The sequence below is a fragment of the Seriola aureovittata genome, chromosome 24 (genome assembly GCF_021018895.1).
Source record: "Seriola aureovittata isolate HTS-2021-v1 ecotype China chromosome 24, ASM2101889v1, whole genome shotgun sequence".
Taxonomy (NCBI): Eukaryota; Metazoa; Chordata; class Actinopteri; order Carangiformes; family Carangidae; genus Seriola; species Seriola aureovittata.
In genome coordinates, this window is record NC_079387.1 from 2,190,973 (window position 1) to 2,479,330 (window position 288,358).

Consider the following 288,358-nt stretch of genomic DNA (forward strand, 5'->3'; position numbering starts at 1 on the left):
ACTGCAAAAACAAATATTTTTCTCATATCAAAAAGAAAAACTAAGCCTTGTATTATTCAAGTGTCTGAGAATAGGAAATCCATTTGAACTGTCCATAAATCCTCAGATTAATGCACGTTTTAAGCCTGAGAGATGGCGGTTAGGTAGAGACATGCATGAAGAAGAAACGTTTTGGAATCACACGACATGGCAAAAGAATACTGGTTTGACTAAAAAGTAGAATTTTTCTCGAGTGACCTTGAGCATGATGTGAAAGAGTCTTGCAGACATCAAGGCACTGACAACATGATGCTTGTTGGCAGAAAATGCAGCTTTGCAAAAAGGATAATTTCGGTCTGTTTAGTTTTTACTGCCCAAGTACAATCATTTCCCCACCACTCATCCGCTCGGTGATATAGGATATTCCTAAAAGAGACGGCTGTAGAAACATTTTTCCAGACCGCATATTTATTTAAAATTCCCCCACTGAGTATCGATAATATTTATAAGAAACTGTATGTTCATTTTGTTATGAACAATGATGTGTTTCCCAGGTGAACTCAATAACAAATAAATTGTTCAAAAGATTATTGTAAAGTCAGATTTGTATACATTAACTTTTTAAAATCTCACATGCTTTAAAAAGTAAGGCAGCAGTGTTTACTTACAGACTACTAGCAAATGTCTACATGCCAAATATCATCATAAGTTTTGAGCTCATGTCATATATTCCTCTACACAGAACCATATAGAAATACATGTATTCACATACTATGAATGGCAGCTGCCAGTTGTGGACGAGGTACACAGATTCTTTCCTTAGGTTTGAGTAGCAATATCACAATATAAAAATACTATAATAATGATAATGGTATGGTTGTAGCTGCAGGTGGAGCTAATTCTACCTCCTAATGATCACCATAGTTATTCTTACTCAAGAGCCACAGGAGAATATATTGTGGATGTATCTATGCATGTATAGATGCTTTGTTGCATCTTTTTGTGTCTGCATCTACATGTGTGTATTAGAGGTCAAAGGTCACCGTTAGGCCTTCCCTGTCCTCCTTCACAACATTCTTAATAACCCATCTGCCAGTGCCAAACCTCCCCTTCTTCATGCCGTTCACATCCCGATCGCGGAAGATGTGTCAACACACAACGCGCCAGGCAATGATCCCTTCACCATGGCAACGACAAACAAGAAAAAATTCCATTAGTGCAGGGGTAAAGCGAGTGAGGAAGACAGAGAGAGAGAGAGAGAGAGGGAGGGAGTTGGCAGGAAGTCAAGAATGCCAAGCGTTCTGGCCGCCACCGCCGCACCCTGACAAAGGGCTCTGACAATTAGGATGAAAAATAAGCCTGCCGCCGGATGTTGTCATCTGTTGGTTGCCATCCTTCAGGTGCCCTCCACCAGAACGCCTACCGGCCAGTCCACCTTAAAAACACATCTTCAAATTAATCCTTGTCCTCCGGCTGCACAGGAAAGAACGTTAAAGGGTGAGACTGATAACGCTCAAAGTAAAGTCTTTGACAGTTTCACATAAAAACTCTTTACTTGCAGTCACGTCTTCTGATGCTCAGGAAGCAGAGCATCTTATATCACACACCTGCCTATCCTGTTTGATTGACAGGTGATAACACGGAAGTGCATTACATACACACTACATCCATAAGTCGTAAGCAATAGGACATTTTTTTGATATCATTGTAAATTGAACCACTTGGGGTTATCGCAGTACGAGAAATGAAATGATGCAACCTTTCAATACAGTATGAGTAAATGCTTTTTTTCCTCTTTCTCTATACGAAACATCTGCAGACATCTGGCAGCGCTCCTTTCGACGGACAGCTCTCCCCGTGACACCGAGTGTGGCTGAAAATTGAGGGGCCGCCGCGGTTTAATCGCCATGTGATTGTTCGAGCATGTTACAGCTTGAAGGCACATCGGCGCAGACCACACCGGCAGAAACAGAAACACACTCATAAGAGCCTTGAAAACACATGCATGCTCACAGGTGCACACACACATACAGTATGCGTCCTGCATGTGGAGGCGTCTGCTCTGATTCACCTCATCATTGATGCTGACATGTAAGATTAGCCAATCAACAAGCTGTAAATCCATCAACTGCAACCATATGCTAGAAATGCCAAAGTAAATACTGAGTTTTCATTAATGGATTATATACATGTGAGTAAAACACAAAGTTTTAGCCATTGTTTCAGACATATATCTTCAGTTTAGAATTTAGGGCCATTGGGGGATATGCAAGCTGTTAATTTTGCCTGTAGGTGTGTACGTGTGTGTGTGTGTGTGTGTGTGTGTGTGTGCGGCATTAGTATCTGTGTATGACTGAGAGCAGGCCTTGCTAATCCCTCACAGTAGGTCAACCACTCAAGGAACTACAGCCATTATCGGCTTTAGCTTCATTTTATTAAATCACTCGCCACATCCCTGTTGTGTGTTAATGGGCTAATTTGTACCGACACCGAGCAAAGGATACAATCAATGATATGGTTTTATAAGGAGGCTTAATCAGATAACAACTTTGTTCTAGCCGGTAATTAAAAGCAGGAGTCAAGCTAGAAGAGACCAGACCTTCCTCAGCCTGTGCCCCGGTGCACCGTGGGAATGGAGGTCGGAGGTCGATTTCAAAATTAGTTAAGCTTGATGGGCTGCCGCTGACCTGCACAGGTGCTCCCACTTCCCCTGCTGCTCTGCGCTTCCTCCCGCCGACCCTGCCGCCCGGGGGTCACAGACATTGGGCCCCAGTTTCCATGCTTCCCCCCATCGCCACCTCCTCTACCCGGCTCCACATGACCAGTCTGGATCCATTAGCAGAACCAGGACAAACCCCAGGCCTGCTGAGAAGACTAAAGACCACCATAGGGCTAACGCGAAGCTTAAGCACATTTTGCAGAAGAACATACTCAGGCTAAGTGTTTGCACACCTTGTACTGCAGGTATCCATTGCTCAGTGAACTGTATTGTTCCTTAAAGTCTTGGCACGCACCTGCAGCTTGGTAAATAAAGTCTTGAAGAATATCTTTACCTTGCAACTGGTCACAAATAAACTGAAGGGGAATGTAAGGGTTAAATCTGCTTTTACACATAAACATGAAAACAAATTTCTCTCCCTCCCTTCCCCTCACCTCCTTTCGCCCGGCCGTCTGCACTCTCAGTATGGTTTTTTGAAGGAGAGTGGGGGGTGGGGGGGGTGGGGGCTGGTTGTTATTGGCGCGTCCGACCGAGAGAGACGAGAAGCTAGGCCGTTGTTTTTGAGCCCTGCTGTGGTGTGGCCTCCTGCTGCTTGGCCTGCCATGTGTAATTAAACATTTGGCCTCCACAATTACTCAGCAGTGTACACATGCCAGTGTCGGGCCTTGTGGAATATGCATTTCAAAGAGCACCAATTCCCTTAAAAGTGCTGAACTGACAGCAGCAAGGAGGGGAGAACCTTTGGGGTGGGGCGGGAGGGGCTGAAGGGGAAAAGGGGAGGACGGAGGAGGGTGGGTGTGGGTCCACAGGGATGGACTGATTAGAACATAAATGAAACTTGAAGCAGGCCTTGAAAGTGGACCAGCTCAGGGAGACATTGTTTGACAGGTACAGCTAACATGCTAGCAAGCCACTCCATGTTTCATACAACTATGAATTTGTAACGTTTACCATGTTCACCATCTTAATTTAGCATGTTAGCATTTGATAATAAGCACTAAACACTAACGCACAGCAGGGACAGATGAAAAGTTGTGATCTTTTGATGGAACCAAGATTCATCTTCTCTCTCTGACTGACTAACCAATCAGCATCCCTTCAACAATCATGGCTGGCCCATGTTGTTACCCCCATTCGGCCCTGCCTCCGCACAGGTATCCTTTGGTGTCACCGGGGGGCCACATGTCTGCGCAGGGAAACCCGGGGGCAGTGGAACATCTCAACATCAAAACCATCTTGGTGCTGCCGCCGGCCCGCTGTTTACATCCCTGACAGTAATGAAATTCACACACAACTGCCGTCTGACACGAAAACTCCTCAGAATTTATGCAAGCTCATACATTAACATGTGACACCGTGTGTGTGTGTGTGTGTGTGTGTGTCCACTGGTGAAAAGGTTCTAACCTGCCATTAAAGGAAATAAATAAATTACAGAAAAACAAACAGCTGTTCTTTGCAATGTGTGACGGTGTGGGATGTTTATGATGAGCTACGACTCCTAGAAGCATAGAAGAATAACTAAAACAATTAACGCATGCACTTTGATACTTTCACAGTATAAATATAGAATTATACCTGTTTTATAATCAAAGAACACATGGACACCTACCTTTATACTATATGGGACCTTTAAAAAAAAAAAAAAAAGCGCCACCAACACGACTCTTGAACAAAAAACATAAGAAATGACTCAGAATACTTTAATAACAGAAATGGCTGCAGTAATTCATATTCAGTAGGAAAATGTTTTTAAATGACCTTCAGTGACATTGACGGTGCTGTCACACAACCCTCAGCTCTGTGTAACCCAGTCAGAGCTTGCCAGAGACACTAAAGCTCCCTGTGAAATGACAAACCAGCAGCTCAGGCTCCAGCAACAGCACCCAGACTAAATACAACACCCGCTGCAAACACCGTATCATGACTCGAGGAGCAGCACACTGGCACCCAGCTGTCACTCAGACTTGAAATACCTCAGCATTCTGCCTCTCAAAAAATAAAAACCCTTCTTCTTCCCCACCAGTTTTACCCAAAACATGTGAATCTGCCACTTCTCTCTTATTGATAAGCCTTGACAAAAGTCTAAAGTCAGTGCAATAATGCAATAAGCTGAGGCAAACAGAGAGCAGAAAGACAGACAGGGGAAGAAGTTGGATTTCCAGGATGTGTGTGTGTGTGTGTGTGTGTGTGTGGTGTGTCTGTGTGTGTAGCTTTTTTGGCTGTGTGCAGTGAGAATGAGAGGAGACTAAGCTCCCCATTTCTCTGAGAAAAAAAAAAAAAACAGCACACAAACACTCATCCTCTAGAGTCCCCCATGAACAATGTGGATTTTAAAAGAAGAAACCTCTCTGCCAGCCCCTTGTCAGCACTGAAAGCTACCGACATGTCGCAGAGACGTTGGCAGCACCACCTGCCTGTGAGGCCCCAGTATCCCCTCCTCAGCCTCTTGTGTGCCATAGAGGTGCCTGTGTTCATGTCCCTCTATTGTGGCGTGGACTAGAGGGGGTATTGTGAACCTTGTCAACGGCGCTGCCATCTCCGTGCCAGCTGGCCGGGTGTGAGCGGCGAAGGGGGTGAGGGAGGACCGAACAATGCAAAGATCTGTGCACAATGGGCAGCCGCGGAAAGGCGGCATTGTTCCGCCACGGTCGGCCATGCCAGCTTCCTCGTGCCGACACCGGACAAAAGCGATGACTCGTTAAAGTGGGGTTAGCTCGGGTCAAATTTCAGCCAGGAGACGCGGAGCAAGGTGCGCCTTTTTCATTGGCACGGTTTCCATTTTCTCCCTTCTTCCCCTTAAACATCCACATGTGCGCACACATGCACAGATACACCCTCAACCCTGCCGCCTTAACCAGCCCTTAAGCCCCCTCTTTAGAAATCAAAGAGCGAAGGAAGGGGAGGAGTGGCTTTAAGGGAACGTCTGGAATCCATCTGAGATTGAGAAATCTGAACATCATGGTTGGATCCAATTGAATGAGGCAGGCCTGAGTAACACGCTCCGACACGGCCTTTCTCTTCCTCTTACACCCCAGCCATGTGGTCACAGGGCCCTGCCAGGAAGGCAAGTCACAGCTCATCACAGTTGCAAATGAATATTCATGCGGCGGAGGGTGCCTGTGTGTAAAGTATTTACGTGTGTGCCTGATTTTTAGTGTGACAAACACAGAAAAAATAACGAGCGAGGACATGTGAGTTCGCATACTGTATGATTGGGAAGTTTTTTTTTGTAGGCTCCTGTAAAAGTGATTCCCCAGCAGGCTCCAGGATGCAGCCACAGGCCTCTGCTTCCGACATGGCCGCCGCCTGTAACACGGGGCGCGGCTCCCACTGGCTTTGCTGGCCAAACACAGCCTGAGTAAGAGTCAGTGTTGGCTGGAATGTGAGGTCTCGCGCACACACTGTCTGGATGAGGAGACTAGCATGCACACACACACACACACACACACACACACACACACACACACACACACACACACACACACAAGCGGACATGCACGCATGTATACACACATGCACACGTGCAAGCTGCCAAAACTCCACAGATGTCCTGGCTGTTGCTGCATGTGAGTCAGTGCGGGGTGAGCTCTTTGATGGCGAGGTCTGGTGCGAGCTTTGGGGGTGCGAGGATTGAAATGCAAGGCAGGTGCACTGTCACATTAGGCTTCCAGGACATTCTGATGCCCAGATCGGCCCCTGACCTCTCAAACAACAGTCGGCCTGCCATTTGGAGTACTGCAGGGTGACGCAGCTCACTAAGAATTAAAAAAGCTTTTGGTGAGAATTTCAAAGGCCACGAAACAAGACTGTAAAAATCATTATTCGACTCCCAGCTACAAACTTTTGAAGAAGTTCTCGCCAAAATCATATAAGCTGTGATCCCAAACAGCAACTCTCGTATCACAGCGACTAGATTAGCATTGTAGCTGCGCAACTATGAATGTGAGAGTTGAGATTTGTAACAGGATGACTTTTGTAGGATCATAAATCTACTTTCAGGAGTGCAAGTTCCTGCTGACTTTAGTGACGTCTTGATCAACTCCTCAGGACTTCAGTTAATCCCTAATTTCTAAAAAGAAAAATAATATCTCTTCTCCATTTAGTCAAGCTTGTCCTCTATTATGTCACATCACTATCTGCTTTTTACAATTTTTTGACAATTGATTTTTAAAGACTCAGCATGAAAAGTGAAGCAGGATCTAAGTTACTGTATATAGATATAACTGTATCCATTAGGATATATTGGCTAATTGATTTGGCAACATTATAGGCAATGCATTCAATTCAACATTCAAAAACATTAAGGGCCAAGCACAGATGTGGTTTTGTGTTAAATGCAAAGTATAGTTTTAATCCTCACACAACTTTAATCTTCCACGTGTCAACCCTCCGTCACATGTGAGGCGAACTGCTATGATGACTTGATTCGTAGGAAAAAGAAACACAACATGTACCAGCTTGGTTTAATAAAAAAAAAGCAGGCCAGTAAACACACGTATCACTGGTTGAATCTGATGTAAAAAGCTTGGAAAAAATCCGTGTGTGGGAGAGTCAACCTTCAATACTGTAATTTGTACTTTACCCTCTTTTGAGAGGCAATAAAAATACCATTTTAACTAATCATTTAACATGATTAATTTTTCAGATCCCACTTAGATGACATAAAGAGGTTGCTTTTCCACACAAGGACTTGAAATGTTATTTTTCTGAAATCAAATTTATAAAAGCCAGTAAAGTCATGAGGTAATTTAATATGTTTTTTTTTTATTATTCAGTTTCACCTCATTTAGGTCCAGTAACATGAAAAAAAAAGAAAAGATCACTCCACCAGTAAAGTACAGTTTCTAGTACGGTGTATTTCTAGCAGCTGTGAAGAAGCACAAAAAAAAATTAAAAAAAGGCAACACTCCATCAAATACAATTTCTCAAATCTTCATTCTAATGAGATTTAATGGGTATATTCATACAGCAAGATAGCCTCAAGCACACTTACATGCTCTCATAAAGGTTTCCATTTGAAAGCAGAAATGCATAATGCAGTTTAGATAGAGTGCTACCTTTTTGGCTTCTTTATCATTCAAACAGTAGGAAGATATGCCATTTGATTCTAGAGAAAATTCACATGTGAATAAACTGATTTTTTACATTTTTTTTTCACATGGCTTCAAGAAAAATACACACACACACACACACACACACAAAAGATACAAATCAAAGACTTGATATTGTGGACTTTTGTTTTTTGCCCTGGTAATGAGATGACAGAAATAACACTTTCTGATGTGCCTAGAGCGCACCGGTTATACGAAGCCCGGCGGAGAGTGAGAATGAAGACTGTGATGAAGCCTGGAGTACAGGTGTCAACGTGATTAATTGCACCAGGGAGGAGAATTAGCAGTGTGCTAATCAGGTCGACCAAACAAGGAGGGAAAATTAAGTTTTTAAAGTGTTAGTTTTTCTTACAATCGTGGCCTGTTGGAACAGCAGAGGGAAGTTTGTTAATGGCTCATAAGTCCATCCCCAAGGACCAAATTATCCTGAAGGGAGCTCTCTGTTTGTGGAGTGCCAGCTCATAATTTGCTGAAGGGGCAAACACCCACATGACGTCTATAGTGTTAAAGCAGCTAGGCTACCGGTAAACTGGCAAATCAAGCATGTAGGAAAATACATCTTTGTCGTTGCCTGACTCACGAATAGAGCTCGGTGAAGTCGGAATTAGAAAATGTCTGAACCGTAATAAAAAGAAAAACAAACTCTAAGGTCCGGCCACACATACAACAGGAAGAGGAGATCACATCCAATCAGGTGTGGCTATTCATTTTAAAGGTTTTCGCTGCCCCTTCATTTGTGAAAACAACTGCTCAGTAATGACTTTTGACATCAGGGTGATGAATGATAGAAAAACAAGCAGTGTCCCCGGAGCTCAGGGCACCCTTTTTTAAGTTCGCCGTTCGCTGTGTGTGTTTGCACGCTCACAACCGGAATGTGTGCGGGAACATCTGGCCCCGTCAGGAGAGAGCGGGTCAGCGTCGGGACCCGCAGACATTCGGGGTCAGTGAAAATGGCCTTTACACTCTCGCCCTCTCCTCTCCACCCTCTGGCTGAATATTCAAATTTTCACTTCCTCCTATCGCAGAGGCTTTGCTCCCTTCACACCTGCCAGCGCTTTGCCCTTGGATGTAGAAACATGATCTACTGCTAACATGTGATTTTGCTCAGCGGACGAGGGAGAAGTCATCAGTCCGGTGCACCTCTGTCAAGCTCTGAGGACATAATAAGAGTCTCTGTTCATATGTAAATCTGGGTTGTTTCTGTTTGAAAAGTTTTGAATTAAAACTTTTTTTTTTGTGAGTCAGCACCTGAAAACAATCATCAAACGCCGCTGCAATAATCCATACTGCTAACCTGCAATCATTTCTTTCAACCGTGGACCTCTTCTGCAAACAAATCATTTCATTTCATACTCGTTTATTTAAAACTTTTCCCGTCTTATCATTTGGTTTCTCATTTGATGCAAAGAGCAGAAATTTCACTTCGAGGAGTCAGTATGCGAACAGCATATACACGCTGATCTTTAGCAAGTATAGTGTTTACCTTAACTTAGCATGTTAGCACGCCAACATTTGCACGGAAGGGAAGGCAAGCCGTGAGAAACCGAGCCTTTAATATCCACAAACAGGAGAGCAGACATCACCGAAGGTTAAAGGCTAAAGTAACATCAGTAAACACAAGGTTTCTCACTTTGTTTGTGTTAAATTTTAAAGAGCAGATTCTCTCCGACGCCATTCTAAAGCGCGTAAGAAAATAACAGGTATTTCTTCTCCGGCTTCGCCAGCATCTCTCATGGATGTAACAAACAAAGAGAAGCTGACTGCGCTTTAATATTTCAAACTTTATCGACTGCAAAATCTCAAAATGAATTTCAGGCCCTCAATCAACCACCTTCAAAGAAATTGATTATGTGAAATATTGATGCTTCATCAGGTGAGTGAAGGGTTTATTGACGATGCATCAGACTAAGGCAGGTTATTCTTTTTTTTTTTTTTTTTTCTTCAAAGTATTCCACTCGCAAATGTTGAAGAAAAGGAGATTTGATTAATTCCTTTCGTTTTTAAATACTGACTAATGTTTAAGGATACGTTATGTGCTGTGTGTGAAGGGATGATTTCTTTTTGTTTGTGTGTCGTATGAGTATTTGATTTTTTTGAATGGTTCGTGGTGATCAGCTGGGTAAAGTGAGGTGCCACAACTTGGGTTTTGTTTCCATAACTCTATAAGAGCTCTATTTTCTATTGTCAGCGTCCAATTGAGAGCGATATTATCACAGGCTGTAGCTACAGAAATCAAACCAAAGCTGTGATAAACTATAGTTTAGCTTTAAATCAGAAAGCGGAGGTATTACAACGGAGAGAAAAAGATGATCTTTATCGAATATAAAAGTGAAGCAGAGAAACCCGATAAAAACCATGTGCTCTCGTTTTCTCCTCGACTCGTACACCTTCGTACGTCTCAGGGACGCCCGTGGAATGACTCATTGTAAGCTTGTTTTGTGCTTGATTGTTAGATATTCAGATGCAAGATCACAGTAGGTTATTGGGCCAAATGCATTACCTTAAAATCCTAGATTATCAGTTGAGATTTCTTAAATACAGTTTTGAGTGAGGAGTATTGCAGTTTGATCGTATGATGTGTTCTTGTAGAACAGCAGGGAGGCTGTTCTCACAAGAAAAATAACAGCTCTGATCTTTTATTCTTTCTTTTGCAAATAATTGGCAACATTTCGTTCGTGGTTTTTGGCCGACTTGACACTGGAGCGTGACGCTTGTAACACATCTCCTCCAAAAAGGCCGGTGTTAATTGGTTTTAACCAAGACCATGGTTGTTCTGTAACCTTAACTATGTAGTTTTAGAGGCTGGAACTTCGCCACAGTAAGCTGGTCTGTGCTTGCTCTTCCAGGTAGCGTTACCCGTCTTACACTCAGATTAAAACGGCCACCCTGCGAATAGTTCTGATAGGCCTACCTCACTTCACAATAAGATTGATTGTGTCACACCATTCAGACCTACCGGCACACAGGGCCATGAATGAAACGTCTGAATCCCCCCTCGCTATCATTTGCTCCCCTCTTCCTGGCGATGTTCCTCTCCAGCTCCACCCCTTCCCCTCTCTCAACCCCTCTCTCTCTCTCTTCATTCAGCGTGATTTCATCCCTCTCCAACCACCACAACACCCACCCACCCAGCAGCTAGGGGGAAAAGGAGTTCCTTTTCTTTTCCGAGAAGAAAGTCCAACAGGCGAAAGGAAGAGAGAGCGCGCGGGCAGGACCTGAAAGCTCTCACCCAACCGTCTCTCGCCCACCCAGGCCAAAGCCTCTCAACTCTCAAGCCCTTCATTGGGCATTTTCTAACGCTGTGAATTTTTGTGCAGGTAAAGATTAGCAAAGAGCCCTCTGCAACAAAGCATTCAATCACATTCAAGTAGGGCCCTGTATCAAATGTGCCCTCCACCTCCACCTACTTTAGGAGAGCAGGTCTTTCTTCTCGTCTCCCTTTTTACTCTCTTCTTCTCTCCTCTCTTTGGCTTGGTCAGACTGAATTGCCTTTGAAACAGGCAACTCTGCTCCCCTTCTTCTCCCCTTCATCTCTTGTCAATCTGAGAAATCCAGGAAATGAACGCTCTTTGTGGGATTAATTAATAGCGGGAGCTGGTCAGCGCGCTAGCAGAGCTGTAATTGCTACTCAGCAGAGGGAGGAGGAGGAGGAGGAGGAGGAGGGAGGGAGGGAAGGAGGGAAGGGGCTGGTTGAAGAAAAAGTTTGGGTTGCAGTTTTTGAGTGCAGAGAGGGTGTTCCTGAGCGCTTTGAACTGAAGGACTCTGCTGCAGTGGATTAAAGTGAGAAGAGAGAGACAGAGGAGGGAGGAGGAAGGGGGTGGGGGGCTTTGAAGTCTGCTGAGAGGTCTAGGAGAAGAAGAAGTGAAGTTGGGTGGTAGAAATTCTGTCTGGCAACATCAAACAGTGTTATCGCCCACTTTCACCTGTTGACACTCAAGGGTGAAGACACTAGATTCAGCACTGAGAACGGCAAGGCTTCACATTCTTCTTCTTCTTCTTCTTCTTCTCCATCTCTTTATTTTTCTCTTCATTCTAGAATAAATGTCTCCGCTGAGGACGCTAAGATAGTGGTTGGTTTTATTTGCATGGTTCAAGACAGGTTGATTCGACTGCTCGCATCTGAGGTTGCTCGGTTTATTTCCAAAGGAAATGCAACTGCTTTTTCCACCTGAACTCGGGGGGGGGGGCGTAATATGAGCGTTTGCATCATTAGAATATTTTTTAACCTCCCTCCTCCCACACAGAGGCGCAGTCGAGCTAAAAGGATTTTACTTAAGTGTGATTGTGAAAAAAACTCACGAGGTCATCAACTGATTACTGAACAAGGTCACCTTCTGACTTCCAAAACTTCCAAGAACTTAACTTTTTAATTCTTTATAACTTGATTCTGAGCAACAGATATGATAAAATCTTGGCTCTCGTACAATCGGAGTTGATTGTCTTTTGGTTAAAAGTTCACTCCAAAATAAAACAGATGCAGCTGTAGATGTAATGAATAAATATGTCAGTCATAAGGGGAGTTATGGACATGGAAAACTTCATTTTTCTTTTTTATTCTATTTTAAAAGGCAGTTTATCTGAATAAACATTTATGATCATAAGGATAATAGGTTTTAATTATAAGAGTCAGAGATTCAGCCTTATAAGAAAAAGAGCAAAGTGATCAATATGTCTAAATTATGCTGATATTTTTGTCCGTACAATACATTTTCATGACCTCAACAACCTTTAAGTCGTTTTTCTGCACAACACCAGACAACCCACACACACACACACACACACACACACACACACACACACACACACACTCCAGTCCACTCATGTTCACACCTCCTTGAAAAATGAGGGTTTATGTAAATTTTTTTTTAAACTTTGCAAATGGACATTTTTTTTTTTTGTTGGAGCGCTGATGCGTACGGAGACTTAATCAACAATAATCTTTTCACTTCTGCGAGACACTATTCATCGGGGCCTTTGGTGAATGGGCTCTGATGCTGCGCTCGCACATAAGAAAACACTTTATATACGTCTGTGCTTTGGGCCACCATTGTGTCTTTTGTCTGTTGTGTTAAAATCTGTTGAAACACAATTTTTTATAGAAGGGAAATATAGAATTCTGATCATTTTCAGTGAACTCTGAAAGTATAATTACATTATTTTTTCCAAATTAGCCCTTATGAAGTAACAGAAGGTTAACTGAGCACAAAGCATAATATACTGTAATTAATTAACTTTGAGATTTCTCTCAGTTTAGGTCATTGCTAAAGATGACAAATCATTAAATCAACGTTAAATAAAGCATAACTTTTATGTTTAAAAATGTAAATGAGGGGGCGTCGTGTGGCGTAGTGGTCTAAGCAGGCGCCCCATGTGTAGAGGTTGGCCCCGCTGCAGTTGGCCCCGGTTTGAGTCCCGCATCGGACGGCCTTTACTGCATGTCATTCCCCCTCTCTCTGCCTCCTCATTTCCTGTCTCTCTCCACTATCCTGTCCAATAAAGGCACAAAAGCCCAAAAACATATCTTTAAAAAAAAAAATGTAAATGAAAGTTAAACTTCATCATTTGTTATAAGTAACTCACTCATACTGCTGTGAAATTGTTGATATTTGCTGGACACTTCTGCTAAGTCATCTGTGCAGCCTTTTGTACCCTCAAGCAACTAACAACTCCTTTTAAGGACAAATTAAAGTCAATGACAAAAAGGCAAAACCCCTTATCAATTGGGAAATATTAAAAAAAAAAATCCCTTTTAAGAGGGTGAAAATAAAATGTTTTCAACAAAAATAAATCAAAGAATATGCAAAGTAAAACGGTTTTAACCCCAATCTCTGTATGATGTAAAATCACAGGCTGCAAAAGACTGCAAAGGAACAAAACTTAATCCATTTTTTTTTGGCCCCCATGTTTTAGGTAAACATGAGTTGTGATCATGCTGCTGCAGAAAAATACGTAGATCAACTGTGCGCAGCTCATGGGAGTAGACAAGTGCAAATGAATACCCTTAAAGTCGAAAATATGCACTAGACGGAGAAATGGTATGCATATCCAGTGAAGTGAGCCCACATTCACTCATCCATTATACTAGCTTGGCACATTTTAGACACACACACACTCACACACACACACACGTGCACAGACATATACACACACTGGACAGATAGTAGGTATCAAAATTCAGGAAAGAGAGAGATGTAGCGAGGTGGAGGTGGGGGTCGGTGGTCCGAGGAAAAAAAAAAAAGAAGAAGAAAAAAAAAGAAAAAGAAAGAGTGATCCTTGATTTTTATGCAACGCCTGTTCAAAATTCAACTATCCTTGAGGCGCGCTTGTGCAACACTTTGCTGATGTCTGGGGGCCTGTAATTGTGCACACACATCAATTATGGATCGGGGCTGTGGTACTCCTCGCCTCGTTCCTCCGCCGGCTCCAATCAGAGCGGAGGTCTGTAGCTGGTCACACTCCCCTGGTGCTTTTTTTTTTGGGGGGGGGGAGTAGCTTGATTACAGGTGTACTACAGGCAGCCTCGCTACAGACCAGTGGGTGGATGGATTGAGGAGGTGAAGGGGGAGGAATGCAGGTCCCCTTCTCCTCCTTTTCCTCCTTTTCCTGTCCGGATGAGGGGCATGTTGGTGGGTGGGTGGGTGGAGGGAATTAGGGAGGAAGGAGGGGTGGAGGGGAATGGCGGTGGTGGTGGAGAGAGGGAGGGGTGGGGACGTCTGATTCGGCCATCACATCCCGCTAACAATTTCTGTCAGGTCCCTAGAGGTTCCCTAATGAGCCCCACCGACACGGCCGAAGGCGAGATCCCTGCGCCGGCCCACTGAAGTGAGAAGCCAGAAGATCGGCACCTAGCAGCCTTGCAATTATTAATCAGACTTCACTCTTTTTTTTTTTTCTTTCCCCTTTCACTGCCCCCTCCCTATCTCTCTCTCTCTCCCTCTTTTCACTCACTCTCTCCTTCACTCTATTCATCAGTTAGTCAAACCGTTCCCCTTCTTCCTCTCGCCCTCTCTTTCCCCCTGATGGGTACAGTGGTCTTTATTGCGCTACACACAGAGATCTGTTGGCTCAAAAAGAGAGAGAAAAAGATTGTTAAATCACCAAACTCCAGTCTCTTACCTTTAAATGGGGGAAGCAAAAGGTGTCATGGGAAGGGAGAAAAGACAGCTTTCATCAAATATAGAAACTGACTCTTACATTTAATCAAAAGTGATAAAAGAAAACGATCCGTGTGTTTTCCTTCTGGACTGAGGCCTACATAGAAACATTATTTTACACAAGCATATTCATTGTGCTACATGATACCTCTACTCCACTGGCACTTCACAGGAAGAATAATGAGCTTTTTATTGGTCACTTTAATTCGAAGATTAAGATTTTTACAGAAACAAATCACTTGATGTTAGCTTCTCTCAAACTAGCAGCTCATATATGGATGCATCAGTGATAATAATGCAATATTATATCATAAGGAATAATTACATAACACTGACAGGGGCCAGTACGTTTACTTTTGATACTTTAGAAGTACATTTTGCTGATAATACTTTTGCACACCAGCTTTTGATTGTAATGGAGTAACTTTGTAAAAAAAAAAAAAAAAATGTCAGCATTAATTAATGAATCCTGAACGTCAGAAAACAACTACACTACAGCGACTGCTAATATATAGAAGTGAAGTTGCTTTGTTTTCTACTTTTATTTTTATTTTTTTTTGCATTTTAATGTTGACAGCTTTGTCACCGGTTGACACAAAGTATTTAAGATATTCTGGTATTCCAATGTTTTAACACATGCATGAGGACTTTTAGAAACATCCTCAAAAAGCTCTTTCAAATTCTCTCCCAACACCGCTCACTTTTTTAGAAAACACAGCACGCACAGGTTGATATGGTAATGTCTGAATACTTTGCTCACTGATAAGATTTTTGAGTTCAAAATCAGTGTCCTGTCATTGAGTCCACTTGCCTGTCATTGTTGTCCAATGAAAATCATGTATCTTCAAGAATAATTAAGATGAAAGCAGATCTATTTTTATTAAATCACGAGAAGTTTGTGCGTTGGGAGATACATGGTTTTTTACAGAACTGAAACACCATATTAGCCGATTAAGTGATCTAATTATTATTCGGGTGCCCTCGATGAATGATGTTATTTCGCTGGTGCCCGGTAGCAAATGGTCCCTGCCCAGGTCTCCGTACCAGGGGGATGCCAGATGATTGACAGCTGCTTGGATGCAAGAACGTGGTACACTTGATTAGATTTTAAATGTATAGAATCTTAACCTTTTTGTCTGTATATTGTTCCAATTTTGTTAAAATACAAGTTCTTCAGGTGGAGTTTTGAATGGGCTTCCAAAGTTGTGATACCTCAGTTTAGTCCTACCTCCAGATTGTGTCTCTCCACTCCTGAATCCCTTTTCTGGCATTTCTCACACCTCTTCCTCCTCCTTTTTTTCTTCACTGATACAGTAGGCACAGTAGGTCTTTACAACCCTACAAAAAAAAAAAAAAAAGGAAACAAAGAGCAAGGGTCTGGGTGGCACTTTGAGCTAACACCCCCCACCCCTCCACCCCCCACCCCCCCGTGGCCATTAAACAGCCCCATTAACAGCAGGATAATGTACAGGGTCTACTTTGTGTGAGCCCGGTTTGGGCTCTCTCTCCCTCTCTCTCTCACACACACACACACACACACACATACACACATATGCAGACAGACTCTCGCCCACACACACACACACACACACACACACACACACACGTACTTTTATCCCTCTACGGAGGAAAAAAAAAGGGAAAGTTGCTTCTCTAAGTCTGGGCTGACTTGGCCTGAGGCGAAACCTGACCTTTGCACCACAAAGGTGAAAAGCTCTGTTCTCATTGGTTTGAGAAAAATGCCTCCAGAAGTAACATTTTTCCCTCTTCACATCTCATCTTTTCATCGGTTATTGTGGTTTTTTTTTTCCTCTTCTCTGCCCCCTTTCTTTCCTCCGCTGAGTGAAAACCTCCTGTAGCCCAAAACCCCCACCCCTCCCCTCCCTCCTACTCCCGTCTACTTCCCTGACAGGCCCTGATGTTGCTGTAACATTTTTATCACCGGGCGGCTGCACACCTAGGAGCTGTGCAGGACGGAGCGTGTACTGTAACTCGTGGGACGGAGGGGGAAGATTGAGTGTAAGTGCTCGCTAAACAATGTTCCAGGTTTTCCTTGGGAACCGCGGGGTCGCCGCTTCAGGGTCAAGTTTATGACCCGTCGAAGATGTGGGTTGTTGACCCTGACCTGGGGGAAATGATATATATTTTTCCCTTTGACGAGGTGGGAAGCGTAAATCCAACAGCAGCTTACAATAAATAGCATGTGTTCTTGTTTCGATCTATTGCTTTGTCATAATATTGAAATGCTGGTTGCAGTAGGTGTGACATGTTTCATGTTTATTGTCATTTGCATGTTTGCAGCTGTAATTGTGACTTTGATATTGTTTTTGTTGAATGAATGAGTAAAAATAAGTGTCTTCATTTGCATGGAGTTTTGCATATACAGGAAAAAGCACATTCATTTTTTTGACACATTTAAATAAGGTGTAGTACGTACTTTCAGGGGAGGTTGCAATTGCAGCTATTATTCATTAAATGAATGTCTTTTTTAATATTCTTTTTACTTTCAGGCACCAAAAATGGAAATAAAAATCAAAATACTCTTTTCTTTTTACTTATAATAAAATCTATTTCTTTTAAAAATGCAAATGTATTTCTACATTGGATCAAACTGAGGGTAGAATGCTTGTTTTAAATGAAAAAAAATTTATTAATTTGCACAGAGTTTTGCATATACAAGAAAAAGCAGAGTCATTTAAATGTCTAATGATACAAACTTTCAGGGGAGTGTTACTTTCCCATAATTGCTACAACCACTAGTTTAACCTTTTATTCACAATTACGTATTCTGTTTATTCATTCATTAAATTATTAATTCTTTTATTGCAAAAATTCCACCAATTTAAAAGAGCTGCTGTCATTAATAGGAAAATAAAAGCATGGCCGCCTCATTCCAGTTTACCATCCTATGCAAATGTTTGCACTACATTAACACACACTTATAAACTGTGCAGTTACACCCTCGCTCACATCTGGAATAAGGCCACTCACTGAAGTCAAGTGTCACCAGATATATACAAAGAAAGTTAAGAAAGTCTCCACAGGTACGAGGAAATTCTTTGAAAATCTTATGAAGTCTGGTTGGGGAAGATTAACCACAGAGAGCTGAAGGAAAAGAGAAAAAAAAATCTCTCTCCTTCATCTCTGGACTTCAACTTTGCGTCTCTGCTCTCTCTCTCTCTCTCTCTCTCTCTCTCTCTCTGCTGAGTGTTGATTGATGAGTGCAGACCTGACTGTGTAGTCAACAGAGTGGGTCTTTCCTAAGGAGGAAGAGAGAGGGAGGGAGAGAGAGAGAGAGAGAGAGAGAGAGAGAGAGAGAGAGAGGGGGGGAGAGGCCGTCTAATGAGAGCTGAAGACAATGCCAGCGTGATGAAAGAATAAAAGTCGCTCTGCTGGGATTCAGAATTAGAGGCAGAAATTGATGCTGCAAGTGAATCTAAAGAGCGAAGGAGAGTGAAAATTAGGCCACTTGCTTTAATAGCGTGCTTGTGCATCAGTTAAATGTTCTGTTAGGGCCTCAAAGGGACACTAGTTCAACCTCAGCGGCCACTGCGTTTCTGATGCTCTCAACCTGTTTTATATCAACACATACACGCACATTATATCGCTGTTTAAAAATCAATAACCGGGAGCTTTATCCGCACAAACGGCCGGACCTGCAGCTCTGTAATTACGTGAACATTAAGGAACTACTTGTAAAAGTTAGTGGTAAAGTTCTGATTGTATTTCTAACTGCAAGATAGTGAAGGGGGAAGCAGCTTGAAGAAAGGTGAGCAGTGAGGAGCAGAGCGGAGGGAGGAAACGAGCAGAATAAGAAGTAGGCCATCCACTCCAACTGCCCGCCTCACACTTTCATGTACTGCAAATATATTATGGCTGGCATCACTGCCTAGACAATAAAGCAAAGTGATTAGTTAGGAAGACGAGAGTCTCAAGCTGCAGCATATTTAATTGGCTATTTTTTTAACCTGGAGAGGTACTTACATTTCTTTTATTTATTATTTATTTAAATGGAAAGAACGGGCTAAATCGTAAAATGTTAACATCCTGAGGAAGTCATGGTACAATAACATAAAACACATATACTAATACAGCACCAATGTAGTTGTGGTTTAACTTTACACAGTACCAGGTAGAAAACAAACCAAGATATGAGGTTGTTGTGTTTTATTCATGGTTGTGAAGTGTTATAATCTACTGGAGCTCTTTTCACAGTTACTTACAAATCTCATTTGTTGGTAATAGAATATGTATCCTTGCAGTTTTGAATGTTATATGCACTAACAATACATTTTAAGATGAAACTTCCAACTTGTTGCGTCTAACATATTTTAGTTTGGGTAAATGACCCGATAGTAATATAGAATATAACAGTAACACTGGGTCAGAACAACCTATTGGTGCTGGGTGCAGCTGAAAGGGGGCCCAAACTTTGACCTGACTATTTTTAGTGTGTAAAGAAAAAACAGGTCAGTGAAAAGACACAACATGCAAATTGACATATAGAAAAAAGTGTGTGTTTTGCTTCCTAATAATGCAAAACTACGTAGAAACATGATTGTTTTAGTGTTTTTGTCCCCAATATTTCAGTGTGTGATTGTTTTATTGCTCCCAGAGAAAAAGACACTTTAGGCCTCTTTTATTATCTTGTGACTTTGCACTTGGATTGATTGCTCTTTTCAGAATGCATCACTTCATACTTTTTTTTTTTACATTGCCACCTCTGGCTTATCTGCACAATGTAAACAATATCTTTTTTTTCTTTTACTTTTCTAATATAGGGATATTTTGACATTAGAGATAAAATAATAATTATTTTATAGATTTCTTAATGGAAAATATAAATAAATTATCTAATGTCTTCAAAAATATACATTTATTCAAAGTGTATGTGTTTTCCTACATTAAAATAAGGTGAAATCCTCCTTCACTCAGGATGAGAGGAATTATTTTCTGTGTTCCTTCATTCAAATTTGCTAAAATGCACCATACACATTAAAAACACGCATATTTTCTGTTTGGGGAAATATACAGCTTTGGAATTAGATTTTTTTTTTAAAATTTTTTTGTTTTTTAACTTTAATATTGCATCAACAAGAACAGTGTCAGCGATGAACCATATACCCACGATTCATTGATTTCTCTACCCACTCACACATGCGAAACAAAACTTTCTCCTCATCACAAAACTCGGTCCTGCTGAGATGCAGTTTCATCCTGTAAGAAGGAATCTAAGTGCAGTACCACGCATGATAAATATGTAAACATAAGGCTGCACAGAGGAAGAAGAAGAAGAAGTGTGTGTGTTTCTGAACCGGTGGGAGAAGAGGGTGGAATTAGGTGTGTTGACAAGGAAGATACTGTATATTGGTTTGTGTTATTTGTGTGGGTTTGTGCGTGTGTGTGCTCACTGGGGTGAGTGATGGAGAGGGGTGAAGAGAAGGTGGTGCTGGTGGAGGTGGTGGTGGTGGTGGGAGGAGGAGGAGGAGGAGGGGGCGGGTGGGTTTGGGTGGTAGCCCCGCTGTTTGGCCATACGCTCCTGCCTTCTCTTGCCTTTTCAGCCTGGCTGACCAGAGAGCTCATTTGCATTAGCAGTGCTGTGTGTGGGGTGACGGAAGGAGGGTGTGGGGGGGTGAAGGCGGGGGGGGCTGGATTTCGCTCGAGGCCTGTCTACTCTTCCAGGCAGTAGACTGGTGTGTGTGAGTGTGTGCGTGTGTGTGTGTGTGTGTGTGGCAGCATGGAGGGGGGCAAATCGCGCGCTGGCAGAGAGGACGTGTCACATCCATGTAGCCCTTGCTAATCAGGGCCGGCTTGAGTTGCGGCCAACTAGCCGAAGCTCTTCCACACCATGTGAAGAAATGCAGATAATGGCGCACGCTATGGAGAAGGGAGGCATGCTGGGAAAATGCTACATGCACGTAGAGGTGAGACTGAGGAGTTCAGCATATGGGGCGGTATCGTGTGCGTGTGTGTGTGTGTGTGCATGCGTGGAAAGGCCACAAGCACACGTGCACTCGTGGCTACACTCTGACAGTCTACCAGCAGCTCTTTTCCATTGCAAATCCTCAGTCATTTGGTGAAGTGCTAGTGACCCCTATGGGCAAGATTCTGAGATTTTTTGGCTATTCATGATGTGCATGGCTGAATTTGCAATAACCTCATGGAAAGAAAAGGAAAAAACATGCACATGTCATGTAAAACCTTTCTGATTTGCGCCAAGAAAATGGAACATTTACATTACTCTCCAAATGTAAAAACCTGCTCCTGCATCTAAACGTTCTCCACTTTGGTTTTTCTCAAGATTTTTAGGATAAAAAAAACTAAAACGATACTCATGCAACAACATCTTCAAAAGTTGCAATCTTAGCACATCTTTTCTGGTTTGGATTCAAACAGTTGACAGTGAACAAACAACAGCAGGGGCAGAATATCTGGGCATCATGAGCAACCAAACACTGAAGAAGACATGAGCTAAATATATATATATATAAAAACAAAAAAACAGTGACTACAAGTGGCCCTTTAAAACTGGTGGATGCGGACAAACCTGGCGACCCAGAGAAAGCAGCGATAACAAGAGGTGTGGAGACAAAGCAACACTTCCTGCAACACTGCAGCTCATCAAAATAAAACTAAAAAAAACCAAGTGTTCAACACACGCTCGAAGACCAAAACAAAATTCAGTCTTTAGTTGAGGGAAAAACACTTTCAACTGTCCTGAGTTTCTTCCAGGATGCTCATGGTGACTATTAGGTTCAATTATATATCATTTATTCCTAGTTTTTAATGATTTGCTTCAAAGTAATTGTTTAATCTTTCAGTGTAGTCTGGTGCAAACCATTTGCCGTAAGTATTATAGTTGCATTTTAACCCTCGCTTCACCTTCTTTGGCAATACTTTGCTTACGTATGGTCATGCCAATAAAGCAATTTTTGAATTTGAATTTGAATGGGAGTGTGTGTGTGAGACAGAGAGAGGTGGGGTGGGGTGGAGGGGGGGGTCGGGGGTGGATTGTGACAACGGCAGTATCAGCGGTGAACAGCACCCGCCTCCCCCCTCCCCTCACCTCCCGTTCCACCTCCCTCAGGTCTCCAGAAAAAGAGGACTTTGCCTGAGCCGAGACCTGCCGCTCTTATTCTATCATCCTCTACAAACAAAAAGCAGCCGAGCGAGAGACACAGACACAGAATGAGAGAGTGAACGGGGGAGGTGGGGGGGAGGGGGGCAGAGTAAGTAAGATTTAGCAGGGTAGGTTCAGGTCTTGAAGCGACCCCTGTGTTGTTCTTCTTAGCCCTCGCGGTGGCAAACGGGCGGCGAGCAGATGTGGCAAACACACGCCATCCTCCAAGACCCCCCCCCCCAAGTCTTCTAAATCCATCTGATCTGCATCTTAACTTAAAGAAAATTTAATGTATTCCTAAGGCAGAAAAAATAATATGACACAAAGGGATGATAAATAGGAGGATGAGGCCTGTAATAAGCTAAAGAGGCTACATGGATAATAACCCTGAGCAGGAGATGTGGAGACCCGGGCCTATATGTTTCTCCTTTGCCCGCTCGGGATCTCTAATCCTGGGCTTTGAGAGGGGGACGCAAGGGGAAGGGGCTGAGGTTGAAGTTAGTGTAAGATGCATTAGTGTCTTCAACACATGTGCACCCTAATCCCTGCTCTCCAGCTTTTTCTGAGCTGCTTTTGTATTTCATTTTTTTCCTCCCTCTCCTCCCCTCCTTGCCCTCCATCCTCTTTTCTCTCCTCCGCTCCTCCTCTCCTCTCTCTCTCGCTCTCTCTCTCTTTCTCACTCTCTCTTGACCAGTTAAATCCCGACGGGGCCGGCAGAGTGACAGGCCCCATTCAGCAGTGTGCTGGGGGTGACAGCTGGTGAGAGGCCCGTGTGAAAGAGCGTTGCCCCCATGATGCCTACACCACCCCTCCTCTTACCGCACACACACACACACGCACACACACACACACACACACAGCTAAGGCAGGAAAACCAAAGGGCTAGGCAGCAGCTGAGCCGCCTCTGCCCCGTCATCCCCCTTGCGTCCTTTCCCTCCTTTGAGCCTCGCTGGACAGAACAAGAAAAAACAGGTAGTTGCCATTTCGTCAGCGTCGATCTACGGTTCATTCTCTTTTGTCGCCACATGGTCGACGCTGCAGCGTCTCTGCACAGAGATCACCTGGTGACCATGTGAGTTTCTGCAGGTATCTGTTCCCGCTCATATTCAATCACACATTCTGCCTCTCACAAAGGAAATAGTTGAAATGATGGCTAAAGCTAAAGCCACTAGGGTTTGACCATCATTTTCTATTGGTTATAATCACACATATATTTATATAAAAGTATTTGCTGAGTATACATCTTTTCATCATTGCTGCCACCAGATTGTGAGTCTGTATAATGTTATAACACAAGTGAAACATCTTGACCCCTCAGATCGATCTTGCGACCCTTCGGGGGTTCCCGAACGCCAGGTTGTCAATCGCTGTCGCAAGTAATAGAAGTTGATGGCCGAAGTCCAAAAACCTGGAAAAATCTGAAACTGTAGCTTTCTCAGCTCCTCCGATGTTCGCTTTCATCACTTCTCTTCAGTTTTTCTAACTTCAGCTTGCTCGTCACGTGAGGACGTTGTTTGTAATAAACTTCGGTGATATTTTTTGCAGCAGGAAATCCAGGTGAAATTTATTCAAATTTCAGCCCCTTAAAAAGACAATCTGGGTATTCTCATTGAAAAATGATAAAAAATATAAATAATAAACCATACTCAGGTGTAGCCAAAAAAAAGAACCCACTTTATTTATTATTCATATTTAAGAAAAACTGTATTAGGAGCAAAAATAAAAGCTTTTGACAACCTGGTGTACACTTTTGGTAATAATGGAGCACCAAAACACATTTATTTGTGTAAAAATGTCAAGGATTATGACTTTAACCATCATTTACAGTAACCTGGAACAATTTGAACTTGCTTGGTGGATTTCAACAAGGCTCCACAGTACCCAGCTACTTGATCCAACTGCCCTCCCTAAAGTACAGTAGTTGGTCCGCTCTCAGCACGGCTCTCTAGTCAGTTCAGTTCATTAACAAGGGGGAGCTTGTGTTGCTCCGAGGCCTGCAGCATTGTGTGTGTTTGAGTGAGCACTGACGAGACAGACCTACAGGAGTGTGTGTGAGAGCGTGTGAGTGTGTGGTGCGAGGCCCGTCTGGTGCTGCCCTCATGTCGTCCGTGACAGCATGTTCTCTCTCTGCCCCCAGCTTGCTTGTGTTGCCTCGTGTCCGTCATTCTGTGCGTGTGGCCCTCACCTGCACCTGTTTATGTGTGCGAGTTGTGTACGCGTCCCTCATTTCATATGTGTGCGTGCATGTGTGTGTGCTTCCTCCCACATTATGGCGTGTGTGTGTGTGTGTTTCCCTGCCCGCTCGCCTAACGAGGGTCCCTAGTCCATATGTGACTTCCTCATTAACGGGCCCACATGACAGGGACAGAGGCGCTGGCCGCTGGCCCAGAGTAGGGCTGACACCACCGGACCCCCAGACACTAGCGGGACCGTGTGTGTGTGTGTGTGTGTGTGTGTGTGTGTGTGTGTGTGTGTGTGTGCTCGGCCACAGATGCCCTAACCATGTGGCCCCCTGTTCTCTCTTCCAGTTAGGACCACTAATTACAGGCTGGATCTCTCCCCTCTACCTCCCTCCATCCTTCCATCCCTTCCTTTCTCATTCTCTTTTTGTCTGTTTTTGAAGTGATAATGGCGTCATTGGCCAGCGAAGATTGATAGTAATTGATGGGAAGGGTTCACGGCGTGCTGCTCGATGCCGTGGAGTTGTCAGCCGAAAAGGTGTTTGGTTTAATCGGGTTGAACGGTCTAAGAGACACATACAGAGCTTTACAATGCGACGGGGGGGCTAATAAACAGAAGGAGAAGCTGGAAATAAAAGTTTCGACGGGAGCAGCTTGTGAGCGAAAAAATGACACATATCTCTGCAAGGACAAAGTAGCGGCGCACGACAGTTTGAACCGTGGATGTTGGCAGTGTGTAAGAGCGCCGCGCCAGGCAAGCCGCCACAGGTAATGATTGACAGGCTGTCACGGAGAGACTGCTTTTTTCGGGACTTCCAGTCAACTCTGCACAACACTGCTCTGCCTGCCATACCTGGCAGAGGCACAATTGGATAACAAGCAGGGCTGTTTGCGCTGCCGGTGCCACATTCAGAGGGAATAACGGGCAAGAACAAATAATGTCAGCAAAGCTTTTTTTTTTTTTTTTTGAGTGTGTGTGTGTGTGTGTGTGTGTGTACAGTTAGTGGTCACAGGGAGTGTTTTTCCCATCATGCTGAGCTGCAGCGACGATACACAAGCATGAACTTGCACTCCCCTCCTGCACAGTGACTACAGTGCTTTTGAAACGCTGACTTTTGAAAATGATTAGAGCTTATTGTGATTAGCAGTGATAGAAGAGTCAAAAACTATTTTCATCAGTCATTAATAAATTTGAATCACGGGCAGGGAAACCGGGAGTCGGTGTATGTGAAAATGATCCGGGCGTGGAATGGCCTGATTAAAATGGAAGTTCATAAGAAGCTGTTTGACGTAGGTAAATCACACACTTTGTTAACAGTAAGATTTCTCTCATGAAACATTAGCAAAGCTGATTTCTGAGCTATTTTCAACCCTGCATCGTTTACATCCATGTTTACCGGCTTGCCTTTTAGTAACAGATCAATGCAACAGTGCGACACCATCGGTGGGAGTGTGTTTTCGCGTCGTCGCCCGCACGTGCATCCTCCAAGATAAAAGAGGACCGCTCTAAGAGAAAAAAGAAAGAAACTTTGTCTTGAAACGCCTTGAAAAGAAGGTAAGCTGCGTGATTTAATTAGTAATTCCTCCGATTTCTGCAGCGTTGCGTAATAAATGTTGACGAATTGTGTCGTCGGCGATGAAGATTGCCCCGCCCCTCAGCTCTCAGCTTTACATTTGACATGAAACCTTTTGTCAATTGCACTAATGGGCGCTGATGAAACATTATTTGAGTTAATTACATTTTTCATTGTGCTCTCCCACACATTCCTTCAATACAGGGCATACACTTCAAAAATCAGCATTCAAAGCACATTCTGTTAAACACAACATTCCACCTTTAAATCTCAGCGTTACATGGTTCCACATGGAGATGGACAGCTGCGTCTAGCCAGAAAGGCAAGTGTCAAAACTGTACAACGGATCAAAATTCGTTGTGTTTTGCCACATAATTAGCATTCGAGAGCTTCGGAGATTGATTTTTCATGTATGTATTGGGTCTGTGGGATTGTTTGGCGTGATTCCAGGAATGGGAAATAGGACGCAGTGGGGATAAGATCAACCTTAAAAAAATGTTTGGAGTAACACTTTCACCATGTGTCATCACAGCACAGCTGCATGCAGATGTTCGCTCCTCTGTTTCGAGGATTCCCACACTTAAAAACAAAGTGAGAATTTGTCAGTAAGAGCACCCTGAGAATAAAAAAAAAACTTGTGTGACCTGCGGTTTGGTAACCAGTGTCCTGTGAGATGTCCGCCCGCCTTTGACAGCCACCAGCTGCTCCTCGCCACCCATTCTGACCTCATGATCTCCAGGTCTGAGCTCTGATGGTTCACCTACCACTGTAGCTGTCAGGTTCACACATGTAGACCTCCTTTATTACAGATGTGATCATTTCAGGGTCGCAGGAATGTTGTCAGAGTCTGACCTTTGGGCTCTGTTAAAAGTTGGTTTTAAAGGTTTTTGAAGTGTTGAATATTCGGAATGAAATAATCTGGAGGATTGGGAGATTTATCAGTTGGTATGAAGTAAAATTAAAAGCTGTAGAGATCAAAGATCGAGTCTTACCTTCGATGCGTTGTTTCCAATCAAATCTTTGCCCTTTGCAAAGGTAATGAAACAAGTTTACACTCCTCTGCTGCTGATGTAAATTGAAATAAAAAGAGAAAAAAAAAATCCTCTTCAGCCCATAATTACAATATGTGATTATTCACATTGTCATAGTTTGCTTTTGGAGGATGTAGGCTGGAGAAAATGTGTTGCAATCATTAAGGTATTGTTTAGCTAAGGAAGTATAATTTGCGACTGTGCTATTGTACAGGATTTAGCCACTAATTACTATGTACATTTAAGACTGGAAAATCTCTCAGACGGCTGATTGTGTGGCAGAGCTATTTAAACATGTATGTTAATTGTTCAGGTTTTCTTACAGCCCACTTTATATCCACAGATTGTCTGGCAGAGATTTTTTTTCTTTCTGTTTACTTCTAAATAATTACCCGTCACACAAAATGTTCAGGGCCCCAGGGGGGCGCTTTAACGTCCTCAGCACATATCATTTTTCCCTAAGCGAGTCTTTAAACTACCGCCTGGAGTTAAAATTAATGCCCCTGCCCAGACGCGGGGTTGACCCCAGACAGCCGTTTGACCCACTGACCTTTCAATTGTCTTGTTGACTTTCCAGGGTAAACAGAGACAGAAGGTTGCCTGTCTGTGGACGTTACGATCTGTCTGCCTGCCTCCCTCATGCGCTCCATTCAGGTTGTATTGGATTGAAAACAAACAAAAAAAAAGAAATGCCCGACTTTCATCTACACAGCTAAATGTCTCCAAGTTGGCGTGGTCAAAATATAAAATATAGATAAATGAACAGCTATGAGTGAGGGTTGCCGTAGCGTCGTCACACGGTTTCAGCATCAGGCCCTGACAAAGCTCTGTCCTCCCTCAGAGCCGTGTCATTTCGCCCCCTCTCCAGACATCTTGTGCCGCTGATCAGAACGTTTCAACCCCATGCAATCCCAATCCCCGGAAGTTCCCCTGCGGTGTTTAGGTTCGAGAAATCAAGTGAAAAGAGGAAATTAATTTTGTGTTAACTCATTTCACCTTTGAATGTGCCCCTGGGTGGCTGGGAGGTAACAAGAAGTGAGGCTGGATGTGATAACAGTTATCTGCTGGCTGCTTATGGTCTGCAGCTCTTTGCTCTTTCTCCCCCACAATGCACTGCCACAATGACTGTTCAGGGGTCATTTGAGATTCATTCAGCGTCTGTACCATTAAAGACTGGATGAGGTGTCCAAACATGGCAGCACACCACACGTTATAGAAGTTTATATCATTTCTGTGCTTTGAATGCACATTCGTATCTTTTTTTTACTTATGACTTGATGCATGTGATGTGATGTGATTCTACACACGTTTTGCTTATTATGTCAGAACCGCACTTGCAAACATGATGTTTCAAGAGTAACATTTAACTAATGCACTTCAAAATAATTTTATCATGCACGTTTTAGTTGCAGAGACCTCGGTAGGGATCAAATCACTAATCCTGCCCTTAACAGAGTCATGCTGGACCACAGATTAGAATTTTATCTCTGCAAACATTTACCTAGACACATATACCTGGAGGGAAAATTAATCTGATTAAGTCTAATCTCTGATTGGATTTAAGCCCCAGAAGGCAGAGCCAAAGAACATCCTCTGTTGGCCGGCTCTGCGGTCCAGATGGAACTATTTTAACAACTACTGGAGAGATCGCCCGGGGAAAATCTGTGCATGCGTTTATGGCATCCAGAGGATGAATCCTACAGAGTCCGGCGATCCTCTGACCTTTCATGTCGCACCACGAGATGACTGATATTTTTGTTTCAGGGTGAAAACGCCGGAGTCGTTCGCGGCCTTTGAGAAGGTGAAGTGATACCCTGGCTTTTCACCGAGCGCCAACACGGAGGTCGAAATGGTTCTTGTCACGTTTTTCAGGTGTGAATGAGTTGTTAGAGTTTCACGTCTAAACTTCTCATACGGTTTCATTTAATTAAGCGAGGTGGTGAGTGGAGGTGAATACAAATTTGTGTGGTGGAAGGTTGCTTTCTTCCTTCCTATCCCATCATCGCATCAAGATAGACAATATGCTAACATAACAATAACGCGTCTTTAAACCTGTTTTGCAGGAATGGGAGTCGAGCAGGAACCGGCCTCTCTCTAATTAGCTTCATCGGCTCTTTGTGATTGGTTCCTTTGAGCGTTCGCATTGAGATGGATGTTTCTCATACTTCCTCACTTGGTTTGAACGTACCACTGATGTCTTCCTGCACAGTGAGCTGCTACTGGAAATTATTTCCCGTCTTTTATGGTTTCACAGCTTCACAGATGTGAACATCTGGTTGCACAGGAGTTTTTTTTTTTTAATGTGAATGTGCATCTGTGTTGTTTCTAGCAGACTATTCTGTTCTTCTGTGTTGTGTTGCTCTGTGTTTTGTGTATATATTAGTGGACATGAATGGAAAAGAAAAGAAAAAAAAAGAAAAGGGGGGGTTGTAAATGAAAAGAAAGGATCAACTGATAGGATCTGGAGAAAGAAGCCAGAGGTTGTTAAAAGGTAATGAATCTATACCTGTGTCTGTGCAGCTATTGTGGTTTATAATTGCGGCGGTGTTCTTCAGCGGCTGAGAAATGCCAAGGAGGACCGCTCAAACAAAACAGCTGCCCCTGCTGTTATTTTACTACAATATTTCCTTCCTGACAATCCCCTGTCTCCGGCTTCCACGGGCTCCCCTGTCAAGGGGTCCGCCAAAGAAAAACAGTTTTTACAGAGAGAGAGAGAAGGGGTGCCACTTGGGAGACAAAAGGGAAAAGTGGTGACATTATGACACGCCTGTGATGTTAATTAAAATAAGAGAAAAGAGTCCATTCAGCAATGTTTCACCGATGCAAAACAATAACCTTTTGTGTTAAGAGAAATGTAATTCATACTAATCCTGTGTGTGGTTTGCATTGAGCGAAGCAATGGACATCTCCCCTCAATAAGAAGCTTTACAATGACATGTCACTTTCCTGCCATTTCCGCAAGGATTCAGGCTCATGCGGTGATGGGTTTATGTGAGGTGAAGCGTTACGCTGTGTTTCATTTTTATTTCCTCTGCTTGTCATTTAAGCATTTTGTAATTGGTACTGTATATCACACTTCTATGTTTTGTTGTCATTTAAGTCTCTGTTATCCAATTCAGCTTTGTCTTTGCTTGTCATCTTTTCTGAAAGAGGTGATGTTTGATTTTTTTTTTTTTAAGGGCCCTTAGGGTTTGTTTTATTTCACGTCAAGAAAATTTAGATTTTTGACATGCTGTATCAGTGAGCATGTAAATACTGTAAGCCAATCTGCGCATTCGCCTTCAAGTATTTGGGTGTCGGTGGATGTCAGGCAATGCATTCTGTCAGTTTCTATCTTGTTTTCATTGGCAGGATGAATGCATTAAGACAGACTTCAGTGTCTCCAAACAATGCTTTCGTGAGACTATCGCTATTCTCCTCGAGCTACGTGTGGGCACGCACAGGCAGCAGAAAATAGAAAACACCAATCAGATCCATAAATACATCAAGTCATTCAGATAAACTTCCTGGCACATCGAACCTTTCTGGAGAATCTGCTAGTTCACCTGAGGTCGGGATCTGTCTCTGTAAAGGCTCAAATCTTTAGATGCGGTGATTCAGCTGCTCCTGCTGTTCGTGAATCCACTTGCCGGTGAAAATGGGGGGCATTATCATCTTGAAATATGGAAACTTCATGAATGAAAAGCACTTGCGCGACGGGGCGCACCTGTAAAATATTCATATTATACTCATATTGCTTAGACATTCTTCCACCATGCGGAGGAATCACCGGTGACTCCTGCAACATTTGCTACACATACATCCACAGTAGATCTAAAGATCTGCCAGCATGTAATACTGTTAAAACAGCTGTTTAACTGCAACATATCCAAAGACATTTCCTGGATTATTATTTTTTTTTAGCTGGTGGTCAGTCAGGCCACCACCATTGTCCAGACTGAAATTGCCGTTAGAGTTTGTACAGACATTAAGATCCCCAGAGGATGAATCCTAATGATGGTATGTTCCCCTCTGGATGGATTTTAATAACTCTGCTGATCCCCTGATATTTCATTTTGCTCTATTGTTACATCATTATTTTAATACAGAAATGTCATATACTGTATGACCTTTATGTCCCTATATCAAGAGTGATATTGCCATAAATGTTTCACTTATAAGGGGATATATTATTATCACATGTATACATACTCTGGATGTATAACATATATGAAATACCCTTAGTAACATTTGTATATACATCTATGATGAATTTTTATATGGTATAACGTGTGTCCATGTGATATATATTTAATTTGGATATAAACATTTATTTAAACAACATATAAAAATTCTATGTTTATATATGTTTTTCTCATTCATTTTAATGTGTGATATTCCCGTCAGCCTCAGCTACATTTTGTTTTTATGGCTAATTAGTGTATATTAGCAATGCTATCATGCTAAACTGAGATGGTTAAGCTTTGGACGTACAATCTTTCTTCAAGCTTCAGAGACTTTTTTTTTCATCTTTATTAACTTTCCATCCATCACGGCTGGCGAGGTTGGATTTGCACCTCTTTGGTGTTTAGGTTGTCGGGTTTCCACTCTGCTCCTTTGGTCACTCCACCTGATGTATCACAGTACAGAGACTGTATGGATTCACTAGCTCCTTTGATATGACAATGATGCCGATAAAATGACGGCTTGAAATGACAGGAAACAAGGAGCTCCTGCTTCTCTGGAAACAATTTATGCAGCAAATAATTATTAGCCTTTTCTTCCGGGCCTGCGTGGATACAGTCACTGGACAAAATGAGATATGATTTCCAGTTCTGCCATTTTCTTCTATGGTTAACAAAACACTGTATAGCATTTAAAAGTCATTATTTGACCGGATTTATTTTCCCTTTCGGGTCCAGACGTGCTCGCTGCCTGTCTAACAAGCTAAAAGCCCACAACGTATCAAAATGAGGTTGATGGACAGTAATGGCTGATTCCAGCCTCGCAGAAAATTTACAGGTTGAAAGAAAAGGCACATTCATCTGCTAATAGTACTGCCTTTTGTTCCTCATGGGGTGAATTTCTGAGGCGTCTAATTACTACCTTGAAATTGAGCATTTCAGTCTCAAAATATCACTTCTTCAATGACCTGTCTTGAGTGAACAATCACTGAAATCACTGCCTGGAAACAGACACAAGCGCCTACCGGGAAAATGATCAATCTGATTTTATGAGATGAGTGTGAAATACTAGTTACTGCATGAGCACCCACCAGGAGAAGAATACATGACGAGGATGTGAATAAAACACAGATGCTAGCTGATAACTGAAACCCTGCTGAGGGAGCCAGTGTGTGGAGGTGGAAAGGGTGGAAGGATCAGCCGATGCATCAACCTTGGTTGAACTCCAGTCATGCAAACTTTTTTTTTTTTTGCAGAGTTTTTGAGTGAATTTTTAATTTTTCACTCTGAGTGAAAATATTTCTTATTTAACACAGAGAGCCTTCACTGAATGTTACCAAACAGTCAAAGTTTTGGTCTAACCTTGGCCAGTTTTTACTTTCCAAAGTTAACTCTGTGTGCATTTTATAAACCAGCAGTCGTGCTTGTTGCAGCGTAAACACCCTTTGCTCCTTTCAGTCCGGGCAGCTCTGACTGCTCACACCTATCTACCCTGAAGTCTGCTGGCAGTACTTGCTGCTTCATGTATGATGAAGTGAACGTGGAGTTGAGAAACGAATCAAGAAAGCAACGGGGAACAGGGAACATAAGTGGTCCGGGGCTCCACAGAGCTGGATGAAGCTGTAGGTGGTGGTGAACGCTTGGTCAGACACACTCTCTTTGTTTTTCTCTAGAGAGAAGGAGCTGGGAGTGCATTTTCCTTTCATACAAAAACAACATAAAACTGCTTTTTCCCTCCTCTCGTCTCCAACTCTCTATGCCTTCACCCCTTTAGGACACTGCAGGTAAACAAAATTTGTAATGTTTACTTGGTTGCAGTCACCTGGGTACTTGTCAGCAGTGGCTCCGGCTTGTTGCAGCATCAGGTACATCTGAGTGGTCTGCGGGATCTGAGGTATCGGGGAGGTGGTGATGGCGAGGAAGGGAGGGGAGGGGTGGAAGGGGAGTCGGGGTAAGACAGGAATCGATGCAGAGCTCTTTTAGGCTCGGTTCCCCGGCTGTGCAGCTGCTAGCAATTACCTGAGAGGGAGAGGAGAGACTGTGAAGTAACCCAGCGCTGAAGGCCTCTCCTCGGCTCGCACCCCGAGGCTCTCTAATTACTCCACCAAAAGCCCGAATATCTGTCAGAACCAATCAGAGGCAGCCAGGAAACAGAAACACGGTGCGGCATTCATTTGTTTGCGAGGCAAACACTCGCCAGGTACTTAGCACTGAATCAATGTTTGATTTATTAATGCGTGTGTGCAGGTCAAAGCACTGTGCTTTATTATGACAATTCTCCTGCTCGCAACAAAAGCCGTGGAAAATAGAATTATTAGGTGCAAGTGCTTTACACAAGTCAGACTGTTTTTTAAGCGGGAAAGATTTTAGTTAGTGAAGTTGGTGAGGAGTTGTTGGCAAAGGGCAAAAAGTAAAGTCTGAAGCAAACACAAGAGATGCTCCTTTCTTCATGATAATCTTCATTTCTGCACCCCCCCCTCCGATTCTCCTTTCCTCCCCCTCTTCCTCCTTTTCTTCATCTTCCACGCAGGATTGGCTTTGGAGTGTGGCCGTCCCCCCTCGCCATATGCTTGGCGCCGCTCGTCTTTTAGAACCACTTTGTCACTCTCCCCAGTTTGGAGGTGCACTTTGAAAGTGATGTCGCAGGATGCAAAACACCTAGGGAAGGTGGGCCAGCACCAGACAATGATTAATACGGCTTTCAGCGATCTCCTTGAAGGAAACCGAAGCATCATTGCATCGCAGTAGAATTACTTTGGCTTCGAAGGGACGGGGGGGTGGATGAGAAAGCAGCACCATAATTCTTTGAATCACCACATACGGATGTTTTTTAATTAAAATGTTTAGTGAAAACACATTATTCACAACCTTGAATTGCACAGGCGAAACTTACACTTTATGCGTCGAGGGGGGAAAGTGCTGAGACTTTGTCACATTCATGAACATGAAAAGCCTCGTCTTGATTTCCGCGCCGCTCCTCCAAGGTTGAGCAGGTATTTTTGCACCTTCCGTTTGAGTTATAAAAGTGATAAATGATAAGAAGATATTTGCACACTTTTTCAAAAAAAAACTTTCAGCTTTTGAGAAGCGGGGAGGCGATGAGAAACGAATGCTGGGGATTTTTGGAGTTGGAGGGAGGGTTTGTTGGGGTGGGGGTGGGGTGCCGGGAGTTGTGCCTGCGCATAAATGGAATCCAAATGAAGTTTGCAGTGAATATGGTGTGTGGCGGAGTCTCCCTGCAAGGCCTGGTCACTGTGACCACGAGGCCAGGGATCATGTGTTCTCAGCGGTTAGCTAATACGTGTAGGAACAGGGAGTTCCTCTTCGTAATAGAGGCCTAATTAAGGCTAATGGGATACAGTGATGCAGGTCTACTGAGGGCCCCCTGTGACTCGCGCCTCCTGTGTGAGGTGGGAAGGTGTTGGTTGGCTTACTTATATGTTGAGGGCACATTCAGGCGGTCATGTAGTTTTTAAGATCTGAGGTTTTCTGAGTAGAGTAGGGGAGTAAATTACACCTTAAGTTTCAGTGCTGTTGCAGCTCGCAAATGTCCTTTTTAATTCTCCACACTGATCGTGTAGTTTTAACATTATTGTGGCTTGGACTCCACATATTTTTAGCAGCTAATACAAAAGCTGGGTGACACTAACGTCGACAACCTCCTGCCTTCATGAGTGTTACAGCTGTGCAGCACAGACGTCTCTTAACTAGCGAACGCACGGGTCATCCTGCTTGTGGTAATTGGCATCGCACCTGGCGAGGCAGTTCGCTCTTTACATGACAGCCAATCAGCATCCAGCATCGGAACGAGGACGAAGGTGGAAGTCGGTATTATTATCACCAGTATCGTTTGTTAAATAGTGAATACCACCACCTGTGTGACTCACGTTGACTTTAACAACTGCAATACATTTTAAATCTTTTTGATTTGACGTCCGAAATCCATTAGTGAGGTGATGTCCTTTCTCTTGATGTGACCTCGCTGCTCCAAAACATCACCTCTGCATGAGGAAAAGTGACTCCTCAAGAATCCCCAAACTTAGAAAAACATCTGTTGCTATTTTGATTGTATCGAGTTACAAATCAAGTTTAAAAGTTTTACCCTCTTCCAAAAATTTGAGAATAAGCGCTCACCTTTCAGGGAGTAATATTTGAAATGAGAATAATGTGTTATGATTGTGGTGTGTACTTTAACAACAAGGGTACCAGAAACAAAGGAAGTGCTCTCACTCAGTCTTTTCTCCTCCACACACACACACACATTTTTGCACACAGACACATCCACACACTTAATAAAACCACTGTTCTTTCATACAGCAATTTATCCAAGCAAATTAGAGGCTGCGAGTATCCCACAGATGAAATCTCAGTTTCTACCTACAGTACCATGCAAATTAAAGCGACGCAGCCCATACTCCATTACACATATCATTATAAACCCCTGCCCCACTTCAAAACCCCTGCTACCAATAATCAATCTTACCATGTTGGGGAATAAAATGCAAAGCACTGAATTAACAAGAAGGCGTGACAGGACGATTATTGATTTAACGTCAGCGGCTGGCTGGCACATACATCTCTGAGGCGCAGCACACTATTAAAACGTCCTAACTAGGGTAATTGCATTAGACACCTTTTTACACCACTTTGTGTGGCTAATCGGCATGTAATAAGGAGCGAGAAGAGACAGGAGCTGAGTGATTCGCTGAGTCAGTGGCCGTGTGATGTCATGTCTGAAGGTGGTGGCAAAACAGAAGAAGGGAAAAATAAAAACTGTGAAGAAGTGGTGACAGGAAGGAGTGTGGGTGGGGGTGGGATGGGGATCTGTGGTCTGTACTTTGAGCTACTGACATCATCATCTTTGACTCAGCATCTTGATCCTGATAATGTGTTAGTATTTTAATGCAGTTTCAAAACACCATGTCCATTTAAAGGAATGTGGATGAAGCTCACGGTTAGCCTGCGCCCACCAGCAGCCTCTCGCCTATCGAACACCGACAGCAGGTAAGATCGTGCACCGCTGGACGAGGACCGGGGTCAATTAAAAGAAAATCAAATGCAACAAGAGGTAAATGTCAAGTTTTACTAGTAATGTGAGGCTGAGACTTGTAGTGCATTTGAGGACGAATGAAATATTTGTAATATGATCATTTGCATGCTACATAAAAAGCACCACGTGTTGCTGTGCAGTGTGTGAACTCTGTCCCAGGTGACACTGTTCCGCGAAAGCTCGCCACAATACTGTTAAAGTAGACGGCCCTATTGGTTTCAGGGGCGATCTGTGTTTTATTTTAATGTTAAGTTCTTGGCCTGAGGAAGTTTGGAAACACTGCTGGAACAAAAAACAACTACTCCCACTTCAAACCGTCCTCCAGCAACAAGTTCAGTATTTGCATCCCAGAAGTGAAATATCATTCAAACTGTGTCACCGCAGCAGCTGGATCGCGCTCCAGGCCTGGACCACTTCCTGTTGCTACGTGAATGAAGATGTGAAACTTCATTGTGGATCCCAGCCCCCCCCCCCAGTCCTGGGAGGGTGGGTGGGGGCCCTGAAAGATAGAAAGGAGAGAAGAGGGGGTGGCCAGGTGCAAGGTGCTCCCTGTGAAAGGACACCCCTTCGCCACGGAGACGTGGGTCAGGGGGCATGCAGAGGGAGGGGAAGGGAGGGGGGGGGGGGGGGGGGGGGGGGCGCTTGGGGAGGGCACGTGCTCCAAGCAGCGGGGCGGCCGGGCTTTGGCATGAATTACTCGCCCGCTGAGCCGCTGCTTTGGGGGATGCTGGAGGAGAGGTCACGTACCCAGTGGCCCTCAAACGCACACACAGCCTCTCTCAGCAACAACAACAAGGCTCTGTGTGCGCCAAGCTAGTCACAACAGTTATTCTGCATTTAGCACAAACACAAGTGCACTCACACACACATGCACGCACACACACTTGGAGAGGATGAATTTGGTCAGCTTCGTTGGTCAAACAGGACAGCTCTCTCCGCAGCAGGGCACTAAACACAAATTATTCTCACTAGAATGCCTTTAATATCAAAGAGGAGCGGGACAATCAGTGGCTGGACCTCCCCCATTTACACTGTCCCGCCGCTCAGTGTGGGGCCACACGAGGCACCTTGTCCACAAGAGCACCTGGACACAAGAACACTGCAGACAAACAGAGTACACGACAGCTAAGGTTGGTTTCTTTGTTGTTCATCTTCAATTTTACAGCTTAGTTGCACATAAGGACCTTTTTTTTTTTTTAAATGGAGAAATAATGGAAACTTTAGTATTACAATTATACTATGATCAAGTTTAGTACAGTGCTAAATAGTACAATGAATAATTTTATTTGATCAAATAAATTACAGATTCATATAAATTAAGTTTGACATGTAGATTGAAAACAAACTTTTGTTTATGTTGGAGCAACTGTGCAGAAATATGTCAGACACAGAGGAAGCTAAGGGATCTTTCTCTTTTGTTGACGCTGCTTTACTTGCTTATCGTTTTGACTTAAACAACCCAATGATGTATGTGTAAAAAAGAATAACTGAAAATGCAGTTATTCTTCTGCCCTTTCTTTACACCCAATATTATCAAATATATTTAGTTTATTCCACAGATGAAGAAATGGGCACTTGAATTAGACTTATATTTGGTATTTACAAGGAGCAGTAAAGTACTGTTGACGCCAATCACATACAGATCGTATGAAATCTGTCGTTTTGCAGCAGGGGTCTGACATGTAATAGTAATGCATAATTTTATCTAACACGTCTAAAAATATCTGTTAAAAAAAAAAAAAACACAAAGTATTTTTCTAGGAAAGGAATATTGTGCTCTCCTTCCTAAAGTCAAATTGTGAGAGAAAGGATTTGACATTTCTGGAAGAAAACAGCAACTTTTGCTTAGTAATAACGGTGGATCAGTGAACCTCCTCCTCAGCATGACACTGTTGCTAACCTGAAGGTCTGTTTTCGCCAACACTATGTGATGATCCCACTGTGGCGGAGGAGGGCAGGAGAGGAACAGAGGCCGGGCCGTGCTGTTGGGCGCTAAAACCGAATCAAAGGCCAGAGGCTGCGGCGTCTGCCTCCAGCCGGTAGATTGCCAGAGACCCTGGATCGGGGCCTTCATCATCTGACAACCTGTGAGAGCGACTCATTCATTCGGTCCTCTCCTACACACCTCCGGGACCTCAATAACGCCTCGCAGCGTAATGAATCAAATTCTCTGCCAGGAAAACACAAACCCCCGCATAAAACGCACACAGGAATGCACACACACGTGTCGCGCTAACGATTGTCAGCGAAGACAAAAAGAAAGTTTGCGGGGCGAGTTTACGACTTCTTCTTGAGGAGAGACGTCGGTTGCCTTTAGCAGACGGATGCACAGCAGTAACATTCTGCCACGTCTCCTCTGATATCTAATCACGGCAGACGTCAACAATGCAGTCCTTATTATTGTGGTAATGAAAACTGAATCAGTCTCACACAGATTAATTTGTAAAAAGAAAAATAATTAAGACAAAGGTCCTGTATCAAGCCGACAAATCAGAAAGACAACAAAGTAGGATGCGTGACAGTTTCCCCGAGTCCTCCTGCGGTGATGCAGGCCTGTCCTTTGTGTCATGACTAGTCGCTCTCTGGCATTAATCAGAGCGTCGTCCTATCTTGTTAGGCTGAGCTGGGAGATGATAGGGAGACTGCAGGTCTTTAATCAAGGTTAGAATAATCTGTGATGGTAGCTGATTATAAACCTGATCATCAGCAACATATTGTCACCTCCTAATCATCCAAATAAACAGAGAGAGACCTGCCCTCAGCCCCCACGTGGAGGAATAAATTACACACACACACACACACACACACACACACGTCTTACACATCCCTCCTTGCATATGCAAACAATTACACTCACACGGATGCATACTCGCCCATACATACACAGAGTTCGCTTTGGAAAACACACACCAGAAGCTTGAATGTCAACACGCGCACGCGCAGATATGCAATCTGCAGCACACAGCACTTTTACATCAAATACTTTTAATGCAAATACCACATTTTATGGTGCCTTTTGAAATTTCTTGCCTCTCAGCGATTGAGAAATGAATACATTGCAAGCTAAGAAACCCCCGGCTTGAAAGACATCCATCAAGACAGCAGATAAACAATGAAACGGCCCCTCTGAAGTCGATGATAACCTCAACTTCTTTCTAATCTACTTTCATGTGCTTTGTCTCCTCTTTTTTTTTATTTACTCCCTCTCTTTTATTTCACCTCTCCCAGGGTGAGCCTCTACTCTCCTCTCTCCTCCCTCTCTCCCAGAAGCTCATTACCTTGGGACCGAGTCTCGGCTGTTTTCAACACAGCGAAATTATAACACGACCGGCGACGGCACTCGTTAGCAGCCTTGTCAATCATCGGAGCGGGCAGGGGGAGAAGCAATCGGCGCCGGGGTCAGCGATGAAGATGTTCATTCTCTATTCATCCATCACATCTTCCGGGAAATCAATTTACACCGCATCAGCGTCACAGTGCCTCGACAACAGCAGTGATATGAAAGAGGAGGGAAACAACTTCTGAGAGAAAGACAGAGGATAGTGGTAGATTCGTTTAGATACAATCTAATAAACGTCACTCATCTTGGTTTTTTTCCCTCTTCCATCACCCCCAGGTTACCTGAATCCTTTGTCCTCCGCTGGAAATTACTATTTGCTAATAACTTTTCTATATATTTTTGAAAAACTAGCTAAGCTTTAATAGCAAGCAAAGCGCAACGCGAGCTAGTTACCGACATGTTTATCTTCATCCCTCTATAAGTTACTAAACCTCATTCCTTCAATGTGTTTTCACTTTCCCGTCCCTCTTCTTGTCCCGTTTACTTATGTATTCTCTTTGGGAGGTGGCAGGTGACACGGCAGAGATTTGGGATGTTGCTGCCTCTCACATTAATGTAGTTGTTGCTTTCTTGCAGATGTCATCTTCATGGTTCATTAACGGTGTTTGGTTTAGGGAAACCTGAAGAGGGAGAGGATAAAAGACGGAAAGACAGGTAGAGATGGAAGGGACTAGGCGGCGGGGGAAAAGTAATTGGCAACATAAATGAACCCTGGTGTCGCACTGACACTGTCCACGTTAGTCGACTGCAGATGAAAACGCCTTTGAACAGCAATTCTGTGCTGGACATGGAGGCTTTGAGAAAACTTGAAGTGTGAGGTGAGAAATAGTCAAGTAGAGGGAAGTGACAGAGCAAGAGGAGGAGGACGAAGTGCCAGTTTGTGTGCACGGAAGCATGGACGGGCGTGTGTTGCCAGGAGTGTGTATTTGTGGGAGTGTGTGGGGGTGCTTTCATTCCAGGAGATGTCATGCTGTTTGAGCAAACGGTTCTCCGTTAAGGCCATCCACCGCCTGCTGCCGGCGCGCCACCCCTGCTGTACCCAGCCAGCCTCGTGCCAACGCCTCCGACACCGCAGTCGCCAATGCCAGGAGCCCGCCTGCCCCTCGTCTCAGCAGAGCAGATGTCACTCAATTGCCCTCCACCTCCCTCGAAAAACTCCCACCACAACCGCAAACCAGCCCCCCACCCCTTCGCCACCCTAACAGGCAGCCGCGCCGGCGTGCCAAGCGGGCGACACCCGACGTGTGAAGAGAGAGTGGTGGCGGGCATATCGACGGGACGGTGAGGAGGTGGGGTGGGGGGGCGGGCAGGAATGCACAGTGTGGGAGCGTTGTAGATTTTTCGCACTCTCTCCATCGCCTCCCACTCCGCCCGCGAGGCACCCACCTCTCCCTTACAAACACCACCACTACGCACATGCCACATGCACTGGCACATAAACACATGCACATTCAAACCCCACCCCTCCTCACCCCATTTTTCTCCCCCCTTCTTGCAAAAAAGAGACACACTTTCCCCTCTTTCTCCCGAGATGACACCCCCTGCAGGCCTTTGGAATATTCTAATTCTGTTTCCCTAACTCTTATTATGTGTGGAGTGTGTGACATGTGAATTGTAATTAGTCGCTCTGGGGTGAGCAGAGAGCGAAACCCCCACCCCCCCCCACACCAAAAAAAAAAAAACCTAAAAAAAGAACCAAAAAAGGAAAAAAAAACACTTGAGGGCAAATAATCTTTCCAAATACCCCATCCAATTTTAACCCCCCAATCACCACCTTGTGCTCACGTCACCGCCCTTTGATTTCTTTGATTCTCTCACATAGGTGTACGCGCACACACTCCCTCAGCCCTTCAGCGCTCTTTGTTTCTCCTTCCAGCGCTGATCCGAGGCCATTCCTCCTCCCTTACCATCCGTACAGTGGAGCGCCATTCCTCCCTCAGAGTGCCGTGGATCTTATCTGCGAGGGAGGCCTGTATCAATAACCTTGCAGCCTCCGCTCCTCCACTACAAAGGGCCCGGGCGACAGGGGCTAGCTGTAGGGATGGAAGATAATGGGATTGAGGTGGTACTTAAATCTCAGCGAACCACGGCAGCTCAAGTAATTAGTGGATGGGATCCATACTGGGGGCGCTAAGCAGAGCTAATGCTACCCTGGGCTCTGCTACTGGAGCAAAATTAGCAGTATGGGAATGTGTGGAGCTATCACACGGATTATCTGCCTTGCTCCCCGGCCTGTCTCTGCCTCTGTCTCTCAATCTTTCTGTCTGTCTTGATACACAATCTCCAACTTCAGCTGCGGCTCTCAAAGAAACCCAGCAGAAAGAGGAGGAGAAGGAAAAAGGGAGAAATCAAGCCGGGGAGAGGAGGGAGGGAGGGTGGTGGGGGGGGTAAGGGGATTGTAATTTCACAGCAGTGTCAGAAGAGCCAGCCGAGGCCCTGTCTTTCCATTGAGGCTTCATTAGGGCTAACAATGGACTTCCCTGCCATCTAATTAGACGAGGTTAATGAGAAGAGGAGGGCCGCGGACGATCCCCACCGTGCACGCTGTGTCACGGGCAGGGGAGGTGGTCAAGGGGTTCCTGGGAGTGCGAGGGGGAGGGTGACCTCATAGTAATCTTACAGATTATCGCGTATTTAAAAAGGAAACGGTACAGTGTCGGGGCTAAAACATGCCGCCGTGTGGTGGAGTAAACTTCATCTGCATCACATTTAAGGTTATTGATCCCTGAATGGAAAACAGAGGTGTCGCGAGTCAGAGCTCCACTGTGATTCCAATAACTCTGATCAATATTAGAGAAGATTTAGATATTGAGAAAACTGAAAACAGTGAGAGTGAAAGCAGAAAAGTCATTATTTATAATGACTTACAATAAGTTTTGCAGTTTGATTCATCATGCAGTAAATTGCAGAGACCTTTGCTTCACTGTGTAACACTTTTTTTTTTTACTTTCAACTTTCTCTACTTTGGAATCCAGATTACACGTTGAGTTTTTCATATGTATCATCCTGTATTTTCGGTTTGAATCACTTGTATTTGCAAACACGTGAGAAGATAGCATCCCGAAAGACAAACGCCAACCCCCACCCCCCCAAAAAAACAAACTAGATTCAGCTTGCTGCACATGTGCAGTTAGAAAAACCTCAACATTAAGAACACAACGTGTAATGTTTGAATACATCTGATTATTCAGGTGGGTGTGAGGTGTCTGTGATATGTGTGTGTGAATTTGCCATTAGAGATGAGATAGATAGATTCATAGATAGATAGATAGATAGATAGATAGATAACAGTGGTTAACAAGCTTGTGTTGAGTGTGACAGAAAAGGAGTGGCACTTTGGTAACAGGAGCCTCTGAAAGAAACAGCTGATGTTTAATGTACAGCGGTGACAGTGGGAAGCAAGCTGTAACATGAAAAACTAAAGTGTTTGTTTAGGAATTGTACTGTATGTAAAAAAGAAAAGGACATGAAGAGGCCTGTCAAATCTTATTTCGAAGGAGTTGGATTCACCGCTCGTAACAGTTACCATGAAAACAGGCCTTTTTATGGCGTCCTACATCGCAGCGCGTTACCAGATATTCGAAGTTGCAAGCCAGCAGCGTGGGACATTACATCGATGTGCAATGTGACTTTTGTGAAGTGGAAGGCAATTTGAAGAAGAATTGAAAAACAATGTTAATCACTGCACATCATTGAACCGAGACATTACAGGCTACCTGCTGCAGCAGAGCCTATGGTCTAGTTTGGACACAGACACGTGCATGACAGAGGTGATGTCTACTAATGTGCAGGTGATGGTTCGCAGCAATAAGATAACAGTTGATGCTAGGCTGATTTCATGTGCAAATTATAACCAAAAAGCTATTTTTTTACTACTAGATAGATAGATAGATAGTCTTCCCATACTCTACAGTTTACACCGCCTCAGCTCTTTTCATTTCCCGATAGAAATGACGCCGCTGCAACTGACATGCGCGAGTAAAATGTTAATCAAACAAACCCATTTCTCCTCAACAGCTAAACCAAACAAACGGGCCTCAACTTTCCCATTCAAGTCAGAATGACAGCGTAACACAACACAACAGCAGCAAAACGCAGCGTTCTTTATTCAGGGAACGTCAGCCACGCGCTATTCTGTTGAAAATATCAACTTCAGATGTTGATGGGAGGAAAAAAGACGGGCGTTTTGTCTGCCTTTGTTGGTTTGGGCTTGATATGCCGCCTTGAGCCTTTCAAGCCATTTGTTAGACTCAATTTCTTCCTCTGTTACATCTGCAGATTACGTTTCAAGCAAACAACCAGCAACATGAAGGCACAGAAGCGCTATTATGGTGAGAGAATGACAACTTGCATAGGTAGAGAGCAGGAGGAGAGGAGGAAATACAAGAAAAAGGATGAGAGAAAAAAAAAAGAAGAGTTGATGTAAAGAAGGCAAGGAAGACTGGAAAGAGGCGGAGACAGAAGTGATGAGATACTACAGTGATGGGATGTATGCGTGTGTGTATTGTAAATGCATGCAAGCAGGTTATGCAAATAAAAGCGCTTTGATTCTCTGGCCTTAAACATAGTCTCCCTCTCATTGTTGTCTTTTCTTTAACACCCCCCCACCACCACCTCCCCCTCCTTCGCTTTTCTGCCTTTCCTACGTTTTTATTCAGCTAAACTTGAAACATCTGACAGAGCCATAGAGTTTGCTTCCGGACAAGTAATTTAAGGATGCATTTACGCGTGATGTGTTTTCCCTGTTTGTTTTTAACATATAATCATATGGGGGGGGGGGCATGCATGCTCAAGATTGCATCCATAAAGCATTGCACTTCTTCACAAAACACACGCACACACAGTAAAGAGGAAAAAGATGTTGCAGTGACCAACAAGAGACAGCTGGGGTCAAATTATGAGATAATTGGAAATATCTAGTATTGGCTTTTGTCAGAGTTTCCATATTTGCTAATAAGCTGAGCTAAAACATAAAACATAGGCCTGCCTTTACAATATTTGTTTTTCCTAAGCTGTCATAAAAACAGTGCTTTTCTAGTAATAAAAAAACAAACACACCAATATAACAGTGAGAAAGTCAATGGAAAAGAATGGAGGTGGACACGTTATCCACGTTGGCTAGTTAGCTTAGCTAATCTTGGAAGTTCAAAGTAGCCACGTACACCTTCAGCTGTGCATGTAAATCATGTAAATGAGTGGGCTAGCCCGCTTACCTCCGAGGATCACTATTCATGCATCTGTCGTAGTAGCACAAAGCTTCAGCAGAGAACAAGCGAAGCCCCCGAAGGAGGCTACGCTCAGTTTTCAAGCTGATCCAAACATGTTGCTTTTAGTTGTTACTTATCTCTAAGCTTTAATCACAATATCCATCTTGACTGAGAACAATTAGAGAAGTGTGAAGTTATTTCTGCTTTACCGGAAAGTTTTTTTTTGTTTGTTTTTTTTAATCCTCAAAAATTAAAAGAAACACACTCAGTCAATCTTCTTATGCAGATGATTGTGAAGGGGTTAAACGGCCTGTGAATGACAGCCTCCCTTTCATGTGCCTGTAATTGCACCATTTTGGGAAGATTCCTTTCTAAATGAAAAACTAAAGAAAATGAATTTAGTGAAGCTGCAAAGTTTGCGAGTGACTCGTCATAGCCGGACGAGCACAGGTGTAACTAATAACACTAACGAGGCCTCTGTCCTACCGGCTGCGTCTCGGTCAGCTTGCACCACGCACCTCAGTGCAATGTGGCGCTTAATTGATGCTATTGATTACACCTGTGCGCGTCTTGCTTTTGCCACGTCACAATATCTGCTGGACTGTTGGCTATGTCGCAATCTGAACACCTGTAGCTCCACCCGTTATCAGATTTCTGCCAAGGCAGTTCCATTTCTTTTTTTTCCCACCTATTGAAAGCAGATTTAGTTTCATGTTTATTATTATTATAATTATGTTCAATTTACGGGTAAAACGTGTCACTTCAGGTTTCGCTTTAAAATCCCCAGGTGAAATACGGCACCTCGGATTATCCTGCTGTTTTTATGTCAGAAGCGACACTGCTGTCTTGAAAGGCACTTGCATTGATTTCCAAATTTCAACTTTAAAGTTTAGAGCAAGACCCAAAGTTTGACCATTACACAACGCCAGTGGCAGCGCCCTGTCATCTCTTCGGGATTTACAGGACAGTTTTTTTTCTTTTACCACTAAATCTAAAAAGCAATATTTATAATCATTCCCCATCTCTCCAAGTGGAATTTTAATTCATGTGTTTCATTACCATGTTTTAATCACTGCTCCCCTTTTATTTTTATGACGAATAAACAAATTAAACTAAAACTCAGACATGAATTTGTCACCCTGATCTTGCTTAAGCCTAATTGGGCTAGCTGGGGTTAAACCACAATCTTACCTAATTAAGAATCAGATATTAGCGGTGGTGTGATCTCACCCCGCTGATAAATTTTTGCTTTTGAATATGCAGTGTTGTTTATGTGCTCCCAGGCTCAGAACATGCATCCCTCACACGCATGTCACAAAAATCCCCAATCCTACCAAAAAGTGAAACAGAAAGAAAAAAAACAAACCCTCTTCCATATTCCATAGCTCTACATGCTACGAGTGTGTACACTTCAATAAGGAGGATCACTTGCCACAGAACAGTAGACTGCTGACGAGCCCTGTGTTCCCGCTACTCGAGGCCTCCTCCAAGCGCACTGCTTTAACCTAGATCGCCATCTAGTGATCGTGTTCGGTACGAGCCCCTGACACCTCCACCAACCACATACGTAACAGATCGAAGAAATGTTTACCATCAGCAAGGATGTCTGGATGGGATTTTAGGTATTTTGCCTTTAAGATCATGTTGTAAGTGTGTGTGTGTGTGTGTGTTTAAACCTAATCCAGGCTTTGGTTGTGGTGTGTTTAACAATCAGCCACAAATGAAATCTGTTTTTCAAAGGTGTATTTATATAGTCATCTGAGAAAGCTCTTAGACTGAGGATCAATATGTTCTCAATGCTTCCTGTGACAGTTAAATTGCTAATTTCCAAGCATGGTTTTCTAGGAAACGATGCACGTGTCTAAGAGATTTCTCTGCTTTCTAATAGCTTTTTTTTTTTTTTTTTTTTGGTGTTGTCACTACAGACTTGTATCTTCAGAACTGTTAAGGATTTCAGAAATATGTGTGTGTGTTCTGGGCTTTTTATGAATACGGTTTTGAATAGAGCAGTGTTTGTTTTTGGTGTTGCATCATGTTGTCACTGCCTTGTATTTGCAAAAAAATATTTAGGTTTTCATAAAATAAAAGAAATAAAAAAACATCGTTTTTGTCAAGGCAATTTCAAAAGGAACAGACACTCCAGATTGTTTTGGGTGTCGTATCATACTATCGCTGTCTTGTATTTTAAGAAATGCAGCTTCATTTTTGGCTGTTTGTTAATGCAGTTTGGACTGGGCCGGATACTGAGGCTTATTTCTGCTGTTGTATGCATTTGTCATTGACTTGTATTTTCAAAGACATTTCAGATTTCATAAATACAGGTTTGTTTTCAGCTTTTTTGTCGATGTAGTTACGAATGGATGATGTACTGTGAGTTCTTTTTGCTGTATGACGTCATCACTGTCTTGCATTTCCAACAATATGTATGAATTAAGAAATAAATATACCATTTATGGCTTTTTGCCGACTCAGTTTTAAATGGATCAAGTACTGTAGCTTGTTTTTGGTTTTTCTTAATTTCATCAAAGCCTTGTGCATATATAAATATATATATATATATATATAAATAAATAAATGCTTAGGTTTTCAGAAATCATTGAATTTATTTTAAATGTACAAGTGAAAACATGAACAATCATCAAAAATGGACTTGTTATTCACACAATAACACTGGAAGGCTGGTGGTTAGGAATAAAGAAGAAGAGAATGTCAGTGACTTCCAAAATGTTTTCATGTTTATGTGCAGATTCCTGTGCAGCGAATGTTCTCCTGAGTGTACGTTTATATGCCTGAGCTATATTTGTGCACATGTACAGTTATACCTCCATGTGGGTATGTGACTGTGTGTGTGTGTGTGTGTGTGAGTGTGTGCGTGTTTGTGCAGAGGCCAAGAGCCTCACCTCTCTATAATGAAATCATGCGGGTCAGTGAGGCCGGCGAGGCTTGGGCAGGTCACCCAACAGATCGGAACTAAGCTGCTTTGACCCGGCCTGGTACTGCCTGCCAAACACACACATACACAAACACACCCCCTACACAGTGCTTACAGCACAATGGAACCACTGTACAGAGGGGAGGGTGTGTGGCAATGATTAAAAAGCAAGTCCAAGCTGTTACACACACTCAAGGAGTATACTTGTAATGCAGACACACACACACACACACACACACACACGCACACACACAAACTCACACACATCAACAATTGTTTTCTTTTTATTTAGCTCCAAAACTAATAAAACCTATCTGGGAAGATGTCCTTAAAAGAGGGTTTGAAAAATTACATTAGGAAATTAAATCAACAATAGAAGTGATCAAAGTTGCCGTAGTCTGTAAACACTGAAATGGTACATTAGATTACAGTACTGCAAGTTGTGTTTCAGCAGGGTTATTATGGAGAAAGCTTTAATCATTTCTCTTCTATTAGCTGCTGCTCGTATCGCCCAGGGACTTCTATTAGAATTGAATTAAACAGTGGAAATGTAAATATTGACAACATATGCATAATTATTTATTCCACACACAACAAGATCAGAAAATTATTGCTACAGCATCGTGTTAATATGAAAACAGAAATATTTGCATTTGTTGGTAATAAAAACGCAAATCACATTATAGAACAAATACAATAATAGTAATCATAATCATAATAATAACATACCATGTAGCCCCAGAATAATGTCAAAATTTAGGAAACATAAATACAGTAAATCCAACATTTTACAAGTATGAATGCCCCCCGTCCCCCCTCCCATCATCCACCTGTCACCTGTGCATTTTATATTTTTCAGCTGTCAGGTGTCAAAGGTCAACAGCTCCAAGACTGCAGTCTTCTGGAAGTTGTCCCTTTTTCTAAGAGGGTAATCAATTACCAGAAGACTGATCTCCGCCGTCGTGTCCCCGCTCATTCCTGCTTCCTCAGATCAGCGAGGTCTCCATAAATTTGAATGTAAAACAAGCTCACCAGCACAGGGTTAAACACGTAATTAGCCACGACAAGTGAATATGAGGAACAGACTTAGTCAGGAAGAGAGCTATGGTAATGCAGGAGACTTCGCAGCCCTGCGAGGCATCGAGACGGGACGCGGGAAGGGGAGGGTGTATGAAGAAGATTTCACATGCAGATATTACAAATGCAATTGTCTTCTGCATACGGGGCGTCGGTCTGGAAATTGACTTTTTCATTATTCAGTTAGTACAATAATTAAATATTCGATGCCCTGGGTTGGTGAAGCTACTGAACCACACCGAGGATATTTAACCGGGCCTGACAGATGTTTTAAATAATGTTTATTTATCAATACTAATATAAACTGCCCTAAACTGTCACTCTCCTGTGACCTGCCTCTGATTTCTCCAGGCTTTGCATCAGTAACTCAGATCCAACAGTAAGAAGAAGAAGAAACTTAGAGAAATTAGCAAAGTTTGTCGTCGCTTTCCATCTGTATTTTTTCTGGAAAGTCCTAAAACGCGCGTTGTGTCGTCTGATTGGCCGCTTTCTCTCGACTTCCGGTGCCGCCGTTTCGGAACACAAAATCGAAAGGAAGTGCTTTATATCGCGGCGGCCTCGTTTGTCCAGACGAAACGACGACCCAAATGTATAAATTAATAAATGAATACATGAGCAAACACCAAACAAATATCCACACAGATGAATTAATACATAAATACACGGCCATATTTATTCATAATCTCCATAGTAACACATTCGCCGGCCCCGGCAGATCTGAGAGGGAGAAATATCATTATACAATAATTAGACTTCCCTCCACTTTCCATTGCCCATTACCAAATATGAAATATTCTATGTATTTACATCTGAAAATGTCAATCCCATTCAATATCACGGCGTGATTTGCAAGTCATGCAGCTCTGAATACCCATCAAGGGAGAAGATAAAAGGCAGAAAGGAAAGAGATTTGCTTCCTTACAAGTCCGGCCAGAACAAGGCAAGTACAAAAGTACAGGGGAGCGAGAGCAGAGAGGGATTTCAAAAAAAAAAAAAAAAAAAAAAAAAAACTAAAGGAGAATACTCAACAGGCTTGGAACAGTTACAAACAACCAACGGATGGACGCCAGTGCTTCCAGTAAGGAAGAGGAGAAGAGCTCAGTCTGAGGTCGTCTCTCAAGGCTTTCATGTGGGTAAGTACTCTTGTCTCCATACTCTCCTTATGTTACAGTTTCCGTATTGGAACACATTTATATCAGCGTTTGCACAAACAGTTTTCACTGTTGAAACATTTACTCTGGCCCTCATAATTTCTGTCTGCGCCGCTGGAAACTGGAAAGACTTTGAACTGCCATGTGCAGCCGCTCGCTCAAAATGCGCCGGGGTACGACCGCAGGGTCACGCTCAACGGTTTATTCTCGATCTAGCTGAAGTAACTCGTCCACTCCATGAGGCAAACAACATGCGAGTGGACTCAAACACTCGGCGTTGGAACAATGCGCTTCCTTTGGAACTTTGGAGTTGGAATCCATTTGCATTGGCAACAGGTAGCGGCGCTCAATAGGGGCCCCGAAAATGTCTGGTTAGAAATTCATCTGCTCCTTCACATCAGAGATCTCCAGCGGGCTCAACAAGGGAGAACAGGGGGGGGACAAAGTGGTAGAGTGCTTTTGTTGACAGGCTCCAACAACTTATAGTGATCCTTCATTGCTGTGTTTGATGGACATCTGAGCACCACTTGTGAAAGTGTGGGGGATGGTGAGGACAGGGTGGCATGAGCGGGGGGGTGGGGGGGTGGGGAGACGGAGTGCGGGGGGTGGGTGGGTGCACGGGGTGTCAACACAGAGACTGATGGAGTGTGCGCTAAAGCACTGTATTGAAAAAAATAAACAAATCAGAAACAATTAAGTGTGAACTCTCATGGAATATTCATAGGCGAGCAGCCTTTGCGTGACAAGCCATCACGCCACCTCCAGTCCGTTTTTTTTTTTTTTTTTTTTGTTCCTCCTCTCCATGTCCTGCACACATGGAGATGTGCCTGCCACTTAAATCAAATTAGTCATTAGCAAATTGAATCAACAATTAGAGCAAAAGAGCTACATGGCATTAGCGTCAGTTCAGTCATATTTGTCAACCTATCAGAGCAACCTCTGGAGTAGCTTTTCCTGCGGTCCAACTCCACTCCGGTGCGTTCAAAGTCAAGGCCCGTTGCTCAGGGCAGAAGGCCCCTGCGTCCCTTTTCTGCCAGGGTCACCTAGCATCACTGCAGCTTGAGCACACTTGTTTTTTTGCCAAACTACATTTGTTTTGTTCGCCGGTTATTTGATGGATCCGGTGGCTGCCCTGATCGCCCCTCTTCCTGCCTCTTCTGGATTATTTGTATCGACATTTCTCACTCCTCTCCACCGCGGCTTTTAGTTAGAGGCTGTCAAAAACATTGCTGGCGGAAATGGAAGTATCCTCATTATGCAAATGCCGGGTTCCACTGATGGCATGTTCTGTTTTATAAATTGCATCCCCTTGTCAGAAGTCAAATTGTATTTGAGTAACTTCAGAGAAATTGTCACTAAGATTTCAATTTGGTTTGCCTGCAATGCCACCATCAATTTAGTCAGAACAAATATAGACATATGTTTATTTTTCTACAAAGAGCAACATGATTGTGTTGTTGTGGGAAGCACTTTTCACAATCATATATTATTATATACAGTTAGTATGTCTTGTGAAAGCTTTTGAATAATGAAAGTTGAATAAATTCATTTGAGATTCCGATTTTTTATTTTTTTTTAATAAAATATGATAAACAGCAGTGGTTAGTGTATATTTTTAAATGATTTTCTGCACACAAACTCACTCCCCTCGAAGAGAGTTGACAGGGCATCCTCCAAGGAAACATTAATAATCATGTCCCATTAGAGGTAACAAGAAAACACATTTAGAAGTGATCCTCTGTAAGCTGCATGAATAAGTGGATAATTGTGAATTTGTTGATGCATCTAATTTGTAAATTTCCTTCAAAAATCAGGATTCCATGTACTGTATGCATCGCTGCAAATCAGCATCACTATAAAGTTTATCACTTATGAATAAAAACCTCATCACAGTTTTAAACTTTGGGGTAAACAAGGGACTCCTCTTCCCTACATTTCCCCCCAAACAAACTTCATTGTAACTTTTCAAATATGATATCAAATATTAAAACATCCCCTTTTTTCATCACGTGAAGTATTATTCTTTGAAAACCTGATTAATCCAGAAACTAATATTTGAGGAAATGAACTTAGCAAACCTTGGTCATATAAAAGAAGTGATGCTGAGCCTGCAGTTTAAAACATATAAAAGCAAATACTGGGTTGCGGGATGTCACAGAGCTTCCCGTGTGCAAACAGCCCTGTCAGCACAGGTCGATAGAAATCTATTTAACAGGATTCGATCTGAAACAAAACTTCTTTAACAAGTTTCCTGTGTGCAAAGAGGAATTATCCAAAAAAGCATCAAGGGATTTGACTTCATGGCGTTTACAGTGTTTATCTGTTTATGTCCTCTGCGACCTTGAGGGTCTCAAACCCGGGTTTGCTTCACTTACAGGCCCGATCCAAAGGGAAAGCTACATTCAAGTGCCCTCGAAGTGCAAAAAAGAAAAAAAAGAAAAACATCAAAGTCACACGACAAACTCTCAGTTCACTTCAAATTGGCAAAATACGACTCTGTTGCCTGCTATCCTCCATTGAAAAGTGGGAAAAGAAACATGACGCCTTAAATCTCTGACAGCAACAAAAATAAATGGCGCCTGGCTATTACTGTAGACAAGCCAAAAAAAAAAAAAAAAAAAACAGAAAAAAAAAGAGGAGAAAGCGAGAAAAAACGTCAGGGTCGATTTTAATATTCATGAATTTTCTACCAGCTCAGTTCAGCAGTTTCGATTAAGCATTAATTAGGAGCCAGAGGGGAAACCAAACAAAAATAAGGAGCTGAATGACTAATGAAGGTGGTTGAGATGTGGGTAGACTGCCATGCCACTAATGGCTCGGCGTTATGGGTGCTACATGGGCAGGAGTGCCAGTGGTGTGGGCGGCTAGACGCACCTCTGCCCACACCAGAGATCACACTCTGAGAGAAAAAAACACACACACACACACACACACACACACTCTGGCCGTGGAAGAACAACATACTCGCCTCCAAACAGTGAGCAACCGCTTGCTTTCTCTCTTGCAGTTCATAAAAAAAAATAAAAAAAATTTCCTACAATTTTCCTACAACCCCTCATGTAACACTTTCCAAACCAGCTGGACAACATTAAAAACACGCATGTTGTGTCGGGGTCGAGCTGAAAAATGTTTTTTTCGCTTTGGAGATACGAGGTTCTCGCATTACACCGGCGACACGTGCAAGTTAAGTGTTGTGAGGAAGTGTGTGCATATTGAGTAGTTACTTCACACCTAGAGTAGTAGAGTGTTTCCTTCAAGCGAAAAAGTCATTAAAAAGTTTTAGGCCGCGTCGATCCTGATCTCATTATGTGTATTTTTTAAAATGTTGTGTTTAAACTCGGGTCTGCAGTGAGGTTACAGTTTTAAAGGGTTATCCTCGACGTTTTAGAATTCCATCCATGTAGTTTAGACCAAAAAAATATACATAAAAAAAATATTTAAAAAATAAATAAATATATAATTAATAATTTCCAGTGTTTTGTAGCAGAGTAATCACATTTTTACTGCTTATATCCACTGATGTGATGGAACATAAACTCATATTATCTCCTGTAGTAATCATAAAGCAAAATATATATGAGAAATTTAATGACTTTTTATATTTGTGGTTAAACACCCTGTCCTCATTTAAAGTAAAGTGCTCACAGTGATGCTCGCCTCATACAGCGTAAACTCACGTGAACCCTAAATGAGAGGGAAGTCTGTTCAACACATTAAAGCACGTTTATCGTCCACCACATCTGCTCCAGAGGAGTTCTGCTTCTCCGTGTTGCGTGCATGAGAACTGGCTATATTATTACTTTTGGAAATGGTGACGACCCCCCCACCCCCCAAAGAGGAACAATAAAAACTTTAACATGATATTTGTTTGGATATTGTAGTTTATGTATTTGAATTTTGGTCCTCAAAAATGTGTTGAAGATAAACACAGTCACTCATGCAGGATGACTTAGATGCAAATGTGGCAAGTAAAACTCTACATTATAATTCAATAGCTTCAATATGCTACATTGTAAAATACTCTTATTTTGAAATACTTATCATAACAGCGGGAAACTTACACAATTCTGTATCGTTTTTATGTATTAAATTGAATTTAATGTATTTGTTATTGTATGAGTCAAGATGGATTCCAACACACCTGATTTGCACTGAAACGCCAGAGAAGCAACATTATTAGCACATGAATCACAAATCATTTTGTCAATGAAAAGCCATTGCACTGCAGATGACAGGACGCAAGAGAAAATAATGAATAATTTCATATAGAATAAAGAAGATCATGAAACACATGGAAATGATTAATTAAAGGAAGGATCCACCTCAGCATTTAAAGTAAATAAAATAAAATAAATTATTTTCAGTTGAGTGGTATTTTTGCCTGAATTTGTAGGAATACAAACACGGACTATTACTTTTGAATAAAACATTCTCATAATGTGCATTTCCATCAGGTCAGGTTGTGTTGTGTCTAATCAAAGGTTAGATCAGATTATTATGTAAAAAATTACAATAATGAGAATCTTAAACTATAATACAATGTATTTATTATTATTTTACGTTAAGCAAAACTGCCCTTAGGTTCATCTAATATGTCACCACTAATGTGAAGCTTAATTATTAGTGTGCTTCATGCATTTACAAGAACACAATGTATATGTATGACTGTGCAGCAGTTGAATATATTCGTCAAATATGAATAAACAGCATAAATATGAATTTGGCATAAAATTTTCATTCATTATTGTCATGGCTCCAAAATGTCAACCAGGGCACAATTTACATCCTATAAATATTTTCCCCTCAATTATTTGTGTATGCTTATTTCCCTAAAATATCGAGTTAAAGTCAAGCAAAGTGCTGTTAAAATATTATTCTGATCGCTTTTATTTTTATTGGCACTTTATGAAAACGCATCAGATCACTGGGGGGTGGGGGGGGTGTATAATCCCCACAGGAACAGAGGAAGAGGACAGAGAAGGAAAAAAAAAAGGTTATCTTTTCTTTTATCTGTTTGAGAAGGGGCTTTGCAGTCTCCTCTCCCAGTAAAACAAGGATAAAGGGAACAGGGAAAAAAATAAATGATATTGTTACAGAGGTATTATCCTTAAGCCTGCCCATGATATTTGAATTGTATTGGTGAATTGTAATCAGGTGTTTTAGCTTAGTGGTGCTGGTGTCCGTGCTGAACGCCTACCATCTGGTATTGGACGACAGTGTGACAGACAGAGGGCTGGAGAAGGAAGGCAGGGGGGGTGGGGGTGGGGTGGGGGGCTGAGAGAGAGAGAGAGAGAGAGAGAGAGGGAGGAAGCCCTTATCCAACTGAAAAGCCTGGCGACTTTAGTCTCCCAATCTCTAAATCTACACATTGTAATGTAAGTCCACAGTCAGGAAGCCCAGAGCAAACAGTGTTTGTATGAGCAGATATAGGCTGGAGATCCCTCCAATCATGAGGAGAAAGTTGGTGACGGCGGGGCTTTGTTCACTCAGGGTATGTAAGGGAAAGAGAGGGAGAGAAACAAAGATAGCGTTGAAATTATAGGATTTTTAGCGATCTAAAAGCCCCCCCCCCCCACATTATCCCGTTTTCATTATTTTGCTTTCAAATATCATATAGCTGGAGATAATGTTCTTGGAGATGGTTTGCAAATAGCTCACTGGAATGAAGTCAGTGCAGCGGGAATAGGTTGGAGTCACAGTTTGTGCTGCTAATTTCCTGTTAGGAAATTTTGAAAGTGGCGTTAAATACGGCTGGATTAACTGGCTGGCGGGGGGGGGGGGGGGGGGTAAAGAGGTGCTTTCGTGGCCTTCATTTGCAAATATGTATGTGCAGCATGCAAATGCAATGTAGGTTAAAATCACAGTTAAAAAAATCTTAGATATGAGAAGTTTTCAGCTGCACAAGACTCAAGAAAGTTCAAATGCTGCAAATTTGTCTGACTGGAAGGATTTTTTTACAAAGTCCATCAAGACCTAGTTCAGCTGTGATGCCTCAACTTGAGACGGCTTGACACGGACCGCAAGAAAAAGTTTTTAAAAAATGCAATAACTTTAAATGAACTCCTTCAAACAAAATCACATTTAACAATGTCTTATTTAAATAAGATCATAAATGCATAGGGACCAAATGAATTCTGCAATTCCCTCTATAATTCTTGTAAATCAATCTTCATGGCATGTTTAAACTGCAGATATTCAAACAAGGCCGTTAAAATTACTGCACATCCCTTGGATATTCATACGCCCGGCCACGTTGTTCCCCCTTGAGAGAAAAGAGTGATAAGACAGACAGAGAGCCTCATTTGTATCGGGGCCCGCTGGTTTGACTCCGTGACCCCGGCCTGTCTGATGAGAACTCTTGTTTCCGACGACGACGCTCCGCAGAGGAGAGTCCTGTTGCAGCGGTCCCTGCCGGCTGAATCACCGCCTCGTCTCTCGGCTGCAGCCGCAGCTCGAGTGCCCTTCAACCGCTTCACTCGCCGCCTTTCAAGTGATCGAGCGCTGCCAAAAGACAGATCCAGACCCAGAGTGCCCTTAACTGAGAAAGCGACACATTGGTGGGTTTTTTTGGGGGGTTTTTTTTTTTTTTGGTCGGTTGCAGGTTGTCATCCATCTGCAGGAAAAAGGCATTTAGTAGTGACAGCTGTGGAGCGAATTCCAGACCTAAAAAGGTATTAAGCATCAGAATTTGTAAAATTACACCACTAGATTTTCACAAGGTCACGCTTAGTTTGCCCCCCCCACCACCGTTTTGCAGGCAAACTGACTCACCCGGTGCCTCACTTCCATTTGTTCTTATGTAACTGCACCTGAATTGGACTTCATATGAACATCTTATCTGGTCAGCAAGGGTCAAATACAAAGAACAACACTGATTATCTGGCTGAGAGCGCCCTAACAATTAACAAAGGGAGGTGTGTGTGCATGTGTGTGTTCAGTGGAGGGGTGGGGGGGGTGAAGTTTTTCTTTTCTTTCCCTCTGCCTTGCCACCTATCACAATTCATTACCACAAATTAGGGTTCAATAAAATTGCTATTCAGAGATAATTAGGAGTTGGGTTTGTGGTGGCAGGGTCGGGGAGGAAGGGTGGGGTGGGGTGAGGTGGGGGTGCTGGAGGGTTGGGGGACAGAGGAAGGGTGAGGTAGGAGGCGGCAGCAGGGGGTGGGGGTGTGGGGGTGGGGGGGGTTGCTTTCCACATGTCATCATGACCCAAACCAACAAACCGAGGGTCTGCAGCTGGGGCAAGTGAAGTGAGACCCTGATCTGCCACCGAACCCCCCGCACACACACACACACAGTCCTCTGTATGATATGAAGACCCGCACACAAAAAGACCTGCACACACACACACACACACACACACTCAAACACACTCTGTCTCCCCCGTCCTCTCACCTGCTGAGTTGGGAGCTGCTCCAAATTAAACAAATTATTTCAGGCCTCTCTCTCTCTCTTTCATTCTCTTCCTCCTTTAGAAAAAAAAAAAGTGGAGCAACGGCTCATGACAAACAGTGATCCCACATAAGGACGGTGGCTAATAAGGTTTTGTGTGTGTGTGTGTGTGTGTGTGTGTGTGTGTGTGTAAGTGGCTGCCTAAGTGCAAGAGCCGGGGTTATGCCTGCATATGTTCACCAAGCTGAAGGTTTGTCTTTCATTAATTAACACTTTCCTGACAGCACAAGCCACCAATCTCTGCATCTGAGAAGAAGGAGTGAAATATTTGTGGGGTGACAGAATTTGCCTGAGAGCAGTTATATTTAATTAAGACACAGATCTTGCATTTCTTTTGTATCACCATTATTCTTAATTAGTTAGTAATTATTCAAACATTACAATAAATTGGTCATTGTCCTGTTCGAGTAAGTAAAAAAAATTACAATTAATAATTTGTTTTTCCATGTAAGGAGATGAAACGTGAACACAGGAGGTTTTCCATAAACAATGAAAAGACCCGCTGATTGAAAACGTTAAAGTGAACCATTAAAACAAAGCATGTGCAAAGCGCTACTTTAGCGCGTCGCATTCTCAATGTTTCATCCTCTTCTCAAGATTATCCTCTTCAGTCAACAGCTCTTTATTCAACAGTGACGCAGAGGCCAACAATACCATCATGTTTTTAAGATTCAAGTGAATCACTTGCAATAAATAAGAGTGTCGTCCCTTGTCTCCTGTTGTTTCTGGGGTTTTCTCCCTCCCTCTCTCTCTCTCTCTCTTCCGGAGTGGACAAAGAAGAAGGGTTTAAAGTTTGACATTTTAATTTAATTTTGAGGGCACAGATAAAGCTTTGTCTTTAGCTTTGAAATTAGAATTATTAATTATGAGAACTGTTTTTTGTTTGTCTGTCTGATTAAACCTGTAATCGATTCATGATGCTGTTGGAGTTGAAAGTTTTATATTTTAGCCTGACATCAGGAGAAGTAAGCTAAATTTTTAACTGACTTTATTCAACAGTAAAGTGAAGAAACAAACTTGGTAACTTGAAATAAAACTGTATCAAAAAAAAAAAGGTCTTGTCTTCTTAAAAATGACACTAACTTTAGCCATAGATATTGTTCATTTTATTTATTTATTTTATTTGTAATGGACCATGTGCAATATTAAACATAAATGTCACTATTTTGTACTGTACCGGAGTAATTGTGGAGTCCCTTGGCAGTAACAATTAAAACATAAGTGCAGTAAAACATAATGTATCCAGTTAATAGCAAATTCGAAAAAGCTTTTACAGTTTTTTGTGTTGTTATCAGTGCTCACTTCCAGCTACGTCTTTCCTTAAAAACACCTAGAATTAATGGGTTTCCTGCAGCAGATATTTTAACTTCCAATATCCAAAATAAAAAAATAAAAAGATCCAAGGGAACACATTCGGCTAATCTGAGAAATGTGTTGCTAATTTAACCTTAAAGGATAGCACTGAAATAAAAACACATGAGCCCCGTGGATTATCACTTCAACAAGTTTTCTGTTCACTTTCAGGCAATGCTTTGGCTCCTCTTACTGACATTCAGCTGCTCTGCTGAACCTGCCAACTTTAACTCCACTTGTTCTCTCTTATGGCTGTTTGTACCCTGCATCCTCCACCTCCTCCTCCTCCTCCTCCTCCTCTCTCGTCTCCTCCAGCTGTCTGCATGCGCCTGGCTGCGGCCCCAGCGCCACTGGAGGGGCCGTGTGAACCGGCCAGTCCGGTCACCTCGCATCAGTGTCGGGCTGGAATGTGCGGTGGCCCTGGCTGGGGACACCACTCTGGGGGTTAGTGGGTGGGGGAGGTTGCGGTGGTGGTTGTTGGCGGCTGAGCAGGTGCTCGGTTAGTGTGGAGGGTTGTGGGCGGCGGGCGGGAGGCGGGGGGGGTAATGTTGATGTCACGTCCCTGCCACCCATTGTGGTTGGGGGGGACATGGACACCAAGGGACACAGAGAGCCTGTGGGTGTGCCTCTCCAGAGGTCACCATGCCAGATCAGAATCACACTGTGAGCCTTTACTTATTAAGTGGCTTTCTGTGCGCCCGATGGTTAGCCGGTGCTACGCGACAACCAAGCCCGCTCTCTCACAACAAAAAAGACCCCGGTAAAGAGACACCGGCCCAGCTATTGAGACAGCCACTCTGCCGTTGTGTTTGTCCCTGCTCCTACCAGACCCTGTGAACAAATATGGCACATGATACCAGAGGTGTAGCATTCCTTCCCCCTTCTCTTCTGCACTCCTTGTTGAAAGAAGTCCTTTACACACCAAACAGAGCATCGCAGACTCTCTGATCAGCAATTATGCACTTTAGAGGTATTAAATACTGCTGAGGGGGAGGGGGGGCCTCCAGGGACCACCGGCAGTCCGTAAATACACTTCTCTCTGGAAAATGAAAGGAAGAGACCTGCCATTTGTAGACATTATTCATGCATTAAATGTAATGCCTGGGTAAAACAATTATGTGGCATATATTTCAGCTTTATTTACTTGCTGTATCTTGTCTCGTCAGTGGAGCGGCGTGTGTGCACAGGAGATGACAACTCTCCTAAGTTATTTGCCGTGCATGCGTGCACTCATCTGTGTTTATCGGCTGCCTCTCCTGCTCCGTATCTATATTTATCGCCGGCGCAGGTCAGAGATCACCCATTTCTAAGTGGTGAACTGGCACAAAAGATTATCATCAATTAGCATGCCATAATAACTGGGTTCACTTTCGTACTCGCTGTATGCATTTGTCTTTTAAAGTGATCTAGTTTGGCAATCTAGCCGCTTTTCCTGTAATATATGCTAATGTGAGTAAAAACACTTTGGATTGTCTCTGAGGAATAAGAATCCATATTGGGATTCATACCGGCAGCATATTCCATTTCTGGCGTCGAGAAAAGTTCTTCGGCAGCCAGGAAGTCTCACCAACTTCACATGTATTCTTTTCATATTGTTTCTCAAAGTTGTCTCTGTGAGCAGAGCCTGGTGAATAGCCAGAGAGGCCGTTATTCAAACCGGGGTCCTGACACCGGTTTTATGGCTGAATCACATTAACTTGCATGTAACTTGACTTCAGCAGTGAGAAGGAATTGTTAATATTCACCCCCGAAACTCAGCGGTGGCCTCCGCCAGCGTTGGCTACTCTCAACGTCCTTTCATATGTTTTTCCATGTAACCCAATTCATTCACCCAGCTGCACTGGACGCACAATAAAAATATCATCTGTTAGAAAAAAAAAGAAAATATGCATATGAAAGGAGAGCTCTTGATTTATAAAGCAATGAAACAAACTGTTGAAACAAACTTTTAACATTGTTTGATGATAAATTTATGCTACTGCTGGTTTTCAAAGCGTCATTCTTTTTTCCTTGGGCATCCTTTTTTTTTTTCCAGTCCTCTACACATAAAAAGTCAACCGTTTGGCCTCAGTGGGGTCATTGTTGAACATCGCACTGTATTTGTGTTTTCGCTGCACCTTCGCTGGAAGCCATTTGGCAAAGTGAGCGTGTGAAAATTGTCAGCAAAAAGCTGGTCGGTGAGAGGAAGTCGTTCAGCCGGGCAAATCAGTGTTCTCGTGCCATGTGGTGCAGCAGAGCATTTTTGAAAAAGAAAAAAAAAACGAAAAGGAAAACTTCACAGTGGCAGTTCCAACCCGGTTTCAATATAACAAGACCATATAAACAGGTTCATGGTGTGAAAATGGCTTGTTGGTCTTTACTTGGACATAGAACGTATGTGCATTTCGACCATCTGGCGTTTTAGCCGCAGCCGGTCCGGGATGCTCAGTTGCAATATTTAAAGAGTTTTGCAAAAAAGTATTTTAATGCAAAAATGTAGAAAGTGAAAAATATTGTGAGAAAAATAAACTTAAAAAAGTGTCAAAAAGTATTGATCATGCAACAGTGTGATTTCAAAACTGTACAAAAGTTCTGCAGTAAATACGTTTAGTTCTGCTGCTGTTTTCACAAACTTTATTGCGTTTGATCAGTTGGGATTTGTCAGTGCCAGTGCTTTGAGGCTGACTCAGGTTTGTTCCCACCACTAGTCAATATCAACTTGATAAAAAATAACTACTCCAAAGTATAAAACAAACTTCAGTCCAAGATCAAGAAACTATAGCTGGTGAGCGAGGCCTCTCTCCGAAGTGCACTCCGCAGTTAGTGCACTCCAGCTGCACAGACGCTCGAAGCACCCTGGGCGCGGGGGGGCTTAAAGGACGGCGCGAGTGACGCAGCGCCTCGGTCGCAAAGGGCCGGTGAGGAGAGGGGAAGTGACAGGAGACAGTTGCTACACACTGTCAGGCTGGCAGTGTCACACCTGGCAGCTGTCAATCACCGCGCTCCCGAACACCTCGCTCCCCCGATATCGCCGCGGCCGCTGCCAAACATGCCTTGAGTGGTGTCATCCATCCACAGATGAGCACTGGCTCACTCCGACTGCACCCATCCTGTCACTGCAAGTCAGAGAGAGAGAGAAAAGAGGGGAGAGAAAGAGGGGAGAGGGAGGGAAGCATCCATCTATTTACATATGGAAAGGTCACAAATAGCCTGCAGGCACTGTGCTAATTAGAGAATGTGGCAAAAAAAAAAAAAAAAACTCCAAAGATAAATTGAAAGACAAAAATGGAGAGTTATCTAAGTATGCTTGCGTAATGAAAGTGGCGATAAGGTGAATGAAAGGAGAAAAGGAAGTGGCTGAACCTTGCAAAAGAAAAATTCTTTCCTGAAAGTAGAAACCCGAAACAAAAGGAGCGGTTTGAATTCGTAACTGCCGCACCATTGTCAAACTCGACTCTCGTCTGAGACTCACGGGCAGCGAACGAGCGGGAACAAGCGGCCGGGCCCTCTCCTGTGGTCCCGCCGATGTAACCTTAGCTCGGCGGTTAGCACGGGCCTCCACCAGTAGACACTGACCATATGATGGTGTTCAGATGACCGGGCGTGTGTGATCTCCCTTAGCCAGATAAGCGAATCAACCTTTATAATTCATTGTGACAAGCTGACAGGGAAAATGAGTGTAAAATTTTATACTTACATGAATTTTTGTGTCAGATCACCGTCTGTGCGCTTGTTTTTCTGCCTGGCCATAGCCGAGGGCTCCTTTCTCCGCGGGCGTTTCACGGACTTTGTTTCCAGGCCTTCAGACACATCGCCCTTCGCCCTAGTGAATTTGCTGATTAATTTTGGATGCTCCCCTTAATTAACACCCCAAAGGAAAGTGTAGATTTCCGAGCCCGCCTTTGCTGCAGAACAAACAAAAATGAGAGTCTGAAGAAGGATGACCTCAGGGAGACAGACGTGCTGATGTCCAAAATGACATTACAGGAGCAATGTGAAGGCCCCGTGATGCCAGGCCTAGACCTGGACATGGGCGATGCCTCAGGAGCTCCCAGGCCTTTTAATCAGCGGCTGGAAATGAGCTCCCTATTAGTCTCATTTCATTTGCTTTAGCGTCGGTAGAGAAGCAGGCCTTGCATGATGCCACCCGACGCTTGAAACATGCTGTTCCAGTGCCAGTGCTGGTGCCGCCTCCGGCCCACGGTCATTAATTGGTGCCACTCTCTTACTTCCAGTGAAATTGGCAGATGACGGACAGGGGGCGAAATAAAAATGTGATTTCTTTCTTTTTTTTTTTTTTTTTCCCCCCTCTTCGCAACATCAGAGTGGATTTCACTAATTGGGTTGAATGGCGCCCATCTCGTCTTGTGACAGCCAAGCAGGATGCATGAGAAGCTGCGGGCAGCTTGGAGAGCTCTCACCCTGCCATGCCAGCTCGGAAGACATGCCGGCAGGAGGAAGGGGGGGTGGGGGGGTGGTGGCGAAGTTGCAAAAGACACGCTGAGACAAAAGAGCACAGCTAGAGATCGCACGCTCACTTTTCAGAGACCTTGAACAAACAAACTTGCACTTTGTCTCGCTGAGGGCAAGAGGATACGCACATCATCGCTCAACCAAAGGGAGCAAATCAGCTCACAAAAACACAGGGGGGCAAAGTCCTCAGAGACTCTCTCTGCCTCCTTGGCATGTGCATAGTCAGTACATCACTCATTGGGTAATGAAAAAGGTTGAACTGAACACAAATAGCAATGCAGAAGGAACAGGAATGTGGAACGAATACAAATGGCGCTACAAATGGACCATTGCAGTGCGAAAATGTACATTTGTATGTGAAAATTTTCCATTATTCCTCAATTATTTGAACCTTCGGAGCTTTAATTTTCACTCCCTCGTGTTTTTTTGATTGCAACTCTCCTGTCTAACCAATAGGATGTTCAGCATTGAGATCACACAAAAAGGCGTCAGGGAATTTACCCTCAAAACGTATGAAACGTGTATTAAAATGCTCCCCCGTGCAAAGCCCAGTGACTGTCGAAGGTAGACATACAGTTTACATAACTGTAGACTAATACAGTGTCCAATTAGGGCCATTAAAAGCACATCCGATCCGCCCGCCTCCAGTAAAACAGACATGGATGTTTGAGCAGGTCGTCTCAGCTCCACGCTGCACAATTGTCCACTTTGTGTGCGCCGAGATTCAGGGAGGGGAGAGAAAAAAAAAAAAAAATTCCCATTACAAAAGGACAAGAAGTGCAGGTGTAATTGGGATATTTGGGGGTGTCTTGTTTCAGGGCCCATCGGAGCCGCGGTGAAATGAAGCCTGTAAGACTAGAGCGCAGGAGTGGCAGGAGAGGCTGCCCTCTGCTCTCTGCTCTCTCCGCTGTGTCTCACTTTTACTGCACTCTCCTTCCTCTTGCATCACCCTCCTCCCTTCTTTACCTCCTCTGCTTTCTTCGCGCTCCGTCCATTCTTTAGCTTCCTTTGGCACGACTTCATTTATTGTTTCTTTCCTCTCTTCCTGTATCCTAACAGGACATGACACCGCAGGCCCGTGTAAGGCTCAGCCGCCCCCCCCTCTCTTCTGCCCGGCAATGATAGCAGCTTGATCGGGCAGGTATAGGTAACAAATGAGATCAATTAACGTGTCCAAGAGGGGCACCTACCCGAGAGTCCGGTTGCACTAAAACAGTCTCCTCATCTTTTGTTTCCCTCTGCGGGATTCCATTTGCAACCTCATCACTTTTCCGGCCTGAACAACAGAGCCGATTGTTTCCACCCACCCCCCTTTTTTAATGGAGAAGGCCCAAGAAAGCCTGGCCTCTTCCCCCTGGCAGCCCCGTGTATCTTTACTATCGCGACTCCGACTCGGGACAGAGAAGGAGGGGGCAAACCTCACCGAAATGAATCCTCGCCGCCCGCAACCTTCCCACTGCCCCGCCCTCCCGACCTCTCTCTCCCGCTCTCTCTCTCTCGTCACCCCTCTCTTAACTTCACAGGACATCAACGAGCTCGATTTGTAGCAAATTTGTTTCTCCAGCTCCCTTTAATTGAACGACTTTGGCGCTAACAAGGAGCTGATTGAGCTCCATAATGGCACTGTTGAAGTCAGAAATGCCAGAGCAGAGGCCACGGCTGGTGCTCCCCTTAAATACACACTTGCCCTGTATTGCAAACTCTCTCTCACACACACACAAACCTGTGGAAAGTGGTGTGACAGATTTGAAGAGAAGACGTGTATGAAAGCTGTGTTTCAAACAGGGAAAATGAATCTTGCAGGTATATCATATGTATCTATGACTTCTGCAAAATAAATGTTGACCCGAATGAGATATCAATTCAATCAGTGTTCCAACAGATGACACAATTTCCCAGAGTTCCTTTCACTCAGCGTACCTATCACTTACCGCCCGTTTACACCTCTCTGTCTCGTCAGGGTTTTACCGCTATTTCCAGATGGAGCTTTCCCCCGATATTCAACATCCTGTCAGCAGGCAAATTGACGGTCGCTTTTTCGTAAAAAAAAAAAATTCATCTCTGCTAATATTACAAGCAGCTTGATGGAGAGATGGGATAACTAAGTGAAGGTCTGCTGAGAGAAATGACCAGAGGTAGAAGCAGAAATAGGTGCAATTATCATGAGTTAGAGAGACGCGGGGGAGCTGGTTGATGGCAACCATCGAACCCCCTGAGCGTTCGTTTAAATCTGCTTGATGAATGTGATGTGCGCTTCTCGTCTGCCCCCTCCTTCAGTCTGTCCACAGCAGTTACACAGGATTGTTTACTATAACCTTGTAATCAACCTGGCTTGGTTGACAGCTCACCATTACCCCCTGATAACAGGCCTGCTGCAATTTGGTCCCCCTGAAATATATATATTAAAAAAAACACAGACAAACACACACACACACACACAAACACACACACATGGAGAAGCTGCTCAGGGCCCTTTCTGATGCCTTATTGATAGAGCACTGGCCCTGTTATCTTTGTGCGTAATTTGTTTTCAAGAACTGTGATTTACATTTCAGTGGGATTACACCTTTTAATGCTACACGCCGGCGAGAAGTGGGCAGCCGCTGAATACTCCACATCTCCAACCACAGGAGGAGGAAGGGGTGGGGGGGGGTGTATGTGTGTGGAGAGGGGGGGTTCAAACGATGCATTTCCAAGTCCTCAAGTGGAGAGGATTACAATTACAATTAAAAATCAAAAGGCCTGTGTGTCCATCAAACGACTGCCCATAACCCTTTGTGTACTTACTGCCAAATAATCATGGCTAGTGGAGGGTTGGCAGATGCAAAACGCTTTCCAGCTTAATTGTGGCGTATTACCGGAGCTTGTTCATCGGGATATTATGCAATAAGTGTTATTTCAGGCAAGAATGCAGGTTCTAAATGGCATGCTAATGTGAGTCCCTTGGCAGCGTGATAAAGAAAATCCATGCATCACCATTAAAAACAGCAGCGGGGCCAGTGGCAAAGTTCAATCATCTTGTTTTGGATATCGCCTTGATGTAGCACAACAAGTTCAGCTCGACTCCAGCTGCCGCAGAGGACTTACACAGGTAGCGCACGATTTTCAGAGAGAAAAACGCTAATGCGGCCGAGTACATGGAACAATATTTGTTTGTGTACCACTTCAGAATATGAGAAAATCAAGCCACTGATTTAAGCTTTGTACCTTCAAAATAAGGTGCAACATTATGTTAAAGTGAGCCATAATTTGTCTGCAGATAACCCCAGCAAACTTTAATTGTGGAAAAATTAAAATAAATAAATACAAAGTGACATGAATCTTCACCATTTTGACTTAGAGTGCAATAAACAGTGTTTGGTTGGTGGAAGCAAGTGGAAAATGGTAATAAAATATGTCTGAACAGAGCCAGCGCCAGCTCACCACCCCCTTACACACACACTTCTTAATCATGTGCATTATTTCAGTCATTCAGATCACAACATTTTACATAATTCTTTGTTTATTCATTTTCTCAGACAGTCAGTGAAATTATGTAAAACACACTCGGTGTGTGTAATAGAATGCAGATTTCATGTTTTTCTAACACATTCGCTTACTTGGAGGCAAAGTGTCCCATTTAAATGAGAATTACACTTAAATGTCACATGGGTTTATCTAAATTTATAAACAGTGCATTTATTATATTAAATCCGGTGAATCCTAAACATGGATTGCGGGAGGTGGAATGAGAGACGTGCTCCAAGGGTTATGACTTACTAATGCCTATTTAAATTGTTAACGCCTTGTTCCTTTTTGTTTTATTTACCCACCATTCTTTCCCCAAGATGACATGGCACCTGAAGAACTGCTCTTTAAGTCTTCCTAGCGAGGCTGCCATTGAAACAGAGAAACGTCATTTGCCTTTGTCGAATTAATTCAATCATTAGCTGGCAGTTTGAAACCTGCAGCTCCTTGAAAAGGCTGAGATAATACCATACCTGCCATTCACAGTAGCCCAGCGTCTCCTGATAGCCGGCAATCTGTTGCCTAATCATTTTCAGGCCACATTATAATAACAGGAGTCCTGTCCTCATTTAGAGGTAAAAAAAAAAAGTGTGAATGCAGGAGGTAAAGAGCCCCTCAATGTCTTTTTCCGAATGGCAGCAAAACAAGGAGATTATATGGGAGAGGGAAACTCGTTTACCTCATCAGTGGCCTTTGTACGCCTTGAGTCAGCTTTCTGAGGCGAGGATGTTTGAACTCAGTCATCATTTTCTGTCTGTGCTGAGACACAAAGTAGTCCCTCCTCATCCAAAGCAAAGACAATCCTCCACGTTAATATAGATTTAGATATTAAAAGTGAAAACATGATAGAGATTAAACAAAATTCCAAATGTTAACCATGCATTTTTTATGACTGAGCTGTAAAGATAAATTTTTCTAAATACTGCAATCAAATGCTACTTTTTTTAATGCATGCACAAGCGAGTAGCAATTCCCTGTCCCATGCATTTGCGTTGGCGCACGCTGTGCACGCCTTCGATTTCATACACACTCACAGAATTGTTTCCATATGGGACAGCAATATAATGGCAATAGCGTACATTAGATCGCTTCCATACAGATGTTCACCTCAATTTCTGCAGCAGTTTGGTCCATCTGTGTTTACAGTGAGCTGCTTAGCACACGCCTGTGTGAAGGGAGGCATATCAAGCATATGGACATTTTACAAAAGGTTACCCTGCATAAATTAGCTTGAATGGCAATCTGTTGAGGAGAGGTGGCTCACTGTGAGCGCTAGGTGGTTCGGAGTAAAAATGGATAACAAAGGCATCTGCTTTTATAGCCATTTATTATAGTAGCCAACACTAAATGACTGTTGATCCAAAAATGAGACGTCCACCGTTTCGAGAGTGACAGTTTTATTTATTTATTTTTCATATTGACCAGCAGCTAAAAATGAAACCTCAAACTGTGCATCTGGGACTGTTGCAACAACAACAGATTGTTTTCTTTCCTTCAGAATTTTTAATGTTAAATAATGATGATGAAAAAATTTACAGTATTCTTTTTTTTTTTTAAACATATTTTGGAGCTAATTGAGATTTATAAAGTTTCCATGCCAAATGTCATTCAAGCTCAAATGTCAAAAACAGCAGACTAAATAGAACTAACATTAAGAAAACAGAAAAATATTTGTCTTAATTCATGTGCTTTCATTTCAGTACTTCTTTTACATCAGCAGTATTTAATGCTTTACATTAAACATGCCTCTATTGAATGTTTTTTCCTAAACTACCTTGATTGTGGAGGCAACATATGCACAGCAGGCCGAGCTCTAGATTTTTATCACATCTTAGAGTGACATCTAGTGGCTCTTCATCTCATGACACCGCGAGCCCACATGTATCCCACAGTGCACCACAGTTCTGTTCAAAGTTTATTTTTAATGCTTTGAAATCTCAACCAAAACCCAATTTTCTTCCATTTTCCTGCTGACTAATGACAAGTTCCTTAGATGGACAATAATTAAACAGACTAAATTAAGTATTAAAATGAAAAATTAGTATAGATAATAGAGGAAAATACAGACTAAAAATAGGCCAATACTGTGTGCTGAATATACACTGCACAATGGTCGTGGCTGTACATCAGTGCAGTTAGGTGCATATATATAGACTAAACCTTGAAATATCAGATTAACCTGATATATATGACAGATGTCACAGGTCTGTGATAAAAAGGCCGAGGTGCGCAGTCAAAGAGACGTGCAGGGTGATGGCAGCTGGCAGGAACGACTGTAGCGCACCCTGTAACAGCTGAGCTGAAGAAGTCTCCTACTGAAAGCGCTTTGCTGTTAATGCCTTTCAGATCACAGGCCATGTCTCATAAAGATTATTACAAATGTTTTCTCAAAGCAGTTTCCTCCCTGAGAAATGTAATTTATATACATTTTTAGGGACCATTTTACCATATTTTCTCCATACACAGTAGCTACAACATCCTCCACTATCTCTCTATGCTTTACAACAAATGCTTAGTAACATTTTGTACTTATACTCTTCCCCAATGGGTTTTTTCTTCCTGCTGTATATCCCAAGTGCATCTTCTCCCTCAAAAAGCTGCAGAGTTTCCTCGTGGCACAACGCTCTGTGCAGCAAAGCACAGCTTCAAACTCACTCTGAACAGTATAAGAAGAAATCCCTTTTAAAATCTCAACCCACAAGTGCAGCACCTAAGCATAATGCAAACTGCCCTTTCACACATCCACCAACGCATCTAATACATTCAGTCTAATCTGCCTATGTTTGCTCTCATCTGTGAGTTACCTTCATCAGCGTGTGGGTGGTTGTGATTGATTAACAATAACAGCAGCTGACTAGGCAGGAATAATTCACCAAAAACAAAGCGCTCGTGAATCAAGAAGGCCCACGATGAGAGAAGGAAGGAGGGGGAAACCGCCGCTTCCTATGTTTTCCGAGTGTTCTGATGTCAGCTAATTGAAGCTTTGTCACGCAGATCGGGGCGGGGAGGTTCAAAGGCAAATGGCCGTCCGGCGACAACACACGTTTTTTTTTTTCGTTTCAGGAGGCTCGCCACCTTTGATGTGTGCTACTTCTTCTGCAGAGGCGGCTTTGATACAAGAGGCCGGCGCGGCTGGTTCGAGAGGGCTTACCGGACACAACGGGCCTCTGGGAAAAAAAGGAGTGGCCAAGTCACAACAGGAGAGCAGCAAGAACCGGACACTAGAGCGCTCGAGTGGCCGAAATTCATATTCATGCAAAGATCACACAACATCACACGTATACAGTAGCTGCAGAGACAAAGGAGAGGTTTCAGCTGAATGAACCTCATCGTCTGGCGGCCATGTTGGTAGGTGTACGGTGAATACATAATTTTGGATTAGGCTGCACGGACTTGCACAACTTTATAGTTGTTTTGGACGCACTGTTTTTTATTCGTCCAGAGAAGTTCTGTTGAGCTGTTACACACATTGACACAAGCTATGCAATACTACCACAGTCTGATTCTGATGCAGCTGGGGATTCAGGGCCTAGATAAAGGGCACCTTACTTGTGGTAGTGACGGAAGGGCAAGCATTAACCATTTCTTTCGGTTCATGGTCAATATCTTAATGCCTCGGCTACTTCCCTGCATGCTACTCACTACATGCTTTACTGTATATGATTGAGGAAAAGCTTTTAGAGGCCCAAAGGAGTAAAACTCTCTGGTATTTCACACTAACAAAGCAAAGGTTAAAGAAAAGTGTGCAAACGAGCAACCTCTCAGATGTATCAGTAGAATTCTTGAGGGGTCTTGACTCCACTTTGGGAACCACTGGCCTGTTTGTCACCCACTGGAGACCCCTATTGTCATCTCAATGCAAAATGTTCATAGCACTATCTCTCTTTCTCTCTCTCTCTCTTTCTCCGTTTCCATGCATTCAGGGTTGGTCTAGCTTTACAGTATCCCTTTCATGCGAACTCAAGGCACTTGTGTGTGGACCCTTTCCTAAAGCATTCACAGGTGATCTGTATTGACCAGAGTTGACTAATGCCAGAGGAAGCAATTGAAAGGGAGAGATAAAGAGGCAGGAAGACGGATGTTCCTCCTGTTACAATTCCTTCTCTTCACCCTCATAAATATGTCTTCGGCTGAACTTCGGCGCTTATAACCAGTGACACCCAGTCGAACACTCCCTTTAGTTCTGTAGCGGAGTGTGTAGCAGCCCTTAACTCACCCTACCAATGTCTTTTCACGGCCGCTCCTTTTGTTCTTCAACATAAAAGGAGAAAGGTCTACACGGAGATGCAGGGAGACACTTTGAATAACACGCAGATCAATAAAGACCATCTAGCATGGAGATAATGTTGGGGAATCTGGAGTGCAGGTCGTTGAAATGTCATCTATAGTGCTCATAGTGAGAAAGGGTTCATGCTGTAGGTCATCCTCGGCTGATTTCGACCATATACGGGTTGAGGTGTAGTTACGTGAGCTCTCTGATACAAACGTTCGCTTTGATGGCGTTCAAAGCTTGGTAAAAACCTCAAGGGTCGGGAATTGTCTAGTAAGTGGAAGGTTGATGGTTTGAGTCTTGAACTGGTTGTAGAACAACTTGGATCTGATAAGTGAATACTAGAGCCTTAAAGGCAGGCGTTTAATCCGTAGCTGCTCCCCTAAAGTTGCAGAGACAACGTATATAACATTTCGCAACATGCATTACTATAGGACCACACTAAATTGCTACCATTTGCATCTTTGCAATCAAATCCTGTCATTATAATGACTTCACATATTACTTATTATCAGGATGCTGCAGAATCCATTTTTTCCCTCTGGTTGACAAGATCCGATTTGATCTTCAAAGAGGTTCCTGCCCTCAATCATCATACGAATGTAAACAGGATAGTAACATCAACTCGTTTAAAGCTGGAACATTGAATTTCAGATTTTTCTTGCCAGAACCGACATTATAATGTCTCCAATCACTGCTTCTCAAGTACATAATAAAGATTAATCACTGCTTTTTTTTATGATCCAAAGAATTTGAATGTATTATTTGTTTTAGTACTGTTCAGTTGTTGCAACCCAGAGGAAATGTTGCTGTGTGTCTCATCGGTCTTTTCCAGGAGCGTAAAGAATTTAGATCAAATGATGTGCACAGAAAGTGGCGCATTTTACATCTGCAGCAACAGTGACTCCTTTATAGTTAAAAGGATTAAGAAGCGGGCGTTCAGCGTGAGCAGGAGTAGTCAGAAAACGTGCACCACCCACAGAAACTCAAGCCTCAACAGAACATCCAAAGAGGGGGGGAAAGGTGAGAACTGGCAAAGCTTTTTCAACGCAGAGCGAACCGTGGGAAGCGCAGGGTAGTAACCGAAAATGGAGACCGAAAAATTAACAATCTGGCGTGGTGTTATTCCAAATCTAGAAGTCAGATCTCAGCCTGTAGGCCTCATAGAGCGTCTGCTGAGGGCAAGGTCTGCTGAGTGCAGAGGATATCAGTGTTATCGCCTGCTCCTTTCACTCTCCCCATGATGAGCTGTGCTGCCGAGTGTGTTGTTGCCTAATTCCCTCTAACTACAGCCCTGTGTAATCACATACCCCAATTAACCACCTCGGCTCCCCGTTTCCTGCATCGTGCCCGCCGCCCCGTCTTCTCGCCACACCGCGTAATTAGCTTTCATCTGAAAATGAAAAGAAAGGAGCACCTCAGCAATTGTGCAGCCACTTTCTCTTTCTCCCCGTCTCTCCCCGTCTCTCTAGCACTCTACTTCTCATATCATAATGGCCTGCAATTTCAATCAGATGGATTTTTATCGCTGACACTAAGAAGGATTGGCCCTCATCCTAGTCCCTCCTTCCGCCACCCCCAAACAAGCAACCCGCCTCATTTGATAGCTTATGCTTCTGAGACAGCTATCAAGAAGAGTCCTTGTTGTGACTGGGAGGTTTTAGTTTGATATTTACAAAGGATTTAATTCCCTTTTTGTGGATGTGTGTGGCATAATGGAAGGATCAGGTTTGACATGTTCCAACAAGGTGCAGCACTAAATTAATTTACATCCACCTGAATGGGAATAAGACAAAATAAATCCGTAGGAGATTTTTGGTGTTAATCATTTAGTTGGTTGGGCTTAGTGGTGAGATTCCCTGATTGAAAAAAATGCTGATCATTTAGGATGCACTTGTCATTTACTTTATTTTTTACTTTTGTCCATACACTACGGGTGTAATATTTGATACCATTATCTATTCAAATCTTTTTGGGAAAACTTTTCCAATTTCTGGTTGAATCCAACCCCCCTAAAATCGAGACAGGAGAAGCTCTGTTGAGTTGATCCAAAAGTTAAAATACTCATCTGAGTCGCCTTCAGTTATCACCATACACATATTTAAGCTTTATGAGCGGTACTGACTGATTTCCATCAGGCGACATACAAGCTGTGCTGCTCTACCTCTTGGTGGAGGTTGTTGGGGCTGTGTGCAGCTTGAGAGGAAGACTGCAGACACCGCTCGGGGCTGAAAAAAGCCCATGTGCATTTTCAGGTAAGAAGAATAATTTACCTGTTTTTGATTTATTCACAGGTAATTCTCCTAAAAAAGAAAAGAATAAAAGACACTAAAACTGATCATGAATCAAAGATGATGCAAGTAAGTCTTTGTAGTAAAAACTTCTGAAACTTGGTCACAGGGCCTGTAATCAAAGTAGATAAGAGAAGTGAGTATTTGCAGACTGTTACTGGTGTGAAAGCACATTAAAGTTTGAGTCAGGAGAGATTTGACAGGACAAATTGCTGTTTACATGCCTCGTATCCTAACCTCTGACCCGACTACGCTCACTTGTGCTGCCGTTTCAGTTCAAAGTTCAACTCGCTCTCGTTGTCATTTTTACTTCATCTAATCACGTGACAAAGTTCTTCGCAGTTGAAACAAAAAGTTAAGTTTGTCACTTAGTGAGACGGCTCACTGTTACAGCGGGAGGCTCCCCTGCACATGAACAGAGAGATGATATCATTAAGAACTTATCAGCAGCGTGAATGCTCCTCACAGGTACAGTGGTAATGTGACACGAATACTACACTTCGGTTGTCACCGGGAACAGTTCCAGCCGGGTGAATCATTGTTCAGTCATACAAGTGAGCAGCCTGCTAATGATACAGCTCTGACATTTAACACATAACAAGGTGTTTCATCCGCATCTCCTTCAGAGGGCGATTTGCAGGTGGAACAAACCGTAGACCTTTTAGCTCTAAAAAAAAAAAAAAAAAAAAAACATGGCGGAGGCAAAGACTGTTTGAATTCGTGGTTCTTGCTGTTCTTCTTCTTGCCTCATTCTCCGTCTCTGCACCACCACCACCTCTGTTGCCTCTCAACCTGTTTGTTCTCTTATCTCTCCTTGTCCTGAACAAATCGATGAGGCGCTCGTTAGCCCAGGGATGTTCATCGCTGAGCGCTTGCTCGAAGAAGAAGAGACTGGGCCTATAACAGAGGGAAAAACATATGCATGGACTGAGGATGACTGTGCACTTAAACGCTGCGTTGAGCAGAGAAGTGGTGGATCTGAAATGTAAAACAGGTCCACCTGAGGTTGGGTTGGATCTGGGCCAGGCCAAGAGCATGGCTAAACCATATGTGTGTAGTGCTACTGTGGTATCTTTAAGTTTGAACTTCCTGCTGAAGTATATTTGTAAAATAAAATCAAATAAAAAAGGTAACTGGACTTCATGATGAGGCTGTTTTGTCACATTTCATTAAAACAGTTTTTCCCCCCACTCGATCACCATTTCACATGAGTGGAGCTGGCTTGCAGAATTTCGGAGAAACTAAAGATGGCTCCCATCTACAAAGGGGAGGGGGAGGCGTTCAGAGCTTGAATATGTAAATGAAGTCTCTTTTCATCATCATTTGTTGTTATTTCAACACAATTTCCACTGAATAATGGTTCCATTTGAGTAGATAATCACATTGGAAAAAACTTTCAACAAGTACAGAACTGATGTCCGTGCCTTTAGTGGGGAGTGATCAAGAGCAGACATGGACAGATAGACACGACGCAAACTACGCTGCTTTTGATGTCATTACTTTGTCAACAGCATGAAAAACAATGCTGGTAAACATATTTATGCAATTGATACGCTCTTTCAGTTTCAATAGATTGTGTTTGCAAAGCAATGCATCCATTTTCTATTAGTGCATCTCTCTTGTCATATAATTTATACAGTCTCTTGCCATATCTTATGTACTATACAGGAAAAAATACACTTTTGGAGAGCAACATTTATTTATGAAGAGTGTGTAGGAGGGTTGATCTTGCGTTGTTGGCCTTTGATATCATTCAATCAACACTGACTGAGTGGCTGCACATGAAAAAGAGCCCCCCCCCCGTCATCTTTTAAGCCTGTCCAAATCTGGCATTTTTGGGGCATTTAGAGAGGTGCAGAACAGCTGGTCGCCTTGTGCATCTTACTGATGCTCATCTTTTGAATGCCATTTGCTCTCCGTGTGCTTCTTATTGATGCGCTGCTTCACGTGGCAACTTCACATCTTTTTATGTATATCAGAAAGACGATTATATGGAGGTGGAATTGATTTAAGATTAGCACTCCTACTGCGGTGAGGTGAATACAGTTAAGCTATTTAGACAAAAACCACAAAGAATAAGTCATACGTTAGAAATAAATGATGTTATCTACTGCGTGTATGGGCCACAAGTGTGTGACCAACCAAACACTCAATTCATCCCAAACATGTTGGGTAAGGCTGAGGTCGAGGCAACCGTTATAGACCTTAATAACTTTTCTTGTGGCAGCTTTAAATTCAGACCATCAATTTATGGTCTTTAATATTACCATGGCAATTGTGTCCAAGCAAATGTTTCCTTGTCACATTTAATTGAGGATGTAACTCCGGATGTACCAACTCGCATGTGATTCCAGCTAAGGCCTTGTCTGCAGCCACTATCACAGCAAGTAGCAGACCCCTCAAATCAGCGCCGTCTTGGCACCGGAGTGACGGCGACCCTCTCTCGCCTCGCCTCGGAGGTTTGCATACAGAAGAAGAGCTTATCCTCTTAATAAATAAACCTGGAACCTAAAAATCACAGGAACACAGGAGGGATCATTGCCGCACAGCCCTGCACTCCTCTCTCCGTCAGACAGGGATTATCCCTTTCACTTGGTGCGCACGTCGCTAATTTCTTCTGCCAGGTTCAACTCCCAGAATGCACCAGGGAGATTGGCTGTCTCTGCTTCTTTTCTCCCCCCCCCCCCTCTCCTCTCCTCGTTGCCAGTCTCTCTCTTGCTCCTTCACTCTCTCCTCCCCTCCATACCTAGCTCCCTGACTTGTTTTATCTCCCTGCTGGTGGGAACACAAACCCCAGTGTTTCTTTCTCCTCATCCTCTTCTTTGATGATGTTTTACAAATTCACTTGGCAGGCTACAGAACCGTATTCCTGGGACTTGAGGCTGCACGCATGTGCCTAAAAACAAGATTAAGGTGCATACCTCTCGTAAAACAAGGTGTTGTCAGCATCTAACAGGTTGAATTTTCTCTTTTTCTAACCTGATGCAATCCTCATATTATGCCTCACAAGACAGTAGGTCCTTTTTATTTAGCAGGGGTTTTTGTTCAGAGACATTTTTTTTCTTTTTTACTCCTCTCATGATAAGTCACCCAGGACAAGCCAAGTAAAAAGTCAGCTGCAGAAGTCTGACTTTCTTCTGCACGTTTGCTCCATCCATCATTAACAATCTAATGTCATACTTCGTTTGAAATACACTTATTCGCCTTGTGGCTTTGAGTTAGACGAAAAGATCAATACCCGTCTCATATTAGTATATTAAATACAGGCCTGAAGCCAACAGCCGCTTAGCTTAGTTTAGCATAGAGACAGGAACAGCACAGTAGAAAATAACATTGCTGGTCAGGAAGGTAGAAAGGCACCATCCAATCTATATGTAGACTTCTCATTTGACTCATTTGGAGTCATGGGAGTCTGATTGCTGATTTGGTGTCTGACTGTATCGGCCATGACGTACTGTATATAGTTAATCATGAAAGAAAATACAGCGTTGTACGTTCACACCATCGGATTTATCTCTTTTCTTCACCTTTCAGACGTATGTATTTGTATCCTTTGTGTGTTTACTCAGCGCATCAAGTCAGTCTCTCACCTCCAGGTAATTCTCACACCTGCTGATGAATTCCATAGTGCAGCACGCTGGACTATAAAAATCGCATAAGCCAGAGAAAATACGGTAGGTGTTCTTGTTTTCATGCTCGCTCAGCAAGTTTTGTTTGGAAGCAAATTGCAAGGATGAGTGAGGATAGAAAAATAAAGTCATACAAGGCATACAGGACTCTTTTTTTTTTTCTTCTGACCAAGGACACTGGAATTTTGGTGGATTATGCAACGTGCAGAGAAATCACATTGTCCATCTAAAACACTTTTATGTAAACAATAAATTAGACTCCTTGCATGTGAAGGGGGTCGCTCATAGTGATGAACCCATACTCATAGAGAATTATCACCTGACTCCGCAGTTAGCCTTAGCTACAGAGCTTTATAGCACCTTTGAGCTTGGGTTTAAACCAATTAGATGGACATAAACACTTCGACTGAATGCTAATGTCGCTTCTTATCGGCTGGATGTGCAAATAGGCAACTGTTAGCAGCAAATTCACCAGTATCAAAAGGTGATAATATGTCCCAGTTGTGTTCACAGCTTGTTTCCAGTGCCACCAAGTGGCCAAAAAGAGGAGCTGAAGTTGAAAAAATAAATGAAAAAACAAATCAAAAGATATTTTATAATTAAAACAATTTTAGAGAATTAATTGTACTAATTTGTACTGGATGTCAACTCTAAAACAGACATCCAGCATCTACACCTGCTGTACTTTAGTACGGTATAGATTAGATGGCTGAAGTGACAGGAGTGAATAAAATGAAACAGTGAATAAAGTGATGCATTTTCCAACCACTTCTTCTACAGTGTCACCCACGGCTGACCTGGCTTCCTCACTCTGCCCCTGCCCCCCCCCTCTTTGTAAACCTTGGTTGGTGAACGCAGACGGCATCACAAGTGTTGCCGCCGTCACTGCTGCGGTTATCCCGTCTCCCTGGCCCACTGTGGCGGCGGCGGCGGCGCCTGCCGCTGCTGCTGCTGCTGCTGAGCTGTTTGTTTAGGAATCTGGGCCCGAAAATTGTATTCCATCGACCATGCTCGCTATCAACACACAATTATCTGGGTTAATCATGTGGAACTGTGGCAAATTCACCTGGGGCTCAGGAACTAATGACATTCGCGTCTGGCCCTGCTTTAGTGAAATGGCCCCAGCACCTGCAGCAGGAACACGGAGATTGCCAAAGAAAATTTGGTCTCATTTCGCCCTCCTCAACGCCGCCCCCTCCCCAAGTCCAACCCCTCCCCCTCACCAGCTCCCTCCCTTTCTAACCACCGCCACCCTTCCCCCTTTCCAATCTCTCTGTCTCTCTTCCCATTTCCATCCCACTTGGCTCTTAAATTTGTTAATCTTTCAGGTTTCCTCCTCTGCTCCTCCTTTTTTTTTTTTTTGTTTCTCTTGCACCTTTTTCTCTTTTGGCAAAAGAGGGACACCCACGGTGACCAAGTCGCACACACCCAATCACAACGCTCAGCCTTTGGCGTCTCTTTGTATAATCACCATATTTCCAGCTCTGCTACCTGTGTAACACCTGAACAGTAGACGGTGAAAAAGTGCGGAGGTGATATAAAAGACGAAGATGATATCTCACGACAAATTTGTGACTTTGGTTCCGGACAGACAGTGACTCGTGTTCTCGCTGTATAATTAAGAAAGTGATTGAGTGCAGTCAGCAGGGTGTTGATGCTCTTTCTCCATCACTCTCTCTCCCATGCGCTCTTTTGTCTTTCCATAACACACACACACACACGCACACACTCAATCATACACACTGCAGAGTCATTTCCACCAACTTAGAGGAAGTAGAGGAACTCAATGCTCATAATTATACATCAATACAAACATATGTTTCCCAATCACAGATGCCATCCATGTGTGAAATGGGTGTCACACCGTTGGAGGTCTCATTATTTGTGAAGTGTGTGTGCGCGCGTGTCTCAAACACTTTGGATACCACCCACACCAGTCACAGTGACTATGTAATATACCACCTCTGCTGATAATCTCAAGCAGGGCTTTTGCATGCTGAGCGCACCGTACGCCGGATTCTATTTCCAAACTATTCTCCTTTGATACGAGGTGCGAAAAAAATAAAAATCGTTCATTCCTCTGGGAATGCGTCGGTCAGTGTGGACGGATTTGTCATTCCATTGGATGAGCTGCTCGTTGGGCTTCCCATTCACATCACGCCTGCTCTTCACTTGTCTTTTGGTGAGGAATAATGACAAATGCGGCGGTGTGCCTCGAGTCGTGGCAAAAGTTGGTTCTTAGAGGTCAAAACTGGGTTTGACCTTTGATTTGAAATAAAATATTGTTGTTTGCTGTGTGAAAGTTAGGAATATGCATCATTTACGCACAGTATCGCCTTTACTGATATGTACATAGGAGTGGATCGAGTACAGTAGCCTTAACGGCCTGTTAACGGCGTGCTTTGGTGTTGACGCCCGACTTCCATCCTATTAAAGGCTTTAGATCATGTCACCATCCAATGGGCGCGCAATTTTACAAAGTGAACAGGGCTGATGGACGGTTGGCAGCCAAGCATGGGTGCCGCCCGTGGCGCAGAAAATGTATCCCTGTGAGAAGTCTTAGGCTCAAGGCACATGATCAGCATCAGATCGAAGGCGCCAAACCTGTGCTACCCTTGCACCTTGAGCCCCCACCTCAGCATGACAACAGCTCCTGCTGCTAATCGTGCGTAGGGTTTATTGGGCCTACCCTACCTAGCACTTCCAAAAATGACCATAGAGTTAAATCACCACCTCTGAAACAGTTTAACAAAACACTGAATGTTATAACAGGCCCCATTAAAAGCCAGCCTGGTTGCATTACACTGCTCTGGTTTTAACTAGGTGTTCCCTAATAAACTACTGAGTGTAAGTTGTAAGTTATTGCCATTTGGAGCCGCCTCGCTGAGCTTTAAATAGCACCGTCTGCTCTTGTGTCTCGAAATATAAGTGGATATGTTTGCACTCAGACACATTTCTTTGTACAAAAAATATATTCAAGGCCATGATTGTAGGGCTAATTGAAAAATGTTCACCAAAATAATCAAATTTAAAGCTTAAGAGTGCATTCGAGCCCACATAAGAAGCAACATCAGGGGCACACGCACATACACACACACACACACACACACACACACACACACACACACACACACACACACAGGGGGAGCTTGTCTTGTTGCTGTGGAGTCCGTGACATGGTTTAACAGTCTCACAGGATCCATAAAACGCCCCCGAAGGCTTCATATAATCTCTCCTTTTTTTCCTGCTTAATAGGAGATAATACAAGTGCGCACCCCGATGAATCAATATGCAACAGCAGCTTTAGTTTGATAATTAATACCAGTGTCGGAAATAGATTTGTGATTTGGCAGGGCAGGTCTGATATGACTCTGGTCTCCCCTCTCTTTCTCAACAGCCAAAGTCCCCGTTCCACTCCGTATCCACATCCCATTGAACTAATCTCATTCTTTTTTTTTTTTCTTTCAATAGCGCTAATTCTTTGACTAAAGCCTGTTATCTCATTAAAGGCCCCGCGATGGGATTCGATGGCATCCTGACATCTGTATTCATTCCCCTCAAAATTAGTCCTGACACAAATTTAATAAAAAAAAAAAAAAAAAAAAACACACTCAGAACAGTGGAGATTAGACATCATGCCAAGCATCACAGAAGGGAGGGGGGGGGGGGGGGGGGGGGAAATCATCTATTTAGTTTTGGTTACATTTTTGGAAGGGTGGATTAGCGCTGTTCCTTTAGCACCAATAACTCCACTACCTTCATGCGTTTTCACTCTCTTACACTCAATCCATAAGTGGCATTGAGATATCGAGGAGTGCGCCGACTTCGCTAATGGTATTTTAAGGGTGTCTGCAACACTCAAGCAGGTATTTCCATCAAATGCTCTTAAAAAAAAAAAAAAAAAAAAAAAATGTAAAGAATGGTGAAACAAGACAAAGAGGCCCTCACCCCTGGCCCTCAGTAGATAAACTGAGTATGCACGGTAAGTGGATTTCCCTCTCCCATCAGCAGCCACCTAACTTCCCACCCCACCTCTCGCCTCCTCTTCATCTCCCACTCCTCCCTTATTCCACTACCAGCCTCACCCCCCCCCCCCCCCCCCCCCCTCCCTCCTTGCTGCGCCATCACCCTCGTCAAAAGCCTGTGTCGGTTGCGGCGCTGATAATTCCCTCTGTTTGGAAAAAAAAAAAAGATGAAAGCGTTCATGGATGAAAGAAACTTGGATTTAATCTTTCTCGCCGTCTTTTGCTCTCTCTTCCAGTACACGGTGTTGATCGTTTTCTTCGGGAAAAAGGGCGAGGAATGAAGGGGGGAAAAAGGCAAGGAGAAGGTTGCGGGAGAAATAGATGGGAATGAGGGGAGAAAATAGAAACAGGGTTAAGCCCATTTAGAGCCACCAAGCCCAGGTGAGGCGAGGTTGTGGACTAGTTCAATAAGAATCAGTTTACCCTTTCCGAATGTACACACAGTGACCTGATGAAATGGTGGCCGGCAGAGGGAGAGAGGCCACAGATAAAGAAAAAGCCATCGCTTCCACCTGCGCCTCATTTGGCCCTCGCCACGATAAGGCCTTGAGCTTCCCAGGTATCTGTAGTCACAAGGTAAGAGGCCTGTCATAAGGAGAGATACCGCGTGAACTGAGGAGCGAAGAAGGGGACAGGCACAGGGGAGGAGTGGATACGGTGTCGTATGAAAATCGTATTTGAAACGAGACAAAGAATTAATTGCCTCAAATTGAATCCTCCTGATGTCATCCTTTTTTTGCCAGACACGGTGGGTCTGAGTTTGAAAGAAAAGATCCACTCCAGACGCAAGCAAAGTGGGGCTAGCTGAGCCACTGCATATACATTAACAAAAAGATACAATTTGCACAATTTTAATGTGAAATTGCACATATCTTATGATTAAATCAGACAGTAGGTCCGCCAATAAAGAGGCTTTTTATCTGAATTTTGATCTGAAAAGGTGCTATATGGAAGTTTTCTCTGCCACTGCATATGGCTTCTTGCCAGGAGCAGGTGGTGGTTATGGTTATGGTTAATAAGTTTGACGTATTACACATCCCTCCATCCAACGCATGGCAGTATGTTACAGGACAAATCCACTGTCTTACTTGCTGTAAACCACACAAATAATAAACGATTTTAGCCCCGCTGTTGCGTATTTATGCGTTACTGGCACTCCCCTTCTCTCCCCTTAAAGCTGCAGCACACGGTTTGCTGGAAGATTTCGCGATTGCAACGCCTTGAGAATTTTTTCTTATTGTACCCGGCGAGTCAGGGAGTACAGCACCCGGGCCGCAGACCTCATTATCCCCTGCCCGACTGGCCTGAATAGATGAAGAGCGAGGTGGAGAGAGGCAAAGACAGACAGGAGGAGAGGATGGTGGAGAAAAAGGTAAGAGAGGAGGACCTGACAGCACAGATGTTAGAAATTCAATCACCTGTGACTCGAAAATGATTTCAATGAAGAAAAAGAATAGGGCAAATTACAGAAAAGATGAAGTGGAGAATAAAAGGAGGAAGAGAAGCTGCTATTCTTTGCCCCAACACCCAGAGAACATACGCTGTCATAATAGCATTCATTATGTAACTTTCTACTTTTCCATAATTGCTCATTTAGATATTGACCTGCAGTAATTTGAAAACTTTGAAATGTAGACAATAGGTTACAGAACTTCCTTCTTGTTCATAAATTCAATTTCCAACATTGCTTTTGTAAATCACAGCTTTTTACGGCCACAAAAGAATGACACATCTCAGTCCGGCTGCTTACCGTCTTTGACTTGCTGTTGAATTGCTGTAAAAGCACAGCGTTGGCCGGAGGACACCGGCATCCTCCCAGGAGGCACGCACGGCAACAGTGGAGGTGCGTGGGGGTGTTTTTCCAACTCTGTAGCCCGCAGCTCCCCAGCCCCACTTTGCCAGCCGGGTGCAACAGTGGTGGTGGTGGTGGTGGTGGGGGGGGCATACGGCAGCCAAGCATGGCTCCGGCCAGCTCAGGCTCATATGTATGGAAAACACAAGGTCTGGAGAGGGAAGTCACAGGGGGTCATGCTAGTCAGAGAGGCAGCCCGAGGTCCTGGTGCAGGTTAGAAAGGTCTTGGTTCGGGAGAAGAGGCTAATTTCTTCTACTTGGCTGAGCAAAGGCCTGAATAATTGCGCCCCCTGGGTTGGCCTCTGGGTAACATGGAGGTAGAGTACACCAAGGAGAGTGAACAGGGGGGGCGGGAGGACCAGGAGAGGTGGTGGGATATGCTTGCATCCAGCTTTTAATAGATGCTCAGTATGTTTCATTTTATGTTCTGAGAGTAGAAAACGTCCTTATACATCATTATTTGTGTTTCATACGACATAATGCGCCTGATTCAGTGGGATTGTAGGCATACATTAACCTGAGCCTGCCTGTATGCTCATTACAGAAAACACACACGGGCACCATCAGCACAGCAAGCAGCATGATGAGATTTCCACATCAAGCTCATTCAGACGCCTTAGTTGCACAGAAAGAAAAGAAAAAAAAGAAAAAGGGCCTGTGAACTGTGACGTGGGTGAAGTAGAAACTAAGTCACATTATACAGTTCAGTACAAAAGGTGACTTTTGTTGGTGACTTGTTTTCCAGGTGCAATTTTTACAATAACTTAGTATTGGAAATTCAAAACAATGGGTTGTTGATTCCAGACAGATATTGACACCATATTCCAAACTCTTTTATTACTGAAGCCCCCAAATAGAGAAAATGTAACTCCCAACTAGAGGAATTCAATTAAACTTTGTGATTAATGTCTTTAAAAAAGCATAATAGAGATGAATTGTGTCTTTAGTCGATGTCTTTGTTGCCCCTGTGGTAATTGTTGCGGACAGCTCTATCTACTGAGGACAAAGACCCAGTGTGATGATGTGGCTACTGGTGGCGGTGTATGAGTCCAGGGGGGGGGGGGGGGGGCTGACAGCTACAACGGCACCACATCCGCTGTTGGGAGCCCAGTAATGAATCTGCCACGATCCTGCTCTCAAAAGATTGAAACCAAGTGATATGACTGGATCTCCTCGTAGTCGGTGTAGGAAATAAAGATCAACCCTTTAAAAAAACCCATGACTGCGGCGGCGGCGAGGGAGAGGAGGTGACAGAGATGTTCAAACACAGTGAGGGCCGGGGAAGTGATTGTGACATGCTCAGGTGTAATTATACTCACCTTGTTCGCAGCGGAGATTAAGAGGAGAAGGTATGGAGAGGTGCAGGAGCGTCAGACATGAAGGAATATTGAAAGACTCGCTGATGAGCAGTGTCAACTACCCCCCCCCCCACCCCTTTTCCTTCCCTTTCTCTCCCTTTTGTCACTGTATCATCTCAAGGTCTCGCGTCTGTTTGCCTTTTCCAATTATCAAGGTGTGACTGTGGGCTTCCACCCCTCCAACCACCCCCCCAAATATAATGTGAACTGTACTGAACTTGAAGGAAAACAAAAAATCATCTATTTTTGTTTGCCAGGAAAATTACAGTTGAATTAATTATCACATACAAATTTCCCTCCTGGCTCCACGCTCAGCAGACCTAATCTGATGCAAACACTGCAACTTTTGCATTTCTGCTTCTGCGTTGTCGGACATCAATGTAAAAAAGGACTTGTGATGAAGTGATTTTAATGGAGGTTAGAAAACAACGCTATCCTGAGACAACACTGTCCTCTGGTGGCTGTCGTGCGTTTTAACACACACACGCTGCGAGACGTCCCCGAAGTGGCCCTCCTGTCAGAAAATGGATTATGACAGTCTAATTTATTATCATCTCCATCCCTCTGACCCAGTATGTCAGCGCTTCAACCTGATGTCCTAATGACAGGCAGGCCCGGTCACACTCAATCTACTCAACCCTCCGGCATGCAGGCCGCGAGCCAGTCGGGCCTCTTCTCTCCACTTTTGTCAAAACTGATTCATCAGTTGTAATAACAGCAGAGTGAGAGTATTGGAGTATTAATCACAATGGGATCTGTTAAATAGATAATTTGTAATGACCAATTTCTAATTAAGGATTCCAATTATCGTCACTGACAGGAGTACTCGGATGGAAGAAGTCGGATCCACATTTGTGACTTTGGTGATGACAACTCAACTTCTCATTGAAGACTTTAAACATCAATATTTTACACTTTTCCTGTGTTTTATTTTGAAGTGTTGATCTATAAGAAGATATATTTGTGGTTTTAAGAACCAAAAACCATCTCAATGTTTTACATCTCCTCTCTCAGGCTTTCTCTCTGGAGCTCTAGTAACAACAGGTCGGTGAGCCAATCAGAAGAGAGGAGCGTCTCTCTCGTGGCTGAAGAGCGGTTGCTGCTTTTTTGTGACATCACAAAGTTAGAAAAGTCCTGACAGCTCTTTTTAAGGCTCAGTTTCTGAATACAGGATGTGTGCATTTCTCTGTGGACTGAGCGCTTTGATACTGTCACTGTATTATAATCAAAATAGATATGGAAATCTCCCTTTATACAATATGGAACCTTTAATTAGATGATTTTATGGGGAGTGTGTGGTGGTCTTGGTCTGGAGTCCATTAGTATTTCAAGTTTCAACACAAAAACAATCAACAATATCTTGATTAAGTGAATAAACTCTATATTTTAGAGGGAAGCACAGGAAAAAAAACAACAGGTGTTTAAAGTTCAGGAATTTTGTGTCTTTTGTCTCGCTGGCTGAAGACTCCGGCCAACCAGGATGAAGAGCAGGCCGGCCAGCAGGCAGAAGAAGACGGCTACCGGAGCCAGGAGGAATGAGGGACCGTGCTGGATGCTGAGATGGAAGGAGGGGCAGCTGGAGAGGCTCTGATGGAGGGCAAACTGCTCCAGAGTGTCCAAGACCTGGACCCACATCAGATACATCAGCACCACCGCCAGCAGACACAGGCCTGACGGACACAGAGAGGAAAAAAAGGTAGCGACTGTTACTGCCAAGATTTAAGATTCAGTCCAAATTGTCACATAATTCTGACACAAAAATATTTGCACAGCTTGGCTCAGAGTCAGAGGCGTTTGAGAGAGGTTCATGTCTTATTTCTGACAGATATCAAACTATTTTTTCTCTTGTGTGATGGGTATGGGCATGATGGTGCTCTCTTGCATTAACACACTTTCCGGAGCATGTTATAGGCTCAAAACTGCATGTGCACACTGCTCTATTTCTGTATCAGGTCACCAACCAGAAGGTTAAAAGTAATGAAAACTTTTGCTGTTCTTTTCTTTTTGTTCAATATTTTGTCGATTTCATTCAACACAGCTTTTCCCCACTATTTAATCCTTGACTGTTTCCTGTTCGTCTTGCTTTGTTATTGTCGTTGTTTAGTCCTTACTCTGCAGGACAGCTGGAAACCTGTGTTTTAACTGAGCCAGCGCCCACAGCAGGTGATTGTTTTCTTTGCTGGTTTTACTGCGGAATAATAAATTATGATGTACACATGACGACAATCGAAATAATCACAAAACACTGTTTTTTGTTTGTGTTAAACGAGGAAAGGGATCTTCCTCTTAGCTGATGTTAACTTTTCATTCACTTCTCTTGGTGGCTGGATGCCACTTTTCATAGACTGAAAAACTTTTATTTTGCAGAATATTTAAATGGAAACTTGTATAAAAACAAAACCATCCATTAACATGCAATTATTGTCACAGGCAGCCCTTAAATGCCCACCTGGGCTTTTTAAATGAATCTGTCTGAGCATATCCTGCAATGTCTCTCACATTAGGAATGTTTTCAGGTGAATGTTGGCTTGAGTAATGTTTTCTCCGCGTGGGTACGAAGCAACACGTGTGATTTCTGCTGAGACGGGAAGGTATTGATTACGGATGATGGGAAATGGGACTTTCGAAAAGATTACTGTCCAGGTCCCAACGACCGTCTACAGAACATCAGCTCTCCTGAGTGAAAGGAAAGCTTTCGGGTTCAGCCGAGAGCCGGAGCTCAAACTCCTGAAGATCACACAGGAAAAAGAAATGGGCCATGTACATGTACACTACACCGCAGTGCGACTCTCACTCATACACACAACTGTCAAACATGTGCTGCTGCAAACTGAGGCCATTTTAAGAGCTCCACCCAGCTGAAGGCGATGATCCCAAACGAGCGAGCACTGCACAGCAGCAATCAAGCACACGAACAGGTGTGTGACTATTTTCATTTAATTAAAGAGAAACTTTTTTCCCCCCCTTTTATTACTGTTTAAGCTGAATTACATCTAAAAAATAGAAAAATAAATATATTAGCCCCAAAGCCTTTTTTTTTAAATTGGATTTTCATTTAATTAAATACATTAATATAATTTAATTGTATTTTTTCTACACAATTAAATAACATGCAGTCACTTTAGATATGCTCTGCTCTCCTCTTGACAAAAAAACTTACATATTGTGTTTTAACATCTTTGACCCATTTGAAATGCAGAAAAAACATTGAACAGAACTTGATGTTAAATTCTTCTAAAGGATCCAAAGATTCCTCATATTTCAGTGTGATTTTTTTTTGGGGGGGGGGGCACACATTACCACACTTCACATTACATAAACACGCTCAATCTACTGCATCTCTAATGATCTGACCACCGGCTGTGTCCACAATGAAGGAGACCCCTCCACTTCTTGAATTACTTTATTTTATTTTATGCTCTCCTATTTTAATGCCAGGATTTCTGCTTGGTGACTTGTGTGTAACGGTTTCTTTGGAGGTCTTAACTAAACGAGACAGACACCAGCCTCTGCGGACATTTGTTAGAAATGTATGGACCCGGGGTTCAACGCCCTCTCAATCCATCAGTCGTACGTCTCTGACCTGCTCTCCAGCCCCGAGAGCCGCATCATTAACCTTAATATTGACATCTAAAAACATTTCGACTCAAGACGATGATTACGCTTCTGTTAGAAGTCAAATAAAATCAATAAAGTTTCAGGTGCCATTCATGAGCCACTTAAACAAACAGCGCCTGTGTTTGAGCAACTGAAACCAATTAGGCTTAATGACAAACCGACGAGTGGAGCCAACAGCAAACATGAAACTGAACTGTGTCAAAGCAGTAGCCATTATAGACCTGATTCCCTTTGTTAAAATTAACACTTAACAAGTGTTAATTATTTCTTTTTAAGAATCTTGAGTAATAAGAAATGTTGAGAAAATCACCATAAACACATGAGTTTCAAAATTTGTGAACGATAATATAAGTGAGATTCTAGTTGTGGCAAGGCCAGAGAATTACTGTTATTTTCTTTTTTTTTTTAAAGCACATGTATCCTTACCACCACAAAGCTGAAGGACTCCACCCACTTTATAGAGCCTGTGATTGGTCAGTGGGCCAGCACAGATGGCGAAAAATCCACCAACGGCAACAGCCGCCACACCTGCGACCAGAAAGATGCTCCAGAAGGTCCTAAAAACTGATGAGGAGGAAAATGAGACCTCATACTTTACTGTCATGTAAAACACTAACAAATAATACCAACCAATGGCAGAGTGATGTTCATAGGGTTCTGGAGGTAAACTGTGTGGCTCCTCCTCCCACGATCTCACTGGCCCATGAGCAGGAAACGGAAAGAGGAAAGCGGCCTCGCAGACCCTCGACGACGGCTGATTTACTGAGAGTTAAAATAGAAAAATGTTCATCAGAAATCTTCGTGCTGCTTTCATAATTTCATCGTATAAGTTTGAAACAACCACATAGGCGAAGGTTCTCACGGATCCAAAGGTCCCATGTAGAGAAATCATGGGAAGTGACCATGAAGAAGCACCGCCAGAACAGACCCTCGTGAAAGATCCTCACATTGTTTACGGCCTAGTAAATAAAAAAAATAAAAATAAGTCATCATAACGTTGAGGGAGTGGGATGTGTCTGCAAACATGCTGCAGAGCTACAACAGCAGACTGCAGACTTGATGGTGTGAATGACAATGTGCATTCCTTGAAATAAGACTCTACCGTTGTGCAGTGCTCTAATAATTGGACAAGTCTGATATGTTTGTATTGTATTGACCTTTGACCTCTGCAGCTCATGTTGACTAAGGCAATACTATATTTGCATTTGATAAAGATGACAAATGCACACTGGTATCTGTCTGTTTTTCTTTTGTGTGATGCTCAACATTTCTGATTATTGTTTTTCTAATTGTTGTTGGTAATTACTGCACTGTATGTTTGTTTATGCACCAAAATTTTCAATCTTATTTTGCTTCCATTTTTATTATTTATTCTGTTTCCCTAATGGTTTCCAATGCTGTATTAATGAATGTATTTGAGCAGTCGTTGTTTTAAGGTTAATATGCAAATAAAGTCGTTTAGCCTGGTGTGTTCAGAGTGCCTTATTGTCGTTCTGCCCCTCTCTCAGGCCACTTACCCCTCCTCCGTCCTCTGGCCGGCTGCAGGACTCTGCGGCCAGCAGCCAGTACTCTGTCCCGCAGGACAGCAGCATGAACAGGAATCCCACTGCTCCGAAGAACAGAGCCAGGAAGAGGAGCAGCTTCATCCTCTCAGTGGGAGACATGTCTCAAGTCTGTTGGCTTTTTCTATCCACTTTTCTGTTTCAGCATTTGTTTTTATAGTAAAAGTCTTGTTTTTCCTCTTTCTTCATTCATTTTCCGCTGCCCGTCTTTACTTCCAACTGCATTTCCATATAGAAATACACTGTAAAAAAATCCTGATTTACTATATCCATGTGTCCATTACTCTTCTGCTGCGAGAAATAAGTTACCATCATGACAAACACAATCCTCTGGACAGTGTTTCCCTTGTCGCACTGACCAATCAGGTGCATGAAGTAGTCGAATGAAAATAAACACTTGCACCATGTGTTGGTCAGTTGGAGGGGGATTTAGTTACAGGGGGTTTTCACTCTCACAAAAATAGCTCTATGTTGAAAATAGATGCCCCATTTAACATAGAGGACATAGTATTCCCTGCAACCCAAAACATAACCATGTCATTCCTGAAAGTACAGTCTGAAAAACAGAAATTACACCTGTAGAAATATCTCCTTGGCATTTATTGGAATGCCAGCAGTGAAATCCAGATTTGGTACAGTACAAGGCTATCCAGTATAACTGAGATCTAGGCAACAGTGATGGTCCAACAACAGTCATTCAAACTGCAAGTTCATATATTAATACGACTTTTTTTTTTTCTTTTTTTTTTCTCCATGACAGGTTGTTCAAGAGATGATTAATACAAATAAAAAAGGTCAAAGGAAAGCGGTGACGATCAGTCAGAGTGCTGCAGGAGGAAAAAGACGACGGGACGCGTCTCAGTCAAACCTGGAACAAATTATTTGAACAGATACAGATTCCTAAAGGAGGTTTTTTCTTTTTGTTTTTTAATGCCTGACTTATTTTCATCTAAATTCAAATAAACATTTCTTCCAGGTACTGAGGGACATTTAAAAAAAAAAAAGAAAAGAAAAAAAAGACACCAACGAAGAATAAAAGAAAATCAGGAATGGTCAGTTTGTCTGCTGATTGTTTTTTTTCTTATTGTAACAATGTGTTGCATTTTTGCACCAGTTTGATGACTCAGCGATCAGAAAGGTGTTTGACTCGATGACGTTGGTGGAGGTGATCTAGCTAAGCACGTCTTGCTTCTTGAGACAACTCCTTAAGTTTGCATTTAACATATAGCAAGAACTCAACCCTTATACACAGAGAAGTGCATTTTATACAGGACTCATGTTGATTAATTACATATTACAACCCTGTGAGGATAGAATAAGTACATATATGAGGCACACAGAAATTAAAGATTCATCACCTATTATTAACCTACTTGCAGTAAACATTTTTATTTGAGGATCCTTTGGGCTGAGTCACCTCTTTCCTCTAATTTGCGAGGATATTGCCACTCTTTTGGCAGTTTGTTTGGTCCACTGTCGCTCTATCCGAATGAACAGGTCTGTCGGAGCATCCGTGCAAAGGCTCATGGGACTTCCACAGCATGTGAGGTCTTGCGCCGCTTCCTTTTCCGCTTTTCCTCGAGGCCTCCGCCGAACGTGCTCCCGCGGCGCCTAAGACATGACTCCGAATACGGGGTTGTGGCGGCAGATGCTCGGGCCGATCTCCTCGTAGTCTCTCTTAGTGTGGCACACTTGGTAAAACTCAGGCTGCGAAAATAAATGTGAGATCGACAGAAGTTTACTAAAGTCTGGGGCCGCATGGAAAAACTTTTTTGCCGTTTGTTTCTGCTCAGTTTTGTTCAAGTAGAAACTCTGGGAGGTTTCTATATACAATTATTTGTTGATATCAAAAATAGATTGTAAAAAGCTGCAGGAGGAATGATATGTGTTGTTAAAGGGGCTGAAAAACGCTGTTTTGATACTCACAGTAGACGCCAGCATTGATCCTCCGAACCAGACGGCGTACCTCTGCATGTGGTGAGTGATGACTTGCACGTCAATGGGTTTGGGCTGCAAACACAGAGATTCATACTCAGTATTTTAAGACAATAAAAACGACTTCCTGCAGCAGCTAGGTGCCTTTTTCTTTTTATACAGATCTGTGCAGTCAACATCACAATATGTGAAATAAAAATGAAGCCTGTATAAGACATACTTTTACTGCATTTCCCTCACCTTCAACTTGCCGCCGCTCAGCTCTTCGCTTATTTTCAGTCGTGCGTCCACAGTCCTCTTGAGGTCCCTCTGGAGGCGTCTGCCAAAGTCCCTGAACATGGTGGAGCCTCCGGAGAGCACAATGTTCTGTGACACAAGTACACGTTCAGAAAAAAAAACAACCTTCTGTGTATGTCATATGAGCGTGAGTAGCCGCGGAGGGGATTTGTGTACCTTGTACAGCGGACGCCGGACGTCGATGGGACAGTTCTGGATGACCTCATCCACCACCTCCGAGATCGGCTGGGTGAAATCTGGGTTGGCAAACTGGACGAGACGAAACATTCACATTTATACACTTGCAACTACTGACCGGTCACATCTCTCCTTCTAGGGATCGTCATCTGTCAGCAGCAGCAGTGTGAACTCAACAATCTCACTGACCTCAGGATGGAAAAAGATCTCGGGCCCGAGGAAGCGTTCGTAGCCAACATCGATGGTGAACTCCTTCTTGCTGATGGCGTTCACGCCTGTGTACTGTTTGATCCACTTGGAGCCGTCTGTGTCGTACTTGCTGAACTCCTTAACAAGGTCAGGGCAGACGTAGCTGAACCGCTCCTGGAGAAACCAAATAATATAGTGATACACGGATATTATGAGCGATGGGAGACAGCTGTCTATTAAATACTGTTTCATTTTAAACCTCTGATACTCATTTCAGGTGAGCTACAAGTTTCTGTAGCTGCACTGGCCTCTTGTGGCCAGACTCAGAAATGCATGACAGGGGAGAACATAACTTTCCACTATCATCTGTTGAGGGTGTCGCTTCCTTTTATGGCTCCTTCGTTTTGCAGATTTCAATACAGAAACAGAGCATGACTCAAAATGCAACAGCACAACATCCCCTTAAGTGACCGTGCTGATGCTGTGTGGACTGGACCGCTTCTGCTTCATGCATCAAAACCCATTTTTAACACCAACAGTTACCACATATAAAATATTTCGGTGAGTTTTATGAACTTCTGGTACAGACCTTTCTGCACTTTTCAAATCTACAAGGACTGAGTGTTTCGGTTTTTTTTGGATGGAGCATCACATACTGGCAGCGTTTGAGGCCAATGCAGGAATGAATACTGACCTTGACAGCTTTAGCCGTCTCTAGAGACTGTTCGGGAGGTATCCCCACCTCTCGCTCCCTCAGCAGCTGTTGGATGAAGTACGTGATGTCTCGACCAGCGATGGGGATGTGCTTAATGCAGCTACCGATGACGTAGCCTTCGGCCTGGAACACAAGCGCGCACAAGTTTAGGGTTGAGAATAAGGAAGGAGCCAAAAAAAAAAAAAAAGTTATAAGAAAAGAACGTGACACCTACCACTGGGATAACGTGTGTGACTCCGTCTCCGCTGTCGATCACAGTCCCCGTCAGTGTCCGCTCACCAACCTGTCTGGATGTCCAGGAGGCAGCCAGCGCCAGGACAGCCTGAAGCAGAAAATATAAACTTTCATTTAAAAAAAAAAGTGGTAATAAAGCTGTGATAAAAAGCAAGGAGAGACAATCAGAAAGGTAGTATAGATTCATTTAACAAACTGCCTCTATTAACAGTGTGGTACGGTTTCATACAGGATTCATGCTGTAGATTTCAGAACCACAGAGTGACGACATCGTGCAGGATTTAAATCAAGAGGAAATAATCAAAGAGACTGTGAAACTTAAAAAGAAGAAGTGAAAATAGACATTTCCCCATTAAAACGTTTGTCTAAGAAGAAAGAGTCAAATCTAATTCTGTCTGCAGCCCACAGGTCTGGGTACAAGTAGCTGTGAGTGCTGTAGTTGGAGGCATTTGTTCGAACCAGCCACAGTGATTAACTGATTCACATCTTAAAAAAACAAAGCTTTTCAGCCAATGTGTTTGGTAAACTTTAGAGAAAAAGGATTACAGGCTTGCTGTTTGGCTCTCTGGCCTCTTTCTGGCACTTGAATGTTTTTTGGAAACGAACCTGAACAGCGATGTAGAGACCTGGGACGTTGAATGACTCAAACATGATCTCTGCTGTGTACTCTCTGTTTTCGGGTGTATTCAGTGGAGGCTCTGTCTGGAGAGAGAGAGAGAGAGATGCAGAGAAATGATGTAAAACGCTATTTGACATTTTATGATTTTGGAGAGCTTAAACGTAAGACTTAACTTCAGTTACGCAACAGAGAACGAATGAACCTTGCCAGGATTAAAATGTTCAATACTCCCCCATAATCTCCATATCCTTACACATATGTGGCTCAAGATGAAGTGCCAGAACTGTCAGTATTAAATTATTACTGCTCCTAGCTGTTGACAGAGGGGGAACAGACTGCACTGTGTCTGCGCAAAGGTTAATTTCATATGGCTAATGTTCTGACACATTAAAGCCCTTGTCTCTTTTTTTTTTGGTGCTGCCTTGATGCCAAACCATAGCAGCTTCCAAATGTTTTCAGTAGGCACAGCGTCCTGGTCCTGGTCTTACCAAAAGAAAGTAATGGTCTTCAGGTTCTGCCCGCAGATACTTGAAGATGACCTGCTCCATAAATCTCTCCATCAGGTCCCAGTCCTCCACTATCCCGTGACGAATGGGCCACTGGGAAGGAGAAAGGAAAGAAATCGGTGTAAACAGTGACTGCAACACACTGTGGGGGAAAAAAACCCACATCTGACTCAATTCATCTCTTCTCTGTCCACCTTTGTTGCATATGATGGTTTGTCGATGGCTTCATCTCCGATAAAGAAGTCCAGGTCGTCAACACCCTTCATCATCCGGCGCTGGGCCTGGTCTCCGACCTTGGCTGACTCTTTGATTGCGATACCTGAAGATGATAAAAAATATATATATATACACGAGTGTTTAACTGAAGACAAAACCAAGATCACAAATGCCTTTTATCCAGATATGTCAACTAATATAACAGTACTATCCTGAGGTAGGGTTAGGCAACATGCAACATAGAAAGAGTATCATTATCATATTAACGGGAAGACCTTCTACTAACATTAAACTAAGTTCAAGCACAAGGCTGGTATTATTCTACATCTCTCTTATTGTGAACAGATTCCCAAGAGAAGATCAAAACCAATGATGCATTTGTTCATCTCTCAGCACTTTCTCACTTCCCTATCCTGTCTGTGACATGCCAGCCATAACCCACTGGCTCCTTTTCAGGTTACAAATGTATGATTCTTTTTGTTAAAGCTAGATATTTTCCTAAAACATATGGACACTGTAATAAGAAAATAAAGCTTTTTCTCTTCAGGGAAAAAATAAAACAAACCTGCTAATGGTAACGTACCCATGTGTACCAGTGCATATAAATATCTTTGACTTTGATTACATTTTTCTTTTCAAATTGCCATTTCTCTTTTTACCAAAATAGTTACCAATTAAGTTTCTGTTGATCACTTAATCAACTAATTGCTGCAGCTCTACTTTGTTGTGTAAATTTAGAAATAAATATCAATGTTAAAACAGAGCTAGAACAGTATAAATAACTGTATTACACATTTGTATACTTACGATAAAATTAAGTTGCAGTTATAATAACGATAATTCCATGAAACCAAGTTCCTGTTTTGGTGATTTTAATAATTTACTTACATGAAGGTATGATGAACTGTGGTTCTGTGTTTCCTGCATAACCAAGCTTTGTGTACCTAAAGAAAAGGAACAAAATGAGCATACATGTTTAGTTACAGTTCTTTCCCTTTGGTTAAAGTGTTTACTAGGAATTGTAGTCAAGGAACAGTCAAAATAATCTGGATGATCCGCTTTCTGATATGAGGATTATCCAGGAAGTAACATTAGCTTCAGTAGCTAACAGTAGCTAAGTGCAATGATTAAGCAGTACTGGGAATAAAAGCACAGTAAATAAAGCAGTCGGGCGCTTTGGCGTGCTCATTTGTAGCATTAACTCTGTGTTTACGGACACAATAAGAATAGAGAAGTGAGCAGATGCAGCTAAGTAACGTTAGCAGGTTTTAGATTGAACAGCTAAACAACACAGGGCGTTAGCTGAAGTTTGACAGCCGCTTATGTGGTCAATGAAAGCCAGGCTAACGCTAAGTAGCATTTCATTTTTCTCACTTACCCTGTGCCACAGTCAACAACACAAGCCGGCAGCCGACCAGCCATGCTTGCTCTCCTTTAATCTACTCGCAGGTAAATATATCAGGCGCCCGATATGAACGGATATCTCAACAGTAACCGGTTTAAATCGCAGCAGCCTGAATGAATAGCACTCACGGCCGATACGGGAACGCTTCCGGGTTCGGTGAGATTTCTTCTAGTGCAGCGTCAGCATCTTCCATGCCACAACACTGCCCCCAAGTGGATGGGGACAGTTACTGCAGCCGAGGAAGAAATTCAATTGTAATATTCAGATTAAAGTTTACAAAGACTATATGTACTTATATAATGATAAAGGCTACAGTTTAAATATAAATAAATAAATCATAATAATAATAAATAAATATATAATTCATTTCTGATATGTTTTTCTGGTTCAAAGATTTTAAAAAAAATATAAAACAAATTTGAGTTGTGTTTCAAGAACATTTTATTTGCCACTTTCTCAAACAACATCTGCAGTGAAATGCAGGTTGACATACTCTTAAGTGCAACACATAATAGTCATTAAATTAAGAGTTAAAGTAAGAATAAGAATAATAAGGATAAAATGTTGCTAGCAGCTCTGTAATTTTTTCTTTTTATAGTGATTTTCCATTGAACAAAAATAGCAACAGACCTCATCTCACCCTGCTGACTCCACCAGATGATATCAGTGATTTAGGTGCCATCAGAGGCCAGACAAAGTGGTCCTGACCCTCCACGACTGCATGGAGGGCCACTGATAAAAACGATATATGAGCAGGAAGGAGCTTTAGGGCCTGAATCTGGCCCCATAGTGCCTTAGCACATTAGAGCCAATCCTAGAGCCTGAGAACATTGGCCCTTTGTCCTCGGGCAGACTCATCACTCACACAACAGTCACTTCACCACACCGAGTCTCCTCGAAAAGCCCTTGGCTCTGCTGCTCCTGATAGAAACAGCCCTAGTCTCCCTCTCTGGCCCAGGCCACTTGATGGAAACTCTATCGAGAGCTGTAGGTAAAACAATTTGTTTCAGCATTGTCAGAGCCGAAGCAAAGATTCACCAGGAGCCGGCTATCAGAGGACTTTCCTTTTATATCACAGAGACAAATGACACAAAACACAAGTGGTGTCTTTTGTCCTGTCTTTTTAGTACAACTGAACATCATCGTTGTCTCATAATGATACTGATAATGATACATAGTATAATTGGTCCTAATAGGTAAACAAATTACTGAAAAGAAAACGTGATGAATTCTCATTCTGACATCAGCCTTGGATTTTAATACATTTCTAATTCATTTATTTCATCTAACAGAATGAAATAATATAAGACAACATTAAGCAGTGTGTGAAAGTGCTTTATCTGCCCCTGAAGGTGTTTCACATGGATCGTATGCTTTTGGAAACCTTGAACTTTAACCCTGAAGGTATTTTAACTTCACAAAAAAACCTATTTCTCTGCAAGTGCTTGACATTCCTGTGCATCACTGCTTTGAATACTAGAGGGCACCATTGCTCTTGTTTTTGAGCCTTACACAAATCATCAGGAGCCAGTGTTTCACTCACTGTTATACACAAAACACAATCATGTGTTTCTTGCAGTTCAACCTCACCTCCTCTGGGTTTAATCTTTTTGATCCCTCTATAAAACATCCTTCTTGGAATGGAATAATCAGCGTAAAAAAAGGGATTTTCTTTTTTACGACCGTGATTCAAGCCACTTCTCCTTTATTTTGCAGGGTCCTTGCTGAGGTGCGATGCATTTAACACTATAGTCTGATGCTTGTTAAATTCCCCACAGCTGCAGATTAATATCCTCTCTGCACCGCTGTAACTTTTGTGTTTACTTTTCTTTATGGGCCCTACTTAGTGAAATGAAGATTTGTGATTCTGCACTTAAGCGGATCGGAAGTGAAAATAAAGTCTGGTGAAGGATCAGCTTGCATCAAGTTGACTGCTCAACCAATCAGATTTAGGATAATAGTGCTTTCCTCAGGCTTGATCCTATTCATACCCAATGTAATACATTTAATGGAATTTAATAGAGTTTCATTTTCATTTAGCTATTTAATCAATAACAAAACTGGGCGTATTGATGGGTTAATACATTTGGTTCATGAATAATAATTAGAAAAAATAAATGAGATTAGATCCATTTAAGAGGGATGGGTCTGATTCACTTTAACTTACACAATGTGCAGTATCTATACAGCCGGTCTGAAGGGAGCAGTGATCTCCTCTGTCCTCTGTTAGTCCTGTACCTGACACAATTCACCTCCCACAGCAGAATAGATAATTTCCCCCTCATTTCCGATACACTTTGCCGACACAGTAAACAAAGTAGATGAGTTGAGGTCCCTCATCAACTGAAGTATTTCCACTGCCAGAGCCCTGATATGAGTGCGTTTGCATGCGCGTCATTAGAGCGAGGCAGAGGTGGGCCTTATTATTTTTAATAATCTCCTGTTTTTGCTGCTTCTTAACCCCGGGAGATCTTCATTCAGCACTTCCCCTCTCAGTCCTGACTCCTTCCACCACCACCTCCACCACCTCCATCTCTGTGTTGAGTCCTATTAATGATGCTCTGTCATGCAGGCTCACCCTCACACTGCAGGATGCTTTTGCTGCTAATAGGCCGCAGAGTTTAAACTATACGTAACTGAGATACAACCGGCCCTTAACATCATTTTAACAACACCAAAGTCATCAGATATCACTGTGTTAATGATTTATCTGTTGCACAAAGACTGTAAATGTCACTGCTGACTGCAAGTTTCATCCGGTGGGAGCTGCTCTATTGTGTCTCTAACAATGCACCGCTGCATTGCTAGGCAAATAATTGAAAATGGTTACTTGGAAACACTATTGTGGCACTTACAAATCAATCATCTGCACCGGGTGACACTCACCATAGACACAACTGGACTTTTAAATTCTGCTTCTCTCTCTAAGATCGTTTGGAATAATTCCACGTGCAGTACTAGCGCACCAGATAAGCAGCTAACAGGGTATTTTACATGCTGTGTATGTGTGTTTTTGCTGGGCCCAGCAGCTATTGTAAAATGGGTGTAATACAGAATGGATTATATCTAATCTGAACTCTCGGCTCATTCTGACAAAACCTTAATCTCCTGTTTCATATAAGGCTTTTTATCAGGTTTCAGTGCAGCCTGGCGGTGACAGCATTTCAGCAACTTAAAATGCACACAGCATGCACCTGCACAGCGAGACCTTGGACTCAATAATGCATACATCATAGCACACGGGAAGCTAAAAGTTGGGGAAATGAACACAGCAAATGTATGTGCATACTCACTTTCAAAACCACAGAGGAGGCACAATGCACAAAATAATCAATAGATGAATAATTGAGTGATGGTAGCGTTGCTAAAGTGTGGCTAATTCAATAAAACTCCCCGTTCCACGCCGTCCTCAGCGCGGCTGTGTGAAGGTTAAAGACATGGAGAAAGCATTTAGGCCCAAATAACCTCCCAGAGACCACCAGCGATGGAGGATTTCATTTCCCAGAGAGTCATATAAAGTTGCCCCCCCACCCCCACCCCCTTCAAAGCCCCCCAAAACTCATGTATTAATGCTGAGGTGAGGTGAATTCTAATGCTAAGCTGTATGTGGCTTTACTTGCTTGGTTTTATCTTGAAGAAAAAGGTGTAGACATTGCAATATCCCATGTTTGGTCAACTCAATCAGGGAGGGTCCCATTGCTGCAAGTAAAATTAAATCAAATACTGTTCCTGTGCTAGAACTCAGTCTCCTCCCAAATTACAGCTTCCTTTCAAATCAACTTTCCTGGACATAATTAGAAAATTACAGAGCTGTAAAACACAACAAATCTCGTTACTGACTGAAAACATGACGGGTCCATTTTTCTGCGACATTTATTTACATCACATATCAGCAGATTACAGCGTCACTCTTCACAGAAGACCGGTCAAAAACACTGCCATGAACGTTAATCAGATGGTCCATCTCTGTCTGTCTTCGCTTCCAGATTTCCCTTCAATAAGTTTTTAGAATCTCGGTCAATATATTCTTTTTCATATGAAAACATCATGATAATGTGAAGTCAATAATCTGAGTGAAATCATCAGGACAGGGCCTCGGGTGCGATTTTCTGCTTGATCTGCCCTTGACCTTTTAATCAGACCTTCATTTGTGGCATTGAAATACCATGAGACAATGTTGCTGTTGTCACTACGTATAAATATAATACTGTACAGACTGAAAAACAATAATGGAAGCAGTAAAATAAAACTTCATGATACAAATAAATAGGCAAATAAATAATTTAGCGGCATAAATTTCCTAATGCCCACCTGAACATGGAAATACGATCCATAAGTGAAATTAGTTTTCAGTGGCGTGGATTATAAATACAGTATTTGGTCTAAAGCAGTGGCTACATGCATCAATTGCTTTGATTTGGGCATATATTTAACTGTCTTAAGTTATATAAAGTTAAAGGGAAATATGGCTGAAATCACCCTGAAGAGAATTTAATTGTGCTTATAGCTTGTTCTTATACTGAACTATATTAAACTTTATAATTCACTGTAGCAGGTGTTTCTGTGTAAGACAGTTCAATAGCTCATTTCACAAAGTACTATAAGGAATATTAATGTCTCTTTAATATTTCTACAGAGCCTCTTAATGTGGCCGAATTAACTCAAACCAGTTTTATGAACAAGGGCGAATAAGCAAAAACACAGAAACCATTTAAGCATCCTTCATATTCACTGTAGCAAAGTGTCAATCAATACTGTACGGCAGTGGGAAATATGCATATATATATGGCAGGATGGTGTGCTGCAAGAGATCTCAGAAACCTCAAAGTGCCATCCTCATCATAACATACGAAGAAGAAGAAGAAGAAGAAGAAGAAGAAGAAGGTAAGTACAGTTGGGGTTCCTAGGGTCAGTTCTGTTGTAATCAAATTGAAATAAGAAAAATCTGAGCAATAACAGCAACAGCATCACCAAGAAATAAAACCAACAGTGCTGTATCAAACCATAGATCAAATAACGCCCACAAAACAAAAGCTTCAAAATATTATTTTCTACATTGAGCTCTACCTGCGTCCTTTTACAGCATGTAATAACCAGAAAATAACTTCAGAGCAGCTTCTTTACAAAACGCTCCACTTCACAAAAAGCAAAGAAATTGAGAGATGTCTCGCGGCAGACTGGACGGTCCTCTCTCTGACAACAGGGGCGATACATTCAGATGGCTCGGTATGTCTCCAGCCTCCGGTTCAGCAGTGTCATTCTCAGCGGTTACGGTGTTACATCGATCTGATTCACTGTTTTTCTCGTGATGCTGGGAAAGATACAAAGCAAGTGTGGTGTTCCGAGTCCGCTCCTTCAGTGTATCGCAGTCAGTGAGTGCAGGTCCAGGCTCCAGGGTGAACCTATGACAACAACAACAAAAAAAAAGGACAGGTTATGTGTTCACTCAGTCTTTAAAAGGCTATAATGCTAACCCACCAGATTTGGGGGTTTATGGACCTGCCTTTGTGCATGTGGGTCATGTTGAAACAATAAACTGTTGCAGCAATGTTGCAAGGAGAAACTAATATGATTTGACCTTTACAGGTTGCCAAAACTTTGTCTTTTGATTTCAGTTCACAAGCCTTTAATTTAGTTCTGACTGAAAACCCTGATGAACCGAAATCAAAAAGCTAAGAAAGTGAGGTTTTCTTTTCTCTTCTATGGTTTGAACTAAAGATGAATCAAACTGTACAGCAGAATGACGGCGGGGGCCGTCTACGTCAGCGGGAAGAGCGTCGGCGGCAGCAGGAGAAAGGTCAGGAGGAAACGAAGAGGCCGGTCGGTCTGCAGGTTTGGCGTCGCCGCCGAGGGGACGGGCCTCTTCCTCTTGGGCCCGTTGCACAGCGGGGTGTTGCAGCAGGAGATGCAGACCGAGTTCAGCCTCCCGGTGCAGAACTGCTGGTAGCCAGAGGAGGCGATGAGGCAAGCCCCGGAGGAGGCACAGGACTTTCGATAATGTATTCCTGCAAACAGGAAGAACTGTCATGTTGCAAAATATAACATCAGACTGAGAGAGGCCCTGATTCATTCTTCCCCGCTGTAATTAGATTGCTTAGATTGAAGATGTAACGTATAAGAGAGCAGTGTTTTGGGATGCTGCAGCATTTTATTGCTCTTTCGGGTTACAGAGCGATTGACTTTCTGTCTTCTCTTATTAACTGATGCTTGTCAGTGTGCTGTATGTTACTACAATTTGTATGCTTGTATGAAGGAAAACAAACTCATATTCTTCTTTATTGCACTCCAGAGGCGTGGACTCTCTTATCGAGTGTTTCTGAGTTTTTGTAGCAGTGCTGTTGTGGTGTTTATCTTGTGTTTTTCTTTTGTCTGCAAACTAAATGTCCTCTTACTGGAAAAGAAAAAAGTTTTGATGAAATCTAATTCAGATAAATTCAATCTCTGCGGGGCAGAATGTTCCATTATGTGGAAATGCTTTTATTTGACAAAGGAGGAGAAATCCATACAACTGAATATTTTCCTCTATGATAGTCTTTGTGTTTGTGTTATACAAGCGTACAAAAAGCATCAGCGCTCTGCTACCCTGTCAAGGCAAGGCATAAAACCTTAAGTGCAGCAGGTTCAATATCAGAACATCATCACAATACTAGTGTCACAGGCGTCCAATTACAAAATCGTTTGTCCGAGCATCAGGCCACATGCTTCATCCGTATGTTAAGTGGTCACCTTGACAAACTGGCTACTGGTGTTTTATTGTTTTAGTAAAAAAAAAAAAGACAGTTTCCTCTAAACTCGAAAGGAAACAGTCGATTCGACGCCCTACAGACTGCACCATTTTATTTCCTGTAACACAGAGCAAGACTAATCTAATGTCGTGTCAGTGGCGGCTGAAGGAAATCTCCTCCTTGAATAATGAGCTGAACGAAGTGGTTCAGTGAGATGGTGTATTTTCTTTTGGAACAACGTCAACACGACACCAAATTGCTTCATATGAAAATGAGCAGGAACATAAAAACAATCCATGGATTTACATTTGTCCGTGGAGGTTTATAATGTGTAGCCTATGTTTTGCAAGGGGGGGGGGGGCAAATGGTGCGTTATACAGTGCAAGATGCTTTGTGGAGTCTATCCACACAACAATCGATGCCTCTCTCTCTGTCTTTGAAACTGGGCAAAGGAACAAAAATAACAGATAACGACGTCTGTTACGCTGAAAATCACAGGAGATTGTTTTGACCTAGTCAGTCTTTTCTGCTGGGTTAGTAAGTTAGACATACAGTATGAGGAGGGAGACAAAAAAAGGGATAGTTGGGTTTCCTTGGTGAGGAGTTCAGTTTTTTTTTGACTCATAAGAGATAAAAGGGGGAAAAACAGGTGCAAACATCACCATCACTGTAGTTTATAGACTGTGCTTGCATGACTTGACAATAAATGTCACCTCGTAGCTAAAAATCTTTTTAAAAGTGAGATATTTTGCTGTTTTCCAGACATTCTTGTTTACGACTGCGTCTCAGCTCTTCCCAGTTGAGACATCAGTATTTAATATTAATTGTCTGTCCATTTATCTAGAAAATTGCGGATGCTTAGTGGACTTAATAATGTTGAATACCCCTCATCTAAATGTTAAAGATATAAAACCTAATGCTCGGAGGTCAGCTGCCTCTGCAATTCCCAGACGGTCACTTTTCGTCCACAGACAAATAAAAACACTAGCTTTCTACTTGGATACCTTCGGCTGGCCTAGCCTGTGGACTCGCAGCCTCAACTATCAATCTTCGCTGAGTCTGTCCTGGATCCCATCAAAGAATATGAAAACCTTGAAAGAATATACTCCCACTAAGGATGCATAATCCTCTAAATCTGTATTTTAATGATAGAGAATGAAGAAAGATGGAAAGATCCATATCAGCTCTATAATACATTCGGCACGATTGACAATCATGGGATGTATGTGTCAGATTTATGTGTGTACATGATCTTTTTGTCATGCTTTTACTTTACTAATCATGTCCTTCCTGTTTCGTTTTGCAATGGAAAATGATGGGAAAGCGGAAACACTTGCACTCGGCATAAAGATATATTGGAATCTGTTTTTGAGCCATCAAACAGACGAACAAACACACCGGGCTGTGTGCTTCACATTCCAGCAGCAGAAAGTGTTATTTGAAATAAACTTCAGTAAAGCAAGGGGGTTAGCATGAACAGTAATAGCTGCCATGGCTCAAAAGTCAAATAAAGGACAGCCACTTACAAAATATTACCCTTCAATGAAAAACCCAAGGACAAACAGAGGTGCAGCAACCTTCTCTCCCTGTGTACCAACCTTCACACCAGACCAACCCTGCAGCATTTACACTTTAAATAAGAAGATTCACATTATACAGCACACTGTCGCTTACCATCAGGTTTGACCAGCACCTCCTTCTGGCACATGTCCTGCACGTTGACGGTGCAGTTGACGATGTACTCTGGCGTGGAGCAGTCATTGTGCTTCATCTCCTCACACTGGTAACACTGGATCTGAAGGGCATCTCCTGCACCACGGAGGAGGAACACAATGGCAAGATATACACTCACTGCTGTTTTTTATAGTGTTTTCCCTATGGAATTGTTTTGATAGACAGATAATCCCCTGGACCCAGGATCGAGCCTTGTGGTACACCACAGTTGATCTTATATTTCCTGGGTTCATCGAGGGCAAAAAAACAAAATCAAAAAACATCTCTACCTGTGAGGTAAGAGGTAAACCACTGAAGAACAGTGCCAGAGAGGCCCACACATTTATATAGTCTGTCTATGAGAATATTGTATTGTAAATAATGCAGTTTGAGGTAAGAAAATCATTCCACTGCTTCAAAACTAACTTCTCTAAACTCTGGCCTTCAACCAGGGCAAAAGCCTCCAGAGCTACCTCACTAAGACCCACACCTTTGAGATGAGGGTGAATTTCTGGTTATTTTTATATTAATATTAAAATGCATTCAACATTCTTGCTTTCCTCTGCACTAGATCTGCAACATCTATTTCCTGTTTTCTCCCTGCTGTCCTTTCATGACATCATTCTTCTTTGGGAGCATATTGAGTGTATTAACAACAGCTGGTCACATTATTCTTACTCAACATATTTTTCTGAACATTTCTTATCTTCTCTGTGTTTTCTTCGAGTCGAGCAGCAGCCGCTTTTATAGATTCTTCTGTTGTCTGAGTGCCTTTGATGGTGTTTCAGCCTCAAACAAGGCTAATGGCGCTACACGAGAGTGCAGTTTCACCTTCCCTTTCCTCTGTACATTGATGTGAAATTACTAGCAGAAGGGCATATGAGCAAGTCTTTAACCAAGTCTGAGTTTTGGTGTTTCTCAGCTCTTTTATTGCCTGTGTCTTGAGTGTCAACAGAGAGGTTATAGATCAACACCGTGAGGTGAGAATAAGCTATAAAACACGCATCATGGAAGCACAGAGTGGTCTCTTTAAACTCCCCTTTAACCTATGTATTTATATAGGTGATAAAGCTCCATTTCCAATGCAAACAGGCAGACGAGAGACTTGATGTACTCTGTCAGTGCAGAGGTACTTGCGTGTATCCTCATCTCCTGAAGTGGTAAAAAATGTGAGTGCCTCACTGCAACAATGTCTTCTCATAAAGATAAAGTACAGCGCTTTTTGCAGCTTTTGTAAATTTCATCTGAAGCTTTTAAAGCTGCAGAGAAGAGCTTTTCTTATTACCTAAAGCTTCATGGCGATTCTGAGTATCTATTGTGCACATGTGCCCTGACGAAGGAGCAAGACATCTGCAGAAATCAAGATACAACATCTAGACTGGAAAACGTGCAAAAGAGTCAGTGTTATGCTGTCGCTGTTGGTTAATATTGACATTTTAGAGCCATTCGTGTGACTGTTACAGCTGGGGAAATGGAAATCAAATGGTTTATAGCCTTGGGAATAATTTCTGCAGATCATTTTTTTTGCTGTGAAAAACCCAAATGATGTATTTTCACTGGGTGCACATTGGTAAAGGTGAAGTCTGTCCATTTTTTATTGAACCTCTGAATGATTCTTTGCAGGAAGAAAAGAGAAAATGAAAATTTCAACACTATATTAGCTCACAACAGTTCTTTTTTTAATTACATATGTCAGTGTTGAATTCTACCTGTCAGGTTCACTTAATTTTTTAATAAGATATCCAGCATCGCATTCAGAGGACATGCCTGCCCTTTCTCTCTCTAGTATCCCACACAGGCTATTCATCCCCACTGGCAGATATTACTGGTGTAATTATTGAAATGGCACCAATCATTAATCTCAACTCCAACAGCGCCATCACACACAACTGATAAAGGTCCACATATAACATCACAACCCCAGCTTAATTACTTTAAACCAAGCAAATGCCTGAAACTTCCATCCATCATCTGGAGGGAGACTCGTGAAACCAAGGAACTCATTTTTGGTCATGCTGGAGGGAAAAACCCAGCGCCTGAGCTCAGCTTATCACTTTTAGAAAATTGCTCTAAATCTATTTCTTGGTTCCATGACAGAAAACAGGAGCTGATAGGAAAAATAAACTGAATCCTTTGCCACATTTTGCACCCAGGTGCAGAACAATTGCAAAAGCAATATCTACTGATCACAGTCCCGTTGACTATAATCACTATAGGGACCTCAAAAGAAAATAATAGTGAAAAGAAAATCAGACACAGGTGCAGGAGCAGCTCTGGAAACACAATCCCATTTCTTAACATTAGCGCCAGCCACTTCAGACAGAGCAGAAAGCATCACGAATAAAGATCCCTCAACTGAGAAATAGACAGAAAAAAGCTAATGGGCAGCTGATAAATACGAGTAGGCTATTAACACTTTAAGGGTGTTATACTGGCTTTGCATGTTATCTCCCTCTGTGCCAAAGCAGCGCAGAGGACTCCGGCACGCTGCTCCTTTCAGCGCGTAAAAACGCGTAAAATCACCAAAAACGCAACATGACTGCCAATCGCTGCCTGTTCTTTTCTCCATATTCCTTAAGTTTCCCCAAGTGTATAGCTGCGTAAAACCAAGCAGTAAATGTCTGCTTTGTGTTCAGATCTGTACATCTGATCTCAGGCACAGACATGCAGAGAAAACAGGCAATAGTTCTGTTTTCTAAATGTGAAGGCATCAAAATAAATTTGTAAACACTTTGGAACAGTGTATTTAAGCTGGCATCGTTTATTATATTTGTTCCATCGATGCAGTACAGGCACATAATCAAAACCATTTTTGCGCATTGGCATTTCAGCGCTGTTGCGCACGAATGTGAATAGAAAGGAGGTATTTCTTCAGCACATAACGCAGTATAAGCTTGTTTTTGTCTCATCCAGACTCCAGACTGTGCCATCACACACTGACTGACGCGGGGCTGCAGTCATCCTCCCCAACTTGCACCTACCTGCGTCGAGAAGGACTCCGAGTAAAGTCGCAAAAACCAGAAGACGCATTCTCTCCCAAATGACGCTCGGAAGGGAAACATCAGACCAAACGGGCTCGTTCAGACACGGAGGCATGGAGGACGCACCGCCGCGGAGGAACCCCGGACACGGATCCGCTCATCCTCTCGGCTGCGCTGAGGTAAGACCAAAAAAAAAAAAAAAAGAGAAGCTCCGTCAAGTGAGAGGGATGAGCTCCAGCGCAACTGGAGAAGGAGCCTGAGCGCAGAAATCATACAGCGGACCACGTGACCGGGGGACCCACAGCAGTTTGTCTTCATGCACTGATGCCAAACAAATGATGATAATGTTCCTGTGGAGGCTTTTAGCACTTCATGTAGTGGGTTTATGGCTATTTCTGGACTCCTGTTGCTAATAACTGCACCAATAACATCTGTATGTAAAGGCTTGGGCGCAGCTGTGACTGACCTTTACACTGTCATCAAAATCTTTCTAAAAGGATTAAAGTTTGTGGCAGCTACTTTTTTTATTTTCCCAAGAATCCACTTGTATACTTCAACCACTCATATGGTGACAGTGAAACCCGTTCATTAACTTTACATTGGTTTTCTTTGAAAATGTTTTAGATGTATTAGTTGTGTTTTTTGGTGTTTCTGTAATATTAACTGTAAAGTATTTACGTCATATTTTTGATGCTGTGTACTGAACAACACATTTCATGATTCATTTATTTAAAGTATCGCTCCTGTACAGTGGTACTCACCACAGCCGTGACTGTTGTTTTGTATTAACCTCTTCTGCCGCCTGTGTCTCTGTAACAGATGAATGGGCAGCTACACTGAGTCATTGTCTGTAACGTTTGACTTATTCAGCCCTACAGGCAGTTTTATTTTTTTTGACCTAAACTCCTCCTCAGATCACAAACACAAACACACACCAGAAGAATGTTGCCACTGAACCATGGCTTCTACCATCTAACATCTGCTGCTGCTGCTTTTCAGTGCGTGCTGTGATCAATACAATATATTGAATGTATACGGAGTGACGCAGAGAGAGAGGTCGCCCGGGCGTGCATGAACTAATTGCGTTTATTTATAAGCACATAATTGCCCATCAAGGGAGTAATGGCTACTAATCCCTCAGCTGCAGCGAGCGAGCGGGCTGAGCGCTGTGGCTGTCGCCGGCTCTGAGCCTCGGTCCCCCCGCGGACAGACTGTGAGTGGGACGCGGTGATTACACGGGATGTCTTTTCTCCAAACCTTTATTTCCACATTCAGAGGCGGTGAATATATGAATGAATCACCTGAGTGACGCACGTTAATGCATGTATGCATGTCCTCCTTGTGTCACTCAAACAGACGCACAAATAAAAACACGCACGCACACACACACCTTGCAGCTCAGGTTGAAATAGGAAATAGTTTCTCATATTTATTTAGGAAATAGTTACATAAAATATAGCATTAAAGTCTAGTGTAACAGACAAAATTGCACACAGTAATAATAATAATAATAATAATAATAACAATAATATTAATAATAATCACCAAAGTAACACTGCTGGTAACCATTTCTCTTTACAAAGGAACCAGGAACATTTAAGGAGAGAGGTGAAGCATGACAATCACACTACAGTCTGACAGTACAAAATGTGGGTATAAATACTGGACATCTAGAAAAATACACAAGTCCTCTTCAGACTCTCTTCATACAATATTAACAGTTTCATAGAAAAATTGAAACACAGTCGGCTCTGTTGATTAGCACCAGCTGGTCAAATTCCAGAGAGAAATTTGGCATAACATCAGCCTAAAGTTCAAATATGTCTTTAAAATAAAGTGATAAAATATTTTAGTATTAGCTCTTATTGATCAAAATAAAGACAGTTTTTTTCTTTTTTTAAAAAAAACAAGAACTCCTAATGAGCTCCATAAACAAAAGACACATGCCATTTTCAAACAGCAGACTTAAAACCTTGGTTGAATGATTGGCAAACAATTTACATCTTTCTTTTTTCTTTTTTTTTGTTTATTTTTCCCGTTTGCATATATCAATCAGCAATGCCCATTCTGATATTAACTTATAGCAAATTTTATATACAACATAATATACAACTAGGAAAGGAAACTGAGGTTTGGAGAGTTCAGGTTTGCTGTGCTACATGAGAGGAGAAACTAGACTGTGTGGACTGTGGAGTTTTGTATCAGGAACTTAAAAAAAAAAAGAAAAAGGAAAAGACTACTGAGTGTTATTTGTTTGCGTCAGCGTTTTCCTGATGGCTGTATTTGAAGTCGTACAATCTACATTAGTCCAGTATGTTCCCTGAGCTACCAACAATGACACTGCGTGCGTTCAAGCCAAAAGGTTGGTCGTTTTGCTGTACCTGCGCATCCGTCGCACACCGGAACAGCATTACATTAGTTCGTGTACCACGTAGAAACACACACACACACATATGCTTTCAGCTGACATCGTGAGATAATCTACTGTTAGCTGAGCGGCGATCATTTTCACCACGAGATCGGCAGAAAATGATTTAAAATGAACTGAAACTGTTGTGATACCTTTTATAAAAATTTTGCCCCAGCAGACAAAGATGAAACAGGTTTATTATTATGGGGTGGGATGGGTAATTTTTAGGGGCAACTTCGATGGGCAATGTACTTAGCAGCAAAACATAAAATGACCCCTTGGCTTTTAATCTAGTTTCCTAGCCAACAAGAATGCAATCGAAGCATCTGTATACGCCGATATTGCCCATCAGTGCCGCCGCTAGAAGGACGCCCTGCTTTCTCACTGCTAATAAATTCACTTTACACTCCTTACAAACTTTGTACAGTATTTGTTACAGTGCAATGATAAGAAGTTCCCCAGCATGGGAGAAAAAAAAAGACAAATCGCAATGAGACAACAGTGTGTATTGCTGTCCAGTCCACCGCACCCAGAGCCAAACTATTAAAAGTCCCGGTTTGATGTTTGGGTTGAGGTTTCGTCCTCGTCTCCAGCTCCACTAAGTGCTTTGTGTTGTGTGTAGGGACGACAGGGCTCCTGGCGTATGGGGGGCAGGGCTGTAGTCAAGAAGACGTTAGTCCAGTATGAGTTGCTTTCAAGACCGGACTGCGTGAAAATCCACTCCACAGGCCTAGTGTGTCAGCATCCAACCAATCAACGCGTGGAATTAAGAGAAGAAGAACAGAACTCAAAAAAAAGGCAGGAAAAGGTTACGACCAAGGGCGCGACAAGATGTCAGAGTGGCTGTAAGAAAAAACCAGAACTCAAGACACGGACTGGTTTCCTTCACTGCAGCCCCGCTGCCCCTGTCTCTCTGCCCCTACACGTCATTGGAGCCCTGACTGGTGCAGGAGGAGAAGCTGTCGTACAGCGAGTCGCTCAGGGAGCCCACCGGATCCGCCCCGGGCTTGCCGGAGAAGCTGGAGGAGGGGGGCTCGTCCACCTTGCAGCAGTCCTCCGCGCTCTTCTCGTCGACATGGCCGTCACCTCGGCGGCCCATGTCCGGGTAGAGGCCGCCGCCACCGCTGCCGCCGCCGCTGCTGGAGCTGCTGTGATTCAGCTTGTTCAGGGACTCTAAGGAGAAGTCGAGGGAGCCCGGCTGGTTTGAGCTGACGGGTGTTTTCTCCTGGGGCATCTCCTTCTGCAAAGGAAAAAAAAAAAAAAAGGAACATAGATCAATAAAGAGCACGGAATGTAAATTCAACATGATTTTCTGCATCTCGATGAATGTTAAACGCCGCACTGTAAACACAGCATTTCCCCTTTCTCCGCTCTTCTGCGTTGCTTTGACAGATACACAATAAACGCCAAGCAGAGGAGTGAGTCTGACATTGCTCCATGTAACTCATCTGGTCTGCAGTGTTGAGCTGCAAAGCGATGAGACTGACACCGCTTCAGAGCATGACACTGATCTAAATTGAGATTTTTATCACACTCAAGGACCAAATGTTTGTCTTGGGTGTTGGTAGATGTGCATCTCTGGGCACCTGGGCCCACCCACGCTCCCTGTTATATTAACTGCATTGCATGATGCCATTCTTTCTTTTGTACAGAAAGTGACAGTCTGCTTTACAGATTAGCATAATCAGGAAGGTGTTACTCAAGGGGAAAGCTGCTGTCTGTTAACGCTGCTTCAACTAACAGGGGACGCTGCAGCCTGAACGCACCGACTGCTAGACTGATGACATGTGCTCAGGAGTGGCGGCTGTTTAGACGGTATTAAAATTGAAAAATGACATCAATGTAGGTCTTATTGTTGGTCTATGAAACGGCTCCCTGACCTGGTTAACATTCTTTTTTCACTTGACATTATTCCACGCCACTGCTGATGAAACAATACCACACATGAACCCTTAAAAATAGTTTGTGGTGCACCAGCTCTCTGAGAATTCTACATGATTTCTACTGTATGCCTTAAAAGGGCACTTCAGGGAGCTTGTTACTGTGGTTCATGTACTGTGATCAGCATCAGCACCCCTCCTCAGAGGCTGTAAACAGCAATTCCAGGCTTGGAGCAGAGCAGCTATCTGCACAGGTATTTTTTGCAGGGGTAAGTACACAGAGGAATAGCTGGAGGGTTCAAGCAACCTCAAGGGACGTTCAAAATCTGGACCATTTAGTGTTTTGCTGCGGGGTGTATCTCCCCTCAGACCTAAGCTACTCCATACAAGAAGCATGAACACATCAACATGACTGCATCGGTAATACAGGTCTGAGCAGTAAAAACTTCTACATGTTGCTAATGGAACCCCCCCCCCCCCCCCCCAAGCGTTCTTTGATACTAAAAGTTGCCAAGTTTTCTTAAGTCGCTGACCTCATGATCAAAATGCTAATATGCCGGAAGACCAAATGCAACATTCAGAAGGTAGGTTCTATAAGTTCGGGTCCATGCGAGCTTTATTCCTCCATCAGGACACATGCTGTCATGGGCAGGAAATATTGTCTGCATGACGTCTCACTGCGAGGACCAGCGACAGATTTCTTGTGTCTTGTTTTGTAAGGCTCCCTTTAATTTGAAGAAATTGTATTCGCATCATTTCAACAACCTAAATGAGTAACTGTTGCGGCTTTGTGAATTATGTAGATGCACCTGCCTGCAATTGTGACTTTCCAGTTTTTAACAGACTGCAAACACCTGTCTAGTTCTTTCTGTCAGAATATTCTCTGTGAGGTTTGGTTCCTTCCAGAAATGTGTGTGCATGTGCTGTAATACGCTTTTCCCCCAACCTGCCACGTTCTCTGCGTTTTCCACAATTCCCTCTGACCACATTGAGTTTTTGCATCCTGCTGTATGTCAGGCTGCAGAGACTAAAAACAACAGTGCTAGTTGTTTTTTAAGTCCTGGTTCCTCATGCGCCTGAAGCTTTGTTGGTTTCCTCTCCTACCGGCTTGCTAATTGCATTCACCTGCTGTCCCCAGGTGTGCACGATTCCGTTTTTTTTGGTGGGGGGGGCTGGAATGAAACCAGCGGGACTCTTAGCCCACGGGGGCCGAGTGTGACAACTGTAGGTACTGTACAATAAAATTCAAACAGCTCTGTCTTGCAAAATGTCTCATGAGTGCACAGAATTCATGCTTTACTGAGGTTTTTCATAAGAAGAAAAGAAAATAGTTTTCAAAAACATTGAAATCTTTGTCCGAGCTCTGTGCAAACACCATCAAACTGAGCAATTATTTATTTCAAATTGTGTGCAAGTATAATAGAAAAATTCTTCTTTGCATTATTTAATTCACTTTAAAACTTCAGAGGTTGAGCTCAAAAGCTAAACCCCAAAAAACCCAACCTAATCATATCAAAACGCGAAGGTGTATTTTGATGCAGAATCAACCTTACATCCTTAAAATCCCATCAAGCCAGATCCATGTGCACCGTTGTGACCTTACTCAACAGGCACAGTCGTGATGAATTTGTAAAGAAGACAGAACGCTGAAGGAAAATGTGCCCAAAGGTGAGATCTGGCTCACATGTGATATGAAGGGTTTTTTTTGCAGGTGTGGTGGGTTGAGCCCAAATTAAGCAGCAGGTGTTGAATGCTGATTAGACGTGTTTAAATTTTTAGCTTAACATCCACACGCTGCTATTCATACCATCACTACTTTTTATGTCATTGTCAGCCATAAAAAAAAAAAAAATTGTTGTTTTATGGCCTCGGGGGGAGGAATGAAAGAGAGTGTGACGTGATGTGGATCAGTGATTACCAGAGCCGTGTGACAGGGAAAAACAGTCTTTAGGTCCTGACTCTCTCAGCCAAACCCTTCTCCCTCTATATCTCCTTTAGGTCGGGGAAAAAACAAGAGGAGAAGAAAGAGGAACGGCTGTGTTATCGCTGATTGGATTTGATTTTGGAAGAACACAATTACCAGCAGATCGAAGCTTTCCCCCGGTGCAGGATCTCCTGCACAAACCCGCTCACATAACAGAAGCTTTGGGCAGACGTCTCGGCTAGAGCTTCCCACTTGAAAACACGAGGGGCCAAATCGGCAATTGGTTCTGCATCACATGTCAGTAATGGGATGTCTAAACTTGAATTCAGCAGACCTGCTCGCTATAAAAGCTTATTGAAAGGGTTTTTTTTTTTATTTTTATTGTGACTTGAACCAGACATGTTTTCCCCTTTTTCTCCTGCTGTTCTGTATTTTTCTGTCTTTACCTTGATGTTTTTTGACTTGTATACATAGTTCTGCAAAAGCCATTCGGTGTGATTACCTCTTCTTATTGTTAGTGGCGGAATCTGCCATTTTCCGCCCCTGGATTCAGATGGCCTGACTGAAGCCTTGCATGTACTGTACTTCAGCGCAATTTCATCTCATTGTTACGCTGATAATAGCTATTACTGCCGCCTCACATTAAAAACATTCAACTCGCAAAACACAGCGTGGCTTTTGTTTGAGAAACAGGAAATGCAATTAATTTAGCGAGAAATAAACAAACAAACAAAAAAAAAAACAAAACAAAATGCATCTTCAAAACTTTACATGGTCATTTTTTTCTTCCACGGATCATTTTTAATTTATGCCGTAATGGAAGAAGAAGGAGAAGCCACAGAGAGCTGTTTGCTGTGCTGTAAATGCACAGTCTACACCGGCTGTTGGCGTAGTTACCACAAAGTAGCTGCTGTGTGCGAGTGTAGAACCACGCTTGATCACACTTGGTCACCGTGGTAACAACAGGTGGCGCCGTTATCAACCAGCACTGAAATCTTAAGCACAACTTAAACAGTGTTGGGGCTTTATCTTTCGCTTAATGACATCGTTTCGGCGGATTCGGACAGAAAAGTTTGCATTAAGCACAAACTGAGGCACGATAAAGAAGAACAGTGAGAATTTGTTAATTAATTAATACTGCTTTTTAATGATTTTGCATGTAAAGCGTTTAAAAGTATGCAGACTACACTATGTTCTATTACCTGTGAATTCCTAAAGCAAGGCGTCTTCTGGAGGTTTGCTCACTATCGACATGGGGGAGGGAAATTGGAAAAACTCGCATTGTTACTTTTCATTGTCGTCCGGAGTCTGAATGTCATTTGCAAGACAACGTCGCTCATGTCGTGTCAGTGATATTGCATCGACTAAGGCTGATGTGTCATGTTTGACGTGAGGATGAGCGATGGCAGTTTCTTGCTTTCTATTCCGCCTGACTCCTGTGCCTCGCTGGCTAGCAATGCTATCAGTCTGACAGCAACTCTAGAGGAGCGCATATTCCTGCTGCCGATATTTATTCGCACACTGATATTGTTATAGTTTTGATTATCCGCTGGCCCTGTTTCAAATTACAGCTGAAATGCTCCCTTGCCTTGCTATCATCGCTCAGGGTACCAAGCTCCTCCCGCGCCGGAGGAGATGCTGCGCATGCTGATTGGTTGTTGACTGGTGTTGGACCCGGGTCACACAAACCCTGGGAATCTCCCTAACTTCACGCCTTTGCTTGTTTTAATGTTATTCCCCTGCAGCAATTTCTTTCTCCTTCATAAAGACAAAGGACGGAAAGAGGAGGAAAGGAATGAAGAAATGAGAAAAGTTCGTTTGGGAAGGGAATTCAAGCCAAACAAATGGAAGGACAGAAGAAAAGTGTTTCGAACAAAAGCAGGAGAAGTCAACTGAGAAGAGCAGCCGAAGAGAGTTGTACAGGACAGACAGAAATAGAGAGAGGCAAAACTGAAAGGAAGACAAGAGAAGACACGTGGGAGAAAGAGAGACTCAGAGGAAGGAGAGGATAGAAGGAGAAAGGGGGCGGAGGCCGCCGTTAGCAGGGCTGTCAGGTGCTGTCAGGATGATGAATGGGAGGCCAGCATGGGCTGTGAGGGCTCTGATGGGAGCCGCTGAGCTTTACATCACTCTCCTGAGTGTTTGTGAAAGGTTATTAAAGGCGCTTAAATCACCGGGCTCTGACACAGGCCCGCTACCAGCCACAAAACTTCCCCAAACTGCGGCCGGTGACAACGTCTCCCAAGTCAAACGCGACAAAAAAAGGGAAAGCGGTCGCGCAGGTATGGACGCGAGCGGCGAAGGGGTGAGGAGGTGACGCGCGCGCCGATGGATTGTCTTTTTCAGAAGAATAATGTAGGGTAAATGGGTTCAACTCCACTCATCCATCATTACAGCTGGTTCACAGCTTCAGGAGCAAGGTTACTGTTGAAATTAATACCAAACTTTGCAGGAAAGTATTTGTACTTATTGCATTTAAATATTTACTCATAAATATGCAGAAATCTTACTGAGACATTTCGGTTCAAACGTCTTCAAAGTTTTTTTTTCCTCACAAACAGTGAACAGGCCTCTCACTACAGAGGGGTGATTCAAGCATTTCCTGAAGCTAAGTTCAACTTCCTCTTGATTATACAGCACCAACGCTCTTTATTCATTATTGTTTGAGATACAGACACCCATCTCTGGAGGTGCGCCACTTCTATTTGAAGACAGGTTGAAATATATTCTGACAGCACTAGCAGACTGTTTCACTTACTTTGCAGAAAAGAAGGTTTAGGCCCCAGTTATAGATAGAAACATGCATAAAAGATAGCTTCAGTAAGTGTTCGTTATCAGGGGGAGACAGTTAACTGCACAGTGGCAGGGGGTGTCCACATCATTTTATATGCATGAAATAATTGGATTTTATTCCCCACATAGAAGCTTCTTTCACTGTTGTAGCTGGTCATTTATTTGGGCAGTTAAAGCTGTAATAGTGAATTATGTTTTATAAAGTGATATTTTTGATATTAAGGTATCATATAATCCCTGTATCCACGTGTAAATAACTGTTTTCTTCAGTACAGTTCTGAGTTCCACCCCCTGCGTGCTCCAGCTAATGTTTTGACAGGGCAGGCAGGAGACGTGGTTGTAGTGGGAGTTGATCTCTTGGCCTCTCACATTTGCTGCAGTCCCTTTAAGCAAAGCCTAACTCCCCCCACCCCCCCAAACTGGCCTACCGCAACCAATTAAATGACAGACAGGTTTAAGGACGAGACAAACAGAGCTCCGTTTGTCGCGTTCCGCCTCTTGCGCGTCAGTTAACGGAGTCGTGCTCGCAGCTTTGGTTGCACGGCGCCGCGTCGCCCGATGACACGCCGCCAGTCGGATCAGAAGCCAAACTCTCTCTCTCTCTCTCTCTCACGCGAGTCCCCGCTTCCTGTCCAAGCGAGAGCGCTGAACTTTGCTTTGTTAAACAGACACTCTGCCACATCCAATCATATAAAATGGAATCTTTTTGCTTGAGGAGGTCAGATGGTCCAGACAGCTACGGCGAACAGGGAGCTTAGAGGGATTCAGTCTCGCTCAAGTGTTTCCCGAGGACACTTTAGCAGTGTTTCCTGGCTAACTCACCCCTGGTCTTCCACCCTTCCTCGCAGACATCTGGTCAAATTTGTCATTTTCTGCAGATCTTTTTATATATAGTTTAGATCTGATCTCGGTGTTAAATTCCAGGATTACACCAGAGGTCAAGAATCAAGAACACAAGAATAAATTCAGTGTTTTTCTCCCACCGGTCATGCATGATTGTTTTTTGAACTTGTGTTGAGTCAGACGATTTTTTTATTTTTTACTTTTTTCAGAATATGGATTTTTGTGTCAGGCTGTGTGTTGGGGCAGCAGCAGCGTAAGAGAGTAGTGTTTGGTTGTCCCCTGGAGCTCGGCCATGCGGGCTGGAGGCCATTTCATGGTCTCCGATCCTCATTTGTCATTCAGCAGCGTTAAATACTTGTAGGCAAATACCCGCTGACACAAGAGGGGGGCGACGCGATCGAAAGCAATTAGTGCCTGCTCTCTCTAGGAAAATCTACAAACAATTCCAAGGCTCCAAAAAGAAAAAACCCTCGGAGTTGAGAGAATTTTCGCTCACGCCTTAGGACGTATTTTTCGAAGTTGACATTGCAACTCAACAAGACTCGCTTTCGACCGTGTGAGAAGTCGGCCTGCTGAAAACCGGACACACGGGAATGGTAAAAATTCAAATTATTCATCTTCACTCCTCTGCCGCAGGGAAGGGGAAATTATGCAAACCCCTACGACAGTGTGTGTCTCAATCCAAGGAAGAGTTTCACTGAGGGCAGGTGCTATTTTTTTTTTTTTTTTACCCGCACACACATCCTGGGAACTGTCTGGCTTTTTTTATGTCATTTTAAAGTGCCTCGATTGGGTTCCATGAAATGAGGAAACTGATTTATTCTCCAACAATCAACACAGGGCATTATCTCCTTCAGATTGTATATTGAGGTGAAACAATCAATAAGAGACAAGCTGAGAAAACAAAACTTGAATATATAAGCATAAAAGTTTCCTTCTTATTTACAATAAACAAGCACTTCAGGGCAGAAATGAGCGGAATGTTTAGTGCCTTCGAATATGTGAGCAAGAAATATCACAGGCTGCGCCGCCTCCTGGATTTCATAGGAGGGTGTAATGGCCAATAAAACGCTTGATCGGAATCAGCAGCGTAGCAGTAAAGCATCTTTTGAGAGTAAAACCGATGGGTCGGAAACAATGAGCCGGGTTAACACTCACGCTGAGTCTGTCTCCTGCTTTGCCGTCGAGGGATGACTCCTTATGCAACAGGTTGTACTGGGAGATCCTCCTGCTGTCCTTCTCCAGATGTGAGAACATGTCGTGTTGGTAGTAGTCCATGATCGACAAGGACGTCTCCACGCTGCTCCTCTTCAGGGTCTCCTCATTCTGGTCGACTGTTAGTAGAGATATATTTGTTTCAGCAGAAGATAATAATAAAGAGAAAAACGGACGGGGAGAAATGAAGTATTTATTTTAAAAAGATTTCATTTCAGACCTGAGTCGCTCTTCTTGGTTCTGTTGACGAGGGTCCTATGCGGCGAGCCCAGCGCGCTTCTGGTTTCCTCCAGTTCGGTCTCGGTGTCGCTGCTGCTGCTGCTGCCCGAGTACGTGCACACTCGCAGGGCTCTTTCCTGTTCACAGTCACAGAGGCAGAGTCATCTTCAAATACAGATATATGAAGCACTTTCAGAAACTCAAAACGAGCACCGTTAAGTCGATGCTGGTGTGAAGAATAAAGAATGAAGAATGTGAAAAACAAAGAAAATCAAACAGTAAAAAAAATAACCCCCCTGCAAAATTCATTGGAGCATTGCTTTGTTTTCCAGCAAATAACACAGAGAATAACTTCACTTTTGAAAGGCTGCTCCATATCTAAGTCAAAACATACCATACTTTTTTTGTGACCTCGGGTATTTAGATGTTGTTTGGCTTCATAAAAATGTATCTATCACTACAGACATAATAACTTGTTGCTGTATGTTTACCAACCCGGATAAAAGGACCATATCCATTCAATACAAACATTTTTACTTTGTTTTGTATTCAATTTGGGGCTTTATTTATATGTAATATGTCAATTTAGAAACATTTCACACAGATCTGTGCACACTGGAATGTAGATGACTTACACCGGGCATATCATAGTCCTTGGTCTTCATCTTCCTCTCCGCTTCTTTCTCGTTGTCCTCCGTGGAGACGTTGCTCGGCGGCGCACAAAGACTCAACCTCTTTGTCCTGATTGCATCTATAAGTCAAAAGAGACAAAAGAGAAATGAGTCATGAGGCGTACAGTAAATAACAGTGGCTGTCTCGTACTCGCCACGTTCACTTCATGTAATGCATATTGATAGCGGCGAGAGGAAAACATCATTTGAATTTCTCTAAAGTGACAATCTCTCCTCGGGCAGACAGACAGATGAAACGCAGGATGAGCACATCTCGCACGTCCATTCAACCAAAACCCATCTAACTGCCAACACAACCGTTCTCTGCATATATGAATGGAGCCGCACAATATCCCAGCTATCAAACATTAATGGTGTCCGCCCCGTGATTGTTCCCAGCCATGACTCCTGGCGGCCCAGATATAACAGCTTTCAGCTGTCTGTCCCTGAATGAGGAAGCAAAGCCTTATTATCCCACTGCCTACTGCTGCCTCGGACAGACGCCAGTTTAATTGTCTCTTAACATTCAGCTGCATCACAATAACGGGCTGCTTTTGGCCAGTGCTCCATCTCCATCTGACAAATCTGCATCAAGATAATAAAAGTCACCGTCACCTCTTTCCTCTCACCTGTGAGGAAGCTAACAATGTTACTTTAGCTCCAGGATTCTACGTAATGATAATAAAAAAGGAAAAAGAGTGGTAAAACACATGATAAAGATGTGCAGAATACGTTTAGGCTCCTCTGACTTGTTCCACGGGGGGGGGGGTTCTCACTGACAGCTGTGACTCAAACTGCCGGCTCTGCAGTGCCACCGCGGCACTCAGGTGAAATAGATGCAGGATAATGTCCTGTAAGCATAAATCCCCAGCGGTGATCACTCATCCCTGTGTTGTTGTTGTTGTTGTTGTAGCTTTAATCAGCCATCTGACTGCATCTTATACCGCCGCCATTCTGTCGCGCATCGCGCCGAACGCCATGGCAGAAGGCGCTTTATGATCTTTGGCTGTGCTGACGAGCTTAATTGCATTTGTTAGTTTCCTCAGGGTTGAGAGTGTATGGGTTTCTATAAGGAGACACAAGGAGTCTTTAGTCATCCCTGCTGAGTATCAGACGTCAGTGTTGATGCATTAGCCTCAGAATTAGCTGAACAAACAAGGCTCCTTTGCTCAGAGTATAATAAACCAAACAACTTCCTCCTGTCTGCTTGTCTGGAGACCTTGAGGGCTCTGGAGGGGAAAATGTGTTAACATAAAGTACGGTGACATTCAATATTTCACGTATGTCCTGAAAGTGAAAACAAGCTGTCTGAGGCTCTCAAGGCTTGGCACTTCGCCATCTAGCATGATAACAGTGGCATTTGCAGACATACATTTCAATTTCTTTTCCTCCACGGGTCTCGATCGCGGGGGAACCGATTCAAAAACAAAGCCGATGTCCTTCTTTGCCGTGCGGTGCCCTGCGCAGCAAACAGTGTTGATCCGCGGAGTGAGCTCAGAGTGAAACAAACCGGCCGTACACGGGTATGTCAGGATTTCCAGGAGCACCGGTGAAATATTAACATTTTCTGGGCGCAGTAATAAGCAGCTGTTTTTCTGAAAGATAAAATCCTTAGCGAAGCTTGAAAAGCTCAGAAGTTTGGTCCACAGTAGCTCTGTTTTCTAATCCAAACAAACAAAGCTGATTTCCAGAAGTGACATTTGTCATTGCCTGATTTGAAGGACATGAATCCAAATTAAAGTTTTATTATTTGTCGGATCTTCTCTATATTATTATTTAATATTGATCTCATGTTTATTAATATCTCATGTTGTTAAGCACAAGCTAGGGTTATTAAAAGATTTTTAATCTTGACTCACCTGAAGTTGCTAATTTGGGCAGCCGGCTCTGGGTGTCCTGGGTGTTGCTGCTGCAGGTCACGGTGGGGTCAGACAGGGAGTGACCCATGCTGGTAGGGGCATGCAGGCGGGTTTTTGGGAAGGAAGGCACTTTCACATCGGGGTCAGAGGGGTCTGGGCGAGAAGAGGGAGGAGGCTCCGGATTGAGCTCAGAGGAGCCGGCGGTCACCCCATCGGGGCTGGATTCGGATTTAGGGATGTGGCGACCGCTGGCTCGGGTGACGGAATCGGGGAGAGGGAAGGTGCCGATCCCGCTGTCCAGGGTTCTCATCTGACAGCCGGAGCCTAAAGTGACAGGGAGAGGAGCGTGATGTCTGGGAGAAGCAGGGGGGGACAACAACGAAAGGAATAGAAAAAAAGGAGGGTTTTGGATTTACATGCAGCGGAAGGGGTTGTGAGTAAAGAGCGCATCTGTAGCAGGTTTGGCAACACGTGGTCAGTAGGAGAAGAGAGAGGAGACAGCATTTTTTATTTGATATGGTAATATTTCGGGAATTAAATGGCGCTGGAACCTCCACCAGCTGTTGCATCTCTTATATAATCTTCCTATCACTTAGAAGCTTCACAGCAGTGATACATTCTAATTTGGGAGAAAATACCTTAAAACGATATGACACACACACACACACAAAATAAAAAGCACCTGCTGCCAGCAATTGTGAACTTCACACATAACCGAGCCGCAACCCCGAAGGAGTGCATGCTGGGTTGTAATCAGGGGAAAAGACAGCGTGTAGCAACAGATGGACGTTGTTTAGAAAAACCACAGTTTGCAGATCCTTGACGGAGGCCGGAACAGATGGATGACCGTTCATCACAGCCAAGGTCTTTGTAACTGTTAACGCTAATGACCAACAGTTACATCGGCCAATTATTAGTGGTGTCTAACTTTTCACTGGGAAACAAATTGTGAAAGTGAAAAAGTATTTTTTTGTATTGTCTCATCTTTCTGTGTGTCTGTTTGTGTGTGTGTTGCTGTGGGCAGACTCGGGTTGAAACACGATTCCATTACATTATGTCTTCCAGTGTTTGCCTCACAGCTGATGAATCCTCTGCAGCCGCCCTCTCCAAAATATTGCAAGGTAAAAAAAACTCTTAAAGCGAGACCAGCGTGTCTCTTTCTTTCTGTTTTGTAGAGGTGGATCGATACCGACAGGCTCCCCTTCTCGACTGTATAGCTTTGTCTCGGTGGGAAGCACAAAACACAGCATTTCCTTCTACGAATAAAAAAAGCTGTCTCTGAATTCTGACGGGCGTTACAGTTGAGTTTAAAAAAGGAGTTTGCGAGGAGTGTAAGGGGCGCATTTCCCGAATCTGTTTATTCCGGGAAAAAAACATTTTTCACTCGGGCGTGAAGCTAAAAACTACCGATCCATGTTCTCTACGGATAAACCTGGCTTACGATGACCTCGTCTCCGGGTGCCAATCCGCAAAGCGCTGTCCATAAATTCACAGATGAGTGGAACTTAAAAGGAGTTAACTCATTTGTGTCACTTGAGGAATGCGGTGACTTGCTCGTGACATTCAACACCATAATGTACACGCAGAACTTGTGAAAATTAGTCCACAGTGTTCGTTGGACAGATGGCCTCATACTTGCACACATAATCTGCACTGACTCACTTGAGAATCGTTGCCGCGCAAAAGTCAACAAAACAAACGTTAAAACCTTGATCCCAGTTTTAAAAAATGCATGATGTGGTCGACACACGCACTGAGAGTGCACACATGAAATCTTATTTGTGTGTGAGACAAAGAAAAAGGCAGAGAGAGCCATAGATTACACAGCTGTATAATTGAGGGCCGAGCCTGGCAGTTCAAAATGCCCTCTATAACCAAACCATAACAAGGTCCACAGTAATTCCACCCAGAGGCAACAGCAACTGGACATAATCTAGTTTTTCATGAGCTCCCTATCACTTCTGAATACAACCTCCGGGGGTTTGAGGGGGAGAAAGCTGCTTTGTTGATACCTCCACTGTGTGAAATTGGCTTTATGCAATGAGGAGGTGTCAATGGGAAAAAAAAAAAAAAAGAGTCATCACTAATAACTATAACCTCATTTAAGACGTGGGTCATCAGAGTGAAGATACAGACGTTGCATTAATGTCTTTTTTTTTTTTTGTCTTGATCATCTTGTGGTTTCTTGCTTGTCGCCTCCTAAAAATTTTTTTTCCTTTGCAAAACAGAATACAGTCAAGAAAGAAAGTTTTGGAAGCCAGAAGCATCAGCCAATAGTGAAGTAAATGCTAAATCACTGGTATTGATCGACAATGCCATCAAACAACTGCAGTTATATTAGGGTCGTTCTGTGCTATAGGCCAGTCAAGATGTTTTTTATCGTCCCCTTTATGAGGAAAAAATACAGAATCTTCTAATATACAAGAACCGGCTAATGCAAAGTGAACTTCGAAATCCGCATTCATAGCTTGAGAATGGATTTTGCTCGAGCTGCTTGCATCATAAAGCGGCTGGATGTATAACTATTTACATGATTGATGTGTTTGTCTGGCATTACGCGAGCGAACGCCGCACTTCGGCGAGACGTGACATTAAAGCGGCGCTGAGGAGCAATGAAAAGCCACAGCTGAAACCTTTATGAAATATTTAATTCATACCGTCTGAAAGTGCTTAGTTGGCAGAATATAAAGAAGGCAGCCTGTTAATCACAATACACAGACAATTAACCGTTTTATTTTGGTCACTGGCTCTAACCCAAACGCCAGCTCTTTCCACACTCTGATTTGATTAGTTACTTCTAAGGTAATTCTTCAAGCTACGAGAATGAGTGAAACTGAGAGCTTCTGCTTCTATAGAGATTATTTCCACCAACAACCAACAGCCTTAACAAAACACATTTAGCTAAAGTCCAGGAACTGGCAGATGTTCACTTTAAGTCCATTTCAATTTTGTCACAGTCACCACCATGTGTATAGTTTAGATGTAATCAGTGCCAACTATGACGCAAACCCAAGGTCCAATAAAACAACTTTTACAGCAAGTTAGTAATAAGCTAAGTGATGTCAGATACAATGAGGAAAACTGACGACACAGAACAACATTAGCATTAGTCTGTGGTTGTGTTCGTGTCCATGAGACGCCGTGAGAGTGAACCAAAACAGAGACGTTGCCGGCCATAAAACCAAAACAACAGGCTTAAAGTATACAGCTTTGTAAAGCTAAAAGGACCAGATAACTTTGTAGGTTTGTCACTATGAGTGACTAATTTCATATACAAGTAGTCATATGATTCCACTATTAATACAAAAATATTGATTGAGTGGCTTTAAATGCATGAGAATAGTTTAAAAAATATCATGTTACTAAAGCTAGGACAATCTGAGTACAACTATGAAATCCAATTTATAAGTCGAAGACTAACACTATGAAAAAAAAGCGCTTTTTTTTCTAAAGACTGTGGCTCCAAGTTATAAAAAGGACTTTCTTAATTCACTGGCCGTGGTGCTTTATTGCAGCAAATGTCATTACGACCTTTGAGATGGATCACAAAGACGATTTCTGAAAAACCGCGCTGACTGACAACTGAGCGACAAACACGCTGCACTCCACATCCAGTAAACAACAGTTCTCTCTCTCTCCTTCCCCTCACTGAATTACATTCTACAATGAAAGTTTGTTGCACTGCAACGACAACAATAATCATCCCATCTCGCAAACTGTTTGATGCATCTATTTTTCACTTCCTTAGCTGCTCAGGCATTGTAAAATATCACCTGGTTGCACATCAATCACCTGACTAGATTGTCAACATGTTGTTTGCAGCCACTGCTATTTCCCCACAGTAATAGCAAGTCTGGCAAGTGAGGAGAATCAGTTGGCGGAGGAATTGAGTTGTCAATCACATCAGGAAATCACAACTGTAAAATGCGTTAATGCTCTGTTGCACTGGTTGATTCGTGATTGTGTGTGGCAGCTCTTTCGTGCACTAGATGAAAAAACTACAGGGTGAGGTAAACACTTGCAAATATAAGCTCAGTGGTTTAAAACAGACACGAACGTGAACTCCCGGTACCGTGGAAGAAACAGATCAAAGTTGGTAAAAAAAAAACCTCAAAAAATTTGCACGAGATGAGATTTGAACACGACTTTTTCAAAAACATTTCTTGTTGTTCTTTTTGCTAAAATGTCCCGATGCGTGGTAACACACAAGCTTACCTATCATGTGGTCTTGACAAGCTGTGTCCGGGATGCGTGCCTCCTCATTTTCAGCCCTTAGATTGATCCTCTGAGTCATTATAAGGGTCTAAAATAACAACAATGCATGTTAGTGATACAAACTTCACAAAGCAGGTATAATATTCCATAATACATATAAATACCATGATATACAGTTCATGCAAGTGTCTTTTAGTAGTTTGTTTAAGGTGTTGCATAATGTAACAGCTTTTAAGATGAATAGGTAAGCTTGCGGCATTGTGAAATATGTTAAAAGTTTTGTTCAAAAAGCAGGAAAGGTGAGGTAATTGTCATACTTTTCGTGCTTTACTTTAATTGGGCTATTTAAAAAAAGGTTTTTAAGGGTGGCGCACGAGGGGCTTGTAGGTCATAAAGCGTTGTTCTTTTGTTGTATTTCTGTGGGGAGGGAAGGCTTGGAGGACGGTATTAAATGGCCGCTTTGTCGAATTGAGTGCCTGCGATAAGCGGCTTCTCCGCGTTATCGAAATCCCACATCATCCGGAGTCTCTTTTTGTCATTCCCTCCCTCCATTCAGCCCGCTCCTCCTTTTACTTTCTTTTTTTTTTTTTATTGCTGTCTTGCTTATTTAAGGCTCTCTCACGCACTCATCCTCTCCATCATTTTCTGATCTTTTTTACTGACAGATAATAAAAAATAAAACCCATAAGGTCATAATTTTTCCAAAGCGCTGTGATATGATTTAAAGAATCAAGCTGCTGAGAGAGGCCTAATTTAAACTTGTATTACATGCATGGCCTGATGGCTGTCTCTATGTGAGATACAGTTTAAAAACCTTCAGCCTTGTGGAAACAACATCGGCCTGGGTTGATAATGAAAAAGTGGGCGATGAATTGCAGGCTGAGTCAGAACACAATGTGAATCAATAGCAAGCCTTCAGGGGGATATGATGCTGAAGAGGCGGCGGTGTTGTGGATGTGTTTGAGAAACACGTACACTTCAAGTGTGGAAACCTATGGGAATTTGCATGTATGTGTATGTGTGTGTGTGTGTGTGTCATCAGATTGTCCAAACACAGTCAGAGCTCGACACCGAAATGAAGTCAGTTGGAGTTCTATTAAGGTGCCGTGTTTGCTAACTTACAGTAGTATCTGGACAGATCTCCATATCTCCCTTCATTTCGCTGTGTTTCTTGGGTGTGGAGATCCCAGGCGGTGATGCAGACACAGGGTTGCCCTTCAAAGCAGACCTGCGAGGAAATAAGATTTCATCTGTTTTTACGTCTGTGTGCCGAGCTCCTCCTTTATCAACTTGGCAGGTAGAAGGTGAACCCGCTGATAAATTGCATTGACCTGCTCTTTGGCTTCGCGGATGTGCACGCAAACATACGTGTGCATGCAAGGGTGCCATCGAGTTTTTAACAACCTCTATGAAGCGTGTTTGTTTGCAGGTAGCCTGGATAAACATCTGTGAGTTGTGATTTTGAAGTGGCAAATCAATGGAGTGAGAGCCATGAAATGTGGAGCTTTCCTGGCTGAAAGATGCTTTAGCTGGAGTGTGCTGACGGTGTGTGTGTGTGTGGATGCTGGACCAACAACATCTTATGCTCAGCGGAGTGGAGTCATAACTCAAACAGACAGCTGCTGTTTGGTGCTGTTTATTTATCACTTTTCTCTGAACACACAGGTTTAACGCAGTGATGGCTCATGTTTAATTTACTAGAAGAACCAATTAATTTTAACGTGTCGATGCACTAAATAGAAAGACAACTCTGGCAAGGCTTAGTGACAGGAAGTAATCAGCTTAGCATCCGATCAATTAAAGATAATTCATTCTTGATATTCTCGATGACAAAGATACTGTTTTACCAACCTGCCAAGGAGCTCTTTAACGAACTGGTCTTTGCCAATAAACGCTGTGGTGCACTGGATCTGACTGGCAATCTGACCCATCTGATTGTTGCAGTGGTCCATGATGGAGCTCAGCTTGTTGTTCATCTCAGACACATTCTGCACCTCCTGACCATCCTTCTGCTGGTTATCGTTTTTCCTCTTATCCTTCTTCTTGTCTGACTTCATCTGTTTGCCTCCGAGAACAGATCCAATCTTCAGCTCTTTCTTCTCCTCTTTTCCCTTCGGGGAGTCTGTTTTCTTACCGCTCAGAGCTGGGAGTTTGCTCTTACGGAGACCAAACCAGTTTGCCAGAGAGGGGCCCGTTTTCTGTTTGGCCTCATTGGCAGCGACCTTCTCTTGTTCTTGACATTTCTGCACATTCTCTTTGATTCCCATCATGACTTTCTCTTCAATAGTGCAGACTGTGGAGCTGCCTTTTTTCTCGTCCACATCTGGGGTTTTGTTTGGCGACTCCGTCTGAGTTTTGACTTCCCTGCTGAAGTCTGGCTCAATTGTGGTGGCTGCTACGCCTCCTGTCTCTCGCACTGGGTTTTCTGGGCTATAGACACAAGAGGCCGGAGGCTGAAACTGCGGATGGGAGGCAACTTTTGATGGCTTACGAATGTTTTTCAAACCAGTCCTATCACTTATGGGTAAGCTACGTACCTCTTTTTGAGAAGGTGAGGTGATTGCCTCCCCTTTCACTGTGCCCTGCGACCCCTCGTCTTTTGAGCCCGATTTAGACGTTCTCTCGGGAAGGATGTCATGACTGTTTGACCCTGTCATACCTCCATATTGGCTAAGCCTGGGGGAATGGACAGGGCTCTCAGCTGACCCAACACTGGGAACCTCCAAGGAGCTCTGTCTTGACAGAGAGTTCCCCCTTTCACCTGAGTTGGTGATGATCTGCGTGCGGATTTTTCCCGGTCCATCTAGAGCGTTGATGTTGGGTTTCTCAATGTAGTTGGTGCTGAAACTCTGGCTACGGGCTTTAGCTCCAGTCATCCCCAAGGCCGGCTTCAGATGAGGTTTAGTAGAAACAGATATGGATCGAGAGAAAAGTTGACTACTCCTTTTCCCCTTATCGCAAACATCCCCCTCCTCTGGTAACACAGCAGCATGAGCCTCCTCTTCTAGTAACCTACACTGGACCTCACCTTTCCCCTCTGTAACAGACATATTGGGTGGTGAATCAATACTGTACACTGGCTGCAAGCTGTCACACTGGGTAGCAGCATTTGAAGTCACAGTCTCTTTGGAGACTGAGTTGATATGGTCTTTCTCTTGCTTGCCTGGTACAGAGGGACTGTTTTTATGGCTGGGGGGAGATTTTAAAAATGCTTTGAAACCCATTGGGATGCGAGTCTTTGAGGCTTTTTCCATATGGTTCGGAGACATCATGACTGAGCTGGGGGGGCTGACTACAGCTTTGCCATTTTGTGGCTCTGTCTTACCTTGAGGGGAGTCTTGAAGAGATATAGGTAAACTAACAGAGGTCTTCTGCACTGACTGATGGACATTTTCATGGGTTGATCCTCTTTTACTTGCAAATGAGTTTTGAAGTGAGGACCCTCTGAGGGCACTGTAGGGAGGAGGGACATTCTTTGAGCTTTTAGGTGCATTTTCAGGTTCTGGAGCACACCCTGAGTTTGCAGAAGGGAGGTAGTCTTTCGTGGTCATTCGCTTGGAAGTGCCTTTAGTAGATGTTTGAGTCGTGGCGGGGGACTTCTGAAGGTGCTGACTGGTTTTCTCAACCAGTTTCTGAGGTGCGAGTGCAGTCCCGTAGCCTGCATCCAAGTCTAAACAGTCTTTATCCTTGATGGGTAGTGTAGTTTGCATATTTGGTACAAGTGAGGTGTGGTAACTTGGGGGAGGGCCCCTCACAGTGGTTGGTGTGGATGGTTGAGCTACCCCTGTTTTATGTGCTTGAGGCGACCCTTCATAATTTGGTCTGATCAGTAAGGAGGTGGTGCGGCCTGGGGGAGGGGGAGGAGAAGGGGACCTGAGTTTATTTTTGCTGGTTTCACAGTGTTTGTCTCTGGTTGGCTGTTCGCCATTGTCAGCATACTCCAGGTGCCTCCTCGAGAGGTGTGGGGAACCGGAGGAGGGGCCCTTACTCCAGTCGGCCCTGCCGGGAAGCTTGGAATTTACCACCTTTGGGCTCTGTGAAGAGTTTCCTGGTGTCTTTATGAACCTGGACATTTTAACTGTAGGAGAAGAGGGGGATTTCTCCTGACCAGAGGGTCCTGAGTTTCCACTTTGTTCAATGGTGGAGCCCTTTGACAATCTCAGCGGGGATCCTGACGGTTTGTTACGACCAGGTATCTTTGAACCATTGGACTTGGGACCAGTACAATCATTCAAAGGAGGCATTGAATGACCTTTATTAGCTCGGGTGCTCGGTGGCTTGATTAGCTTCCTTTGAGGAGTCAACTGCATTGACAGCCTCTCTGCACTTGCCTCTCTGCTATTGCTTGTTTTGCTAGTCCTAATCTGATATTCAGATGGCGTTTCTGGGGATTCGAGGACAGTGTAGTTCCTTGTATTTGCTGATTTCTGCCTTGTTGGTCTCTCTTGGGGAACTAGCTCTGTGTAATCAGCAACTACTTTGCTACCTTTAATGTCATTTCGAGACCCAGCACCTGCTGCGAGTTTCTGAGCACAAAGTTCAATAGGCTCTCCTTCTGCATCAAATATGGCCAAAATGCTCTCCTCAGACTGGGTGCATTTGGCTGCTTTGGGCTCCTTAATTAGGCTGAAAGGCCTGGGCCTCCCATCTGCAGACTGGGTGCGTCCCTGGTCTCTCCGCAAGCACTGTTGGGCGAGCAGTTTGGCAGCATCCCTTGAAAGCCTCTTGGAGTCCCTCTCCGCTTGCTCCGGTGGCTGGCTAGAGGACGTTCGGATGTCACTGGACTCAGAGTTCAGTTCCTCAGGATCCTCCACATCAGAGAGGGGATTGTGACCCTCTGGCTCAGAGGGGTTGAAGTGCAGTATGGATGGTTTAGTAAAAGCTGATGTCCGACCTCCCTCAGGGAGAAAACTGTTAATGAAACTCAGGAGTTTCTCAGGACGCTCTTTTGAGTCATAGCCAGATGGCTGTTTCGTAGCCACAGGACCTGAGCTACCATCACCTCCACCTCCACCACCACTACCACTGTCCTGTAACCCCTCCCAGCTACATAAACTGTCTGAGATGCTGTGGGAGCGCCTCTTACAGTAAAACCAACTGTCCTTGGTGGGGATGTTATCTCCACGACTGGAATGTGCCAGTTCATCATCTGCGTCATCAGAATCATAAGCGAACTTCTTTCCACCAGCAACCCAAGTTCTACCCACAGGGGTAGGCTTAGATACCCCTTTAGTTCCACTCTTGATACCCAGGGAGTAGATGCCCTCGTTGGAGTTCATGCAGTCTTTGTAGCCTGACTTGGAGACCTTAGAAGAACAGGAAGAACTCCTGTGTTTCCTCCTCTGGAGCTTTCTCAGTCCCTCTAGTATGTGGCTCTCCTTGCGCCTGGTGGGGAGCTGCTCCTCCAGCGGGGCACAGATATTACTTGGGGCGGATGAACCCAGACTCAGCCTCTTCTCCCAGGTCAGCGATGACTACAGGGTGGAAATAAACAGTGGGTCAACCTCACACAAATGCTACTGTAATATGTGCACACATAGTTCATATATATGCTGCTTTCAAAAATTAGAATCATCAAAAAATAACTGGCCCTGATGCCAACAACATGTTTTTTTATATACTACTGACTGAGCTCCTAAAGCATCTCCAAAAGGGATCTCGATTGAGTTACCATGTGCTGCTGTTTTATGGGATTCGCGTCGGAGTTTATAGGGTAACAGGACGTACCATTTTTCCACAGGAGCGTCCATCATTCCAGGTGTAAGAGCCGCTGGAGAATTCACTGCACGCACTCGACAGGGACAACTCGCTGCTGCTACAGCTGCTGCGTGGGTACACAGGCGCTGGCACCGTCAGACTCAGCTGGCTCAGACACTTAGCAACAGGTAGGCCTGCCTTCCCGTTCAACTGGACCTCCTGTAAGACAGAGGAAAGAGACAGTCACGTTATAGGGGAATAACTTGTGTAGCATGATTTATACTCCCTTAAAGGGCTTGGTGGAGAAGCTGGGATAGAGATCTCGTGGAAATAAGACGATCATGGTGCTGTTCTTAAGTTTTCTCTAAATATGAATGTCATTTTTTTGGTTGCTTGGTTGACTTTTACTTACTTTTGCTTTTTCCTGTGATTAAACATCAAGAGTGTTCGATGTCTAAGTTGTTAGGTAGTGTTGCGTATCTAATTGCTATCTTGCTGTTAGTTTTGTGATGAAAGATATTCAAGAAACACTTGACGGACCAATCAAATATTGTGAAGTTTCTTAAAATGCTAAAGCACTGCTCGTTGCAAACTTAAAAAAAAAAAAAAAATCAATCAAATTTCCATGTGCAGTCACTGGAACACAGCAGATGTTTATCCAATTTGCATATCGCTGCAGAGGGTTTAACTGTGCAAATAAATTATTCCAAAAGTTCTACGAGGCAACATAAGAAACACGATATATTCATGTGGTATTAAGTGTCACTTGTGTGCATCACTTAGCACGACCCATTTAGGGAGATGTGGTGCTTTTGCGCATTTAGATAACAGGGTGATTTATAATTCACACCGTGGCCATTATTATTTCATTTCCTCCTTCTTAGAGTTTATCAGGTGGCATTCTCAGAGGGGTAAAAGGGTAAAACAATGGAGAAAACTCATTTTCAGTACTTAATGCATAATACATAAGATGAGTAATGTGCCACAGTGTCCTATGGAGTCATTTTTACTGACGATGAGGCTCAATCGATGGTTTTCTGGTAATATGACAAGGATTTATTCCTCTTAGCGCCGAGTGATACTGCCAGCTCTTCCTGCTGAGGGCAGAGGAGGGGTCACGGCTTCAGATTGTTGGGTCTGTATTTTAATATCTTGTAATGATTTCTTGAAAGGGGGTGGGGGTTTGGTTATGCTACCTGGACGAATTGCATGGTTGAAAAAAATAAAATAAAAAAATAAATAAATACATTGTCTTCTCCCAAAGTAGATAAATTGCCTCCTTCCCACTAAGCTTACATTAGAGGGAGAGTCCGTATTCCTGGAAAGCAAGAAGGCCTTGCTTCTCTCTGGCTCCAGAAGTAAATCTGCCGCAGACAGATCCATGATCCGAGAGTGGAGTTTCTGAAAGGCAAATAAAGGAAGGACACGCTGTGGTGACTTTTTGACTTCAGGGATATCAGGAAATTAAAATCAGCCTTGGTGTATGAGCTGAGACTGGCACAACAGCAGAGTGGTAGGGAGATTTTTTTTATCAGTGCTTTATACGGTACATGGCAAAATCTTAAATTCTTGTTGTGGCATCTCAGTATTACACTTTCATTTTTAAATTGAATGCCTTTTTTCTTTTGCCTTTGCTGTTTTCTAGTGTAAAAAAAAAAAATGCATTTAAAATATAAGAATGAAATAATGTCATAATTATTCAAATTTGTTGCCCACATACTGCACGGTATTTTGCGGCAGAGCAGTATTTTGCCCCTCAGATTCCCTTCACCAGCGCCACACTGAGCCCAGATTCACTGCTCAAAGTCATTAATGTCACTGACCGGAAAAAAACCAATGTGAATGGGAAATAATTGCATCAGGGAGTAAGGGATTCCTTTGATTTTTTTTATTTTTTTATTCATATGCTAGTCTGCAGTCTCTTCTGGTATTTAACTCTTGTACTTAAGAGGGGAGGATACAAAACCAAATACATTTCCATGTATTAATCTTAGAGCTTAATTACACTGGATTCCCTGTGAGCGCCCAAATTAACTTATACTGGAAATATGCTGGAACAAAACACTTGATCTTGTGCTGCATTTCCTGGCATGGGTAAAATGAATGCTCACTCAGAGAGTTTACGTCTGCACATCTATACTGTATACGTATAGACTGTATTTCCGTGTTCTGATATATTTCAGTCTTTTTTTTGTTTTCCTCTACTGTTAAAATGAAACGCACTTCTCATGCTGTGCACCTGCAATCGAAAAACACCTATCAAGAAAATTGCATGTTGTAAAAACTGAAAGTCACCCTCAGCAAATGGAAAACCAACCGCTCTAATTTTTCCATCAATGTCATAAACGTTTCCAAATAACATCAGGTAGATTCAGGTAGATTTCCTCAATTTTACTGCCTTCTGTAAAACTCTTTGCTGACAGTTTGTATTGACTCTCTGTGTGTTGTGACAGACGTCCTCTGTATGTTTTGGTGGAGGGGGGGCGGGGGGGGGGGGAACAGCTCCTAATGATACCAGAATTTAACAGCTTCTTTTGTCTCTGGAGAACAAACAACCTGCATCACTTCGCCTGTGGCCAAAACACAATCATCCTGCATTTTTCTCTCCAACTTTTCAGCAAAACATCCCAGAAAAGCTTCTTTTTTTTTGTGTTCGTGTGAGCTTGTGAAGAAGCTTTTCAAAAGGTGCCTTAGAAACAGATCAATGCCCAATATCAATGCTTTTTCAGCACTGAGATAAGGATAATAGTTCTTTGCTATTTTTAGAATTTAAAAAAGACCTCAATCTCTGCATCCCCACACAGGGCTCTTTATAACCCGGTTTGATTTGGTTCAAAGGCAGTTAAAGTGTAGAGAGGATTTCTTCAGTTTTTTGCCTTTTCCAGAACTTGGACTGTTAAAATGTTTGAACTATTACAGCACTTTTAAGTCTCATAAATGACTGCAGCTAACAATTACTTATTAGAATAGCATTCCCTCAAAATGAACCATAGATTCTAAGGTAGATCTGTTTGACTTTAGCTACACTAGTCTGGACTCAAAGCGCCAGATGGCTTCTCGTCCCGGTTTTGAAGTCATGAAATTGAAATTTGTGCAGCTTTGATTCCGCATCCCTGCACCTCCCTGCTGTCCACACGGGATGGGAGTGGCTGAGGTGTCACAGGAGGCTCTGATCTTATCGTAGGGTGCTGGATTTCACCTCCTCAGCATCCTCATCAAGGATTCAGTCAATAGTGTCACAGGGTCACGGGGGGGGGGGGGGGGGGGGGGGAGAGATAGTTGAAGGAAACGGTAGATGACAAGGGCGAGAGTGCACTTCTTGAACTTTTTCAGCTTCAAGGCCAAGATCAAAGTCAAAAATGTTAATTTAAAACTCCCATTCACGCAGGCGAGACTGCAATATATTATGCAAACATCGGCCTTTTATTAACTGTTAGATAATGTCTGAAATAATGACATTAGGCTGGGAGCCATCGGAGAAGTTTCATGTGTTGTATTAAAGAAAAAGCAGAGGCTTCCTGCTTTTGTTCTTTTTGTTGTTTTTGGCTTGACAGTGGTCATATTTCAAGATGATGAATATCAGCCCGGAATAGCAGCAATAAGCTGTATTGGCACCCGCTGTCAAAAACACGTCAGTTGAGCCTGTCTTTAAAACACATCCACAGATAGCCGAGCAGTCACAGATAGGTCAGACACCCCCACACACACACACACACTAACACGCATCAAGTCATACAGACGCCCACTTGCACACATGACGCTCACCTGCGTATGTCTCATCACTAAAGCTCCGGCTACACACCAACTGCTAAACTAAGCCCCGGGTAATGAGACGAATGCTCGGCTGTATGTGACAAGCGATTGGAAAGAGTTGAGATGTATGGAGCTCTATTCAAAAACAGCCATTTAGTATCTCTATAGAAGTTCCACTCTGCAAATGTTGTCAGTGAAATTAATTCTTGTAATGTAAGCTCTTTTTTTTTTCAGCGCAGAAATGTTAGGTGATGGCTGCAGAAGAAGTGGAGAAACTTCACGCTGTGTCCTTGGGGCCCTCAGGTAGCACAGGAAACACCAAGCATTCGTCATACTTGATGAGCGGCATGCGTGGACGGGACTGTACGCCGCTTATTTTTCCTTTAGCTTGCAAAACAGCTCAGGGTTTGAGAGGAGAACCGTCTTCTTTCGAAATGAAAACGTGGCCGTGAAGGTGCACAAGTGGTGTAGTTGCCATCAAACGCACTGCGGTTCTTTATCAGAGAAACTCAAGATGTCCACGGGGGGGGAAATGAGAGAATGTTTAATTACTGATAGGCAAAAAGGTCCAGAGATAGATGGGAAATAATAGACTCGTATGGGTGATTAATACTCTCTCTGCTTGAGGCTCCAGGAGAGGAAAAGAAATGAAACTCCCTGGTTATTTTCATATTTTCATTTCACATTCTGCAAAAAAACGAATACCTAAAATGTTGCAAATCAATGCTTAATATCCATTCTTACTCATTCCATTATTATTATACGAAGCGAACTTAATGGAATAGTTTGGGGAAATACTCTTATTCAATCAATACCACTCTCATAACTTGGATGGATGGATGGATGGATGGATGGATGGATGGATGGATGGATGGATGGATGGATGCTGGAAGTTCCAGTCCCCTGTGGTGTGGATAAATGTAGCTTTTCTTTTTTTTTTTTGCTCTCACAGCTCTCCCACACATGACCGGAGAGCTCACGATGGATACGCTGAACATGCAGAGCAGCGTGATCACATTATGATTAAGTCTTACACTGAATCACCAGCCCGCGGTGAAAATGTCATAATCGAGAAATGGGCAGGCAGGGCAAATCATTGCAGCTCATTTTTTGCGTCACTATTAAGATGTGTCAAAATGTGTGGACACACACACACACACACACACACACACACACGCGCACACACGTCATCAGGACCACGTGTCGTCACCTGCAACATGTGATTTATTTCCTTTCGACCTGGCTTACACACATACATCACCAGCTGATATATAATCTCAGCCGTGCATTGGTTTCTTTTCAGCTGAATCACTTTGGAGGAAAAAAAAAGAAAAAAGAAAACACATTAACGCAGTCTCGGCTGAATGCCAATAAGATACAGCTCTATCATGTGTCTGAGTGCCTTAATTCACATCTCCAGTTAGATAGCACCTCTTGGTCCCTGCAGTGGAATCATCAATATCCCTCTTCAAGCTTTTTATATTGCAGTTTCACTTGACGATGTTCCAGTCTGTCCAACAATGGCACTGGAGGTAGCTGCAACTGACAGAGAGCTTTACAACACACCCAGAGCCATCATTTCTCTTTCTCTTTTTTTTTTATAATTCCATGTACTCCGTTTCTGCCTCTTCTTATTTGGCCCTTAGTTTTTCACTTGTACCGCTTTAACGGCACTCACGCTCCTCGTGCTCCTCGTGCTCCTCGTGCTCCTCGTGCTATCTCATCCCTCTCCATTTTCACCTTGCCGTCCTTCCCTGCTTATCTACCCTTGCATGCCTCCTCTCTTCTCATCCTCGTTTCTACTATTTCTGTCTCTCCTCTGCTCTAGATGGACTGACGGCTCCCTTTTTCCCGCTCTATTTTGTGGCAGCTTGCTGTCTTCATATTAACAGCGAGGAGTCCCGTGGCAATTCACACACTTTCCAAACTGACCCTATTGCTCTGCGATGCTATCTCACTGTGGATGGATGGATGGATGGATGGGCAATAGTTGGGTAAAACATACAGTTGCAGGTCCGTCTCTTTCATAGGTACACCTTAAAAAAATCAAGCTGGCACAGACACTTTCATAAATTGGTGTTTTCCAGTGGACCAAACAGATGAACTGAGCCACTTCAGGTGAGAGAATGTAGGGTTTGAGGAGAATATAAGTACAGTGATCGCTGTCTGAGGGTTACAGAAGAGAGATTGGATGGTAGCTGGATCAAATCTTTTTTTTTTTTTTTTTTTGTGTCGTAGAAGAGAATAGAATTTTGTAGAAAGTGACACGTCAGCCCTTCCTGCAGAAGATTACACTTCCAGTGCTGCAAACATTTCTCAAGAGTCAGTTTCAGGAGGTTTAATTCACTCCTTGCATGCATGAATCCTCGACTTGAAACCATACCAATAAGATCATTAAAACTGCAAATGTGCAACCTCAGATTGAACCATGAGGCCTGATAAACCATAACAACTACAAGAGATGTGTACTTTAAGGCCAAAAAAAAAAATCAGCTTCTGAGGAGAACATTTTGACAACAGCTCAGACGAAAAACAACTTCAAATGCGCGAGTCTTGTGGACTGGAGGAGCCGCTGCTTCATTTGCAAAACCGACTGTGTGCGGAGGAGGCTGAGTGTAAGCAGGCAGGTTTACAACAGTGAGGAGAACAGATATGGAAAAACATTACAACACCCGTAAAGCCCAGTAGGCTCTAGAACAGCTATGTGGCTCAGTGGATCTTTCCCATCTCGGACTGTCAGGCGCTCATCGAGGCTTTATTTTTTTGCCCCTAAGAGCCGTCCTGGCTAAATGCCTTCACCTACGCTAATTCTATTATTCCCCAGCTGCTCCAGTGAAAAGTCAGTTGCAGCTCAAAGGTGTGAACATCTGAGTGGGATCTGAGTGGGCAGCGTACCTGGAGAAGCAGGTCTGAGGCGGGCTTGATCCTCTGCTGGAACAAAACACTCAGTGCCCGGTTCTGCTGCTCGAGGTCAAACACCCTGGTTCGCAGCTTCAGACATTCCTCTCTCAGATCCTGAATCAGGTAGAAAAACACAAGCGTATCAGAATATGTTGACTCGTGTTATCAGGTATTTCACAGGTAGAAAACAATACACCGTCAATAAGTAAAGGTGATGCTGTTGAAAAACGAAAAAAGGGTTTCCATGGAAATAAGAGACAAACCTTCTGGGTGAGAAGCGCCTGCACAACTTGATTGGCGACCTTTAACAGAGAAAGAGAGAAAAAAAAGAAGGCATTATCGAATGTAATGAGTCTCTTTTACACACCCACACAATGCATGTCTTTTCCAGTGTTTAACTCGCACTTCCTGATTGTGGTATTGACAGCGCCGGGTTGACGTCGGAGCAGAGGTGTGCCCAGCGTAAGTGCTGTTGTGCCTAGGCCTCGGTCCCAGACCGCAACGCCGACGGAGAAGCGGCTCGGATTACTTCTCATTGATTGCTCATTAATACCGTGTGAAGCCACATCGGCTCTTTTCGAGTGCGCCCACTCTCTCGTTTATCGAATGAGGAGAGACGGGAGTAAATGTGGTGAAATGAGCCCCTGCTTCTGGAACTGAAAGTTACAGATCTGCCTCCTTTTTAAAATAGCAGAGTGATCAAACAAAACCCGGTTCTAATGGTCTGCGACACGGAGTTTGAACCCTCACAGAGTATGACTTCCATACAAGTAATTAAGCTAAAAAGGAGCTTGCCCACACACTAACATTTAGACAGACAGCTGGTCTCACATAAAAAAAAAATAAAATAAACATCCCTTCTGTTACAAAGCGAACTAGGTTTTTCTGCTGTTCCGCAGAGTCATTAGAGGGACATACACGGCTTCCATCGTTAAACCGGCATCATTACCAAGCCTGACTTCCACCAAAGTCAACCGCACAGGAAAAGAGTCGACAAGTAAACACATCAAAGCTCAGCCATCTTAGTGAGGGCAAGGAAGCAGAAAAAGGAAGCAGGGGCTGAATTTATTTTCAAATACAACCCATGGAGGATGCCAATTCTAACACATAACACCCCCCCCCCCTTCATTTTTATTAGTCATTTCCAATCTTCTTCCCTCACCCTCTCTCCACCCTCTCCTCTTTCATCCCCCTGCTCTTCCCTCACCCGTCTCTCCCACCCTCCGGCAGGTCTGCTCAGTCTGCTGAGCACTGTTGGTTCCAGGACAAATTGAGCACCTTGTCCCTGCTGGACATACTTCATTCCTTAGCCCCCCCCCCCCCCCCCCCCCCCACCCCCACCCCCACCCCCGTCCTGCTGCGATTCAGCAAGCAGGCGCAGCCGAGAGCCGCGCTCGCTTTAGTCCTCTCATGCGGCTCCCCTAAACAGCACTTATCACGCTCTCATAAATAACCAGAGGGCACAGAAGTGGCATTGTTATGTAAACTATTGCTTCAACAACGCCGGTTCACGTCAGGTTAACGGTGTCTACCAGCTCGCCTTGCTGTCTGCTTATGAGAAAAGTAATACTGAACACAAATAATAAGAACAATAAGCTGTTTTGATTGCATTTCAGCTATTAAATGAGCAACAACAAAAGGCCCTATGACATCAAAGATACCTAACTGTACATTAGAATTTTAAAAAACATCAGAAATAATTCTTTTTTTTTTTTAAATGCAGAAATCAGACTTTAGCAAGTTATTATTAATGCTTAGCTTAGGGCAACTGAAACTCTAGTTTCTTTATTAAAGTGAGAGATGAGAGCTTTTAGTGCCTGAAAATTATCAGACACTGTTTTCCAAATGGATTGTTAATATCAACAATTCACCCCCTGCGCCCCTGAAGCCACAGGTTCAAGTAAATTGACAACCTGTGAGAAACACAATATGCTCTGCAGGACCTCATTAAAACTTTAATCTTAAGCTCAAAAGGAATTCAAATAACACTTGTGGACCTCTCAAGGTGAGCAAAACATCTTTCCGAGACGGTTGCAGGCTGTCAGACACTCACCTCATCCAGACAGCATTCATACTGCTCCCTCTGGCTCTCGTTCTCCAAGGCCAAGGCAGAATTTTCCTCCTGTAAAAAAACACACACACACACATCCGGTGTCAATGCAGCACAAACCGTGCAGGGGCTTCGGTTACATTTGATACAACAAACCAACAGCGGTGGAGACAGAGGTAGCAATCAAGCAGAGCTGCAGCTAAGTGGAGACTTGCTCCACAAAGGTCATATGTCAACGCTGAGCCCGGATCGCCAATAAAAAATTTACAAAGAACCACAGAGAAAAAGGTCAAGGGGATGGCAGTTACGATGCTGAACTTTGGGGCGGCAGCGAGCCTTTCTGAGTTTTGGACCCTAATAAGAATATCTCCTCCGCTCGCCAAAGCGGTGAGGCGGCGCCCTATTGATCTCGGGGAGTTTCCAATTTGTCAGGAGTAGGCTCCGTATTAGGAGCTGTCAGCCGGCCTCGCTTCCTCCCGCCCTCTGCCCTTTAGTAGAAACTACCTTTCCTTCGATGAAAGCATGAGAAACATAATTACAAACAAAAAAACATTCCAATTATGCCAACCAGGAAGCAACACCCACTAATGAAACCCTCGCGGCCGTAAACACAGTCATGGGTGCAGACGTAATGTAATTAAAGAACGCTTCTTTTTCTAATGTTTTGCTTCGTGGATGAAATCTCCATTTTTTTTTTTTTTTTCTAAAAGGAGATTAAGTAAGCTGCGTTTCTCTAAAAAGTTAAGCGTTATAATTGATGTCATGAGTTGTATTAAAAAAAAATACCCCTGAAATCTGTTTATTTTTGTGCAACAGCAAATTAAAGTAATCACTTTTTAACAAGTGTTGATTCAGTCAGCAGAACACCTACGCAAGAGCCCTTTCCTCTAACTCAAGGATAAGATGAAGCGTTATTTAAATCTCCAGTCGATAGTTACAAGATGCAACTAAAGTGGTGTTTTGTTACAACAGCCCCCGTCGTAAATTTGATTCCAGCTTTATTGTTAAGTGACACGCGAGCCGTTAAACGCTGATACAAGAATCCCAGTGTCATTTGGACTCACAGCATGCATTGCAGTGAAGAGGCTAAAACATTTTCCCTCTATCGTTGATCATTTGATAAAAAAAATAAATAAAAAATAAAAAACCTGTGGTATTTCTAATGTTAATCATGACATACACACATTGGAATATTTCACACTTTTCAAGCTTGTGGAAGTTGTGACAGATGACTGATGTCTCCAACACCTTGGTAATTGACACAAATATTAAAAACATTTTTAAGGCTAAGGCAACATTAGACTTCGTCTGTTATATTTTTGACCACCTGGAAGATTTAAGTCCAATATTCACTCTCCTTTAGCAGCTAATGATTTTACTTTCTTCACAAGCCAGTCGCTAACCTTGTGCGTCTGCTATCCGGGTGTTGGACAGGTAGCATGCAGCTGGTTTATCAGAGCTGTTTCGTGGAAAAACAGCTGCCTGGAAACTAGGTCGATGAGAGTGGAGTTTAGGGGCCCACAGAACCTAAATAATGAGCCACGAGTGGCTAAAATGCTCTGCAGAGCTGAGTGGTGCCAGTGACACCTTTCACACCGAACACAATCGCTTGATCCACTGTGACTATGGAAACGTGATTAGTGCAGCTTTAAAAGAATCTTATTCTTATGTAAAACTGCAGTAATATTCTTCCTACATACTTCAATTCATTTGAGTATTTGTGATTTCTTTTCCTGCAATGTGTTTTTCTTCTTCTTCTTCTTCTTATCGGATAATAAATGTCACTCCTTTCAACATACAGTCCGCTGCAAAGATTTATCATGTAGCATGATTGTAAACGCTCCACTGTGGATTCATGGGTAATTTTGTCATTTATGTCATCAGGCATTTCTCTCACACAATCTGGATGTATTCATTTGAGCCACCAGCTACAGACTGCAGCGTGTGCCGGGGGCCCAGCTTAATGAACAGTATCCGTTGAGCAGGAGAAATAAGCACATGGGGCAGTGCTTACTTAGTGTCAGTGGAATTTATGCACAGCGCGAGGCAGTGATGTATCGCCTCTGCCTTGTTTTTGCCGCTTTAGCCGGCGGTGCATCCATCACCTGCACAGCGGAATGGAATAAAATGGCAGATCACTTTTGATAAAGCCATTTAAAATGTAATGTTTAGGTAATGTGCTTCATCAGATGGATTACCGGGACAGGTTAACCATACTTCCTGCCAGGCTGTGAAGATAACTTACAGCTGAGGAGCAACAGGCAATTATCTGCCACTTTGCTGTAATTTAGGTTAACTTTCTCTTCTTCTTTATGTGTGTGCACTGAAAGCCTCTAATCAGTCTGAATTAATACAGCTTTATTTTTTAAAGCAGGTACTTTAGCTTCTTGTTAGAAGACGATGTCGGTCAGCTCCTTTAATGATGGAATTACTTCCTTTATTTTTTACAAAGCATTGTGCATGATTTGAGACAAGGCGAAAAACTGTATGTTACACGCCTTCCACATCATGAAAAAGCCATGTGGAGCCACATTTGAATGAGTAAGTAAGACCGAAGGCTTCATTTAATTAAGTCTGAGTCCTTTATTTGCTGAAGAGATCTGAGAGGATGTGTGTCCAGTGGCTTGAGTAAAAAAAAAAAAACAATCAGCATGGATGACTGTGGCTGTGCTCCCGCCTCGGCTGCTGCTTGAGGCTCATGGTGGAGCGCAGCTTTAAATCCCCGAGCGCAGAGGAAAACAAACCAAAAGCTGTAGTACAGCCCGAGGCCCCTGCGGTGACTCTCACAGGATGACTCCGCTCTCCAAATGAAGAGGACTGGAGAATTTGATGAGCTGTCATGCTTTCAGACATAACTGAAGCAAGGACTCTCTGACAACTGGCAGACAGGCTGGCCACAAAAGGATAGCCAGGGGTGGCTGGAAAGTGTGGTCGATGCAAAGAAAGAATGAAGGAATAAAGACGAACCAAGCAGGTAGAGAGAAAGGAAACAAAGGGGAAAGTCAAAGCAGTCAAGATAGGAAGAAAAAAGAAAGAGCGTGGTGGTGAAGTAGTTACCTCCAGGGTCTTGAGGCGCTCCAGAAGGAGCTTGGTTTTGTCTTTGTCTTCTTCTGCTTGGCTGGCATCAGGATCTGCGCTCGGCAGAAGCCCGGGGTCCAGCTCCACTTGAGTAGCCGGCAGGGAGCCGCTCTCTTCGGGGCCATCGTGCTGCTTCTGCACTTCCTCTGAGAGTTTATCCTGACACACACAACGAGACGAGGTTAGAGGGAGAGAGAAAAAAAAAGGGGAAATTTGGCAAGTAAAAACCTGAGCAGATGGGAAGGAAAGCGTTCAAAAGAGAGAGGTATGACAAATGTTTCCAGGCAAAATGAAAAATGGGTAAGGAGCCGTGAAAGGCAGAAATCAGAGGGAAGGAGAAAAGTGAAAGACGTGGAAAGAGAGAAGGGGAGAGGATCAGATGGGCAGATGGGACAACAGGGAGGTAGCTTCGACAACAGAGCTCCAAAACATCCCCTAATCCCTAATCATGTTTCACTTGTTTTCCGAAGAGTGGCAGTGACCTTGGGGGCTCTCATCTTGTCTGTATTATGGGATCCCGCAGTCTCATTCTTTGCCCTCGCTGTGTTTCTGTCTCTCTCTGTCTCTTTGCCAGCCATCTATTCCTCTGTTTCCTTTCTCTTGTGTTTTTTTTTTTTTGTCTTTCTGGCATCTGCGATAATTAACTACTGGTAATAACTAGCTACTAATTAGGCTCGTTCTGGCTAGCACCGGAAAAACTGCAAGAACAAAACACGACGATGCTCCCTGTCACATTCATCTTTCTGCGAGGAATATAACTCACTGAGCATCTATTCCTCCGACCAGTATGCCGTGAAAAAAAATGTCATGGCGATAGCATGTTCAAGCTATTTCAATAAATAAATACAATTACAGATGAAATAACTAGTTGATGAATTAATAAACAAAAGATTGTCTGTTTTTTTTGCCTCTCTTGTAGTATAGTAAACCAAACAGCACTGGATTCTTGACTGTTGTTGAGTGAATACAATTTCAGGACATCACCTTGGGCTCCGGGGAACTATGATGGGCATTCTTCATTGTTTGCATCTGCATTTTACAGAGCTACAGCGGCTGCGATCACTCTGAAAAATATCTGCAGGGTTGATAACAGTTCACCTCAAGAGCGTTATTCTCCTCCACCGCTCTCAGGTCGTTTCATTTGAATAGCTGTGAGGGGTCTTCAGAGGAAGAAAAAAAAAGCCAAAATCACAGAAAGGGGACGTGGATAATGGGCTTTCTTCACAATTTTACAGCTAAACGAGCGGCTCCCAACCTTTTCAGCGGGAGAGCCCCTTAGAGTAAAGCAGCAGCTGCTCGCAGCCGCTCGTCACATGTCGAATATTTTCTTGAGTTTTGAGCGGTTTGCTGTAAAAGTTATTTACTTCACCAATTGTATAATCCAGTATATCAAGATATATGACTTATCAGGGATAAACTAGTAACAGAACAACATTTTAAATATATTTTTTAAACTGTCGGTCGAGGGAAGACGAGCTATTTATGTGGGAGGCTTTATGATATTTTGTGTCATTTTAAAGTCCAGTTTGGCAGGTGATGTCTTGAAATGAAGCAGTATCTGCCTGCAGGCATCTATGAATTCTCTCAGCGGTTGAGTGATTTTCCTGTTAGAGGCCTTGGGGGGAAAAAAAACAAACTTTCCAGTAACAAACAGGAAACAGCGAACAATGAGAGAAAAGTCAGAAAGGAAGGATTCAAATTACAAATAAGAACAATATTTTTCTTATTCCATGACCTATTCATCACCTCTCAGATTTATCTTGCGACCCCTTCGTGGGGTCCCTACCTTTAAATTGGGAGCCGACAATTAATCATAGAAATAACAGAGATAAATCAATGTTGAAGAAAGCCATTAGTCACAGCTCTAACTAGATTAACTGCAAGTTTTAATTAAAACAACTGCAATATAAGATTTATCCCGACAGCAGCATTTTCTCATCCTATTAAATATCCATTAAATTTTGGTTACAGAAATATTAAAAGCTGTCATGTCTTCCAGCTGGATTGTGTTATTCACTTACAACCCCTGTCTAACAATACTGAACCCTATAGGTGAATCTACAGAGTGGGAGTTCGAATGAAGCAACTGTTGCTTTTCTGTGATAGACTGTGATATATCACCGTGCACATCTTTCATTCCCGCGTGAGCTTTTGACAGATAATTGTCAAACCAGAAGATACCGAGAGTTTACGTGCAGGACAACGTGGAAGTTAGCGGCGCTGATGGATGGCTTGCATCTCGGCTTTTCTACATCCAAACGCAGCAGACAATAAGCTGCTTCTCTCTCCTAATAGAGACTGGAAATAATGTCCTTCAGAGCGCTCTGTTTTCAGCTCGATCCAATCTGCTCTAAACATATATTAGGTTTTCAATCTTGCTTGATTCCATCACACAATTGTTTCAAGGCGATGCTTTATAGTCACGGTTATAAGTTTGCTTTTGTTTGGCCTGTGAGAGGCTGCCGTTTGCTTTTTTTTAGAGGCCGCTCATCAGACGGCGTTAAAGGGCTCCGTAATAATCTCCACACAGAGAGTCTGGAGTGGGAGAGGGGTGGGAACCTTGTCCCTCACGCTGCCCTTTCAAGTTATTGAGTCTGTCTGCTGAATACACAGAATACAGCCCCAGCAACAGCACTTCTCCGCGTAGGAACGGAAAGTGTGATAGTGATAGTTTAAAGTCTCCACATCCGTGTGGAGGGAGAGATTTAAACCATTTACCTTCTTAAAGTGATCAAGTTCATATTTAACAGTAAGTTGGAGTTATCTATTACATCCACAATTCTACAATTCATTGACAATTTCAACCAATTAGTCGACAATTAATCCTTGAGTGGATCGACAGTAAATTAATGGTCAGAAATTGTGTCTATTTATCCAATCAAGTCCTTCATCAAACACCAAGACCAAGCGTCTACAGCCACGGTAGCTGTCACAGCCAGTGTTTTTCCACTCGCCCTGCCTCTGTCTCACTCTCCACTCTGCCACACCTCCTCATCAGCCTCACGGTCCTCACCTGTTGCCCCCAGCTGCACTCCATCTCTAATTTAGCCAGTATATATGCAACCCCCCCGGTTCACTCGCGCTTTGCTGTTCTAGTATTATGCAAGACTTTCCTCACCTGCTCTGCATCTCCGGCCCCGGACCCCTTCCCGTATCCCCTATACCCACCTGTGTGCAATATCTCTGCCGGTTCTTTAATTAAAGTCATTACCAACTATTCACCTGTTTGGTTGTGCTGCAATTGGGTCTTAACACACCCCGTTACAGGTAGCTGTGACATAAACTTAACGTATTTCACCAAATGTTCTATATGGCATCATCAAAAGCTGAACTGCTGTAGTCAAATAACATTTATTACAGTTAAAACAACTAGTCAGTGAGTCAGTCAATGACTGGATCAGCAGTGAATTAATGGAAGTCAAGCAAGAATAGCAAAAATTCTTGTTTTACAGCGTCTTGAATGTGAGAATTAGCTGATTTTCTGTGTTTTAAATAACCCTGGGTCTCATTTAAAAGGAGTGATTTGAAGATGCGACCTTGGGCTGTGGGAAACTGTTTTGTGGTCTAAACAATTAGCTGAGTGTTCAGTAATTGAGAAGATAGTTGCGGACTTGTTTGGTATGAGACTATCAATTTTCATGTAGTCATTTATACAGACACTCTTTATTGCATACTCGCTTGCACTAGTGGTGCCCCTTTTATTCTGTTCCCTGGAGGCATTTTTGCTCCTTTTTTTTCCAGGATGGATGTGGACGCTGATTTAAGGACACTGTAAGAATCATATGCTCCTTGTGAAACATAAAGAGACGTAGATGCTGAATAAATACTGGGGAGAGGCATTCTTCTGAAGACTACAGACTTTCTGTGGTTACAGCTCCCCAGGCGGGGAAGTGAATAACATCGCACTGATGACAGACAGACTGAGGCAACGGCATTTCAGCGCCGCAGCGCTGCTGTAAACACGTTTGGGCTCCAAACTGTGAAGCGCGACCCCGAAGGTGACCCCTTACTTCGGAGGTACACCGCATTTCTTCTTCTTTCTGTCTCTCTGTTCAATCCCAGCAGCTATTTCTCTTATATAACGCGGTCAGCAATGAACACTGTCACCTTAGCTCGGCCTGCCTTTATTCAACACTGTGGATATTAAACCAGGAAATGATCAGTGCGAAATCAGTAAATAAACACAGACTGTAACGATATATCATCAGTGAACTTGCAGGTTCTTTTAGGTTCCTTTCTTTTGTCATCTTTCATTATTCAATTACTTTTTAACCAGCTAAACAACATGTGCTAACGCTTCATTTTACAGGCCCTACATTTTCAGGTCCATCCAGGCCCTATATTTACAGGTCCTATATTCTCCAGCTGATTCTTAGGACCAAATATTCACTGTCAGTTTAGTGAGAGACACTAAGAGATTCAGGGCACGGTGGTTTACCTTATAGGCCTTCATGATGTCCACTGTGTCCACAGCAGTCTGCTCCAGGACGCCCTGATTCTGCAGCAGCGACCGCACCGTCTCTTCCATCCTGCACACAGGAGACATGTCACCCTCTTCAGTACGTACCACATTAAATAACACGGATACTTTCTACACAGACGATTTCCATGTTCGACTGTCAGCACTGTGGCGTTTTTGCCACAACACCTCCTGCAGATCGTTCAGGTAGAATCATGGCTGTTTTTCTCTTCAGCTGTGCTGCTCGTACTCATGTGGCAAATACAGCGCAACCTCCTGTGTTCCAGTCATGCACTGTGTAAACTTTACCACCCTCCTCCTCCTCCTTCTTATGATGGCCTCATAAGTCCTCAGATAATAACTGTGGATCTAGATTATCCTGAATAAACGGAACATTGTCTCTTGATGAGGGCCAGAGTTTCTTTAGAGCATGCCGCTCTTTAAGGCGCAGTTCCCTGATGCCAAGATCCAAACGTTCCTCTTGTTGAATCTCGCCTTTTAGAAGAGCCGGTATGAATTACACTCCGAATTATGCTGGTTTTTAAACTGTCTGAAATGCTGACATGCCGAATGCAAAGCGTCAAAGTCATAAGCAGACTCAAAGGTACCGCTGTAAACATCTAGAATGGGAACTATTTTCGAAGCAGTTTTCCTATTTTATAAAATGTTTGTTGTTAGAAATGGATGATTGCATCCTTCAATTGTGATTTACACAAGCACACACACACACACGCACACACACACACACACACACACACACAAAAGGGCCCAGAGTGAAAATGAGAGAGAATGGAGCTGAGTCAATGCCAGAAACGCAAGATGGATGAGTGTTTTTTTTTTTTTTCCTGGACTGAATCCCAACTACTGCTCTGTTCGCTATGTTGGGGAACACTGTCCAACAGTAGAGTACAAAACGCGCAACTAACTTGTTTGATTTTGTGGGCGTTTTGTCCGTGCGCAGCCGCATGTGTGTCTGCTGATGGCTTGAATTAAGTGCAATCACAGCAGCAAAAACGAGTGAGTGACCTTGACCTTCAAGACCTGGTCTGCTCGAAAAAAACAATCTGTGCTTCAATTTTTACCGCCGCTAACACACTGCAAGCTGCATGCAAAACAGGCGGCGAACGGTGCAAAATGCCTCTGCCTGTTTCCATCTGAATAAGACCCACATGTCATCTTTATCCCTCGAGCTACAGGGTGAACTTCGACCCTACGTGGATTCACTTTCGGATTCTGTGGAAATAAATAAATAAATAAATCAAAAATAGACTAGCACAGTACCAGATAAGCTGCGTGAGATGATCTTGCAGCCAGCTGGGATCATGTAAACGGAAATGATCAGATAAAACTGACATTCGGGAGCAGCGCAGGACGGGGAGTGACAGCCGGCTATTGTTAAATAGGGAGCGTCTTGACAAAAGAAGGGTTTTGACGTTGTCAGCTGGGAATCATCTGGATTTTATGACACTTTAAAACAAAAAACAAAGGGAAAGACTCGCATGACACAGCTGATGCGGACTACCAGGGTTGAAAATGTCTGTTGTATATTGTCCATCACCTCCGGTCTCAAACCCATGACTCGTGTGTTTGTCAGTGTGACGGCAGGGCTGGAGTTTAAGTCCTACACATTTACAGCCAAAGTTCATGTGGTGAGGCCAATGAAAGCATTTTGCAAGAGTTAGATGAGGAAAGCAATAGCACTGTCATGTCTGTTCACTCAGCTGGCAGTTAGCTTAGCTTAGCATAAAGACTGGAAACAGGGGGAAACAGCTAGCCTGGCTCTCTGCAAAGGTAAGCTCCTATAAAGCTCAGTAAATTACTCACTATATCTCAGGAGTTTAATGCATATAAAGAGAGAACTATTCCTTTAACCATGAAAAACCTGATTATTTTAGGACTTTCCATGGTGCATGAAACAAGGAGGAGTTTGGGAGAAACTTTATTTACAGTATAATACAGTATTTATAATAGTAGCGATATATGTATGCTGATCCACAACACAATTTCTCGTGTAGTGCTGCATATTCATACCAAACTGTGATATGCATATGTTTCCTACGTGCTTCATTATATCATCATTTCCTGGTAATTCTCCTGTGATCATCTCTGGCAGCGGGTGGGAATGAGCACAGGCAGGCAGGACGGTGCTAGCCGCACCATCTGTCCCGGCTGAGCCATAAAGCCGACTGTAATCAGGGCGCTATAGATGCTGAATGAACAGTCGAAGAGGCAGGCAGGCAGGCCTGCAGGCGGCAGGGCTGGTGGCAGATTGCTCCAGTTCCTGCTTTAAATGCTGGCCTTAATCAGCACATCCTATAGACAGCTTTGGAGTCCGGAGACGACGACACCAGGTCAAGGACTGGCCAACAGGCATGATAAGCGTGGCTAGTAGGGGTATTTCTTGGACAGAGGGGATTTGGGCGGGTGACCACCTACAGTTACAGCGACAGTGCCTCTTGCGTATTTATCATGACACTGTAGTCACATAGACGGGCATTTCCATAAGGATTTTGAAAGGATTTTCACAATCCTCAGACGCTCTGCAGCTAATCTGGATCAAAAATATTCTGTCCACTGCACAATAATAAAGATTTTAAAGCTATGTCTTAAGTTGTGAATCTATATCTTGATCCAAAACAGATGGTAACTGGAAGAACACTATCTATCTGCTCATTTTGTATGAAAAATAGTGGAAAATAATGATAAATAACATGAATGTAGACAATATAGTGGATGATTAAGCATTTGTTTAGCAAGTTTTAATGGTGCTCTCTCTCTCAGAGGAACTGTTTATGAAAGTCACAAATTGCTCTCCTGTCAGCTGTTTTGTTGATTTGTTGAACTAAAATTCAGCAACAGAAGGAGAGTGATGTACGATGCAGGATAAAATATGTAAAGGTGCGTTTCAAAATTAAGCCTGAAATGAGAAATGGTGGAAATATCATTAGGCAGGCCAACAGATGGAGTCAAAATTATTCTGATGCCGAATGCACGAAAACATGCGCCAAACAAGCCCCTTGAAGCAATCAATGTAAAATTAAATGAATGATATCAGCGTTTATTTTTGTAGCTGGTGCGGCCGTTCTTGCATAATTTCCAGACAAACTTCCCAGCAACGCTCACTGTGACTGGTGAGACCTCAGTGACCTTCACATTACCAAGTGGCAGGATGGTAAGAAACACTTTGATGCCTTGGCCCACGCCCCCCCACCCACCCACCCACCCCACCCGTGTCGAGGGGTGTGTTGGATATAGTGCATTCCTGCACACCTGAAAGAGACCCTTTGTGTTTTTCTAAACAGATGCAGGGAGCTGCCTCGCTTTCCATATCGCTAACATTTCAAAGTTCCCCTTGTCGCAGACGGCACAGATGTGTGGCATCTCGCCGGACACACGTCTGAGCTCTGACGGCGGCGACAGAGCACTGAAAGGCTTTGAAGTTTAGGTGGCGCTGAGGGACTACTACACTTAATGTGGACAGAAAAACTGAATCCACTTGGAAGAAAAATGTATTCTATATCGCCGGTAAAAGTTAAAGCTCTTTTCAAAAACATCTAAAGTGCAGGTTCAACGTCAAACAACAAATTACATCCCCGACTGATGACATAATGTTTTTAGCTCCGCTGTGATGTCTTCCCTGCCTTAAATACAAGATTCTGCCAGAACTACTTGTTGTTATCTTATTTTCCTTAGTAACTCATGCGGCGCAACAACACAAACAAGATGCTCTGGACAGTTACCTCCCAGTAATCACTATAAATGCTGCACCGACTACAAACATCAACAAACTACTTATGACGCATTTCTTTTCAATCAAGTCACTAATAAGTCATTAGAGAATGACAGAGAGAGAGAGAGAGAGATGATTATCAACTAATGCGGCCCCAAAAGCATGAAAAAAGTGCACTGAAATATAAAAAAAAAGAAAAAAATGTTTCCAGAGCAGTAAATCCTGCAGAAAACAGAACAGGCGAAATGTCCTGCAAACATCCCATTAAAACAAACAGTGTCGTTTGTCATTACCGTAAATTCAGCTGCCTAAAAACCTATTTACATGTGAAAGCGGGCGTGCTAAATGGGTATGATGGATGGAATATAACTGAGATGACGGAGCATTTCTTTACATAAATAAACAGCCTTGCTCGGTGTGAGTGTGATTAATCTCAAACAGCTCACCAACCTACGGAAAACAATCATTCAGGGGAGGAGAAGGAGAGAGGGAAGGACGGACGAATGTGTGTATGTGTGTGTGCGTGCATTTTGAAGGGGCCGTATATGTAGAGATGAAAGCAAATTTTGACTTTCCTGACCCTCGCGCCACACGGGCTGAATTTCAAATCCCGCGTTCGTCAGCAATCCAGGAAATACAATTAGAGGCCAATCAATTTTCAGCCCAAGGCCTGATGATCTTCAGACCATCGTTCCCCTCTCCTTGTCGCAAAACACACTCACACACACACACACACACACACACACACACACACACACACACACACACACACACAGAACACACGCACGTGATCGCAGGCTGTCTCGAGCTTTGATATGACAACGAACCGAGGAGGTGAACAAAGTGGTGCGTCATCACAACGCACCGGGGGCAGTTAGAGGTGAAATGCTGTGTGTGTGTGTGTGTGCGTGTGTTGTCGTCACACGCTGTTAACATATGAAAATCTTCCGCTCTCTTCCTCTTCTTATTCCTCTTCTTCTTCTTCTTCACCATTTAGCTGTCAAAAATCACAATGACATCAAACGAATTTCATTGAGAACTGCAGTGGCTCTACACAGCCCTCAATGACAAATTCCTTCACAGGCTTGAAAATCAAAGGAACGCCAAACCTCTCTCAAAGCAGCGTTAGCTCAAAACTTACCCCATCTTGACTTTTTCTCCCTTTTTAACACCGCCGCTTTTTCTGAAAAACGCCAGAAAAACCGTGCAGACATCCCTGAGCTCCATATGTAGAGACATCCGAATGAACATCCAGCGCTCCTGCTTTCACAGCTCTGTGAAGTGACCCAGACTCTGCTGCTGAAATGTGGGTCTCTAGGCTAAAATAGGCCATGCAGCCATCATATAAGCCTGAGTGCCTTTTCGCTCAATCGGCGGACAGCGCGGTCAGTCCTGTGGCCGGGGTCACCGAGAACAGCCCTGACGGCAGATCTTCTGTTCTCATTTTCTACTTGCCGTGTCTCCGGCGTGTCATTATCCGACACTGGCCCTGCGCAAAGACAGTGATCTGGCAGGCTGAAGACTTTCCCATATGTCCCACGTTAAGCCCTCTCCAAATGGAGAAGGGCCCCTGCTGAGAGGCAAGCAGGCCGTTAGTCTCGGATCAGACGGGAATCAGGGATGGGTTTGTCGAGCTGGAGCACGCCTCAGGACAAGGATCCCCCTGTTTTGTCAGCCAGTGTGTGTGTGTGTGTGTGTGTGTTAACGTGTGTGTGCATGCACTTGTGTGGGTCTTCATTGGTGATTAAGAGGCTTTGGCTTCGCTAAAATCAACACTTTCCATGCAAGAACGGCAAACACAGAGGCTGCATGCCAGGACAGTCGCTCAGTGATCAGAGATCTCCGCATGCCATCTCAGATTTCTAGCTCGTTGTTCCCATCGATCCTCTCTCTCTCTCTCTCTCCCCATGTGCCACCTTTCATTAACACAATTTTTAAATCCTCGTTTGTTTATTTTAGTCACTGATCTCCTGCCAGTGACCGCCTGCATCTTTGTCTTGTTTCACAGCTCGGACCAAGCAGGAGTTGCTGATCCCCCCCCCCCCTCCTGCAATGGTTGGATACTTGGGCTGCCAGCATTCCTTGGCAGCAGAATTTTTATTAGCGACACTGAATTAAAAATAAAAATGTGGCCTTTTGTACATGTTCTTTTGCTTTGCTTTTTTTTTTTTCTTCTTTACACAGAAAAACTTGGAATCGAAACTGAAAATAAGTATAGCATCATAAAACCCACGATAACTTGTTCAAGCTTCAGCCGCAGAAAATGCTAAGCGCTGGATGAACAAAAAACAAACGTTTCAACGAGAAAAAAAGCTCAACCTCCAAATGATGGAAAAGAAAAATAGCAGAGGAGTGTAGATGCGTGAGCTTTTCTCTGTCTGTCGCCGTTCACACTCTCACTTTATCAGTGCTGTCAGTTGCTCGGGTTGACCGAGACCCTTTAATCAGATTTGACCGCTGAACAATTGGAAAATCCTATTGCCGCGGAAATGATAGGGAGAACAATCACCTGGTTGTGCGGCTGAATCGAGGCCATCAGGGGCCCTCGCGTGACTGCTGCATCGATGGCTACAATCTCCTTATCAAACCTCAGCGAGCCCGGCAAAACTGTCCGTTTTGGCTCAAAATGATCCCATTCTTCTTCTCAGACTCCTTTCCAGAAAATCACTTTTGTACGCCCACCGGGTGATTGCCTAGCTTAACCCAACGCTAAGCCACTCTTATCCTCTTAGAGCTGTTTTTGCAGAAAACATGCAAGGAGACCCTTTCTTAGATGTGACCTAAATGAGGGAGAGAAACAAACTCCCTGGAACTTAACTAGACACTTGAGGTGAAAGGTTTTAGAGCCTCGAGGACAGTTCAGAGCTGTAAAAGTCATGCACATCAGTCATGCGTGTTACAACGGGGTAGCATTACAAAAGGTCCTCACCCTCGCGACCGCTGACTCTCGCCGGCGACCTTTAACCTTATCAACAAGACACACATGCCGGAGAAAAAGAGGATCAAGAGGAAAGCTATTAGTATTCTCTGACAGTCATATTTCATTCCGATATGTGTTGACCAACCGCTGTGAAAAAGAGCGTGTTTTGGTTGTTTTTCTTTTCACAGGATAAACTTCAATGATTCATATAAACACTGTTTTTTTTCCCCCCTATTCATTTCATTTCTTGCAAATATTACAAATACATTGAGAGTGGAAAAACATCTCCACTAAATACTGATTCTTTCCACAATCACCAGAAGCACAGTGGCGATGGCGGTGTAAATTAAAAGAGACATATGGCGGGAACCAGATTTAGGTTCTTCCACTCTCATCCCTCCAGCAGTCATCCCGCTACATTTGGAAGGATTTAGAGTGCAAATTCATGATGGCCATCCCACATGTTCACCTCTGGCCAAAGGAAGCAGTTAGCAATGAGGAAGCCATTGAATCCTCAAGAGCATGTCACTGGACCCATCCACACACATCCACGGGGCATGTGCGCTCCACATGTGAGACAGAGACGCAGAGATACGGACCCGAGGAAGACATCCCAGTGGGAAACCTTAGTCACGATGACAGCATGGAGTCCATTAGTTACACAAGAAGCTGCAGCTCCTTCAATGATGGGTCGTTTTTGGGAAGTGGGAGGGGTTGAGGAGGAGGTGGGACAAGACGAAGAGTAAGGGTGGATGATACTGATAAAACCTAATCTATTACTCATTTAGTCAGTGGACAATTAATGGGCGACTATTATCACAATTATTATTATACAACAAATATTTCCATAAAGGTGTTCTGCTTGTTATTCAGCAACATGGCCTACAATGCCTCAATAAAGCTAGAAATATTAAAGGGAAGCTACGATAAATATAGTCACCAATCTCACCATCTGACGTCAAACTCGACAAAGCCAACACTTTGCTGAAGCGCTGAGGTGAGGCCCTTTCAAGTTCTTACGGAACGTTCCCTTCGCTTAGTTGTCACGGTATCTTGGACGCGCAGGCAGTTTTCATTTTAATGCTCCCAGATCTTAAGGCGTCCGTTTCTGAGATATCTGCCTTCAGTACAATGGAGGTTAAAGGAATCCAGTTTGTGGTCGAAGCATTGGGGGAAAAAAAAGAAAAAGGCAGCAATATCTGTTTTGTTTTATTTCAAAAAGAAAGAAATGACTTCTGGGGATAAAACATAATGGTATGTAATTGTTTAATGTAGCAATCAGGACTTTATTTCCATCCATTCTTCTCTGCTGTATTAGGGTGGCAACAGAAATCTGTTTGTCCTTTTTGTAGCTCACATAACATTCAACATTAAAGCTTTACTTTATAAAGCTCGACACGTTGGAGCATAATAGCGGCCCGTGCGTATATGTGTCAACCAAGAGCAGCTGCCAGACAATCAAATCTATACTGCAGCCGTGAGGTCAGTTAGAATTACACGCTGTTCGGCTTCAGGCTACAATCTGCGAGCACCAGCTTCACGAGGCGAGCTATCGTGATGTGGGGACGGATGCCCTACTTCGGCAAAAAAAGCTTGTAATCTGACCTCTTTCAGCACGCCTACAGACATCATAACCAGTGTGTTTAATCCGAGGCCGAAGTTGAGTGTAGTTGGAGCGTGTGCGATTGTCTGACGTTGTTACAAGCAAGTAACACGCCGCAAAGGGTGATTGATACCGCGGCTCTCTCGTCGGTTGACAATCTAATGCAAGTGATGGAGGAGAAGAACCATAATGAAGTTCAATCAGACATAATCCCCTGCTCAAATTTGGAAGTTAAAGACTAGGGCTGAAATGGACCAATAAATCTAAATATGAGGTGCTCCCAAAATAGTTCAGACACCTATTATCTATTTAACAGTCCTCGTCCCCTTTGAGCAGGAGTAAGGAAGTGACTTCAAAAGACTGACCCCCCTCCATCCTGTTAATGACCCCAGATGTGTCGTCTTGAACAGGGGCCTGATTCATCTGGCTAAATCCTGCAGCTGCCAAAGGGAGGGGGGGGGGGGGGGTTTCCATTTTAAACGCGCCAAATTAAAACACTTGGGCCAGGTGTGGCTGGATGCTTGGATGATTAGAAGAGAGGGCATTGATCTGCAAACAGAGTGCAATCACTCAGCTCCCTCTCAGAGTGTATTAGCCGTTGCCGGTCCAGCTGTAGCACAGTGGTAATGAGAGTAGCACATGAATGTATACACACACACACACACACACACACACACACACAGTTCTGAAACTTTTACTCCGCGGACCGTGGCAGGATCTCAACCTGAGCGTGACTGTCCAAACAACACGTCCAGACTTGAAAAGCGCTGCCATTCCTGCCTGTTTACATCATCTGCCTCAGACACACACACATTGCATATGCAACACATGTTGCTCACATACACACTGAGTAATGCGCAGAAGGAATACGCTGCTGAGCCGTAAATCTGCAGGCACCGGTCATCGTCGGCTGTTGTTGTTAGTGTAGCTGTAAGTCTCCCATATCCTGCCACGAAGAGGACCCTTCAAGATGGCAATGATTTAAAGTCGAGCGGACTGGGTCGGCTGCAGACGCCCCCCCCCCCCCCCCCCCCAGGTTTTGCTGATGAACACACGTGCATTCTGGGTGACAATGACTCCGATACAGTGGCTGAGCAAAAAAGAAGTCAAGAGAAATTTACTTCCAAGCCACCTTTTTAGAAAAACTGGTTTACCTTGAACGCCTTACAAAGAACAAAAGTGACAAACAACAAGATAGATAAGTCAGAGAATAAGCAAGTAGGACAAAGACACTGGAACTGAACCTGTGTGTGAGCCTAGGTGTGTGTGTGCGTGTGTGACTCGAAAACAGCAAGCAACAATGGGCCTCTCCTTTTCCCTTTTCGAGAAGCGTCTAATCTCCACAACAGGCAGAGGAATGACTACAATAAAGTCTTTAAGAGGATAAGCATGGGAAGCTAAATGCAACACAGTGGAGTGTAACCAAACAAATTGCTACAAATGCCTGGGAAAAAAAGTTCAGTCCAGTCTTGAGTTCTGTTTCCACACACACACCAGATAGAAACTGCAGTTCTGGTCATTACCTGAAAACCGCCTCCCTCATCTTCAAGCCAGACGCTAATGTAGGGCCCCCAGCGGCCCCCGTGTTCCTGTCTGCCCACCGGTCATCCTGTCTTGAGTGTGGTAACACAGGAAGGGGAGGGGGGGAGGGGGGGTTGGATAAGGCCTTGCGGGGTAGATGTCCAATAGCACTCAATGGATTATATTTCTGTCTTTACAATTCATTCATCCTTTTCTTGACAGTCATTTTGCTGAAGGACAAGAAGACAGGATTCCAAGTGCTGTTCCTCTGGTGTCTCCATCTTTTTTTTTTTCTCCTCCATTCTCCCCTCTCCTGTCTTCTCCCCGTCCCGGCTCTTAAATGTCTTGCCCATGTGGAGTTTTTGGGACGTCCAGGGTGGGCCGAGGAGGCTGCCGGTCTGCGGGCTGGAGTCTCCCACTAATCCGTAGGAGTTTAACGACGGCAGGCCTCGCTAGTGGTGATGAAAACCTTTGGGGGTGGGGGTGGGGGGTTTGACCCAAGTCAGGAGGGGCTGGGCATGTGACCCACACCAAGCTAAGAGCCCAAACGGTTGGGGGATGGTGTGTGCGAGTGTGTGTGTGTGTGTGTGTGGAGGAGTGGATATAGGCGTGTGTGTGTGTGTACACCTATGTCTGGAGCTAAGTGGTCAGTGACTTGAGGAATGCAGACTTTCTGATCTCAGCCGTGAAAACAGCCAATTTGAGCTGGTTGATTTTTTTTTTTGTTGTTGTTGTTGTTGTTGGGTGAAAGCAGAAGAGAAAAGCTCGCTGTTCCACTTTTGGCGATTCCTGCCTTACATTCAACCCTTGCCAAAAAGTGTAAGAGTTACAGGGCGCACAGAGGCAAACACACACACACACACACACACACACACACACACACACACACACACACACACACATAAACAAAGGCTTGTAAGAAGCTGAGAATCCCCAGAGTGCGTCTGGCTCCAGGAGCAACCGTCTGATCTCTCCTTGTTCATGTGTGCATTTCTGTGTGTGATACTGTAAAGTGCAACTCTAACAAGCATCTCATTACCTTTGTCTCATATCATCACAGAACACCTCTGTCTCCTGGTGCAACAAATCATAAAAGCAGCAGGCTCAAAAAAAAAAAAAAAAAGGCTAAATCTGACTAGGCCCTATTTTTGGCAGAGTTTGGAAAATCCATTTAAATCACTCATTTGCATAATGTTTGATATCTTTGCTATAACATTTGGCTGGCTTTTATCATTTAAATTGATACGCCCGTTTCTAGCTTCCATCTTCATGATTCTAAGCACAACCTCAATTAATTAGCAATACGCAAATCAATTTTTGCCTGAGGTCAAACAGATTTCAGTCTATTTAAAAGATTGGATGTCCACTTAACATGATTTGAGGGCGTTATCTCGAAAGACACATTGATGAACTGAGGTTTCTATTCCCCTAATGTGCAACAAATAACAAGTCTAAATCAATCAGGAGATATGGATGAACGTATCACGGGAGAAAAATTGTCATCTGTGGGTTTTTTTTCCGCAGAAAGCGTGCACACAAACGCGGAGTGTGGCACGTGCGTGTCATCGTGTGTGCTTGTGTGTGTGGGAGGGGTATCCATAAGCCAATGGCTGAAAAACAGCAGAGCAAGCGGCAGACGCAAAGTGGGGCAAAGGTTCACGGGAAGACACTTGTCGGTAGCCCGGTGACCGAGTTATCTTCTTCTTCTTCTTTTTTTTTTTTTTCTTTTACTGGCTTGTAAGTCGCTAATTAAAGTGACCACACTGATGTCCCATCTGCCACCAGGGCACAGCGCCACCGATTATTGGCTGCCATGTAAGAATGTTAATCCACTGAAGGGCCAGGTACGAGTAAACACACACACACACACGTTGGCAGCTCGCGCAGAGGCTGTGCTCGGCGCGCTCGCTCATTCACATTCAGATAAGCACTCGGCAATGCTTACACAAAGATTAAGACTTTGACAGTGAGTCTGAAATCCTGTTAGCTTGTTTGTGTGGCGGGCGGAGGGAGATATCTGTGTAACTTGTGGAAGGAAAGCGGCTGAACCCTTGTGTTCCCACAGGAGTCACAGAGCCGCCGACGCTACGGTGCACAGAAATTACAGCAATCCAGTATGATGACAATGAGCACCGGAGAGGACCTGTAGCCGTCTGGCACCCAATGAGAACCATCCATCTGTGCGACCTCTGCCACAGCGACAAATTCATCTGTCTCAGTGGGGACCTATGCGGGGCCCGATCGGGGATAAGCTTTATATATTTCCCTCCTAATAGAATTGCAGTACTTTCTCTTGCTCTGGCTGCAAGACACTGACTCTCATATTGCTCCTTTTCTATCTACTAATTCACCACTCACTACATCTGCCCCCCCTTTTAAGAGTCTTACTCCAAGAGGGAGCACGCTGTGTCTCCCCAAAAATAGTATCACTTTTTCCTTGGCAACGTGTGCGGAGAACATTATAAGTCTACACGCAGGTCAAACGGGGAGATGCTCGTGTCTGATCGTGTCAGGTGCAGCCAGCTGTGTCGGAAATATAGAATTGGTTCAGACAGGTTTATGTGATGATGTATATACCTCAGACTGAACAGAAAAGTTATGCTATACCGACTGGAAACTGCCTAAAGACTATAATCTCATAGGTCGTGTCCTGTAAGGGCCGCTACTGACACAACTGTTGCTAAAGGACCCCTTGAGCAAGGTGCTTAATGCCTGTGCTTAAAGCTAAGCCTCATCTAGCAGCTCTAAGGTGTAAACTGTACAAATGAGATGCAGGGGAGTCGCGTTTATAAAACAGATGCGAGGGGGCTGAACATAAGTGAGAAACTCTGTCAAGCTTAATTCACAGGCAACAATGGAACATTTTAAATATGTGATAAATCTTTGGAACGGCTCTTAAATATTTTATTCTTCCCATGGCGGCGACTCTGCCCTCATCTGCACTATAACACTGGGACCATTAAAATGTACAAGATTTTCTCCACCAACTTAATGAGAAGATAAGCAGTCAATGTGAAATCCTCTTTTTTTTTTTTGCTTAAGTAAAGCAATGAATGCCTATCGCCAAATTATGGCATCAACTCGGCTCCGGCCCGTCACACCTCGGCAGCTGTGTGTTTGAGGACGATTTTGACAAAAAACAGAGGTTACTGAAGTTATGAAGGGAGCGTTGTTTGAACACTTCATGCTTGAATAACTTCACCTCTCCGCAGCTGAAGTGATGTATCAACCGTCGTCATCTATTTGCTAAAGACAAGTCGGAGTGACTGGTGATTGCAGAGAACTTGCTGCTTCTACTAAGCGGTGGCTGTTGGTTTTCCCAGAAAGTTCTGAGCAAAAAAACCTGGTTGATTTTGCCACAATCTGTTATTCCAATCTACTTTTGATCTTGATTTTTGATTCAGTCCTACAGTAATACCAGATATGCTCTCAGCTTTCAGGCTCTTTTTACCTGGAGAATTGTTGCTGCAGTGAAACCATCTGGGCCTGTCCCAGCTCTGACTCCTCGGTCACTTCCCGCAGACGCTTCTCGCTCTCCAGTCGCAGGCGTCGCTCTTCCTCTAGCTCGTGGATCAGCTTTTCTCGCTGTGGACACACAGAACAAAGATCGACCTCATCATCCCTAAGTCATTACGCCACGTTTCTGGTCCCTGAGTGTAAGTCCCCCTGAAACCGTGACAGCTGTCGGGATGTCGCTTTCCTGCTGAACCCTGACCTTCGACCCTCCGTAGGAAAAAGGTGAAGCGAAAACAGAATGTTTTAACTTCCATCAATCGTCAGAACATCTGTGATAAAAAAGCATCTTTTGTCTAACATTAAGAAAAAAAAGAAATGAGAGTGAGAGTGTGATGACATTTAAGATTCCAGATTGGCATTACTTCCTGTAGTTTGTTGTTTCTTTGAAATGTTCATAATGAATCCCTTTCTGTCTGTCGCCGTGACGGAGAGTTCACACTAAATGTCACCGGGCCTGGTCTCCCGAAGCCTCAATCTTTCCCTGCGCTCTTGTTTTTCTTTGAATTTCAGTGCCGTGCCATCACATTAAGTGTGCATATTTATGGCATCAAAGTCCTTGAGCTTTCACACTTAGTGCTGAAAACCTGCAGCATACTCAGATTGTCACAAATGGTAAAAATGGCTATGAATAGCTTGTTTACCAGAACAGCAGCCATCCATCCTCTCTTCCCCGTACACGAAAACTGTGTTGTTGCTTGGTAACTTTGCAAGAAAAAAAACAACTTGTTTTTAAAGACTAAATGTGACCTCACTTTAACTATTGATAGATTTTGAACATAGAAGCCAAGGCTCATCGGTAAGACGCAGGTGGTAGAACTGAAGAGGTTCGAGTCATCCTTGCCTTTTCATTTCTTTCCACGTGCTTTTCCACTTCATTTACAGCTGTCTGCAGCAAAGTGTCGTGAACTTTTCCTCTGAAGCTTTGTTTGTGAGTGTGAATTAACCCCTTCTTCCTCATGAGGAACTTTCAAAGTCTATGCTGTGTAAGGTCTCCACAGATCACATGGCCATTTTTATCTGTCCCTTTTTCACCAGAGACAATTCAAAAATGAAAGCTCCTCTTTCAGTTTTTAATTGGATTCCTCTTCTTTCTGATGGCCTCAGCCATCTGCTCCCAAAAGAGAGAACCACCATCGCCTCAAACCCGACTTCAAAGGCCCCGGCCCTGTGCTAGCACACTCCCTGCTTGAAGGGTGGGGGGGGGATTTTGGCATTGCTAGTGAGTTTTTTTTTTTTTTTTTTTGCAGCGACAAAGTTGTGGAGAAGCTTTGAGCGACCGCTACCAGCAAGACTGAGGGTTTTAGCTGACAGAGCAAACTGGCGAGGATCATTCTATTAGTCTTGCAGTCTCTACACAAAGCCTGGCATCACCGCCGCTGACAATTTATGACAAAGCAATTGGCTGCGTTTTCTTGCTGCTGAAAGTCTAAGTGATCGACCATCTGCCACAATCTTGTCGGGAATATCAGCTAAAAAATACAAGATTGTAAAATAACTGCAAAGTGGGTTGAAGGCCCAAAAGACTAACTGGACTGTCATTAAAAAAAAGAAAAAAAAAAGGTTTCTCCTTCTGCAGAGCAAGCTTTTGCTGAATAAGAGATTTGAATGTGAAGTGCACTTTATCTTATTTGTTTGGCTTAATAAAGAGTAGACGTTTTCTCCAGACAATTATGTTATTATGGCTGTAATTGTGTCTGCAAAGAGACGAGTCATCCTCTGGCAGTAAATTCAGAGGGGGATTATCCTGTCAGTCCTCAGTAAAAGATGATATATCATCATCTGCCTTGATGTCTGCACAGACTTTAGAGTCTGAAAGGCCTGTTCAGTAGAAAATACAGAATTAATATCTTTTTTTTTTAAACTCTAGATCTTAACTTTAAGTCTTACTCTTCATGTTGAGCACCAGTCACAGACGACAGACATGCCGAGGTGGTTTGTTTTTTCCAGCACTGTGGGGACATCTAGTGGTGTGAAAGTATAAGGATATACTGAGTGGACAATGTGTTGAAGGCGAAAACCTTTTCCTTTTGTTTGGGTGTATAGACAAAACATCCTCATTATGTTTTCGTCTTTTCACTCTGAGTGTGTCATCGCCGTCTGCACCTGCGATTTAATGCTATGACATTAAACCAAACAAGAAGGAAAAATGTCAAAACGTCTGGAAAAGCATGCCTGTAAAATCACGTAACATTTTCCAAAATTGTTTTTTTTAATTTTTACTGTGACCATACTGTCTTGAATGCAACCAATAAACAGCCATATTTCACTATATTGTTGCTTGGTAGGAATTCTGTCACAAGAAGCAGATTTTAAGTGGGTGAATCAGTCAGGGAGAGAGAATATTAAACCCGAGTCACCATTAAAACCAGTTCTGGTCCTCTCTGTGGCCATAAATCCATGGCTACTATGTGGAGCGGCTCTTTACACAACAGGGAGGCTCCCCCCTGTCAGGAGTAATGGCCACTGTAAATCCAGTTATACAGAAGCATAAAGTAGTACACCCCCCCGCCAAGAGCTTGGACCTATATATGTGGACGGAAACCAACGACTTTCTGGCTCTTTCTTTCTGCAGTCTTTCTTTAAGGAAAATGAGTCACGGGATTCAAAAACAATGAACACAACAAAACATGCAAAAGGTTTTCTTCACCCATACATCATGTTGCAAGCTCAATATTTACTTACATGGCAAAAGCACAAAGAATTTTTTTTTTTTTTTTTTCCTGAAGCAACAAGGATAGAAAACATGTTTTTTAATGATACAAACACGGCATAAAAGCTGCTATTTACAAGTGCAACCTCTAAGCATCTATTAGTTTAGCTGAATTTCACCTGAATGCAAACAAGGCACAAAGGCCTTTTCTTTGCAGAACCACGTGTATTAATATGCACAGTATTGTTCAGCGAGTTGGCCTGGATTCTCACAGAAGTGCAGTAGCTTTAGTCCTGATTTTTGTTGCCCACATGGCCTAACTAACGCCCCAGGCATAAACCACCGACCACTATGTGTCTGCTGACAGAGTCTTGCCAACAACCTCAATAACAACACAGGATTTATAGTCTGTGTTCTAGTAAAAAGGGCCTCTATTGCTTTTGTTCAATATATAATTTCAGCAATTTAACAAGGCCCGAGGCCATTAAATCAAACATTACCATATCTTTATGTGGCCAGAAAATCCCGAGCAATACATTACGGTTTTTCTGGGTTGAAATGTTTATTGTCTACAGCAACTTCATGGCTTTTTTTTTTTTTTTTCTGTGGTAAAGAGTATGCTAATTGAAAGCATATTCTTTAATAAGCCTTAGCTACAAAGGGCAACACGCCTTTAGTAAAGCCTCGGTAGGACACCTCAAAGTCAACACTGAGATGGCATGTGATGAAAACATGCTTGGCAACTTTCTGTGAGAACATTTACTTTAGTTAATCCAACGACTGAGGAGATAATCCTCTCACTTGACTGCTCTGTCATGGCCCCTGGCTGAATGAGGTGAACTACCGCCTTCCCCCTGCGGAGGGCAACATTTTCCTGGAATAAAACTGCAGATGCAAGTAGCCGGCCCCAACAAAGCCAGCACTATCAAACAACAACAACGGTTTGGAAAAAGCAATATCAGATGGAATGGGCCAAGTAATCTATAAAATGGCCCAGGCAGGAGTTTATATCGGTCTACTGAGCCATATATCTGAAACGAGCCCAGATTGGGTGTTTCAGGATTAAATTTGACCTCTGTCGCAGACGAGGCTGGTTTCATTTCCTGGTTGATAAAAACTGTATCAATCTAGATATGGCAGAATTTATCACCATCAACATGTATAGCTTGAGATTGAATGGACTGCGATATGCTATTGATTTCAATACACTAAATGTACTGAAATAAATGAAAAATCCGGGATAAAAGAAACAGCAAACACTTCGTTTCTGTGTGGTGTGTTGTGTGTATTTTGTGTAGGATACATTAGGTTCAGAGTGCTTCCTCCTTGTTTCTTCTATAGAGAATGTCTAAAATTGTATTAGATGCAGCGGAGCCCAGAATGAAGCCTGTCTCTGTAATTGGACAGCATTAGATGGTAATGGTATTCATCCGAGCTGAATTACTAGAAGACCCGAACCCCCCTGATACCCTCCAAGATCCACAGAGGACTCTAAATTAATTAGAGACCTCTGCCTCTCCTTGTTGTGCCTGCAATGCTTTCTCCCATAAAAGAAAAAAAAGCTGCAGTGCAGTGTTATCAGGTTAAGTGCATGTGAGCGCGTAGCCACGACTGCGTCTCTGATTCTGTAGGATGTCCATCTGCGACTGTATATGTCTGTGCATTAATGTGGGGTTTGGGGTACAGTTCAGGGGGCTCAATAATCTCTTCATTACACAGAACCCCCCCCCCAGTTGGAGCTCTTTGCCTAATCAAAGGACCGGGAGCGGATCTCTGGCTCGCTGCTAAAGCAAACATCAGGGACACAATACACCATGCAGGTTCTTCATTCATAAATAAAACATGCCACTAGGCTGTTTGTGTGTATGTATAAGTGTGTGTGTGTGAGTGTGTGTGTCTTCATCAGCAAGACTGGAGTCACATGAAAGTGTAACATGAGGACGATTTGACTGCTTGGCTGGCACATACAGTGTAATGTATTTGAAATGCCAGGTCAGTTGCCCTGCTCTTAAAACCAGTCATTATATATGTCACTGAGACTAAAGCGTGCAAAAATAATGGCCTTTATGTTGTTTCTTTTAAATTAAATATTCAGTACTCAGTCATTTAATCATGGCGCCTGACAAAGATCTCAAAATTAAAAGGAATTGTAGGTGTGTGTGTTTCTTCACGAGGGGAAATTCAAAGGAGCATATGTTTTCTGAGACGACTTGTTATAGAAATAAGGTTGAGTCTAAACAGTGTTTTATTCACCAAAAATCTGCGTCCTATGTCCCCCAGGGCTCCATCAATTCAATTATCATGGAGAGCCACTACATTAGAGTGTACCACTTCTCTCTTACACAGCCGCCGGCACTATAGCAAATAATACACACACCCCAGGAATATGCTAAATCATATGAGTGGCCCATTTATCATTGCCAAGGGAGCTCCCCCCACTCCAACCCACGCACTCCGAGTCATTCAGTCAGTCAAACACACACACACAAATACACTCCGGAGAGAGTGGGTGAAAGGGACGGTGTGGAGATGCGATTTGAGCCTGGCTGTCAGCGCTCGTCACCCAGTGAATGTGCCGAGCACTGGGGGGACCCTGTTTCGGCCCTCGCCCCTGTCCGTGGCTGATAAGGCCAATCTGCAGAGACAGCACCTGAGTCCCCCCCCCAACACCCCCCTTAGTCCCCAAACCTCCACGCTGTCACGCATCTTCCAAACAGCTGTCAGAAACACTCTATGAAGGTCCCTCAGCGAAGGGGCTCCACGAGGACCGAGCCTTTCTCCCTGTCTCTTAAAACGGGGGGAGCCCCTCGAAGCCCTCCTTTATCTGCTGAAAGCACCCTACAAAAGACGTCCATCTAAAAGGTGTGTTTTCTATGGTGGTTTAAACACTAATAAATCATTGTCCAATAAAGCTTGATACCGTGGACTAATTACCACAAACACTGGGTTCTGCCAAGCGAAGGTCCTAACTCATACAGTGGGACTGCGCTCAAAATCACGACCCTCCATTCAATCTGTCTCTCTTCTCGGCTTGTTCAACTCGGTAAAAGCTGTGGCTCAGGCTGCACAAGAAGAACATCAATGTTGCACATCGACCTAGAACCTTTCTTGTAAAATGTGACCCAGCTCAGCACAAGATGTTGAAACTGCCAGACTATCCGATAGAGTAATAACACTAAGACACCACACTTTTAAAGACACAGTCAAATGAACGAGTGAGCTCTAATCTTGTTCCCCTGTGTTAATTATTCATTTGTCACATGTACAAGTATGTGTCAAAAATAGTTTTACATCAAAATTTCTTCCTGGGATTTGATTAAAAGAAGCTGAAGATGCATTAACGGCCATTTTCACTGTGACTTTAAACCTTTTATAATACAAATCAAATCGAAACCATATTTGTAGTACAATATGATAGTTTCTAAAACAGCTGAAGCAATCTGCTGAGAGTTTCATCTGTGTTTGATTTATCAATCCTTCTAATAACATCACCTGAGATTATAATAACAATATCTGCTCATGGCTCCTTGTTGTGGCGAACGCACTACGGTTAACACTGGGATAAAGGCTGAGCGCTTTGGTTAAGGTCAGGGTAAGTCTGCGGTTACAGTTGATACAAAAGGATAATTGCACATCATTTCCAGTTTTAAAAAGTTAATTTTACTTGGTGCAGTGTTGCAGTCTGTGGCATGAGAAAATCTGTTTTCATGTACAGAAATAGCTGATTCCTATTATGGCTCCAGGGGTTATTTTTTTACCATTCTGTGCCACCCCGTTTCCCACTTTATATTCACACATGCAGCGGCTCACTTCTTATCTTAACTCCATATTCTACATGAAATGCTCTGGAGAAATCTGATTTTTAAATGAGTATCGACACAATTAAGTTAAGTTCAAGCTGAAAAAAAAAACTATTCTCTTCAACGTTCACATGTATGTTTCGCTCAGCCATCAAATACTCTAATCAGCCCAAACATCCAGGGAAATAACTGTGTGAATCTGCTGTATGTGTGAGGCTCGTATCTGTTTAAGCTCAGATATCACACAGCGTCCGCAAAAACCCAAAGAAAAATAAAGCTAGTTTCTCTCAAAGCCAGATCGTTTATTTTCACATGTTGTTTAGACAGCCGCTTCCAGTGGTCATAATCTTACCTAACAGTTTTAAATGCCTTTTTAATGGAGAGCCCAGCCCCCCCCGTCAGCAGAGCGGGCGGCGCTGCCTTTACAAGCCTGCATATAGACTTCTGTTTTCTCTGTTTTTCTGCCTAACAGGAAACCCAGCATCCTGCCCCTGATGGACTTAGATTGCACTTCAGAGTGGCATCAAAAGGGAGTGGGAGACCGAGAGCGGCCCTGCCCTGCACCACGCCTCTGGGTTTGGGGTGTGAAGAATTCCAGAGAAAAACCTACAGCAGCGATGAGGCCTGTGAATGAGCGGTTTGACTCCAGACAGACAGGGCAGTCTTGTTGGAAAGAAGCTGAGGCCTTCACAGAATAAACCATGACCTGTGCTCTGTCAAACACCTAACGGGAAATCCACTGTTTTTCTTGTAAGACTTTTAAAGATTGCGCTCTGCAGAGCACGCCAAAAGCACCATGTCCAAACCCTAATATAAAGTTTAAGATACAAACAGTGGGCAGGTCTGGTGGCTGTTAGACCGTATCACTTCAGAATAATAACAAATGCATCTTGTGTGGCCATATTTGTGGTGAAATACTTTGCAGATGCTCGTTCCCTGAGCCTAACCGCTGATTGCCCAGCAAATTATTTAAAAGGCTTCATGCGATTCTCCCAAATGATCCATAACAAAAGAGTGTTGTACTTTTGCACTGCCAGTAGCCACCATGTTTCACAACAGGAGACCCAATTAAAACACACACTCTTCAGTAAACTGTGCTGTTAATGCTGTCTCATTTACAGCCGCGTAACGGTGCAAGCCAGACCCGAGGCTTACAATTGTTGCCGTGTGCACAATCATAAAGATGCCTTTTCACATTCTTTTCCCCCGCACGGCGCACCGGTAATGGTGCAGAAATGACATTCCCCCCGTGGAGCTTGCTCAGCAGAAGCGAACCTGCACAGGAACGCAGCCGGATGGCACCGCCGCTTTCTGTTTCTCTGATCGTGTTACACAGAAGACGCTAATGTATGTATAGAGGGGAAGACCAAGGCGGCGAGCAGAGGCTGGTAAAGAGAGGCATCAGATGCAGAGGAGAGGGTGGGAGCTGCTTCAAAAGTCTGTGGGCTGTTTTAATCTGTCTCTCTGGGTTAGCCCCTTGGCAGGCGAAGATGGGGGGGGGGGGTTGGGGAGTGAGCGAGTGGGCATGGAAGTGGGCGTCAGGGTGCTGGGGGTTCTGCGGGGGCACAGGCTGTAGCCGGTGAGCAGTTCCCACTTCACACCGCCAGCACTTTTGACAATTATCTCCTTGATGCAGCAGTCTCTTTTTCATTTCTATTGAAGAATCGTGCCTGAGCTCCGAAGCCTCCCAGGAATGCCGGAGAGAGAGTGCAAGGGGGGACTCCAACGGGGATAATCCCAATTTCAAATGGAGCTTAGTGATACCCCCCCCCCTCCTCCCTTTTCTTCCTCCATCGCCCCCCTCACCCTCCTCCTGTCTGGCACAGATAACTCATCCCTCTCTCTCTCTCTCAACCTTGTGCATGCGCAGACAGCCGTTCACACACCCCCTCAAAAGTAATAATCAGCATGTCGTCCACTCACGTGAGTCTGAGAGCCGGGCACAGTCTCACAGCGTGGCGAGTGATATGTTTTTCTAAGGCTGTGCTGAGGTCAGAGGACGCAACGGTTGGCGCTACAGGAGGATGTGCTGACATGTCGTGAGGCGTGGCCCCTGAGGCGTGGACACATACACTGAATTACATTACAGAAGAGAGAAGTGAGAACGTGCCCTCAACATTACCACTAATTAGGAAGGGCAGGACAGGATCTCCTGTGTGCTGCATGCGCTGAGGACACTTTCACACCGAACCTGTTTGGCATTCACGGAGCAAACGCAGGACTCTGTGATAATAGATGAAAGACTTTTTCAAGACTTCAGAAGCTAAACTACTTTTAAATTGCCATCCTTCATGTAAAACTGCAGAGGTTTGGTTACCATAGTAACCGAAAAGAGGTGAAAATAGTGCTGTTTTGGCTATTCCTATCCCCTTTTATTGTTCTGGTATTACCTCATTAAAAAGTAAGTTATGCTCTCTACTACCCTGGTTGTCCACCATTATCTGTGACACACGAGGCCTCGCTGCAGGCTTTGTGACCTCTGTGTGACCACCAGAGAACACACATAAGCCCGTAAAGCACAGTAATGTGCAGCATGACTTGCAGTCAATCAGCGGAGTAAACCTGTAGTTTCGATTCGTCTCGGCGAGGCGCTGTGTCGCTGACGACAGTCGGGGAAACTAAACTTTTCAATGAATGACTTATCTGATGGCCCATGTGACTTCATGTCTACACCTCTTAGTTCATTTGTAGGAAGTGAAGGCTGCAATTTAGGCAACTTTAGCCTATGAGAAACAGTGCTGCCCACATGACTCCAAGTCATGCAGTGATAGTGAGGGGTCATTGGTGGGTCCACACATTCCATTCATCTAAAGTAGCCCATATCTCTCCACGATGGAAATCAATATGGAGCCCTTGTTTCATATACACATCCATGACCGGGGTGACAGTACAGAAGAGTCACACAGAGGTCAGGGAGGAGGGAGGTGGGCGAAAGTGGGGAAAACTCATGACATCCTCCTTATGATTCTATTCAAGATACGTCGATGCAAATAAATCCTGGAAGTGATGCCAATCTCTGTCTGCAATTATCTCCTTTCACACTGAATCAGTCCACTGTGAAATATCAATTTCTGTGTCTATATTTATGAACTGATGCAAAACCGGACACAAGAAGAACCATTCATATTGTAGGTCATCTTCTCTGTAAACTCATAACAGAGAAAAACACTGCTACTGTTTTCTCAAATAAATTCAAGCCTCAACGACAGGAAGAATCTGCAGCGCTGAAGTGCCCTGGAGCAATGCACTGACTCCCTGCCCAGCTCCAAGGGCGCTGTTCTCTGTGTGACCCTGTGTTTTGACCTCTTTGACTGTGGGGAGAAGTGAGAAGAAAAAACAAGCATTCCTCCTTCAGGGATCAATAGACATTCACACACAACAGTGTGAAAACCTCAGAGTGTATCAGCCCTTGTGTGCTGTTGCTTTAGGCCTGCTGCCATAAAGAGAATCAGAGGCATCACTGGGGTGCAGCCGAACAGCTGGGCCTGTGGTTAGGGCCTCTGCTCAGAGGCTGCAATCAGCTGAGCTGAGCTTCATCACATGGTTCAACTTTTCACTTTCTGACCTCTCTCAGACAAACAGACCGTATTCACACATTTGCAAACGTGCGAAGAAAGATATGAATCAATGTAGACGTGTATATATATATATATATTTATGCAGATCTCCACCTCCTGAGTTATTTTCCCCTTCTTTCACAAGTTCTATTGAAAAAGAAGTGAAAGCACAATGTCAGCCAGTTCCAGTAAAGCCGAGTGCAATGCAACGTGACAGCTGCCACGCAACTGCAGCCTTGTAATGTAACACAACCTGACCATGCATCTGAATACCTGTTGTTCCTGCAGAATGTCTCCACAGGACATCAGGCCTCAAAACTATTTGAGTAAAATGTGTCACATTGATAAATACAGAAAACTGGCACCTTTTTACAATTTTTTTTTTGTACAGTTAGTTTTGTTGGTATCACATGGGTGAAAAATACCTACTTATGCATACACTTCTCCTGAGCTGTCTCCTTTAAGATGAACTGATGAAGTGTCGAAACTCCAAAGATTGACTTTGGCCGGCGTGACAGCTTGGCAGAGAATGAGGGTGTGTGTGTGAAGTGAGCATACTGTGGCTGTTTTGGCTTTGTGCAGATTACAGGGGCGAGCGGCTCCGCTGTACTTTACCATTGTTCCCTCGCTCTTGCTCCGTGCGACTTCCCTCTGCAGGCGAGCCACGGCCAGCTTTTCCCTAAACAAAAGGGAGAGGAGAGGAAGGGGAGGAAGGAGGGGAGAGAAAATAAGAGTAAGTCGACTTGTGATCATTCATCGTTCAGTGAGTGACACAGTCAGACTGACAACAATATTTTTTCAACCAGTTTTTGCCAGGAATTTCACTCATGTTAAGGAGAAAAAGGCCCTGAAGCAACTTTCAAACTAATGAAGACACCCAGACTCTCAGACTCTCTTATCAAATTCCTTTAGAGACAGTTAATCAATCACAGTATCTGATATTTAATTAAAGTCAATATCAATTCAGTGTATGAGAAACCAACACTTCTCTCTTTCATCTTTCTTTTGCCTAACAGCAGAAACCACAGAGGCCTGATCAGCAGATAAACCCACACACACACACACACACACACACACACACACACACACACACTGTGAAGACGATGTCGTTCCGCTAACCGCACAAAACAGAGGGGCTTGCAGTTCTGTCCAGACAAAAATAGCTCAGAGGAAACAAAAAGCAGGGCATCCTCACGCCAGACCTTACATTGCAGACACACACTCATCGCACACTCACAACATGTCTCTCTTGCACTCACACACCCACACACACACACACCCACAAATACACACACGTGAACTGGGCTAAACAAAGAAATTGACTGTGCGCGTCCAATCCGTTTCCCACGTGAGGGCATTCCAGACTTTAATGGGATAAATCTTGGCACACTAGCACGGATAATAAAGAACCCTGTTTTATTGCCTCTGCTGAGGTATCACAACAACTGAAACACAGGAGAAACGCTGCTCCGGGACATCCCAGCCTGCATCTCACGGTCGGCTATGAGCCATATATATACTGTTTGCCTTTCTACGAGTGTTTTGATGCAAGTTGCAGGAAAAACAAGAAATGCTTTGAGGGTGGAGGGAGGTGGGGGGGGACACACACCTCCTTTGGCAGTGCAACATGTGTCTGATTCTTCATAATCTGCTGGTTTCAGACCAAAAGTCATTAATTCAATTGTTAAATACTGCATTCAAAAAGATGTTAATACAGTGTCCATGCAGTGTATTGACACAAGAGGCACATGAGCTGCCAGATGTCCTCCAATTATCTCTCTCACATGCATAGCCAGGTATGCAAATGAGGCCATTAATTAAGCTAATGAATACATTAATTAGCAAATATTTAAGATAAGACAAGATCGACTTCATTGTCCCAAAGGACAATCACTCCACTTCCAAAAAAGGACAAAAAAAATGAGATACAGAACTGCAAAAAGAAAAAAAAATTACAAAATAAAACACAATCCACATATCGCACACGAGTCAATACATCTCTGCAATATTGTTCAACAAAATAAAAGTCTCAGAGCTGTTTCAAAAAGCTCTACTGTTATTTCCTACATAATAAACTGCACCACACAATCATCTTCAAAATAAAACCGGGTAGTAGTTAGTATATAGTATATATTACTAGTAGTAGCTAGTATATATATTGACTCTGTGTTCGCACAACACATCACACACACTCAAAGCCACCTAATATGGGACTTTGGGACCTAACACAGAAGTGTGTAGAGCAGACAGCCACAAGTAATCACAATCACCTGCACATTTTTCACATTTCTTCACTGGAGCAGACACCCAAACCTCCCCCCTCCCTCCTCCTCCACCAACCTCCCCCCAACCCCCCAAAAATAGCTCATGACTAACATCTCCTCGTCGGCTCTGACAAGACATCATTGTTTCTGAGCGGCTTACCTGTCGGGAAAAGCCCCTGGTGATTAAGCCACAGCTGGGGATGTATGGTTGATGGATGATACCCAGTGTCTGGACTGAGAAGAGCGAGCTGAGCTATAAACTAACACCACTGCTGTTGGAGGACATGCTCGCAGCCGTGTTCCCTCTAATGGGACCAGACTGAATTAGGCACAGCCGAGCCTGGCACGCCGATTGTGAAACGCAATGGCGAGGTTGTGACAAATCTGGGAGGAAGTCAAAGAAAAGTGTCGAAGGCTGTGAGACAAGGGGGTGTGTCTGGGCGTGTGCGCTTATTATTGTGCGTGTGTGTGTTTGTGTGTTTGCATTAGTGCGTTTTTTGTGTGAGAAGTTGGTGTGTGTTTTGTGCCTTCATAAACTTAGGTGTGCGGGTGGGTACATGCGTTCGTTAAAGTGAAAGGTGTTGTGAGACCTTTCATTAATGTGTGCATGTGAGGAAAAAATACACAAAGCAGTGTGGGTGTTTGTGCGCGCGTGTGTGTGTGTGTGAGAAAGTGTGTGACAGCTTGCTCCACACCTGAGACTGACTAATACACTCATGTTCCAGTTACACAATGTTTCTCTTCCTATTACCACATACTGTACGCTTACACCATTACGCTACCTTGAGAAAAAAAAAAAAAAAAGGTCTCTGGAACTTCTCACTGCAGATATTGTTTTTGTTAAACAAGGACCGGCCTGGCATTCCTCCAGTCTGTGTTATGGCTGAGCGTCAGCCCTGTAAGGGGTTAAGTTTCAGGCCACTTATGCACAGGCATGTTCCAGGAGCAACGGAGCATGAGCCAACTGCACCCCGAGAAAAATCATCTCCAAATATAGAGCAATTTGACATTCTGTGTTAAACATAATTACAGTAATTGGCACAAGCAGTAGTCAAAACAGTATTCTACTGCAAAACGCTCGCTGGCGACATTCGCGTCCAATTGATGGTGGCGTGTAATTGAATTATATTTGAGCAGCGTCCAAGCGCACATGAAAGCAATCTGTAATCCGCTATATTCGGTACGTTGTTTACGTATGCGTTTTGACTGACGTATTCCGGTTCTGAGTTGATCACTTGCGTTTCAGTCCCAATGGACGTGTGACATTTTGCCAATCACTCACTCAGTAAACCGTCACCAGCTGTGCAAACCAGCCTGTCAAAAATAGTCCGACTGAGTAAGTAGTCCGAGCCAAATGCTGTTATGTCAAAGGGGTTTATCTCAAGCCATCTCTTGCAGAAGGCTGGACATGCAAAGAGTCATGATGTAATGGTGTGGTGGGTCTCACACGCTAATTATGTTGTTTTCATTTTTAGCTAAAACACACATGTTCTTACAAATGTCAACCCAACAGGGTCAGAACACAGGAACGCCTCATTTTAAAAGGATAATTATTACTCCTCGGGTCTTATTTTTGTAGTTATGGCCATTGTTACAAATGGTTGTGAAAACACTAACGATGTTTTTCAGGCTAAGAAACATGAGCGGTCAGTTTAGCCAAAAGTGTAGCCAGATTATCTAAACCATATTGGGAGGTTCGAATCAAAGGTGTAATTACTACGGCAAGTAAGATAGGTCAAAGTTTCTCTTTGGCTAATCTAGGGTTTGTTTACAACCTGTCAGAGGGTCAGTGATGACAAAACATCATTATTACCGATATAAAAGTGCAGAAAAATGTGCAATAAATCAGAATCATCCTTTGAAACAGGAAGAAAAGTTTCCAAGAAATTCTGGAAAATGAAGCATGTATCTATTTGTATTCAATACTCATATGCTGCACACTTGACTGTGACTAAAGGGGAATTATTTCAGGCTTTGGTCCATGCTTTTGTCCTGTACATCCGAGCATGTGATGAAAGCACAAGCTGACAGTCCACCATGTATACATTCCTCCTCCTCCTCTGCTGTTTTTTCTTCCTCTTTCAGCCCCATTATAAAGCCTGGCTGGGTAAACGCCAGCAGCCAATCATGAGTGGTGTCGACGTGGACCTCCAGCGGTTTCCCAGTGACCTGGAATCACCTGAGAGAACCAGAGGCCTCAGCTGTGGAGGGAATCCCGCCGAGCCTCAGCGGCAGCTCTCAGCTGAAAAACGCCGCCTTTTCTCTGCTCTCGTGTTTTCTGTGCATCAGAAGATAATGAGGCGAGCGAAAGATGTTGTGAGACCTCGGTTATAAGGAGAAGCAGGCGGACAAACACGATGTTGCTGTGTGAAAAGCTCAGGATTACGTGCTGCTCTTTGGTCCAAGCAAATTCTCTGAATTGCATAACGTTAAAAGTCACAAATGGAAATCAAAATGTAAAAAGCAGGGATGAAACAACCCACGAAGCTCTAATACCAAAGGATTTAAAGCTGCTATCACTCTTAAATGATCCATCTATTACTTTTAATACAAATTCCTGTTACCTGGAATTAATGGAAAAATGCACTGACTAGTCCTCGAAAACAAGGGTCATTTTTAACACCTGATTGCGATTTTTTCTGCTCATTATCTCACTGGTTGCCGTTTGCTGTTCACGCACACACACACACACACACACTTTGTACACCTCAATCATCCTTTCCCTCCTTTACGCGTGCGATTCCAGCAGCATTCAAAGCTCTGAAGCCCTTCCTTCCAGATAAAACAGACAGCACGGCGCAGCTCCATCCGCGACACCAGCCCTGTTGCATTGACAGCGTATTCCGACACACTGTGTAAACCCTCCTCCGCGCTTCTTCCTCTAGCTCAGACAAACGTAGCTTGGCTGTTTACTTCAGAGCGCCGCGGCATGCGAAGACACGATCCGTCAGGGCCGGGGGGGGGGGATCAGTCACGGCGAGAGGGCATTTGCCAACCTGAGTCGACATGTTGGACCCGTGCGCTTTGAACTGCATTGTGGGAGGCGGACGGTTAGCTGTGTTTTCATCACTGTTATCACAGCTCCTCCATACAGGTGGTGTAATCCATTGTACATTGTTTGCTGTTAAGCACATAATGAAAGAGAAAGATGTGCTGTCTCTTGCGTTTTGGTTTCCTATTTCCTTTACCGTACACCATCTTATTATCAAGCGTGGTTAATCTCTCCTCTCTATAGAAAGATGTTATCAGATTAAATACCACATAACGCTGTACATCTTTTCCCCGCGGCAGTTCGTCATAGTGACACAAATACACACATCACAATGTATAAAAGATGCATTAATATAAACCGTCTTTCAAATATTGTCACTGAAGCTTACGAGGGGCTAAACATTTCAATCGTTGTGAGCAAACAACTGTCCTCAGAGTGGCTGGGAGGGATGCATAAATGTTTGGATGAGAGCTGCAGGGCTGCCATGCATTTATGTATTAGCGTCTGCACTCCTGCTGGGTTAAGAGCCCTGATACGCACGCAATCCCCATGGCCCACATAGGGCATCCTGTTCAGAGGGACTCTGGCAACGGGTTTTTTGGCCCCGACTCCGGACTGGTCATTCCCATCCTTAATCCTCCTACGGCCGTGTTATGTAACCTTCTGCAGCGATCCAAAATTTCACCCAAGCCTCCAGTGCAGGACAATGAGCTTACCGAGGCGTTTGATAAGTTATAACATCCAGCCCTGTCCGACAGGAAAACAGAGTTACAACTGTCGGGAAGGTTAAAGCGGAGATGGGGTGAAAACGGCTTTGTCATGTTGTGGCTGCAAAAAAATGTACTAACTGATATTTTTAGATGAAACACTGAGCGTTTTCACACCTCGCATCGCTCCAGTTTCTCACATTCTTGGGGTGATTCCCAAAGATGCTTTCATCTCAACTTCTCCTTCCTGCAGTTGAGCACCGCACACTGAGATGGCATGAAAATCAGCTTCAGCCCTCACTGTAAACATTTTCCTCTGAGGGGCGGGGCTTGCACATCTGCGACCGCTCAATTGGTCCCAGTGCATTAGGCAGGACCAATCAATCACCCCAAAAAAAGCGTCCATCGTGGACGCCAAACGCCGGCCTGACCTGCGCCTGTTCCCGCTGCCTCACCCACAGCTGGTTCCTGACCTCCTGTCTCCTGCCGTGGACCCCGTCTGCACCGGGAGGGGGGTGGTGGGGGCGGGCAGCGGAAAAACAGGAGCCACATGTCAGCACCTCACACACCCAGCTGCCCGGCCAGCCAGTCAACCAGCCCGCCAGCCAGCCAGCCAGTCAGTCAGGCACAATGAGGCTTACCTCACCGCGGCAGACCATCAATTATTGACGAGGTGAAATGTGATGAGGTTCTACCGTGAGCACACAAAGAACACACGCCTTTTGGTTTTTGCCATGTGGCCTTACGATGTCCTCACACAGCAACTTGTTTTTGTACTTCATGCTTTGAAGAAAAAATCCATCACATCCTGTTTTCAATTTTTTTTTTTAATGCAGATTCTGATCATAAGGACCCCAAACGCGTGTTGGATCACAATTCCATGCAGGTCATTATTGTGAAAATGTATTTATGACAAACACATCACAGTTTCAAACAACAAAGCCGGAATGGCAGAATGCTTTGAATGTTTACAACACAGCGGCAATGTGTGTCATGTAAACACTGTGACCTAACTTTTCCCTTTAACTTTCCCTTAATCGTGCTTCCTGTTAATGTATAGAGTTCTGTAATGGACTTTGTTTGGACACGTGTGCAGCGCGCTGAGCAACGCAGTCAAACCAGTTGAGATGATCGTGATTAGCAAGATTTATCCAAAGTCAACAACATGTTGAGTGCTCTGAGCTGTTTATGCTCTCCCTCTGTGATAACATCTCGCCCTCAGTGCTTTACCACCGTCTCAGCGCTGGATAGCTTAATTACACCGGTGCAACATAAAAGCGCCGGGGCAACTTTATTATAGTTTTTTGACAGGAGGGACTGACATTATCTCGAAGTGCGTGATTGATGGATACAATTGCAAGACTGTGTGAAAACCGTTCGTCTTTGCGCATGTAAACAACTGTAGCGAATTATCCGGCGAATCAGAGTGAGGGCAAAGGTTTCAAGGCATCCTTTTTTGTAGGCCATGATGAGATCAAACGCGTTCACCGCATCTCTAAACTTCTGAAGCAGCAAAAAAAAAAAAAAATCAGACGCGAGGAATCCTCCGAGACTCCTCCTGAGCTCCGAGGAATGTGCTCGCCAAGCGTGGATTACCCCTGCCTGACTGTCTGTCTCCCTAAATGTTTTCTTATTCCGCGAGCAGGGCCTGACCTCAATTGTTTCCAAGCCACAGACGCATTCCTGCTCAGACGAAACGAAACATTGCGGATGAGCAGATGTGCTTTAAAAATGGTTGCAGCGCTCGCCCCTGCCCGCCCGCCCGTCTGTCTGTCTGTCGCGAGGGTTTACTCACCAGCGCGACTCACGAGGAACGAGGACGGAGCCGGACGCAAACACACAAGGGGGAACTCATAAACACACGGATGAACACACATGTACAAACACTGATGCAGAGACACGCATACGCACACTCTCACACAGTTCTGAATCTTTCATGTCCAAAAACATAAAGGGGATGATGATTCCGCACCGCCGCTGGAGCTGAACAACCGCAGATATGAACAAGAAAGAGATGTTGATACGAAGCTGAACAGAAAGAGATAGAACAAGTTGCAACCCCCCCAAAGGAAGAAAAAAAAAAAGTCACACAGACGCACCTTGTTTTGGAAATCAAGCTTATCAAAAGGCATTCACAGCCACACGCTCACACTCCAACAGGTGATAATACTGAGTGTGTATTTAAGGTTTTCTAGCCATGACACATAATTGAGTTTAAGTAAAGCACCGTTCACACTGGGCTACAATTACCTCATGATTTAGGAGTTTACCTGTGTTTTGTTAGGTGCATTCAGACAGGATAAACACATCCTGATTTACACTTGACAGACCATGGCGGGAATTATGCTTCGGCCGAGGTTTGTTTAAAGATCCGTGCAGAGAAGGTTAAGGCCAGGCTTTGTTTGAAATGAACTGGCTCTGATCGCATCTGAGGGCAAATGTGTTTATACTCGATCTAAAAGGACGCACTTAAAGGCCTTCCGCCATAAAGAGGGGAAAAGATGTGATTAATCATATAAATGAGGATAAAGGAGCTCTCCTCAGAGGTTATACACACACCTGTAGGGAGAGGCAAAAAGAGCTGTGCGGAGAATGGAAGAGAGATCGAGATGTTCTTGAACCATCCGACATGTGCTTTATTTGACGCATAAGTGACGTCTCTGTCAGGGTAAACTGGAGGCGGCAGAGGATGGCAGAGGATGGCGATGCACGCACTTTCCAAAAACTCAACAATGCTCTGAAATAGCTGGTCCGACTTCCTGCCAGGAGACAGGGTTTGAAAAGCAGAACACTGGAGCTGAACCTGACGGATTATTGTTATACCCAAAATCACAGTGGTAAAACGGTATACCCGAATGCCATATGCACGTCACATGTTGGATGCATCGTTCTGTATTTCGCACCCTGCTCGGCCTGGGATGAAGTAACTGGGGCGCAGGGACTCACATTTATTACTGTACCATAATACTGGAAGGTTTCTGCTGACTCATGGAGGCTGTGCAGAGGCTACAGGGTATTTCACACCGGCTGTCAACACATCGTTTTCAGAGAGGCAAACAGTAGCCCTTTACAGAGGCAGACAAATGGCTGCTTCACATACAATAGAGACAAAAGTACGGTAAACAAGCGCACTCCAGCCAAGGGTCTGCTTCTGAACTGCTACACACCCCCGGGTGCATGTGTGTGTGTGTGTGTGTGTGTACGTGTTGCCGGGCAGCTGTTACATTAGTTCCTTTGTGATAAAGTTATCTATTCTGCAGATGTCAGATGTTGAGTTGCATCAGTATATTTAGATTCAGCTCATAACTCTCCCAGCTCCTTGATAGACAACCTTCCCCTCGCTGATGGGTTCAAACTGAGAGATACAGACAGTGATGAAAGGAAAATCATGTTTGGTTCCAGTTTTCACAGGAGCATTGCCATGGCGTTCTCTTTCCAGCGCTCCGGCACGCTGGTAATCAAGTAATTAAAAGTTACTGCACTCATTGTAATTCACTCTAAGTAAAGACTGTCAGCAAATGGCTTAAAGAGCTTAAACAGACAACAAGAGAGGTGTTTGGGAAAGAGTTTTACTGCACGAAGGTGAGCCTCTCCAGCAGCCCTTCATTTCATTTTCAGCTGCGCCCAACACCTCCAGCCACTGGACGAGGTCCTGCATGTTTCTCCCTCTATTATCCCACGATTTACAGCCGAGAAAGTGGGGAGCCGAAGTTTGTTGACATTCCCTGCCCCACGCAACCTCGAACGCAGCGCTAACCCCCTTTTTTTTCCCGACCTCGTAAAACGGCCTCGGCCCGCTGAAAGCATCAACCGTGACAAGGACAGAAATATGAAACAAGAGGGAATTCTCACAAAATGGGTTTAGACAGCTTTGATCTACAAACTTCTGAGATGCATGTGTCTGTGAAAGTATGTCAGCCAGCAGTCTGTGTGTAGTAAACAAGGGCAACACCATATTATCTTGTAAATTGTTGGCATGCAGGATGATGACCTAAAAAAACAAATCCAATTTGGAGATGTTTTTCTCCGAGAACTGAGGCATTTGTGGCGTTTTTTTTTAAAGGCGTGAATATGAGAGATATAAACAAAAGCTTTTTATAAAAGGGGGAAACAAAGGTTTATGTTTGGAGGCCAAGATACTCCATCTGCCCCTCATGCAAAGAGAACCAGAAAACAGGCAGTTTAAAAGCGGTGACTGGGCCCACCAGTCTTCGCACCTTGGTGAACTCATATGGAGCGAGTTCATCCATTTAGAAACCACAAGAATGCTCCGGCTCTAATGACATCACTGAGCAGTCAGCGAGGGTGTCTGGGTAAAGCTTTGTCTCCAGGCAAAACAGCCAGTGCAAGCAATAAGCCACTGATAGCTAGCAAATAAAAAGCCTTTTATTGGTTATAAATTGTGTCAGTCCATTAAACTTTATGTTTTTCCTGAGTGACATTACTCTAAGTTAAGCCAACAGCAGACACAGAGAGAAGACATCTGATAGTCCCATTCTTTTCTGGATTTTCAACTTGTTAACATTTAGTGGAACACAAAGCGATCGGACTTCAGCTGGAATACAATGTGTTCTGCATCTTTGCATCGAAAATACGCGGCCTGGTTAAAATGTCAGAACCCTTTATCGAGCTATTTTGGGGGTTTTTTCAGATGCTATATGTGTAGAAGCAGGTTCATTCCAGCCCCAAGAGAGCTCCGCAGGACTCGGACTGTTTTTAGAGTTCCCACGTGCTGTTCGTGGGAGAAGATAAATGTAGAGCAGGCTAAGGGGAGGAATGCATTCAAAGCACCCTTAATTGAGCTGGATGGCCTGCAGTCACAGAGGCAGAGCGTCTCAACAAGGCCGGGGCTGGCGAGATCCTGAGATGTGCCTCACACGTACACATCATTAAACCGGCTGCTTTGGCTCGCGGCTCGGCGGTGCCGACGAACACTGCACAGACAGTGGGAATTACATGGGAAAAAGTTGTCTGGAAGGAGCTCCCTCCTCCTTCAAAATGAAAAGTCCCCTGGCTGTCAATGAAGGGGAAGTGCTCCCATGCTGAGGCCCACTGTGTCGGCCATTGAACAGGGGAACATTCCTCAGTAATTCAGTTTGACCTGAACCCAATATGCTAGCCGAGGGTCACTGAATACTGAGCGCCACATACAGGGAGCAGACGAAAGGGGAGGAGGAAAAGTTGGGAAAATCGGATGTAGAGGAGTGAGAGGCGCAAGTGACGGACAAGACTCGGAGGGGGTGGAAGGAAACACAAAAGCCCACGTCAGTATGATCTGCTGGAGTGGTCTTAATTTTGTCGACTGTATTATTTGTCAGACTGGTGTTTTGACTTAACGATTATCGCCCCGATAATGCTAACTGGCATCCAAAAATGACCAAACTTTTCACATCCGCCTCTTTCGAGAGAATTTGCTTTTGAGCTTACAGCGGCATCTAGGCCACGATAGATTTCCGCCACGCCACTCAAAACACAGAGCAAATGCGCCCGTTGCGTGACTTTTAAATGAAAACTTGCTTGAAATGTAGGACACACGATGCAGTAATGGAGCGTGTTGGTCCGACGAGAACGTGGCAGCAGGGAGGAAATGATAATAATAATAATAATGTGGAGAAATGGCTGTGCCGTGGCGTAGTTGGGACGGAGAGAATTACAGTTTTAATTCTATAAAAATCAAATCCCTCCACTTGGCAATCCTCTTATCAAGTAATCCCCAGGTGGGTTTCAGAGGCACAGGGCAGCAGGCTCAAACTGCCCCAGTGCAGCAACACATCTGCCCCAGCGGCGGGATGATATCACCGGCTGCTGCTCTGCTCTAAATAAAGGCTTTAAATTGACACTGTCCATGTAGATACTGGGCCAAACATCTAAACTGTTGTCTTTGGTTGCTGTTGTGTATACAATTCCAAAAAACATTAACACTGACATAAATATTTGATAGATGTCTGCCCTGGTTGGGCTGGGTTCACTGGCTGGAGTCTATATAGGAGATTACTCAAGATTAAAATGCATGCAAATTGTGCATTTAGTGCATGGTGTAATGGTGCATGGTATGCAGTCACAGAGGGGAGGAATTTCCCCCAGGTCGAAGATCCTACTGACCACAACATTAGTTCTCAAGGATGAGAAGTCACATGGTTATTGTTGATGAAAACTAGAGTATAAAGCCAAGATCCTGAAATGAGGTAAAGTATTTTGTGTCATTCCTGAAGCACCTCAAGGTTTGGGGCAATTACAAAACTCATATTGGGAGTTTAAAATTCAGGAGTGCTACTGGAAAACATTTTGGATTAAAGGCCCAATAAATAACTCTCTCTATGATGCAATGCTAGATTCCTGAAGCAATGCTGAGATATTACTTTTGTTTACTTCCCTGCTTGACTGTCCTTCACTGAGACTGCCAACATTCACCGGCGTTTCCAGCTATAAAGCATCCACTACATGACAGATGCTATTTTCTGCTCTCATGTTGGGAAGCACCCGTTCCCAGGGCAAAAAAAAAAATCAAACTCATACTAAAAAAAAAGAAGACAGAGAATGGCATTTCTCTCTGGCACATTGACAACACCAGCAAGAGAGCGATGATACCGTCCATACTCTCCCATGCTCTTGTTTTCATGTTCCCTTGCACTTCTGTTTTTAGAGGCAACAAATCCAGCTAAGAATATAAAAGCCAGTGTCCAGAATCCTACAACTGGCATCCTTGGTGTGTTAGCTGCAAACATCCCAACCTCTCTCTGTGTACTGTAAATATGGCCGACTGTGAGGAAAGGACCCCCTGACCCGCTGTAACTTTGACATATAGACACCGGTGCCACAGCGACTTGACGCCGCGTTAATGGAGCCGCTGACCATAACAGAGACCGTATCCCCTCAATCCATATTCTCCACCGCTTAGCTGTATCCACACTTAATTCAACAGCAGTCATTTCAGTGTGGGATTAGTGGGCTGGATAGAAAATCTTAATCTGCCAGCGAGAGAGTATAAGGAAAGAGAGGGAGTAGAGGGAGGGGAAACATGCATTCCTGCACATACAAATCCCCTGCAATGCTGGATTGTTTTACCGCTGCTTAAACGACGGGTATCCATTTCCTTCTGTTATCAATCAGAATCAAAGTGGTTTACGCAGCGCCCCTGCCCCATGCTGTTGCCACTAGCAACAGGACACGCGATCCCCCCCACCACCACCACCACCACCACCACCACCTGAAACCGGCTAATCGGGCTCAGTGCAAAATCAGAGATCATCCCCTGCACATGTGTACAAACGCATGCTCTATGAAATATGTTCCCTCCTCATGGGATTATTAAGAAAATTGCAGCTCAGGACAATGTGAAGACGTCTGAAGGAGGTGCAGCCGAGGGGGGGGGGGATCATCAAGCCTCATTGAATTAGGCACAAGAGAAGCTGAGTGTGCATGTATTCTTCTGACAACAGAGAAAGTATGGCACATGAACCATTTCCCCCGAACGAGGACAATCAATCAAAAAGACAGTGAAATCATACATCTGCGCATGAATTAACGCCATTTGGTCACGTCGTGTACGCTGACGACCGTCCGGCTCTTACCCTGGTGGAGATGCAGCATCCTGGTGCATTCAGAGGACACACATGGTAATCCACCAGCACGCTTCCCTCCTGCTCTGCAGCTGCTGCCCAATGATCCTGCAGATGATAAAGTTTACATCCACAATGCAGCACTGCCGGCTCTACGCTGCTCCCTGCCTGCCTCTCTTGACTTGACTGAGACCAAACTGCCTCTCCTCCCCTCCTCTCTCCTCTCCGCTCAAAATCCTCGCTTCCCTCCCTCCGTCTCCTCGTCGCTCCTGTCCTCTACCCTCCCTGTCTCTCTCAATCTGGCAACATGCATTGACTCTCCCGATGCTGCTCCCCTCTACTCCTCTCTTCCTTCACGCAGCGTACGCTCTCCCTCTCCGTGCTATGCTTTCTCTCACTAACACACACGCTCGGAGGCTCCTCTTCACACACACAGCGCTGCGTGCCCCCCCCACCCACCCCCCGCCCACACCGCCTCCTGGCTTTATGTTTCCCCGGAATATTTCTCTCTTCAGTCTGTCTCTGCTTCTATCTCTCTCTCTCTCTCTCTCTTTCTCTCTCCAGCTCTCTAACTGCGTCCCTCCTCCTCAGGCTTGCGGGACATTTAACATGTGTTCAGGGAGAGGGCTGCTCTTCTGCCTCTCTGAAGGAGGCTCTTTCCTCAGGGGAGGAGAAGTGAGGTTGGGGTGGGGGGTTGTACGGAGGAGGAGGAGGAGGAGTTTTTGGGGGGTGACAACAGCGTTGAGGGGGGTTTAACTACCACAAGGCGACGTGAACAGGCAAGCAGCAGCCGGCATGTGATGTTCCACTAAGTGGACTCTTTTAGCGCAGAAAAAAGGCAGAGAAGGTGACAAAAAAAGACACATAGGGACAACAGAAGAAGACAAGAAGAGAGAAAATAAACAGAAAGAGGAAAACTAGAGGAATGAACCACATCTTGAGGCAAAAGTTCAGATTGTCCAAACTTTAAGGAAGCTCAAAGAGACATCAGGAATTGTACAAATAACAAGGGGCACACTTTTGGGCAGCCTCTCCTTGAAAGCATTCATTATCTTGCATCCGCATGTACAAAAGATGGAGGTCATTATGCGGAAAATTAAGGAAAGATAGCTTTCAGAAGATTTCAAGCCCTTTCAAACCTGAGCAAATGTTGTATGCAGTGGGCCTGGTTGACGGTTTTGGAAAGTTACTTAAATTGAAAGATGCAAACTTCCTTTTTTTTCCAATGCTGGATGGAAAAAAAAGGAAGAAGTGGTTTCAGATGCTGTTCAGTGATCTGACAAACACCCTAAACTGGCAAAATGTTAGAAACGCACCTTTGTCTCTCCGTTATGGCGCTTCATCCACGCTAAGCCACTGTTTTTGACACCCAGAAAAATTGAGCTTTTTGAAAAACTGTCTCCAACTCTGAAAACACTGGCTGCCTGTTTTAGTGCAGAGAGGGAAAACAGAGCATTTGGACGTCGACACAGAGAAAGAAAGAGAAGCCAATGACAAAAGGCAGATAGGGACAACCGAGGAAGAGATCAAGATCAAGAGAGCGAAGGACAGAAAGTGAAAGCCAGAGAAAAAAAAAAGGCTGAGAAAGAAAGAGAGAGAGAGAAGTGCTTGGGTCTGCCTGGGCCGAGTGACGGACCAGGCTCCAGCCCATCTGCCGCAATCACAATCAGTCTCAGCTGAATGGCTGTGACAAACTGCAGCCTGAAGCCCACAGCCTCAACCAGGCAGGACGCCTGCAAGGGCTGAGGGAGATGAGAAGAGGGGGATGAAGAGGCAGAGGAGGAGAGGGGGGGGGGCACAATCTATTGTCTGCGCCCCAATAGGACCAGTGCGAGAGGGGGCGGGCACTGGAGGGGTGAAAGGGGGAATTAAAAGGGTCCCAGTGACAGGAGCGCTCAGTTAAAGAGGGGAAAGAAAGGACGGGGCTGACTTAGAGCCGGGGCCATCACTGCCACTTTGCACCACATTCACTGTCACTAATGTCCTAAATGACACTAACCATGTGAATAGAATGGGATGGGATTGGGGGGCTGGATAAGTTAAAGATGAGGCAAGGTGGAGTGAGACTGGAGATAAACATGCAGGGATGAGTTGAGAGTCCCCCCCTGCACCGTAGATTATTTCATGCTTGGAGATCAGGCATCACCCAACAGTGATCATAAAAAAACTGACACATCCCGTCACCTCCTCGTTATCAGAGGTCTCGTAAAAAGCTGGCTGCCACATTCCCGTTTGTCATCATAAAAACTCGGAAAGATTCATGACGCCTGATTATTGCGTATTTGACCGAAATGTCATGCAGAGAGGTAATTGCGTTTATCATACGCACAGCTGTCTCGCGGGGGAAATCTGAATGCAGGGCAAGCATGATTTGATTCTAAGGGCAGGTGGTCACCAATTAGACACCATTGTCCCATTCGGAAGAAAAAGACAAATGGACGGATGAGTCAGCACGAACACATACATATGTGCTGTAATCAAGAAATATTGAAGGCAGTGTTCCATTCTAATTTGATCAGCAGCGAGCGGCCGTTCATTGAGCGATGGCTCCAGTCTGCAGAGCTGCAGAGCTGCAGAGCTTGGCGGTGGTGGCGTTTGGCATCAGAAATAGATGTGCTCTTAATTCCCAGAATCCCCCTCTTTCCCATTATGAGGAAGAAAAATTCTGCTTAGACTTTATTTTTATTTCTAGTAATGAGCATGTATGTTTGTATGGTGCCATAAATGTATGTCTGTACTCGCTAACTGTGTGTGTTTTGTGTGTATATGTGTGTGTCTGAGCATGGGTTTGCAACCATAAATGTAACGTATGGGTTTGAGGGTGCATGTGAAAATTAAGTGTGTGTATATTGAGTGTGTACTTTGCTGTGTGTATAATACATATTTGTGTATGTTGTGCATAAATGGGGTTATGCATGTGTATCTTTTAGAGTATATACAGTGTGTTTGTGTGTGTGTGTGTGTGTGTTTTGTGTGTGTATTACTGTACATACATGCATGGGTGTATTTAGGTTCTCCCAACTGTAATTTTGTCCATTTATTACACTGCGTGTATGTGATGGTGTGTCTGTATTGGTAATATTCATGCAAGTTGGAGTGTGTGTATTAGTGTGTGTGTGTGTGTGTGTGTGTGAGTGAGTGTGTGTGTCCACCGTGTGCGCTGAGTGATCTGCTGAGCTCATTAAGGCGCTGCTTATTGCTCTGCCAGGGGTGTCAATGACAGATTCCACTGTTTGGAAACACTCGGCCGCCCACACAGCCAGCCTGGCTCCACCACTGTCGCGCGCACACACACACACACACACACACACACACACACACACACACACACACACACACACACACACACACACACACACACACACTCAGGCTAGGTTAGCATTCCACAGAGAGGAGGGGGGGTGCAGGGAAGGAGACAGGATGGTGCTGGGACAGTGGCTGGAGGGACGGCGGGTCGATATGGATTTGTAATGGGGTGCAGGGTGGTCTGGGGGAAAGGGATGCCCGTGCTTGCGGTTGTGTGTGTGAAAGGAAACGTGTGAGGTTAAGCACCTTTGAACTGCAGCGTAGAGTGGCCTGGGTTAAAGGGATGCTAGTGGTTATTTAGATCCTTCAGTGAGTTGAAAGCAGAAATTCAACAACATAAAAATACTCGCAATCACTTTTTGTACAACATATTTTTGGGAGCTTATGTGGTTTTAACAAATTTATGCACTTAAGTACATAATCACATATGTACTCATATACTTATGTGTTCAAGACGAATGTCTCTGCAGAGACATAAGGGAAAGTTGTGGCAAGAACAGTGTAAACAAAATGTATTTAGGTTTTAAGTAAAGCTGTTTTTTGCAGTTTGGGGAGGCAGATGCAGAGAGCTCTGGCAAAAAAATAAATAAAAATTCAGGATCGTCCAGTAAAAAACTTGAACTTGGCCACAATGCAATGCAACAGCATCCACCAGTGCCCTGGACTGGCCAGTGAAAGTGCACATATCAGGTAAATTACTTTAGAGCCTGAATCTAAAGTTTGCAGGGGACAAAATGAATGAGGAAATGACTGCGACTCTGAAAACTAAATACCTTTATAAAGTTCTGTATTAAGCCTTAAAACTCATGGTTGATATTTCACCACAGTGCTGTCTTTGGTCTACACATGGACTAAAAGCAATAATTCTGAAGTACTGCTCCTTTCAGAGTTAAATTATCAAGGCATTAACATGTAGGCAGCATGTTAATGTTACTGTACTTGTCCAGATGGAGCTAAATTCAACCGCTTTATGCTGCTGGATAGTTTAATGTATTCCAATTGATCATATTTTATGAGCTTATCATATGTTTGGAATGTAAAATCCTCAACTCCAGCCATAAAACAAATGTAGTGGAATGAGAATTAAAAATGTCTCTTTAAAATGTGATGAAACACACTGTAGCTACACGAAATGGAAATACAGAAGAAGAGGTGTCTCAAAAGTTTACATTTATATGTACGTGAATGTACAAACATCCTGTCAGGGCAATGTCCTGGGCTCCAGCCGTCAGCCACACTTTCCCTCCACGACATTAATCCCCTGCAGCTTGATCACAGATGAGGGACCAGTGGTGGCCAGTGGGGGTGGGGGGTGGGGGCAGCATGCGTCACTCCAGTTCATTACCCGGACCGGTCGATTCTGCCGTCTAGGTGTGTGTTCCCCCGCCAGACATTAATCACACAGGGGGTAGAAGAGGAAAAACTTTGTTTCCTTCCCGCTCTAAAGACGATTAGCGTGTACGCGGTGTTTGAGCTTAGACATGCTTCCCAGAACAGCTATTTAATATCTGATACAACTGAGGAAAAGTAAGGGGTCTAAAATCATTTGGAAACACATCAGAGGTTCTATGGGTGGCTACAATCCATCCAGGAGATATTCAGCTGTCAACATGGCTAGACTCTTTTTGGGAAGGGGGGTCGGGGGGGGGACAAGTAAAGGAAATGCCAAGCTGTAGACAGGCAGCGTGTTTGTTTACTCAACACAAGCCTGCTCAGGATCTACACGGCTCGGAGCGGCGAACGCCCAGACAGATGCAAATCACATGATGGGTCACGCTGCGCGAGTCCCTCCAGAGGCCGTGTGTACGTGTGTGTGCGTGTGTGTGTGCGATGTTTAACTTCTGTGTGGCAGAATGAAGTGTGTAACACAATGAAAGCGATAATGCACCTCCGTCATGTTTCATTAAGCAGGGGGATGGGGGCGGAACGACAGGCGGGATGGTGGTGGTGGTCCGGCCAGACATCATCAGCAGGCGGAGATTTTCCCCTCTCTTCGTGGAAGTCAGGAAACGCTTAACGTCATCAAGAGTGGAATGAGCAGGATTAACACTGACGGAATTAATCTTTAATTAATGTCAAGTGTATCTTTAAAAAAAAAAAAAAAAAAAAGCTTTCATTCCTTTGGTGATTACAGTAAATAAATGAGACTATTATGAGGTAATCTCAGAGGTATCCTCCCTCTCATACCGACGGTACCGTTAGTGATAGTGCGTCTACAAATTAACGCTGTAGTTTTCTGTCATATCCTTTTAAATTCTGCGCATTTTACTGCCGTACCGACACGGACCTGATGGTACACACTGTAAAAATGCACTGTAAATGCGACTACAATACCCATGAGGTGTCGAAATCAATGCGGTAGGAGGTTATTGATGTTGAAAAGCAACATTCCTAGCACGACAGTCTTAAACGATTCCTGAACAACTTAAATCTACTTGCCTGGCGGGATGAGATAATCACTTTTCCTAAGCCAGTCCAATTATCCTCTGCCGCTGTAGCAGTATCTCCGGCAGTATATTCTACTGTAGCTGTGTGTTGTGTCTTGAATTCTTGAGTTAAAGTGATTTCCACTGGCACCGTGTGATCTTACTCCGGTGGTGAATTTGTTTCATTTGCTTAAAGCAACATTGGATTTTATAAATCATCAACAGACTGACAGGACGTGCCCTCCCAAAGCTGAAGTGGTGTGCATTTCGCAAATTTTCGCCCCCTTTCCTGTTTCCTCTGAGAGATGAGAGGATGTTTTCCGGAGAGCCCTGAGCTGGAGGTAAATAGCGTGGATGCAACCACTGTGACTCCCACTAGCCAAAACCACACGGGATCTATCAACAATCCAAACCACACAGGATCTATCGCTCTTCTTATCTTAAAACGAGGATGTTTTCAGGAGCGCTTTGCAGCACCCATATACGTCAAAATAACTGCACGCTCTCATGAGCACAAAAGGAGTCGTAGCACCCTCTCCCAAAGCTTATCTTGATAAAAAAAAAAAATAAAATCTTTTCATTGCACAATGGAGGAACTCAACTGTTAAGCTGAGTTAATAGACCTGGATGTTGTGCGAACCTTCATTTAATCAAACGTACGACTGACATCAGATAAAACAATTTATATTCCGAACTAATACACAATTTAAATACTTTTCCTACAGCACAAGACCTTCGTGTTAGAGCCTGTGACCTGCTTAGACAAACAACAGTGGCAATTAGCCATTATGCAAGACCCCACTGAAAGAGACGCGAGGTCTCAAACACAGCTAATTGCTTCTAGGAATGGAGATAATAGCCTATTCAATACAAACACCAAGGATACGTGTCACAAGTCCTTTAAAACGCTGCATATCCACTACATCCCGGCTGGAAACAACAACAACTGTATATCTGCAGCAACAGGAAATATCCATAAGTGGAGATTTTGGTTTCTAGAACAAGAGCAGTGGACAGCTGCTTAGGTTTATACTTAACCTTGAATGCATCAGAAACTTAAAAGTCTGGTGGTGCAGGCGGTGCAAGCATAGCGTATCACTACTTAAGTGTTCTTACCCAGCGTGCACGGGAATGCAGCACTGCGACCAGCTATGAAACGACCTTGAGGGAGCATCAATAAAAGGCTTCATTAACCCATTCGATTAACCTCCTCCTCTCATAAGCTCAATAAAACTGATGCATGTATTTTAGCCGGGCCCGGAGTTCGCTCATGAATCAGGGCTGGGGTGTTTGGCATTTACAGGACTGGGGAGACGAGCGTGTGTGTGTGTGTGTGTGTGTGTGTGTGTGTGTGTGTGTCCCGCCCAGGCCAGGCGGACTGAGCGAATCCTAGCTTGGGGTAAACTGGCAAGTGTTGACTTGTGTCACAGGGCACCAGCAGTGTCACCTCCTTAACCGCTCGCTTCAGGGAGTTCATCATCGTTGTTCGCGGTTAAATCCTCACTGACAAGTACGGTAAAGATCAACACCACGCGTTGCTGCGCCGGACATGCCCCTTGCTAACAATCAAACACGCTCTGATAGATGTGAACAGCTTTTTGCTAATTACAGATAGCACACACCAAAGGGAAGCCCCTCTTGGCGTGATTACCTCCTATTTTTGGCCGCACATTCTTCATGGTTCGTACCTCACAAGCTTTAATCAAGCTTCTCTTACTGTGAAACGGAAGCACAAATAAAACATTTTAAATGATCCAAATACCAAATTCCACCAGTGCCTGAAGGTTCCAATGAAGTTTTCATGGACTGATTTATTTACCCACTGACGGTTCCTCTGAGATATTAAAGAGTCTGGACTCCCGGGCCGTAAAGTGACGTTTAATGGATGGATTAGGCAAAGTCATTCACTTCAGAGGGCACACAAATATACTTTGGGAGCATATTAGATCTCTTTGGAGCTTAGCGTGATCAAATTATTGCATTAGACTGGTCAACTTATCCAATTAAAGTTGTAAAATGCATGGCTCTCACCCAACCGAGACGGCAGATCCCTTTGGGGCGTTTGCGGGGAGGCTGAACCCTATCCACCTCCTCATCGACAGAACAGGCCTCGCCACATACTTCAGCTGAGGATTACAGCCTTTCATCTCTCTCAGACCGCCGGCAGCACACAGGCGTCTTTGAGGCCAGATATGGCTTGTAGTAACATCAGTAAGGTCCAGATTTGTAAAGCTGTTTCCCAGCTTTTGCGCTCCTGTGGTCTTTTTTTTTCTCTCGTGTGTCTACACTCGCCATATTTTTTCCCTTTCACTTAACCTCGCCGTCCTCTGAGCGCAAGGACATTTTCTTCCATTAGTGTTCCCGAAATGACAAATTTAGGGAACACTCAAAGTGCTTTTGAGCCATTTTTGAGTTCTTTAACTTCAAGTGGCTTAAAAACTCAGCACTTTCAGTAGCTGAAACAATTAGAAGAATTTTGAAAGAGCTAATCCAAATGATACTGAGGGATTTATACTGATTTAAGGACAGGCGTTTAAAAATAAAACTACACTTCAAAACCCAACAACTTCAGTCAGTCCAAAATCAAAACCTCAGACCTCTCCTCGGCTGATGAGACGAGGACAAATGGACGGAAATGTTGAGCGCTTTACGGGACAAAACAATTTTCTGTGGTCAATTTTCAGTTCTACCCACAGGCAAATTCACGTACACAAAGAAAGTCCCATTACCTATAATCCCTTAGCTAAACACACATCTGATCTGACCTCCACTTTCTATCTCTGGCGTCTTTTGCTCCACCGTTGCTCTATGAACATGACAAATAGCTTATTGATCAGCAGATGTCGTCGCTAATGTCCTTTCAGCCTGAGCTGCAGCTGCAACCGCCTGCTCCATGCAACCTGTCCTAAGCCTCTTGGATCTCCAGCTGAGTCCCCCCCTCCTTACACACCTCCCCGCATCCCAGTCGCTCTGAGCAGGGGCCCCCACCCTTGCCTGCCGGCCACCCTCCTCCAACCCTCCCCTGTCCCTCCCTGTCCTCCAAGGTGTGGAAAGGGTCACAGACACACACCATCTGCTCCGGCAGAGAGAAAATGGCAGGTGAGGCAGGCCTTTCGAGGGGGGGTGGGCGATGTGACCCAACACTGGCCGGCTATGCCAGTGCTTGACCCACTAAAAACAAGGTCAAAGGCAGAATCAGGGAGAAAAAAACAAAAACAAACACCAGCTCAGCACGGTGACAAATCAAGAGTGAGAAAATTGGTGGAAGCAGAGATAGAGAGAGAGAGAAAAAAAAGAAAAATCTAATCTACATTGTTTTAATCCACGGGGAAGATTACGCAGTCACGGTGCCTTGACACAGCAGCTTGTCAGAAAGAGGTCATGCAAACTCACTCCCCGGCTCGTCATGCTTTTTAACGCTGCCGAGCGTCCATATGTCCTTCCTGCACTGTCTGTCACTCAGCTGAAGTCTTTCATAAACTCACTCAACATTTTCACATCAAACACATCAAAGATGCAACTGTTTGTCAGCGGCATTTCAAGGCCACCGCTAATGATATCGCGAAGCTTAAAAAAGAAAAAGAATTGATCACGTTTAATGAGAGTACACTGCAAACTAATGATGAATAAGTGGAAAACCCCCGGGTCTGGTTCCTACTGTACGTTGTGTCTGATGTTGCCAAATTTGGATTTGTTCCATCTGATGTTGACACTGTGCCGTGGAGCTTTTGTTTCCGTCTGTCAAGGACGTGGTCACATTGAATAGAGGGTGCAGGAAAGCCCGGCCAGCATCCCACTGGGGTTTTGTGCTCCACCGAGCAATGATGCTGCGACAGAGTGCAAGACTGTATTAGTGTGTGTGTGTGTGTGTGTGTGCATGGGGCTCTAGGATGTTGAGCAGATGCGTCTGACGTCCATGGACCTTGCTTCTGCGTATGTGATACCGGCTTGGCAAGAGAAATTGGACATAACACATCAGAATGTCTGGAAAAGCTTCTTAAACCACCTCTTGTAGCATAGTCCATATATCTGCTTTCGACCCATACACTCACTATGTTCCAAACAACCATAGTTTCTTCACATCTTCCTCTTCACGGTTCCAAAGTATCACTGAAAGCAGCGTATTTAGAGATTTACTGAAAAGTCTCAGAGTCTCCCTCCTAACCACAAAAAAAAAAGAGGAAATGTTGTTGCGTTTGCATTCGACAGGGATATTTGATATACCTTACTAACTCAGAAAAGTGCCTGGCTCAAAAAGAAGTCATAATTGTCCAATCTGTGTACCTCACCAGTGTGAAACTACCCTATAATATGGTACAATGAGAGACATGAATGCAGTGGGTCACTGGGTCATGACGTAGGGATGCAGAGAACTAGAGGAATGTAAGAGCTTCTCTTTCTCCTCTTGACGGATTGATGGGCCCCATATTCTGAGGGGTGGAGGGAGACATCTACGGCATCGTGAGATGCTGCCTAATAAGGGGAAGGAGGCGTTTTTTTTTTTTTTTGACTAGCAGTCTATGTTTTAACTCAACAAAGGCCTTTGTGAAGTCATTTATCACTGTCGCCACTCTGAACCGAACAACACTGGAAAAGTGATGAGAACAAATACCTCCTTCCTGGTGGTTTGTTGTTTCTAAAAACTGAGCTTCAAAAATGTGGAATATTCAAAGCAAGGTGCTGGCTGAATACACACCGGTTTGTTTACAGTGTCAAGATGGTTGCATATAAAACTACGCAGAGGTTCTTACGGTGATACCTCTCATTACTCTGTGTAAGACAAAACAATGCATTATGCTCATTGGTAATGGGTGTTTTTGTTTTTAGTTCTTCCACTCAAACGAGCTTGAAACCCTGTGTTGTACTGCAGGTTGCGCTTCAAGCATGGAGGAGTTTACACCACTCAGCTTCTTCCTGAATCATCTTACAAATGAAAAACACATATCAAACTTTTGTCTGTAACATTAACAGGGCCCGACACCATGGTAGGTCATTTACCAAACGCAACATCAACTACAGTTCTGATCGTGGTCACGACAGCCACTCCAATCCAAGTTCATGGCTTTTAAACCACCTGGTCCTCTGGCCCAAAACACGGGTCAGGCCCCACAAAGACATTTGGGTCTCTGTAAGTGGCTGTTAGGTCACTCTGGGTGTCATCGAAGACGACTTCCCTGTCTTATAAAGAGGGGTGGGGTTGACTTGGACGGGAGGGTCATTCCTTTACACATCACTTCCTTTATTAAGGGGCTGCCCTGGCCTAGTAAAGGGGATGGTCAGTGGTCATCCATCCCCCCAGCCACCCACCCTGAGACCCCTATCCCCCTGTGTCCAACCCCCAGCCCCTCTGTGCTCACTCAGGGGGAAAATTACTTTGAGCTGGGGGAATACAGCTCCATTGAGATGGAGAGAGGCCTGTACAAAAGAGGCTGAAGTTTAAAAAATTGTCTCTCTTTTCTATGGGGGCGGTGCATCACTGGAAGGGCAAGGATGATAGGAGCACGGAGGGGACAAGGTCATTAGATTGGCATCTCCATAAGCTCTTCATTCCCATTGTCTGGGCAAATCCGCTCCAGAGGACCTCCATGAGAAATGCCCCCAGTCAACCCCTCACTGAGCCCAGAGTCTCCTCTTTGTCTGACACTTTTTTAGTGTGCTTCCAACACAAAAAGCATTTCTCAGGCACACCGTACAAAGCTTGTCTCGCGCTCGAAACCAAACAACATTGTTCTGCTGCCTCTGGTTGGGAATGGATTGCAGGCAGCTGCTGATATTCTGCGGCAATAAAACATCTGCCCCAAAAGTCTTGAGAACGCCTTACCTTCGGACATTACGGCGCTCCTCCTCTAGCTGTTTGAGAAGCTCGTCGATGCATTTGTTTGCGTCCATGTATTCCTGCCAAGAAGAGACGAGAAAAAAGCCAAAAGTAAACAACGGAGTCAGTGTGCAAACACCCGCTCGGAATATCAGCTAATTGGAGATGCAGGCTTATTTCAGCTTCATTACGAACATTATCAAATGTGCCAAATAATAACAGTGAACGCTCATTGATCAAATGTATACATGAGATGCTGATCAACGTCGTGACTGGACTGTGTATGTTTTCAGTTAGTGTAGAGAACAGCAAAACAGAGTCGTGGTACTTTTCTAAAGAAAAAGTATTTTTCTAGAGAAAAGGTGCGATTAATCACTTGAGTCTCTCTCTCTCTCTCTCTCTCTCTCTCTCTCTCTCTCTCTCTCCTCTCTCTCCTCTCTATGTGTAACTCCAGAAGCACCTCTGGGTAACTTCTAACGGCTGGCCCAGAAGCGAGCCCAGCTGTGTAATGTCAGCTGGGAATAGCCCACACTCACAAAACGTGCGCTACTGAGTTACAGCACGGACGAAATGAGCTAAGGCTAAGAGCAGAATGGAAAGAACAGATGTCAGGATTTCTTGGCTTTGGCCTAATGATTTGCCTCTTAGTGGACCGACTACATAAAGCAGAAGGGGGGGGGGCAACTGTAAGAAACAGGCCACATAGGCACCATACTTCAACCATCTGCGTTTTCAGACATCCGAGGTACAGTACATAACACACGGGCCGGTTGTGACCCGATGCTGTCAGATCAGTGTGGTCTAGGTTTTAAGACTAATTAATTAGAGGTTAGCTTGACAGCTCATGACGCATCTCCTGGGTAAACGGTTATCTCAGTGGGACAGATGCTCTCCATTGATTTCTGGAGACTCTGGTCATGTGCTCGCGCTGTGATTAAATAATGGGGATTCCCATGAAGAGGTCACTGGGCCGGGAATCTAAGTCTGAGAGAGAGAGAGAGAGAGAGAAAAGAAAAAGTGACAGCATTTGTGAGCCATTTATTTTGGTGGCGTCTGTTTTGACTATGAGCTCCGCATTAAAAGCTTCATTTTTGTGTTATCCAGTTTATTCTGTTTGTTATCTCACTCTTCTAATTAATCACTGGCAAAAAAATAAAGCCTCTCTGCAAGACTCAAAGTGACACTGTTGAAATGGAAACCACAGGAAATAAACTTTTCTGAGAACCCTTTAGTCTATATGCGACAGTAGAGTATATCACACATTGCTGTGGAAGCACACTGTGAATCTGTATCCAATATAATGCAACCAAAAACAGCAACGGCCTCAAAAAATGTTAGGACTCTATAAGATTCAAATATTTCACTATTTGTCTGGAGTCCGGTTGAGGACTGATTCTGACCCCGCTATGACCCCGCCTCTGGGGCCTGACCAGACTTAAACTACTCCTGCTATCACTGCATGGGTTTTTTTAACCCGTGGCCTTGAGAGCAAATGCGCAACAGGCCAGATGTTCAGAAGTGGAAGCTGCGAGTCTAAATACAGTAAGTGCTGTTGTTTAGTCTCCTCGCTCCTCCCGGGGTTGCAGCTCTCCCCGCCGCTGCCTCTGAAGCAATTATCGCACTTAATCTCACATCTGAGACTCCCACTCGGAGACTCCCATCACCACCAGCTTGCCCCGATGCCAGCAGAAAATGGCAAAGGTCCAGGCGTCCTGCCGAGTCGCCAGTCAAGGGCACTCTGGGTGACCATTAGGCAAATAGAGCCGACGCCAAAGCAGGACAACAGATCGATGCTTCACAGCGGGGGGTCGCATTTTCCAATTTCTCTCCCGCGTTCTGCAGTTTTTCCACAAAAATGAACAACAAACAACATCAGCTCTTTATCTGTTCATCATCTCCTTATCCATCATTGTCATCATTAATTTTGACTTAAGCAGTGTGACAAATCATTTCATGTTTGGAGAGCAACCAATCACAGTGTCTAACCACAGTGCCCCGAAGCCATCTGCTAGTCTCAAAGTGCCTCAGCACGCAGCCAGAATGCCACTCACGCCCAGGCTGGAAGGCCATTAGCGCTCAGCTCAGCTCCCAAAGTTAGATCTACTGTTGGCTGCTTCAGCAGTTAATCAATAGCAAAAACTATGGTAAATAATCACATGCATGTTGCTCTTTTAAATTCGTCCTAACTGGGAGCAAGGATGGGGTGAATTTGGTTGCCGTGCAATATGCTTTGCAGAAAAAATATCAGAGATGTGGCGTTCAGTAGTAGCAGGAAGTTCTTGTCCCAAAACAAACAAAAAAAAGGCAAAATATGCAAAAAAAACATCTGCCATCTCATCAAGTTAAATGTGTGATTTTCTCGAGCAGCCAAAAAAAAACGTCTTACGGTATAAGGTCTGTCTCTGAAAGACCATTAGCAACACGATCCCATAATGATTACGGCTGCTGCACAAAGGGGAACCTTCTTTGTGAAAGCCCCATGTCAGGGGAAATATTTACAGGCCACATCAGACATGAAGTAAAGCTGCCTAAGTCTGTGTTGTCATCGTGTATAGACCTTTGCTAATGACAGGGCACTGAAATAATCCCCGGCACACATGAAGGAATGCAGAGAATGCGGCATGCTTGTTGTCATGTGAAATGGGGGGGTGGTGGGGTGGGGTGGGGGGGTATTTAAAGCAGAGATTTAAAGCATGAGTCATGTATGAAACGCCGCGTGTTATATCTTCAGCCAGGCATTATTTCTGACGGTTTTACGGCGTGAGTGAAAGCCGCACCGTTCCCACGAGGCCCAGGTACTCACGTGTAGACTAAGGGGTGGGTGGGGGGTGGAGGGGGCGAAAAAATAAATTTACTGACCTGAGACTTTATCGGAGGCATATTTCTCAGGGCCAGTACTCTCGCAACGGCAATTCCTTGCAGAGGTTAAAATGCCCTAAGAGCTGTAAGCTCATAAGGAGTGCGTAATCACCTCCACAGTACACTAAATCACGACGAAGACATGCACTCACAGAGCAGACCTTTAGGAGTTGAATTAGATGGCTTTTTGACTGACTGCTACATGTAAATTTTATATTAAGGTGAGAGTTTCCCAATATTTACTTCCTTGTATTCTGTGTCTTTAAATGTCCACCTTTTTCATGTCAACAATGAACCCGCAACACAGTGCGGATCAGAAATATTTGCAGTTGTGTGAGAGTAAATACACTTTTTGCCTCTGAAACCGAAGGGAGAATATTGGAAAATCCATCTCTAGGTGTTAGATTAAATGTTTAGCTGCAGATGAATCTCTGGATATTTAATTTAAAAGCCAGCGTCGAATAAAATATTGATTTTTACCGTTATGATATGAGCAGGGGCTCAGCCAGGGTTAACCTGGCAGGTAATGTGTTTGCTGATATTCCCGCCCTATGACCGCGGCTTCTCAGTGATGTTTATCCGGCCATGTTTACTCGTGTGTGTGTGTGTGTGTGTGAAGCCGTTTGATGAGGAGGCACTCGGTAGCTGCTGGCGGGGGGGGGGGGGCCTCCTTGCCTTGTTCACAGCTCCAGTCCCACATCCAGTCCCCTCCAACTGCTCATGTGCCTTTATGAAATTTTTAAAACATGTCCATCCACCCCCCCACCCCCCTGCTGGGAGCAGGGAGGGGGAAATAAAAAACTGGGGGGAAAAAAAACAACACACTTCTGGCCACGTAAACATGCAAACAGTCAGACAGACTGACTTGACACACAAACCCAGTGCAATCTGTTTGAGATTAATGGTCCAGATTTTCGGTAATAAAACATAAGATGCATTTTTCATCCATATGACTTTGGCTAGCACGCTCTGCTCTTTCACACATTCTTGAAGATTAGGAGGGATGGAATCACATCCTAGAAAAGCGTCTGGTTCTTATATAGGCCCTTTTGGAGTCGACTGGAAAAAAACGAAATAAAACCTAAAGCTAGATAAAACTGTGACCTAGTTGCCGCCGAGGTCAACGCATTCCTATAAATCCTCGCCGCGATGAGTTCCCTCCGCCACCTTGATGTGTCTGCAGATCAGAGGCCTCGGGCTGGCGTTACAGATAAGACACCTTGTGGAGGCCTGCAGCTCCCGCAGCGCGCTCTGGGAGTAAGACCCCGCCTAAGACAAGGTCACAACCCTCGACCCTCTATCTCTGCCTGCCATGAATTTCCCGCAGACTGATGACATGCGAGCATCGCCTTCGGGACTGGGAAAAGCAACTGCAAAACCCTGAGCTGCAGGTTTGACGGAAAGTGGAGCTCCCACGCGAGCGGCCGCAAGTCAAAGGTTATGCCAACAGAACGTAAGATTTTCTTCCTGGGTGTATTTTTTACGGCACACTTGAGAATGAATTATGACAGTGACTTTTCAAGGTGTGGGTGATACCACATCTGATATGGCTGTTAGTTTTGGCCTCCTGCCAAAGATACGGCAGGGTTTTTCTGCCAAATACCTCTGTCATGCAACACTGCAAAGTTTATGCGTACATCATTCGTAAAGATGTAAACACAGCAAATTTAATCAGCATCAATGAAAGTCATATGCCAGATAATCCATAGTGACTGTGATCCTATCGTAGTCATGTAACGGACTAATCAGTATGACTAATTGTCTCTCTGTGCAGATTTTTAGAAACCTGCCTCTGCCTATCAGTCAGCCTCGGTTAAATTCATTAGTCTTATCAGCATCTTTTGAGGCTCTGCGCTCATGATCTTTCATTCAGAGGTCGTTACTCACATTCCTAATGACCTGGTGTCATAATATCAGCCCGGCCATCAGGCTCTCATATCCTCAGACCCTGATAACTCCACCGATAGCCCTGCCTATTATCAAAGGAAAGGGCAGCTACTCTGGGTTAATACGTGTTATTTTTCAGGTGGGGAAAAAGCTGCCGAGATCTGTGCGCTGTCAGCTCCATCTGTTAAAGACGACTGAGCGTCGGGGACAAATGTGTTTTTATCATGCTGCAGACGGGGAGAGAAGCAGCGACTGTTTCCTGTTTCACAATGGTTTGATGAATCCATAAAGGAAATTGTTGATTTCTTGAGAGGACAGAACATTGATTTAGATGTGGAATAAGCAGAGACAAGTTCACGACCCCCCCTCCCCCCCTCCCCCTTACTCTCTGTGTGGCTGTACTGCTCTTCCCAGACACCACCTGTCAATCAAACAGTGAAGCTACCGCGACGCATGCTATCTACTTCACGTCTATCTCAGCCCAGTATCCCTATGAATTATATATTATACATTATCATACAGACAATTCCAACATTCAAGTCAATGCGGAAAGCAGCCTCCTCGTTAGCAAGACAGAAAGTAAGGGTGTGGAGGTTGATCTAGCGGATGAGTACTAAGCAAGTCCAACTTTCACACAGGAGACTGTCACAGATCTGAACTTAAAGCAACCACTATCTTTTTGTGGTGCCTAAGCCATTCCACACTGTGACTTTAGAGTTGTAATCCTTAAGCTTTCAGTCCTGGTTGACTTGGCAACACCGCTGATCCACCGATGTCTTGTTTTGTAGATGCATTTTGGATAAGCGACTACGTTAACCCGGGTGTCATTAACATTGTGTTTCCCTGGAGCTGCCGCACAATAAAAGCATCTGTGCTTCACCAGTTGAATGCTTTTAATGTGAAGCAGCAGGAAGTGATAATAATTTGATAAAATTACAAACAGTAATGCTGTTGTTTTCCTGTGAATCCCTCATATGTGTAAAGGCAATTTCAATCCAGTGCAGCAGTTGCAGACTCTGCTATAAACAATAAAAACTACTACTGCGAAATTAAATACATTCAATGCTAGTGCAAAAAAAAAAAAAAATGATGATCATAAATAACTTATTGTGGAAAGAGAGAATTTTCAATAAAGCTGCCACTGAACGCAGTCGACATTTTTGCAGAATCATCATCTGCAACATCTATCATCTCCCAATTTATCTATCTATCTATCAACCTTGAGGAATATTTATTTCTAAGTAAAAACAATCAAATCAAGCTCTTACCAACTCGCAGTTAATGAACTTTCACTCAACAAGTGATGCTGACACAGAGCTGAGAACTATACTGGCTAATTGTACCTAACATCTCAAATGACTGTAAAGTCGTGGAGCCTCACACAGTAGCCTCATTGAGCTGAGGACATTTGTGTAACAAATGCCTCCAGTGAGCAGGATATTCTTCATCTGCCTACCTGCCCCAAATGGAGGAGTGTCAGGGAATATGGATTACTTGAGATACAAAAGGGAGCCTGTTCATCATCTAGGGAGAGTTTCAGCAGTTCTGGGTTATCTGATGTTCTTCCTCCAGCAGCACCTACGGCACGGCCCAGCCCAAACATCAACACCTCGCCACCGTCAGGAATTCAAATCCCCGCAGATTATCTTTCCAAACATTAAGATACGTCCAACGCTCAAATAACCCCCCGTCTGTTTGGGCTCCTCCTCTGCTTTTTTTTTTTTGGGGGGGGGGGTTTGACAGAGCGGGCCATTCATGCCTGTTGGGAACAGTGGCAAAGCTGTTCATGGCGCAAATCTCACAGGGGAGGGCTGAAAAACTAGCCGAGGAATGAAATACATCGGATCTGACATCGCTATTTGATCACTTCCACAGAGCTACCTGTGTGAAGCAGCGGGTGGAGCCATCGCAGACCTGTGCGTGCATGTGCATTTTCCAGTTTGTGTGCTTTTACTGAATCTTTAAATAAAGACAAGTTATGTTCCTTATTATCCCAAGCAGGGTGACAGGAGCTTACATTTCAAAATAAAAGCAGCCCAAAATTACACAATGAACAGAAGGAAGTATGGAGAGGTTGGGAAGTCGTTCTTCATTCACGCTGCTTCATTTTGTATCTTAATGTTTGACTTGTTATGTTATCTATACATTTGACCTGATTACATATCCCAGAATATATAAAAAGAAGTGAGAGTAAGTGTCTAGTAACTTGCAACTTTGTGGAATTGGAAGTTATCTAAAGTGCAATGGCTCCAATGAAATAAAGTGATTTCCATCTACAAATTTTACTTTAAAGGTTTGTGTGACTGAGCAATAAGGCCAGACTGGATTTAAGGAGTGCTGAAAACGCTGTGCAGCCAATACATTACACTTTGTATTGTTTCACATGCACGCAAAAAACATATTTTTTCAATTTTTGATATCTATCTAACTCTCTGTTTCCTTTGTCTCTTCCCTTTCTCTTTTGCTCCCAGCCTCAGTTTTAAATCTCTAAAAACACGTGTCAGGGAGGAGCGGTTCGAGGAATGCAGCTTTTAGAAATAAAAACAAATACACAGTGTGTCCACGCTGGTACCGATGTTTCCAGACAGGATGGGAATCTAGGAAACAGTTAGTGTACAGGGGGTAGAAGTCTGCAGTGCGCCTGTGCCCAGATTTTACAAGCCTGGAGGTTGCAGGGTTTTATTATCATCTGGGGGCCAATATTGAGCCAGGTGTACTTGGGAGAGGGAGGGGGACTGGTTGATGACAGAAATGAAAAGGAAACCTGGACCTGGCAACCCAGAGGAGCAGAGAGAAAATAGAGAGGCCACTGTAGGAGAGACAGCACGCCAGTGAGAGACAGAAAGGATCAGAGAGGCTAGAGACACAAAAGCAAAAGGGAGACATCAAAAACAGGTGAGGAGAGACTGTAAAGAGACGTGAGGATGAAAGAGATGGCCGTAGTCACAGGTGTCAATATTACACCTTACATCACATCAGGAGTTTGACTTCGCTAAAACACAATATCACCGTTTAGAGAATGTACTAACATTTGTTGCTACGGTTACGTCAGTCATGCAAGTGCTGCTGTTCATTTCTCATGGATTTTGTGACGTTGAATTTCGATAGATCCGTATCACTGGGCACAAGCCGGTCGTGCTCACATCTCACCAGAGAAGTGCCAAACGCTTTCTCTGTCAAAAGCTGCAGCTAACAAAGGATTGGGAAAAAAAAGGGATGTGATGTATCGATGATGTAATGCCTAATAAAATACTGCAACGGCTGATGTTGTGCAAAACAAGACGGTATTTTGGTTTCCAGAGAAAAGATTATCTCATGGATGCATTGTAATCTTCAGTAATGGAGCGCCTGGCTGTGACAGAAGTGAAAATTTCTTCCTTATTTCTTCCAAATCTAGTCAGTCTAGTAACGTTTGTTGTTATTATTCTGCCGACTATTCTGCAGACGTTATCTTATATTGAGTAAATTACACAGTTCCTTCCTGGTAGACTTAAGAGGGTCTAAAAAGGATGAGCAGAAATTGTTTCTGTAGGTCCACTGATCATTTATGAAAGTGGGTCTGCGACGATCTCAGTTTATATATAACAATCATCATATCCAGTTTCACCTCGAAATTGCAACGTTTAAATGACTTCAGACTAACTTCAGAAACTTGGTTTTCATATCCAGCACCAAAGCCCAACATCTCCCCTTTAACCGCTCGACAAAGTACCGACAAGAAGGACTGTGTTCACACTTGCACTTGGAGTTTGCAGCAGCTATTTTTTTTCAATTTCGAATTGCATAACACATCAACAATATCGGAACCACGACGTCAGTGGTGTCGGCGATTTAATCCAAAGCGCTTTGGGAAGAGACAAAGAGCAGAGAGAACGAGGGAAACTCTTTGGAAAAGTGTCAGGGGAAGGGGGCAGATCAGAGCAGAGGGGCTGATGCTAAACAGATGTTGGTTGGTTCACGAGGGGGAAGTTGGGCTTCTGTTTATGCAGGCTTTGACAGACAGGCACCACACCTAACCAAGCCACACTGCAGCCGGAGCATTTGCGTGAACGGAGAGAGAGAGATGGTTGATCAAGTAGCAGTGACTGCGGCACAAATTCAGCGCATTACAGATTGAGATCGAGTCCTTCAAGAGGATCCATTCAGCATTATCTACACTTTACAGCTCGGCTCTCCAGCATTTCTCACCTCTTCTCATTACACTTTAACTGTGTCGTCATGTTGGCTGTGCTTTCTTTACACTACGCTTCAGTTTTGTTCCAGCTCAGCCTTTGGCTTGTCATGATGCTTTCTACAGGCCCAAAAATCATACTGCAGAAATTTATGTTCTTACTAAAACAAATTAAAAGATACCTGAGGCGACCCACAGTGCAGCCTTGTTTTATGACCCACGCCGATGACACCAAGTCAAATTTAAAGTAAAAATAACAAAAAATTCAAGGAAGCATTACTTGTTCTGCTCAGGTTCAGCTGATATAACATCCCAGGTAACAAATCAGAAACCACAAACACAACAAAGTCTCTTCAGCAATAATCTCGTGACCTGCAAGCATGTGTTTTTACAGAGATATTTCTTGCCTGGGACACTTTGTCAGATCCTCTGACGTTTCACGTGCATTAGCTTCAGGCCTCAGCTTTATCACAGCTTCTCCTCTGTTTAATCCAGAGTCTGATTTATTGACGGGGGCCTGTCTGCGCGCTGAGTCGGCCGACCCAGGTGCCGGGCAGATGTCGAGGCAAATGAGCAGGCAAAGCGTTGCATTCCTGCTAGAGAAAGCATTAATGTCAGCGTCTGATATTCATTTCTGTCTTCCTGCCTCGGGATAGGGAATGGAGTTTTCCCCTGCAGGCATGCAGGGAACCATAACCGAGAAAATGTTAATGTGACAAGAGGACGCTGTTTGTTTGCGCTCCTGTCATCCCGAACCCACCTGTGCCGCTCATGCTTATCAGATCCACGTTTCCTATCTGACCTGACAGTGACGGAGAGCGGATCGAGATGCCGTGGGATGGTTTCTTTTTTGAAGGGGGGGTAGAAGAATAATAAAGAGGAATGTGAAAAGAGATGGGTTGTGGTGACTCTTGACCTCTACTGCAGGAGTCAGTTCAATGATTATTCCCGTGGTCATGAATTATTTCTGTGGCGATGCAGAGGGGATGATCACCATTTTTTTTTTTTTGCTCGGCGCATCTTTGCAGACAGACTGTGGGGGTGGCGGTAGCCTCAGGGTTTACAAAACAGGCTTGTGGCCAAAAGGTTGCCTGTTCGAATCTGACGGTTAACTAGGAAAATGTGCATGGGGGTGAATGAGTAATGCACACATTTCCCTAAACAGATATGTGCCGCTGACCAACACAGTCAACCAGTGAAGGCGCCTAGTAGCCTACGTTACAAGAGTAGTGGTGCTGGTGTGGGCGGTGTAAATCTAGGTAACCCCCAGCCCCGAGGCATCACTGTAAATAAGAATGTCCTTAGTGAACCTGCCTTGTTAAATAATACATGTTAGACAATGCTTTGTTTGTTGCATGTTCATCCTCATCTAAAGTGCACTGTAGAAAAAAAACACAGTAAACGATTGACGATCAAAGGCGCTGAAACGCAAAAACATATTTTCATATTTTCCTCGAATGGTATCTAATCATGTTTGGTTTTACCTGCACAAGTGGTGAGATTTCAACGCTAACAATGCTAACAATGCTTACAGAAGATAAAACACACTCTAGATCTTTGTAGAGCTGCAGAGTACAGTCATACGTCCCTTTCATCCTCCTTTTAATCACACACATTTGCCCCATTGTCAACATAAATAATCTTGATTAATGCAGTTTTAAAGGGTGCAACTAAACCAAATGGTTTAATTATTTTAGTATTTAGTCCAGAGAAAATCAGGGTCATTTTCACCTCAGGGCACAATTTTGTTTTTGTCCCTGCTCTACAAAGCCTGTAAACAGAACAAATAGCATTATGCTGTTTACACCACCGGTAATTCTGACACCTACAGTGCGGCCAAAATACTGTTTCAAGTTGCGTAGTGCAGCTTTAATATCATCAGCATTCAGGAAACCACAACAGTTTAGATGGAAAACCTGGGACCCATTTCACCAAATTTGCAGCATTCAAACTGCGATTTCAAAGATGAAATCATTTCTTGCAACCTAAATTTGCAATCTGCATGTAAGCACTGCTCACAAATTGCTTACATGAAACAGGCCTGCGTATAGCAGACAAACCCCAAAGCTCACAGAGTGTTTTTTTTTTTTCTTTTGTTCTTATATTTCATGTTTCCATGTCCGAGTGAATTTGGCTTGAAGAGATCATCTACACCCTTACTGTGCTGCATCCATTTCATAGGTTAATGTGAACAAAGACCTCTCAGTGCAGCAGCACACCGCACTCTGTCAAGTGATCTGAGAGAGGACTGCGAGTCCGATAATTCAGCAGCATAAAATATTTAAATCGACCATCATCAGCTTTTGAAAGGCATTATTTGCCCCTATTTCAGGGGGGCTTTTTACAGTCAGAGCTCATCCAGGTTGGGAAGGAATTTCAATATGAATCTGGGGCCAACCACACACTGTATTTACACAGTTAATGGCACTAAATCCTTGTTATCATCTCAAGTGGAGACTTATTTTTAGCAGCCATATTTGTTTTATTTCTTCCAGATGGGAGCTGGGAAGAATTTGACATCAGCTCTGTTTCTCATTAAGCTTCTCAGACAGGGTGACATCAGTGGACTTGAATACTCTCTTGTCCCGGGATCATGGCACATTGGATTTCTCTGTGTTAAAGGACTTTTGAGGCCCACCCCCAAAAAACACACATGTCAAAGGTCTATCTGATAAATAAATCAAATCCATCACTATGATAACTGACCTTCCAAACAGGAACCTGAATTCAAATACTATTTATTTTCTTTACAATGTCGTTTTCAGGACTTCATATCCTGAGACATTTCAACACTTGAACTCTTTGAGATATTTTTGGATCAGAATGTGATAGTTCCGCCACTGTGGGAAAATGTTGCAGGGCAAGGACCTGAATTTCATTTGCTTAGCCCAGCTATTTGCTCTTACAATAACAACACTGTTCTATCATTATTATTTGTTTATTCAGCTAACCCTCTTTATCTGGGGCAGCCCCCCTTTTAGCCAATGCTCCGGCATTCTCTGAACCCTCTGGAAGCCATTTCTCAAGCGGAGGCCTCGAAACGGGCTGATTGAAGTGAGGCAGCGGCTCCATTCTGAGGGGTTACAATAGCTCACCCATCAGATGCCCTCTGTCCCTGAAAGCATTACCTTCAGCATGAGCTGTTTACCATGGCATTATACTGGACATGCTAGAGCGTTCTGTATTGTTCCCCTTGTAGGTCAGAAGTTGGCCTGACCACGTTGGTTCTATTATTGATAGAGGAGAACTGATGACATACACAATCCATGGCGGGCTGACAAATATGGTTGTTACATGTGTTGTGGAGAAAAACACTGAATTTCAGTGAACATACAGTTTGGTTGTTTTTGCATTTTATGTTATATAGCAACAGCTAGCACGCTTTTACACTGCTTTTACAGTGTTTGCTGCGCAGACATGAGAGCTCTTCTCGTCTAAGTCCCAGCAACAAAGTGAATAAGTGTATTTCCCAGTATGTTTCTGTGATGCCTGAATACACTGTTAGAGCAATGAAGACTGAAAGGGACTGAATAAATCCATCTGAGCCTCATGAGCAAATGAAGAGCTTTTAACCATCGCCTCATTTCAGCATCCTCTCTGAGTACTTGCTCCACATAAGAGGTCCATTTACGGTGAAATGTATCCTTAGACCGCTCAGATGCTTTCCAGGTTCCCGGTGTACACAGACCCCATGCTGGAGTCAAGCCATGCAAGCAGTAGGGGATGTGGGTCAGGGGAGAAAAGGCTTAATAATGCACTAATTCAGCTGGTTCGACTTGAGTCTCACAGCCCCCATCCCTCAATGCTCCAGCTCAGGCAGGAGGGAGACAGAGGAAGGGCGGGGAAGACAGAAAATCCAACCAGGAAATTCCTCCAAAACAACGCTTGTTTGTATGTGAATGAAGTGGAGAGGCAGGGATGTTTTGCAATATTTATCAAAGAGTAAATATAGGCTGCTTTGTTGAGCCATTTCCTGCAAAGCGATGAATAAACCAATATAATGAGATAATCACAGGAATTTTGTTTGCTCTGCATAATTTCATGTGTGGAAATCTATTGGATCCTTCAGCTGTTGTGCCAGATGGATGACAGCTCTCGGCTCAGTAGCCCCTCAGTGACCGCCGTGACCACACACAAAGGCGCTGACCACTGACACCGCAGACAATCAGCCCTGAGGGTCAAAACGGTCCTGTAGGAAGCATCCCTCATTCAATCCCTCTCACCTGAGGCTCAGTCCGCCTCATAAAACCCCAATCACTGCTCTGATGTCTGGCCACGGAGAGAGGATCCCGGAAAATCATTGAGCGCCACAAGCACATCACCATAAAGTTGAGTTATGGACTCATGAAAGGCATACAGATCATATTATCCCTGTAGAAAGTGACTGTGACTCAATAATGTGAATGGCTCCGGCCAGCCGGATGACTCACACAGACAAATGTTACTACATGCAGATGATATTGATTCTTTCCACGGATCTTAAGAATAGCTTGTCTTTTAATGACAAAGAGCCGAGCATCCAAACTACTTCATCTCAAGAATCAATGACTGATATGTGAGGTTGGAAAAGCACTGCAACAAAATGTACATTTAGTCTGAGTAAGGAGTCTTGAATTTTACTCCACTAAAGAAAAAGCACAGATCATTTCATTCATCTCTATTGAACTTTGTTGGAAAATCTATCTTGAATCCAGTGTCCTCCTTCAAGAGATCAACATTTGTTTGTAGGCACTGACGACACTTTCTGTGGGAGAACCGTGTTGGAAAAGGACTTTTTGCAGCGTATAATTGGAGCCGCAGAAATGTCCAATCTTCCAGCCACTGGCTCTTTATAACGGTGCACCATCAAACTGCTCCTGCATGAATTTCATTCTAATCACAGTAATGGCTCTGCTTTGCATCTCATATTGATACTTGGCATTTGAGATAATGTGAGGACAGCGGCTGTGTTTAAAGCCTTGAAGATAACACAATCGAATACCGCGTGGAATTGCAAATTGAAGCAGGTTAGATTTATAACCTGCACCATGACTAGATAACTCTATAGCCTGTACTGTATTACCAGCAGGGAAGATATCATCACAGCCTACCTATCGGCCCTGACAGCACCCGACTCCTCAAATAGTGGGAGTGGCATGAAGGTCAGTGCCTCCCGACTGCGAGGCCGTGGTTAAAGCGTAGCCAGCAGGCGGGCGGATGCGGTGAGCTGGACCGCGCTCAGCTCCCTTTTCCCTCTCGCCGACTTTTTTTTTTTTCCACGGAACGGAGACAAGGCTAGCGTCAGCCGCAAACGCTTCTGACAGGGGGGCATTAGCCACGTCAGACGAAATCAGGTTGCCTGCAAACAACACCTTATTATAATGCGACGCACTGCAGCAGTTTGAGGCAAGGCAGATCTCTCCGCTCCTGCTGCATCCGCTCTGTTGCTGTTGTTTGCATATGAGCAGGTTCCAGTGCAGGATATTGTGGAGAAAACATTTCAGTGAACGGCTCATGCTATGAAAATAACCACTGGCGATTTTCTTTAAAACATGTCAGACAGAATTAAAACCATTTTCTCACGACAAGCAACACAGACCAGAATGGCTCCTGTTATCAGAACAGAGCCACCCCTCCAAAACACACTGAATTTCCAACAAAACACAAGTTCAAACGCTTGTGGAAACAGATTAATCTGCTGCAACTCGCATCAAGTGGGTAAAATTGCTTAAATAGCGCATTCTGGGAGAGATAATAGGGATCCATCATGAAACAGTAGTTACAGACTTCTACATGAGGCCACAGCCTTTCCCTCAGGGCTCTCACCCTGTGACACATCACACAGCCGGGCAGGTGATCTTTTGTTTGGGGAGGGAGAAGCTGATGAAACATGCACACAGTGACTCCCAGTGCGTGCACAATCAGGAACAGCACAGAGATAGCAAACAGATGACTGACGGTTTAAAACAAAAAAGAGAAAAGAAATGAAAGACAACTGTGCTGCAGGCTTTTCCCCAGTGTATAGACAATATACAGGAGCGTTGTTGTATTGTCTAGCTCTGCTGCTGTGAGCTGACAGGCTCTTTAAAGCTGCAGAGCTGTCTGTACTCAGAGGCTGTCATCAATAGAAAAGCGCAGGGGGGCCAGAGGACGGCCGGTCAGGGCCTGGCCGCTGCAGGGACACAACCAGCTGGAGCACCTGGTGTTCAGAGCACAACACACACACACACACACACACACACACACACACACAAAGGCACACACACCGATGACGATGCAAACACACATGTAAGATGACCACGAGAAGCCCGCCTGTTAAGCATATCTATTTGCTTACACATGAACAAACACTGATAGTGTGTTTGAGTCCACATGGATGCACACGTCCTACATATAAGCAGCCACATATCCAGAATGCACGCATATAAAATACATACAGTATACTGGAAGACATTTTTCAGATTGTACTATATCTTAAAGCTTGTGCTATGTAAAAAAAAAATCAATAATAATTATAATAAATAGATAAATACACTTTTAAAAATGAGAAAATGACATACAATACAGTAGAGTGAACTGCTGAAGGAGGATGAAGAGGTTTCCAGTAAGATTTTACTGACTCATCTTATCAAAACTTTGGTGGAGCCACCAAAGGAATTAGGCAACAGTGGATTTACAACATCTGATTTTCTATAAAAGGTCAGAGTATCAGTTCATCCCACAAACGTATACACGTGGGTGTACAAATTCATCAGAGAGACGACCGCATTCTGACAGTTTGCTGTGGATTTATGCGTAACGGTTGGAAAGTGACGAAGACTGAGCAACGTGAAAGACGCACAGAGCAGGTCATTCACCTGCACATCATTAAATCCAGATCAACCGCAACCATGATAATTACAGCCACTCTTAGTCATTATATCGGTCTCTGTCTGTCAGCAGTATCTGCAACCAGTTTCCTATAAGAGCAGCCTCTTTCTCATTAGTGGAAAAACCAACATTCGACAAAAGCGGCACCTCACACTCTCTGCTGAGCAACACAACCTGCCCGGAAAACCAATGTTGCGCATTCACCATAGCATGAGTAACAACATGACCTCAATATTTCAGAAGTGTGTTTGTGTGTCTGTTTTGGGTGGTAGCAGTTGTTGTGGCGGTGGCGTCGGCGGTGGGAGGATAATCTATGCAAAGCTCTGAAGCCGAATTTTCGGCTGTTGAAAGCCAATAAGGCGGTATCAAAATGAGGGCAGAGTTAATTAATCATCTCGGCTTCCTTTTCACGGCCCTCCCGTGACTGTCCCGGGGGCTTGTGTGAGTGTGTTTTTATGGTGTGCGCGCGTGTGTGTGTGTGTGTGTGTGTGTGAGAGACACAGAAAGCAAGGCAGGGAAGCAGGAGGGTGGTGCAGGTTGCAGCTGGGGGATATTAGCATAAAGTAATGTGAGCCAGCAGACTGCTGAGCTCCTGTAAGCCTGGTGCAAACCTCTTAGGAAAAAAACAGGAAACTACTGACACCTGCTTTATTCACTGACCACAGAAAAAGGAGGGTAGACACTTAAAAGACAGTAGAAACTGTACGAGCTGCTGATGTTGCACTGATTAAAAGCCATCAATCAAACAACAGCTCTGGACGCCACTGCCAATTAAACTTCACAAAGAGAAAGCAAAATCATTTTCCGAAGATTTAATACTTACTCCTCGAGCCGTCTCACCTCTATTCCATAAAGTTATAACGCTCATCTCTTTCCAAAAAGCCAAGCCTGTGTCACACTCTCTCCCTTGTTCAGTCTTTCACAACTCCCTATAACAGATGCTCTATAATGAGCAGTTAAGTTGACATTTAGACACTTATGACTCATTATCATTTTTGCCTCATCGCTGCCAGGTGACTGGGGATACTGTCGCACAGCTTTAATTTGTGCATCAGTAAAAATGTGACGCCTTGCAGCTTGGGCTTGTCGGTAGAAAGCAGCACAGGCACTACTTTTTTCATTCTCGTTGATTTATTTATTTAATTATATCATATTAAAATGAATGGAAACCCATGAAGGACACAATCAATACAAAACATTATGACACGCTTGGGCCGGCATGCTAATGGGCTAGAACATGGAAAACCACCTGTGTGGTCTTCTTAAGAAGAGATCTGCTTCGCAATGACTACAGCGGATGGCTAAGACGCGAGTAGAGACTGTGGCTTTGGCCTTTTTACGATGGCCATGGGCAGGTTGAGAAGGCTTTTATTTTGGCAGCACTGGCTTGGCTGGGTGAGGATGATAAAGAAAAAAGCACTCCTGGACTTTTTAGGTGGTTTGCATGCCAAACGGAACAAAAAAAAAGTCCACACTTGCTTGTGGCCTCGGTGCACGTAAAGCTTTCATTCAATTCACAGTAAAAGCAATGTTAACAGGAAAGTCTCTTGTCGCCCTAGCAGAACTTTATTTTGATTGAGGCTTTGAGTACAGCCTTTGTATGGAACACAGAAATATGACGGACTGTGCAGAACATTCAACATTCAAAAGAAATAAAGGAAAAAAAGAAATCCCATTATGTATTTTTTGCTGCATAGAAGTCTTTCAGGCTGGAAAAAGGCTCAGTGGGTCAGTGTGTGAGTGTGAGTGTGTGTGTGTGTGTGTGTGTGTGTGTGTGTGGAGGTTTGGGGTTGTTGGGGGGATTTCTAAACGGAGCACAGGGAGCGATCTGGGCACGAGGAGGAGCGAGAGAGTGAAATAGGATGGAAAAATGCAATCATGCATCCCGGGCCTCTCCAGCTCGTTGTGTGTTTCTTCCCCCTTCCTCCCTCCTCCTCCTCCTCCTCCTCCTCCTCCTCCTCAACGAACCATTAGTCACTATCCAGCTCCTGTTAATGTAATTAGATAAAGGATATATGGAGTCTCGGAGCTCGGCGGAGACATTTGTCTGCATAATTGTGTCCATGCGGTGGCAGAGCCTCGGAACCCCTGGATTTCCACAAAACACCTCTGCCTCAATAATTCAGAAGAAGCGGAGAGGAGAGCAAAAGAAGGATGGAGAGAGGGTGAAAGATAGAGATGAAAAAAGGAATATCCTCCCTGAAATAATCAATTTTCTCTCTCTTTTATTTTAAGTGTTTCCAGAAGAGCACAAATCACTTTTTCTTGCAGAGCCAATATAAGTCAAAACACTTAAGATCCTAAATCCGTTCTGCTGTACCCCACAAAACAACCCAAAAAACAGAGAAGAAGTCAGGGAGCCAAGCCCTTTAAAGCATCCACAAACCTAGGTGATATTTTTAGATCTGGCTGTAGCCGCATGCCCCCCCCCCCCAAAAAAAAATAAAAATAAAAACATACATCCTGCACAGTATGGCAGCCTGCTAATAAGCTGAGAAATGTCACAATCCATCTCGACCACTTGGGGTAAATATGTACAGACGGCAGGCAGGTTCCCCTGATTTCGATCGGATACGTGAAACAAACAAGATTCTCGCATGTAATTAGCGCTAGTCGCAGCTCATCAGCTAGTGACCTACATATGGAACATGGTAAGATTGAATATACTCGAGATACTCCTCACACAGACAAGAACTCAGACATTCCTATACACCGGAGAGGCACACACGCATACAAAAAGCAAAGCCAGGGCTCCGGATAGTGATTATTCACCCTGCAAATTTGTCTTTAGATTCCGTTTTTTAATGAATCAATTAATAATTTAGACTATAAAATGGAAAACCAAAATATATTCATTTTGCACGTCAGAAAAACAGCAAATTCTCACATTTTAGAAACTGGAAGCAGCAAATTTTTTGTCAGTTTTGCTTTGACTTCAACAGTGCATCAATTATCAGAATTGTTACTGATCAATCACTCAATCAAACTGTTTAGTTTCAGCACAACGTAAACACGGAAACACTCAACACTAAACACAGCCTGTATTCCATAATATTATACATAATCAAAGATAGATATTCCTGCAACAAGAAAAGTGTAAATACAGCATGCACACACCAAATACAGATCTATACTTCACTTACTCCCTAATGAATTTTAACTTTCCCTTCACTAACCTGCCCCCCTGCCCTGCACCTCTAACCCTGGGCAATTCCTGTCTCCTGTCTGGGGCACGAGCGATGTAGGTGGCTGTGGATTTGGGCAGACTGGAGGGCAGGATGTTAGCCTGATTATCACCCAGTCAGACCTACTTCCAGCTCCAGACAGCCTGCCTCCTGTCCCAGATACCTCCTCGACGGATGGAGGGCTGGGAGGGATGGAGGGATCGGAGAGGGTAACGTATGGACCGAGACTCACCGCCAGCAGCTCCAGCAGGGGGACGTTTCGGATCCTCCCGCAGACTGACACGATGCCGTGGTCCACGAACTGGCTCATCCTGTGTCCGCTTTTTTACCTCGTTTGCTCGCCTTTTTCTCTTCTTCCGCTTCGTTCCCCACTTCTGCCCTAGCTGCCTCGCTGCGTCTCAGCTGCTGCCTGCTCCTGTGTGGATGTGTGTGTTTGCATTTGGCGGTGTGTGTGTGTGTGTGTGTGTGTGCGTTGGGATGATGATGCAGCAGGCAGTCGTGCAGCCTTGGCAGCAAAGTGCCTCGTCTGAATTCTCTTCTCTCTTCAACAAGGCCACATCAGCTCTTGTCAATATTTAAATAGCAAGTCAAGTCAGATTAAATCACCTGGGCAAGACCAAGTGTGGTTTTCTGCCCAGGAGAGCGTGTGTGTGCGTGTGTGTGTGTGTGTGTGTGCGCTTTTTTATACTTGTGTGTGAAGCAGTAAATTGACAGTATTTGTGCCTGTATGTAAAGACATAAAACACTAGCATGTCAACGGAGTGAGCTAATTCACATTCCACTTTCTGTGACTCCAGCTTCTGTGCAAAACTCACACTCAGTCATGATGTGGCTTGTGAACACTGGCCGCTCCACTATTACCTCTGCTGCTGCTGCTGCTGCTGCCACTCGCAGAGACAGAGCTCTGAGGCAATGTAAAGAAAGGCTTGGCAGCAGAAAGTGGGAGGAAAAATGTGCACACGCATTCGTGCAGCCGACTGGCAGAGCGACAGGAGTATCAAAAAAAAAAAGCCAGTGAAAGGACTCCTTGACATTTGCTTCAGGAGTATTTTCCTGTCTCATCACGAGTGCAGCGCCTCAGTTTGAAATCGAATATACCGTATGACTCGTGAGTTCTGGCAGGAAAAGAGGGGATCTGGATCCAACTACTTTGTGCTGGTCTATACACTTTTCACAAGGCTGACACGTGGGTCTATTTGATGGGGGGATAGTGGTTGGAGGGCACTTCTTGTCTCAAAACATTTCATTTTACATTGAGCTGGTGGTTTTTAACCACTGTCATTTATCTGAACGAGCGAGTACAGATTGATTGTCTCACTTGGTGACAAGACAAAAAGCTTTTCTGACCAGCGAGTCATTCCACAGCTTCCAAAGCACTGGGCTTACAGTAAATGTAGCACTTTCACTCGATGAGCAACCACACTTCAAACAAGATCTATACCGATTAATCTCCGCCTTGCACAAATATGGCAAGCGGGAAATTTACCATTTACCATTGTCAAAGCATAGAACGGACTTTAAATGCATTTTAAGCCACCATGTACAGAAAGTATTAAAAAGACACTACATCTACAACTTCCAACTGTGAAGGAAGATCATGTGATATGATCAAAAGACCAAAAACAGTAAGAAAAATGACCTTTTGGTGAGACTGTTTTTCTCAACCGCTTTTTCCGGGCTCATGAATCAGGGCTTACCACCTCTGCAAACAAATTTCTTAAAGGAAACACAGACAATGAATTTTGAATCCCAGATTGCAGGTTACGTTTCACTCAGATTGCTCTGGTCAGGCAGGCTGCACAATAGATAATGACAGCTCTCTGCTTCAGAGTGGAAAACCAGGGAGGCTGTTCTGGAGACATTGTCACATTTCTCCCACTAAATTATCCACCAAAAATCCATCCAAAATCCAGTATCCGAGGAAAGAAAAAAATCTGTTTGTTCAATCTGTTTGCTTTTCGAAAAAGTGACAAAAAGGCCGGGAAGTTGCTTCGACGCTTGGATTTAAAAGGTGTTTTGAGCGGCAGCAACTCAGAACATTATCTGAACGTTTGCTAAATGGTCTAACATTATTATTTTTTAAATGGGGAAACAAATAATATATCTACCTCTACATCTGACATAGCTGCAAACCTTGAACATGAATATACCGCTCCCGCTGACCTACATAAGCTGTGTTTTCTCCCTTCAGAGGATTGAGCTTGTGACCTGTGGCTATGGCTGTGATTGATGGGAGTTGAGTGGCAGGTGGTGCTCCCGCTCAAGCACAGATTACAAACTCATCAGTCAACAGGCGCACTGGGCGAGCCTCGTCGAGGAATTTATGACATCAGACACGGTAGCTTCACGCCGGTCAGGTTGTGTGAAGCAAACTGAGGTGGATGCAGGTGTAAAAAAAAATAAATAAAAAATTGGCGCCCTGCCCTCAACGCATTCCTGCAAGTGACTAACTGTTTTCCACTGAAGCTGGTTCCGCGTCATCACAAGACCTTAATTAAATAGCGAATGACTTAGACATGTATTGGGCAGACACACTGTGTTTTCACTATCAGGGAGAATCATTGAAGCTAATGCCCCCAGTCATCTGTGCATCAAAACCAGTTTAAAACCATTATGCAGTTGCAGTCAACCAGTCCATGCAGAAGTAATCAGTAAGTAGGAGTGACCGTGTCTATATAATAAAGACTTGGATTTGAAAACCTGTTTTGGTGATTTTAGGGATGCTTCATTTGTCAGTGAGAGGGGCATCATGACACTAATACCCATGTAATGATTTTGGTCTGGGATGGCCAGAAAATGGAATGTGGGAAGGAATGACTGACTATTTTGGTAATACGTCTTTAGCAGATGAGATGGTCCATTTGTCAGGGTTTCAATAAGATTAATGGTGAAATAATATAAATATAATAAATTAGGGGCAATTATTGTGGTCTGGCATGGCCGTAAGACTACACTGCAGTAGGAATTACTGAATAATTTATATCATTTGTCAAGTTAGAGACTATTTGTAAATTGCACTGAAATTCCACTGCAGTTACATCAGTGTATGTAAGAACGTACTGCACAAAATTAAAACCAGGTCCCAACCCCCGACCCTTTTTAGTTTCAACCTCTAACCCTTTAAAAGCAAAGAGGTCGCCAGGTGTGAGGAAGCACCACTCCTCTGTATGAACACCTGGTAGGAACTCACCACACAAGTCTGACCAGTATAGCCTCCGCTGAGTGAGACAATTGCCCTAGAAGGCGTCTATCCCCCCCCCCCCCCCCATAATAAGCCTCACAGTCTCCTCAGGCATGAATATGAGGAAACAAACCCGTCTTAAGACTCACATGCAAATACAAGCTCATTTGCATGCGAACAATTGCTTGAACACACACTGACAACACATGTGAGCGAATTACTGAAAATGCCTGTCCCTAACGTCCATATATTAACGCGCACGTTGGCACACAAACGTGCACTCAAGTCGTCATCAATCAACCTGTTTGAAAACAAACAAGCGAGGGGTTTAAGCACTTATGTGGAGCCGTACCTTAAATGTTAGCTTTAAAGTGGGTCTCTGTATGTGTTTACTCAATGGTGAGAGCTAATGCGGAAACATGTAAATATTTCCCTGCACTCGGCAGGAAGTGTTTCTAAGGTCGTTATGGCACTTCCCAGACCACCAACCAACACAGAGTCGTACACAAGGGACTAAAGCTGGGATCAAAAGTTGGGGCTATTGAGGCCAAAAAGAGCGGACACGCCACACATGAAGACCATCGCTGTTCACTGCTGCGATTGCATTCATTAAAAATAACATCTTACACTCTATCAGTGTCTACACAGGATGTGTTCAGACACAGTATTGAGTGTAGGTCACCCGTGCTTTTGGCAGCGCGCCGAGCCCCAACACATAATGACTGTAGTTTTTTGTACAAGATGGAAAAAAAAAAAAAAAAACAGCTTAAAAATGCGCCTCGGGTTGCGGTTACACGCCAAGATGGATGACTGAAAAACACGGCTGAAACGCTTACTATGCAGACAAGCCTGTAATAATGAGAATGATGGGAATTCTTGTGCACCAGACATCTCCAATCCATCAACACCAAGTGGCTCGAACTAGAACTTACTCTGTCCGACGCAGTGAAATGAGTTATGATGGCCTTTTTCTTCGGCCGCTTTGGGGGCAAATAAAACAAGTGTATGACACAACATTGACGTATTATAAACCATCTACAAGACATCTAGATCACTGAACCCCCCCAAAAAACGAGCCTGGTTCCACCACATTTTAAGCTGTAAAAAAGCCAGAATGAAAGAGCTCTCTCAGATCCCAGCTGAGGGTTTGGCTCAGCGCCTGATGAGGAGGATGTGATCACAGGGCGGCCTCTGTGCAGAAGAATAGACAGGGCACCCTTGCCACTGCACCACCTTCTGCCTCTCACACCCACACCCCGTCTGCCAGGGGGCACATAGAGCGAGCTTGTCCCGCCCCGGCTGCAAGGTGAGGAGGTGGTGCTTCCCTTTGCTGACAGATGCAGCCCCCCCCCCTCAGCCTCCCATTTCTGCCTCTTCCCACATACACCGGGGTCTTAATCTGCACGTCCAATCCTGTTAGCTACCCTCTGCCAGTTTGCAGTGCCAGTGTTGTGTCCAAAGATGGTGCCTTATCTGGATATGATAAACAAACACGCCTGGAAATGGAGCTTGAGTGCCAGGTGGACAGGGTTAACACCCTGGAATAATCTCTACTGACTACAGTGTTTGGATCATGTTTCAAGTTTCTCTGCTGAAAGCAGCCTCTGTTTCAACACAGCAAACCCAAAAGATAATAGTGTTTATTGATGTGATGTAGATGTATTGCGCCAGCTGTATGTAACATGCCATAAATAATAATAACATATCCTTTCTATAAATGAGAAAAATCTTGAAAAGTATGTTAATGAGCCAAAAGTACTATTAGTATTAGTAGTATAAGTACTAAGGGAAGTATCTGTACTTACCCAGGGTCAGTTTACTTTAGTGATTTCAAATGTGACACAGATTTTACAAACTGACCTGGAAACGTAACTATCGAGGATGAGTTTAACAAAGATGCTGTGATTAGTTAACTGGACAAATGACTTGTTTGTCCTTACCTGTTTGGGGAAACACAGACTATTGACTTTGCATCATTATGAATTACAGTCACAAGAGAAGGGAATGCACAACTTCTTCAGGGCAAATGCAAGCATGTGATCTGATCACACTTTTTGGTGTAATGTGATCAATTTTAAGTATAACACTGGCATAATCAAAGCCTTATTCCAAGTAAAATAGAAACACGTCATGTTTTAACCTCAGTCTCGAGCGAATCGAGCTGAACAACAACAAATTTACTCCTTCACTGTGTGAGTCTTTATCTTCCACTTGAGTCCAGAGTAAATCAGAGGACGCACTGAATGGTTCCAAGTGTCTGATCCTGTGGGGAGATAACACTGGCAGATAGAGAGAGGACTGTCTTCTCCTTGTCCCTGCGACTTCAGGCCTCTCAAAAGGCCTTTGTGCTCCTGCCACCGGGTTCTTTTGAGGGAAACCACAGGGTGAATAGAGGTTGGTGCAATGCATTAATGTTGGGGGAACAACGCATGTGACTAAGGCCGCACGCGGCCCCGGTATCCGCTTTGATCTCCGTCATGATTGGAAGAGGAGAATCCCTAATTGGCCCCTCGACTAGAAGGACATAGAGGATGGTCTCACTGGATGAGGGGAAATGGACATCCAATTACAAAAGCTGGCACAGAGCCCTGGGTGAGACGGGACACACACAGAGCAGAAACTCTGTCTCTTTCTCACTACAAGTAAAAAACAAAACCCTCCATCAGTCTGGAGCAGCCCCAAAAGCTTTGTTATTCATTTTCCAAATGATTATTGCTAAAGTGTCTTTGATTAAGCGACACGCAATAAACCGTTTAGACCCGCGAGATAACAGTGTTTAGAACATCAACCTGTGTTCAGAGGGCAAATGCGATTTTATGTTTCAAAGCATCGTTACTGAGGCATGTAACATAGTGTTCATGCAACTTGTGATATGGGTCAGAGGTTTCAGCGCACATTAGCGCACATCAGCATGTCACTGGCAGGGAAAAAGAGAAAGTTCACATGCCAAGCTGAGAACAAGGAGGTCAGCGAGAACGCTTGGTTCAATATCACCTTTAGAAAACTTGCGGTGATCTTTTCCTTTACTAACCTGATATTTGTTTCAAAACTCTACTCAAGTCTCTACAAACACCCGTCAGCTAATTCTCATGTTGTGCAAATCGCTCATCAAAAAAATGAAAGAAGCATTCAACTTCACAGCAGATGATGCCGACAGCCGTAAAATATTATATAATTGCTCTAATAAAAACAGGGGCTAGGTATTAACTGGGGACTGCCAAATCTCGTTACTTGGAGGTTGGAAAAACAGACGAGTGGCTCATATCAAAACAGCCTCGACAATTATTAAACCAATTTTACAAGCGGATGGAGGCCGCTTAGACTTATCCACAGCGTGTGGTTGGTTATGGGGGAAGCTGTCGGGTTTCAGACTGGAGTCTAGGGAAAAGCCGAGGTTGTAATTGCTCCTCGTGGGGTTCTTGACAGAGGAGACGGTTCCCATGAGACAAGAGGAGGGAAAAAAAAAAAAAAAAGCCACCTCCTCTGCCTCTGAGAGTCAACGAGTGTCCCAGAGTTTGCTGGGTTCCCACAACCCGCGGCCCCGTGGCTACCCACGCGGCTAGCCCAGGTATGTGTGGTATGTCACCTGCACGCCGAGGGAGCTGTCAGAGGCCCGGCCAGAGGCTGGTGTACCCCCGCTGAGAAACTTCATTTAAACACTCAAGATGAAGTGTGAGAGACTGAGCGCTCTGAGAAAAAAAAAAAAAAAAGGAGAGGCTGCTCCAAGCAGAGTCTAAATCTTTTTATGTAACTGGCTCCCAACCAAATTGTCAGCCTCGGACTCAGAAACACACTTTATACCAGTTACTCAAGAATCAAGCTGACACACTGAGTGAGCACTCGTCCCCGGAGCTTGGCATCCTGTAGTATACATGGCGTGAGAACGGGGCCCTCGCTGAGGATGGCATTGTCGGTGGATTTCTACTGTATAATTACACTCAATTAGTTTGAGCTGCTCAGTAATAATATCAAACTTCTCCATTTGTCTGCCTGACGATGTGGGAGCCAATCAGATTAGACTGAGCATTTCTTCCCATCCAGCTACAGAGTTGCTCCCCTGCTTAGTTTTATGTCTCTATTCTGCATTGTAACAACCAGCTGTAATGGGCTGTGGGGGGAGGAGGAGGAAATCCAATTTTGTCAAACGGACTCCATGCTGGCTTGCCATCTAATTCATTTGCACTTAAATTTAGCATAAACCAAACTAATTTGTCTGTTTTGGAGCTTGTTTTCTGGGACAATTTTATCGTCTTACTTTCGCCAGTGGAATGGGCCAATGAAACAAGTTGCAGCTTGATATAACAGCATGGCAGCAAATCAGCGCGTAAAAGACTTTATACGAGGAGGAGGCTTGACAAAAGCCAGGGGGATTTAATCCAAATACTTTGGAGATAAACAGGAAAGCAGCACCACATGCTGTTAATTCAATACAACTCACAACTATGCAGCAAGCGTTTAATCAGTAATGTGGAGCACTTGATTATTAACCCTCCCCTGTAGAGTGTTTTCAATTTGGCTTTTTGTTATCAATTATCTCTGAGCATGATTGCACTGCTGCACACATTATAAATTTTGGCAAGAAAATTAAGAACACCTCTCACCAATTTAAAGATCCTTGGGTTGATGAGTATTACTTTGCGGTTTGAGGAAATGCATTCGATGCACAGATCTCTTTTGTTACATGGAAATGAGACGGAGGCATTAAGCAATCGGTGCAGACATGGATTAAACCAATGATCACGATAAAGAAGTGCATTTTTTGGCAATGATAGGCAATGATACGTGACAGCACATTCGTACATATCCATTCCAATCAGCCACCACAAGCTTGCAGAACTGCCTTGCGGTGATTACGAACCTTTAGCCAGTTTAGCAGCGCCTTTCATCTCAGGTCGGATAAGGGATGCCTGTGTTGCGCCAAACTTTGTAACTTTCCAACAAAAAAGAAAAAAAAAAACACAATCTGACTGTCAGGCCAGGTGCACATAGGTGTGAAAATGGGCAAAGCTTCAAGCCCTCTGCAAGTTCTCTTCTCCACATTCCTACTTCCATCAGTGTTCGTGTTCACTGCTGCAACACGCGATTCTCTCCTGTGCCGACAGTGATAGAGGCCAGGTGCGTTCACCGAAGACGTGACTGAAGTAAATCGACGGTTATGACGGATATGCATTGGTCATAAACCCAACCTGTATTCCACATTGGGATGTTATTGATTACCTGTACCGAAGAATGAATCAGCTCCTCAGCCAACCTACAAAATAAGGCGTACAGTTATACCTGTATGCACCTGGGTGTATTTTCGACTTTTTATCAAAGAGCCAGATATTTTCCAACACTGCTGTTCATTGTCTCCACTACTGATTCAGCCAGGAGAGTTTTCTGTTTGGTCAAGCTTTGAAGTGCTTCAGCTGACACTAACATGAAATAATCTAAAATGAATGGGACTTTTATCAAAAACCAGAGGCGCCCCAAAACAAAACAAAAAAACCTCCTGACAACACTTTAGGAGTTACCACTTGTTTGTTCCACCTCAGCTCTGCCCAGGCTTCACCCCATTGTCCAGATTTCAACTCTCCTGGCCTCAACTGCCGCCAAAGCAAATGATGAAACCTATCGATGTCACTGCATCAATTCTCTTCAGCCATCCATGATCTATTGTTATGCCCCTGCAAGTATAATCAATCAAATAAGAGGAACTTTCTGATTCATTTGCACCACAGATGATACGTTGGTAGATTACCCTGTCTTTAGTTATTCAAACATTCTCCACTGTATATTTTTGTGAGTGTTTACCTCCATGGAAATTCTGAAGTAAACCCCCTGTAATAGCCCCTAGCATATAGGATAGACCCCTGACAGAGCTTCTGCGGTGACCTAGTTAAAGCTGGCTGGCAGCAGCTAGCAACAGCTCACAGACCGTCCGCGGCCATCGGGCTCACCGTGCACATCCCTGCATGACGAAGAGAGTCTCATCCGCAGGCGGGCATCAAATGATAAAAATAAATAGAGGCACAGAATCAACCCAGCAACATGGCAGTTATGTAATGCAAATGGTGCCCCAGTTACTCGCAAGCGCTGCTTATATCTGCTGCTACTCTGGGCCGTCCCCGAGCTACATAACCTGATCTAGATTAGATGGTCCGACCCAACCTATTTCTTATCACAGCTGAGGAGCGGTGTAATGAAATGCATCAATAAATGGCTGATAATGCTGACTAAGGGGTTCACTCCCTTCACTCACAAAATGCGCAATGCCACACACACATACACACACTCAAACACAAAGACCTTCAAGTCTATTACTTATTTGAATAAGGCCTGTGGCTTTGAGCAGCTTTGGAGCAAACACACATGCAGGAAAAATTCCCTTAAAATTCCCTCCAGCCTGCATACATTGAGGAAACATATGCTGCGTCAATGCATTATACATGTGTGAGGTGGTGGTCCAGACTGACATTCAAGCTCTATGTTCACCAAATTACCCATAGTTTGATTGATAGAAGCTTTGTATGAAGCCAGGCCATGTAATCCATCCAAAGAAGAGCAGATATAAATATTTTACCTGGTCCTCAGCAGACATATGGTATTTTGTCTCCAGCTTTGTGTGTTAGTGCGAACTGAAAATCTGTCAGCGGCATCCCCAGTGGGAAATCTCTCATGTTCATAATGTTAACAAGCCATAAAACACATGGAGCGGCTAAAATTCATGAAAACAACAAAACAAGGCCAACCACTTTGTGTGTAATCTTCCGCAACAAGGGTGACAACCTTGTGATAAAACTGAGCGAGCAGCACAGGGTAATCTGTCCCGGTCACGCACTGTGTTATGTAAAATGCATTGTTAGCAGGCAAACCTCTGCATCATGTAAATTCAGACAACTGGCCAAAACTGGTTCACAGGTGACAGGAGAGAGGGAAAAGCAGAACATGGAAGCACATGCCTGTCGTCTGACGGAATGTCAGAAACCGTCCTCTCTTGTGTTTTCTCAGATGCCTGAAAAAATAAATGTATCAGAGGCTCATATCCTCCCAGGAAAAGGAGTGTTTACAAGACTTAGTAGGTTTATCTGTGCCAGGGCCAGCAAGGCCACAAGGGCCAGAGATATCAAGTCCCCTATCAGTGCTAGGAAGGATAAAGACCCAGGTTGTAGTTTAGAAACAAACTTAAACTCACTGGCCTCAAACTCAAGTGACTTACAGCTGAACAAAGGCTCATTAGACCGGCCTGACCCTCTAAATTACTGTATATCATAAAAATAACATCATATTCACAATGGTTCAGGGAGAGGTCACTGATTCAATATGATGTTGAAAACAGCAAAAGACAGAAGACAGGAAGACAGTTACATTCATTTCACTTGAATCAAACTGGGTAAGAAACTTCTTCTTCATCTTCAAATGTGCTATACAAAAGAAAGCAATGTGCACTTTCCATGGCTGGCCATGCCATGGAATCAAATGTGCACACTGCCACCAGATCTATGCTGGACCTTTACCAAAATGCTCTGGGCTTCCTCATGTCCCACTATCCAGCACCCTTATGCTCCTGCTGCCCCGAGTGAGAATAAATCATTAGGTGAGAGGAGAGAAAGAGGAAAAAGATAAAGTAAGACAAAGAAACTGACTTAATTGTGAGGAGCAAGGGGAGGAGAAAGTGAATGAGTGCACAAGAGAGGAGAAAAGAAGGAAAAATGGAAAATGGGGGAAAAATACTGCATGCATGGATAGTTGAGTGGACCAATGTGAGCACGTTGAATCATAAACCCATATCACAAATTTGACCTACTTTCAGTCGCACAGTAAATCAGGTCGCTGTGTATCCAATTAAAGCAATTAAAGCTACAGTACGTCTCATATCACATAATAACCATAAGTGGCGGTGATAATGCTCGCAAAGCCTTTATGAATCACGCAGTCATTAGATAAGAAAAAAACCGCATCACCAACTAATCGTCCACTGTGTCGCAGAAGTTACACATTCACAAAGCGAACCCGCTGTGAATGAATTATAAATGAGGGAGTGTCTTGTCTCAGTGAGAGGATTCAAGTGTGTCACTCCAAGTGTGCGTCTTCCAGATTCACTTTCATGTTGTTGTTTAAGTAGGAAATGATTGACAGACTGAGCCGTTTGTGGCCCAAATCCCAAAAAGAGATATCAACATCAAGATCTGTTTTTTTTTATACTGTTAAGATTAAATTTTGATGTTCTTTGAATTAAAAATGATGGGTATTTATGATTTAGTTTCTTCGTCAATCTAGTCAGTGATTTTCCTACATTTCCCAGGATGCCTTTTTTTAAATTTTCTTTTTTTTAGATCCAGTGAGAGGGTGTAGCCACGGACATCTGGATGAGAAGTGAAAATACAGGCATCGCTCTGGGCAAAGCAATTAGTGAATGTTATGTAATTTCAAGGCAGATGTTATGATGGTTATTCATGTTGGGGTGGGGTGACAGAATAGCCAACTATTTGGATATATCAAAAAAAAAATAATCAGCAGATCGGATAATGAAGATAATTGTTAGTTGCAGTGATTAATAGGAATATTATTGATGGATACATAGACTACATAAGAGCCATGCAAGAAACCGATGTGTTCACCAGGGCAGCAGGTAGATCAGCAGCGAGTCATTAAGTCGGGTCAAGTAGATAAAGTATGTTGACATGTTTCGGCTTCATTAAAGCCTCGCGCAAGGTAACGTGCAACAAAGCACACCGTGAACTACAAAGCTGCCCCAGAAATGCAGCTTATGACTGTGTATTACTTAATGGTTTTATAGTTTTTCGAGCTGTACCCTAGTTTTCCTTTAAAGAGAAACACCCCGAGTAACTGCAGCCTTCAACTGTTGCCATTTCATCTCCAGCAAATGTGTCTTTGATGACTTCTGCATTTCCTATATCAAAAATGCTATTTTAAGCCTCTTGATTTACTATTTCCTGTGCAGTGACCGTACAGTATGCACTTGTGTGTGTGTGTGTGTGTGTGTGTGTGTGTGGGGGGCTTCTTTGCCCCCGTGCAGACACAACACAGCAGCCACTATATGGCTGCACTTGACATTCCAAAGAGGCACTCGCAAGCGGATTCACCTTCAGTTAACCCTGAGCCAAAACAAGTTTCCACTCCTGTGATTCACAAGTGCAGCGCAGCATAGAGATAAGCCTGTCAATCACCAGTAGCCACAGTGTGTTTCACTAATAAGTCATGGGGGGCAGAGGGGGGCTGTTTTTTCTCTCTCTCTCTGCCTTTTGACGCGTAGATGTGTCTGTACTGTATGTGACATTTCCATTAATGTGCACTTTCTTTACCATTTTTGTCTCATTCACACCCTGATCTTTTTGTTCTACACCCTCAACGTAAGTGGCTCCTTCCTGGGAAAGATTTGCCCGAGCACAGGAAGCGAAGCATTTTTCATTGCCAGCAGAATAAACAAAAGAGAGTGGACAGTTAGCGGTGAGCAGCGTTAGTCACAATGTATGAAGACATAAAAGAGCGCCACCTGCGGAACCTTGAAGAGAAAATATACTGCGTCACCAACGAGGTACTCCATGGGAAATGAAGTCCAAACAAACTGCAGCCATGACAGTATGGTCCCAAAGACAACAACCAATCACAATCACAAATCCTATGAAAGGCATGTTTGTTTTTTTCTTTAAAGGCAATGGGAAAGTTGATGCAGCAGTAAAGTGGTTTTCATTTACAAGTTTGACCTCAACAATTTTAAGCCAAAAGAAACATTAAAAACAAATTCTATACATTTCCCCTTTAGGGAAGAAGCTAAAGCCTAAAAGGGCATTCCACAGTGTCTATTTCCTGTCTCACTGACCTAACATACACTGCTAGTGTTGGGGATTGACTTACCGGCAGGCCGCTGTCAAGAGACAATCTCTTTAACTGCTCTCTGCTCTCCAGGTGTCTGTTCATGGTCCCTCTGCCCCGCAGCGATCCACACACCTGGGAAGCCCTGGAGGGAGGGGAGAAGGGGGAGGAGTAGGAGAGGGAGAAAGTCAACAAGGAGTACCTCATGTCCGGTGGGGCACGTTTCCGCTGTCGGGAGGGCTTTCACCTTTTACAGGAGATCAGAGTCCAAGTCCAGAACAGCAGAGGCAGCAGTTTCATACAGAGTTGTTGAACTATCCCTTCTACTTTCTTTTCTCTGCCATTTCTTTCACTTTCTATAGCAGTACCTTCTCTCAAAAAAAAAAAAAAGCTTTGAGAGGGAGCGGAAGTATGGACCTCTCTCCTCAGGCCTGACGAGACTCTAGGATCACTACGCTCCAGATAGATCTTGCTGCTTGCTCTCAGCGTCACCCAGGCATCCCACCCTCCAACCCAACCCAAACCCCAAGCTTCAGCCCTGTTGTTTTTCTAGGCCTCTCCAAACAGCGCTGGGAACCAGTCCGACCTGGCCTGACTGAGGCCACAGCAGAAGATAAACACTTCACTTCACGCATACTACTTCTTTACAAAGAGCCCACGGCTTTAGACTCACTGTGGTGGTGCGCAGAGTAAGCATAGCACTTCCTCGTCGGCGAAGACAGGGTCAGAGGTCGGCTGATGGACGCCTCGGGGGTCAGTGACCTTCTCTGCGCAACACAGACTGTATTACTGTGTGCATGAATGCATTGATGAATCCTGGATGTGTCTTATGTAACTACTTATGCAACCGCACTTCCAAAAACGGCATCCCCAAAGCCCCCCTTTTGCATCTGCTGTAGGCTGTATCTGTTACACCCTGTCTGAAGCTTCAGCGGCGTGACTGAACTTGTCAAACATCCCCACACATCAACATGACATGTTCCATCCACCGCCGATCTGCCGAGTCCAAACTTATTGACACGAAGCCGCAAATGTCAGATTGCACGCAGGACCAGCCGCTAAGTTTTCATCCAGACCCGATGTTATATTTCTAAACACGACGCAGTCTCCGTCTGCCCCATTTCTGAATGCCCCCACCCACCCACCCCCCGGCTATCTAGAGTAGAAGGAAGTTGTCTAATCAGTGAACAGGATGTGAAAGGGAATGTCTTTAATGACACAGAAACATCAGAGCCTGTCTCTCTCTCCCTGGCTTTGTAATGACTAATTGTGCATGTGTGTTGCATCAGATGAAATAGTCTGGTCTATGTTTAGATTACATTTCAGTTTGGTCCCTTTACGCTGGAGATTAAAGGAGGAAGTAATCCCTTGGATGCAGAGATAGGGGGGGGGGGGGGGGGGGGGGGGGGGGTTATAGGAAATTTAGAGTAAATGATTAAAATGGATTATAGCACTGCGCCTGATTGCCAAGACTCAATATAGAAAAAACTAACAACATTCTCCTTAGGGTGTAGAAAGTGTGAGGGATGAGGTAGTGCATGGATCGGAAGTGATAAACATTAAGCAAACATATTAAGAGCCAGATATCAGGGGCATTCAGATAAGAGCAAGCGATAACACCCAGGAAAACTCCTACCTTTGACAGTCAAACAAACCAAATGACGCTTAGTCTTTATGCTGTCAGTTTCCCTTAAGCTCCATCAATCTGATCTGAGTTTACATGTCAGACCCCTACAGCAACGTCGATGCAGTAGTTGTCAGTAATGTTTTCATTCCTCTTTCCATCTGTTTAACTGCATACATGTGTTTAACGACATAAAAATAATAATCGTTTGAATGCCTTTCCTTATTTGAGGCTCTATTGTTTGAGGCTATACAACTACGCAACAGTTCTCCAATATGTTTCACAGAAGTGGTAATCAACATCTCATCCATTAAGAATTCAGTGGGTAGAACCAGTGTTCATGGGGGCGTGGAAATCTGATTGGCTGTTGAAAGCTGATGTCTGTAAAAAAAAAAAAAAGCAGCTCCATGACCACTTTTCATCAGCTGACAAACTTGTCTCCACGCTGTAATGTTTCTTGGTTACTTGCTTTTAAAGGAAATGAAACACTCTTCCAGCGACTGTTGGCCATGACAAATGCTATTTCAAATATGCAGTGATACTAGTTTGGTGACTAATAGTGGATGTGACTTTGTCCTACATATCATATCACAAAAATAAATACTGCTTTGCCTACATTTAATGACGCACCTAGGGCCTCTCTGCGGCCTCCATGCTCCCTTCCTTCCTGTTTTCCTGTGATTTACACCAAAAGCAATTACTGATATGTTAAACCGGTCCAGTGTTGACCTACGCGGAGTGACACGCGTCGACGCCTATAGTCCACACGGCCTCCAGCCAGCCATCCAGCCAGTCGGCGAACCAGCCAGTGGGGTGGAAAGGATATAATCAAAGGAGGCCAGGAGGACGCTGACATCTGGGAGTCTTTGTGCTGTAGGCCTAATTAGATGCCAGGGTGAAGGGAGGAGGCGCGGCAGGATGGTGTGTGTGTGTCTGTGTGTGTGTGTACAACCTAAATGGAGAGGGGGGGGGCTCTCTCTCTTTTTTAACATCTGCTCCAGGAACAAGAGAGGACCCAGCTGAGGTCACACAGCCCCAGACAGCTCCAAACTACAACAGGGATAATGTGAGGGGATAACAGCTTAATGATAACACTTAAACCCATTGAGAGATTGCTGTACTGAAAACAGACTGTGAGCCTCATGGATAAATGGTGATAATAAGCCCAGATTGTCCATGAATATGGATGGTCATGACTCAGATTTGATACTGTTCCTTTGTAAGCTGAGAAGAATTAGGCAGCTGTGCATTTATTGCAATCACTGGCCTTTCACTGGGACTCTCTAAATTTTTTTCTAATGGTGAAGTTGGAATAATCCTGCACATACAGTAAGTAGCAGGTCCTGCTAAAGACACACTGTTGCTCCGCCCTCTGGCTTTTGACTTCCAAGTGATACAGAGACCACACTCTGCCACAAGTGACAATACTGCCCTTTGTAGCCAATACAGTCAGGCTTTCACCCACGCATATTCTCATTTCACACTATGCACAGAGTCACCACAACTAAGAAATCTTTGTCACGGTAAGTTCAAACAAAGATATCAAGTGGCTTGAACTTTGGCCCTTTTCCCATAAAATAAAACCTTTCATTGAGGAATAAGTGCAGTGGAATTTGCAATAAAAGAATTTCCTCTGGTCTGTACATGTGAATAGCCTGCATTTCGAGTTTCTGAATTGATTTAGTCATGGGTTATACATTAAACTATGCAATAAATGATGGAGCAAATAAATTTAAGCAAATATTTAAATGGCCATCTGGAAGAAAAGAATGAGGCCTGGAGAGCCAAGGACTCCAGATTCCAGACGTGCATTTTGCATGAGTTTTCAATTAGCATTCACATCTATTACAAATCTTTTGGAAAACACAGAGGTCTCAAAAATGAAAGCCCCCCCGGCTAACTTGGACCTCTGTGATCAATACCCCACTGCCCCAAAAAAAAAGAAATTGTAATGCCAGGAAGTGCCAGTTCCTGAAAATGGATGGTAGGGGGATTGGACATTGATTGGTGCACCCCCTTTGCCCCAGGAACCAATTCATTTGGTTTCTGCCTGCCTTGAATGAGGGTGGGGGGGGGACTGAAACGGGGTCAGAGCAGAGGCATCCCCCACGGTAAAGAGCCCTGTTCCCTCTTTATTTTTCTTCTGAATGATTCATCCAGATTGCCATGTCCGGGGAGAAGAATGAATGACCGGGAAGATTATACGTTTGAGTCCACGCTATTTAATTCGCCTGCTACACCGAGGGAAGTGGGAGGGGACTATAGGGGGTGGGGGGGTGCTATTACTTTCCATTCACTGAGGAGAAAATTGAAGCATGCAAGTGTCTGATGTGGGGTTTAATGTGCGGGGAGAGAGGTCCATCTGTATTCTAGCAGCACAGATGGTCTATGCTGATCGGATGTTTTGAGTCCCTCTGCTGGCCAGCCTGTCTGATCCTGCCTCTGCATGTGTCCCGGTACAGTTGGCACCACCAACTGTAGCCTGGCACAGCCTAACATGGAATTACAGTGTCTGAGAGCCTTGAACAATAAGCCATACTTTACACTGGCCTGTTGTCTTTCCTCTGTCAGCAAACCGATCATTAAGCTGAATGTTATGTCTTTTTCTGAATTTTTACAGAGTGCGCTCATGGCTGCTGCCATAGTGTATCAATGTTTATACCGTGTTGGTAATCATCACATGTTTAACATTTAGGTATTTACCACGTGAGTGTGAAAATGAGAGGCCTATCGTCAAGGCTACGAGGTCAATTTAACAGTCCCTTTAAAATGAATGCTGATGCTGCAACACAGACGGGATCCATGTCAACACAATGCCCCCTTATGTAACTGTGTTCTTCTTGGAGAATTTCATCGTTTTAATCACATTAATCAAGGCCAGTCAGAACATGTGCACATCTTTATCATTTTTGAGATCATGCTGCATGAGCTTGTTTGTCTTTCTGGTATTTAAACCACATTATTAAGGGAAGTATGGACTTGTGGGATAATGAAAGGGGTTTAATTGTAATTAGCAAGGTTTCTGTACATGTGGTAAAACAGTGCAGAAAAAAAAAAGAAGCAAATTCTCATTTTACAAATTTAACATAACAACCACCATGCACTTCTGAATAATGCTTAAAGGGGGATAACATGACTGGAAGAGTGAAGATGATCCTCCACAAAAGCTCCTCATTATGTTTTTACAGTCACAAAGCTATGAGACATGCTGGAGGACTGTGAGGCATTTGTAAATCATTCGGTGCATGTTTGCAATAAGGAGACAGTTATGTGACAACAAGCTCTGCATTTTAAATCATCCGTGCTTATATTCCTTCTCATCACCAAATGCTCCAGTTCTGTCTTCGCAAGTATTCTCCAACTTTTTTTTGCGTTATTTCTTATTTAGTGATGCATTGAACGGGCTGTCACTTTGAGCACTGTATTATCAATATTTGACTTATTTGACAAGCCTACTTGTTCAGTAAAGCTTGCATAACATGACTCATGTTCCGTTCCATCCAATCAGGAATCGGAGGCCCTTGCTGAGAAAACCGAAAAGGCTGGTTCTCAGATGTTATACTTATGCAAACACCTAAATTACTTCCTTACCAACATCATGTCAAACAAGATGAAGGGAAATAATCTGCTAACAAGAAAATGTGTTTCTCGGACACTTTAAATGACAAAGATTCTGCCAGAACTTGTCCACGCGGCTTTAAATCTTGTTTGGTCAGGAGACAATTTTATGTGGGGGTTTAAAAAGGAAGGGTTGGAGGTCTAGTTGAAAAAACAATGACTGTAATGTCGTCATCCTGTTCGTGAGGGGAGTCCCTGCAATTCCCCTGCGCTTATCCCGCCAGATGCGTAGGATGCTTTAATATACATCCTGGAGAGAAAAAAAATTCAACTGCGCTTCCTGTCGTGGGACCCTTCACTGTAACCCAGCTTGCTTCAGCGGACAGCCTGACTCTCTGCTGAACTCTCTCATGATAGCATTTCAGGTAGAAAAAAAAAAAAAAAAGACAGAAAAATATACTCCAAAGGCCCAGGGGTGATGCAGCAAGCCAAGAGAGGGCAGAGGAATTTTCCTACTGTTATCAAAATACACAACTGTGCCCCCCCCCACCCCCCTCTCACTTTGGTATGTGAGCATCGTGCAATGGCCAACTCACTAAAGAACCGAACGCACACATTTCATCAGCAGGCTGCTGACAGCTTGAGAAACAACAGTGTGTCCGTGCGTGTTTATCCTGTGCGCCGTCTCCCACAGCCATCCTTTTCATCAGTTTAATCTTCACAGCATTTGAAAACAAGGGACAAGCTTTGCTTTGCAACCTGTGCTCCTTTAAAAGTCAACAAATAACGTTTTCACCACCAGTTAAAGAGATGGTATTGTTTGTGATTATTTGTTTGTATCATCTTATGTTGTGTGTTAGCACTTTACTGTGCTTAAACAGAACATAAATATTAGCATTTTCATATAGAAATCATGCTTTAATGCATCTACCTAACTTTTTGCTAACTTTTTTTAAACTACATTGGTCTTTATTGCAGTGAAGTAATTAGCTAAGTGCTATGCTAGCTTCTTTTTTTAATTGACTCTATTTTGTAGTGTTTGCATTGATTTGCCAAAGCACATTAAGTTACTTCTTTGTGCACAGTGCTGCACAAACAACATTAAACATACCTTGCTTAAACTGTCATGCTAAAAAACATTTGTGCTAAGCTAGCTAAACGTTAGCTAAAATACTAAAAGCCATACTCACAGTGGAAACAGACAATATTCGCAGCTTTTCTTGACCCTTACTTAAACCATACCAGTAAATATGGATTACCTGACCATTTTTTGTGCATGTGCCAGCTTTTGTTAATTCTAGTTGCAAAAAACTTGATTTAATTGCCACCTATCCCATCATGCTGTGCGCACGTTTGCTCAATTTGCACTATGAATGGAGGTGAAGCTGTTCATCCTCCCATAATGTCAGAAGACAAACAAGCAGGAATCCAAACTTACTCTGCACCGGCCGGATCCTCTCCACTCAACAGGTTTGTAGCCAGCTCTGAAGCTCCAAGTCTCTCAGAGGTGTTTTCGTTAGGAAGACAACGTGATGATGTGGAATTTCCTTTGATGGCAGCTGAAAACATACTGTCGTAAATTCCCCTGTTGCAGAGGGTGGGGTGGGGTGGAGGGGGGAGCCACGCACAAACACACACACACACACACACACACACACTCTTAAACTTCCTGCCAGTGCTGGAAGTCTGCAGCAACACCCAGTAAAGACTTGTAAATAGAAAGGAGGGAGGTGGTGGTGTCGGTGGAGGGAGTTCGGGAGGCAGGGTGGGGCGGGAGGATAAGGAGAGTGAGGAGAAGTTCCACATTACATCACCAGCAGCTGTTGACAGGCCTGTGTTTATTAACTAACTGCCAGGGCTGGAGGAGTCACAACACATGCCTCACGCTCTCACACACAGCTCCACAAACGCTGACAAGACAAGACAATTGCTCACTTGCCTCCGAAAATACTTGGTCGACAGACATGCAGCTATGTACAAGTACCAACAATTTGCAGTCACATGCATGCTTTCTTTTTTTCAGGGGGGGGGGGTACACAAAGAGCAAATATACAGTTGTTATTGGAATCCCTTAGATAGGAGACGGGGTTCGATTTTTGCTATTACTCCCCGTTTCTTCTGATGGTGTTACCTGTCATCTGTCTGCACTGGCTATGAGACTTGCTGACTGGACTAAAAGAGCAGTTTTCCTGACTCAGATAGCACTAACTGTAATGGTATTACTGCAAAGAGAGAGCTGCTGCTGCATTCCTCAAGTGTCTTGGCTTGGCAGACTCCCCAGCCTCTTAGCTCAGCCTGTATTTCTCTCCCTCCTCTTCTCTGCCTCTCTCCCCTTTTCTTGCCTTCTCATTTAAATGGAGGCACATGACTCTCAGCTTTACTGCCAAGTAGACTTCTTTATGCCGGCCGGGAGCCACCAGCGGTCTGCTTTTCATCGGCCTCTCCGCAGGGTACTCCTCAGCGCGCCGCATTCCTCGCTGCCACCCATCCTTGCAGCAGCCCACAAGACGCAAGGATGTGAAATCAACCTCATCCCCGATGTCATATGTAGTTTATCTTTCTTTTTCTTTTTTTTTTTTTGCATTTTATTTTTGCAGAATACATTGAAATCAAAAGCGCGTAACGTAAACTTTTATGTTTCTTAGCCTGCTGCCTGGATGACACAGCCCTTCAGCTATAGGCTAAACCGCCCACTGTAGGTCATCCATAACCACTGTGAACAAATCCTCCGCTTCAGCCCGTCTCTGCCACATTCCTTGCGGTCTCAAATGCAATAATTTCTCCAGTAATTCCATTCTGTTGTCGCATTCTTCCCCTCTAAGCTCACTGCATTGCAACATTGTTCACTCAGAGAGAGACAAGAGCGAGATTGAGGAGGCTGACGACACTGCAAGACTTTGGGGCTGGGGAGAGCTGAGAGATGGATGATTTCATAAATCACACAAAGAATCATTTGAAAATAATCTCCAAACTGTTTTGAAGCAAGACAAACGGATCCCATGGTTGTCCTTTTTGGCACGGGCATTCAATTAAACCTAAATGTCAGCGGCTAATCGGATAAAAGGCAGCATTGTATTATGCTGATTGGCATCGAATGTTATGAGGGAGAAGGGTAATAATATGTGGAGATTGACCATGTCATTTTCAGTTAGCGTTTGATATTGGAAATCTTTGAATTCTTAATTGGAAGCTTGTGATGTATTATTTTAATCTAATAGAAAACAGGGAATGTCCTGAATTAAAGGATTCCTTTTGCCAGATAAAATTTTTTAATAATGACACAATTTATCATGCAGACACTTTCAGCTTTCACACTAAATAATGGTGATGTTAAACAGTTATAACAGTTAGTGCTTTTTATTTTTGGAGACACTGTAAATGTCCTCACTGCCAGCGCTCTTAGTTTGAAGTTTTTTGCAGATCAGTCATAAATCTGAATGCCTGTCAGGTGAACTTTGCTACTTGCAACATCACGAGAACCATCGCGTGTGTGCACCTAATGATCGTGCGTTGGCACGTGTGCACGCTTGCGTGTGTTCCCCTTATCAGAAACAACAAAAAAGTTTAAATCCCATCTCCTTCCTCAATCACATCCTGTCCTCCATATCTCCCCCCTACTCTTGAAGTAAGGAAAGAAAAACTCTTCGACTCACCTCAGGTCTCATTTTTTATCTTTACTGTCAAGTACCACAACTCATCATTTTGGCATCAAGGGACACCTGTCAGGGCAAGTTCTGGGGCATAAATCTGGTCAGTTTAATGGTATATCCGCACAAACTGGGATCTACAGCACGGCTCGAGAATCCCCTCTTAGTCCCAAACCTTGCTCATACACTGATGTGCACGGGCGTGTGCGCTTGTGCCCTGAGAGTGCAGCGGGGAGGTAATGGCTAATGATCCTTGAACATCAGTCTTGACCTACAGCACATCCGGATCTATTCCAGGCAAGAGGTTTTTTAACTCTTTCATGTCACAGATCAGAGCCCTGCAGGAGCACTGGGGGGAAACGATTGGCGTGTGGCACCGGAGAGAGAGGAAAGCCATATATATATATATATATATATATATTCTGCAGCAGGTCAGAGCGGATGCAAGCGGACGGGTCAATTAAAGCGTTTAGTACGGATGCAATGACAGCTGTGCCGACGCTGAGTGAAAGAAACTGTCACTTCTTTTATTTCCATACTGCTATATTCCATATTCTACCTTCACAACCTCTGCAGGCTTAAAGATTGACAGATTATTACAGCACTCCAGCTGTGACAACCCAACAAGCATGTCCATCGGGAGTGTGTGCGGAGGAGAGACAGTAAACTGACCTGACCTTCAGTCTCAAGTTCATGGCCTTTTGAACCGCCCCCTTACAAACCATGTGTTTTGACGAAGCTCCAACATGCGACAGCTACGGAACTGACAGTAAATGAGGCGAACATCTCGCTGACAAGGACTCGGATTGAAACCTCAGAGGTGCACAGCACAAATATGGCAGGACTCGTGAAAACACACTGGGAAAATGCATAAACACTGTTGACAGTGTCACCCCATCTTCTTCAAGATGTGTTAGGCTGCTTTATCATTCAACCATAATGCCTCCCTTTGGATTGCATGCTGCAGTTGTGGTTAAGACCAGAGCAGCAATAAATTAGACGACTCTGCTGCTTTGCTGCAATACTCATGGCTCTTACAGTGAACCTGATGTGTCTTGAACTTATGATAATGTGGCCCTGGGCTAATTTACATGCACGATTGCTGGAAAACGCATCGAATCTGATCAGACTTGTGAAAGGATCGCCGCGTAGAGGAGGGTGATTGGAGTCTCCTTCGTGAACATTCGCTCGGAGGGAACAGGAAGTGGCTTTGTGCATGGCCCACGCAACGCTGACATGTTGGAATGCCACATCAATGTTATTTGCAGCTGCACTGGGAACCCGGCGATGTCCCCTTTCACATCAGCAGCCCGAGAAAGCATCTTTATGTGCATGTAAGCGTGGACTCGAGAGAGAGAGAGCGAGAGAGAGACCAGTACAGTACATACGGTAAAGATTTCATCTTCCACAAATCAGGGAGAACCGTGGAGTTTGCGCTGATGTCAGCTACTTTGAGTCCACAGGAGATCAAGCGAAGGAGATTTAGATGAACCAGGAATAGAAAAAAGAGAGGAGACATTATCCAGCTTTGACTTTGTCAGCCCTTTGTCTAGTCAAACATATATTGTAGTAATAAATTGCGGTTACTCTCCTGATGCTGTTTTGTAGATTCACATTAGGGCTGATAGTATTTTATAACCAATCAAAGAGCTTTTTCACTATTTTCTTTAAGCAGCAAAGCAGACTGGGCGTCCCGCCAAGTTTTTACTGTACAAACTGATTTCATTTCATTGAATTATGGTCAGCGATTTCCTGACGTGGACTGCTTTCCATTTGTCTCGTGTCCGTCCATCCCCTGGCCGCTCCACAGAATCGATGGCTGTCCGGAGGGAGTGAGGGACGTGACGTACCGTATCTTATGGCTGTCTCATGCAATTTTTTTCCACTCTCCCTGAGGTAAGAGGATGGGAGAGTCAAACAAATAGTGCCTTGTGTTTTCACCCCTGTGTTTGTATGCAGTGCCACAACCAGGCTCCCTGCCAAGTTCTCCTCCTCTTCCCCCCCTTGCCAGACTGCAAAAGTAAAATACAAACCAGGGCAACCACCGCCACCGCTGCCTTCACCTCCAACCCTGCTCCCCCCCTCCATCAGAGTGCTGGCAAACAACAAAAGGAGGCAAAGAGGCAGAGTCCACGCAAAACGTGCCCAGATTAGGCCGAGGCGATGATGAAGATGATCGGGCGGAGGTGAAGGCTGAGGGGGGAGGATTAGAGAGGAGAGGAGGAGTAGGAGTGGTTGTTATTTCACGGACAAGACTCCGTGCCCTCTGCCATTGAGCCGACGCCAGCTGGGACGAGGAGTGGCATCCTTTTGCTTTATCGCTTCTTGGTTTGCTTATGTTTTCAATGAGACCATTGTATGAGCTGGAGGAAGGATATGAGGTCCCATTTGGCTATCATTGACATGTAAAAAGAGTGTGGCGGTGACAGCTGACGAGATCAGTGGCCTGTAATTAGCTGAGAATGTAGGATGGACTCTCACCCTTCTGTGCCAAACACACACACACACACACACACACACACACACACACACACACACACAGACACATTAAAAAGTGTAGGAGTTTCCACATATAAAGATATAAAAGACACCAAACTGCCTGGAGGTAAAATTATGAGTTATCTATTAGCCTACGTGTGAGGTTTCACACTGATGCAAAGCTTCTCTGAGTGCTGTAAATCTAAAGGCGTGAAACATGTGGCCTTAAAAAAAATGAAAAAATGAAAACAATTTAAAGCCTTGCAGTGCTCAGGGGAGAAACAACTCAGACATTGATCCATGGGATACACAGGTGCGATAAGCCGACTGCGGACAGCCCAGTCTGAACACACCTCATAAATCACAACACTACTGAATGTGAAATATACTGAAAAGTGGCTTAATATGTTTGTTTTTTTGGGGGGGGGGGGTATCAAGCCATGAAGCTTGATATCACTTGTCTTGCAAACAGTTGCCTAGTTACACATCCAGCAAATACAGAGCAGTATTCATCTAGAGTTGTGTTTCTGTCTATTAGGTGAACGGAAGTCCAACATTAAAACTCTTTCAGCTCCATGTTGGTCTCCACCAACTCCTGAGGGAAATGTCTGGCTCTTTAGTTACTAAATGCTCCACTGTGTTTCGCTAATTTTGTCATTTGGTTGAGGTGCAGTTGGTTTATCTCACAGCACTAAAGATGTGGTTTGTAAAACCAACACAATGAGCTGAAAGACGCTAAAAAAAAAAACCCTTCATAGAGCTGAGTGTAACTGCAGGGACAAGTGACCCTTTCATGAACACTTGAGGTTTAAGATACCTGCCTCCACCTCATTACAGTAGATGTGAATGGGATTTTCACACACAGCATTCTTCTTACTCTGGAATATTTTACTGTCAACAGCTTTTATAAAGACTTTTTCTTCTGTAGAAAGTAGTCCCTTTGTAATTGAACTCCAACACATACCCCCCCACCACCACCACCACCACCACCACCTAAAACCACAAATTGTTGTTTTTACATTTCTCTTTCCTCACGAGTTAAACAAAAGAGATACAACATGTTAAACAGTCATCCGTAGAAGTGCTGAAAGGCGTATTTTTTTCGCTTTGGACAGAGCCGGGAGAGCTTCCAGTCTTTATGCTCAGAGAAAAATTGACATCCATCTTCTCATCTCTCTCTTAGCAAGAGAAAGCGAATTAAAGAGAAAGAAAGGAATCTCCTCCAGTGCTGCTTTAAAGATAAATTTCAACTTTAAATTTTGGTGAGCTGAGAGCTACATGTAAATCAAAAACAACACAGACCTCAATCCATGCTGTTATGCTATTATTCTCGGCTGTCCAAAGGGCCTCTTACTGGAGGACAGTGTATCTGTGTGTGTGTGCGTGGGGTCGAGGGGTACCAACAGACAAGTTACCGTGGTGATTAAGCTCCTCTTTCAAGCTGAAGGTGGGCCTTCTCTTTGAAACGGAGGATCTGGGCTTGTGTCAAACCACCACAAGGGTTCTCGGCGCTCGCTCAAAAAAAAACCACCGATGACAGTTGCAGTTACGAGATGAGGAGAGCCATCCCACTGCAGAGGACACCGACCTGCAGGACCCAGCGCTCCCATGGGAACCTGAGGAAGCTCCTAGTCGCCCTTTTGTGCCCCCCCCCCCCCCCCCCAGAAAGACAGATTGAAAGAAACAGGGAAAGGTACTTCATCGTAGATTTAACTTGTAAAGGTTCGCACCGACTAAAAGAAAGGAGTCTTACAAATGCCTCTTTCACGTCATACGGGGTGGATGGATGAGATGGGGGGACAAGGACGCCGTTTGTTCATTAATCCTCTTTTTTCATACTGAGTTACTACGGCCCTCGTGGGAATCACTTTCAGCCCTGTGATCAAACACACGAACTCCGAACACAGGTGTGAACATCAGCCTCTAGGAATAAGTTCCCATATCGGAGAACTGATCGAGACCGGCGTGCAGCGTTTTGCATGTGAATGAATACAGGGGGAGAGCGGCTTTCATTTGTGATCAAACGTAAAGTCCTGTGTTTGCTGCCGCTTATGGAGATGAACCATCTTCATCTTCTTCCATCACTAACAAAACGCTGATGTGAACGGTGCGCCCCCTTGTGACAAGATTGTGGAATTGATATATACAGAAGACACTTGCCTTCCTGGGCTCATTTGGATGATTCTGGAGTAAAACATACTGTTTAAAATTCATATGAATTGATTTAATTGAGAAAACAACTCCACATACAGATAAAAAATTATAATAATTTTGAGATTGTAAACACACTTGCATGTAGTGAAATCAAGACCGATATTGTTGCATTTTTACGAAGTTGCTGAAGAGCAACTGAGGCTCCTCAGCAACTTAGTTCGCTCTCTTCGCTCTCTCTGAACTTCTTTTTCTTATGGAATATTTTGCTTTCTATCTCAGATATTAAACCAACAACTAAATATTTCAAATATTTTGTATCTTACATCGGAGCCTCAGCACAGGAACGGTGTCTTCTTGGTCGGTCTGCAGACGTCTCTCCTCCCCTCAAGGCACGGGACCGGTGCAGCATCTGTATTAACATGCAACAAAGATGACAGTGAAAATGTGAACAATAATAAACTTTTAGGGAATTTATAGATGGTACTAACACTTGAAAGTCAAAAAATGCATATTGTTGTGGATTTGAGGACTCGTGTAGTTCTCATGGAGCTTGTAAAGGCCTGTTGTTGCAGCTATCTGCACAGCAAAACAAAAAATGAATTTTAAGTAATGTGAATTTTTTCCTCTGAATCTTATCATCATTTTTGAAAAAAACTCCTACAAAACTCCTAAACTACAATTTCTGTTCGACTATGATGTAGTTTGACTAAAACATACACAAATCAGTGAGATAAGAAATAACAAATAGCTTTTTATCATTATGATTATTTTTTATCACCTATGCCAATACTTATGTACTTTCATTAAGATTTTGAATTAAGGAGTCTGGCTTGTTTTGAGTATTTCTACAGAAACAGCCACATCAGCTGCCTTATCTTAAAACAATGAAATAATTATGCAGTCAGTCAAGGACAGAGCTGCACATTTCATACAACTGAACACAGATAAATACAAAATAATTGTTTCAGCCCCCAAAGAAGAAAGATTAAACCTCACCTGGAATCCATGACAATAAAACTTACGAATCAAGCCAGAAGTCTGCGTGTACTTATAGACTAGGAGCTAAACTTCAAAAGCCACAGAGACAATCACAAAATCAACCTGTTACCATCTTAAAAACATTGCAAGAATGACAGGATTTGTGTCTAGACAGGATACAGAAAAACTTATTGATGCATTTATTTGCAAAAGGCTTGACTATTGTAATAGTGTCCTCACAGATCTTAGTAAAAACAAAATCAACCAGACAGCTCATCCACAGTGCTGCTGCCAGACTCCTGACTAACACCAAGACAGTGAAGCACATCACACCGCTCCTCAAATCACTGCACTGGCTTCCTGTGTATCAAAGGATAGATTTTTCAAACCCTACCACTTAATAAAGCACTAAATGCTCTTGGGCCCAAACACATCTCCCATCTACTCGTACCATACGAAGCATCCAGACCCCTCAGGTCATCTGGGAACAGGTTTACTCAGTGTTCCCAGAATCAGAAGCAGCCTTTAGTTTGTCTGCTCCTCGCCTGTGGAACAAGCTTCCTCAACACCAACACCATCATCATCATCATCATCATATTCCAACCAGGGCTTAAAACATCAATATGTGCTGCAGCTTATCAATAAATCACTTACATGACATCTTTTTAATCTTATGCATTTGCTTGTTTTTAACATCTTTTATCTCTGCAGCACTTCTTTTAAAATGATGTGAATTCAAATTTCTTATTGTTTGAAATGCTCTTTTATGTTCTATTTCAATGTATTTCCATGCCCCTGTAAAGCACTTTGAATTGCCTCGTGTCTGAATGGTGCACTTTACCCCAACTAATAATTCTGCTTATGCTATTTCTGCTGCAGTGATGTCTTTCCCTTTCATCTGCTACCACCATCTTCACCACCAACATATACCAGACCATCAGGACTCTACTCTACTGTAGATATCATCCACATCATCTTTATTGAGCTGTAAATATTTACTCAAGTATCACATGCTCCTCTGTTTATGCGTCAGATAAAGAGATGCAGTGGGTGATCTGCTCTCTGTGGTGGTTTCAGGGCCTGTGGGAACATCCCTCACCTACCTGCACGGCAGCATCTGGGTGTTCTGGATCCTGGGCTCAGACCTGACTTACACCATTTTATCCCCCCCCCCCCCCCCCCCAACTCATCTGCATCCTCTTCACCAAGGTTTCCAACGGTTACGCGGCCATCACAGGCTACCTTGTTGCTGTGGCGATGAGACTGTTGTGTGGAGAGTCCTTGTTAGGCCTCCCTTCATTTCCCAGGTTGCACTTTAGAAGACGGTGTTTACGTTCATGACGGTGCCAGAGGGGGAGGTTTTCAACATGGAAAAGACAAACCTCTGCAACAGTTTTCTGTGTTCTGAGTTAGAGTATGACTTCATGTACCAACCTTGGTGGGACTAGACCTATGCAGCGAGTTCTGTATTTTAAAAGCCGCCCCCTTAGGAGGATGGACATTTCAAATTAGGCTAAAAGAAGCAGTGGTATTTGCCATAGGTTCATGCTATATACTTCCTATACAAATAGACATGCAATAAAAAAATAAAGGATCGCTTTGGATAATCAATCATGATTTAATTACATTTTTCATCCACATGCATTTAGAAAGTGATTCTAAAGAAGGATGAACTGAAGAAAATACGTTTTCTTTTATTGATATCAACTCTTGGGAAACAAAATCAAACAAAATATATATTCCATAAAAGTCTGATTATTATGTGATTAATGCACATTTTGCGACTCGAGGCAATTTATCTGAAAAAAGTAATGAGATCTGTCACATTTTTGTATTTTATTTTACATTATTAAATAATTCACAAATCAGAATCGTTATATACACATGTGTGATGATTATATTTGCAGAAGCACTGCAGAAATATATTATCTATTTATCAAATAACTAATAGTTCAGTAGAAATGGAATTAGCAGCCTGTATTGGTTCATTTTAATCTTTAAGATCAGTCTCATCACCATCACCCTCTCTGGCACCATCTGCTGGCCATTGTGTTTCCTGCGGTTTCATCTTGAACATGTCTCACTCTCCAGGATGTCAGGAAGACTGAACAACTCCTCTCCACATTAACACTCATCACAAACACAGCCTGTAACAGCCCCGGAGCTGCTGGAAGCCCCGATGAACAAGGCGCAGATCAGTCGTTATAATGTAGGTCTGGATCCAGAACACCAAGATGCTGCTGTCCCCTAGGTGAGGGATGTTCCCACTGAAACTCTTTATCTGATGCCTAGAGGAAAGACCTAACTGGTTTTCAGGTAAGATGTCAAAATGACCACACAAGCCAGGCGGCTGAATATGTGTGAAAATCATACAGTGGCACTTTGAAGAAAAATCAGGAATATATAAATTGTAACATTAATGTGTGTCAGTACCAACTTTTACATTCTGTGCCTTCATTGTGTTTTTTGTATGAAACTCACCCAGTTACAACACTCCTGTGACAGCCGGATGACATCAGTGATGGCCGCCGCCGTCGCCACAGCAGAGATCCAGATGCAGAGACAAACAAAAACACACAATTAATACACATATTAAAAAAAAGGTGCCATATAAATAAATCTTATTATCCCCTACATTTATGAAACACCTGTTAATTGTTCATATTTTTATATCACCCAAGGAAATCAGTGTGACAGGAGCTCACATCAGCCACTCACTGCTTTCTCTGAAATACTTTCTTGGTTTTCAGAAGCACAATATCTTTTGCCACACACTGTATTTCATAATTCCTTGCGATTAGTAAAATCAAGTGATTTGAGACGTGTCATTGTGACGAGGGACGATAAATAAAAACTGACTTAAAGTAAAGGATTTTCAGGAAGCAGCAAATGTTATTCTTATTTTGAGAAGAAAAAAAAAACGTGCAAATATCATTTTGTCAGAGGGTCTTACCAATAGATGATGATGAAGGCATCTCCAGCACGTGGCTGCAGCAGGAAGTAAAAACACAGTATACACATATGCATTGACATCAACATGCTACATACAAACTGAACACACACACAGAGTTTTATTGTCCAAATATGGATCTGCTGGACTGAAACTCACCCCTCACAGCTGGAAGCTGACCCTCCTGTTCAATCCGTCCACTCCGTGTGTTCTCCTCCGTCTTCTTGGATTTTTCAGACACCCAGAAGCCGACTCCTAACACCTACGAGGAGAAGATGACCACCATTGTCAGTGAATGGAGAGACATTGTGGTGTGTTTTCTAGTCAATATAAGCTCATGCAAGCTGTCAAGCTATACTGAGCTAAAAACAGGGAATGATAGAAGGATAAATTCATTGTTGAATGCTCAGTGAAACAGAGCAAAGCAGTTTGTGCTAAAACAAAGTAAAATGTAACAAGCAGCTGCAGCCAAACTCTTCCTGTCTACCACTCGAAGCAAACTGAAGCTCAAGAGCTGCACATTCAAGTAATCTGGGATTTCTACAAGTTGTGAGAGCAATGTGCCATCTCTGCACATGCAGACAAAACTAAAGCCACAAGCATGGTGTTAACAAGGCCTCCAGTCAGTGAACTAGAATATTTCCACACAGAACTGTCCTGGACACATTTGTGTTCAGAGTAGTTACCTTGTCTTCATTCACATCAGGGTGTTTTCTGTCCTCTGGGTCACAGATAAACTAAAACGTCGCTTCACAAAACGTGTTTCTCTGAAGCAGCAGGCAAACACACAGAGAGCAGCAGACAACAGAGGGAGGAGGGGCCATCAATTACCAATCAGCACACGCACACACACACACACGCACACACACACACACACACACACTCAGTTTATAAAGAGACAAGACAGATCAGATCTGACATTGTTGTAATCAGTCCCAAAGCTGCCTGCTTACCTGGCCTGAATATATTTCTAGTTTTTAAACTCTACACTTTCAGTGAGAAGAGAGAAGAAAAAGTGTTGAATGTTTGAGACCTCTTGCTCGCTAATTATATTTTCTTCATCTGCTGTGAATTATTGTTTCACGTTCTACTTCAGAGCAGTTTATTTAGACACCTTTGCACTCTTCTGTGCTCACGGTAATAGATGTTTAACGTGTACAGAAAGGAGATCCCACCGTACATACACTGACTAAATATAATCAGACAAATACTTCTAAGTTTTACAGCCCAGATCCAAAAGCAGTGTAAGTGATGTAACATAATTATCCTGCATAAGCCATAATGAGAATAACCAATGATATTCCACCATACCTCAATAAGTATATTTCTTATTCAACAAAGGAATAAGAAAAAAAAAGTATTCAGCATTGGTTTAAGGGCAAATTCATGATGTTGTATAAGCAGCAGCAGCTGCTCTGGCGCCATCTGCTGGTGCTCCCTTAGATTTCACATTGAGGGAGGATCCCTTTATTAAACAGCAGTGAAGCCACATATGAAAACAGAATGGAAGCTAGAGCTTAGTCTGTTTAGTTCTTTCAGTGCCTTTGCAAAGTGACCACATTATTTGACCTTCAATTCTAATACTTTCCATAAGGATTTGCTATGCTAATATAGTTAAGGGAGGGGATCCACCATTGATTCTTGAAGTTAGGGCACTTTGAATTCTTTTGGTCCAGTACAGTATTTCCACAGTATCACCTTTCTCTGTTTTGTGTCTTAGGGCATTTGAAGCACAGCTGTTTGGTGGACTTGTGTTAATGTACGTTTCATTTTCTTGTACTTTGGAAAAGAAACTTGTTTCACATGTTTGTGGGTGAAAGAGCAGAGGAGCAAGAATGGAAGAAACTCACCAGAGGACCAAACTTGTTACACAGTTAACAACTGATACGCAATTTATTTGATTATTATCACACATGTCCATTTTTCTACAACATCAGGTTTCCATCCATGTCAGTGCATTTCATAGGTCAGCAAGACAACCAGTAGAGTTCAAAACCAAGAAAATGTCAAAAACCTGGAATAAAAGTGCTTCACCCACTTCTAACATCAAGCACTGGTTCTTAAAAAGAAACAAACACAAAAAAAAAAAAAAAAACACGCACACACAAATAATACATCTGCCATTTTGCATCTGTCAGGTAAGTAACTGATGAAAATGATGTGCTCCGTAGCTGGAAGACACACACAGAAAGAGTTTGCATAAGGCACCAAGACTTGGAGGGAGTAGCTTATCAATGGCAGGGTGGATTTCCTCTTTCTGTAGATAAACTGTTCTTACTTGATACTGGGATGTTTTGAGAGTGTGAGTGAAATTCAGTTTTAGGGGAAAAAAAAAAACAAAAAAAAAAACCAGTTCATTACAGGTACATCACAGTATAGAAGACTGGAATTACTTCCAAAAGAAAAACGCAAACACTGATGGAACAAGAAATGTTAACATCTCTATACAAAAAAGTGGCTCTAAAAATAAGAGCAATTAAAGCGTAAAATTTGGGAGGTGGGGGGGTGGGGTAGGTGAACAAGCATTCAAAGAAAATATTTATTTGCATTACAAAACAAGCAAATTTGGTTAAAAGCTTTTACAACAGACTGGAGATTGAACTTATGCAGACACGGGAGCAGAATACTTTCCTGCAAAGACTGTGAACAGAGACACTTTGCTACCATGCATGAGGGACCTCCATCCCCATCCACTCCTACAGCGCTAAACTAAAAACACAGAAAGACAGGGGGGAGTAATCTATAGACGCATTCCCATGCGACTCAGTCATTTGTGTATTTTAAAATTTGGTTATTCGTCAGCTGGTCTACGACATGCCACATTCCAGCAGCGTGACTTCATTCAATATATCAATTTTAATAGCATCAAACAACAAGTAAACAAATTATAATTTAGAGAGAAAATGCAAATCAATACACACTTTATATCTAAACGCACACAATCATCTGATATTGATTCTAAAGGATCAGTGGAAGTGTTACATCGCTAAAGGATCATTCCACCAATTTATTTTAGGTGTATTTATAAGCAGTATATTAAGAATTAGTGGTTGATAACACACTATAGTGCAGTACATAAGGGACATTTTAAAATGGTATAAGGTCATATTTTATATTATTACAACTGTCTTTCACTTTATTGTCATCCATTATCTGTTCATACACCAGCCTCCACAGGAGTCAAAGCTGTTGTCAAATACATTAATGAAATCTACATTATATTGTGTTATAAACCAATAATTACATGTTTATATGCCACTTATGCCATTGTGATGTCATCAGGGTTATCTTGAGTTGGGCTTTCAGACTTCAAATTTATAACAGAAAGCCTGAAAGCGCTGATGGGAATTGCAGGCTCAGGTGTTTTGGGGCTTAACCCTTTCTAGGAACTGAAAGTCAGAGTATCTTCATCTGTGCTGTTTTAGTTTTGGATTTATTTTGATTTTTAAAAACTGTCTTTTGCAAGTGCATCAGCTTTATGACTAAGTCGATATTTCTGGAATCACACTTTCTTGCTGAGATCAGATTTGATGTCGAACCCTTCCATATGAAGCAACAGCCAGAACCCTGTTAGCTTAGCTTAGCATAAAGACTGGAAACAGGGGGGAGAGAGAGAGCAGCAAGAGGATTAGCTACACTTAAGAGATCAGAATATTGTGTGCATGTAGATATACTATATTGCAAACTGTAACTTTACATTGAAATACACTGACTCCAATTTACAGCAGTTTCATTGCACTCATTTTTCTTTGTGTTGAATATCTTATTATAGGAAGAGACTCCTCAAAAGTCACTACACCATTGTGTGTTTCCACATCTTAAAAAAAAAAAGAAGAAGAAAAGAACCATATCCAGGTCGATCAGCAGAACCCAAACTTAGAGGATCATTCATCAGACTATCTTAAGGCTGTGTAAATAAGAGTACCATTACCTGTACAAGAATATGTTTTCATTGACATTGGATTGTAAAAAAAACTGATCAGCAGTACAAAAGCTTGTACTTCGAGGCTTCGTGAACATCATGAGCGAGATTTGAGAACACCCTCAGTCGTGCTTGTCTCTCTGTCCTTCTCCCCATGTCGCATTCGTCTGTACGTCAGTGCAGGTCACGCTCTTATTTCATAACCGTCAACCACATGTCTGTGCACACACAGACACGCACACACTCACACACGCATTCCTGAATCTACAGTATTGACATCCAAGACAGACACTGAAGGAGCTAGGATTTGAATGTAGAGTTTTTCCAGAGTGGTTTGTGATAAACCCAGCCTTCGCCCTGGAGGAGGAGGAGAGAAAACTATGGTCAATATATTCTGGTTTGCAGCTGAGGTTTAATAATTCATTTGTGCATTGAGTCAGCAAAACCGTTTAATCCGATGAAGTCAGCCATCCCATCAGGAAGTTTGTTTCGGGTTGGGAATGATTTGATGAAAAAAAGAAACAGATTCTATGTAATGTTTGTAAATTAAGACATAAATTTGTTTTTTGTGACACACAGAAGAAAAATAAAAGGGATCAACTGAGCAGAAGTCCGGATCCTGAGTCCTACACTCAGAGATTTGACTCCTGACCACGTCAAATATAATACCATTTTAACAACAGAGTGATAATATATCACATTTACATCTTTCTTGTTGTACGTGATGTTACTGGATAATTGGGCAGCTCAAGTTTGCTGCTTTGTTGTGGCGGTTTTGGAATTTGGACGTGCGATATCATCAGAATCTTGAGGAGACGCAAATTTCTTCCATGTCCCTGATTCCACTGCGTGCTTTTGTTTCAGGTGTTGGAACAGGTTGTGCTGCTACTTTTTGTTTTCCTGTTTTTTCCCCAAAAGGTTGAGAATTTACTTGTGGGGGGGGGATGGTGCAGCGCGTGACCCACGTGCATGCAGAGACTCGTGCACTTTAGAGGGGGGCCTGGGTTATTTTCTGATGCTACACAAAGCTAGCTGCAGTCTTTTTTGTTTTTGTGTACTTGAGTCTAAACTCATCAAAGTCGTCCAACTTGAGTCCAAGTGTTTAAATGACCCAGATTCAAAGGAAATTTAAAATAGCTTTGTGCAAGGTGAGAACGCTGTGAAACAGAGAACCTCCAACTGGAGACAGAAATTATGCTCAATTTATTTAGAGTCAGCAGAGATAGCCTGAGCACAGATGACCTTTAACAGACCGCAGTCTCCAGTATCCTGTTGCTCTGTTGCCAAATCTTCACAACAGTTAAAACAAATCAAGCAGCAGCATACCTGTACATGTGTTGCGTTTATCTTGCTCACCTCTCTGTCGAAGTATCTGGTCCTCCAAGCGGTTTCAGTCTCAGCGCGGTGCCGCTCCTCCGTCCTCTGCCTCTCCTCAAGAATCCGCTTGTGCTCTGTGGCTTTGTCGATGTCCTTCTGCCGCAAGGACTCAGTCACATGCTGCCACAGACGCCTGCGTCACAAAAATTATAAAAGTGAATCAGACACACAATCAGAGACAGAACTATTCAACCGTCAAGCTTCTGAGTTATGTGTGTTTAGCTGTTGCGGAGACCAGAGAATGTAATGACAACACACTGTCAACAAAAGAGAGCATGTTACTCAGGTCTGTCTAAATTACAAGCTTTTAACAGGATATCACTAAACTAAGAAGTAAAATCCACAGGGTACGAGTCCACTTCTTCTGACCTGGATTCAGTTGGTCCCTGTTTCTCAATCGGCCGAACTTGCTTCCTCGTCACAGGCAGCTTGGTGACGTCCACCACTCTCGTCTCTCCACTGGTGTAGCTGAACTCCAAGACGCCGTTCCACTCGCCCTGCACGCGACACACCACCGCGTTGGTAGTGTTGTGCTTCACCTCCGCTGTTACCCTACATTTGGAACGCCAAATCTGAATGAGTAAAAGCACGCTACACTACGTGTAATTTCATGACAGCCTTCAAGCAGCAGTACAGTACAGACAGAACACCGGAGGGACTTACTTGTGTAGTTTGCCGCCATAAAAGGGTTTAGTCTGGAAAGTGATGATCGCTGAGTAGCCTGACTTGGCGCAGCTGATGTTGACTTTGCCGCCCAGTTCCACCCAGGGAACAGTGAGGATGGAGCGCGCATACGCACACGGCAGTGTGAAGGTGTACTCTTCATCATGCTCCAGCAAATACAGGCAACCTGGAGGAATAATGAAGACAGAAACGTCAGGTGCAAATTGCAAAACGATGCCAACAGATTTACCAGGTGTGATTTCTGCCCTAATTAAGTAGCACAGAACTAGCCAAAGGAGGTCTCTTATTTTGATTACACTGAGCCACTTGCCTGAAGAACAAGGCAGGAAGGCCCCCTGCTTCTTCCCCAACCCCCCATTCTAACTATGTGTCAGTTAAAAAAGTTTCTGATGGCCTTACTTCTCTTCTTGTGTGCTGATACAAAAACCATATTGGCTCACCTTCACCTATCATGGATACGCCAATGGACATCCCCATGAACTTGCTCTTGGTCCACACATGCGTGTTCACACACATCCGCCTCTCCTGGCATTCAGCGTAGAACCCAGACACAGGGGGGTGGTGTGACACCTGCTCTGCCACAAAGCGCACTTGGTAGGGGTCCTGGGAAGCGGCCGGTTCAGCGCTTCCCTGCGAGGGCTCCTTGGAGGCCTCTGGTGTCTTGGGTACCTTCCAGGAGCAGTGGAAGGTCTCGCCGATGATGGGGTTGTAGGGCTTCTTGGCGATGGCGCCCTTGCGTCCTTCGTGGAAGGAGGTGAGGTAGTACTCCACAAACCGGACCATGCGGTCCTCCGGGCTGCTGCCGTCGGTGATGGCCACAAAGAGTTCCGGGTGTGACATGAAGTCGGCGTACATCTCCAGCAGAGAGCGCTTCTCTAGGATGAAGGTGGGGAGGACCACCTGGGAGGAAATTCAAAATAAATATGATCCCTGTGTTTATTATTTCTTTTAGTTAGAATGACCCAGGATAAACCAATTGCAAGACCGTAACCATTTTGTCCATTACCACATTATCTACCATCAGTAAATCGAACAACTGACGATGTAATGAACACCTGACATGACCTTGGGGTCATATTGTCTCCTAGATCGCCTAGATCTGAGGTAAGCCAGATAAATGCGATAAATCAGAAACCCAAGAGGAGGATATCCAAATACTAGAACAAACTGACACTAGAAGATAGAGTGTCTATCTAGGACTCAATTCTTGGTTTTAAGTGTGTGTCCAGGACAAGTAATTACGTGGAAAGAAGTGCTGGGAGAATAAACAATTCTATTCACCCCTATCATTTTTGGCAAAGTATAAACTGATAAACTAATGTGGAGGACTTCACTTTCATACTTCAGTGTGGCATATTACAGCATAAACTTCTTACACCTCTCACTGTGGGATTACTGATCCAAAATCACCAACCTCATTCCCTCAAACACTAATTTAGACAAACTGTTTGGCTTGTTTTGCTGCTCGACAGTACATGGAACTTGACCTACCCGCGTGAGGTCCATGCCCAGCTTCAGCTGGGACAGCAAGTGTAGGATAACGCTGCGCTCCTCCTCCACAGCACCCAGGTCCTCCTCCTTGTCTGTGAAGGAGTCCTCTGCCTCATCCTCTGCATCTATGTCTTCCTGTTCCTGAGAGAGGGAAGGGAGGGGGATTGGGATTTATTCAACAACCTGCTTGAATGACTCCACAGGGGTTGGAAGTAAGTGATTTTTAATGTTGTGGGAGACTGAATAACTGCTGAAGAAAAGTTGCAAATGGAAATTGAACAGTTTCCTGTTGCATCAAGAGAAATAAATGAAGTCATATCAACATCCTAATAAGCAAAGCTTTCTCTGGTGTAGATCTTAGCTGCTTACTGGGGGAGAAAGGGTTTAATTTCCTTGGTCTTACCCCAGAGAAGCTGCAGGACTCGGGGCTGCTGAGCTCCAGTCGGCTCCCCTCCAGCGGGCCCTCCCCCGTCGTGAAGCTGCCCAGGGAGCTGCTGCCGTTCTTCAGGATGTCAGGCAGCTTGGGCTCCAGCCACTCGATGGTGGGTCCTACGGTGGACGGGGAGTGCACAGTGGCAGGTTCAGAGGTACTCATGGTACTACCCCCCCTCCCTCCCAAAGCCCTCCGACACTCACAGCTGCACACACACCCACACACCCTCGTAGTTCTACACTCGGCCTACCATTTGCCACACAATACCTAACTACTGCCCGACTGCTGACTGGACAGATGGCTATTTCTCAGACAGCTGCCCAAGACCAAAAGACTGTAACCCAACCCATCCAATAAGCCGAGTATCAGGATACTCTGGCCCCGCCGACAGGAAACATCCTCATCCTCTGATTGGCTAAAGCCTCTCAGTATAGCCTGGGCATTTTTTTATGTATGTTCAGAAGTGGGCAGATCTCATTCAAATTCACCTTGTGTGTCGTTGGACAACTTAATCTGATTGGCTGCTGCGGTGAGTCTGGCCTAATGAAATATACATACAGTAATGGGATCTGCTGTGAAAAAGTGGGACATTACCTGGACATTTCAAATCAACCTAAATAGAGAGGGGCGAGATACCAGCAAGTCAGACACTTCACTTTAGGCTCTCCAACATGTTTCTGTGTTGCATGTTAAGAGTTCGTCAACTCGAAGCTCTATGAAACTGTCCTCAAAGTGTTACTGGTGGATATTTTAACCATCTGAGATCTAATTACCTCCGAGACAGGTGGTAAGAATAGGTACAGTTCCTCATCAATAATGCAAAATAATTCCACTGTCCAGCCAAACGCAAACTGTTGCGTCTCAACTGGTTGCATTTGTCGTACGTCTTGCATGTGGAGCAGCTTATTTAGAGGACAAAGACACTTAATCCGCAGAGTCTAATAGCAGAAATACTCACTTCCTGAAAAAAGAAAGTGGTTAGGCATACATGTACGTTGTTGTTAGAATAACCAGCAAATGCATAAACGAATTAACAACACCAACTTCCATATCCAGACAAACAATTTATACAGAAACAGCCCTCCACTGACCTCCCAGGGAGCCTCTCTGCCTGGCCACCTGCTGTAGGTGAAGGATGTGCAGGCACTCGTTGAGGCAGTTCATGGTCGCCATGGAAGTGGCCTTGAGCATCAGCAGATCCTGGTCTAGAGGGGAGAGGCCGGGGGCTGCGGGCAAGCCCTCGATACTCTGGATCAGGTCTCGGTGCTGGCCCTGGGCCTGGCTCATCATCTGGAAGTAGATTGTGGGGGAAAAAATGATGTGTCAAGATTAATAATAGCAAAAACATTACCATTAAAAATTTGCCTTCTACTTTACATAACTTTACATAAATTTTTAGATCCACACTTTTATGTTCGGTCTTTATTTGTATCTCTGCTTAAAATCTGAAAATTAAATCCCCTGAACTAACTTCCATGTTATGATTAAGGGTCCCGAGAAGACGAAAATCCATAGAGAACAAGAAGCATGACTGATCCCGACTGTGCTGCTGTGGTCTACTGAGGTTGAGACAAAGACAACAGCACTCTCTGGTGGAGAATCTGCGTCATCCAAATGGGTCAAAGTGAAGAGGAGAATTCACGGCTGCGAACCAAGTCCTAAATATTTTACCTCTACAACTGCATGTCTTGTAGGAACATACTGATGCTTGTACTTCTAAGAAGCCCTTTAAGAGATCAAAATTTCATTGTGGCAACGTCGCATTGCACAAAAGTTTAAACATTAATGAAACATTGTGTAGCAAGTAGAGAGCCAGCATCATTATTTCCTGCTCGTCTAATTCATCTCCACACATTATGAATCTGACTCACCATAATATTCATGGCGCATTTTATATAACATTTGTGAAATTCATATGGTAACAGGGACAGGACATGGCAGAGGTTTTGAAGATGCTGTTGGCTACAGCTTTGGTTTCATAACAGATACATCAAACCTCCCAGAGACAGAATCTCATCAAAATCTAACTGCATTTCAATTGGATCAGCTTCATTTTTTCTTGGTTTAACTTGTAATCTAGATTTCTGCCAAATAGCAGATTAAAAACTTGTCCTTAATGTCCATAATTTAATTTTGCCTATGTACATCCTGTACCCTGCTACATGTACACTGTAATGAGCATGGTGGGTCACAGGGAGTGTAATGACGTGATCTAAAAACTTCAAACTAAGACTTTTCTGAATGGATCTTTAATCTCCCACACAACACAAATAAACATGATGTCCTGAATGATACGTTAACCGATGTAACTACAAAAACATAGATTCTGAGAAAAACAACATCAACACTTATGTGTCAGCCAAGCATGCTCACAAATGTGTCTGTGGCTTGCAGTACCTCTCTGGCGTCCATGAGGTGGTCTGGCAGCAGGGACCTCTTGCTGGAGTAAAGCGACGAGCCCTTGTTGACCTGCGACCAGCCGAATAAGGAGGCAGGGTTTTGGCTGGGCCGGCGCAGGGACATCGGTGAGCTGCCGCTGCCTTGAGACGCCATAGAGTAGCTCCGGGACTTGGGTGGGGGATTACTCTGAACAATGGGGAAAAAACATTTCAAAAATGGTTATATGTTGTTAGGCTATGTTTATGGTTAACTCAGTCTCAGATGTGGAAGACCAATGCACAACTAAGAAATGAGGCATAACAAGCAATAAAGATCTGAAATGCAATTTTCAAAAGGTGTAAATAACAGTCACGCACATTACAGTTACAGTAACACTGCATACACCTGCTGTTAAAACCATCTAATCATTTGTTGACTATTCCAAGCCACAGCCAAAAAGAGCACCTTGGGAAGTTCTCATGTATCTCAACCCCATTAAAAGAGGTTGTGGGCAGTGTACTAGAGTGTAGATCAATATCCGGATCAATACTAGTGATTACTGTGCTTACACACAGGGTAAAACCTGATACATTTTTACATCAACATGAATATTTCACAGCTGTGCAGATTTTTGCACTGCAGCTTGCTTTGTTCGATTGTTTCTTTGGCATATGAGGAAGGAAAGAAGGAAACTGAAAACTGTCCAGCTCACATCCGCTCTGTGAGAAAGTCCCATGTTTTATTTGGATCATCACACATTATTTATATGATACAGTGTAACAGTACTAACGCACAGCAGGCCTTTGGTCTGTATATATACTGTATATATAGTGATCCTTGCAAACATCAACATGTAGCTCTGTCAATATATGTTCATGTGCATGCCAAACATATTAACTGTCTTACCTTCCCCATGGCCTCTGTGTGGTGTTGTGTGCAGATCTGCAATCTGCTCACCCAGTGCTGCCTCTCTTTGGCATCGGTGGCTGAAAGACGCATATAAAAGAAAAACAAGAAAGCAAAACCATGTTACAGTTACTCTAGGATGATCTTACTCAGCATCAATTCCTGTGTGCTTCTGCCCCGCCGGCAGCAGATAATGGAAAACATTCAGATCAATACCGTATGGACTTGATGGATGGTGATGAGAGTATGCCTGGACTTACAAATAGAGCTGACAAGCAACAATAAGGTGAGAATGAAAGCTCAAAGAGGAGCAACATTACATGATACACTCTGGTCTGTAAGAGAAATATGCTAAGACATAAATGTCAAAAAGGCAGTGTGTGTATTTAAGACAGGTACCCACCCCTGAGCTTGTACTGCTCCCCGCTGATAGCGTTGACTGTGAAGGTATGCGAGTCCTCGTCACTGGGGGAGATGACGGCCCCTGCCAGGGGGAGCATGCCCCTGGGCTTCTGGGGCCGAGACTGCTCATTGACAAAGTACTCCAGCAAACCCGCCTCATTGTTTAAGACAAAGAACCTGAAAATAACAACCACCACAACAATGTCTGTCCACTGTATAAACTACCATGGCATTACTTGAATTGGATTAGTCTGGATTACAATAATGAACTTGGCTGAAAGTTGATGGTGAAATCTTATAAGACAGTTCCCTTGTCTTAACCTTATATACCTTTTAGATTAACATTATAGCAAACAAAGGTCTAAAATCTCACCTGTATTGCCACCCTGTCACCAGATTGGTGTATTTCATTAAATAGCCATCAATATTCTCCATGTGATCACTGCCATGAGACATAAGGAGATAAAGAATACTTGTTAAAATACCTAGACTGAGTACACACCTATATACAAACAAAGGTAAATACACAAATCAATCACAGAGTTTTGCCCAGTGACAGTTTTGCTCAAATGGCAACATGATGCAACTGTTATCTTTCTGATAAGAAAGCTAATTTAATCATAAACTTATGAGCAAAATTAGTCAGTCATTGGAGAGTCCAAACACATGATGATTCACCATTTATACAAACAGAACAATATGTATAAATCACATTTATGCTGCTTGTGACTCACTGTGGACAAACCAAATACGCCTTAGATGTGAAGACTAGCTTAATGCTTGAGCGTTAGCAGAATAAACAGCCACCCACCTATACTGCCAGCTTTTGGCACTTGCTCTCCCCGAGCTTGGGGTCCTGTTCTGGGGAAATACATCCAGCTTGCCTTCGCTTTCCGTGATTCTTAAAGCCGTGGTTTCCGCTTGCATAGTCACTAGCAACGCAACCCACTTTAGACGCTAACTCAGGCTTGGTAGCGTTAGGCTAACCAGTGACACTAGCTAAGCTAAGTCACCACAGATTTGATTCAAGTGTCACGAGCCTCCTTTATATTACAGAGTGAAAGTGTCGGTTCATCGCTTATCGAAACGCACCACACACCCTTCAGACGCTGGACGGTTAACCTGGCTATGTTAATAAAGATTGATAAAACATGGTCTACACTGCTGATACAGGGAGTAGCTCGTTAGCCTGCTCCTGCTAGCTCGCCTGATATTTACTGCTCTGGCAGGAAAACAGTCATGTGACTCGCTCACAAGAGCAGGCTTCCGTGTTCGATTAGAATAAAAACTAAAATAGAAAAATAGCCACAAAAATTTACCAAAACCTGCTTCCACCACTTTCAAAGAAAAAAAAAACTAAAAAAAGAATAAAAGAAAGAAAAGAAAAAAACGTACACAGAGAAATCATTACATTCGTCACGAAGTTGAGATATTTTTTTGATTTAATTCGTCTTCCTATATGCTACTGGTAGTATTTTAGTTAATAAACAAATAAGTAAATAAATAAACAGATTAATATCTAAAAGATATATTTTTGTTTTTTACTTTTACATATTTTGAGAATAGTAATATAATAATAATAATTTTTTTTTAAAAATCTATTCATATGTGGTGAATGGGCATGATTTAAAAAAAAATCAATTTTATTATATCTTGTAGGCCACAGGCAATATCTTAACCTATCAATACTGTATGTGGTAAATGGGAGCAAATATATCACCGTGATTGCACTCTGTTATAATAAAAAAGAAAAGAAAGAAAAAAAAACTTTGCTTACTTTTCCAGATATTTTTCAACATATTGACTGCAAATATTTATTTAGGTGTTTATGTATTTTCTTGTTATTGTTTATTGTTATTGTGTTGAAAAACCTCTTGACCGGAAGTGCCGTTAAGTACCCTTGTCCGCCTTGATGCCGGTCGGTTAAGATAGAATACTGGTGCCAGCAGGTTCCCATATTTCCACTCAATAATTAACAATAAATGATTGCTTAAACATGAATGCATTATACATAGATTATTATACATAGAATAGATTTTCCTTTCTTCTCTGCGCACTCCCAGCATCCATCCAGCTTTAAAAATTAAGCCAAGTATTGAATTGTAAACCTCAAAACGCACGTGGAAATGGAAAAAGAAGTGTTACAAATGTGTCAAGACGTTTTTTATGTGATTTCCACTCTTCTCACTGTAAGAGGTGTATCCACTGTGCTCGAGGGGAGGAGTGAATCAAGAAGAAATTTATAGGGCGTATGAGGAAGTTACTAAAGACGGGGTAAAAACAGAAGAGGACCTTCATTGTAACCGAGCCATAGGACTAACCACTTTCAAAATGCCCGGAAAGAAAGTCTGCATCGTTGGATCTGGAAACTGGTAACTTTTCATGTGTATCTTAGATGCAACTTTCAGAAACAAGATCGCGTTTTTAGGCTATGTATTTGGAAATATGCAATCAGCGCTTAAATCAACGTGAAAACTGTTTCTTAAGATTTAGACTCAAACCAGCAACATATCATTCTTGCAATATCCTCAGGTAATTTCTCATCACATCAAAAATGGGAAACTAAAACGTCCAACTGTTGCGCATATAGCAAAACTTGTTCTGGTGAAAGCCCTGCCTCCTTGAGCAGAGTCCGGTATATATAAGTCCACATCTGGGCTGTTTCCAGTTGTTATCCTCCAGTGCTGGTTTGGCCGAGGAAATGGGCGCGTATATACATATATATGTATATACTGGGCCAGAAGAAACACAAATATGTGGCCCAAGTATTCACCAGAATAACTTTGCTTTGTTGTGAAAGCCAGCCTTAATTCCTTTGGATAGCAGCATACATTATAGCAACCTGCAAGCTGCAACATGAAAAGCCTTTTATAAAGAGGCCTGTTTACTTTGATGCCTGAGTCATAACGACCTTTCAGTCCTTAATGGAAAGTTTTGCTTCACCATGCACCAATGTTTGTTCATTACATTGTTATTTACAGATGGTCTCAATAGGGAGGTTGTAGATCAATCACTGATTACTGTACATTATTTGTTCCCCATTGTTCTGCAAAATAACATTTTTTCAGTTTTGTTGAACAAAAGACCGACTATGAAATAAAATTCAAACCAATGCATGAGTTTTAGTTTCCCATGTTTCTGGACCTGCTGTGTTTTGGGCGGTGTTTGCATTCTGTGAGACTTTCATAATTTCTGATGAATTTAAATTCAACACTAATTATCTGACAATGTCCTTTACTCTCTCCAGGGGCTCCTCCATCGCCAAAATCATCGGGCGCAATGTCAAAGCGTCCAACCGCTTCGACCCAATGGTCAACATGTGGGTGTATGAAGAAATGATCGATGGGAGGAAGCTCACGGAGATCATCAATACGGATCATGAAAATGTCAAATATCTACCAGGTCACAAGCTGCCCAGGAATGTGGTAAGTGCTGTAGTGCACGGGGGAGTTTTGATAAGGAGCATTATCTTTTAATCACACAGCCCATCCCGTGTGTCGACAGCACAGGTTATGTAATTCAACGCAATCTGGAAACATACACTGATAAGATAACTTCACTTTGACCCATGTGTCTTGTGTGTCATCTACTGTATTTGCCTTTGCCGTGTAATTGGTTGCACAGTAAAGATCTCCGTGTGTCTGGGAGGACTGAATAGATAGATAGATAGATAGATAGATAGATAGATATAGATAGATAGATAGATAGATAGATAGATAGATAGATAGATAGATACTTTTTTTATCCCCTTTGGGAAATTCATGTATGCTCATTTCCAAACTACAGAAAAGAACCAGTTAATGGCAGGAAACACTGAGTAGTGTAATAGACAAATTGCTTAATCTACAACTGGTTTATATAGAAGAATTTTACTCAGTGATGTCAAACATTATTAGAAAATCTTAGGTTGTTTCATAATTCTTTTTATTTTATGTCAATAGGACATTTTTGTGTATTGTTTTTTGTTGTTATTTTTGATGTTTATTACCTTAATCTCTGCATCTTCTCTAATATATATACATGTCCTGCTTTGACGCCCCACTAGATCGCTGTCCCAGACATCACAGAGGCCGTCAAAGGAGCAAAGATCCTCGTGTTTGTGGTCCCGCACCAGTTCATCGGCAAGCTCTGTGATCAGATGAAGCCTCACATCGTAGAGGGAACCATCGGGATATCGCTCATCAAAGTAAGAGCCTGGCATTGTTCTTCAAGTCAGGTTTCCCGTCAGCAAAAAGAGGAAACCGTCACCTGACTTCATGTTTTTCTGTGGCCACGGCATCACGGGATGTTACAGTTGAGCAACGCAGAAATAAATCTTCACTCTGACACGCATCTATCAAAACCAACACCCTGTCCAGGCCACTAAGTATTGTACAGAGACTCAGAAACTCTCTCTCTCTCTTATTATTGTCCTCCAGGGTATAGATGAGGGACCAGATGGATTGAAGCTCATCTCAGACATCATCCGAGAAAAACTGGAGATTGAGGTCAGCGTCCTGATGGGGGCCAACATCGCTAGCGAGGTGGCAGATGAGAAGTTCTGTGAAACCACCATTGGTTAGACGCTGTTAATTTAGCATTCAGCTGCACAATCTTTTACTGACGTTGCAGAGGCTGCAGTGTTACTGCCCTGTTGCACCAGTGTTAATGATATTATGCTTGTGTCCTTTTTCTTTTTAACAAACTGTGTTCAAACGTAGGGGCCAAAAATGAGGGAAACGGCCAAATCTTCAAAGAGCTGCTTCAGACTTCCAACTTTCGCATCAACGTCGTACATGAGAGCGACACAGTGGAGATGTGCGGAGCCTTAAAGGTAAAGACAGCCACATATTGTGAATATTTAGTAGTTTTTATGCATTAAATCAGGAAAAAAAAGATATATGACTGTATCCTTTAATTTTTTTCCCCCTCCAGAATATTGTGGCAGTAGGTGCTGGATTCTGCGATGGCCTCGGTTTCGGCGACAACACCAAAGCGGCGGTGATCAGGCTGGGTCTGATGGAAATGGTCGCCTTCTCCAAACTGTTCTGCAAAAGCCAAGTGAGCTCCTCCACCTTCCTGGAAAGCTGCGGCGTGGCCGACCTCATCACCACCTGCTACGGGGGACGGAACCGTAAAGTTGCCGAGGCCTTCGTCAAAACAGCCAAGGTGAATCAGGAAGAGGGGATCGCTATTTTTTATTTCATTTATTTAGATTATTAGTTTTGATTATTATTTTTAATTATTAATATTATTTTTATGTTTGGTTCATCAGTCAATCGCTGAACTGGAGGCAGAAATGCTCAACGGCCAGAAGCTTCAGGGTCCCCAGACTTCGGCTGAGGTCTACAAGATCCTGCAAAAGAACGACATAGTCAACCAGTGAGTGCACAAAAAAAACCTGCTCTTCACAATTAGTTTTCAACAGCGTCAAAGTCTTACATGCATTAACTCTGCATTTTGTTGCAATTCAACGCAACACACCAGCGATAGATTCTATATTGCCAAAGTTTATAATGTTCAGCTTTTGGTGACGTTGACAGAAATGTGTAAATTGAATCATAAGAAAATCATAAGATTATTAGAAAAACGCCTCAATATAACGCAGTCCAGTACAAACAATGACCTCAGTGCTAAATCAACACATTTGTAACAGTGTTAACAAAATATTATATATCAACTAGACCTTATGGCATAACAGGTTTATTTGGTGTATGTGGATTGTGCAGGTGTAATAACGTGAATACAGAGTGTAGTTCTGCATTAATAAGCATAAACAGTAATGTTGATTACGTCCCTAAATGTGGTGATCAATGTTATTAACCATAATAAATTGGCTCTGAACATTAAATACATACTGTACACACATACATTCATATGAAAGTAAGTAACTAGAATGAATTCATCTGCATTTCTGATATTTCTGCAATTAAACAGTTAGAGTGTACACAGCCCACGCTCCTCTCAGGTGTTTCCACTTACGCTGCCTGATTAGACCTCTTCTGAACACTGGATGACGATGGTCTATGCTTGACTGACATCCTCACCAGTTTTGTTGTATAATGTGATTCCCAGTCTGCATTCAGTCTAATCGGCCACTAAAGTGAGAACACCTGTGTGGGTGTACAGCAGAGCCGCATCAATGACGGATATTTGAGGCTTATTATTATACCAATATTTGAGCGTTTTATGAGGATGAAGTCTGAATAGCTGTTTCTTTCCCTGTAGGTTTCCCTTGTTTGCAGCCGTCTACCAGATCTGCTTTGAGGGCAAAGAGGTGAAAGAGTTCATCACCTGTCTGCAGAACCATCCAGAACACATGTAATGTGGCCAGTCTGCAGGCAGGTCCACCAGCTGCTCCTTCAGTAACAATTTACCATCACTAGAGGGTGAAAGAGGTTCATAAGGCAGAGACGCACAATACAACAAAGCAAACTCAACCACTTTTTACTTAAGATCATTTTTTATCGGTGACTTTTCATTAAAAAAAACTAACAAACTATATTTGTTCTTAGCTTCAAAAGCAATTTATTTAATTGACTTTGTTCTTATTTTGCGAAAGGTTCTTTAATATTTTTTGGGCTTTTGTGCAGTGAAGTAATAATATCAATTAAATGATACAAAGCTGTATTTTTTAACTGTGGTTGGTATAAAACTCTCTCTAAGGCAGACCACTCCACTTGTATTCCTACTATAATTGCTGTAAAAAGTAATTTTGTATTGTGTCACTTTAATCTTTCTTCTTTGGGGGCTGAAACAATTATTTTGTATTTTTCTGTGTTCAGTTGTATGAAATGTGCAGCTCTGTCCTTGACTGACTGCATAATTATTTCATTGTTTTAAGATAAGGCAGCTGATGTGGCTGTTTCTGTAGAAATACTCAAAACAAGCCAGACTCCTTAATTCAAAATCTTAATGAAAGTACATAAGTATTGGCATAGGTGATAAAAAATAATCATAATGATAAAAAGCTTTTTGTTATTTCTTATCTCACTGATTTGTGTATGTTTTAGTCAAACTACATCATAGTCGAACAGAAATTGTAGTTTAGGAGTTTTGTAGGAGTTTTTTTCAAAAATGATGATAAGATTCAGAGGAAAAAATTCACATTACTTAAAATTCATTTTTTGTTTTGCTGTGCAGATAGCTGCAACAACAGGCCTCAAATCAGCAACAATATGCATTTTTTGACTTTCAAGTGTTAGTACCATCTATAAATTCCCTAAAAGTTTATTACCTGGAATCCATGACAATAAAACTTACGAATCAAGCCAGAAGTCTGCGTGTACTTATAGACTAGGAGCTAAACTTCAAAAGCCACAGAGACAATCACAAAATCAACCTGTTACCATCTTAAAAACATTGCAAGAATGACAGGATTTGTGTCTAGACGGGATACAGAAAAACTTATTGATGCATTTATTTGCAAAAGGCTTGACTATTGTAATAGTGTCCTCACAGATCTTAGTAAAAACAAAATCAACCAGACAGCTCATCCACAGTGCTGCTGCCAGACTCCTGACTAACACCAAGACAGTGAAGCACATCACACCGCTCCTCAAATCACTGCACTGGCTTCCTGTGTATCAAAGGATAGATTTTTCAAACCCTACCACTTAATAAAGCACTAAATGCTCTTGGGCCCAAACACATCTCCCATCTACTCGTACCATACGAAGCATCCAGACCCCTCAGGTCATCTGGGAACAGGTTTACTCAGTGTTCCCAGAATCAGAAGCAGCCTTTAGTTTGTCTGCTCCTCGCCTGTGGAACAAGCTTCCTCAACACCAACACCATCATCATCATCATCATCATATTCCAACCAGGGCTTAAAACATCAATATGTGCTGCAGCTTATCAATAAATCACTTACATGACATCTTTTTAATCTTATGCATTTGCTTGTTTTTAACATCTTTTATCTCTGCAGCACTTCTTTTAAAATGATGTGAATTCAAATTTCTTATTGTTTGAAATGCTCTTTTATGTTCTATTTCAATGTATTTCCATGCCCCTGTAAAGCACTTTGAATTGCCTCGTGTCTGAATGGTGCACTTTACCCCAACTAATAATTCTGCTTATGCTATTTCTGCTGCAGTGATGTCTTTCCCTTTCATCTGCTACCACCATCTTCACCACCAACATATACCAGACCATCAGGACTGTACTCTACTGTAGATATCATCCACATCATCGTTATTGAGCTGTAAATATTTACTCAAGTATCACATGCTCCTCTGTTTATGCGTCAGATAAAGAGATGCAGTGGGTGATCTGCTCTCTGTGGTGGTTTCAGGGCCTGTGGGAACATCCCTCACCTACCTGCACGGCAGCATCTGGGTGTTCTGGATCCTGGGCTCAGACCTGACTTACACCATTTTATCCCCCCCCCCCCCAACTCATCTGCATCCTCTTCACCAAGGTTTCCAACGGTTACGCGGCCATCACAGGCTACCTTGTTGCTGTGGCGATGAGACTGTTGTGTGGAGAGTCCTTGTTAGGCCTCCTTTCATTTCCCAGGTTGCACTTTAGAAGACGGTGTTTACGTTCATGACGGTGCCAGAGGGGGAGGTTTTCAACATGGAAAAGACAAACCTCTGCAACAGTTTTTCTGTGTTCTGAGTTAGAGTATGACTTCATGTACCAACCTTGGTGGGACTAGACCTATGCAGCGAGTTCTGTATTTTAAAAGCCGCCCCCTTAGGAGGATGGACATTTCAAATTAGGCTAAAAGAAGCAGTGGTATTTGCCATAGGTTCATGCTATATACTTCCTATACAAATAGACATGCAATAAAAAAATAAAGGATCGCTTTGGATAATCAATCATGATTTAATTACATTTTTCATCCACATGCATTTAGAAAGTGATTCTAAAGAAGGATGAACTGAAGAAAATATACGTTTCCTTTTATTGATATCAACTCTTGGGAAACAAAAAACAAAATATACATTTCATAAAAGTCTGATTATTATGTGATTAATGCACATTTTGCGACTCGAGGCAATTTATCTGAAAAAAGTAATGAGATCTGTCACATTTTTGTATTTTATTTTACATTATTAAATAATTCACAAATCAGAATCGTTATATACACATGTGTGATGATTATATTTGCAGAAGCACTGCAGAAATATATTATCTATTTATCAAATAACTAATAGTTCAGTAGAAATGGAATTAGCAGCCTGTATTGGTTCATTTTAATCTTTAAGATCAGTCTCATCACCATCACCCTCTCTGGCACCATCTGCTGGCCATTGTGTTTCCTGCGGTTTCATCTTGAACATGTCTCACTCTCCAGGATGTCAGGAAGACTGAACAACTCCTCTCCACATTAACACTCATCACAAACACAGCCTGTAACAGCCCCGGAGCTGCTGGAAGCCCCGATGAACAAGGCGCAGATCAGTCGTTATAATGTAGGTCTGGATCCAGAACACCAAGATGCTGCTGTCCCCTAGGTGAGGGATGTTCCCACTGAAACTCTTTATCTGATGCCTAGAGGAAAGACCTAACTGGTTTTCAGGTAAGATGTCAAAATGACCACACAAGCCAGGCGGCTGAATATGTGTGAAAATCATACAGTGGCACTTTGAAGAAAAATCAGGAATATATAAATTGTAACATTAATGTGTGTCAGTACCAACTTTTACATTCTGTGCCTTCATTGTGTTTTTTGTATGAAACTCACCCAGTTACAACACTCCTGTGACAGCCGGATGACATCAGTGATGGCCGCCGCCGTCGCCACAGCAGAGATCCAGATGCAGAGACAAACAAAAACACACAATTAATACACATATTAAAAAAAAGGTGCCATATAAATAAATCTTATTATCACCTACATTTATGAAGCACCTGTTAATTGTTCATGTTTTTATATCACCCAAGGAAATCAGTGTGACAGGAGCTCACATCAGCCACTCACTGCTTTCTCTGAAATACTTTCTTGGTTTTCAGAAGCACAATATCTTTTGCCACACACTGTATTTCATAATTCCTTGCGATTAGTAAAATCAAGTGATTTGAGACGTGTCATTGTGACGAGGGACGATAAATAAAAACTGACTTAATGTAATGAAGGATTTTCAGGAAGCAGCAAATGTTATTCTTATTTTGAGAAAAAAAAAACGTGCAAATATCATTTTGTCAGAGGGTCTTACCAATAGATGATGATGAAGGCATCTCCAGCACGTGGCTGCAGCAGGAAGTAAAAACACAGTATACACATATGCATTAACATCAACATGCTACATACAAACTGAACACACACACAGTTTTATTGTCCAAATATGGATCTGCTGGACTGAAACTCGCTCCTCACAGCTGGAAGCTGACCCTCCTGTTCAATCCGTCCACTCCGTGTGTTCTCCTCCGTCTTCTTGGATTTTTCAGACACCCAGAAGCCGACTCCTAACACCTACGAGGAGAAGATGACCACCATTGTCAGTGAATGGAGAGACATTGTGGTGTGTTTTTCTAGTCAATATAAGCTCATGCAAGCTGTCAAGCTATACTGAGCTAAAAACAGGGAATGATAGAAGGATAAATTCATTGTTGAATGCTCAGTGAAACAGAGCAAAGCAGTTTGTGCTAAAACAAAGTAAAATGTAACAAGCAGCTGCAGCCAAACTCTTCCTGTCTACCACTCGAAGCAAACTGAAGCTCAAGAGCTGCACATTCAAGTAATCTGGGATTTCTACAAGTTGTGAGAGCAATGTGCCATCTCTGCACATGCAGACAAAACTAAAGCCACAAGCATGGTGTTAACAAGGCCTCCAGTCAGTGAACTAGAATATTTCCACACAGAACTGTCCTGGACACATTTGTGTTCAGAGTAGTTACCTTGTCTTCATTCACATCAGGGTGTTTTCTGTCCTCTGGGTCACATTTTGTTTCAAACTAAAACGTCGCTTCACAAAACGTGTTTCTCTGAAGCAGCAGGCAAACACACAGAGAGCAGCAGACAACAGAGGGAGGAGGGGCCATCAATTACCAATCAGCACACACACACACACACACACACACACACACACACACACACACACACACACACACACACACACACAGACACAAACAGAGGATGCAATACACCTCATGTCCTCAAGTGGAAACATGAACAATCACAAATACAAAGCAACAGTTAATAAAGAAACTGACACGGAAACATTTTCTCTGTGAGACATTTGTGAAACGGGGCCAACTGTCATTAAAGGAGATCCCACCGTACATACACTGACTAAATATAATCAGACAAATACTTCTAAGTTGTACAGCCCAGATCCTTATACCACAGTGAGAATAAATAATGACAAAAGCACAGACCATCGGACCAGAAACAGTTGTTGTATCATCTTTAAAGTTTTCAGTGTTTCCTCTGGGTGTTGTACGTCCAAATCCAACGGGTTTCTCCGGCATCGAACCCGTGTCCTCAAAACACAAAATGAAGTATCAAACCTAATGAGCCACCAAAATCAGACAAAATTTTATTAACATTTTTTAAAACTTCTTGCTGGTTTGGGGGGGAGGAAATGTGGATCACCACAGATCATTAGGTATCAGCTGCATCGACATTTATCTGACTGAGCTACTCCTGAAGTTTACTGAGTGGGTGTTCAAAGATGCTTTTGTTCACACTGCTGAGGAGAAAACCTCAAAAGAGGAGCTACAGGGCTTTGAACCTTCAACCTCAGCTTTTCATGTTGTAGCTACAGCTTCCGCTCATGTTGCTGAGCTATCGCGTGGGACGACAGCCGCACTACTCAGGAGTGAACACAAAATTCTGAGATTTGAGAAGCCAGGATTTGATCCTTCCACCCTACATTCACATTGACAAGAGCGACAGTGTCAGCTGTTTGCACACTGAGCTATTCCTCTGGTGGTTTTAACAGCTGACTTTGTTTTTCTTTTTCACATTTCTGAGCCAAAATCATTTAAATTGGGGGAGCCAGCATATGATGCTTTCTCCTCAAACCTTTTGACCTTTTGCTTATTTTGACTAAAACCGACTAGATCTCCGCCGTTTCCTCCACGGCTAGAAATGAACAGAAAGCTGAAAACCATTGTAAACAATATCAGTTTATTTAGATATTCCAGAAATATTCTGATATAGTATATATATTTATTCTAATTTTGCACAAAGAAGACATAATTCGACACAGACGACGTTACACTTAAAGGGAACTCAGATTCAACAGTGCTGTGGCCCTCTGACTGAAAACACTAACTTCTTTAAAAAGCTTGAAATGGGCAGTAGAGGAATATGGCATTAATGTAGAAATATAGCGTGCGTTTTATGGATTTGAGACGGATATATTTTGCAGAACTTGTCGTGTCGACGTGAATCCGGAGGACAAGACAGGAATGCATAACAGTTTGTGCACAGCTACTGCCCTCCATCAGCTAGAAGAGTCATTAGCAGAGAAAACTGCTCACTGTCCTAATGATGCATTGGCATGAATGATACACCACTACAGAGGCCGCATCATCTCCCTTCTATTCACCCTGCATAAGTTGAAACTGTTGAAATCGGCACATAATCTCCGTGTAACCAAAAGATTACAACAATTCTCACAGACGGCGACACAAAACAGTGAAAAGAAAAGGACGTGGAACACAGAGAAGCAGCGATTAACAGAACACTCACAGTGCATTGGTGTGGATTATGGCACGTTATCGATATCTGCTTGGGACGTGATCGTTCATTACTGTTATTACAAACATAAGCCTGTTTGAATGTGATGTAGCCTGAAAAAAAAAATGTGTGTAATCCTTTACAAATAAAGTTACACATGTTAGAATAAGTAGGTCTTTGTGCTAGTTTCCTAAAAGTGGACATCACAGAGGTATGAGGTTTTCACCGGACAGAATAAATTCATCTAAACAAACATAACATGTTGATAATGACAGACATGTTAATAATTCTTCTGTTAAGGCATGGAATGAGCAACGAGGTAACGGCTATGTACTGCATCGCTTCATCACAGTTGCAATTAAGATTAAAAATAAAAAATAAATAAATAAATAAAATAAAAAATCTTTCTGCCCCACAGGTCTGAATATAAGACAACATCACAGACACAAACAGAACAACATGACCAGCACTGCAACATCAGGACAAGTGACTGAGTCTTACGTTAATGTTACATGTGTTTTTTCATATATTGTGTTACAGTCTTTGGTCACAAATAAAATCACCTGCTGAGACACTTGAGCAGCACGACACACACTGGAACTGTAGAGTTAAATGGGATACACTCAATTGCACAATGAGAGCTGGAATATAGAACTGCATTGAAATGTACACTGAAGAAGTCTGCGGCGGTTCTGCTGCTTGAAACAAAACTCATTCAGAGATAATGCCACTTATTTTAAAGGAGTACTCCGGCAAATTTAGCATATTTCGATTATTTGTACGATGAAGTTACTGCAAATTTAAAAACTGGACAACATCAGGGCTATTTTCTCAGACTTATAATATAATAAGTAAGTAATACTCCTGGTGAAAGGTGAACGCCTCTTTAAGAATGCATGGACATTTGGTGGAGTGCCCCTTTAAAAACACTTCCTGACAGACGCAGAGTAGCGTCGGGTTTCTGTGAACTCCTGCCCTCCGCTACTGAAAGCTCAATTTCAAATTTAGGTTCCGTTAACATTTTTACAGGACAATCAACATATTGAAAAACTAATAAGAATCTTCTCAAATATAAAATCTCTAATTTCTCCTGTTCCATATAATCACATATAATGTTTAAAATACATATACTGTATTGTATATTTACTGTATATCATTGAATAAAAACGCCTTCATTTCACCCACGGCTTTAGCATGGCTCTTAATATAATGTTCATATAAACTGCATTTTCCCTCCTTTATAACCTTTGCAACATTTTGTACAATAGCATCTCCTCCTGTACATAGATCTCCTAAATATAGGCATCTATTAAAAGCATTAATTAGTTTAATATCAATCCTTTCACCATTTCTGATCAGTAATAAGTCAGTATTCATCATCATTATTAACACTATGTATGACATCACACATGGCTGAACAATACATCTCTGGGTGAAGCGACTAACTCGGGCCGACTTAAAACATTCAGCACTTGAATGCAACTGTTTCTGTGATGGGTCTGAGATGACGATGGAGATCTGCTATAATATACATTCAACCCTCAGGTTATGTAGCCTTAGGAACAGACAGGAGTACAATAATGAGTCTGATGTGGATATTCCAACACTGAAACCGACAGAGACTGAGGAGGAGAGAGCAGTTTAGTTTCAGGGCAAAGCCAGATGGGGAAAACAGAAATGGCTTTTTAGGATTTGGGCGAAGACTGAGGGGCTACAGACGGAATAGAAATCAAGCTGGCGGGTTATAGACACACTGGAAGAGGCAGGGGTAGTTGTGGACAAGAAACAGAAGCCCACACTTCCTTTCAAACGATGTACTTTTAGATTGTCAGTGAATCAAATCTAAACGTACGTCACTTTTTGCTCTTAAATGTTTTGAAAGCATGCCACACAGCCTCCCTGTTATCCGTACCCTGCAGGTATCCGTATGGCGTTTGGTTCAGGCTACAGATAGAAAAATACAATCCACCCGTCACCCCTCACACGTGGGACTCATCCAGGTCCAGGTCAACGGGGGAGAGGGGCAGGGGCAACCGGCGAGGCGACCGGCGGGGCGAGGGAGGGGACAGCAGCGGGGTGAGGAGGGGGTTCTCTGTGCCGTCGTCCTCGCTGAGCCGCTGCAGGGTGTTGCTGCGCGGCAGGAGCGCGGTTGTGTCCTCGTCCCCGGGGCTCTCTCTGATCCTGGACGGCCCCGGTGGAGGCGGGGGAAGAAGCGGGGTTGGCGGCAGTGGCGGCGGCGGCGGGGGGCCCGGGGCCGGCGCTGTGCCCAGCACGGGGAGCGGCGGTGGGAGAGGAGAGGAGGTGCGGGATAAGGGCAGAGGGGAGCAGGTTCGGGAGAGGGGCAGCGGGGAGCAGGTTCGGGACGGGGGAGTCGGGGTGGAGGGCCGGGAGATGGAGGGAGGAGGGGAGAGGCTGCTGCGGAGCCCCCACTGCTCTCGCTTCTCCTTGCTGCTGATGGCTGGAGGGACCTGGGAGAGAATAAACCTGTGGTTGTTTTTCTTGTTGACATTGCTGAAGAGACAACATTTAAATTCGTGTTGTTTTCTGGATTGAAAGTGGTTTGTTGGGTCAGTTTATCCAAAGTACAACAAACATACATTATTAAACCTCCACTGGTAGATGCACATGCACATTGTTTGTTTTATGTAAGAAGATTCTGAGACACATTTGCATCCCTGAGATTTCTGGCAGTAAAATAACATTTAATATTAATGATCTGAGTTTTAAAACGCATTGGTTACACTACATTTCCTGTTGGTATCTATCCATAGGATTATATATTTAATTAATGTACTGGTTTGTTTTTTTTAATTGACTATTCAGGTCCCCATGTAAGCAGTAATGAGCCAAAATGTATAGTTTCAGCAGTTACGTACCCACCCCTGCTCCAGTCCTCTCTCTGCCTGTCCTACCTGTGTGTTAGCAGGGCTGTGCAGGTCGGCAGTGACTGTGGCTGAGGAGGCAGAGGGCACTTCCAGCGTGGGGGACTTTGAAGGGGCAGGACTGCCCTTCCTGCCCTCGTCCGGGGGGTCCATAGCGCTGGGGGACGGGGCCTTGCTTATCCCCGCAGACGCCTGCTGGTCTTGATTCTCTGTAAAGGTGACTGACCTCTTTTGGTCTCCTTGCGCTGTGGGCACACACATGCATGCGCACATGGTCAAAACAAGAGGCGACAGCGCCACAGCTGGCGACTCGCTTACACATCAGCACCACCGAAAGTGGAGAGTGGAGGCAGGGATGGGACAGGAGGAGTAGGCAGGGAGGTCGGGAGGGGATGCAAGACAGACATGCAGAGCGCCCTATGGGGTGAGGTTGCAGATAAAAGGGGTGGGCCGTTGCAGGGTGGAGAGGAAGGGTTAAGAGTTGTGTCTCACCTTCACAGTCCAATAAAGTTTCTTTATTTCGAAACATAAGGCATGAGACAGAACAGAGTGAGAAGAGTCAGTTTGGTGGCAGATGGAACAACAAACAACATAGGAACAAAGACAGAGGTGAGTGGGGGAGGACGGGTCAGTTCATGTCAGCACACAGACATTAAATACAGTAATTTACTGGGAGTAATATGTTTTATGAGCGTAGGTTTGGTTTGCTGTGTGCTCGATCTGTAGTGCAGCGTAAGTCTGGCTGTTCATTTTTCAGTGAGCCACTCATCCTTTTTTCTTTTTTTTTTTTAAATGCAAAACACACACACACACACACACACACACACACACACAGGCGAAAGGCACGGTATGCTGTTACCCAGTGGTTTGTTCTTGGGCTGGATGCTCCTGCGGGTCGTGGAGAGCCGGGCTCCAGATCGACCGCGGGGTTCATTCTTCGGAATGGACAGCAGGGGGCGTCGCAGCTGCAGGGGAGACACAGCACAGTGCAGATTGTCAGCTGGCTTCCTTCCATGCATTTTTATGCAAACTGTAATTTCAAACCACTATTTTGGATAAAAATCACTTATTTTTCACTGCCAATCTAGTTTGCATGATTTCATTTTCCTACACATTTGTGAGGTTTTTGTTTGTAATCAAATATTTAATCACTCATATTTCTTACCATCAAATTAAGCATATATATGCATATTATCTTTGCAGTATGTGTGTTGTAAAAAAAAAAAAAAAAAAAAAGTGGATGTCCACACCTGTCTGAGGCCACGCTTTCTTCCTAACGGAGGTTGTATCAGGAGGTTCTGTTGACCCGGTTCACTCTGCACACTGGCAACCCTGGATGAGTTAATCACATGGACACATACACACATTTGCATTGACGCGCACACACACACACACACACACACAGAGACACACACACGAGACACGGAAATACGTAAGCAGGAAGAGAGCGAGAGGGCCACCGCATCCCCCAGCTGTGCTTTGCTTACCGACCACACCTTTGACCACAACAAGATGCCACTGCTATTCTACCCATTCGCTCACTTACACGACACACACAGTATGTTTACAAGACACCCAGTCACAGTGCAGGAAAAACAATGCTGCCATGATTCATACACTGAAAACACAACAGGGGATAGTAGGGGCTGGAGTAGCAACTGACAAAAGAAAGTTGTGTACTCATAGGGAAACTTTTTTTGTTTTTACTCTTTATTGAATTACTCTACAAATATCAACATTTTCCCTTCGCTCATTTTAAAGTATGAAATATGTATAAGTCAGGTATGAAGTTAGTTTCTTCAAAGCAAAACTGGACAAAGAAAATAACCGTGTCCTTGCATTATGTTGCCACCCCAGTTCCCCCTTGCCCCTACAGATTGGTATCCAGAGTAGGACGCCCAATTTGATCAGTGAGAAGCCTGATAGACACGTAAACAATATGAAACACCATGGCACCAATGGGAGAGAGGCTGACTTTGGTGATGGCACGTCAACTGTAAAGACCACACAGCTGACGGAGGAGAAACAGAGGCAGAGCTCCCTAGCCCCGGGGGCTGATGGGACCCTGTTTAGTTTTTTTTTTTTTTTTTTTTTAAGGGGGGGAGGGGCCTGGTTAGGATAGCACAGCAGATGAGCTGAGAAGATGAGGGTCAGTGTGGAGCTCAAGAGGAGGAGAAGGGGGAAGGGGGGTTAGGGGACAGAAACAAGGCACACTGGACCCACACAGAAAGAGATACATACAGGTAAGTGGGGGTGGGGGTGAGGGTGACGGGCCAAGGCGATTTGATTGGATGTAGATGAGTGATCAACGGCCAATAGAGGAGGCCGTCCCGAGGCAATGCCCCTCCCACTGGCAGAACAGATGCAAGAACGCACCAACGGGACACACACATAAAGAGGGCCACTGTACCTAGAGAGGTTACCCTCCTGCAGAAGGCCCTGGGACTCATCTAGCACATTGGGTTCACTGTAAAAAGTGGGGTGAAGGGGGAGAACGGGAGTTTAGGGAGTTGTAGTCGAGATCCATCACCACCCAAAAGTCCCTGAGCCCCCTTCCTGATGACGGCAGGAAACCAGGGTGTTTTGCTCTGAGCACAGTTAGCCAATCAGGAACAGAACATTCTTACCAAGACACCGAGAGTCTTAGCTACTTCACAATGCTGCTCTGAGACTGTTGAGCAAAGAATATTATAAATCAACAGAGATACACACAGAAAAAAATGACTGTGGTTTGTGGGATATGACTGGTTGATCATTTTCAAAATATTAATTCTACACATTACATAAACAAGCCAAGACTCGAATTGTACATGAACAAGTTTTTTGAAAATAGAAAACAGACATCTCACTGGTTAGACCTCAGTGGGCGGAGCCATGGTTGCATAAACAAGACCGAGACGTGCTGATCAAAGTAAGCGATGATCCTTCGAGGAAGGTTTTTCCAAAGCCTGCAGTTACAGTGGTGGCCAGCCAGCAATGTTTTTACATACAATACATATTTTATTTATAACTCACTTGCACATTCTGACTCATCTGGGAAGAAGCAGAATGACTGAAAATGGATGAAAGCTACTGATCTATTGACTCCACTTGAGGTTTCACACAGTGAGATTCTTTCTGCCTCCACACCAGCTCTACTACGCCACCTACTGGAGAAATAATAAAGGAAAGAAACTAAAGTGTTTCAGTGTGCGTTTTCGTGCACATGCATGTGTCCGTTGGGAATGTCACCTGTGGCTGGGCAGCATGGTGGTGCGGGGGGCCTCGGGCTGCGAGGCCGCCGAGCTGGTGGCGTGGCTGGAGAAACGGCGCTGTGATATCACCCTGGGCAGGAAGGCCTCGTGCTCGCTCACCACGCTGGGGATACTCATGGAGTCGTCTGCAGAGGAAAAAAGGGGCGGAGGGCGGTGAGTTCCGCCCCCAGTCCCTGCAAACATGAAATGGGAAAGAAAAGGGGAATGTTTCTGACTTTCTTCCTCGTCCTCGTCGGTGCGGCTGAGTGTGTCTTGGGAGGGTTGGCGCGACGGTTGGCTTTCCTGCTCCCAAACTGTGCCGGTGCCTGTGTTGGAGCGCGACATTGTGGCCAAACTGAGGCGGTAGGCTGATGTAGAGGTACCCACCGTGCTGATGGACGTCTTGCCTTGGTAGGCTGTTGGGTTGGGGTGGGGGGGCAGATCACATAGAAACACACAGGCGTACACATTTAAAAATGTATGTAAGAATATGAAAAAAGGTTTTTGCTTCAGTATTTTTCTGACCGGAGCCGCTGTGCACAGCCTCCTTCAGGATCTTGAGCTCATTGTTGAACTCTGCGAACAGGGAGCTCTTGCAGAGGGGTCGTGGGATGAAGCGTCGCTCCAGCTGGTCTGCGATGTGATGACGGGCTGTAATCTCCTCCTGGGAGTCAGCCGGCTGCGTCAACAACTAGAAAACATGCAGCAGCGAAAGGTGAAACGCAGAAAAGGACAATGAAACAAAAAAACACCGGTTAGAACGAGCTGAAGCAATAATCACTGGTCCTTTACCTTGCACTGTATGAATGGTCTCAGCAGGACAAAAATAGGGATACGTGTTCGGACGATGAAGTCGATGAAGTCCCAAAAGGCGAGGCCGCCCACCTTCCTCAGAGCCATCTCTTTCACCTGCAGGCTCAGCCGGTACCACTGATTTCCCAAAGACCGCTCAAAGCAAACCAGCACCACCTTCAGAGCTGCAGAATCACAAGGGATACGATATGTGTACGAACAAGAGAAGCACGTATCCTTTATTTATCCTGTTAAAAAAAAATGACATTCATTCATACCCAGATATGCAGCCTGGCTGGTGGACTCGGCTAGTCCCTCTCGGCGCAGGTCCTTCCCCGTGTCGCCCGGGGTGGAGCAGTGAGCCGGAGAAGCGTCCAGCATGAAGTTCTTGGTGCGAGAGGTGGAGATGATCCGAGGGGGCAGGAGGATGTTGATGACAGTCTGGAGGAGCAGGAAGATCTCAGGCTGCTCGAGGTGGGGGCTGTCTGCGAGAGAGAAGACACACAGGCAGTGAGACGCAAACCGGCCAGCAAGTGATGCGTCTGCATTTGATCGAGTCATTTAATCACAGCTCAGCAAAGACCTATTCATTTCAGGCTTGATTTTTAAGCGGCAAATGACTTTTGAGAATTTATTATTTATTATGAGATTGGCTTTGTAATCTCACCTACAATCGCAACAAGCTTTTACCTTTACTTCCAGAGCCAACAGTCAGCACAAAGGGAATCAGCAGGTTGAGCAGCATCCCCTCTCGCCTCTCCTGATTGGTGAAAGGCGAGATCACATGACTGAGGGGGAAGTCATCCTTCAAGGCCTAGGATGGGTAAAAAAAAAAACATGGAGGAAGCTTTATAAGCTTTAAAAGTTTTATTAGGGACTAATTATTTAAGGGTGGATTTTTGATGAAGAGTCAGATGATGTTTACCTGGATCTGCAGGGCAACCAGCCGGACCACCGCCGTGCTGAAAGGAAGTGGAGGGGAGAGGTAGGGGCTGAGGTGGAGCAGAGGCAGCCCGTCTGCTACGCTGGAGGGACCAACCACACCCATTACCTGACAACACACACGAATAAACGCTTTAAAAACACACTCAAATAACGGGATTGACGATGGAATGATTTGAGCCGTTGTGTGTGTGTGTGTGTGTGTGTGTGTGTGTGTGTGTGTGTGTCTCTGCGTGTGTTCCGCACCAGGTTGACACAGACGTTGATCAGCGAGCGAAGGTGTGGGAGGAAAGAGATGATTGGCTGTCGCTGCAGGGTCAGGCAGATCCCCTCGATCAGGCTGCTGGCCGCCTCCCACTCCACCTGTCTCCTGGAGAACACCCAACCATACAGCACCAACCCACACCCAGACAAAAGCACATTGTCATGGATTTAAAAAGCGGCTCAAATACAAACACCTCATTCATGTCATTGTGGGATGAGAAAGGAAAAACAAGACGTTGGCAGGGAGAAGCTGTTCGTCTTGGTTCAATCTAATATTCAGAGCGGAGAATCATATTACCACTCAATATTTCTCCACATATAACCATCACCTTTATGGTCATACTAACAGTGAATATTGCAAAGCTCACAAACATAAACAGCTAAACACTGCAGCAACAGATCTTGGTGTGAAGCACACACCTGTGACCAGTGTTCCCTCTGAGCCAGCGGTGTCTATTCTTATGTTCACGGAAGAGGAGGAAGCTTTTGTTTTTTGGGTTTTTTTTTATCATTTGCATTATTTTTTGCTGCACTGCAGACTGCTCAACTTGTGGACGAGATATGTTAGGTTGTAAAAATCTGCTTTATCTGTTGCAACAAACCTAAAACTCTAGAGAAAAAAAACGCTTCATGTACCTGGAATTACCATAATAGGAGTATTAGATAAAACTACTGAGATGCAGCTGAACACTAAAACTGTGGAAATGCTTGCCCATCAACACCTGTAATCTGACCTGGAACTTCTGTAGCAGTGTTGCTTAATTTAATTCAATCATGTCGAAAAGTTAAAATTTCATAATTTGAACATTTGCAATAATTTAACGTGTATATTGGTTTAAATGTAAATTTAATTTCCGTTGTAAAAATTACATTTGTTTCTATGCAATTTTGTGTATTACCCTGTCTGCTTTTATTTTATGTCTAGATAGATAGATAGATAGATAGATAGATAGTAATAATCTAACTTAGTCTAATTAAAAATGCCCAAGCATCAAAAGACTGTTTGCATGAAGTGCGAGTAGAAACATCTGTCAATGAGTAACGTGTATATAAAAGATGATCATTTGCATGTTACATTACACAGATAATAGTGAGGTAAACTAATTTTAAAAAAGGAAAAATAACAAAACCTTTAACTGCATTAAGTCTGACAACTTCCTGTGCACAGGCGTTAACAGTCAAACCTGCACCCCTGTATTAGGGGGAACACTGCCAGTGATCCATCGTTAGTACACACATCCACGCAAACCCACGTATGCATTTGTAACTTCCTGCACACGCACACACACACACACACACACACACACACACACACACACACACACACACACACACACTCACAAGTACCCGCACCTACCACAATAAAAAAAAAACACACCACAGCAGCACTTACGGTACATCACCCACGAAGGCAGTGCTATAGAGGACAGTGCCAAGAAGCCGTCTATCTACTGTACACACCACGGCACCGGTACAGCACGATACACTCACAGGGAGACGGAGAAAGAAGTGGGATTGTATTCAACAGACCTGGTGCATAATGCCTGTGGGCGAGCGCACCTGAGCGTAGGCATCTTGTGGATCTTGTTGAACATGCGGTCCAGCCTCTTGAGGATGAGGATGAGGGCGGGGCGGACGGCCTCGGACGACCAGTCGGTGATGGGCAGCATCTCCATGATGTAGCGCCGCAGCCCTCGGCTCTCCATGGTCAGGGTGTCATAGGGCGCCAGCTTCAACAGGGCGTGTGCGATCTCTGCCAGCCTGGGAAAGAGACGACATGGACACACCGTCAGTGCAAAAATTAATAGTGCTATTAAAGGTATTTCTTTCCATGACAAGTGTAATGCTATGTTCAGGAACAGCTCATCACAATTTCTCAAAGCCCAAGTTGACATACTCAAACTGTTTTGAACCTTTATCAACAAATCTGGCAAAAGACGTATTTGAAAGCATCTGTGAATCGATCTCATCACCTCATGTGGGACTTGATGTCCAGCAGCTCCAGGGCCGTGACCCGCGGCTCTCCGGCTACGTTCTGCAGGATTTTGAGTCGCGGTCCGCAGTGTTTGTAAAACTCAGTGCAGATGTTCAACAGGGACTCCCGAGGCCTGCGGAACTCCTCCCGGGCGATGCGCTCGTCCAGCTCCTCCCGAGGCATGCCCTGGCCCTCCTCCAGTAGGTGGAGGTTGTCCCTGGGAACATGAACGGCCTTTCAGATTTCTGACTACCAGAATCTGGGACTGACTCAAGTGGAATTAAATCAACAAATTCCTGACCTTGTGTTGACCCCTCCTGACATGGCGTGGTTAGCCGTGGTGCCTCCCTTGTGGCCCTGATCACAGCGGGACATCTGCGGGGCCGTCATGGGCCTGTGGAGGAGGTGTGGATAAATTATAAAGGTTGCAAACATCTAAAAAAAAAAAAGACATCACCTCCAGCTACCACGGGTGCAAAAATTTCCATCTGGTTGACCTTGTTAGAGCCTCTGAGCTGTAGAGGAGTGCCTGCAGTGACGTGGCCAGGGCGGCAATGGCGGCAATCTCGTCCCTGGCGACGGAAGCCGATTCCATCGTAACCGTGTTGCTCTTGAGTTTCTGGAGGAAGCAGGGAACCAACGCCTCCAGCACCATCAGCATCTGGAGACTGCGGGGATTAATGCAAACGGTTAAGGTGATAGAAAATGGTGCTGTCGTAGAAAAAGCTGTAGATGCAGGAGAAGAAGAAGAAGATGGACAAACGATCCGTGATGCAGAGTGTGTTTCCAATACCTCCTGAAGGATTCAGGGGCGTAGGCAACCACGGTGACACACAGCTTGATGGCCTCGCTGATAGAAAAGGCCAAGTCCTCATTACCATAACAGAAATCTGCGAAAAAAAAAAAAAAAATTATATACATAATTTTTAGAGCTTCTCATGAATAATGAATGTTTAATTTTTAATGGCTGGTTTCTGGGCTTTAAAGATTAAATATTGAATTGCTGAGTTTCCCCAAAAGCGTCATAAACGAATGGTAATACAACTGTGCTTTGAGGTAGTGGACAACAGTGACCCTGATATTGAAGTGGTCCATCTACCTGTGATAACGTGCGCCTGAGGTGACTGACAGTTTACCTAGAGAGCGCAGAGGTTTTTCAGCCTTGACCAGCTCCAGAGCGTCCAGGGCGTCCTGGGTCTCACCCTCCAGAGAGACCAGCAGGTCAAACAGACACTGGGCTGACACTCCTTTAGACAGACCGGTGCTGGTGCTGGTCTGGGGGGGGCGGGAAACAAATGTAGAGAGAAATTTATTTAAGCCAGGCATATACAGGAATATAAAAACATAAAACTTTGTGCATGCACAAAGCTTAAAAAAAAAAAAAACACCCCTTGATTGTAAATTTATTAGAATATATTGGGGCGTGTGCATGTGTGTACTCGGTAAGTCTTACAGTGAATTCCAGCAGCGGAGCCACGCTCGCAAACAGCTGCAGGATGAAGGGTTTGCGGTGGAGGATGTAGAACTGCCGGCAGCAGAACTCGATGCCCTGCCTCAGTAAAGGGTTGCTCTCGTAGTCGGCATAGACCTGTCACAACAATACAGACCGTACATGTGTTTCTGTCAGCATATATCACGCTCTTTTTTTTTTTTTTAATGCCAGCTATTCCGACTCAGCCAATAAATAATATAATAAAAAAAAGCATAATTTTACTCTCATTCTTTTAATTTCTGGTGCTTCCACTGTTTTTTTTTTTTCATTTGCATTGTCTTGCATTTTTCATAAGGTGGAGGTGGAGAGAGACTTAACTTTAAGAGCTGAATGCCTGATAACTATGCTAACTGATAAACAGCACGAGGTGGGAGAAAGAGGAGGGAAGAGTAGGAGATATCAGCTCAGGTGGCCGCAGACAATTTAAGTCTCATCCTACTAGTGTACACCGTCATTAGGCCCAATGTACTGTATGTCAGTGGCAGTGTAATGACACCACCAGCGTTGGTAACAGCTCGGTGTAGGACACGAGTATCTGTACCTGCAGCATGGTGGGCAGGATCCACTGGTAACCGCTCAGAGAGAAGAGATGGTTGAAGTGTACGGCGGTGTTGATGGCGGTCGCTGTGTACTGCCTGAGGAGGGCGCTGTCCTCCGGGTGCAGCAGCAACGCCCCGTTGAAGACGTTGAGGAACAGCATCATCTCGTCACCCCACGGGTACTCACTGGGCATGCCCAGAAACATCTCCTCCAGCAGCTTGATCCACAGCACCTTGTGGAGGGTGTCCAAACCAAACAGCTCCTTACCTGAGAGATCAGGGTTAAAAACGCCAAAGCAGATATAAAAGAGTGTTTTTATGTAAGTGTGTGATGATACAGTTGGAGTCTGCCTCACCCTGTGGGTCATTGAACAATGAGAACTCTGCATCGATGGCAGTTCGTGGGAAGGAGGGCAGGCGGAGGAGGTCTTCCTGCAGCAGGGAGACGTGGGATTGCTTGTGCACGGCCGGCATGTGCTGCGTGAGGGAGATGAGGAAGAGGACCCGGCCGACCTCCTCTAGTTTACGGGAAAACACCTAGAAAAAAGGAACAGCGTGTCAATTCGATGGTGCAGCATTTCATAGTAGCTTAATTGTTCATTTTCAAAATCGTCCAAACCTGCTTCTGGATGAGCTCTTGTCCTCTCTCAGGCAGCATGTGGACCAGGTTGAGCTGTGGAGACACTGACCTCCGGAAGGGGTAGATGTCTCTTACATATGTCTACAGGAAGGTAGATAGCAATATCAAATGGAAACTGTTTAACGTAAAATATCTTCAAAACCAGGAAGAGCTAGTCTCTGCTGCTGTCCACCTACCTTGGAATAATGGATGAGGTTCCATCGTTTGTCCATGAGGAAGTAATGGGCAGATCTGGCCTCAGGGATGTTGAAAAATTCAAGACACTCCTGGTCGGAGGAAGAGGAGACGTCATAAGCTTCCCTCATTAGTCGACTTCCGCTCACATTAATATTTAGTCGTACTCCGGATCATTTATATTTAGCAACGGCGAGAGACGCGCACACACACACCCAGATTACTAAACCCTGACTACAGGATGTAAACGAAGCGTCTGAGTCCAGCCCAGCGTCCTCACCTTCAGCAGCGCTTCAAACTGAGTGTCTTCATGAACCGGCAACTGCGTCGGGATGTCACACTCGTTCTGCCCGTGCACCACCAGCGTTTTGGTTCCTGCGTTAAACAAAGACACGAGGAAATCTCTTGTCATTGTTTTGACACCGGTGTTACGTCATTAATGCTTTCAGGCAGTATCGGTAAGTTCACCTGGCATGGATGCGGTGACCAGCAGTTTGACCTCGCACTGCTCTTTCTTCATGGTCTGCTTCAGGTCCTTGAAGAAGAGCCCCTCCACGTAGCCGACCACCTCCCACAGGAAGGTCAGTGTGGCCGAGATGGCGTCCATACCCCACTCGCAGGGAGTCCGCACAAAGTACATGATCAGCCCCACCTAGGAGGAGGAGGGAGATTTGATTATGGGAATTGATGAAAGTTTGAAAGGTGAAGAAATAAATAACTTACTTGAAACTATAAGTAAAAAGTAGCTGAGTTCCTTCTGTTGCCTTACCAGGTAGTTGAAGAGGATATGAGAAGTCTGGGCTGGCAGATCTCCAATGTTGAGCAGGAGCTTCCTCAGCATGTACATCAGCTCATCCTAACAACACCAAGAAATTCAAGCGATGTCGCATTTTACATTTTCCCATTGTGAGCTCACGGTTGGTGCGCTCATCCTTTGCATGTGTGTGTGAGTGTGTTTGCCTACCTGTCTGTTGCTCACTGTCAGTTTCTCCAGGAAGTGGCGAAGAACCAGGGCTGGATCTTCAATCAGGCAGTTCCAGAGGATTTGCTGGGCCACAGCACTCACTGAAGAAACATTAGAGAAAGACATTTTCACTTGTAAAAACACAGGATGTGACCAAATACCATGATCAGGCCTCACATTTGGAGAGGAGGCACATTAGAAATAAAAGAATCTATTATCTACAGTCTATTATTATCATATTGGGTTTGAAATTGTGATGATAAAATGTTTCATCGTGTGAATCGATCTCTTATTCCCACATTGAATCTAAAGATAAACTTTTTTTGTGTGTTTGATGACACCTACCAGCCACGCCATCATCTCGAACCTCTCCATCCTCCATGAGGTGCACTATTGGTAGGACGGCAGCACAGATGCATGCTGGGAAGACAGCTTGGGGCGGCTGTAGCATGTGGTGAGTAGGAGTGTGTTCTGTTGTGTTCTCTTCATCTGACAAAAAAAGAAATAAAGAAAAATGAACAAATAAAAATTCTCAGTGTCCACGAAGGAAGATAAGCATGAGTTTTATTTATTTATTCTTTATGTTCAAACCTTCGGCGCTGGCCAGTGAGCGGACAGACCACACGGAGCCCCGGCGGAAAGAGTAGTTCCTGTGGGAGTTGCTGGAGGCGCAGGACGGGCTGACAGACAGACGGCGTGATGCCAGGTTCACCACTTCTTCTGCTGGCGGGATCAACGTCCGACACGACCAGCACAGATACAGGGGAAAAAGAACATACCGTCAAGGGTACAGAGGTGTCAGCAGCTTTTGCCAGTTCCCATCAAACTTCCGGCAGACATCCGTACGTGTGTGTTTCTGTACAATATGCTCTTTGTGTGCCTGGTAGCCCCACCTTCTTCCTCCTGCTCAGGCGGCGGGCTGCACGTGGGCTCGTAGCACGCCTCCTGAGCCACGGGGATGGCCGTGATGATGCTGGCCTCGCGGCCCAGACGCCGCTTCTCTTCCTCTTGCTGCAGATTCTTCAGGATGTGCTCGGCTCGCTGGTGGGAGCGCGACACCGCCCGTGCTGAGAAAGATTTCTGAAAGGGGGGGGGGGGGGGGGGGGTTGGGAGGGGAGGGGAGGGGGGGGTGGCATGGAGGGTGGCGTTGGATCAAACAGCACCGAGGTAGAACAGCGGGTGCAGACATACAGAAGATTCAGAATGAGGGAATGCACAAATTAAAACCAAACTGACAGGGTAAATCTGTCAGGAAAGTGTGTGCACATCTATTCTAGGCTTACGGTTACATCTGAGGAGCATTTTGGAATGTAAAATGACTGGACAACACATTAATACAGTAATTCTCCTAATGCCACCCCGAGCATCATGAAGAACACTGTTGAAGTATCGAATAGGAAAGATTTCAATCATGACAAATTGTGACACAGATAAATGTATTCAGACTGGAATTTGGAGAATTTACTGTATATTGTGTACAGTAAATGCCTCACACCATTCCCACGAGTGCTCATATACATACATATCCAAATAAGCTGAACACATGATATGAAAAAACACAGCAAAGTCATTCTCATCTAATGACCATGCATCAACAGCACAACACACACAAAATGTCTGAATGTCCGATGCATGCTGTTATTTTTTTTCCCCTTACAATCAGAGCAAGTATTAGAAATAGTGTGAGTGTGGTGTTGTATCACTGATCAAGATGCAGCTATCTGAAATGACCCATGAAACTACCCCAGATTCTGATCCATGATGAAAATCTACAGCTCCCAATGGCCTAAAAAAACACTCAATGGAGAAAATTTTCCCTCCTGTCTTTAATGATCTGAGGTAACAAGATGCATCAGCACAAACATCCGGGCAGAAATACCAACTTACTATGGTATGGACTGACTGAATTAATGTGGAGTACTAAAAACAAAGACAGTCGATAGATAAATTATATAACATGTGCTTGCAGGTCGTCATCAAAAATCTATAAAACATATTTTGATAATCATGCTTCTTAACAAAAAAGAGAAGAAAAGTAAAAGGAAACACCAAGAAATCTGTTGCACTACTTTCAATGACCACTCTGACCTTAAAAGTGTGTTACAAATATTTTTCTTAAACTAGCAGATTTCTTGGTGCAGTTGTTCACATTACACTTACATAGCAGTAACAAATGTGTCTTAAAGCAGTCTAAAGTGCATCTGTGTCTGATTGTGGTCTATTGTGTGCTTGAGCTGTGGTTCAACTGGATTTAAAGGGTTCCTTCACCCAAATTACAAAAAAAAAAAACAAACAAAAAAAATATTTAGTTACTTATCATTCATCTAAGCATGCTGATAGTTTTTATTTAATTTGTCCACATTTTGAGCTATCTGAGATTTCTGCTTCCAATTAGTGGCACACGCTGAATTTCAGTTACATTTAAACACGCCTAAGAGTACTTAAGCATAGCTGTACTTTGAGCTAAACGCTAACGTCAGCATGTTAACATGCTCACTATGACAATATGTCGATGATGCACAGAGATCATTCTTTACCATCTTAGTTTAACGATTAGAACTAAGTGCTAATCGTCTACCGAGGTTATTACAATTCATCCTGATGGAGACACAGAGAGTGTCGGCGCCAAATGTCGTGGCAACCCAAAACAGTTCGACAAGAGATTTCAAATTTCAAAATTTGCAAATGTCAACGGTGGTGCTACAGCGAAAGCCGGAGGATCACCAAGCTGAGTAGGATACATCTTCTGGAAACCATGAATGTCTACGCAAAAACTTTCATGGCAATCCATTGTTGTTGTTGAGATATTTCAGTCTGGACCAAGGTGGTGGACCAGGCTAAAAATAACCCCCCCCCCCCCCCCGGGGCAAATTAAATAAAAGCAATCTGCATTGTTTTTTTTGGGGGGGGGGGGTTTTGGGTGAACAATCCCTTTAATTTTGCAGCGCACAGCATTAAATTTACACTGAGTCTAAAGCAACCTGACCACCCAACCCAGGTCAGGTTGTTTGTGATGTCATATCCACAGGTGCATTTGAAAGTCAGTATGATTTACATATTATGTACGTTAACTACACCTCGAAGTCCAAGCTGATTCAAAAGTAATAATAATAATAATTATAATAAGGTCAGTGTTTCTGATGCATTCAATATAAAACATATTATTATTTTCTATTTGTATAAATAAGTAATAGTAAAGTAAGTTAGTAAATGTACTGAATGCATAAGGCAACTCATATAAACAGGGCTCAGACTTACAGACTGATCTTCATTGATTGGGTCCTGGACGCTGCCAGTGTTCTGGGGCACCCAGGGGGGGTCGAATATGGGGACACAGGGCATGCCCAGTATAGGAGATGGCAGAGTGAAGTTGATGCTGGGTGGAGGAATCTGAAATAAAAAGACAAATGTAGTACAACACGGGTCAAAGTGAGACGGGAGGACGACTTTCCTTTTTGTGGATGTAGAAACATGACAATATGATTATTCCGTACCTTAAAGATCTGCTGGGCTCCTTCCTCCATGCGAGGCCACACCTGGTAGCGGAAACGCCACAGTGTGTAAAACTTCAGGACGGAGTTGATGCGCTGGCAGGCCTCCTGGTGCTGGAACTCGGCCATCATCATTTCGGTCACCGCGTCGGGGACCTTTACCGCACACAGAAGGAACATGGCAGCTGGAGGGGGAGTAAAAAGGGCAAGAGCGAGGACATGAAAAAAGAGGCAGGGATGGAAAGGGCAGGAAAAATGTGGTTGGGGAGAGATTATGACAGAGGGCAAAAAAGAAATAGGAGAAAATGGAGACTGCTAGAATAACATGTCATATGTGTTTTCATAATTTAAACTTCTGAACACTTATAAACTCTGATAGGCACAACAACCTACAGAGGCAACCCACGGATCACCGACACTCAGCCTGACGGTCGACTCACCGGCCGCGGCCGCCATGTGTTCGTCCACGCTCAGCAAGAGCTCCCAGGCCGCAGGCTGGACGTCTCCGTACATGTCGTCGGTCAGGATGGGAGCTGCTTTGATCAGTAGCGAGAGCGGCGCCGGAGACAAGCTCATCACCTGAAAGAAACACGAAGCATTAAATAAAAGGAAAATGGAAAGTACTTGTTTACTTCCTTGACAAAGCTCTGAGGTTAAAAGGTAAAGCATCCAAAAACCAATTCACCTGGTTGCGGATGTACTTGAGCATGCCTGTATCTTTCTTCCCTTCTGTGTTGGAGTCAGTGGGTCTTCTCTTCATGGACGGGGTCCTCAGACAAGACTTGTCAGAGCACTGAGGGCAGAGAGACGTTTATGAACCACCATGAAGAACTAAACCCATTCCTTTATTGATTCATTCATCCAAGTTTAAAGCGGGACAGACAACTTGTGAAACGAACCTCTTTGTTTTTCTTTGCGCGTGCCCCGATGTTACCAGAGGAGGCGCTGTCTTCCCTCAGGCTGTCCACCGTCTCGCCGTACACAAGCTTGATGGCGCGGACCAGACGGGCGCAGGAGCGGCTGTGGTGCTGGTAGCAGTGCGGATGGCAGAAGTCTATATGGGTGCAGATGAAACTCTGCTGGTTGCACAGCAGGATCATAATCTGAGAGAGGAAAAAGGGGAGGGGAGGGGAGGTCAGTATGTAAGAGGGAAACACACGGGTACACGATCCACACATACTGATATACGTACATGGAGCCAGGACATGTTGCGGTGGTAATTGTCCTCTGCTCCTCCTGAGCTCGGACCCTCTGGCTCTATGCTGGGTTCACTGGTGCTGAAGGGACTGCCTGCAACCAGGGAAAAGGACACACATATTACAACAGAAGGAAATATCCAAGGTCATTTCCATTTCTTAATAAATGCTATAAAACAAATGAGACTTAAATGAGAGTTAAATCACAGGCCACTTTTCCTTCCTAAATCCTGTATCTTGCTGTTGTGAACAGGATGCTGTTAATTAACCCCCTGCTTTCTCCTGCATCGTTCATTGTACAGTTACAGCTTTTTCTATTTATCATTAAAGAAGAGAAAGCACATGCTTAAAGCAGTATTCTCACTGCCGTCCATCCCAACAAGCTCTACTTCCTTTTAATGAACAACATGAATGACTTGAATGACTCCACGACTTTACCGATGTCAGTAACAGTGTCCCTGCTGTGTGTTTGCGACAGCAGGCCCTCCTCGTTCTCCGACTCCGAGTCCTGCCGAGACAGCTTGGTGCTCTTGAGGCTCCCTGCCCGGCGTATGGAGGACAGGGAGCCGCCCTTCTTCACGCGGAAACTGCGGGCTCCTTTGATCTGAAGCAGCCGGGAGCCTCCGATGCGAATCTTACGGATGGGTGCTGGGGAGGACGGAAGTGGGGAGAGATTATCTGCAACCATCAGTGAGTAATAAGCAAACGGCAGTAACAAAAACGAGTGAGCCGGTGTGTGTGACATCGGGTCTCACCCTGGGTTTCCTGTGTCTTCTTGTCATCGCAGGTGGTGTCCGACTTCAGCGTGTGGCTGCTGCTGTTCAGCGAATCGTGTCCGTCCTCGTCATCGAGGATACCTGCAAAGCTGATCTTCCTCTCGTAGCGATGGCGGCCGAGCTCCGGGTCCAAGCGCAGGCGGCAGCTGTCGAGATCCTACAAGCGGATATGTGAGCATCATCAGTGCAACATATATCCGGTGAATGTTTTAGTGCATATTTTTGATTCATGTTTCCTTTGGAAAAATA

At 43.7% G+C, this 288,358-nt stretch overlaps 7 protein-coding genes across 35 annotated transcripts in view; 1 reads left to right on the forward strand and 6 right to left on the reverse strand.

Annotated features, from left to right (window-relative positions):
• Window positions 1-85,341: 85,341 nt before the first annotated feature.
• On the reverse strand, window positions 85,342-89,510 carry LOC130165517 (transmembrane protein 182-like). Of its 2 annotated transcripts, XM_056370854.1 has the most exons (5): window positions 89,113-89,503; window positions 88,458-88,554; window positions 88,226-88,357; window positions 88,022-88,159; window positions 85,342-85,647 (listed from the first exon to the last, which is right to left on the reverse strand). In XM_056370854.1, exons 1-5 carry the CDS (start codon window positions 89,257-89,259, stop codon window positions 85,406-85,408), a joined length of 756 nt encoding a protein of 251 aa, XP_056226829.1. In that variant the 5' UTR covers window positions 89,260-89,503; the 3' UTR covers window positions 85,342-85,405. The 2 variants fall into 2 exon arrangements, with proteins under 2 accessions (XP_056226829.1, XP_056226830.1); XM_056370855.1 differs by lacking the exon at window positions 88,022-88,159 and having other exon boundaries at window positions 89,113-89,510.
• Window positions 89,511-89,738: 228 nt separating this feature from the next.
• Window positions 89,739-95,600, reverse strand: LOC130165516 (actin-related protein 3). Its single transcript, XM_056370853.1, has 12 exons — window positions 95,424-95,600; window positions 94,934-94,989; window positions 94,024-94,148; window positions 93,812-93,922; window positions 93,311-93,406; window positions 92,685-92,792; window positions 92,450-92,593; window positions 91,756-91,929; window positions 91,546-91,638; window positions 91,333-91,458; window positions 91,084-91,167; window positions 89,739-90,864 (listed from the first exon to the last, which is right to left on the reverse strand). Exons 1-12 carry the CDS (start codon window positions 95,465-95,467, stop codon window positions 90,769-90,771), a joined length of 1,257 nt encoding a protein of 418 aa, XP_056226828.1. The 5' UTR covers window positions 95,468-95,600; the 3' UTR covers window positions 89,739-90,768.
• A 3,705-nt stretch (window positions 95,601-99,305) lies between these two features.
• LOC130165153 (ly6/PLAUR domain-containing protein 1-like) lies at window positions 99,306-107,215 on the reverse strand. Its single transcript, XM_056370139.1, has 4 exons — window positions 106,870-107,215; window positions 103,850-103,984; window positions 101,185-101,455; window positions 99,306-100,852 (listed from the first exon to the last, which is right to left on the reverse strand). The coding sequence occupies exons 1-3, from the start codon at window positions 106,982-106,984 to the stop codon at window positions 101,208-101,210; spliced, it is 498 nt and encodes a 165-aa protein (XP_056226114.1). The 5' UTR covers window positions 106,985-107,215; the 3' UTR covers window positions 99,306-100,852; window positions 101,185-101,207.
• A 1,052-nt stretch (window positions 107,216-108,267) lies between these two features.
• On the reverse strand, window positions 108,268-234,312 carry LOC130165303 (nck-associated protein 5-like). 7 transcript variants are annotated; one of them, XM_056370452.1, is made up of 20 exons: window positions 233,771-234,310; window positions 227,193-227,295; window positions 195,209-195,282; window positions 170,749-170,812; window positions 160,062-160,195; window positions 146,816-146,906; window positions 142,357-142,536; window positions 139,303-139,371; window positions 137,513-137,551; window positions 137,244-137,363; window positions 131,892-131,996; window positions 130,626-130,814; window positions 126,750-130,372; window positions 126,021-126,126; window positions 124,899-124,986; window positions 120,684-121,007; window positions 118,789-118,904; window positions 118,155-118,290; window positions 117,878-118,053; window positions 108,268-110,519 (listed from the first exon to the last, which is right to left on the reverse strand). In XM_056370452.1, the coding sequence occupies exons 1-20, from the start codon at window positions 234,136-234,138 to the stop codon at window positions 110,199-110,201; spliced, it is 6,426 nt and encodes a 2,141-aa protein (XP_056226427.1). In that variant the 5' UTR covers window positions 234,139-234,310; the 3' UTR covers window positions 108,268-110,198. The 7 variants fall into 7 exon arrangements, with proteins under 7 accessions (XP_056226427.1, XP_056226428.1, XP_056226429.1 ...); XM_056370453.1 differs by lacking the exons at window positions 227,193-227,295; window positions 233,771-234,310 and adding an exon at window positions 214,386-214,570; XM_056370454.1 differs by lacking the exons at window positions 195,209-195,282; window positions 227,193-227,295; window positions 233,771-234,310 and adding an exon at window positions 183,668-184,046.
• A 12,089-nt stretch (window positions 234,313-246,401) lies between these two features.
• Window positions 246,402-257,362, reverse strand: LOC130165524 (oxysterol-binding protein-related protein 11-like). Its single transcript, XM_056370860.1, has 13 exons — window positions 256,945-257,362; window positions 256,507-256,575; window positions 256,135-256,310; window positions 255,732-255,811; window positions 254,844-255,032; window positions 253,538-253,736; window positions 252,417-252,562; window positions 252,014-252,154; window positions 250,963-251,422; window positions 250,502-250,688; window positions 250,208-250,390; window positions 249,818-249,971; window positions 246,402-248,818 (listed from the first exon to the last, which is right to left on the reverse strand). Exons 1-13 carry the CDS (start codon window positions 257,058-257,060, stop codon window positions 248,762-248,764), a joined length of 2,157 nt encoding a protein of 718 aa, XP_056226835.1. The 5' UTR covers window positions 257,061-257,362; the 3' UTR covers window positions 246,402-248,761.
• A 984-nt stretch (window positions 257,363-258,346) lies between these two features.
• gpd1c (glycerol-3-phosphate dehydrogenase 1c) lies at window positions 258,347-265,133 on the forward strand. 3 transcript variants are annotated; one of them, XR_008826840.1, is made up of 10 exons: window positions 258,347-258,505; window positions 259,381-259,558; window positions 260,179-260,319; window positions 260,552-260,690; window positions 260,834-260,946; window positions 261,048-261,281; window positions 261,388-261,494; window positions 262,341-262,453; window positions 264,211-264,318; window positions 264,409-265,133. XR_008826840.1 is itself a non-coding variant. In XM_056370953.1 (9 exons), exons 1-8 carry the CDS (start codon window positions 258,465-258,467, stop codon window positions 262,435-262,437), a joined length of 1,050 nt encoding a protein of 349 aa, XP_056226928.1. In that variant the 5' UTR covers window positions 258,347-258,464; the 3' UTR covers window positions 262,438-262,453; window positions 264,409-265,132. The 3 variants fall into 3 exon arrangements, 2 of the variants coding, with proteins under 2 accessions (XP_056226928.1, XP_056226927.1); XM_056370953.1 differs by lacking the exon at window positions 264,211-264,318 and having other exon boundaries at window positions 264,409-265,132; XM_056370952.1 differs by lacking the exons at window positions 264,211-264,318; window positions 264,409-265,133 and having other exon boundaries at window positions 262,341-263,389.
• A 3,044-nt stretch (window positions 265,134-268,177) lies between these two features.
• Window positions 268,178-288,358, reverse strand: part of LOC130165294 (protein unc-80 homolog) — a 47,521-nt gene continuing 27,340 nt past the window's right edge. For 4 of the 20 annotated variants that reach the window (XM_056370417.1, XM_056370424.1, XM_056370419.1 and 1 more), the window contains 41 exons: window positions 288,089-288,266; window positions 287,772-288,011; window positions 287,330-287,427; window positions 287,037-287,240; window positions 286,823-286,930; window positions 286,578-286,716; window positions 286,141-286,322; window positions 285,905-286,036; window positions 284,534-284,566; window positions 283,540-283,726; window positions 283,238-283,369; window positions 282,992-283,135; window positions 282,647-282,747; window positions 282,452-282,538; window positions 282,151-282,334; window positions 281,963-282,057; window positions 281,685-281,774; window positions 281,488-281,589; window positions 281,225-281,405; window positions 280,871-281,136; window positions 280,291-280,425; window positions 279,974-280,112; window positions 279,631-279,727; window positions 279,335-279,505; window positions 279,139-279,231; window positions 278,836-279,054; window positions 278,393-278,623; window positions 276,845-276,968; window positions 276,582-276,707; window positions 276,347-276,470; window positions 275,935-276,141; window positions 275,657-275,841; window positions 275,390-275,555; window positions 275,101-275,280; window positions 274,863-275,010; window positions 274,042-274,098; window positions 272,882-272,963; window positions 272,491-272,596; window positions 272,124-272,144; window positions 271,662-271,876; window positions 268,178-271,217 (listed from right to left, as the gene is read on the reverse strand). In XM_056370417.1, coding sequence (XP_056226392.1) covers window positions 270,729-271,217; window positions 271,662-271,876; window positions 272,124-272,144; window positions 272,491-272,596; window positions 272,882-272,963; window positions 274,042-274,098; window positions 274,863-275,010; window positions 275,101-275,280; window positions 275,390-275,555; window positions 275,657-275,841; window positions 275,935-276,141; window positions 276,347-276,470; window positions 276,582-276,707; window positions 276,845-276,968; window positions 278,393-278,623; window positions 278,836-279,054; window positions 279,139-279,231; window positions 279,335-279,505; window positions 279,631-279,727; window positions 279,974-280,112; window positions 280,291-280,425; window positions 280,871-281,136; window positions 281,225-281,405; window positions 281,488-281,589; window positions 281,685-281,774; window positions 281,963-282,057; window positions 282,151-282,334; window positions 282,452-282,538; window positions 282,647-282,747; window positions 282,992-283,135; window positions 283,238-283,369; window positions 283,540-283,726; window positions 284,534-284,566; window positions 285,905-286,036; window positions 286,141-286,322; window positions 286,578-286,716; window positions 286,823-286,930; window positions 287,037-287,240; window positions 287,330-287,427; window positions 287,772-288,011; window positions 288,089-288,266 — 6,198 coding nt within the window. In that variant the 3' untranslated portion in view covers window positions 268,178-270,728. The remainder of the gene's footprint in view (window positions 271,218-271,661; window positions 271,877-272,123; window positions 272,145-272,490; window positions 272,597-272,881; window positions 272,964-274,041; window positions 274,099-274,862; window positions 275,011-275,100; window positions 275,281-275,389; window positions 275,556-275,656; window positions 275,842-275,934; window positions 276,142-276,346; window positions 276,471-276,581; window positions 276,708-276,844; window positions 276,969-278,392; window positions 278,624-278,835; window positions 279,055-279,138; window positions 279,232-279,334; window positions 279,506-279,630; window positions 279,728-279,973; window positions 280,113-280,290; window positions 280,426-280,870; window positions 281,137-281,224; window positions 281,406-281,487; window positions 281,590-281,684; window positions 281,775-281,962; window positions 282,058-282,150; window positions 282,335-282,451; window positions 282,539-282,646; window positions 282,748-282,991; window positions 283,136-283,237; window positions 283,370-283,539; window positions 283,727-284,533; window positions 284,567-285,904; window positions 286,037-286,140; window positions 286,323-286,577; window positions 286,717-286,822; window positions 286,931-287,036; window positions 287,241-287,329; window positions 287,428-287,771; window positions 288,012-288,088; window positions 288,267-288,358) is intronic. The other 16 variants (XM_056370427.1, XM_056370428.1, XM_056370421.1 and 13 more) reach the window with 12 other exon arrangements.

Excerpts from the sequence above, each read along its gene's own strand:
- LOC130165517 (XM_056370854.1), bottom strand. The coding sequence starts at position 89,259 with ATGTCTCCCACTGAGAGGATGAAGCTGCTCCTCTTCCTGGCTCTGTTC. Across the intron at positions 88,358-88,457 it reads TACATGGGACCTTTGGATCC|TAAATCAGCCGTCGTCGAGG; the intron begins GTGAGAACCTTC and ends TTTAACTCTCAG. Across the intron at positions 88,160-88,225 it reads TGAACATCACTCTGCCATTG|TTTTTAGGACCTTCTGGAGC; the intron begins GTTGGTATTATT and ends CCTCCTCATCAG.
- LOC130165516 (XM_056370853.1), bottom strand. The coding sequence starts at position 95,467 with ATGGCTGGTCGGCTGCCGGCTTGTGTTGTTGACTGTGGCACAGG. Across the intron at positions 92,793-93,310 it reads GTCTCTACATCGCTGTTCAG|GCTGTCCTGGCGCTGGCTGC; the intron begins GTTCGTTTCCAA and ends TTTCTGCTTCAG. Across the intron at positions 92,594-92,684 it reads TCACACACGTTATCCCAGTG|GCCGAAGGCTACGTCATCGG; the intron begins GTAGGTGTCACG and ends CTTGTGTTCCAG.
- LOC130165153 (XM_056370139.1), bottom strand. The coding sequence starts at position 106,984 with ATGCCTCCGTGTCTGAACGAGCCCGTTTGGTCTGATGTTTCCCTTCCG. Across the intron at positions 103,985-106,869 it reads CGGAGTCCTTCTCGACGCAG|GAGATGCCCTTCAGATCCAG; the intron begins GTAGGTGCAAGT and ends TCCGTGGTGCAG. Across the intron at positions 101,456-103,849 it reads GGTGCTGGTCAAACCTGATG|GAATACATTATCGAAAGTCC; the intron begins GTAAGCGACAGT and ends TCCTGTTTGCAG.
- LOC130165303 (XM_056370452.1), bottom strand. The coding sequence starts at position 234,138 with ATGTGGAACTTCTCCTCACTCTCCTTATCCTCCCGCCCCACCCTGCCT. Across the intron at positions 146,907-160,061 it reads CTGCAGCAACAATTCTCCAG|GATGGAAGAGACGGTGCGGT; the intron begins GTAAAAAGAGCC and ends TCCTGTGTGCAG. Across the intron at positions 126,127-126,749 it reads GTTAAAGAGCTCCTTGGCAG|GTCTGCTTTGAAGGGCAACC; the intron begins GTTGGTAAAACA and ends ATTTCCTCGCAG.
- LOC130165524 (XM_056370860.1), bottom strand. The coding sequence starts at position 257,060 with ATGCAAGCGGAAACCACGGCTTTAAGAATCACGGAAAGCGAAGGCAAG. Across the intron at positions 256,311-256,506 it reads GTGACAGGGTGGCAATACAG|GTTCTTTGTCTTAAACAATG; the intron begins GTGAGATTTTAG and ends TGTTATTTTCAG. Across the intron at positions 252,563-253,537 it reads GCAGAGAGGCTCCCTGGGAG|GACCCACCATCGAGTGGCTG; the intron begins GTCAGTGGAGGG and ends CGTCCACCGTAG.
- gpd1c (XM_056370953.1), top strand. The coding sequence starts at position 258,465 with ATGCCCGGAAAGAAAGTCTGCATCGTTGGATCTGGAAACTG. Across the intron at positions 259,559-260,178 it reads ACAAGCTGCCCAGGAATGTG|ATCGCTGTCCCAGACATCAC; the intron begins GTAAGTGCTGTA and ends ACGCCCCACTAG. Across the intron at positions 260,947-261,047 it reads AGATGTGCGGAGCCTTAAAG|AATATTGTGGCAGTAGGTGC; the intron begins GTAAAGACAGCC and ends TTCCCCCTCCAG.